General features: G+C 44.0%; 1 protein-coding gene, 1 long non-coding RNA gene and 1 pseudogene across 13 annotated transcripts; 1 reads left to right on the forward strand and 2 right to left on the reverse strand.

Moving 5' to 3' along the window:
• Positions 1-633: 633 nt before the first annotated feature.
• Positions 634-104,315, reverse strand: BMAL1 (basic helix-loop-helix ARNT like 1). 8 transcript variants are annotated; one of them, XM_082341535.1, is made up of 20 exons: positions 104,187-104,315; positions 73,451-73,523; positions 36,635-36,763; positions 33,503-33,626; positions 32,308-32,531; positions 30,013-30,051; positions 29,676-29,717; positions 28,167-28,324; positions 26,323-26,402; positions 21,388-21,480; positions 20,153-20,270; positions 17,499-17,648; positions 14,783-15,026; positions 13,355-13,461; positions 11,813-11,963; positions 10,915-11,003; positions 9,259-9,382; positions 6,234-6,327; positions 2,039-2,141; positions 634-1,278 (listed from the first exon to the last, which is right to left on the reverse strand). In XM_082341535.1, the coding sequence occupies exons 5-20, from the start codon at positions 32,445-32,447 to the stop codon at positions 1,118-1,120; spliced, it is 1,893 nt and encodes a 630-aa protein (XP_082197661.1). In that variant the 5' UTR covers positions 32,448-32,531; positions 33,503-33,626; positions 36,635-36,763; positions 73,451-73,523; positions 104,187-104,315; the 3' UTR covers positions 634-1,117. The 8 variants fall into 8 exon arrangements, with proteins under 8 accessions (XP_082197661.1, XP_082197659.1, XP_082197658.1 ...); XM_082341533.1 differs by having other exon boundaries at positions 635-1,278; positions 14,783-15,029; positions 32,308-32,453; positions 104,187-104,314; XM_082341532.1 differs by having other exon boundaries at positions 635-1,278; positions 14,783-15,029; positions 104,187-104,314.
• A 14,227-nt stretch (positions 104,316-118,542) lies between these two features.
• On the forward strand, positions 118,543-166,953 carry LOC309605607. 4 transcript variants are annotated; one of them, XR_014231434.1, is made up of 4 exons: positions 118,543-119,924; positions 120,202-120,240; positions 132,273-132,432; positions 154,362-166,953. It is a non-coding gene; the product is annotated as an uncharacterized lncRNA (long non-coding RNA). The 4 variants fall into 4 exon arrangements; XR_014231437.1 differs by lacking the exon at positions 154,362-166,953 and adding an exon at positions 133,532-137,611; XR_014231436.1 differs by lacking the exon at positions 154,362-166,953 and having other exon boundaries at positions 120,202-120,515; positions 132,273-137,611.
• Positions 166,954-207,318: 40,365 nt separating this feature from the next.
• On the reverse strand, positions 207,319-208,415 carry LOC309605609 (TP53-regulated inhibitor of apoptosis 1 pseudogene; annotated as a pseudogene). Its single transcript has one exon. The product of its transcript is annotated as a TP53-regulated inhibitor of apoptosis 1 pseudogene (transcript).
• Between the last annotated feature and the right edge of the window lie 38,982 nt (positions 208,416-247,397).

Raw genomic sequence — 247,397 nt, forward strand, 5'->3', positions numbered from 1 at the left:
CCAACCTGATATGAAGGATGAAATACTTTTACTAGGTCCTACAGTAACCTTAAGTTTCAGAGCCAAATTCTGACACCAGTTCAGTGTTTTCTCCATTATACTGTGATGTTCTGCCTAGCAAATTGTTCACGAAAATGTTTTTGGTTTATGTTTTGTTTTTTTAATATTCTGTGGCCCAATTCACGAAGACATCAGAAGTATTTAGGTGCTTTGGGTCCAGGGTCACTTACTTACTGTTTGAAGCCATACAGCTGTGAGTAGTAGAGGCGTTGTTGTAGAGAAGCCAGTCTCTTCTATCTAATCAATCATCGTGATTTTGTAATTCCAGAGGATTTGCAGTTTGTGTTTAAGCAGTAACATCTTTCTTTGTTTTCACAGAAACTAAAATTACAGTATAGCGAAAATACAGTACAGCTAAACTAGTAACACAGGGAAATTATGTATGCCCTAGAATTGTTATGAAGGCCAGAAGAGCACTATAAATGCTTTTGGTGTGGCTCGTCCTTAAACACCCACCATGGAAAATCGATGATCCAGCCCTGTGGCATTTTTTTCCCTGTAGGATTTTTCTTTCTAATTATTTGAAATGTGAACAATATTTATAGAACAAGGGAAACATTTATTAAAAATATTTAACTAATACATTATACTTTAACCCATATTTATAGTAAAGGATTCTTTCTTACAAGGAAGAATAAACGGTTTTATGATACAATTAGTATAAGAAATATCCACATGGGGAACTTCTTTGTAGTGTAAAAACACCATACATCTGAAATGACCATCTGCATATAAAAGCTACCAATGATGCTTCTGTGCACAATGATTAAAAAATTCAACACAAACAGAATCCAAAATATACAATTAATGCAAGCTATCCACAGCTAGCCCAATAATCAATGATGAGGAAACACTGGAGCAGGCTTAGTTCCACTTTGTCTGAAGTTACACATAGTAAGATTGACTTGTATCAATGGCTCTGAGATGGCTTTTATGAAGACAGTACATAAAAGCTGTTCTCTCCTCTCCTTATCCAGTAAGCTTCACAGACTGTATAACTCCATCAGTAATGCACTTTGATACTGTAGCTGTCGCCAAAGCAACATGTAGTGTTTGTTTACAGCGGCCATGGCAAGTCGCTAAAGTCAACAGGACCACCGAGCCCAGCATCTGCTTCCAAGAGGCTCATTATGACAGCCATTGCTGCTTCATCATTACTGGGACTGCTTGAGCCTTGATCGTTGTCTATCATATCTATGCCTATGTGAGGGTTCTCACCTGTGCAAAGAGATAAAGACTGGTCAGTGATAATACCAAAGCATGTTTAACTTTAGTAAGCGGTTCCTAAGCACACTTTTAATAAGAACGTTATACTTAACAGTAGGGTGAGAAGGATGAGAGAGGCTGCTTTTTGGGGGTGTGTTGCCATATATATTTTTTTTTTTTTAACATCATTGGTGTTTTTCAGAGGGAAGACCCAGCTTTTTAAGAAGTACTTAAAATTCAATGAAGAGTATCAAGTATGAGTTGACCTCATTTTAATATTCTGATATAACCAGTTATAAGGAGGGAATTACTACAGAAGGAAAAAAATAGGAAGATAGAGATTAGGGAAAAAAAGATCTAGAAAGCTAAGTAGAGAAAAAGATGGGTGGGGTGGGAGAAGCAAACTCTTCATTGGCGTAATGACTTTTAATACCCTCTGAAGTGCTTCCTGATGACCCTTTTAGGCTTTATCTGAACCTGCATCGGCTCTCCCTCCGAAGAGATTATGTTCCGCACATTGGGAGAAAGCCTGTGTCCAGGCCGCTGTAGCCTCCTCTTGAGTTCCAGGGACAAACCTGGACCCCAGCGAGAACCCAACCATTAAACTCAACTTTGAAGTAAAGATTTAAACAAATTTTAAACCTTTACTTTATTCTTATCAAGTTTACCTAGAACTGGTTTGTTTTTCCAGTTCAGTTCTTAAAACTGACTTTATGCCACATGTTTTTTTGCAAGCTCTTTGCATTGGAAATGAATAAATAATGCTACTTACCAAGAATAGAGGAGCTATCAGAATATGGATAACCTGGGTTCTCCTGAGCCTGCCCTGGTAGTAGGCCACTGGAAGGAATGTCTGGAGTCCCTCCATTTAAAATCTGCAAACAAAAGTGAAGTTTTCACATCATCAGCAGTTTCAATCAGTATTTTATGCAGTGTCACCAAGAAGATGAAGCATGTTGAAAAGAGGAAGGTGGGGAGAAAAAGCTTCAAATGGCTTCAGTTTCTTATCGGATGATTTCACATCAGAGACTCTTAGGAATGGTCACAGTAAGGAAAAATCCTCTCCCCCAAACTATTCTCTTTATTGGATTCAGCCCACACAGGCAATTTAAAGGCTGAATAAAATCCTTAGAGCGTTCACATGTTTCTTTAAGGCCAAGGACTAAACATCAGTGAGCCCAGCTGGGCAGGTCCCCTGTAAGGGAGGAAAACTTATAGCAACAGATGTTGCTGAAGAAATAAAGGGCTGTTACACTGTGAAGAGACTCAGCTCTGAGGAGTCGCAAATGAACAGCAAAACACTAGAATAAATCATCACTAGTTATACCACAGGTGCCATTAGTAACCACTGGTTTAAGTTCTTAAGAGAGGTTACTGAGAAGTATTATTACCACTCCTCAGTAGCAGAACTGTCTCCCCCAACTCCCCCCCCCCCGCCCCCCCCCCCATGACTGAGTCTCATAGAAAAGCACCTTTTGAGAAGTATTTGGATGTAGGTGAGGAAACAGTTTGGTAGCAGCTGGGATTTCAGGCCCTGCCAGTAGATGGCATTACAACCTTATCTCCGCAATTCAACTTTTTGAAGAGACTCTCAAAAAGACTTTACACTCTAAAAATTATTGAGGACTCCAAAGAACTTTTGTTTATACATTTATCAATATTTACTATATGTGAAGTTAAAGCTAATACATTAAAAAGTATAATAAAACTATTACACATTAACATGAATAGCATTTTAATGAAAAAACTATTTTCAAAAATAACGAAAAGTTAGAAGTGTCATTTTACATTTTTTGCAAATCGAATATCTGGCTTAAGAGAATTTAACTGGATTCTCATTTGCTTCTCCATTCAGTCTGTTTAGGTATGTTGTTTGAAATACATATCTGAAGGAAATCTGGCCTCATAGATAGGCAGTTGGAAAAGGGAGGTGTATTTTAATAGCCTTTTCAAATAATCGTGGTATTCTTTCTTTGATATTACATCAAAACTCAGCAAGTGGAAGTTTCTTAAAGATTAGTTGCAATGTGGAGTTTGAAACCATATCAATGAAATTTTGATACTCTGTTATGTTGAAATCCATTGGTATATCTTGGAAATTAGGATGGATCTTTTTTACCTTTGCATGATTTTGAAATATCTTACATCAGTCATTTGGAAAATACTGGTTCACTGAGTTACACAGATCTTCCAAATGTTGACACACTTCATTGTACAACATTAAAACATCACCATTGTTAATATTACCTATATCAGAAATATCTTTAAGTTTTGGGAAGCAGTCAAGCTCAAAGTAGCAGATACAAGTTTTCCCCAAAATTCTAATTTTTGCTTGAAAGCTAAAATTTTATCACTGTCAGTTGTTTTCTTTGAAGTCGCAGGTTCATTCATTTTCAAGAAAATGTACACTAAATACCCAAGTCTGAAAAATCATAGTTTGCGACAGTAAAAATGGTTTCCTATGAAAAAGGTGATTGGGTTCGGTTTATAACTTAAATAGTCGCACAAGTGCTTTTCCTTGAGACAACCATCATACTTTGTGTGCAGCACAAGTGCTTTATGCACACTTCCCATTTTGTAACAGTTTTAAAAGATTTACTCAAGGATTTTATAAAATTATTTTACTGCTTTATTAAGGACATTCTTAAATGAAGCTGGCTTTTAAATTTATTATTGTGAGTATACGGTAGTGACATACAGTGACTGTCAGTACAGTTTGGTGCCACAGGCTTGATTTTTGTAAAAGCACCAGCAGTCTTACCCAACATTGCTTTTTCACTATCAGTTCACATATCAACACAGTGAGAAAAAACTGTTTAGCATTATTATGAAAATACTTTTGACCATGCAGACCCCTGAAAAGATGCCCCCTCCCTAACCCCACCAAAAGACAACAGATGACGTTTAGGGAACTGCTGCTTTATGTCACCCTGCCTTGGAACCTCTGGATGTCCAGACTCTCCTGGAACCTATGAGGCTCACTAAGCCTCCTCTTTTTATTGTATTTAGCTTGACCCTAATTAAAACAACTGGCAGGCTAAATGGCTCATTTTCAGACCTGCCAATTTTGAAAGTGACTTGGGAAGGGTTGGAAGCCTGGGGCCACCTTTACTTTTGTGGCTTTGGTACACTATTTAATGCTGTCATTTTTAACTCCATCTTGTTTAGATGCCTTTCTTATAAGGTCCTGCTGCTGATGACTCAGGATACATTCAGAATTTCTTCTCAGACCCACTTTTATAAGCCCAAAGAAAAGGAAACATTTTCCAAAAATGCCTCAAAAATACTTGGGGCTTTGTGATGCAGAGTATACTTTTAGATCTCTGGCATTTGTTGGTGTGAAAAGAATCAGAAGTCAAGAGACCTGAATTTAGTTTGAGGCCATACTTATTAAATTCTGGGCTAGTCATGTAACATTTGGTAGCCTGGATTTTGTCACCTATGAGGTTGTGAGGATAAGATGAGAGATTGTATATGAAAGTTCCCTGAGTAATATTTAAGCACTGAACTGGAGTGATGACCTTCCAAAATAGAGTAGTGGGATTCTTGGTAATACCAGGAAATCAAATGCCTAAAAGTTGAATTGAGACACAAAGAAGAGGATACCATGCTAAGGAGACGGTGGCTCCAGTAGGAAGGAAGGACCTAGCGGTGTAACAGAACAGAGCTAAGAGCTCAGCCTGTGAGCAGGGGGGAGGGGTGTGCCCAGCCCAGACTTCATCTGTCAGTACTATCTTCTGAGTCATTACCAAAGGCCAGCCACTTTCACATATATACTTTCATAATAGGACTTCATGTGCAAAGATGCTGGCTGCCCTAACCTATATTAGCTGCATTATAGAGAAATCTAAGGCTTAAAAAATTGTATAGGGCCACATAGCCAGCACATGGCAAGGCTAGGCTTCAAACCCAGGTCTGTCTTCCAACTGTGCTCTTACCCGTTAATTTATTGGCTTTCAAACCTTTTTGGGGGAAGTAAAACCTTTTTTCAAATCAACACTTTTACAGAAGATTCATGTATCAGAAGTAAAGCTGCCCTGGAAGAAGCAGGAGTCTTCCTGCCTTGTCTTCCTCATCACCTGCCCCTCGCCCCAATCCTACCTGGCAGCACCACAGCTCCTGGTAACCTGAGTCTCTGAGGAGCCCAGTTTTGAAGACCCATGTCCTGCTTTTGATACAGTTTGTGCCCTATGTAAATTACTAATATTCTTTCTCTGTGTACATGTCTTGGGAGATAGGGGAAGGAAGACTTTATGTCTCAAGATGCTGGCCTTTGCAGCATCCTAACCTATGTTAACATCAGATACTATAAATAGATTTACGATTTACAGTTAACATTGGCCTAAGCTTGTAAATTCTCTCATCAGCACTAAAGATGAAAACAGGTTATTGGTTTCTAAGACTATTTATAATATAGTCTTCTGGCCAGTTCTTCATGAGGGCTGGCGACTGATAAACTACTTGTACTCAATGCTGTCCCATCATAGGAAACCCAAGCAGATCCCTAAGTATTCTGCAACTGCAAAGGCATGACTTGCCTTCCAAAGGACTGCTGGTGGTATCACTGTTTCCAGGACCTGCACTAGACACTAACGATATTTTCTCCCTTGAAAACTCCCGGCAGAGAACTAGATAGTTTTAGGTACTCACTAACCCTTCCCTCACGGGAGCTCTTGAATTCCTCCCTCTATACAATGGACTGATAGCTCCCCAATCCTTAGAAAGATCTCTCTCTGCCTTCCCCCACTCACATGGGATAAACCCTCCAACAATGTCAGCAAGGCTCCCTGGCTCCACTGGTACGCTCTGTGCCTCCCCTAACACAGACGCAGTTACTTCAAGGAGGAGAAAAGGGCCCTACTGCTTTCAGCAGCCACAATTATATACTCCCGCTTCCAGTATTTCAGAACTTGGGCAAGAGCTCTCTGGATGAAGAAGGGCCTTAGTCTAAAAGTCATCAGCCCTACCTTCTTGCCTCCTGGAGAAGAGGCATCAGGGGGAGGTGTACTTGTGATGTTCAATGGGCTGGAGCCACAGCTGGAAGGCGATGACCCTCTTATCCTGTCAGAGAAAAGAGGAGTTAGTTACATTGCCTTTCCTTTTTTCAGTGGAGTGTGTGTGTTTTGTTGAGGGATGGGGGTGAGAAGGAGGATGAAGATCTAGAATAGGGATTGGCAAACTTTCTGTAAAGGGCTAGAGAGTGATTATTTTAGGCTCTGTAGGCCATATGGTCTCTGTCACAACTACTGAACTCTGCCGCTGTAGCTTGAAAGCAGCCATAGATGATATGCAAGTGAATGGATATAGCTGTGTTCCAATAAAACTTTATTTATAGGTGATAAGCTGGATTTATCCCATAGGCACCTGATCTAGAACACAGATCCTGGAGGCAAGCTTCTCACTGACAAAGCCCTTGGATTAGGGTTTGGATTTCAGGTTTGTGAATTTCAAGTAGCTGGACAGCTTCATTTGCTCACAAAATCCAGATCTCAGAGTTGGTGGCATTCTATCTCTGATACAGTGAACTAGAATCCACCGCAAATGACTTATTCTCTACCCTACAAACACTGCTTAGCTAGCGACTACTCAGGAAATGGAGGGTGCTGGGGTGGTTTCAGCCCCACCTAGAAAGTGGCCTTGCAGTAGTCGTCATTGTCATCTTCTAAGGCAACAGGTGATGAAAAATGGGTCCAAGCCCTCCTCAGCTAGCTTCTCAGCATAGTAGGTTTACAGAGGAAAAGACTTAGAGCTGTAAATCCACATAAACTCTTGTCAAGCTGAAGGACCTCAGCAAAGGAAGCCATGACCTGGCACCACAGCTAGAGTTTAGGGAAACTTGAATGGCAGCTGTGTGACCACCAGGCTCTTAGCACCTACATGGATGATTGCAGCTTCTGGGTCTCCCAGGGACCCCTCCACTGCCCAGCAGTCTTGGCTCTTGGCCTGTACTGCCTAATTCTGTAATTTGTGAGTAAACAAGCTGTCTCTCTCTCTCTCTCTCCCCTGGATCATAATCTTCTGAAAGGCGGGATACAACTATATACCAGGTGTTCTTCACCCACACAGATGACTACTAATTGCTTACTGAACAATTGTTGAATGTCTCCCACTTTTCCCTACCTACATCAATGGAACCACTGTTTCCCCAGCTTCCCTATCTTAGAATTGCCTTTTCGTAGTTACTTATTTCATTTTCAATATCTAGTCCTTAAATTACTGATTTCTCTTTTGGACACTACTATCACTGTAAGGTGGGCCTCATTCCTGGGTTGTGAAGCATGCTTACCTTCATCTCTTCCTATTCCAATCCGACTTCCACAATGCTTATTTTTTGTTTTTGTTTTTTGGGGTTTTTTTTTTTTGGCTGTGCCCCGCGGCATGTGGCATCTTAGTTCCCCAACCAGCGATCGAACCCACACTCCCTGCACTGGAAGCGCAGAGTCGTCACCACTGGACCGCCAGGGAAGTTCCCAACCTCCACGATGCGCATTAACACACCACTTTGAACACCTGCTCAGCATCCTACAATGCACAGGGTCTTCCAATTTTCGTCCAGTCTCGACTGTTCAACATCATTTCTTAGAATTCTTAGCAATCTCCCATCACAGCTCTGTGGTTCCTTTCTACAAAGAGGCTGCGAGGTAGATGGCCTGCTTTTTGTGTCCTGAATACCCCATCTCACGCCCATTCCAGCGTGTGCCTGTCTTTTAGAACACCCACATTCATCACAAAACCCAGCTAAGGCCAAGTTCAAACCCGTCCTCCCTTGCTTGCTTCAGCCCATGCACTCCCCCTTTTTTCTTTTATCATAAAGAAAATAGGCTTCGCAAAGATCTTAAGACCTTTGCATTCAAGGACTGTTTTATACTGTCCTTGGATGGTCTCGAGCAAGGCACAGGGTACGCCGGGACTGATCAGCACCAGACTACCAGTGCACACTGCACCCACACCTCCTTCCTGAGGTAGGTTCAAACAGCCACATCCGTCATTCCTGAAGGGCTGGAACAGGGCTGTGCTCTTCTGGAATCCCACTGGGATAAGAGCCCCCCTGTGGCCAATTAGAAAACAAGGTCGGCCTCCAGTTCTCCTGAGAGAATCAAGCCAGTGGCAGCAGGGATCCTATGATTATGTTCCATTAAGTTTGTACGCCTAAGGACCTGGTTACCACCCTCTCTATCGCCCAAATTCAAATGGACTTAGAATTACTGCTTCCCTCTCAATGACTGTTCTTAAAGACTTAGATTTAATTAACAGTTTTTGAACACTCACTACATGTCAGTTCTTGGAACTTTCCTGAGTTCTCTCACAATCCTAGGGCAATTTCGGGGAGATAGATATTGCCTCCCTTTTACGGCTTAAGTCAACAGAGTGCAAGAAGTTACATGAATCTCCTAAGCAGAGGCCTAGGACTCAACCCAGATAAACTGCTTCAGAGCTTCTTCTCTTTCATATGGAAAAGAAGTTCCGCCCAAGGGAGCTTCTATTACTAGCTGATTTGTTTGGTCTCTATTGCTAATCCTAGGCAACTTTTTGACTGGAAGAAGCTAATGTTTCGTTAAGGCCCAGATCATGGCAGTTCTCGGCTCTGCTCCTGCAGTCCTGTAATGTTAGTGTTCATCTATCTACTGGGAAGCTCCTTGGGTCATATACAAAGTAATAAGAAAGTTGAGCCTCCCAGAGTTCCATTTAGCTCTGGCCTGTTTGGGTTTAGCTTCTTTATTTAAAGGCAGGATTTCTCAGTCTCGACACTACTGACATCTTGGACTGAAAAATTCTTCCTTAGGGGCCGGGGCTTGGGAGGGCTGTCCTGTGACTGTAGAATGTTTAGCAAGCAGCCTCCCTGGTCTCTATCCACTGGATGTTTAGCAACAACCTCCCACTCAGTTGTGACAACCAAAAATGTCTCCAGACATCAACAAAACATCCCTTGGGGGGCAAAGTGCCCTGGGGGTTGAGAACACTGGTTTAAGGGAACAACTAGGTGTTACTTGCCTGTGGATTTCCATGATTTCCTCAGCAATCATTCGACCTATTTTTCCTGCCCCAGCCCTGGTTCCCCCTGGAATCCCTGGAACAGTGGGGTGGGTCCTCTTTGGGCCACCTACAACAGAGGAATCTGAGAGTGGGAAAGGGGAAAGCCGAGGGAGAAATGCTATTATGTGTTAAATTAAACCCACTTCATCCCATGATCCACTTGAAGTTCAAGCTTAGGGTTGTGCCCTGAGGGACATGAGGGCCACAGCTTGTCAGGAAAAGGCATTCCTGCAGGGAAAAGCTCAAGTTTCCTTCCAGGATCAGAGATGTTGATATTAAAGCTTCTAATTCCTCATGCACTCAACATACGCTGGCCGAAAGCCACTGGGCTGCACACCAGAGTCACAGAGATAGGTCCGCATCCCTGCCCTCAAGGAGCTCACAGTCTAATGGGGAGACACACAAGATAAACAATGGCTGGAACAAACTGCGGTAAGTTTGACAGGTCAGCAAGAGGCACCCAACTCATGCAGGGCCAGGTGCAACCTCCTGGAAGAAATTAACTCTGAGCTGAGTCTTGAGAGAGGAGCATAAAGTAGGTTGGCAGAGAGGTAAGGAGGGGAAAGCATTCCAGGCACACCGACCAGTGTATGCAAGAGCACTGAGGCAGGACACAACTTGGGAGACTACACCAAGAAACTCATTACAAATGATGATGGAGGAGTGACAGATGAAACTGAGAGGCAGGTACCAGTCAGACCATGAAGGGCCTTGGATGCCACGCTAACAGATTTGAACAGTATCCACAGGGGACAAGGAGCACCAAAGTGCTTGACACAGAAAACACAAGTTCACCGTGTGGAGAAGGAACTGCAGTGGAGGACGCGGGCGCGGAGGAGGGCAGGGAGACTAGAGTTGGGAAGTTATCTGCAGTAAGCCAAGCAACAGATGGGGAGGGTGAGGTAGCAACAGTGGGGCTGGCGAGGTGTAAAGACAGAAGGGACAGGAGTGTGTGTTTTGATATAATGGGAGAGGTAGGAGTCACGGTTTCTGGCTTAACCGACCAGACTGGGGGTGAGGGTGTGTGCAGAGAACCGATCTGGATGTGCTGAGTTATAGGTGCCTGCGGGACTCCAGGTGGCTTCGCCCAGGAGGCCGCTGGAAAGGCGGATCTGGAGCTCAGGAGTGAAACCGGAGGTAGGATTCACCGATGCAGAGGCAGGGGCTGAAGCCATGCAAGCAGAGGCCTGAGGGAGGAGGAGTCAGGTGCGGAGAGCAGCGGCCAAGGCCGAGCCGGGGGACGGCCCCGCGGGAACAGCGCACCCCGGCGCTGACAGACACCCTCTCCCACCACGGGATCCCGGCGGCCGTCACCGAGAGCGCTTCGCATCGCAGCCAGCGGCAGCCCAGCGGGAGGAGAGCACAGGCAGCAGGAGCTGCCACGTCAAGGCTTCCAGGGCCCAGGCAGCCTCAGCAAAGGCACAGACAAGTTCCCGGCATTCCAGGCTCAACAGAGAAAGCGAGATGACAGCGTCCTTAGTGATCATCCCTGCGAGGCCTCCCTTGTTCCACAGAAGATGGTGGCCGGGGACCCCAAATACCGGGGGCTCGGGGATGGTGGCCACAAGCAGCTTCTCAGGGGCAAGCCCGGGCGCCCCGGCGGCACATAGTTACCTTCTCCAGAGGGCAGCGTGCCGTCCATGCTGCGGGGGGATGCTGTGGGCTGAGGGAAGCTCGGCTCCCCGCCTTCCAGGACGTTGGCTCTGTGAACATCCCAGCAACAAGGAAACGTGAGTCAGGCCTGCTCAGAACCATGCACCTTTCACCTTGGCCAGGTGTCCGGTGTCCACTCTGGACCTGGACAGGCCACAAAACGAAGCGTCTGAGCGGCTCATAGGTCTCCTCACTGTCTGAGGACACGATGGACGGCACCCCGGCCCCTGGCCTCCCTGCCTGCCTGGCCTTCCCAGTGCAGGTGGGGCGCGGTATAGCAGAGGCGGCGGCTGCAGCAGCCCACTGCCGGCCCCAGCCCCCCGATCGGCTCCACCTACAGGTGGGGGGTTTGGACCTCATGGGGAAGGAGATGTGGGGAGCAGGCCAAAGAGGAGGGCCTTCCCTTCCCTGCTCACCCAGCAGGTGGCAGCCTTTGAGGGGGCGTCCCAGCTGCCGGGGCTCAGGCCGCCAGCCCGGTGGGCGCAGATCCTCGGCCCTCCTCAGCCGAAGCCAGTATGGGCTGGGGAGCCTTTCAAAGATGACCAAGCCTTCCCTCCATAGTGATACCAGTGGATGCCAGGCCTGCGGAACTCAAAGGCTGACTGCTTTGCCGGGTAGGAAACGCTGCTGTCTCCTGCAGCAACTCCACCAGCCGGGGCCTCAGAGGTATGAGTGCTGAAGCTCATCCCTCGTTAACCCCCTTTTGGCTTCTGCCAGTCCCGAGGCTTCACAGGATATCAGCAAGACGGCAGTAAAGGATGCAATACTGGCTGTCACCTGTACCCCCTTTTCCCAGGCAAGGGGCCCAAGGCATTTCCCTGTGAAGCAAGGGAGCTTCTGACATACGAAAAACACTTACAAAACAACGGTGTTGGTGGAGACAATGTATTCTACTTCCTTGGTCCAAGGGTTCATGAAACTGAACCACCGACTCCGTAGTGTGATGAAAGAACCATCTTTGATTTTAAACTTATAGCAATTAGTTGTAATCTTTTCTCTTGTCTGTAAAACTGAAAATACAAAGAGACCATGAGCATTATTGTTTCCTCAGACAAATGCATTGAACTAACCAAATCCGAAGTGCACTCAGGCTCCAAGGCCATCCCTCTTTAATCAGCCACGGAGCTGGCACTTCAGAGAATAGGTTGTTTCTGAGGGTCTGACTCTGAGCCTTCCAATTCGGTTGTGAACCTGTCACTGTTCTTCAGAGTGTATGAAATGAAGGCTCTGGGAATAACTGACTGCATTCTAGACATCTAACTGGAATCAGCTATGAAGTAAACACCACACAACGAGAAGGCACTGTCCAAAGGGCCCATGTTATTTCCCCATCACAAAGCCTGAAGGCAGTACAGCATTTTTAGGACATCTGGATTCAGAGAGGTCACTCACCTATGGAAACCTCATTCTTTCATGTAACAAACACGTAATGAGCATCTTTCATGTGCCAGGCACTGGAGGTAAAAGAGGAGACAGGATGTGACTCCTGCCCTCAGGAGAGGCAGAGGAGGTCAGAGTCTTGAGGGATGAATACAAGTTTGCCAAGGGGAGGGAGGGAAGAACCCAGCACTGCCCGAGGAGTGGCAGGGTCTGGTAGGGCAGGGAATGGAGAGATGGTCAGTGTGGCTGGAGCACAAGGCCTCTGCAGGCAGAGATGGGGGCGGGGGTAAAGCTGGGGAGGTGGGTCAGGGCCAGAAGGCGGAGGGTCTTTTGAACGCCTGTCAAGGGTGATTGGGCTTGAGTCTAAAGGCAGGAGAGGTTTTAAGCACGGATGTGACATTATCAGGCTCAATCTATCACAGCATAAATGGGATAGTGATGGAAGACGGACTGGGGACAGAAGCGAGTGGGAGGCCTGTTAGGAGTCCATCACAACTATCAGGTGGGTACATGGGCTGAACCAGGGTCTTGGCAGTGGAGGTGGCAGAAAGGGGCCTCTTTGGAAATGCATGTCTGAGGTGAATGAACAGTTCTGATGGAGGAAAAAGTAAAGGAGGGAGTCGATGTTGGTTTCCATCTCAGGAGGCTACATATTTGGCCATGCCATTAATCAAGAGGGAAACGTAGGAGGCGATGCAGGGTTTTGCGGAAAAGAATTAGATCCGTTTGGGCCATACGAAATCTTTTATAGGGGCCAGATAAATCCTCTGAACAAGAGATGCCTTCCGGAAATTGCCCTGGCCCAAGTATAGGAATCTGCGAGGCAATGGGGTGGGGGTTATCTGTAAGGGGCTGGATGGGGCTGCAGTAGCCTCCCCTCCTCACAGATGTCTTGGCCTGAAGACTCCTGGGCTGGGTGACTCCCACGTCACAGAGGCAAACTTCTCTGCGAGGTCACGTGGACTAGTCTAGAAGCAGGGGGGCACTTTAAACTTAGGACCTGTCGTACAGCCCAGCTTACCTTGCCTATGACATTCTGCGAGATGTCCTATGTCATCTTGGTGAAAATATTCATAACATGAGGTGCCTAGAAGTTCTTGTGGTAAATATGCCAAAATAGCTGTTGCCCTAAAAGGGAATTTTTTAAAAAAAAAAAGAAAAAGCCATTCAGACAATTAACAGCATGTCTGCACCGGCTGAATCCTGCTACAGCCAGTGAAAACAAGGTCAAAGCTGGGTGGGTTCAGAGGGCTTATTACATGGGTTTTGCTTTTTGGTTTTTTTCTCATGAAACTGACTTTAATCAGGGCTATAAAAACAGAGGGAAAGAAAGCAAAGAATCCTTTCAAAGGGGCTGTTAGCACAAGATATCAAATTTTAGGAGGTTTAGAAGTAGTAACTGTATTAGATAAAAATGTGGTAGAACTCTAAACTCCAGGGCAAAGCTTCTCCAATTTACCGGCTGCTTTTTACCAGGATGACCAAACACCAGAAGCTCCAGCAGCAGGGCCCACAAGGACCTTGAGAGGTGGCTGCCTCCTTTTCCAGTATTTAGTGACTGTATCTAATAGCCAGAAAAATTACTACCCTGTGAATACTCTTGAGGAGGCAGCAGAGAACAGTGGAAATTTGGGGACATCTGGGTTCTTAGCCCTGGTCCACTGCCAATGAGTTGTGAATTCTGGAGAAGGCCAGGCTTCAGGCTGAGCCTCAGTTCAACCACCATAAAAAATGAGACTGGACTAGATCAGTGTTGTCCAGCAGAACTTTCTGCAAAGATAGAAATGTTCCTCTACCTATGTGAGAATAGAATCTAAAAAAGAGTGGATATATGTATATGTATAACTGATTCACTTTGCTGTACTGCAGAAACTAACACAACATTGTAAATCAACTATACTCCAATAAAAATTAATTTAAAAAAAAAAGAAATGTTCTGCACAGGTACCATTAGCCACATGCGGCTGCTCAGTACTTGAAATGTAGCTAGTGAGCCTGAGGAATTGAATTTTTAATTTAATTTAATTTAAATTAATTAAATTAAAATTAAATTGCCGTATGGGGTTACTATAGCAGATGACTGACTGTATTGACAGCTCAGGACTAGATAATCTTTTCCGAGTCCCACAAGCCAGAATTTCAATCACAGTAATTAATGGTCCTGGAACCTTCCATGGATTCAGATAGCATACTGTGCCTACTATTTCTCTTTCAGCCATGGACATCAAACCACCCCCACTTCACTGTCTCTACATGCCAACGAATGACATGGAGAAAAACCTCTGTATTTATGATGATAACCCACTGGGTCTCATTTTTCAGCAGATACGCCCATCACTTCCTTCTCTCTATCCCTGAGAAAGACAGCCGATGGCCCAGTCTTCTCTGCTTTACTCAGGGTTGAAAATCCTCTACCACCATTGTTCAAGGGTAATGTGCAGACTCTTACCTCTGGTCTACAAAAACAAACTTCCCATCTATTGCATGCCGAGAGACATATTCCATAGATTTCACCCTGATTTCCCCGTTCGCCGGTTGTGGAACCATGTGAGAGTGCAGTCGTCCGATGGCGACAAGGCAGCTGAGATTACACCCCTCGTTGTCTGGTTCGTTGTCTTCGTCCAGCCCCATTTTTGTGGGCGGCCAACTTTTCAAATAGCCTGTGCTGTGGATTGTGCAGAAGCTTTTTCGATCTGCTAGAAAGCAAAGTCCACGGTCAATGTCAGTGTGGCTTTGGGGCCTGGAGGCACAGGCAGCCTAGTCGGGGGATGTAGGTAGGGAGTCAAAATATAAAAACCAAAGCCTTACTGTCCAGAAGTTAGCATCTAGTGAGAGAGAAGACAGAAAAAAGAGGTATCATCCAGTGTCATATACGCCTTGTAGAGCTGGTTACAGCAAAAGGGCATCACATGCACCAAGGAAGCAGTAGCTAAATCTCCCTGGGGAGAAGAAGGCCGCCCCGAAGAACTATGAAGGAGGTGGATCAAGAAGGATGAACGCTGGGTAACGGACCAGAATCTGTAAAGGTTTGAGAACATACAAAGGCACAAAGAGGTATCCTGTACAGGAAACAGCAAAGAGCTCCGTGTGGTTGAAGGGAAAGGGAGGCGTTGGGGGTAGAGTTGGAAAGGCAGGTTGGGAGCGTATCGTCAGAGCCTTGGATTATTGGCTCACAAATGTGTTAACCTTTTTCAGATAGGAAATGGAGAGCTTCTGAAGGTATTTAAGTGGGGAAACAGCAAAATCACATCGTGATTTGGATGTTCTAGGAGCAGAGTGATGGGTGTGCTGGAAGACATGCAAGAGATGCTGAGGACTGTACCATGGCAGTGCCATGAAGATGAGGCAGGGGAGGACACAGGAGAAATTTCTGAGCCTGAACTGTTGGGATTTGGTATGAGTATCAAAAGATTTGGTATGAAAAAAGAAAATAAAGATGACTCCAACTTTTTCAGATTGAGTGGTTAGCTGGTATTACACAATTCATTGACTCAGGGCAGAGAATACAGAGCAAGTTTTAGAGGAGAGGGAGAAAAGATTTCAATTTGGGACACATTAAGTGTGGAGCACCTGTGGATTCCAACAGTAAACACTTCCTTATGGAATAGTTTACCAAGCATCGGGTCTGTGCTCGTTACTGGGAAACAGTGGAAAACAAATCAGACCTGCCTTTGTGGAATTCACAGGCTAATGGGGGAGAGATATTTTAAACAAATAATCACAAATAACTACATAACTGCAACTGTAAGCAAGTGTTACAAAGAAACGCTGCAGGGTGCTACAAGCAGACATAAGGCAGCCTGAGGGAGGGAGTGAGTGACAGACATTGAGGTCCACTCTAAAGGACGAGCTCGAGTGAGTCAGGGAGGGGAGCTGGTGGCGAGAGAGGGGCATTCCCGTCAGAGGTGACAGAGCGTACGGAGACTTTGCGTAGAAAGGGTGTGGAGGCATCGAAAGGAGGTCAGCAAGTCTCAAACGTATGGCGTAGTGTCGGGGGGTGGTCTGCAAAGTCACATGAAGGATTTTAAACTTTTCTTCAAGAGCAACGGGAACCACTGAAGGGTTTGAAACAGGGGACTGATACGAAGATTTGCTTTTTTTTTTTTTCTTCTATTTTTTGGCCACGCGGCATGCGGGATCTTAGTTCCCCAACCAGGGATCGAACCTGCACCCCCTGCAATGGAAGCGTGGCATCTTAACCACTGGACAGCCAGAGAAGCCCCAAGATTTGCTTTTAGAAAGGTCACTCTGGCCACGCGAGGGGCTGCAAAGCGTGAGGAGCCGACTTCAGCAGGCCTGTGCGATCCAGGGCAGCCTCAATCCAGGGACAGTAACAGTAAACACGGAGACGGAGCAACATACTTCAGGTAACTTCTGCAGGGGCAACTCGTGGCAGCAAGACCTTATAACTGACTAGATCAGGAGGGAGGGAAAGGGGGTGAGGGTGTCCCCCAGGCTTCTAGCGTGCACAACTTGATGGACAGTAGTGCCATTTACCTTCGAGGGGAAGCTCAGGTGGTTACTTCTACATATATCACGTTTGAGATGCCCTTGAGATGCCCAAGCAGGTAGATTAAATAAGCAGTTAATTTACAAATCTGGAGTTCAAAAGAGAAGTGCAGGCTAGACATATGAACTTGGAAGTCAGTGGCATACAAATGTCATTGAAAGCTAAGGGGGCGGATGACATTACCTATGGAGGAGTATACATCTACTCTTAAGAGAAGAAGGCCGGGGACAGAAGAGGAGGAAGCAACAAAAGGAGCCCGGAAGAAAGCCCGGACGGGGATAGGACAGGAAGAAGAAACACTTCACAATGGAAGAAAAATGAAAGGTGTCCACTGCACGTAGCCACCTGCAGGCACTGGTGAACTTAGAATAATTCTGGTGGGCTCGTGGGTGCTGGGGAAGCAGGGGGCTGTGACTTAGAGTATTCTTTCCCAGCCACAGGAAAACAAACAGGACTTAAGCAGAGGAAGCCTTCCCACAGATCTCTGTCATCGTGACACCATCAGGGCTTTCCAGCTCCCCCCTGCTCCCCAGACGCCCCCACTGAAGGGGGGCTAGTGAGGTCCTGGCTGCAATCCTGGGACCCGCTGCTCTGAGCCCACCCCCTGCTGAGCGCTCCACCTGTGATAGGATTTAAAGAACTGTTAAGTGGTTACCTTTTTTCTTTGAGCAGGTGGAGGGGAAATCCTTGTCTTCAACCTTTACGGAAGGCCTGTTACACTTCATCCTACAGAAGAAAGAACGCCGTGCTCCAGAACATAATCGAGATGGCCCAGGGGTTATATCTGTTTTAACTGGAAGTCCAGCTGCAAATCAATACACAAAATGTGATAAACTGAGGGTAGTGTTGTCTGTCAAGAGGGGGAGTGTGCCCTTGAAGAAAGTCTTTTCTTTCCTGCCTCCCTGTTCTGTAACAATGACGTGACAATAACCCTTCTCCTCAGTCTAGGCCTTAACAGATGCTATGTGGACAGGGGCGCTGTCAACCCGGAATGCTTACAGATCACGAAGAATGCAGCGACCGATGAATGGACTAGGTGCTCCAGGGAATAAAGAAATACACACAGGGCTCCCGTCCAGCAGGAGTGGACAGCTGAGAAGGGGAAATGGAAGTTCACCAGGAAAAGACTAATGATAACACAACGTGACGTATGAGTGATCAGTGCCAAGTAAATGGCAGAAAAAATCGGTGTTTCCCAGAGGCGGAAGCATGTGGGCTGGGACTTGGAGGATGGGCAAGACCTGGATACTGGAATGGAAAGGAGGCAGCAGGACTGCCTTAAGTTCTCAACCTTGGCTGGACGCCAGAACCCCCGGATGCTTCATCAACCTGCAGATTCTGGGACCCCATTCTAGATCTGTGCTTCCCAGTGCGGTAGCCACTAGCTACACACAGCTATTGAGAACTTGAAATTGGAGGTGTGCTGTATGTGTGAATAAAAATAGGATTTCAAAGACTTAGTACCAAAAAAAATGTAAAAGACTTCATTTTGGATTTAGTGTTAAATAAAATACAGTATTAAAGATAATTCTGCATTTATTATCAGTTTTTTAAACGTAGCTACCAGAAAATTTTAAATCATATAAATTTCACATATAAATTGGCTCCTATCTGTGGTCTGAATTATGGTTCTGGACCGACTGAATTAGAATCTCTGGAGAAAAAGCATGACTGTGATCCTGACAGAAACATGGGCTACTTGTCGGTGCAGAAGCCGAGGCTGCAGATCACGTCTGCGGGGAACAAGCGCCCACTGCCCGCCGCAGGAGCAGCCATCACAGGAATGGCTACTGCCGGGGGCTCCTCCTGGGTCTCCCTGCTCTCACCTACCTCCCGCACTGCTGCCTCAGTGATCCTCCCCGAATGCCAATCCGAGCCTGCCCTGCCTGGTTCACAGCCCTTCACTGTGTCCCCACAGATGGAAAGGTCTTCGTGGTCCAGCCCTCTCCCTCCCCCCATGTTCTGTTCCAGTGGCACCGGCAGCCCACAGCACCGCACGTCTGCAGCCATCCACAAATCATTTCCTCTGCTCCTTTCCTCCCTTCATCATTTGGCAAACATTAATTCATCTTTTCAAACCCACCTGGAGCTGTCACCTGCTCCGTGATGCCTGTACCCACGCCCACGTGAGAATTAATCATCGTTCTCTATGCCTGGTACTACATCTATGGCTGCACCTATTATGAATGGTGCCGTCTCCTTGTCTCCCTGACTACATGGTAAGAGCTTTAAAGGCAAGGACCAAACAGCATTCATCTTTCTCTTCTGAGGTCACTAAAAAAATTGCAGGACCAGACTATAAAGGGCAACAGGTACCAGGGACTGCATTGTACTTACAGGAAGAAGAGGAGTGCCTTAGTGAAAAGGATGATTTAAAGGAGATTCCTCTGGTGGTTATTTCCTTCCAGAGATTACAATGGAGAGCTTGGAAGCAAGAAACTAGTTAGGCTATGATGGCACTGGGCCAAGGTGAATACCACGTTGTGCTTACTCTGTGCTGGAAACTATGTACTCCGTTACTAGCATATTAAATCCTCACAACAACTCGATGAAATAGGTAACATTTTGCAGATAAGGAAGCTGAGGCACAGAGAGGTTAAGTAACTTGCTCAAGATCACACAGCTAGTAAAGGGTGGAGCCAAGATGCGAGCCCTGCGTTTGACTCCAGAGTCCGTGCTCTTAACTGCTGGAGTGCACAGCACCCCCATGGGGCTGAAGGAGAAGACAGCTTCTGTGGCCTCACACAGGAGGCAGGGAGCGGGTGCAGGAGCAGGAAGCTGGGGGAGAACGCGAGTGGTGGCTCCACTGCTGCAAGAAGGAAGCAGGGAGGCGGGCGGCGGCGCATCTAATGAGGAACCATTTTGGTCAAAGAAGCGTCATATTTACACTTGAAGTTTTCTTACTTTCATCTTATGAGGCTGCATGAGTGCAACTCAGATAAAGAGAGGTGATTTTTTCAGGGGGAACAAATCAAACTGATGTGAACCCTATTAACTCAGGAACATACAACTTGGAATTTCTAGATTCTGAAAAAAAAAATGACTAAAAATCAGAAAGAATCAAATGAAAGTAGCTGTTTTTCCTCTCACGAGTTTGGACATTGAATTTTTTTCTTCTTTATGTAAAACAAAAGAGAAACAAACACAAAGTAACATAAACAATCCCACTTAGCCAAAGCCAGCACCTGGGACCCAGATAAAGGGCAGAGAGGTAGGAACCCAGAGGCTGAGGTCCGCACACACTGTTCAGCCCGGCGCTCAGCCGTCTTGGCAGGCAGCTGAGGAAGCAGCGGCGGATCCCAAACTCACTTTTTGCATCTATGAGCCGCTCCCGGGGTGCAGTGTCAGAGGAGGAGAGCTGCTCCTTGACTTTGGCGATATCTTTAGGATGCAGGTAGTCAAATAAACTCTGACCAATCAGATCATTCTGTGGGAATGTATCATCAAAAAGGACAAGTCAACGGCATGTGGAACATAAATTAACCAACAAGGGCTTGGCCTTTACTCTGCATTTTTAAGCACGAGAATTTCAAATATTTCATGTGTTAACATGTACACAGGTCCAGTCACTTTGCCTAGATATAGACACAATGAATGAGGCACCGGGAGTGTGGTTTTGATAAGACACGGAGGAAAAAGGGCTCAACCACATACATAAATAGTTCATGCTCCTCTAAGGCAAAAGTCTTTCAGTATGTATTCCTTTTCATTTATTTCTGAGGCCCACAGATTCCCTTCTAAGACCTCAGAGGGAGGAATGTAGGGCGTGGGCTCTGGCTCTAGCTCCATTAAACCTCTGTTCTTAAACAAGTTGTGTCATACTATTCGCCTCACTAGCCTAATTGTTAGCAGAGATAAAAATAACTTCTTCCATAGCTTTGCTCTAAGACTAAAAAGAGCAAAACACCTTGGAAACATTAAATTTACATTCATTCTAATTTATATAAATGTTATTTTGATTCTGCTTTACTAAGTTTCCATGCAAATACCAGCATGTGAATGAGTGAATGAATGAAAAAAACGAGTAAAAACTCTAGGGACAAAATAGGTGAAAAGCTCTGTTCTACAAGCATTTATAAAAGGTTATCTTGTATGATCCTACAAACGGTCATAGATTGTATGGATTATTACAATCATTTTTTAGAGGACGCTGAGGTTCAATAGAGCTAATAAGTGACATATCCTTGTAAACACAGTATGGGTGGATTCCCATTTTTCTTATTCCCTGGTACTGTATTGTCTGCCTACCTGTCTTCCTTGTCAAACAGCCCCTTGCCCCCCCTACCCCTACACTGTGGGCTATTTATCTTGCAGCAGTGAGAAAGTTACAATGCTGATAAGGTCGAACTTCCCAGTGGGGGAAGCACATTAAAGGAAGTCTCCTAAGTTTATATTCATTTCTGTGTAAAGAATTTTCTGGACGAAGGATGGGGTGGGGGAATATATAAGCGTTTCACATGTCACTTGTCCACCATAATCATTCTGAGAAGTGGGGTGACCTTTCTGGCTGCTGTGAGGCTGCCCGCCGCCAGCAGGAGCAGTACCTGGCTGTAGTTGAGGATCTTGAAGACAGACTCTGACACAAAGAGGATCTTCCCTCGGTCACATCCTACGACAAACAAAAATCCATCTGCTGCCTAATCAGGAGAAATGGATAATCAATTTATCACACTTTAGGAAACATGATTTACAGTCACTCTGATAGCAAATAAGGATTGTTTTTCTAAGCATCCAAAGCACAGGACTGCAGTCATTGACAGTTTCACAGGTATCCTGAGAACAGGATGTTCAGAACAAATGCCTTCCGAGAATAGTACGATTCTCTCCAAGGCAGATATATACACATGTATTATCTAATGATTACAGGGGAAAGTCCCATTAGAGTAAGTTCTGTTTCAAAGCAGAACTCAGCTTAAGAATTTTCCTTTGACTGCATGAAGGTCCAGAGAAATGCATTTCATTGCTCTAAGTATAACGATGCTGTAATATCATAGAATCTGAGAGTGGAAGGAAACTTTAGGACCAGAAACCCCCTGGTCCAAGACCGCAGCCTCCATCTGTCCTCAACTCGAACACCTCCATTTCCAGGGGGCTCTTGGAAACAGTGGTTCTCAACATTTGAAGTGGGGTTTGCTTTTGGTTTTTTATGCTGATGGCCTGGAATGGGGCTAGATCACCAGTATGATTATTACCCCCTCCCCATCCCACCCTTACCCCCACCCCAAAGTGATTCTAACGTACACAGGCTCGAGAAATACTGCTCTCAAGTATTATCCCTTGACCCAGGGCTGGGCTGTTTGTATCCTAAACGATACAAGAAAAGAAAAGCAAAAATTTCCCCTGTCTTTTCACCTCTTCTTCACTTTAAATACAGGTAAAAATCCAAAGGGCCAGTAAAGATAGGTGTGGAGACAGGACAGTATTTGTTGGATACACTGAAGCAGGTAAATACCAAAGCTATGGTACCTGAGAGCTTAGCATGTTTTGTGCATGTGTGACTGAATCCTATCCACAACTTTCCAGGCGGGCAACCACCCAACTCCCGTTGGGGCCTTGCCGGTGCCGGGGAGGGCGCTCTGCTCTCTACCGTGCACTTGCTCTATATTCAGCTACCACGGTCTAAATCACAGTGCGTCATTATCTTGTTATTTGCTGGGCCGCAGTCTGTCCTTTGGAAGAATCTAGAGAACCTACTCCCTTTTCCACAAAAGGGCCTTCGGGATGCAGTTTAATTCAAAGAACTAGGAAATGAATTCATGTGCCAGAAGGTAATAGAATGGTACATGCACTTGTGCTGGGATAAAAGAAGTGCGTAAAAGGGGAACAGATTCACTACTGCTGTGAGAGGGCTTGGCAGGCTGTCCTGCCAGAAGGCAGCTGGGGATGATCCTTTCCTAAGTTAGGTCTCTGAGCTGGCCCAGGGGCAAGGGATGACAGTGAGGGGGAAGCGACTTCCCAAGCACCATCTGCGGGAGCCTCATTCTGTCAAAAAAAGAGGGTATTAATAACCTCCTCACTTGCCTCGCAGACAATCTTATATCTAACGAGAGAAGTGAGTATTTTGAGGCTTTTCATTAATGAAGTGATGTGGCACAAAAGGTGCCTGGGAAGAAGGTGCCCGTGACATCCTGGAAGAAATGCTGGGCAGAGTCAGGCCCAAACTGGTGACACGAGTGCACTGGATTTCAACACATGCAGGGGAGGGAGGGGAGGTTCCAGAGGCTGGTGAATACGGTCAGCGCAGGGGAGGCACAAAACATTCCGACACCGCTTTACTCGGGCAGATAAACACCAGCATGTGAAGGAGCCGGGGCTGAGGGGACAGCCAGAGAGCAGAGGGGTGAGAACACGAGCGCCACGGGGCCCAGGAAGACCAGGGCAGGCTCGCCCTCAGGGAGGACGGTGTTAAGTTAATGAATGACACGGAGCCCAAGCAGCCGCCCCGTTTTCAAAACTCGGGACATACAGGATTCAGACACTATAAAGTGATCAGGTTCACTGCTCCTTGACACGCCGGTTATTAAAGATATTTTGAAAGCACTTAGTAAAGAATGCTATTAGTCAGATTTGCACTGGTAAGGAAAAGTGGAAGTCCAGTTCCTGCTGCCAAACTGTTCAAACATCATCTGAGTGGACCCTGCCATCTGTTAAAGCAAATTCCCAAGAACTGGGCACCTGGAAGCAGCAAGGAATCAGACAGTACTTCACAGCCACTGAGATGAGCCAGAGATGTGAGAAAAGTTCCATCAGGGAAGACAAATCACCACTAACGTTGTCTGAGAGAGAAGAGCAGAAAAGGCAAGCCCAAGATAAAGTACTTAGCTTGGATAGCATTAAAACCCTTATTCCAGACCCTGATAAGTGTGGGCATCTAATAGGAAATCATTCAGAAAAGCACCAACAAGACAATTATTAAGCACTCGTCATCACAAAAAGAGTTGGTTTTATACATATACACACATATTTTTTTTTTCTTTAAAAACACCAAATTTGGACTTCCCTCATGGTGCAGTGGTCGAGAATCTGCCAATGCAGGGGACACGGGTTCGAGCCCTGGTCTGGGAAGATCCCACATGCCGCAGAGCAACTAGGTCCGTGCGCCACAACTACCGAGCCTGAGCTCTAGAGCTCGTGAGCCACAGCTGCTGAGCCCGTGTGCCACAACTGCTGAAGCCCCCGTGCCTAGAGCCCACGTTCCACAACAAGAGAAGCCACCATAATGAGAAGCCCGCGCACCGCAACGAAGAGTAGCCCCCACTCGCCGCAACTAGAGAAAGCCCACGTCCAACAACGAAGACCCAACACAGTCAAAAAAATAAGATAAAATAAAATAAAATAAAAATTTAAAAAGTACCAAATTATCAGTATGGCAATTAGGACCAGCTACATAATCTGTAGGGCCCAGTACAAAATGAAAATGCAGGGACCCTTGTTCTCAAATACAGTTTTCAAGATGGCAACAGCGGAGCATTACACCAAGTGCCAGGCCCTGTGTGACTGCGTAGGTTGCATGCCCGTGAAGCCGGCCCCCGTGGTCTCTCTGGAGATGCTGCAGATATAGTTTACACCTTAACTCCAGCAAGTCCTCCCTGAGAACAAGGACATCTTTATGAAAAGGATGGAGAGGTGAGGGCAGAGTTGGGTCTTCCGAGCGTGCCTTGAGAGGTAACCAAATGACCATCGCCAACTTCCTGAGAAGCCTTGGTCCCACCCTACAGTATTTATCAGTGATTGGATGTTTGTAGGACAGGGCCATGCATAACCAATAAGTACTAAAATGTTTGCTGAATTAGTTAATGAATGAAAATGGAAGACAGAAGACATACCTATCCAAGCTACAAGTCACATGAAGCTCTGAAGGATCGCTAATGATAAGCTGGAACATGGGACTATCCAATAAATAGATATTTATTGGATAGATGAAAGAGAAGTTCAAAAAAACTGCACCTACACACGATGGAAAAAACATGGCCTAACAATAATTCACGTACAAGAGAGCCGGGGAGGGCCACTATTACAGCTACCGCGGATGTGGCACTAATAAGATGGCTTCTACTGCAAGGGAGGCTACCAGGCGATCCAACCCCAGGCCAACCAGGCCACAGCTGGAGTTCCATACTGGGTTGTGGCAGCCACTCCTGGAGGGAAATCTAGCAGACGGATGCGGTTCCGGAAGGTATGTGTGGCAACTGCTGCTCCCGACCCCCTTCCCTCGTGCCTGCGTGTACGATACTTGTTCTGCAACATGCCTTGCAGCTATGGGGGACCAGGTGACATCTTCTGGATAAGCTGAAGTCCACTATTGTGCTTCCAGGAAGGTGCATCCTTTCTTGGTACAAAAGACAGCTGGCCTGGAGCCTCCCTTGCCCTTTTTCTGGCTGATCAGCTACTGAGAGCTGGCACAGGCCGTCTCACGCCAATAAGGCAACAAGCTGCATGCTAGCTCAGCAGGGTTGTGTGAGAGGACAGAAAGAGCCTGGCTCCTGCTGACCTCACTGAACCTCTATACGAGCCCCTCACAGCCTACCCCAGGACTGGCTATGCTGGAGAAACAAAGCCCTGTTTATTCATCACGTCTTCTGTTCCTTGCAGTTAATACAGCATGCCACGAGGGGATGGACAGAGTCTATGGGAATGAGCAGGCAGGCCAGGCTTACAGAGGGCCTGAAGCCAGCGTGAGCTGAAAATGGGTAGCGAAGATGCAAACATCCAGTTGGACTAGCCTCTGTGCCCGGCCTTTGCAAACTTCTGCTCAGAGAAGCGAGGTCAGCCCTGGCTGTGGCGAGATGGGGCAGGCATCTTTGCCTTAAGTTAGGCGTCTCTGTTTCTCTTTTCACAGTTTGCAAGAGGACATGTTTCTGAATTCGGTGTCTCTCCCTTCAATTTCCAAGTGAATCTCGCTCTACCCAGAGCAGAGCTGATTCCGCACAGAAGCCAGGTTCCCGCAGTGCCACCTCAGCTGCCTCTCTGCAGAGTCTGGCAGGAGAAAGTGAGCACTGCAGTCAAGCAGGGGAAAGCATCGCCTCCTCCACTTATTTTCCTCCTCGGGCCATGGTGTCTTCGGAAGCCGGTTGTTTTGATGGAATTTTGGTATAAAGATTTAGGTGGCTGTTTTTGTGCTAGTGGTTAAGTGATGAGAGAAATTCTCAGTTGCTCTCACTTTCAGTCCCTTTCTAAAACCTTCCTATTCAGGAAGGGGATTCTTCATTACCGCCTATTTTAACAAAATCCTGCTCTCCTGATGTAAAGTCCCAGTAGCGTAGACCTTCAATTTTTGCTTGAGCAAGGGTAGAAGAGGAGGGTCTCAGGGAAGAGATGTGAAGCCTGTTCAAACAGTGAGAACAAGGTGGAGACCCCAAAAGAGGAAGTGAGCCTAAGCAAGTTCAGTGCTGAGACATCAAATTCCCACACGCTGGTACTTAACCCTGAAATTTGTAAAAATAAATGTTGTGTAAAACAATCCCATAATTGCAACATACCCTGAGAATAAGGTGTTTCAATTCATCATCTGATAGAAAAGTCGGTTTGTAGTTTGCTTCTGTGTATGGATTGGTGGCACCTTACAGGGGAAAAAAGAGAAAGCGTTGGAACACTGTATTTTCAGATGTCTCATTCCATTCGACTGCCTCAAACCTTCCAGATGCGGCCTACTCCTTACCCACCTGGGATCTAAATTTTGTCTTCTTTTTCCTTAACGGAGACAGGGCTAGATCTGACTTTGGACAGGAGCCTCTAATGCCAAAGAGAATTCCACCGAAAAGCAAACACTGTTGCCCACAGGAGACTTAGCAAGCTTGCTTTTGTCACTATAGTGAAAATCAGGAGCTGACACAAGTTAAAAAACTGCTTCTAAGAGAGAAGGCAGCTCTAGAAGCAAACTGGTAGAGACTCCTGGGAGGTTCTCTCCTCCCAAGATCTATATTAAATGGGTTGTCTAGCAGTTGCTCAAATCTCCACTCTAAATGTTCTTGGGAAATCATCCAGACTGCCAGGCCCGGAGTAAACACCCTGTAGAAGGCATTTACTGAGAGCTCCTCTTCATCAGGGTTGAATTAAATGAGCTTGGCAACCTGGAGAAATGCATTTCTTCAGTAAGTGCAACTCGAGCTCCCAGGACTGAAAGGCACAAGACTTATGTTTAAAAGGCTGTCAATCTGGCATCTTTCAGGAGAATAACTTAGAGAAAAATGCCAGCAGGAAATGACTTGGAATCTGCAGAATGGTTAGCAAAAGAGTGAAGAAGTAAAATGAAACGGTCCATAACAATTCCAAGTACCACCGGGAAGGAGGGAAACAGAACGTGTCCTGACTTTCATATCAACCAACAAGGCACATATTACTGACCTGCGTCCCTGCTTTTTAGGGTAACTTGAGCTCTGCCACTCTTTTCCTTCCAACGTAACAGAAATTAGTTATAATGATTTAATCTCTATCTTCACTAATATGAATTTTAAAATGCCATTCTCCGGGCAAAGGATACAACATTTATATTTTTGAATAATGATTAAAAGTCAGACAAAACCAGCTACTCCTTCTTTCCGGTGGCTTTGTAGAAATATAAAAGACGTAATTCTTTTACCACACAGGTCAGAGATCTGAGTGAGCGCCCACTTGCCCACTTTCCAATTTCCTCAAATAGTCCAAGACTAGCTGTGGAAAATTCCAGGAACCGCAGTCACTAAAATGCCTGATACAGTTCAGATTTCTCCTGCGGTGTGGATAAGTCACTTCCACGTTTCTGCCTCTGTTTTCTCACCCTCCCCGCACTCAGAAAAGAAGGAAAACACTGCTTCCCTCAGAAAGAGTTGATCTGGTTTGGGAAAATTCCAGGAAGATGAAAATACCATCAGTGTTCATTCCTGACAATAAAACGCAGCAAGTCCCACCAACCAGTGACTCACTCTTCAAAAGGAACCATGATGAATTTTCCTCTTCAAAACTGAAACTGACTTTCCTGTGTCACTAAGGGCACCTACATTTCTGATGTATATCATGGTATGGGTGGGGTCCAGGCACCACGTATGCACAAGCTGGGACTTCAGCAGTGTCCTCTCGGATATGTATGTGCACATACACATGCACAGGACATAGCCTCCACCCTCTGGAGATGTAGGGCTGCAAAACTGCGTCTTGATACACACAGAAGCTCAATAATCGTTTCATTTGGCATCAGGTCTACCGCTGAAAATGACAGGCATATTACTCAAGGCTACACATTTGCAAGTGATAACCACCTGTCCCTAAGGGGACTCGGGAACATTCTAGGTAAGGGTGGTAACATTTGTGAGCAAGGGCATAAAGGACAATAAAGCCGGGATCTCACCTCGTAATGTTTTCATGTGCTGAACAGCCATCCTCAGCACAGTAAGTTTATCTAATTTCCTGGACATCGCGTTGCACGTTGGTACCAAAGAAGCCAGTTCATCAATAAAACTGTTCATTTTATCCCGACGCCTCTTTTCAATCTGGCTGTGAGCTTCCCTGAACAACAATATGAAAAATGATTTCTGTAAAATGTAACAGAGCATCAAGGAAACGAAGAAAATAAATTATAGCTGTTTTCAATATTCATCTGTCAAGGCAAATTTAGAATCTGCAGAATGTTTCAAACTAGGTTTTCCTACTAAGTCACCAAAAAAAGTGGGCTCACTGCCAGGTCAGTATTAGGTTTTTTTATGCTCACCTCATCCTTAGAATTGAGAAATATTACAAAAACTGTCTTTTCAGAGTAAACTGAGCTGTTAATTTCTCATTTCTCTTCCTCTCAGCCCCGATAAAGTTGGATTTTAAGACGGGGGTGAAGGAAAGAAGGGAGGTGGAGGATTCAAAGGGCAAAACATCCAGAACAGACATCTGTGGGGGCGCCGCGCTAAGCTGTCTCTGAGGTTTGTGGGGAGGCTGCTGTGTGGCCTGTCGGAGGCCGACTGATTGAGACACCAGGTAACTAACGCTGCCGTCCTTGGATCGGCCGTGACCCCACCTAGACGCAGCACTTGCTGCATCTGTCCCCAAGAGTTTCCACTGAGGAATGTCACATGCCTTCCTCCCTGGAGTTGCTGCCCGCTGAGTCAGTGTGACACTTCCATGGGCACACACTCCCTCCCTGACTGGTTTGCACCTGTCATTTGTGACTGTCCCCTTAAAGAGGTGTGTCAACAGTGGAAACGTAGTTTGCTGCCACTGCCATAGCAACAGAACCGTGGGATCTCTCGCCAAAGCTGGTCCATGAGGGAAAAGCCAGAAGTGTCGGGTCAAATTCTGCAGCCCCTGGTTCTGTGTCACAATACAGACTCAAATGGCCCTGGGGCTACTGGCAGGAGAGCTCAGGATCCGCATGGAAAGGAGTCGCAGGCATGGGTGGAAGCAGGAAGGACGGAGTTAGAGAATCTCCTTGAGGGAGCAGGGCATCCCCAGGTCTGGCCTTCAACTGCACTTTGCAGAGCAATAAGGGCGCTTTCAGAGGCTTGGGACAGCCCGGGGAACTGAGTCACTGAGCCAGGTCTCCCTGAAGGGCCCTAAGTCAGGAAGGAGTAACCTGCTGAAGACAGAGAAAACCTTTAGCCTTGATTTATCTTCTGCTCCCTCCGAAGTCCCCTTCAGGTTAATTGTGCTTAGACAGCAAAGAGTGAAGGCAGCTCAGCCTGGAGGGATGGAGGGAGGGGCAGAAGGCCACATCAAGCCCGGGCCCCCCATCCCCTTCCTCCTTCCCTAAGGATGTGACAGTGTCGAAGACCGTCTGACAGACAAGGACCAGATATGCAGAGCCTCCTTGGCTACACACCAAGCAACCAAACCAGGACAGTTTATAGACAGAATGAGGGTCCAAGCTCACCTTGCATTTTTGATCCTTCCTTGGTGCTCTGTGTATTCTAACCTGGAAAAAAAAAAAAAGAAGAAACACAATGCCCTGGAGATTGACAGCAGAGTTACACATCTGTTTTCTTCCCTGCCTTATCCCTGTCATCTCTACACGACACACAAGAGCTTTGGTTGTTGGCCACACCGTGGGTGGGGAGAGGGAGACAAGTTCAAGCCCATAGGCTCAAGGCCTCCTTGCTTATCCCTAATCAAGGACATGGATGGAACCTGCACCAAGTAACAGAATGTTTAATTATGCAAAGAAAATGGCTCTAAGGATGCTGAAGTCCAAATGACTAGATTCATGGTACCTTCCATGAGGGTCATCTTTGTCTGTGTCCATGCTTTCTCTGAGAAAACAAAAGAGAATGTGACCGTTAAGACCTACAAAATAGCTTCTTATCATAATACAGAAGGCCTCATTTATCCAGAAACCAAGCAATTAGAAAGTTCAAATAGTCATAGTATTGACTCTTGATGTATAAAAGTAAAACAAACAAAACCAACTTGAACCTACTATAAAACCCAGACCAAACAAAAGTTATATATACCATCTCAATAGAGTTTGCGTGTTAACATATTTTTACCATATTGATTGTTTGAGAAAATTGGGAAGACATATGGCATTTATGGAAACTCTTAGGTAACCAGAGTATCTGAGTAACTGTAACACCTCATTCCCCCCCATCATTCTGGATAAATGGGGTTCATTCATTTGCAAAACACATCAAGCATCAAATATACTATATATTTGGTAATGGTGGGTGAGGTGAGGAGAGGAAATCAAAGTACCCACGAAGAAGTACTGAGCAGAGCCCCAAGCCAGCTCTTCAAAGGCACTGCTACCCAATGCTCTGGTTCTCAGCTCAGTGGGAAACCCCGAGCCCTGAGGAACTGGGACAGAGGGAGGCATGGGGTTGGGGGCCATAGAGATTCCTGGGGCCACAGCAGGGATCTGCCTTCCTTGCATGGACTCCAGAATCCAGTTTTCACATCACCTTGTGGTTCAGTAGAAAACAGATTGAAATCCTCAGAGGAAGGAGTTCTAAATCCCCTGGGTCAGCTCACACCCTTCTCCAACCCCTAAATCACTCAGGAGGGCACTGACCACCATCTGGGCCTCCTCCTTTCTCCCGTAAGAAAGGATGGATTATGGCCCTCCAAACAATGTCATCTCAAGGGCAAAAACAACTTTCTCAGGAGCACTGAGGCACGTCACGGGCATTCTAGAACGGTGGTTCCCAACCAAGAGCCCTCGATTTCCTCACGGGCAGAGACTTTCTCTAGCTAGTCCTGAAGTTCAGAAGAAAACCTACAGGACACAGGGGAAAATGACAACTCTCTCTTCCCTTTTGTCTAGACTTGTATCTGCTCACTGAGGCAGATGATCATCTCAGGTGAAAAGAAGCTCTGCCCTTCAGGTATGAGTTTAGTACATTAAAATGATAAGAAAAGGATTATGGTTGCTTAATTAATAGGGTCTCCATGAATTACAGAAGACCTGCAAACTGGAGTCCATGCGGGAAACCTGAAAGTTCTGGATGGAGACAAGGTTGGAAACCACAGATCTAGATAGCAGAGGTCTTAGAACATGTCAAGGCCTCCATCGGCACTGGCCCAAGACAAAGGCTCCACAGAAAACATCTAGTTTCCCTGCTGGGGAGTTACTGCCATGGAAGAACACCCTCTCAGTCCTCACACCCACTCTCCATCCCCTGGGCGTCCACTCTCTTAATCATCTGGGATCACTTACATATTACTCATAGCATCTCCTAGTGGGCATCTGACCTCCAGCCACTGTGCTCCCCAAATTCGACCTGTGAACTTCAGCAGAAAGGACATCTGCTGTAGGGGGGATACCTCCTTGGAGATTTTCCCTCATTAAACAGAAGAAAACCTCTCAAATGGACATTTGGGCAAGACTCCACACAGTTGCCTCTACAAAACAAAACGTGCCTTTGGATGTTCTATGCTGACTTATTCCCTAGATGTTCGTACAGCTACAGAAGGGTTGACTATAAGTGTGAAAATTTACTTACTCAAAAGAAAAGCCATCAAGTCTAAAAAGAAAAGTACTATTTAATATAAGAGGAACACACTAATTTAAGTAACGTTTAAGGACGATATCACTGTTCCTATACTGTTTCCAGAGATGACCTCTACTTATTCACTCCACAAACATTAAGTAAGCCATTGATGTCCTCCTAGAGAGAGGCCTTCAGGCAAAGCTCTTTTTGAAACCACTGGGGTTACATCCAGGGACTGAGCCATCTTGCTCAAAAGAGCAAAGGAAAATGAAGAAAGGGGTAAAATGTGGAACCTGGCTTATAAGGCTATTCTTGTTCCCTCGATGTGGAACAATCTGGAGACAGGAGCAGGGAGTAAACACCTCAGCAGTACTGGAAGCTCCCTCCTGCTTGCAATCCAGGGGGAAGATAAAGGGCAAAATCAACTACTGTGTGGCCACCTGGAGTTGGATCTTTCATTCCCACCCCTTTTCACAGAGAGGATCCCTTCTTCCAGGAGGGACAGTAGAGGCCCTAGATGTTCATGCCTGTGAGCCGACACCAAGTTTAGCCAGAGGAAGACGAGCCCAAAGGCCTTACTGGTAGTCCGTGGAGCTGCCCTTGCGTTTCCGGTTGCAATCCATGCCACCGGTGCCCAGGGGGCTGGAGAGGAGGTCGGTGGCGCCTGGGGACATGAAGTCGCTGATAGTTGAAGAAATGTCCATTCTCTGTTCGGCCATTGGAGTCTGGAATAGGTACAAGGAGGCACAGAGGCACGTTTATTTCTATGTGCTCTTCTAAGGTGGAGGACGACCAGGGTAGCTCTGTGGAAGGAAAGGGACTTGATTACAGCACCAACATCTCTGTCACCCAGCCAACTGGAACAGGGACCAGGTAGAACCGGAAGGAGCATCGTATTTACTCTAGGCGTTACTATAGGTAATTTAGGCTCACCCACTCGTTCTTCTTGTAGACACAAAGCTCAGAGAAACCGGGTGGCTTCTCCTAGATCCCCGTGCCAGGGCATGGAAGAACTAAACCAGAACCCAAGGCTCTAGAAGTTACAGCCCTGTGCTCCTCCCACCAAGGGGACCAAGTGTCCCAGATGTTCTGACAGTCCTAAATTAATCTTCTTCTAATCAAATCTAATCAATGAAATAAATATGATCTACTTGTTATCTTTGTATTTTTAAAAATTTATTTATTATTTTATTTATTTTTGGCTGTGTTGGGTCTTCGTTGCTGTGCACAGGCTTTTTCTAGTTGCGGCGAGCGGGGGCTACTCTTCATTGTGGTGTGCAGGCTTCTGAACGCAGTGGCTTCTCTTGTTGCGGAGCACAGGCTCTAGGCGCGCGGGCTTCAGTAGTTGTGGCGCATGGGCTCAGTAATTGTGGTGCATGGGCTTAGTTGCTCCGCGGCATGTGGGATCTTCCCAGACCAGGGCTCGAACCCGTGTCTCCTGAATTGGCAGGCGGATTCTTAACCACTGCACCACCAGGGAAGCCCTATCTTTGTATTTTTATTACAAATTTTTATCAAAGTTGTAGGAAAGCAGAAAATATCCTTTCTCAGCCTATAAGTCCCACTTGGGAGTCAGGAAAAAATGGCCCCTCTCCATCACTGGCCCAGGCAGTCTGTCCTGTCCTCCCAAACTGTCCTTTTGTACTCAGGATTCCACTGGAAGGAAAACCTTGCATAATGAAGTGAAGACACTGCAAACACTTGCAAAACATTTTCAGAATTCGTATCTTAAAAGCGTAAAGTAAGTCAGCCCAAAGGAGAAACTGGCAAGTACCTTGCAAGGGACTCCAAGTGCAAACCCAGCTGAAGGTGGCCGTGCACTGCCCGCTGTCGGGGTCCAGCTCCAAGCGCCGTGACTGGGGCTGTCACTCCCGCTCTCTGGGCCCGAGTTTCCTCATCTGCAAAGTGAGAGGCAAGGGTGAGCCCTTGTTTTCACTGTCACTAGTGTGCCCCCAGATTAGAGACCTGAGCCCTCCTGGTTAGGCGTGTGCTGCGTTTTCACTCTCACGACCGTTGCTGGAGTGAACATCTTTGTGTGCGTAGCTCTGCACATTTGAGCTATTATCTCTAAGAGTCGGACTGACAGGTCTAAAGGGGACACACATTGTATGTTTTGTTAAATGCTGAAACACTGTGCTCCAGAAAAGCACCAATAATTTACATCCCCAATAAGAGATCTTGTCAATCTGAAGGAAAAAAACGAAACCTCACTGTTTTTACTTGTAATTTAAAATTATTATGGATGGTGTTCCTATGTTTATATGGGCATTTCTTGGTTTTCCTTTGTGCCCACTCATGTCCTGTTTTCCTACCATATTGCCTCTAGGATCGATGGGCCTCCTAACTCATGCTCACCTGGGCACCTGAACTGGTGGGAGAAAAGCAAGCAACGATCCTTGACTCTTCTGCTCCATCTATTCTCCAACTCTGCTACCATACTTGCTCTTTCCTCCTCAAACCTCCAACATCTCCCCAGTCCTCATGCTTAGCTGATAAGTCTGCTTCTACTTCACTGAGAAAAGAGGCCAGTGACCACTTCTACCAGCTACCTAGATGCTGCAGGCTAGGACCCCAGCCCCAAAGCATGCTGACCCCATCCTCTCTTACTAGTCCAGACCATCCGCCCCAATCCTGCATCATCCACTTCCCCCACTCTAAAGCATCACTCCCATTAGGATAAGAACACACTGCAACAACTCTCATCTTGGGGGCGAGAAAAACACAACTTTTTTGAACTCCATTCCCTTCCAGTTACTGCCCCAATTCTTTGTTTCCAATTGCTTTCCTCTTCCTCACTATAACTCAACTCAAATCAGGCTTTTGTCCCCATTATCCCACTACAACAGCCCCTGTTGGGTTCACTAGTGACCTCCTCATTGCTAAATCCAACAGCAAGTTCTCCATTCCCTCCCTACAATTCTTTGTTTCCAATTGCTTTCCTCTTCCTTGCTATAACTCAACTCAAATCAGGCTTTTGTCCCCATCATCCCACTACAACAGCCCCTGTTGGGTTCACTAGTGACCTCCTCATTGCTAAATCCAACAGCAAGTTCTCCATTCCCTCCCTACAATTCTTTGTTTCCAATTGCTTTCCTCTTCCTTGCTATAACTCAACTCAAATCAGGCTTTTGTCCCCATCATCCCACTACAACAGCCCCTGTTGGGTTCACTAGTGACCTCCTCATTGCTAAATCCAACAGCAAGTTCTCCATTCCCTCCCTACTCGGCCCATCAGCACATCTAATAGAGTTGATCTCTCCCTCCTCCTTGTCTCTCAGCTTCATGGTTCTCCTACTTCAGTGGCCACTCCTCTTTGGTCTCTTCATCTGGTTCCTCTCATCTCCTCACCTCTAGCTGTCCTCGGCCCTCCTCTCTGTCTATACTCACTCCCTAGGAGATCCGTCTAGTTTCACTGCTTCAAATACTATCTATGCTATGACAACTCCCATATTTACATCTCCAGCCCAGACCTCTCCCCAAATTCCAAACCTGTATAACCAACCATCACCCTGACATCTCCCTTTGAATATACAACAGAAACATGAAACATCCATAACCAATCCCTGGTTCTCCCCAAGCCAAGCCTCTTGGTCATGCCCAGGTCAGTAAGTAGTACTTCAATCCTGCTTGCTGCTCAGGCCCCAAACCTAGAAGTCACCCTTGACTCCTTTCTTTCCTTCACAACCTGCATCCAATCCATCAGCAAATCTTATCAGCTCAAGTTTAAAAAAACATCCAAAATTCAACCACTTCTCCCCTTTTTCTTTCATATTTCTGCTCAGATGAAGCTTCACTTAATCAGTGAAGCTTCCCTGAAGAGCCACATAATATGACCTCCCCACCAACTCTTCCTAACCACCCCAGGCTTGCTTAATTTTTTCCCATCGCCCTTATCAGCATTTGGCCTGCAATAATCTACTTAATTTACTGGCTGTCCTCTCCATTAGACTATAAGCATCAGAAGAGCAGGGACTTTGGTTTACTGCTTGCACCCTTAGTGCCTAGAACACTTTCTAGCACACAGTGAGCACTCAATAAATGCATGTTGAATGAATAAATTTGTATATTAGGAATATTAATCTTTGCTCGTCACAGATGTTGTAAATACTTTCCCCCCCTTTTGCCTTTTAACTTTGCTTATGGTATTTGTATGTGATACTAAAAGTGACATGTTTTAAAAACCTTGTCACCCCAAAATAAAACATTCTCTTCTTTGCTAATGTTTTTATATATTTTTAAAAAAAATTTAGTTCTTTAATCCACTTGGAAATTATTTTTGGTACACGACCTAAGGTTGGGAATTTCTTATTTCTCTCCAAATAGACAGTTGTCCCAGCACCACTTACTAGACCAGGTGTCCTGTTACCCATCACTTGAAATGCCATCTTTATTGATTCGTTTTCTATTTCTGGACTTTCTCTTCTGTTCCTTTGATCTGCTTACTTCCATTCTGGTACCACACTATTTATGATTGTGGCTTTATAATACATTTTAATATCTGGTAGAACAATTCCTTTCCTGCTTCTTACTCTTCATTTTTAGAAATTTCCTGGCTAGTCTGATGTATTCTTCGAGGAGTATTTTATAATCATTTAATCACATTAAAGGCCCTGCTGCAGCTGTAGCTTTTGTTGTCATTATTATCATTATTACTGACATTAAGAGAAGTGGGCCAGCAGTGAGCACAGACCTCAGGGTCTCGGTGACCCTTTGGGTCACATGTCAGACCTGTGGTGCCCCCTCTAGCCCCCGGCTCCTCTTTTTGAACAGCCATACATTTGCATGAGGTGGAAAATTTCAAGTTCTAGGGCTCCTGGAAGAAACCACACTTCCTGAGGGAAGGACTACCATCGGAGCTGCCAATGATAGTCACTCTAGGCAGGGGTGGGTAGGATAGGATTGTTACCTGAAGTTACGGTTCTTAAACCCCAGATCCACCTTGGGAGAAGCAAGGGGCCACTGGACTTGTTGGTCACCTCAAAGCAATTTTCATGTTTTGTCGCTTCCTTTCAGGCAGTCAACTTCTTCCAGAAACCTACAGTGGGGCCCACAGGAGAAGAAATCCCAGACAGGTCACTTTGGAGTAAATGAAAAGTCTCATAGCAGCTGAGGAAGATGGGGAACTCGCTCATGACTCCTGATTACAGGGAGCAATGCTGAGCTGACCGTCCCGTCCTTCAACTGCCTGTTAAACTCAACTGCAAACACATGAGGAAGTCTGCCAGGAGATAATTTCTGTGAAAAACAATGCCTTTTAAATTACTAAACGTAAATTCTTGGACACGGCCTTAAGAGGAAGAAGATAATTATATTTTTCATTTCTCCTACTGGGTCAAGCAATAATAACAGTGAACAGTGACTGAGCGTGTACTTGGCGTCAGGCGCTGTTCTTACTGCACCATGTAGATTAACTCACTCAGACCTGAAAATAACTCAGAGGTAAATACTGTTGTTTCCACATTTTACTGAGAAGAAGATCGAGGCAGAGAGAGGTGAAGAAACCAGCTGAGGTCACATAGCAGGAGAGCAGTGGGGCTCCGGGAGCTACACCTGCCAATAACGACACCACTCAACTCTCTCTCCAGCCAGGTGAGCTACCTAAATGCACACGACGAGGAACCACAGAAGACAAGTCTTCAGGAAACATTAAGCTAAGACAAAATGCCAGGAGGGCCAATACCTGAAACCGCTGGGAGTGAGCTAAGACACTGAAAGAAAATGTCCCTGAACTCAAGTACATGTGGTAGAGAAATCAGTTCTGAAAAGCTGCTCATGTTAAATTAAAACGGAGGGAGAGTTTGCTGCCCTGCCCACCTCCTGCTGGCAGGATATGGGGGTCTCCTCTCTGGCCCTGCGACCCCTGCGGATGGAACAGGCTCTGAAGGAAGAAATGGGCTGCACCTGCCCCACTACTCCCTACCTGCTCCATCTTGAGATGGAAAGACAGATTTTAAACGGGGCCTTCCTGACCTTCCTGAAGCACAAATTCTGGCGCTTCACATTCCGCTGGCTGATTCTTGTATCTTCAATGACCTGCTTTTGTCTTGATCATTATAAAGGTCTTCAGATGAATATCCAGGGATAGAACGGACTGTGTCCTCCCGATTTATTCTTCCTTGCAGTCTGGTTCAGAAGCCCTCACTGTCTGACACAGGTAACCCTGTCTGGGCAAGTGCAAACGATGTGACCAGGAATTCTGGACTCCCAGTCCCTAAGCCTCGAGGGATAAGCGGCAGGGATGCAAAGTCCCCAGGGCAGGGCTGCTTGGGGGAGGCTCACCACACACGACCCCATCTAAATCTGATTCCCCATCCAGGTCCCACACTATCCTGCCAGCCCCCAAATTCGCAACCCAGGATCCACCCCGGGCGACCTCCCTTCTCCTTCTAACACCCCAGAGCCCACACTTGGCCCTTGGATGGGTGGGTCCAGCCACTTCATCCAACCTCTATTCATCGCCTCCATCCAGGCTGCTCCCCTCTCCAGTCTCGCCCCCTCCTCACTGTGGTCAGAGGTAGGCCACCCCCTTGCTTAAAACACTTCAGGGGCTTCACTGCTCTCCCCAAGCTTTCCAGATAAAACTCCAAACCCCCCCAGCAGGATACACCAGGCCTCCGCAACAGACCTGCTCGCTCTCCAGCCCGACAGCTCATCTGCTACCCAAGGCGCCAGGCTGCTTAAATACTTAAGTTCCCAAGAGCACGCAGCCGAGAGCACGAGGCCTCAGCTGTGCCCACTTTGTTTTACAGGCGTGGCTCCCTTTACCCACTCGGTCACAGGGTGAACTCCTGCGTGCCTTTCAAGTGCCCTCAGGTGTAACCCTCAGAGAAGCTTCCAGCTCTCCCCTGCTGCTCCGCCCCTTCCCCTCGCCCGCTGCGGCCTCTCTGCCTAGACCCCGCCCGGCCCCGGCCCGCCCCACCAGCTGCGCCCGGATCTCAAGGCTCCGCATCTCCCAGCGCCATGCCTTGCATTTTCTTTCCCTCAGTTCCCTGAAATTTAGATAAAGGTTCTCAGCACCAAACTCCATACAAAATTTATTTTGATCATTTTTTCCAGCACTCATGTTTACTTTATAGAAATAATAAATGCTAACATAGATTTTTGGCACTGTAATTTGCAAAACAAAAACCATGTTTCTTATATGCTTGGACAAGGTAAGGAAGCTGAATCAGCTGTGACAATTATTTTTTGGAAAACTGTTTTCTCTCCAGGAAGGTGTTCTTAGATGTAAGACAATAAATGGAACAATGAAAGAAAAGGGACAAAAAACGTCTTCTGTGCTAACTACTTCCAGAAGAGATTTGAGCCAAGAGAGGGGGCTCCAAGAGGCCAAAGTTACCTGGGAGAGGGGCCCTTGCTGACTGGGGGCTCAGGGCTGGCCCTGGTGCTGCCAGCCAAGTGACACACAGCGAGGACGCTCTTGGGAGAGCCTGGCCACAGTCCTGGAGTCAGGGGTCACACGTGTGCTCACTTCTGACCTAGAGATTTCCGAAGGTGGGAGGGAGGCTCTCTGGGTGGCCAGAGAAAGCCAGGCATGAAGGGACCTGGGACGTGTACCTGGCAAGAGCTTGGGGGCACCCTCTGTCCCACCTCAGTGCCCTTGTGCTCCCCGGAGCATAGGGAGAAGATTCTCTGGGGCTCCACACAAAGGAGCAAGGGTGCTGGAAGAGGTGAGCGTGTCAGCCACTATTAGGTGCCACAAGGAGACAGCTGGTACTCGGAGCAGAGTGGGGCAAGGCTGAAGCGCCACTAAAGAAACCCACACACACCATCCACAGGAAGATGGCCACAGGGTGCCCTCCAGCTGTGGACCAGGCATCTCTGGGCTTTCCCTCCTCCCTGCCCCAGCACCCCAGAATGACAAGTAGAGAAAGGGGAGCGTGTGGATTGTACCAAGGTTCCCACCATTAGCTGCTCCTCTGTGTGGGAAGTCGACAGGCTGCCTCATGTCAGGCCTGGCCAAGTGACTCGCCCTGATGGATGAATGTGAGCGGAAGGGACAGTGGCAACCTTCAAACTGACCTTTACCGTGTGCCCCCTTGTTCGCGCTGAGACCAGCGATTCCTGGATAGAGGCTCCTCCTTTAGCCAAGACCCTGTATGGATGCAGCATGAACAAGAAGCAAACCTTGGCCACTGTAAGCCCCTGAGATGTTGAGGTTGTTTAATACCAGGGTGACTGGCTCTTCTGTTTGCCTCTGACCTTCCTGATTTAGCACTGGAAGTCCTGCATCCCCGGAAACCCCTTGGTCCCCTAGCTCTCCCCGCTGTATCACTCACCGTAAGCCGACTGACACAGGCAGGAAGAAGGAAATAGACTCTGATCCTGGAGCCACAGACCAAGCCTGGCCTGGGAGGAGGGAGCGGAAACAGTGGCGGTCACACTGGTGGAGTTTAATCTTCACAGTAACCTATCTGTTAATTATGGTCATTATCCCAAATTTCCAGGTAAGGAACTAAGCATTGAAGAGGCAAAGGCATCTTGCTTATTAGCAAGTGGGGACTGAAACCCCCCTGTGTCTGGCTCACTGGTGGTTCTTCTTTCTTCTGCCACACCACTGCCCATCCTGCCCCCAAAGCCACCCCTACAAAGGAAAATACAAATGCCCCCAAAACAAGCATCCTGGGGAAGGAATCAGGGAAATGTGAGGAGAAGCAATCCTGGTTCAGGAAAACTACAGAAACTGAAGTAAGAAGTTGTCTCTGGGCTTCCTGGAAGCCAGGGCAGAGAGGGAAATGCTCAGCCCTCTTACTTTATTAGGGTTAGCAGGGAGAGGTATCTGTCCAAGAGACTTGTTTTGTTTTTTTTTTTTTTTTTGGCCACTCCATGCAGCTCGTGGGATCTTAGTTCCCCGACCAGGGATTGAATCTGGGCCCCGGCAGTGAAAGCACCAAGTCCTAATCACTGGACCACCAGGGAAGTCCCCGGGAGACTCTTTCTATGTGACCTGAGCAACGCTGTGCCGAATGGCTCTGGCTCTGGGGAAACAAGCTTTGTGAAAGGACAGAGGGCTTCTCCCTTTATAAAATGGGACCCTGGTAAAAGCATGTTTCCCCTCCTGCCCCCGCCTGCAGGTGTAACAGCTGGATGGAGCTCTACTGAGACCACTTTGTGAAGCCCCAGGACGTCACTGGGGTAATGGCTTTTGATGATGTTTAATAAAAAGGCACAGCTTAGGAAAATATGGACGATAGTGAATCAACACCCTTGCTTACCCGTGTCTAGTAGCTACATGCTCACCGATCTACTTCACCACAAAACCCATAGCTGCCCGCAAGGACCCCTGTGTGGCCACCTCTGCATCCCCACCACCTTCAAGGCGCTGGCCCTGGACACAGCATCTGCTCCAAAGTACTGTCCTTCCCCCATGCAGAGGAGCAGGGCAGCTGGCCCCGGTTCCATTCCCCACATTCTCAACTCAAGGTTTAATGAGGGGATGAATGTGGAGTTGCTCTGGTCTGTTCAGATGGTGGTGGCCTTTGAGCAGAGGTGAGAGACTGAAGGGTCCCTGTCCCCTCTGCAAGTCCCCCTGATCCTCTGGTTACTCTGAAAGCTTGTGGGGAGTTTGGCTGCCTCGCTTTGCAACAGACGGATTTAGAGAACATTCACCCGTGAGACCAGGTGCCTCGACCCTAAGGTAACGGGTTTGCACCACGATCAATCAGCAAGCATTTCTTTAGGCCTAGTGGAAGCCAGGGCACTGGGGACACAGAGGGGTATGTTTAAGATCCCCTCAATCCTGATCACTGCAATAGGCAGGGCCGTGCCTGCAGTTGTGCAAGCAGTGCACTGCCCAATGCCAGCGTACCTGCGCCTCTGTTAAGTGGCAGAGATTTGTGGAGCCATTACTACAAATTCCCAGCAGGTGGCAGTCAAGTATCTTGAGGAAGAAATGCCTTTTTTCCCCCAGCTGTGGGGCATATGTGAGGTACAGGAGCAGAACAGAGGAGAAAATGATCAGCTTACTTGCCGGTGTGTGTGGGGTAATGGAAGGAGAAGGGACCAAGGAGGAGGGGAGACTTGAACCAGGTTTGCCTGGTGGACTGGATGGTTAGAATGATATTGTGAGCAGAGGAGAGCTCATGTGCAGCGGCTGTCAGGGGCCTGCGGAGAACCCCGTTTGTGGCACTTGTGTACCCAGTCCTGCTGGAAGCTCTAGATGCTTGGGAATCCTGATATCAAACAAAAATCAAGGAGCTTGCATTTGGAACAATGGGGCTTAGAGAGCCTATTGAGAGGGTCTCACAAGAGGCAGGGGTTGGGAACCCTGGAGTAGTTTGTGAATCAAAACAAGGCTGGTCGGACTTCCCTGGTAGCACAGCGGTTGGGAATCTGTCTGCCAATGCAGGGAACACGGGTTCAACTCCTGGTCCGGGAAGATCCCACATGCGGCAGAGCACTAAGCCCATGCGCCACAACTACTGAGCTTGCGCTCTAGAACCCATGCACTGCAACTACTGAAGCCCGCGCGCCTAGAGCCTGTGCTCCACAACAAGAGAGGCCACTGCAATGAGAAGCCCGCATACTGCAGCGAGGGGTAGCCCCCGTTCGCCGCAACTAGAGAAAGCCTGTGCACAACAATGAAGACCCAACACAGCCAAAGATAAATCAAATAAGTTTAAAAAAAAAAAAAAAACAAGGCTGGTCTATGTGGAAAAGGGCCCCAACACCACTGATGGAGGAGAGTCTACAGCATTCCAGTCTTAGAGGGCTACTGAGGGCTGTTAGGAAGATTCTGAGATCTACTTAAGAGGCACAATACAGAGTATGCACCTAGCCCAGCAAAGGAGCTCAGTAAATGTTTGTTGAATGAGTGATAAAAGGGACACCTTTGCCAAGTCTGTCACTGAAGTACAGGAAGGAGAACAGCCTGAGGAGCAAGCTACAGCCCCACTGTGCTTTCTGGGAGGACTCTTGGTCCTGGATGGGGATGCACGGACCATTGACGGCACCTGTGTGGGAAGTGGCCCAATTCCAGCCGACAGCTGAGCAGCTGCCCAAATTGAGGCGGATCATGATACGGAGGCAAAGCACAGAGGTCATAAAGCAGGGTCATAACTTTCTGGACACGGGCTGAAGGAGAATTTTTATTTTATGTGCAGAAAACAATGAGTGGACAAGCAGGTCCAGATTATTCCTTTAACAGGTTTGATAAAAAAGACAGCAGAATGACTTGGAGTCTCAGGAATGTCCGATCCCCCTTTAAATATCCATGAATCACCTGAAAAGGGAACTGATATTCCTTATTGCTTTTAATGCACCGGGCCCTTTAGGACACAGTGGTTAGGAGCACACTCTCTGCTGAGAAGTGATGGTCAGGTTTCAAATCCCGACTCTACCAGGCATTAGTGTCTGGGGTGCAAATCTCAGTTCCAACATATACACGACCCTTAACTTTGCGTGTCAGGGTCTCCTGACCTGGGAGATACAGATGATAACATTACCTACCTCAGAGCTGTGGTGGAGAAAGGAGACGCAGAAAGTGCTTAAAGTGGTATCTGGCACATAATAAACCCTCTATATGTGTTAACTATTATTATTTTGTCATTTAACCATCACAGAAGCTCTATTAGATGGCTGATGTCATCTCTCCCACTTTAAAAATGAGGAAACTAAGTTTCAGAGAGGTTAGGTAACTTGACCAAGGCCAGGGATTTTATAGGAATGCAGATTTAAACCCAGGTCGGTCCTATCTAAAGCCCATAGCCTTTCCACTATGTGGCATGGCCTCCATGCAAAATAAAAAATGGGCACATTCCAGAGTATGCTGGTATGAAATTCTTCACACCAGCACTTCCCAAAGATCTCTCACTGAATACCAACCCCATGAAACTTTAATGATGTTACATGGGGGGAAAAATCAATGGCCAAAGAAGCGTGGGGAATTCTGGGTTAAATGCTGGGTTTCTCCTCTGCAGGGCTTCTCGGAACCTTAAACAGAGCCCTGCAGAGGGCAAAGGTCCGGGAGCAGCGGGGTCTCCACCTCCCCACAGATGCCGGTCCACACGTTTTTCTTCACCTAACATCTAGTGGACAAAGGTTGGATGGGGCACATTAAGGGGAACCTTGCTCTGCAGAATCATGCAGGATGCAGTGATCCTGCTTTCCCTCCTTCCCTGCCTACTTCCTTGCCAGAAGGTGGTCGGCATGGCTTTCTCAGCCTCTTGGCTCCTCTGAGAAAAGCCGAGGGTCTGAGGACCCTGTCCCACTTTGCCTCGTGAGTGGTCCCTGGCCGCTTCCTCTGCTCCGTGCTGCCCTCTGCCCGCCTCTCAGCACCCACATGCATTCAGCCCACCCGCCAGCCTAGACCCAGGGTTTCTCTGCATTGCCTGGAGGACCACAGTGGAATCTGAAGCTGCCAGGGGGGTTCACATGTGCCGCCTCCCCGGAGGATGCAGGCCTTGTTCTCCTCGGCACCCCAGTGCCGGGGAGGCAGGGTGTGCTCTGTACCTGTCACATCCTGGCTGCTCTGGGAGGCCACCTCCCGAGGGCCAAGCTCTCCTCCTGACCCTCAGCCTTGACACACCCCTGCCTTTGATGAGGGTACAGGGATGATCATCAGGAGGGATCAATGAGTCACACTCATTAACCAGAGACACATCAGCCTGCCTCCAGGTTGTTGGGGTTTTTTTTTCTTTTTTCTCCCCTTCTTTTTTTAAAGCTACAGGATAAGAGAATAGAGCTTGGCCCTAAAGACTCAGGGGGAGAACGCTCTTTCCACCAAAACACCTGCTGCCTGAAGTTGAAGAAAGTCCTAGAAAACATCTGCATCTTGTTCTAAAGGAAACAGAAGGATGCACTGCTGTTACTGGCGGTAAAGAGAAGGATGCTGGTGTGAGGGGCAGCAGAGTCAAAGATGGGGCAGCCCGAAAGGTGCTATGAGTTTCGGGGTGGGGCTGTGGATGGAGGCCGGCTGGGACAGGCATCAGGGGGTGGACCCGAGCGGGGTTGAGACTCGGAGAGGAAAAGGGATGTGCCTCCTTTGAGAATGCGGGGAAGGGAGAGAGAAGGACAGAAAATGGGAAGAACATCGAGCAGTGGTGAAAAGAGATGGAACAGCCTTCGCCTTTCTGCCATGACAGGGAGCAAGGCTGACTGCAAAGTGGGGAGGGACCTGAGGACAGGCTGGGAAGCGGTGCAGAGCAAGGGTGGGCAAGGCCGTGCACCGGGGGCTTATCCAGGCCTGTGACCTGCCCGCACCTCCCCCGGCAGGAGCAGAGGAAGAGCCAGGGTTCTGCCCTGGCAGGCGGGGCATGGACGAAAGGGTGAGGGGATGATGTGGGTGTGAAGAGAGGCAGGACGGGGCGGTGGTCAGTCCTCTGGAGCCAGACAGCCTGGGTTCAGCTCTGCCACTTACTAGCTGTGTCCTGGGCCAGTTCCGTGACCCCTGGGAGCTGCAGTCTCCTCACCTGTAACAGGAGGAGGATTCCTCCTCAAGACTGAATGAGGTCAGTACATGAAAAGCACTTGGGATGCCCGTCGGGTTCACTGCGGTTACTGAAATGGATGAGCTGTGGGGTGAGACAGGGAGAAGAAGGCTGGGGGAGGTAAGCACGGAGGTCACAGGAAGCAAACTCAGACCACAAGTCTGGGGTGAAGGGGCTCAAAAACGGTGGGAGCCGGAGCACCTGGGGCGGCAGGGAGTGCCTGGCAAGTGGAGAGTGAGCTCTGCGAGCGGGAGGCAGCCAACGAGTGACGTGACGTGACGGGGGAAAGGCCCGGAGAGGGACCTGGGAGGGGCTAGAGAACATGCCAGGGGCCCGCGTCTCGCAGCTGGAAGCACTGAGGGCTCCTCAGATTTGAGAGGGAGGTGCTACTTCAAGAAGTCCAACCTCTTCGTTTGACAGTCAATGAAACTACAATTAGAGAAATAACCCCTACGGAAAGCTGGGAAGAGGATAATGAGAAAGTTAGATCAACAGGTGATAATAACAGAACGTTAGAGTGACCCAGGAAGACGAGATGGCGAAAGCAAAGGACGACGATTTCCCTACAGAGATGGAGACCGCAGGAGACGGGGAAGCCAGCGGCTGACAGCGTCAGCTGCACGGGGGACTGCACGGGGGACTCTGGGGGGAAACACCCGGCTAAGAAGGGTCAGGGGCACGCTCCCACCCACCACAGGATTTGGCTGACGGGTAAGGAGGCCTCAGAGGGCTACCACGGCCCCAAAGGCCAAAAGCAATGCATCCAACAGAACTTACTAAGCATCCATACATGCCACGTAATTTCTACAGTGAAAGAATTGGTAATTTGAGTAAACTTCCACCACAAGTTGCCTGTGGCAGTCAAATTTCAATTCGGGACGATTTTGTCATAATGAAGACACTAGGAGTGTGCTGTCCCACGATGATTCATTAATCTTTCAACAGACATTTACTGAGAGCCCCCAAGTGCCAGGCACTGTTCTCCGCGGCAGGGCTGGGGCAGGGGACAAGGAGACTTCTCCTCGTCTGGCATACATTCCGGTGACCAAGGCAAGCAAAGGGATAACGGTTGAATGATTCTGGGAGGTGGGAAGTGCCGGGGAGAAAGTCGGAGATGGGGCAGGAGGCACACTGGGGAGGAAGGTCGAACTGTGGGGAGATGGGGGTGGGGAAAGGAGTGCTGCAGGTGAGAAGAGCCAGGGCAAGGGGCTGTAGTGGAGGCCACGGGGTGCCGGGCAGACCTCTGTAAGGACCTTGGCTTTGACCCTGAGTGAAACGGCGATGACATGATCCCACGTGGGATTTAAGTCTGGCTGCAGTGTTGAGAAGAAACCGTGAGGAGGGTGGATCCTGTCGGGGGTCTGTGTATGTGTGTGCGGTGGGGCTCTGTGTGCATGTGCACGTGTGTGCGGTGGGGCTCTGTGTGCATGTGCGCGTGTGTGCGGTGGGGCTCTGTGTGCATGTGCGCGTGTGTGTGGTGGGGCTCTGTGTGCGCGTGTGCGGGGGGGCTCTGTGTGCATGTGCGCGTGTGTGCATGAGTGTATATTGGGGGTGGGGGGTAAAGAGAGCACCACCAGTGAAGGCCAGTAAGGAGACAACTACAGTAGTCTGGGGGAAAGATGATATGCTTCAGGCCTGGTCTGAGGAGTGGCTAAAAGAATTCTAGATATATTTGCAGGCAGGCTGTGCTGCTGGACGGACGTGAGGTGTAAGGGAAGCTGGGGCTGGGTGGCCATGGTGGGGTAATAAGAAGCTGTCGATTACTGATATATTGTGAGGGAACAGCCGGTGGGATTTCATGTCTTTCTGCTGTGAGGGGTGTAGCCAGTCTGTAAACTACACAAAGGCCCCCAGGCCAGGGGGCCAGTGGGGGTGAAGATCCCACCCGAGCTCCCCTTGCCAGGCAGCATGCCCCATGTGACAGCTGGAGGAAGAGGTGCCTCTTTTCATCCACCCAGCAGGGCAGGAGCCATTGGTCTGGATCGTGCTGAGTGGGGCGTCTGCATCACCGACTACACTGCAGCCCACATACCCACCTCCCGCCTTCCTGGAGCAGCCCCCACCTCCTGTTGGCTGAGTATCCCACGTGCTGAGGACAGTGCTAGCCCTTACCCAACTCATTTGGTCCTCAAAATGACCTTTTAGGGATGGTAAAAAATCACCATCGTGTAAAAGATGGCACTGAGGCTCAGAGAGGTGTAGCAACTTGTCCAAAATCACACAGCCAGAATGGAGGTATCAGGGACAGAACCCCAATGTGCCTAACTCCAGAGCCAGGACTCCGTACATACTTTGTTGCTTCAGAGACTCAGCAAAGAAAAGCAAAAGCTCCATCCCAAGTAGGAGGAAGAGGGTAGGGCCGGCTCTCGCCCATCCACCTCCCGCCTACAGTGCAAGGATGCCCAAACGGCATCCTTCACAAGGCCTTGAATCGACCAGAGTGCTGCGGGCACAGCAGGTGTGCTAAACTGGTTAAACAGTTAACTAGATGATCCTTCCTGTTTCAACTCGGAATGACTGGGAACCTTTCTGAAATGCACTTGTCCACTTGCCTGCCCTGGCAAGCACAGTTTGAGGGAGACGATTTAATTGTGTGATGAGTCTCAAGGCCTCCTGCCAGGGCCCTAGATCTAAGGTGTTCATCTGAGTGCTTCCTGACCCCAGGAATAACCCTGCAAGTTCCTCTTTTAACTAAAACGGAATCAGCTTGTTTTCTTTCATTGGTCTCCTTCCTACACAAGGAATAAACAAAATTTCAGTGATTTCAGTTTCATTTTTCTGAGCTTTGGTTACAGCAAGTGGGTGTTACATGTCTAAGAATCTGAAACAACATGAGTTGTAGAGCTCAAGATACTTTTTCTGAGAAAATATGCAGTGCAGGAATCACAACAAAAATAACACAAAAACTGTAGCGGCAGAAACCACACACTGGGCTTTTATTCTGTTCCACGCAGTGTTTTTTTCATTTAGTTCTCAATTAGAAGTAACTAAGTCTCAGAGAGGTCAAGTAAACTGCCTGTAAATCCTCAGTGCATGAGTGGGAAAGCCAGGATTCAAACTCAGGTCTGTCAGACTCCAAAGCTCTGTGACATGTGACAAGTAAAGGAGTTATTATCCTTTCTGAATTAAGTGGAACAAAACAAAAATAAAAACTGCTTTAAATCAATAAAAAGGCAATCACCCTAGTGGAAAAATAAAGATTATGAATAGGTAATTCACAAAATTCACACAATCCATTTGTGCAGGCAGAGGCCACAAAACAACAAAAACAAACTTGGTAAAAAGCAAGGAGCCTGACTGGTTTTCCTTTCGGTAAAGATCTACACATGGATGTTAAAATAAATAAATACATACATACATACATACAGATGGGAGGGATGAAAAAAACAGAGATGGCAAAGATGAAAAAAGATAATAAAAACTACGTTTTAGACTCTTTAAGATTATATATTTTCTAAAACGGCCAGGGGAAACATCCAAACATCTTATTTCTCTGACAATGGATGCAGTTAAATTCTGACTTCTATTATATATCCTTATGTAAAAGGACATTTCCAAGATAAGTGAAACCACTTCTTTTTATTTCAAGGCTATCCTAAGATTTCTCCAGCTGATTTATAGGCTAAAATACACACACACACATTCTCTCTCCCTCTCCCTCTCTCTCTCGTACTTTCAAAGACTCAATACAAATATTTTTAACATTCTTTTCATTCTCTTGAAATAAAATTTGTAAATAATATAACCTTACCAACACTTATAATTTCAAAAACAACGTGACTGTAACACAAAGAAGAAAAAAAATAAAGTTAGTTAAAATAAAATAATATGTCCATCAATACACAAAGATTGGGCACAGCTACTCTAGAGACATAGTGAAAGATATAATGAGATGCTTGTAGCTATTTATAACAAATAGGTAAACCTCATATACTTGGTGGTTGTGTTCCTGGAAAATTCAGTATATATTAAAAACATGCAAAAATTATTTACGTTTATATGTAAAATGGAGTCAGACTCTAGGCCCAGATCATTATAAACAGGGTCTCACTTACATGAATGCCCACTGAACTTTAGGAAGTTGGGTAGGACGTTGGACAATCCTTTATTCTCCACATGTTACATCCAGCATCCCTGCTGCCCCCCAGTGAAAGCCCTGTGCCCCATGTTGTGACAGCCCAACCACTCCACACATTCCTGAGATGTCCTATAGGGGGCGCTACGTACCCATTCAGAACCAGTAGTACGGTTCACCTGCATTTTCTACAAAGAGAAGGGTCAAGGAGGGCTTAAAATATTTACTCAAAGCCATATAGGAAATCAACAGCAGAGTATACAGTAGAGGAGGAAGGGAATTATTATAATATTTATGTTTATTAAGTGCTAGACATTGTGCCAGGTGCCTTTTGTTATGTCCATCCAGGATCTCATCTAAGTCTCCTACCAACCTTGGGGTTAGTTCTATTAGCGTCCCCAGTTTTCAGACAGAGACACTATGTTTCAGGGAAGCTAGGACACTGCTCAGGGCCCCGTTTTAGGTAACTACAGAACTAGATTTTATCCAGTCCTTTTTCTATTGCTTCAAGCTGCTCTCCCTCCAGGTTTTGGGCCCACACCTTGGAAACCAGGTCCCTCACTTTGCTGCTTATCTCTCAGAAATAGTAACCGGGATACACGCTATCTGAAAAGCAACCGACAAAGAGAAAGATTGTTCAGTCCGTTTCTCAGCCCTTCTGGCTCAGCCAGTGTGGCCAATGCCTGGACCAGGAAAGCCCAGGGGCACCTGAACACAGGAAGCAGACTCCTGATGAAGTCATGAATCACCTTTTCCTGCACTCTTGGGGGAACCTGGTCTGAGCTGCCAGGGTCAGCGCAGGATGACCAACGTGACTGCAGGCTGGGTCTTGGGGACTCTTCCTGCCCCAGAAGACCCCATGCCTCCATAGTCCCACTCCATGCCTCACAAGACGGCCGGCAGCTGAGGGGCTGGGGCCCATGCCACTGAAGCAGGAAGGGCCGGACAGTGAACGAGGGCTTGGTCACCAAACCTTGAGGTATCATCAGGTGTGGGGAATGGTTTGAAACAACAACTACAGCTTCATGGCACATCTGCCTCTGCTCATTTAACCCTCAAAACATCCTTAGGAAAAGGTACTGTTATTTCTATCTTACAGAAGAGCAAAGAGACTGCAAGTGACTTGCACTTAGTTACACAGCTGGTGAAGGGCAGGACCAACACTCAAGCCCAGGTTAGACGGGCCCTGACACGCCCCTTCCCACCTCCCTCTCCTGCCCTTCCAAAACCCTTCCTGATGCATGCATTCCAGGAAAATGTGTATTCGGCACCTGCCATCCCAGCTTTGGAGGGTAGGTGGGCATTGCATCCCTCTACTCCACAACCGCTGGGGCTGTTCTGGGAGACTGAACGTTGGATTAGGAACTTGAAGATATGGTTTAGTCTTAGAATTCTTAGGCACCTTTCTCCCTCTGCTTTCTGGCCACAAAATCATGACGAAGCATTTTGAACAAGAAACCTATTGCATCTGACTTCATGTGCAGGAAAAGAAAATACTAAGAGCCCACATTTGTCACCCTGATCTAAACCCACTGCATCATGAACACTGCAGGCCTAGCAGAGTTCAGATGAACCCATTTGTTGGTGACAAGGCAAAGGCCTCTGGCCTACAACAGTTCTGTCAAAACAAACTCTGGAGACTTCCCTGGCGGTCCAGTGGTCAAGACTCCGTGCTTCCAGTGCCGGGGGCGCGGGTTCGATCCCTGGTTGGGGAACTAAGATCCCACACGCCGCACGGCCAAAAAGTAAATAAATAAAAAAATCAAAAAAATTTTAAAAAAAGAAAACAAAACAACAACAAAAACAAATTCTGAGGAGGTTTCATAGGAAATGGTTCAACTCAGGCTCCCTTCCAATGATTTCTTGCAAAATAAATCAAAGTAGGACCAGCCCCAATCTAATGCCCCACGGGCTTACTTTTAGCGCTAAGATTATGAGATATTACAGCTCTGTGGCTCAGTCTTCACTCTGCCACTTCCTTGTGTGATTCTGGACAACATCTGACCTCTGCTCCTCAGGTTCCTCATTGGCAAAGTGCAGATATTGACAGTACCCACCTCATAGGTGACCGTGAGTAGTAAGATAAGTCATATAAGGAGCTTAGAACAGTGCCTGGCCCATGGTAAGCACTCAGTGAATGTTGCCAATCATTAATATTAATGTGGACTGCCATGTCGCACAAGGATGGCGGAAGGCACTGGAGACATTGGACCCTGGGGAGGGAGATAAGAAGGTGGGGAAGAGAAAGGCAGGGAGCCCATGAGCACAACTTCCAAACTCAGAAAGTGGAGTCACGCCACGCCTACGGACCTTTGTTCTGTGCTGCTACAAAGGGCAGAACTAGGTCAGTGAGGAAACAGTGCCAAGAGGCAGATTTGGATTAGAATAAAGAAGGGTATTCTAACAGGCAAACATATCCGTAGAGGGGGAGCAGGAGGCTTGGTGTGTGGGTGCCCCAGGGGGCCAGGGGCCTGACTGTCCTCATCAGTACAGATGGGATTTTCCTGCACAGGAGGGTGGCCAGAGGACGTGACCCCTGATGCCCTTCCCCTGGACCATTCTATCACTCTGATAAGGAGCAAATAAGTGCAGATAGCCAGGGTGTGGCTCATCAGCCTGAAGGAAGGAGGATGGACTTTGGACAGGTCTTAAAATACACAACCTTCAGGACTTTCACTTAATGCTCTGAGAACACCAGGTGATAGTGGCAGTGGGGCTCTGACCAGCAATGGCTCAATGAACCAACAGTGTTTCTGGAATGCCTGCTGGGTACCTGGCACAGTGATTCAGAGAAAGAGTGAAATGACAGGGCCATGAACATTTCCTTACTTTGGAGAACTTAAAGGCAGCATCAGTTACAAGTGCCACCGTTACTGGGGACACACAATATGAAGTGATCAGGCCTGCTAACTCCATGGGCCGGGACTGGGGCAGGAAGACTGGGGGCGTTCTAGTCCACAGGCAACTTCCCAACCTCTTCCCAGGTGGAGGTGTCAATGTTCTTTACCACTGAACCTTTTACTGACACGCCCCCCCGACCCGGGTTTACCGGGTCTCCCGGGCTGAGCTGCACACAGAGAAAGGTGCTGGGACACGGTGAAATGGCCAGGAGCAGGAAACAAGACAGAGGAAGGGGAGAATCTGCTCCTTGAAAACTGGTTCAGAGGTGGGACACCCAGGAGGTATCCTCCATCTTGAAACTGTGTTACCTTTGTAAACTATAAATATGAAATTTTTAATTTTATCAGCAAAAATATTACTGGGCTGTATTAAAACTACAATACAAATCTGAGAAAAAGTATGAAATTCCCAAACTAAAGCTCATCAGCTATTTTCCAGGTAGTGGAAACTGCTAATTTATACATTCTCAACTCTGAGAACTCAAAAGCAGGTGAGTGGCAGTAGGTATCAAAAGATTAAGGAAAAATAACAAATTGTGGAGGTGACACTGGGGATGTTCTAGGTACTGATTTCATTCTTTGCCACCTGGAAACGCCTGGCAACATGTTTGAGAACCACTGTCCAGGGTGGCTAGGAGCTCACTGGGCAGGAAGACGGACCCTCTCTGCTCAGAGAACAATGTGCTCAATAACCCAAAGGCCCAGCCTAAGTAACACAGGCCCCCAGCCGCTGGGTCTGCCGTGGCCCTGATTCCTCCCTCCCCACGCGGACCTCCTCCCCTGCGGTTGTAGGTTCAGTCCCAGCACATCACCGTCCTTCCCTCTCCATTTGTCTGTCTGTCTGTAAGTAACTCCCACTGCTTCTTCCGGCCTGTGATCCGTCCTCTCCTCTCCCACTCACTCCTCTCTCACTCACTCGTCTCTGTGCTGCCTGCTACAACCTCAATTTAAAACCACTGGCCTCCAGCACTGTAAGAGGAGTCTTCTCCAGAAGCTTCCACAGTCTTTCCTTCCTCGAAAAGGCTTCTTCAGCTCCCTCTGTCCCCTCCCAGCCTCAGAAAGAACTAACACCCAGATCCCACCCAGCCCAGGCATGTGCTGGGCATCAGCCCAGGGGAAGAAGGAGACACATGTTCCAGCTTCCGTGCCAGCGTCCATCGATACTGGCTGCCCAGAGGGCCGCGCAAAGAAGGATCCTGAGGGTCAGACAAAAAGACCACCACCATGCTCGGTTATTACCCTTCTACCTGGCGGTCAGAGGCCTGGGAACAACAGCACTCATGCCGCCCTCCCCCCCAACCCACACCGTCCCAGGACAGGGCAGAGCATCCCAGGAACTCAGATCACCTGCCCCTGGCCTGCACCCAGTCCTTCATTCCCTTTGGTGTTCCCTTGAAATCTCCCCAATGACCCATTCCCAGGCTCCCCCAAAACTTCAATATTTATATTTACCTTCACTGGCACCCGCTGCTGCACCGCACTTTCCCTCCCGCAATACGCAGCAAATGTGCTGCACCTTTCACAGCATCGGGACTTCCCTGGCGGTCCAGTGGTTAGGACTCCATGCTCTCAATGCAGGGGACATAGGTTCCATCCCTGGTTGGGGAACTAAGATCCCGCATGCTGCATGGCATGGCCAAAAAAAAAAGAAACTTCACAGCATCTGTAAAGCTTTTCCCAAGTAGGTCAGAGAGCAACTGATTTTACCTTAGCCTTGGTAACCAAACACAGAGATTCTAAAATTCCCCACTTTACCATCATCTCCTCCACTCACTAGCTGGTTTATTGCACATATATAACTTGGTTTACTCATGCATATGGTGATTATTGACCATCTTGATGTCTGTCTGTCTGTCTGAGACTGTGAACCCTGAAGGGCAGGAATCAGATCTGTTTAACTCACTGGCTCCGACCTTGGTAGAGCAGGGACCATCAGAGAAAAGCACAGAGACTGCGGCCCCAGCACAGCTCTGCTGTGACTCACCATGGGGCCCAAGTCACTCTGCTCTCTGGGCCTCAGTTTCCCCAACTACAATAAGATGTACTTGAACTAGAGGGTCTCTGAAGTCTCATCCAGCTCTAATGCACTATGAGAACAAAGGCCAAAAAGTGTTAGATCCACGTCTTTTCATGACATATGTGGGCAATATTTACTCAGGGTCTGGCTCAGCAAGATATCACAATACAGCTCCTTTGAGTGGCGTGGATCCGCCATTGCAATGAGTGAACAACTCTACAGTGGATATTTAGTGCGGTGGGATGTATGCTTGGATGGCTAAGTATGACGGACAACAAGGAATAATTTTATTTCCCTTTGAGAACATAAGTACACTATTCTATATTTATACCCTCCATCTCCTAATTTAGACAGTGTAGAACTTCTGAATAGCACTCACTTGCCAATAACTTCCTTCTACATCTAAAAGAAGAATAGGAGTCATATAAGTTCACAGATTGAATGGATGGTTGATTTACAAAGCCCTTAAAATGTGGCTGCAGGCTGACGCTGGCAACCCCATAATTAGATATGGCATATTCTGCAATGATGTATTTTTTTTTACTGTTTTTTTAATAACTCAGTTCTCCTTCTGGGATGAGGGGAAAAATGGAATTTGTTAAAAATAAATCGAGATTTAGTGGCTTTTCAGCCTTCTGCTGCTTGTTGCTCACAATATTCTATAAATAAATGAAGCCCTGCCCTATAGTGCACTGTAAACACCCACAGACACTCAGAGCCAAATTCTTCCAATTATGACCCTGTGCCAGTTGCCAAGCTACTGCAAGGACCCACTTGAAAGGCAGCCATCTAGGCCGTTTCCTGATTAAGCTGCCCAGTAGCAAGGAATCAAGGCCTGCTGCCTTGGCATCGTATCTAGTCTCAAAGAATTGCTCAGTGTCCTTGAAATTAAGCCTTTTCCTTGTGATCGAATTACAGTTCAGAGGTAAGTGAAAAACTAACTACCTATCCATCTATCCATCTGCCTGGGTCATGTGTGTGTTTAAGGTCCTGGGCTGTCACATATTAGACTTAAATCAGCAGCAGAAGTGCATTCACAGCAATGTCTTTAATTGCACCGAGCAAATCAAGGTCAAACGAAAGTAGGTCAGCAATGAATGTGACAGGTGAGTCAGAGGCAGCTTGCCCTCCTGCTCAGCAGCTTCACTCACCAGTCCGTCTGGGTCACTGCTGCCCAATGCAGAGGCTGAAATGGTCATTTAAAAATGCATACTATATCCCACAAGGACTCGGAGGCAAAGAACATACAAATCAATTTTCACTGCAAAGTAAAGGAGCTGTTACAGTGGAGGATTACTGGACTGAATGTCAATATTATGACATAGTATGAGTGTGTTTCGTGTTTGGTAATTGCAATCATTGTTGCTTTTGTTGTGGTCATCCATTTACAATGCTTGGTGTCAGTCTATTTATCTCTTGTAAAAATAAAATACAGTGTGTGTGTGTGTGAAAAAAAAAATTATGAGACAAACAAGAAGATAAAAAAAAAAAAAAGAATGCTAGATAACAACAAATGTTTGACTCGCATCATAAAGCTATGTTATGTAAATTCCAAAAAAAAAAAAAAAAAAAAAAGCATACTATACCCCGAGAGAGGCGATGCAGCTGGCGTGGAGTGTCGGGCTGACAGCTCTGTGGTTCAAATGCCAACATACAGGTTGGGATGGCCCCAGCTTTCACATGGTCTCCACAAGCCCTTTAAGAACTGCATGTGGAGAATCAGGAGATTGCAGCGTGCCAGGATCTCCTTGAGAGAGAAATGGCTCCAAGCAGCACTGGAGCAAAATGGGCTCTGGCTAGAAACTGATGACCCTCCCTCCTGACATGGAGGCTCTTCATTCAGTGTCAGCTCCAATGGTGAACGGGGAGCAGCACTTCTCAAGCTCGCCAGGAGGCCTTCAAAAGGCCCTGGACTTGGCTCCCAGCCCCGGAGCGCATACTCGGAATGGGGAGCCAGTTAGTGAACAAGCACCGCCTAATGGAGAAACGACATGTGCTCAGCGGTCAGATTATCCAAACTTAAAACTGGGACCTACCCTTAGAGGGCAGAATTGTTAACAGCGGGTGTCCTGGAAAACCTGGGGTCTAGGGGTCACATAGCACCAAGCCTCCCCCGCAACGTCCCCCCCTGGCATTGACCTAAAGTGGCCCTTCCTATGGCTTGCACCCCACCTGGGGGGTTCTAGCTTCTTAATTTCTGAAATTGTTTCTTTGTGTCTCCTCTGATTAGAATGTGAGCTTCACAAGAGCAGAGACCCCCTCTGTCTTGTTCTTGAGTGTTTCCAGAGCAACTAGAACGCTGACTGGCTCAGAGTGGGTGCTGAATAAACAGTCACTGAGTAAAAGAATCCATGCCAAACCTCTGCAAGCGCATCCCATGTACCAATCTCCCTGAATCCTCGCAGCAATGTTAGGAGGTGAAATTATTCTCTCTCCTGCACAAGGAGAAAATCAAGCCTTCAAGGAGGGTATGTGCTTTCCCAGGCCTGCACATCTAACGAGTTGATGGAGCTGGAATTCCGAGCCAGGCGTGAAGAGTTCTAATCCTGGCTTTAAAGTGAGCATCTGTTGCTTTTATAATTTAGAAAAAGCAAAGAAGAAAAACTTTAAAGAAAAAACTACGCATCAGAAAAAGCTTTACATTAAATGATCTAATATGTGATTAATTTAGTTCCTGAGCCCAAAATCCAAGTCCCTCTTCTAGCTGCAGAGGGCACTGGCACTGTAGCCCGAGCAGGAGGAAAAATTCTGGGGCCTCCTTTATGGAAGGTTTGTTCTTGTCTTTCTTTGAGGACCCAAAGGATGGACAGGGAGGGGAGCGGGCATCAGAAGCAACCCCCATGATTCCTGTTAGAAACAGCAGGCCCATTCCATGCTTTGCTGGAGAGGCCGACAAGCAAGTTAGAAGACTAAACAGTTAAGGTGCTTGGAATCTGCCTTCTCCCACACCCATACCTTGAAAACTGGAATGAGAAAAAAGAAAAGGGGGAAGCATACTTTTTAAGACTAAAATTTCCCAAAAAACCTTAAGTTAAAAAGTAGAGGGACTTCCCTGGTGCTGCAGTGGTTAAGAATCCGCCTGCCAATGCAGGGGACACACGTTTGAGCCCTGGTCCGGGAAGATGCCACATGCTGCGGAGCAACTAAGCCCGTGCGCCACAACTACTGAGCCTGCGCTCTAGAGCCTGCGAGCCACAGCTATGAGCCCGAGTGCCACAACTACTGAGCCTGCACGTCTAGAGATGGTGCTCCACAACAAGAGAAGCCACTGCAACGAGAAGCCCGTGCACCACAACGAAGAGTACCCACCTCTCGCCGCAACTAGAGAAAGCCGGCGCGCAGCAACGAAGACCCAATGCAACCAAAAATAAATAAATAAATAAATAAATAAATTTATATATTAAAAGAAAAAGTAGAGATTTACATTAACCTGAATTTAAACCACTAAACCCTACTGAAGCTAAGCTTATGCACCTTTATAACCTATATATCACAATAAAATTCTTATTAGTCTGATGTTTGGGGCCAAAAAACCCTCTCCAGTTGGTCTCCTAGATGCAGTTATGGCTTGAATTTATGTGCAAATCAGTAGGTCAGTCTCATCAAAAAGACTAGGCCAGTTCTAATGTGTGGATACATTTCTCAAATATGGGGAAGAAATGAAAATGGCAAATCGTATCAGTAAAACAGGTATTTCCAACTGCTACCAGGATGGCCCAATAGCCCTCGAATACAAACATCCTACAGAAACAGAACACCCTCCACGGTTGTGAGTGAGGAGCGGCAGGATGATAAAAGAGCACGTGAATTAACCTACTGGGTCTGAGTTTCTCAGCCAGGATCCCTGGGTGGGCTGTGGAGAAAATGCTGGGCTTATCATGGCATTTTTCTGGAGAGAGGCTCCATAAATTTCACCAGATTCACAAAGTGATCTGTGACCCCAAATGATAGGAACACTCACCAGCCCTATCTGCTGCTGTACCTGTTTTCTCTGGATAATCCTCCTGATATAAACAACAATACAGGAAGCTCCCCCCCGCCCCCACCATGCCTCTGGCTTTCACAGCAGACGAGATGACACTGACGATCAGGAAAATTATCCAAGCTGTTGCCTGAACAGCCCAGCCACTGAGGACTGCCCAGTCAATGACTGAAAAGAGGTCATGGGGCTGGAAGAGACTGAAGATCTTCTAAGCCTTAGCTTGAGCCCACTGCCCACACGGGGACAAACAGCACAACCAAGAAGACCGAGAGTAAACTTAGGGACCAGAAAGTCTTAGGCAGGATTAACTTGGGAGCAACAGTGTGGGACGGGGGAAGAACGTGGGCTTTGGAGCCCCGCAGGGTTAGGTTCAAATCCTGGCTCCATCTACGTACTAGTCATGTAGCCTTGGGATGGGGATGATGATGGTGCTGATGACGAAAGCAGTGTCTACGATGAGTTATTATTTACTGACAGCACAAAGTCTAGCATTTAGTAAGCAAGTACTTATGTACCTATGAAATAACGTATGTTATTTTATTTAATTTTTCACAGCAACCCTGTGAATACTCTCTATATTATCTCCATTTTCTACATCTGGAAAAAGAAGGTTAAAAAGGTTAAGTAGCATTCCCAAGGTCCACAGCTAGGGGGGATTCAAACCCAAGTCTGTTTGACTCTCAGCCCAGGCTCGTAACTACTAAGCTTCGCTGCACTGCCAAGTCTCAGCTTCCTCATCTGTGAAAAAGACAGTAATACTCACTCACCCCTGCAGGGTGGGAAGGATTAGACAGAATGCATGTGAAGGGCTTAACACAGTACCTGGCACACAGGAAGCTTTATAGTGTAGCTATTAGTGTCAGTCCTACGACATCTGGACCTTTGGAAGAGAGAGGGAGACGTGGGAGGCGTGCATCTGGCTACACAGATGGGCCAGCATCTCACACCGCAGGGCTCAGCAAACAGGATTAGGAACTTTGGACCAAGGCTTAGGAGCCTGCGATGACCTACTCCCCCTTAGGGACAGAGAGGGAACACCTCAGCAAGATGGGTAAGAACGTGTTTACTCAGAGATGAAAGGCTTCGCATCAAAATGTGGGGACGATTGGGGATTTGGGGAGGAAGGAATAATTCAAGCTCAAGAAGAAAGTTCTCAAGAGGCAGTGCCAGACAGCATGGCTATGCCTGGGCTAGGAATGTGGGCCCACTGTCCTTCTGACTCCCTGACACCCAAGAGAGGACAAGAGTTCCTATGCATGTTTGTGATAGCCCCCATGTTATCAGTAAACCCCACCTGGAACTTGAGCAGAGCCTAGTCATTCTTAAAGAAAAAGAGGATTTGTTAGAGCGAGTCTCCCTTGGAGTTAAATATGAAGAAATGTACTCATTGCAAGAAAGAACCAATGACTTAGTGTGGCTTGTAGTGTATAACACCAGGGACCCATCTGTAGGAAGAAGAATCAGACTCACTGATACCATCTTGACTACTTTCTTAGTGGAAGACTGAACGGGGAGTCTAGGAGCAGCAGAGTCACTCCTCAGAGAGATAACCGCACTGCAGGGGATGTGCACCTGGGGGCCAACATTTGCTTAGGGAGAAAAACATTACGCAGTGTCACCAGCCTCTCCCCAGACCAGATAGTCCCCTCCTGTTTTTCTTTTAAAAGAATTGCTACACCAAGTTATTCCAATAGGAACCAAAGATACTCAAAGGTCTTCACAACCTGTCCTCAGTCCCCTCTTTTCCTCTCCACAGCTCTACATCGGGCTCAGCATCAATTTCCTGGACCATTTTATCTGCCTCTAACTAGTCCTGGCCCGCCTCCTACAGTCCAGCCTCCACACTGCCACCAGCTGGCTTTCTAAAATAAAAGTGCTGACCACGCCACTCACCTCCTGAAAGGTGTCTACTAGATTCGCACTGCCCATGGAATAAACACCAAAGTCTTAAACTGCATTCATTCATTCACAGTTTTCATTACCAACCTAATGTGTGATGATCACCTACTGTGTACCAGGCTCTGTTTTGGGCCCTGGAGATAGAGTGGTTATTAATGAAACAGATTAAGACAAGGGCTCATCCTCATGGCTTTACATTCTAGGTAAGACAAACGATAAAGAATACAAATAAATATATAATATAAAGTCAGGTGTTAATGAAGAAAAATAAAGCAGAGTAAGAGAACAGAGTGATGGTGTAAGGGGTGGGGTAGGACAGTGCCTTTTAAATAGAGGAAAGACCACTTGAACACAGACCAGAACAGAGTGAAGGGAGGATTGCTGGGGAAGAGTAATCCAGGCAGAAAACAGCAAGTGGAAAGGCCCTGAGGCAAGAAAGAGGAACAGCAAGAAAGACACAGGGGCTGGAATGGAGTGAGCAAAGCAGAGAGTGCTAAGAGATGAGACCAGAGAAGTAGGAGGGGCAGGCAGGACAGGGCAGGGAGTTCAGATTCTACTCCAAGGATGCTAGGAAGCCACTGGAGTGTTTTGAGCAGGGGAGTGCTGTCATCTTATTTACTTTTTAGAAGGTCATTCTGGGGGACTTCCCTGGTGGTGCAGTGGTTGAGACCCGAAGCTCCCCATTCGGGGGCCCTGGGTTCTATCCCTGGGCGGGGAACTAGATCCCACATGAATGCGGCAACTAAGAGTTCGCATGCCACAACTAAGGAGGCCTCGAGCCACAACTAAGGAGGCCTCGAGCCACAACTAAGGAGCCTGCCTGCCACAACTAAGGAGCCCACCTGCTACAGCTAAGACCCAGTGCAACAAAATAAATAAATAAATACTTAAAAAAAAAAAAAAGGTCATTCTGTTTGTGTGGGAGGCTGCTAGCAGCAGGGCCAGAGTGGAAGCAGGGAGATCTGTTGAGAGATAGGGGACCTCTGGACAAGGGTAGGGAGGTGTGGCGGCTTTCAGGATATACTGTGGTAGAACAGCTGTCAACATTGTGAACACACAAGGTGAGGAGCAAGGGAAGGAGCAGGATCAAAGGTGACACCTACATTTTGGGCCTGGGTGACCAGGTAAATGGTGGGGCCACATAACACGGGGGACACTGGGGAGGGTCACGTTTCTGCCTAAGACTTCTATTTAGTTATGTTGGGCCTGGGATGCCCATACACACTGAAGGGTGGATGTTGGGTGGGCAGTGGGTATGTGAGTTGGGGGCCCAGGAGAAAGGTCCCAAAAGGTCGTCAGTGTGCAGATGACCACCAGGACGTGGCAAGTTGGGTCCTCCGCCCCTTGCCCCAGCTCCAGACAGACAGCCAGTGTTACCTCCCTCAGGGCTCTGGCCTCTGCCCTGTGGCTCCTCCTGCCTGGCACACTCTGCCTGGACTTCTGCAGCGTGGACTCCTCCTCACCTCTAAAGATTTGCTCAAAGTCATCTCTTGTGTGCTGGGTCCCCAGGAGAGGCCACTCGGTCCTCTTCTCCCATGGCACCCTATGACATGCCTGGGTGACAGCACAGCTCGTGTGTCATACTGTCTATTTGCACCTTTCCCCCTGTGAGCTCTTGCGGTCAGTGGCTGTGAGTCGACTCCTCTCCATATCCCACCTCCTCGCGTGAGGCCTGGGCACGGCGAACATTGGCTAAATGAATGGAGCTCTCCTCTCTGCAGAGAGATGCAGAAGAATTTATACACAAGCAACTGACTCACGCTGCAGCTGCTGTCTGCAGCCGAGACAGGGCAAGAAAGGAAGGCGCTGTCACGGAGGCACCAGCAAAGCTCAGTGGGCCGTACCCTTCCTTTGAGGAGTTTCTCAACCACATAAAGGAGCTTCAAGCAATCCGGGAGTCGAGAATCTCAGGGTGCTGGAGGTGTGATGAGCACTGCACCTAGGGAAGGTGTTTCCGCTGCAGAAACACTGGCGAATCCCCAACCAAAGCACTCAGGGTCGGAGACAGAGGGAAGGAAACTGACCTTGTTCCCATGGACTCCCGTCGTCCAGACAGTGAGCCTGGAAGCGGGTCCTACTTGCCTTGCTTTACAGATGCAGACAACAAGCATCAGAGAGGTTAGTGGATGTGCCCAAGGTCACAGACCTGGGAGGTACAGGAGCCAGCCACACTCAGGTCTTCCTGAGACCAAGGCCTGCATCCCTTCCAGTACACGCCACAGTCCTGCTCCATCACAGGAGCTCTTACAGCAGCGAGCAGGATGGTTAAGGAGCACCTGAGCCCCAGATCACACTGAGGAAACGCAGCTCTGGAGAAGGGATGAGGTTTACCCACTGTTACTGGGGAGTCACCAGCAGGATGAAGCTGGAATGTCAGTCTCTGACTCGAAGGCCAGGCCCTTGGAACTCTGCACCCACACCCTGTCATTTATTCCTTAAAGGCCTTGCCCTGATCCCAGGATCCCCAGCCAGCAGCTACCAGTTTGGAGCATCCCCAGAGGAGAACCTTCTTTCTATAGCAGGAAAATGAGAGAGGACTCACATTTATAAAGTGTCTATTCTGCACTGAACATCTGAGAGGCACCTTTCAAATCTTCATTCACGTATTGCTCAAAATGCCTGTATGAGAGAGTCATTATCACTATTTTGTAGAAAAGGATACTGAGGCTCAGAGACATAAGGTCAACAGTCAGAGGTTCACACTGCTAGTAGTAAAAGTGAGGGGGCCGGGATTTGGACCTGCTCTACCTGACTCCAGATCCCTGTTTTCACTAGACCAGATGACCCCTGCTTGGATCTAATGAAGCTGACGACATCCTGGAAGGATAAGTGGTCTGGGCATCAAATTTACCTGCAGGCTCACAAGTGAGGTTACTGCTAAGGAGCTTTGGCCAATACAGGGTAACCTGTTAGCAAGAGCCAGACACAAGGTCAGAGAGGCAGAAAAGAGGTCTCTGGAGAAGACGAAATTCAAAATTTTACACAGTTAGTAGGCAGTAAGCTGACCATCTCCTGAGACCTGTCCTTTTTAAGGAGGAGATATAGTCAGCAGTTCTCAACCACGTGTGATCAGTTAAGGCCCCTGCTCAAGAATTCACAGATCCCTCCCAAAGGCTAAGGAAATATTCGAGAACATGACTGTAAATGTTAGCACTACTAGGAGAAAGCTGTGGACAAAAATGAATGCAGGAAGTCTGGGAATGTCACTTCCCTTTCCTTTCTCCGCCCCCAGCTCACAAAAGGAAACGTCTACGGTGTCCTATAAGCAAAAAGCTATCACTCAGCCTCATAGGGCTCTGACTCCGCCATATTTGGAGTCAGAACACCTGGTCCAGTGCACTGACCCTGACCATCTGTGTGACACGAAGTCAGACCTTTGAGCCTAAGTGTTTCCAGATATAAATGAGGGGAGAGGGGAGTGCCTGCTTCACAGGGAGGTCATATGGATGCTATGAGAAAATACACGTGGGAAGAACCTGTCAATGTAAAACGGCTTCATATGTAAGGAGGGGATGCTGGGAATCCTCGGGTACCTCACCACATCACCTGCTGTCTCCCCCTCCCCAAGGCCTGGCACTCCCATTTAAACGCTGACCCGACCTCCGTCCTGAGGCCTCAGCCCTTGGAAGGAAAGACAAGGCAGCCCTGGCGGACCAGTGGAAAAAGAAGCCGTGATTTGGCTGTTATTCTTCCAAAGGCTCCCTGGCACAACTGAAATCCTCACGTAAGTATTTAATAATTAAATTGGTAACAACAGTTGGGGAACATTTTTGTCACCTTGCAGGATGATGGTTATCACCAAAATCAAGGTATGAAAATCATTTAATTGAATCTATAGCTATATATTTCGAATGCTTTTCTAAGACAAATGTGTCATTTTTTTTTTTAAGATTTATTTATTTGATTGATTGATTGCTATGTTGGGTCTTCATTTCTGTGCTAGGGCTTTCTCTAGTTGCGGCAAGCGGGGGCCACTCTTCATCGCGGTGCGCGGGCCTCTCACTGTTGTGGTCTCTCTTGTTGTGGAGCACAGGCTCCAGATGCGCAGGCTCAGTAGTTGTGGCTCATGGGCCTAGTTGCTCTGTGGCATGTGGGATCCTCCCAGACCAGCGCTCGAACCCGTGTCCCCTGCATTAGCAGGCAGATTCTCAACCACTGTGCCACCAGGGAAGCCCCAAATGTGTCATTTTGATGGCATATTTGTGAGTTTTTAAAGTTTACTTTTCTCATGCATGGTTAAGCAAAAACTAGATTATTGGAGCCATAATTGGATACTCTTAAAAGGAGCATGAACTGGTACAGCCTTTTTGGAGGGTGATTAGGCAATATTGATTCAAATTTTAAATGGCAAACTACTTAGGCCAAAAGTCCCACTTTCAGGTGTCTATGAGCAGAAAAATTTCATGCAAAAGTTCACAGGTCGGTGTAACAATTTCCAAAGCAGCAGTGGCTGCAATGGCAAAAATTAGCAACAACCTGGGTGTCTACCAATACACGGATGATTAAATAAGCTTAAAATGCACCCATACCATGGAGTACAACTGTTACACATAATAAGGTACATTTATCTGTACATATGGACTTGAAAAGAAAACCATAACAACTGATAGTTAGCTTAAAAAAAAAAGAAAAACTGCAGAACTATAGGCATAGAGAGAGTCCATTTCTACAAAAGTAAAAACGTGTATGTTGGGCATGAGGGCAAAGGAGGTAGGGGTTAAGGGGATACAAGCAAATGAAAAAGTCCAGGACTATACCCAACAAAAAGTGCCAATCTCAGGGGAAGGTTGGGAGTGGGGAGGCGGGTGTCACAGAAGACTTTCTTCCTTTATGTTAATGCACTTCTTCAGGGCTGTCTAAATTTGTTACAAGTGTATACTCTTTCATGATGGCAAAAAAATTTTTAAAGCTCATAGGATAATAGTAATTTAAAAAATTGCTTTCAAGGACTCCCTTAAAGTAAACCCTGTGGAGCTCAGCACCACCCCCCTCCTGCATATGGCCCCCAGTTCTGTGCGTGCTCACAGGCTGGAAGGGGGTATGGGCTTGCCTGAGAAAAGCCTACAAATGGGGATGGTCTCCAGTGTTAAGAATCCCAAACTCCTCTTTCACTAAGGATTCTGCCAATTACAACTATTTCAATGAGATGGCTAATAAAAATGACTAAGTATCTTCAATTGTTCAAATTTACATCATAAATTACTGAATTAAAGCAGGTGACTTGTGTTCAACCTCCCTTAAATAGAAGCAATCAAAATTTATATCCTGCCTTATCCAGCATTTTACATTGACTTATAAGTCTTGCTGAAGACTCCTTCAAAATTATTAATGAGGAAAATCCACAGGGAGGAGAGAAGGTGATTCTACTAAACCCAAAAGAGCCTAAATAAAACACTATAGCTACTTGGCTTATAAAAATGAAAACTTAGCAAGTGAAATAATCTTCTTCTCTATGGTCAAAGTTGCCAGTAAAAGTAATTCTAAACTGATGCACAGTGTCTAAGAAATGTTGGTCACATTTAGCACAGACTACAAACTCAGTTACCTACAGGCCATGTACAGGAGCAGGGTCTTGGGCAGGGCCGGGCAACTGGAGAAACAAGTCCCCATAAGAGGGACCGCCATGCTTCATCACCGCCACGAGGGTCCAGCGCTGCTAGACTTTCGGATTTTTGTAAAGATCTGGAAATCCAGATTTCTAGATAATATCTACCAACTTTTAAATGTTACCCACTAACTTAAAGGTTTTAAGACATTGTGAGCACTTAACAAAATACATCTGCAGGCCAGATGCAGCCAATAAGTAGAGAATTTTCAACCTCTGTCTAAAAGTATCTACATTTTAAATTTTTGTTCGATTTCATTTTTGGAAGGATGGGAGGAGACAATGAAATGGTATGGGATGGAGATAAACACAAGAGAGGCAAGCAGTTGATGTTAAGAAAATATTTCTAACATACTTGAGAAAACAGTGGTATTTGTCTACATCAAATGCTGAATAAATTGCTTACATTTCTTCAGCTATATTAGGTACAAAACTCTGAGAGTGAGAATTTCTGGAGCAAATTCTCAGGAATTTGTCCTAAGCAAATGCCCACAATTTACCGTCAATGGACTTACGAGAACTTACTATACCACTATGTATTAAACGTTTATCATAAAAAATTTAAAATAATATGAGCAGCCACAGAACTGATCCTCTGTGCCAGGGGCTCTTCAGACATTGGGCACCTGGGATCACCAATGTGGGTCACACAACCTCTGGGCAAGATTCCAATTAAGGCCTGCCTGACAAATCTCCCTCCAAAACAAAAACCAAAAACAGTAAAGAACTTAGACTCAACATCATAAAATTGTGCTCTGTCATTTTTTTCAAAGCCAAAACAATAAAAGAGTTATCTGTGCTAATAATAATGCCTGCACGCAATTTGCAATTCACAAAGTGCTTTTCCCACACACCCATCTCATTTACTGCTCACAGCCTTTAACTGTGCATTTTAGACTTTGTATGTTGTCCAAAGTCTTCTTACAATTATTGACAATGCTACTTTTCAAAAACAACAGTAAAATGATAACAAATATTTGGCATTTTCTACACAGCGTGTACAGTGCTAAGCATGTTTTCATTTCACCCTCACAAGAACCTCACAGAGGTGATTACTATGATCATCATCCTGTTACACAGGTGAGAAAACTGAGGCTGAGAGCGTGGGTGATCTGTCTTAAGCCCCACCACTAGTAGGCGCAGAGGTGACACTGTGAAGCAGGTCTGCTTCCAGGGCCCGAGACCAGTGTGCTGGGTGTCCCAGAGGCTGTAAGCTGATCTCAGTTTGTTTCCAGCAAATGTAAGGAAGCCGGAAACCGTGGCTAACATCCTCCTGCTCCCCACGCCCGCCCCTGCCCACTTTCCCCACGCCCGCCCCTGCCCACTTTCCCCACTTGGTCAGAAGCCACTTTTAATTTTTATTTTTCCCACTCAAAACCAGCGTGAGTCTCTCAGAGCTCAGCCAGCTGGGCCCTGGAAGCCTGGTGAGGTGCCCCTGGGGGACCGGGCTTCCCTGCTGCCAGCTTGGGCAGTGTAGCCTGGCGCCCTGCCAGCCTGCCAAGGTCTAGATGGGGCTTTCACATCACTGCTGTCTGAATGGGGTCTGGGAAGGGGGTCCTGATAGTCACAACAACCCTATGAAATGGTCGCAGAGGTACCAAAGTGGGGATGGGGAAAAGGGGAGGCGCCTTCAGCTAGAGAGAGGAGGAAAGATCTATTTAGCCAACAGCTCTGGAATATCTATTATTCAGAGCCCTACATTAGACCCCTGAGAGAAGGAGGCATGGTCTCTAATGTGCACGAGGATAAATTATGCAAGTAAAAACATCGAGCAAGAAACACACACACCCCCATACACACTCACCAGCACAGGTACACCCCACACACTCGGAATCATGGTGCAGCTGCTCTTAGGGTAGTAACTTCGGTCCTCTTACCCCTCTGTGGCCCCCTCAGCCCTGACTACACAAGACACTGCCCGGCCACAGAGGCCACACCAGGGATGGTCCCGAGCAGCTGCAGAAGGACAAGGAGGACAGGAACACGGGTCAGGATGGCCCACTGTGGTCAGAGCCATCCCGAGCGTGTGCAGGTCCAGAGGAGCAGAGGACGGGTGAGGGCTCTGTCCCGGGGGAAGAAAGGGGTCTACTTCCTTATACAAGGATGAGGATGGCTTCACAAGGTGGAGGAAAGACAAAGGGACAGACCCAGCTAGGGACAGGTGCTTCCTTCGCACCACTGGCTCTGACATGGAAACAGGAGGGGAGGGTGCAGGCTAAATTGTGGGGACCGCCCAGGGAGTTCATGTTCACAGCCCAGGCTCTTGTGATGCAAGGGGCAAGGAGATCCGGCGGGTGAGCGGCTGTCTAGGCAGGCAGGCTGTCGGTCACTCTGCCTTGAGTGCCTGCCTGGAGGTCAGGCTCCTGCGATCCTGGGGCTTACCAGGCTGCCCAGTGGGAGAATGAACATTCATTCATCTATAACCACACAAACAAATGTAAAATGGCCTCTGGGGTGAGTGCTGAAATGAGTGGGAGGATGGGCTGCTGAATGCCTGGCAGAGGGGCCTGCAGAGTAGAGAAGAATGGGTAGCAGCACAGACCCAGTCAGGCGCCTGGGGACAAACCCTGCTCGCACGCCCACAACTGATCTGGGCCTCAGTTTCCTTGAAAGGTATCTTTGGGGTAATAATGATAACCCTGACCTCAGCCAACACCTCCTGAGGCCCTAATACTAAGTGGTTACCCGCCAAGCACTTTGACAATGTCTGCCCCATTGTGAGCAATCAATAAGCAGTATAAAGTGATAACAGTAATGGTGATGATAAGACCTAGGTTTCTTATCAAGGAGGTCAGGGAAGGCTTCCCAAGAAGAAGCAAGTCAGCTGATATCTGAAGGCTGAATGGGCATGAACCAGGCAAACCAGAAGGAAAATGCATTCCCTGCTGAGGGAAGAGCTTCTGGAAAGTCCCTGAGAGGGAAAGCAGCATCATCATCAGTATTTCCAGGCAAGGAAAGCAGCCCCAAGTGCCCGCTGGAGCACCCTGGTCAGTAGGACACGTCTGTGTTGAAAATGGCTTCTTCTTCAAGGAAGCCTTCCCAGATTACTGTGAACCCACAAAGAAAACCTGCATTCTCCGCACAATTTCCCGGTCCTGTGGCAGAACCAGGAGGTGAAGGAGAGGCAACAGCATCAAGCTGAAAGCCCCACATGAAAACACGAGAAGGTACCGGCTAGCACCTAGGTGCATCACAGCAGCCCCCGTGGTGAATAGACACAGACCTGGCATCCCTGGGCTCAGAGCCTCTTCCTATTTGCTACTCCTCAGTATTCACTGAGGACTTTACAAGGTTCCAAATGAAGATAAAGATGCCGTTGGGCACCTCCACAAAGGACCACCAGCTATCCTCATCCCGCAGCCAGAAAAGCACTCTCAGCTGGACTGCGAAAGGGAAAAGCTGTCAGTGGTTAGCAAGAATCATTATTTTGGCTAATTTAGGAAATTTGGGATTCATCCAGGAAGCTGGGTGGACCTCACTCCTCAGCATTCCTTGATGGACTATTTTTCATTTTGCATTGCTTTACTCTCCCATCAACAACGGGAGTTAAAAATAAAAAAGTCAGGGGCAAAGAATATAGAGAAGTTATATTCCCGAGGCCTCAGTAGGCTGAGAGATGCAATAGGCAACCACAAACCCAGGCCCACGACAACCTATCCTGCCATCAAAACTGAGAAGCAAGGAGGCCCCACCCAACTCAATAGCCAATGAACCTCCAGTTTCAAATACATTTGATCACGTTAGAAAATCTGTTGTTTGGCTGCACAAACAGACTTTGCATCCTCACTCTTTCAACAAACACTTCCTGAACCAGGTACATAGTGCTGGCACCGAGAACCCAGAGATTGTGTGTGTGTGGGTGGGTGTGTATTCCCCACCCTTAAGGAGCTCAGTTTACTGAGCATAACGGATAGTAAATCAACAGTTACGCCAATAAATGTTTTGGGAGAGAGAGTAATGCAGGGTGTTCTGGAAGCCAGGAGGAAGGTCATCTCCAGGTCACAGAGAAGTGCAGGGTGGGGAAGGAAGGTGTCCAGAAAAGCAGAAACCTGACCTGAGTTAGCGAAATGGGGAGCAGGGGGTGGGTCATTCCCAGGAAAGGGCCCAGTTCTGGCAAAGGCACCAAGAGGTGATGGCTGTTGAGAGGCGGGGCTGAGTGAGGTGAGAATACGGGTTAGGGAAAAAGTGAAATAGGGAAGGTGGCCAAAGGCCAGTTATGAAAAGACTGCAGGCCCGCTGAGGGGGTTTAAGTTCTATTCTATAAGCAATGAGGAGCCCCTGGAGAAGTTAAGCAGGAGAAAGCCATGATAGATGTGTGAGTTAGAAACATCATGCTGCTAGGAAGTGGAGGTGGACTGAAGGAGGACAAAAGTGTGCCCAGGGAGACCAACGAAGAGGCCATTGAAACAATCCAAATGAGGAGTCCTAAACGAAGGGGTGGGCAGGGAGTGACAAATCGGAAGATGGGCTCTTCCAGAAAAGGTAACCAATGGAAGACGACAGTTGAGGGAAAGGACAAAGCCAAGGGTGACTCCTGCAGTCGACATGACTGAGGGGGTGTAGTCCCACCCCAGGCAGGCACCACAGGGAGACAGACACACTGGGTACAAGGCGAGGGCTGAGTTGGAGGTGCCCACAGGATAGGAGCTAGGAAGGAGGGCTGGGCAGAGGTTCTGGGCTGGATATGCAGATCTGGGTGACTTCAGGAGAGAGGTGAACAGTGGATGAGCTCACCGGGGAAGAATACTGGGACTGACCAGAAAGGGATCAAGCAAAACCTTATTAAGCTAAAGACAGAGAAAAGAGAACCGGCACAGCAGGCTGCGGAGTCGAGGTCTACGGAGTTGGAGGAGAACCAGGGGATGGCAGGCCAGACAGGAGGGTGAGCAGAGGAGAGGGGCCGGGAGGGGAGCGCTCAGCCCTGCCTGAGGCAGGAGGCTGCTCTGGCCCCAGGAGGGAGCTCTCGCTGCGGGGAGCAGTTAGCTGGGTGTTAGCCACTACAGCCAAGCGAAAGAATTAAAACAGAGCGGACAGCTTAGACGACATATCTGCAGTCACCCCAAAGTGCATTATTATGACTTTTTTCAGAGGATTATCCTGCCTGCCTGACCTCAGACTGCACATCTCACCTGTCTATTCTGTCTGTCTCCCCTGCTAGCTCGTCTGCCTCATGAGGACAGAACCTGTCCTGTGTCACCTCCAAAACTGCAGTGCCGACGGCAGTGCCTGGCACAGAGAGGTGAAGCTCCTTGTCCCAAGTTGCCTGGCTCACTAGAAACAACGAATATTCAATCAGCACATGCTACACGCCTGACACCAGGCTGGATGCTGGGGGTACGGTGGGAAACAAGTCAACGCAGGACCCTGCCCTCGGACCTTGAAGTTGGAGGTGAGCAGAGAGAGATGCAAGTATTTAAACAAAAAGTAGATTATAACTGCCTTAGAGCTAGGATTGGAATCTGCCTGTCATGCCTTCTAGTTAGATTTCCTTTCCAAGCCCAAGGCTGCCACCTTCTCCAGCTAAATGAAAATTTCAGCAGGGGAAACAGTGTTTGAAGTTTGGCCTTAGTCTCCCCCAGGGATCCCATACTTCTTCCACACTTTTAATAGACTCCTAAGAAGCAGAAATACCACCATAGGCTCTGAATATTTAACCTTAAGAACTCATTCTGTCTCTAGTCCTTCTATGTCAGTTAGAGGAGAAATTCCAGACTCAGGTGGGAGAAAACAGAAAGTGGCATAAACTAAGGGGTCAGATAGGTCTGGGTTCGAATCCCTTGTAACCTCAGGCAACCTCTTGTGATTTAATTTCCTTATTGCTGAAGTGGGAACACCAATTCCTCTTTCACAGGTTGTTGCAAAGATGAAATAAAATGATACCTACAGAGTACTCAGCACTATGCCTGGGACATAGTGAGACTTCACTAAACGGAGGCTCCAAACCAGTTCCACCTGTTGCTTTTATGACTCCATCTCTAACTGCTATATTTGCAAAAACCGAGCCAAAGACTACTCAGAATTCAAACCAAAGAACATACGCTTGAAATGCTCAGAACATAAATTGCTATCTAGTTGAGTGACTTGAGGAATTATCGCAAATTCCCATACTTGGGCAGACTCTGCAGTAAGGAGTTTCATTTCCGTTTCTTGCTCTACCCTATTTCCTCCTCCAATTCAGGCAAATGCAACTATTTCCCCAACAGATCACATCTTGTCTCATGGCAAGGGTCCAAACATGCGCTGGATTCCGTTGGTGCAAGTTATGACAGAGCTCAGAACACCACACCTCAAAGAAAGCATAAGAACACAATCACAAGCCCAAGGTACACACAAACTCCCAAACACACTTGGCTCCAGAGAAGGACAAGAGAACCGGTCATGGCATGCTTTGCTTGCCTCAAAGCTAAAGAAAAGGTTATTTTGGCATGCAGATGCTGAAATCTTTGTGTCTCCGTTCTTTTACCATCCAAACTCTCCATAAGTGGTCACTTTTACTAACGTATCTGATTCTTTATCCATCATTTATGATGGACCCTGTGCAACCTGGCTTCTGTTTTATGTTTTGGTTTTTTGGCCACAAGGCATGTGGGATCTTAGCTCCTCGAGCAGGGATCGAACCCGCACCCCCTGCATTGGAAGGTGAAGTCTTAACCACTGGACTGCCTGGGAAGTCCCCAGCCCTGCATTTCTAATTGCCTACTAGACATATCCTGTGGATGAATCAGTACCATCTCAAATTCACTGTATCAAAAACTGGACGCATCAACTACCCTTCTCCATCCCCAACAGCCACATTTCTGTCAATGTTACCATTGTGAACTATCAAGTTTAAACTTTCATCTTCTTTGGCTCCTGTCTTTAAAAAGTCTAAGAAGACCATAAATCCTACCATTCTTCCTTTGCAGTATCTCTCCTATTGGACCTTTTCTCCATTTTGAGCACAGTTAACCACATGACCTCACACCTGGATTGCTGCTGCTGCCTTGGAACAGGACCCATGCTTCCTGTCCAGCTGTCAGAGGAATGCTCCTAACATGTTACTTCGGCCATTTCACTTCTTTGCCCCAAATAACTTCAATGGCTTCCCACTGCCTTCAGGACAAAGTCCAAGTGCCTTAGCCCAGCATTCAGGGTCTAGAAAAGGAGTGGGCAAACTATAGCCCACAGGCCAAATCCGGCCCACGACCTGTTTCTGTAAATAAAGCTTTTTTGGAACACGGCCACACCGTCATATACATATTATCTATGGTTGCTTTCCCACTATAATGGCAGAGTTGAGTAGCTATGACAGAGACCATATGGCCTAGGAAGCCAAAAATATTTACCATCTGATCCTTTACAGAAAAAGTGTGCTGACCCTGGTCTAGAATAGAATAATCAACCACCAGCAGATCCTGCAGAAGTTCTTACTCACCACTCCTTTGGATGAAGTTTCTGTTCCTGTGGGTCTTCTGCTGAGCCCACTTTCTTTACATCTTACTCCCACCTTCTCAAGCCTGAAAGGCTTATTTCACTCCCCCCCGGACTTGTCCATCCTTCAAAACACAGCCAAAGCTGCACCTCTCTGTGAGGCCAGCTGCGTCCGTCCCCTGCACCCCTGGGTGTTTCTCCTCTGGCTTCTCTCTCTGCATCTACCGCAGAAACCTACCGTGGGATCCACTTCTCCTGTGGATCTTCTCCACCTATACTGGAGGCTTCTCTAGGGTCCAGGCTTGGTACCCTTCACAGAGCACTACCAATGATAACCACCTTGCCCTTCATTCCTAATACCAATCCTTGACAGCATAATTCGGTAAGAAGGCATCAAACAAACTTACCAATGAAGGCCTAGCATTCCACATTTGAAAAGTTAAGCTTGGGTCCAAAAGCATGCACTCTAGCCAGCACCACCTAAAAGCCAATGAAATAAGAGTTTAACTGTAAAAGAGAATATTTACATGTTTTCTTTAAATTTACAACCCCAATAAGTTTTGATTTACTGTCCTCCCAGGATGTCCATCTCTGTTTCTCTGCCTAGAAAATACTGCTCATCCTTCAAATCCACTGGACAGTCTTTCGCTGGAAGCCATCCCAGTGTCCCAGGCAGGCCAGGCACCCTCCTCTTGGCTCCCATGGAACCCTGGTGAGACATTTATGGTAACATGTGGTACAATGTAGCATAATTTCTTATTTGGGAATGAGGGTTCCTAGACTGTAGGCTTATCAAGAGAAGCGATCTGAGAAATTCACCCCTTCCCTTCCCTCCAGTGCCTAGAATACTACGGGCATTTAGACAATCCTCAATAAATTTTGTAAAATGGGTAGAAAAATAACCTACTCAATTCATGAACACATGCCCAGGCATCTAAAATTCTGCTAGGCCACAATTTTCATCAGAGAAATGCATGCTTCAATCCCACTGCTTTTAATAGGCAACGGGTTTAACAGGAAGGATTAATGAGATTAAGCTTCCAAATGCACATCTCTGGAATGACACTCCCCTGGGCAGAAACCTTTAGAGGCTCCCAGAACCTAAGAAGGCAAGCCCAACTCCACAGCCAGGCTGCCAGGCCTGCACCAACTGGCTCAGCCTGAGTCTGCAGCCTCAGCTCCTGTGATCTCCCCCAGTGGACGCTTCAATCTAGACAGATAGGACTGGTGGCCAGACCCTTCTCTCAGCATTCCTTCCAGCTGGATGTCTTCCTCCCCTTCTCTCCACATTATCTCCTTCTACTGAAATGACTTCCATTTCAACATCATATTCCAGACCAAGGTCATGGTGGGGCTCAATAAGATTTTCTTTCCTTTCTGACTTTGTGTGTGTGTGCGTATGTGGTGGTAAAACACACATAACAAAATTTACAAGCTTAGCCATTTTTAAGTGTGCAGTTCAGTGGTATTACATACATTCACATTGTTGTGCAACTACTACCATTCATCTCCAGAACTTTTTTTTCATCTGCAAAACTGAAACTTCATACCCCTTAAACAACAACTCTACCTTCTCCCTTCCTCTCAGTCCATGGCACTCAAAAAGTTTTTGTGGAATGAATGAATGAATCATTGAACGAACGAGGACATGAATTAATCCGACCTCAACCCTCTCCACAAAAGCCAGAAGTACTGTCTCTTTCTGCTGGGCTCCCACGATACTATCTTTACATCTTTCTCAGACTTGTTTCAATCAATCTTAAATGACCCTTTTTTGCACACTTGTATTCTCCTTCAAGGCGGGAACTATGACTTATTTGAAAGGCTAAGCTTGGGTCCAAAAGCATGCATTTAGCTTCTCCTCCATGTTGTTAGATCCAATGGGCAAGTCTGAGTCCTCCTCTTACAGCTTTTGCTACCAGTGAATCATGCCCTTGTTTGACTACTCTCTTCACTTGGCTTCCAGGCGAGCACTCTGGGTTTTCCATCTACCTCACTGGCTGTTCTTTCCCTTTGCTGGTTCTTCCTCATCTCCCCACCTCTTAATGCAAGAGTGCCCCAGGGCTCGGTCCTAGTTCTCCTCTCTTCTCTGTATTCCTTCAATCGCCTCCTGGGTGATCTCACCTAGTCTCATATCACCTACAGGCTGAGGATGCCCAGATTTCTCTCCAAGTGCGGACCTCACCTCTGGACTCCGGGCTAATATATCCTACTGCCTGCTTCAGGTAAGATGTCAAGTGGACAGGAGGTCTGTGTGAGATGTGTTCCATGTCTCAGACTTGACACATCTCACACAGACCCCTGATCTTCCCCCAGACCTGCTCCTCCCAGAATCTTACCCATCTCAGTTTAAGGCCATGGTCTTCCAGTTGCCCAGGCCAAAGATTTGCAGTCATTCTCGTCTTGTCTCGTCTCTTTCTCTCTTACTCTCTATCCAATCCTCTGGTTTTTACCTTCAAAATACATTCAGAATGTGACCATTTCTCACCTCCTCCACCATTACCATCCTAGATTATTGCAATAGCCTAATTGGTGTCCTTGCTTTCCCTGCTTCTATTTTTGGTGTCACTCCCACTTCCACCCATAGCCTATTCTCAATACAGGAGGGAATCTGTTACAGCATAAGTCAGATTATGTCATTTCTTTGCTTAAAATTCTTGCAAGCCTTCCCAGCAAGGACAAAGCCAAAGGGATAAATGTTTCCAGAGCAGACCTGCAGGCCCCGGGGCAGCGATGGGGGAGGCAGGGCCTTCAGGCCTGCGTCCTCCTTCCAACCATCTATTTCTTGACTGGCAGTCCTGACACACCTCCTATTATCTGATTCCTTAAAGAAAGGAAACTTTTTAAAGGGAGAAAAGTAGAATCAATCAGCTTCCTTTTCCAGTTAGGACACCACAAGAAGCCAGTAACACCCACATTTCTTAAGAAGCAATAAGAAAGATATGTCGAGTCTGCCACCACTTAATAACTAGTTTCCAAAGAGAAAGCTAGCCTCTCAGGGAACAGTTGGTGCGGGTGGTGAGTCCTCCTGAACCCCCCCCGGCACCCTCCAGCTGGTCACCACACCCTATTTGCCTAATTGTCTCCAGACTCTGTCCCCCTCCTCAACCCCCCTGATGCTGTGGCTGGAGGGTGAAGTCCAAATGAAATAAGAATCCAAGGACTTGAATTAGCTCAGGTCTCATCTGTTCTCCCCAGAACTACAGCAGCAGCCTCTCTACCAGTCTCCCCAGCTCTACTCATTTACTTATTTCCAACTACAACTTTACACAGTGATAATTTTAAGAAAACCTAAATTTGATCAAGTCCCCTGGTTTAAAACTCTCCAAAGAGTTCCTACATTGCCATACTATAAATTCTTCAAAAGATATTATACAGTGAACCATAGTAAATATTCTTTTCTATCTTCTGTAGATGCTTTTCTTCTGCCTTCTTCCTTAAAAGTCCTTGCTTGGGAGTCCCCTGGTGGCCTAGAGGTTAGGATTCTGAGCTTTCACTGCCATGGCCCGGGTTCAGTCCCTGGTCGGGGAACTGAGATCCTGCAAGCTGTGCAGTGTGGCCAAAAAAAAAAAAAAAAAAAAAAGGCCTGGCTTGATCTAATGGGGGTGGGTAAACCATCCAGCTCAGATTAGTCTACTGCCTGCAACAGTGATAGGTCAAAAAGGACAAGTACATCACCCAAGCTGGGCCAACTATAGCCTTTCTCTAGGATTAATATATGGATGCAGAGAAAGGGGTTCTCCCTTCACTGGAATTGCTAAGTGGGGGCTGTCAGCAGTGGTGCCCCCCAGGGACGGTGGCCTGTGTGCAGTAGGAAAGATTGATGTCAACACACAAAGAATGGAAGGCGCCAGATGGACCACCAGCAGCATCAACTCCCATTCCAGAACCCCTTGCTTCTGTGAACTCCTAAGCACCCTTCCCAGTTCTGGAACCAGTAACTACCCACTTATGCCTCAGCTAGCTGGAGTCCCAACAGGCCCACCATGACGTTTCCTGTATCTGTGCCTTTCCCCACAATGTTTTCTCTGCCCAGAACGTGTGCTCCTTGGGTTTTACACAGCAGCCAGGCTTATTCTGCGGAGCCGGCCCTGAAGGGAAGCACAGTTAGTCCAATCTTCCAGTCATGCTCTGAAAGGCCTAGAATATACCTACTCTGTTACACTTACACCACTCCCCTAGCTCCCCAATCTCCTAGCTAGTTGCCCAAGCTAGAAACCTCAGACTCACCTGGTCCTCGGACTTCCTTGTGGCCCGCATGGACTCTCCCTTCTTCCTTTCTGCCCCACGTCTGCTGTCGCAGTCCAGAAACGCATCCTCACCTCCCTGGGCCCAGGCACCAGCCTCCGGGTCTCTCTGCCACTCCCCGTCCCCATCCCTCCACACTGCTGCAGAGTTGAACCTCCAACATCCCTCCTGCCACCTACAGAGTCAAACCCCTGGTGTGAAGGCCCTTCACACACTGGCTTCAACCCAATCCTCTAATTTCTCACAACCACTTCCACTTCCAGGAGGAGGCAGTAGACACACCTTTCCCTCTTCCACCTGCTGTGCACAACAAAAACCCCTGCACGTGATATGTAAAACAAACAAGAGAGGACTCTGAAAGGCAGAGTGAAGAAGGCAGACCAGTGAGGGGCCTCAGGCCTGGAGGAAGGACACCATGGTGAGTGGCCTGCATTTTCTTTTTGCCTCACTTGGAACGGAAGAACCTGGAGATGCCAACAAGCACAGACAAAAAAGGCTCCAACAAAAGCTTGTTGCCTCGAGCAAGACAGACAACTTTTAGATAATAACTGCCCTATATCAGCCAAACACCACAGAAAACCCCATGGTCCCACCCACACCCATACAACGAAGTGCAAATGACATGTGCAAAAAAATATCTACAGCTAACCATACACTTAATGGTGAAAGACTGAATGCTGCCCCCCAAGATTAGGAACAGGTAATGCTGCCCACTCTTACCACTCTTACTCAGCAAAGAGCCAGCACAAAAGGCAACAAAAGGAAATAAAACAAGCAGACTGGAAAGGAAGAAATCATCTATATTTGTAGATTATGTGATTGTCTAGATAGAAAATCCTGTGGAATATACAAAAAAAAAAAAAAAGCCTACAACTAATTAGTGAGTTTATCTAGGATGTAGGATACAAAATAAAAATAAAAAATCAACTGTTTTTCTGTACACTAGCAATGAACATGTGGACACTGAAATTAAAAATACAGTACCATTCACAATCACTAAAAAAAAAAAAGAAAGAAAAAGAAAATGAAAGAAACACTCGGGCGTAAATATAGTTTCTTCCAGCAAATCACTGTACGATCTAGCCACATGGGTCTACTCTGCCAGGAGGGCAGGAACAGTGTATTTGTTTCCCTCTCCAATGAAACCAAAATACCCAGCCAGTGCCCAGCACCTAGCAGGCATGCAATATTTGTTGCCACAGCTCATACCCTGCTCTGTTTAAGATAGACTTTCTTCCCCTTATGCTCCTAATGGGACCACCATCTACTAAAAAAATTCCATCTCTCATTTCTGCCTTGGCGGGTCATGATTGCCAAGGAAGAACCAGGAAAACTGCTTCCGCTTCCACTCCCAAACACACTTATATTCTTACATTACACACAGCATGGATTGGAAGTGGCCTCTGCAGGTATCTCTTGGTTACCCAGGGGGACACTGGGCCCCCTCCACATCAGTCCAAGGGGCCCCAAGCCTCATTCCAAAGATCCCAGGCAATGATGTGAGACCACTGCCAAAGTTGTTCCATCCAGGCTCTGTGCTGGGAGGAGCTACAGATGTCCTCCCTCTGTCTGAAAGCTCAGTTGTGGAAAAGAACTGCCCATCTGTGCTAAAGAAAGTACTGTGGAGGAGAAGAGGCTATGCGAGATACATCAGGGCCCAGAAGGCATCCAGATATCTTTTTTCAAAAACTTACCCCCTCTTTTTACTTCTGCGGGTAGAAAGTGAGTCTAATAGTCATTAAGCAAAAGCCAAAAATCTCAGAACTATCCCGATTCCTTTCTTTCTGTCACACCCCACCACCAATCCCGCAGCAAAACCTGTTGTTCCACTTTCAGAATAGATCTCAAATCCAACCACTTCTCCGCACCTCCACCATCACCACCACTCGGGACCTGGCTGCTCTCACCACTCACTGGATAACGAACGGCAACAGACTCGACTTCTCTCCCTGAGTCCTCCCTCAACACAGTAGTCAGAGTGAGTCTTTCATGATGCAACTCAGATCGGTCACTCACAATGCAACGAAGTCCTGACAATGACCTCAATGGCCTGGCCCCCTTCACTTCCTGCCTCCACTTTCCACCAGGTCCTCATCTTCTCCTCACTCCACTGCAGCCACCTCAGCTACCTTTACTTGTTGTTCCCATGCCTAATGCTCTATCCCAGTTAAACCCACGACTCACTTCTTCACCTCATTCACCACTATACTGTGAGTTCACCAAAACCCTTTTTTTTTTTTACCTTGTGAGCACATGGCTGGACTACATTTCCCAGCCCTCCTTGCAGTTAAGAGTACACATGTGACTGAGTTCTGGGTGGGAGGGATGCATGCTTCTTCCAGACTGGCCCATAATAACCTCCCCACAAAGTCCTCTCTCTCTTTCCTCACCCTCCAGCTGAATGGAAAGGAATCTGAGGGCCTTGAAGAGGGCAGAGCCACAAGATAGACGAAGTGTGGGTCCCTCAAGAACCACCAGGAAGGATGCCTGCTTCACCAGGAGCAGCCACACTGGAACTTCTCTATATGAGAAATAAAAGTTTTCTTGGGTTGATAACACTGAGATTTGGGGAGCTGTTTGCTATTCAACCTAACAATTTGGTCTCCTTCTCAATGAGGCCTTCTTTGATTGCTCTATTTAAAATGCTCCCAATGCTTCTTAGCTGACTGCCTTGCTTTCTTTTTCTCCATAGTCCTTATTACCATACAGCGTACTGTATATTTTATTTATTATTTTTTTCTCTACCTCCCCAAATTTGAATGTAAGCTGAAGGCAGGAATTTTTGCTTTTTTTTGGTGTATCCCCTGGGTCTAGAACAGTGCTTAGAATGTTGTAGACAATCATGTGTTGTTGAATGAATGAATGAATAAATGAATGAATGAATGGACTACATGGGCTCCAAGGTCAGAAAGGCCTGGGTGGAGGCCCACTCTGCCATTTACTACCTGTGTGACCTGGGGCAAGTTACTCTCCCTCTGTAAGACTCATTTCCTTCAACTGTAAAATGGGGGGAACAGTACCTTCTTTATAGGGACTGGGAATAATTAAGATCATGAACATAAAACTTTTAGTATAGTGCCTGGAAACAGCTCAGGCTCCATACATGCTAATTACCAGCATTGTCAACTCAAGGCCAGGGGACAAGACTGGGTGTCAGGTGCTCACAAAGTCACTGGTAGGGCCACCTATCAGAGAGGAAGAAACTGAATGGGTTATTTACATGCGCAAACTCTTCTAGGAGAAATCGTGGCAAACACCTAGGTAGTGAAATTCAAGAGCTGCCTAAAAGTTCTCAGTAAATTGCAAACGATCAGAAAAACATGACAACTGGTGTCAGGGGTGATGAGAAGTCTGCAGAAAAGCACTGCTCTGGAGAGAGCGCCACCCCAATGGTGAGAGATAACTCTGTGCCTTTTAAGAAACAATTTTCACAGCAAAGCTCCAGAAAAGAGAGGCCTCTTGCATCATGAGGACAAGGTAATAAGGCTATAAAAATGGAACTCAAATAAACCACACACAGAGCCTACATGGGCCCAATTTTCCAGGAAAAACAGTGATCGCTACAGCATTCAGATGAGGCAGTCACACTTGTGCCTGAGCATAGCAAATAGCTTTCAGAAATCATTAGGCTGCAGAAAAGCCACTGAGTTTGCCAAATTAGCGGTGCCAGCTCTCACCTGCCCTTCTCTGTCATGCTCTCGTCTTTCTACTGACAAGAGGACACAGACAATCATACCCAATGTCTGCACCTGCTTTACCATCTTCAAAATACAGAGCATCCTGGAGTGAGCAGCACCGCACAGTCAGGAGAGCCCAGGCTGCAGCCCTTCGTGTCTGCAGCCTGACCACCCCCTCTCCCAGGCCCTCTCAGCTTTCGCTGGCTCAGACCTGCTCTCAGATCTCACCTCCTGGAACTCTCTGCAGTGCTGGGCCTTGTTGACAAACCCCCTTTTTGAAACTCCTTCTTCCTGTGGCCCCTCACAGCTCTCACCAAACTCCCCCATACCCACCACTGCGATCCCTCTCATCTCCGTCTCTGGCCCCTCTTCCACCTCTGCACCTCTAAACATTGGTACCCCAAGCCTCTACGATATGATGTCTACCCACCTTTCTGGTTCTAGTGCCTGTTCTTCCCCTATATTGGAGGCAGGACAGCTTGGTGGTTAGAAGCAGATATTCTGGAGCCAGACCAACTGGGTTTGCTCTTAACTGTACAGCACTATGGTCTTGGACAGATAATAAATTGTTTTATGTCTATTTCTTCAACTGTAAAATGGAGACAATTATAAAAGACCTCACTTGGGTCACTGCAGGGATAAAATGAGCTAATATAGATAAAGGTCTTAGAACCATGCCTCGCACCTGATACACTCCATAATGTGCTAGCTATGACCACTATTACATGAGCCCATTGTTTCAGCCAAACCCCAAACATACACCATGTCCTTGCACCTCCACTTCCTCTACTCAGGCCTTTCACTTTTGCTGGGAATGTCTATCTCAGCCAGTCCTTAAGGTGCTGACAAAAGCAACCACTCTTTAACACCCCAGTTGTCCGATGAGATGGAATACCTCCCTTCTCTAACAGGGTGGGGCTGACTTCTCCCAGGGCCCTCTTCTTAATCTCCCTTGAATAATCATTAATTTTAGACGTGTCTTACCTTCCCACTCCCAGTTCATGAACTCCTCAGAAACAGTAATGCATTGGGTTATTTCTTCCCAAATTTTTATCCCCTGTAACCTTATACACTGTAAAGACTCAGTCAACATTTGCTGGGTTAAGCTGAAATGCAAAGCCTAGAGCCTGGGTCTACATAACAATCTACAGAGACTAAAACAACAGATCAGCAGGACAGGGGAAGCCTTCCCAATCATCCCAAAGCCAACACAGATTTCAGGTTAAAAAGAATACAGGGGGGACTTCCCTGGTGGTGCACTGGTTAAGAATCCGCCTGCCAATGCAGGGGACACGGGTTCGAGCCCTGGTCCGGGAAGATCCCACATGCCGCGGAGCAACTAAGCCCATGCGCCACAACTACTGAGCCTGTGCTCTAGAGCCCACGAGCCACAACTACTGAAGCCCGCATGACTAGAGCCCGTGCTCCACAACAAGAGAAGCCACCACAATGAGAAGACTGCGCACTGCAACAAAGAGTAGCCCCAGCTCGCTGCAACTAGAGAAAGCCCGTGCGCAGCAACGAAGACCCAACGCAGCCAAAAACAAACAAACAAAAAGAACACAGGGGACCAAGTCAGTCATATCTGTTTCTCAGTTTCATTCTAGCCATTTCCTAATGGCCAACAAAAAGCCAACCTTTTGGCAATTTTGCAACCTGCTTCCACTTCTAAGAGTACTTCCCAACAGGCTCACTCTGTCTTAGGGAGTTGTGTTTTCTTCCCTCAAAAATCCTATTTACTTTTTCTTGTTTTAGGCTACTTCTTAAAAACATCCTTAAGAAGAGAACATTGTTTATTTTATTTTGTTATTGTTTTAAATAAAGTGCCAAAGATATAGGGACACGTAATTCCTCAATTTGAGCAGGTAGATTACTCCTTAAGAGAATGTACTGGGCTCACCTCCACACTTAAGAACAAACAAGCCATGTATTACTTGTAAATACACAGCCTTTCACTTACATCTAATTTCACATTACTGTTAGCCTGCTTCTTCATTCACGGAAAACATGACAAAGACCTTCCTAGCATTTAAAGTAAAATTTGAATATATACTCATTCTTCTTGGAAAAAAAAATTCTGATTCTCTATCTAATCTTGGGCCATTGCCATTAGCTAGATAAATGCCAAACTAATGAAATGATTCTGTAATACACAAAGATGGCTTAATGCAGCATTAGCTGAAAGAGCAAAAATTAGAAGTAATCTAAATGCCCCATAACAAGCTCACGTCTTATTGAGGGCATTCCCTTGATCGTTATGCAGCCATCTTAAAAAAGCATGCTGAAAACGAGGGAGCCAGGTGGAAAAAGGCTGAGGATATCATCTTAAGAAGAAAGGGGATGCAATGTGTAGGGATATGTGTTTGTGCCACTAAGGTTGCCCCAGCTGGGCAGATTAGGTCGCAGGTTTGAAGTAAGAAGCAAGGAAAATTAGGGGAAAGCTGAGAGAAAATCTCAGTAAACAGGGCCAGAGGGGCTGGTGGTAGGAAAATGAGAAGCCTGGGCATGGGGCAGGGACCCTGCTTAGGAGTACAGAACGGGAGATAGGAAAGGCGCCCCAAAGCCAAGGTCATTTCAAGAATTCCATCCCAAAGCAGGGAAGGGGAATGGAGAAGAGAATCCTTCCATTGCAGAATCAATCAATCCCTGGGTGAGAAAACAATTTTCAAACCCCTAAGATACTTAAAGTCAAGCCTTGGCCTTTCCACAGTGTTGCCACCAGGCTCCCACCGGAGGGCTCAGCCCTTCCTAAGCCTCTGAGGCTAATCCTGCCCCAAGGCAGGAGGGATTTAAGGGGCTCTAGCCTAGAACACAGGGATTTAGCTTGTTTGCTGATAGCCTGGCAGATAAGGAAAGTGAGCCCCCGTGAGAACAAGTATCTTAGCCAAGGCCACACAGAGAGTTAGGGGCTGAGCTGACACTTGAATCTGAGTCTGCCAGTCTCTGGGTTTAAAGCTCGTCCGTGGAGCAACCTGATACAAGACTGACAGACGAGTCAGACTGGCCCTGCACAAAGTGTCGGCACCCAGCTGCTGACAGAGATGCAGTGGCTTATGAACAGGTGAACCAACCAGAGCAGGGCAGGAAGATCCCAGGGACCCCAGGACACCAACAGTTGCCCCCAAAGAGAAAAAGCCCCCTCTTGCACCCCAGTCCATGCCAAACCCCTGCCTCTAACCCCTCAGCCTCATGTACTTTGTGGGTTCAGATGAAGCTCACCGCCCCTGTGGGCGTCAATGTTGGTCCCTAAAGGCATGACCTCCGGCACTGCTGTGCCACCTGTGGGTTCCACAAGACAACTCCATCTCTGGACAGGAGAAAAAGACTCCAGAGCTCCTCCCCACATCTCCCGTCCCCTTTGATTCCTACCCATACCCCTACCAGAATCCCCACTCTAGACACCTCCTGCCAATACAAGAGGCCAAACTTCCGGTCTGGCATGTAAGGTTCTCCCTCAAGGGGCCCACACCACCTACCTAATCAGGCCTCTTAAGGCACCCACCCCCCTCCCCAGGTTGGCCAGGGGTGGCCCTCTCGTCCCTTATGCCACCTCCAGAAGCCATGCTCTCCTCCCCTACCCCAAAGCCCCTAAGCGCCAGCTCAAGCTTTCTCTCATTTTCCCAGGCCTCCTCCAAACACACTGGCGTTGCTCACATTGTCTCCACTGAATGACCCCAACCCTTTGTGGCCTAAGTAGCCAAAGGGCCAGGCTCTCAAATATGGAACAAGCAGGTCACCCAGACACTGCCATCCAAAGGACTATGCACAGGAGGCCCTCTTTTCCCCCAAATCTGCTCTAAATACACCATTAGAGATTCCATCACTTAAGTGGTTGTCAAACTCTCCCTTGATCCCCCTTGGGATGGGGTGCAAACATTAGGCAGTGATGCTGGAGCCAGGACAGCTAGTAAGGGTCCAGATGGATTCGAGAGCATCCCACCTACCACAGCTGCCTGCAGTGAGCACTTCCTGGGCTCCTACTACATGCCAACCAGTGGGCACAGGGCACAAAGACACAAATCCAAATGCACCAGTCATTGCAGGAATTCAAACTCAAACAGAAAACAGTGAGATAAGCCTCTCTAATGCAGCGTGACAAATGTCACCCAGAGAGAGAAGGCACAGAGGGAAGAACAGCAAGGAAGAGAGGCAGCCAGGATTCAATTCAACAGAGAAGGGGCTGGGGAAGGGCTCAGAGAAAGCCGAACGTGAGCTGGTCCCTGAGGGGTCATCAACAACAACAAGAAGCAGAAGAGCCGCCAGCATGTACTGGGTGCTGACTGTCTGCTGAGCACTGCACCGAGCGCTTCGCTTGCTCTACTGCAAACTCATCCACTCATTCATTTCGGACCCCTACTACCTGTCAGGCACTGTTTTAGGCACTCCGGATAGAGCAGTGAACAAAATAAACACGAGTTTCTGCCCTCAGAACTATTGAAAGAAGATAAGACAATAAACCAGATAAATAAGTAAAATGTATTATATGTTAGATGGCAATAAGCGCTAAGAGGAAAAATAAAGCAAGAAAGGGAGACAGGGAACGTGGGGGTGGGGCAGTGGGCTGGGTGGTACAACTTTAAACCGGGTGACATTAGAGAAAAGACCTGGAGAAGCTGCATGAACAAGCCATCCGGATATCTGGGGGAAGAGCATTCGAGGCAGAGGGGCAGCCAGTGGAAAGAGCTTGGACAGGAAGCACGCCTGGCGTGTCTGAAGCACAGCAAGGATTCCAGGGTGGCTGGAGTGAAGCGAGAGAGGGGCAGGCAGGGTCGGTGCAGACAGCCGCACAAGTTGTGCACTGCACAGCTCAGGAGGGTGCCACTCACACGCACCACAGTGCGCTATGCAGAACCCAGTCTGCTCAAATCCTCACCAGGCCCTGGGGTGGGAGATGAGGTCAGAGAAGTACTGGGAAGCCCCGTGGGCCAGGAGAAGGCTTTTCCTCTGAGTGAGACAAGAAGCCACTGTCAAGAGGGTTCTGAACTGGAGGCATGACCTGAGCTGACCCCCTCTGCACAGGATCACTGGGCAGAGAGCACAGAGTAAGGAGGCAAGGCTGGAAGCAGAAGACTGCTTCGGAGGCTATTGCAATAATCACACTCAACTATGTATTATCCTCACAGTCCCATGAGGACGGTTCAATGATCACTCTTTCATAGATGAAGAGATTAGGCTCAAGAGAGATTTGGTAACTTGCCCAAGGTACTCAGCTAGGCAGTGGCAGATCGGCCAGGATTGGGAAGCAGGGGATGAGAACATTCCAGGTGGAATGAATAGCATCAGTCATGGAACAGGAGATTGGCAGGGCTTGCACACTTGGGGAAAAAGGCAAGCGCAGTCAGCAAAGGCCTGTCTGTGCCCTGGCCACTCTCACACAGAAGCCTACTAGCAGTGTCCAAGCCAGCATTGCTCCCTGGACCAGAACCACCGCCTCCTAACCCATCTCCCTCTCCACGCTTGTCATCCCCACCTCAGTCCACAGGCAGCCAGAAGAGTCCTTAAAAAACATAGATCAGATACTATTTTCTAGCTCTCAACACTCCAGTGGCTTCCCTTCACGCCAGGTGACCAGCAGACCCTCAACTGATGTTGAGCGAATGGATGACTCCCTCATCCCTGCAGCCTCATCCAGGCCATCCTGTCTCAAAACAGGGGGAAGGACCACCTCTTCCATCCCTCCTCAGCAGGTGTGACCAGTCAGACCAAGGCCAGGACACCATATTAACCAGTCAAAATACACGAGGAGAGAGGGCAGCATTCAGACAACCTTGGGGCAACTTTCGGATTAAACTTTTTAAAATAAAATTGCTTACTCCAGAGCAAACTGGACACACTTTACCACGTTGTGGCCAAGGAAAAGGAGGTCTGCAGATATGCTTGGGCTGGAAAGACTCTAACAGGTGCCTTGTCCCTCTGAGTCCCCAAAGCTCTGGACAGCACTCTCCGTGGGGACAATGTCTAAGAGCTGCATGAGCCGGACAGAGTCATAGGCACTAGGCAGCCAATGAAAGGCCTTCCTCACCGAGTCTGTGAATTTAAGGGGTGGAGCCAATGACTGTATTCTTTTCTGGAGGCTGAATAGAGTGGACCAAAGTTATCTCAGAAACTAGGGAAAACTATGAAATTAAGGCTGAAACAAAACTTTACCAAATGTGAGACGGCAACTATTTGGAACAAAAGGATTTATTTCCCAAGGATCACCACCACTCCCATGGTTTAAACCCAGGCCCTCTGAGAGTCAACTCCTTCCAAAGCCTTTGTTATAAGTAGAAGAAGATACACAAACATACACACATACACTTGCATGTATGTAGATATATTTTTACAGGAATGGTAACAACACCAAAAGAATGAAAATAGTAACAAGCTCTCCCCCACCCACCCACCCAAGAAAACCGAATTTAGTAACAGAGAGCCTCCCAAGCAGGCCCTGGTAGGAGTGTTAAATGATCACTGATAAATGACTTGTTCTCTGGTTAAACGGCACAGTTTGTGGGTGGGAGAGGGGTGGGGGGAGCTCTGGAAGCCAAGTGAGTCCCCAGACCCCTTCAGGAGGCAGATAACTTCAAGTTTTCCTGTACTGCATCAAACCGGTACGAGGCAAGCTTCAAAGGCTTTGCTCTTTGAGCAGAAAGATGGGAGGAGAAGGGTCAGAAAAGCAGTCATAATATCTGTAGAGGAAGGGGGCTGAGTCTCCATGGGGGTGAGGGGCCTCTTTGTCCTGGTTTTCAGAAAGAGGAGACACGGAGAGCAGGATGAATGGCTGAGTCCTAGTCTGACAGAGAAGTATAATATAAAAGAAGACTCAACAAGGAAGTTCAGGAAAATTACTTTTATTTGACCAACTCCAAGCTTTTCTGGGCAGTCAAAAGCCAAACAGATAGGTGAAAAGATCCTGTGAGAGCTGGTCATCAAGAGTTTCAGAAAGGGCAACAGCTCAGTGAATTCTTCCAAATACAAGCAAAGGTCAGACCCCGGCACAAGCGGAAGGACTGAGGGTGGTTGGGTGATGGGGAAGCAGGGTGAAGTTAATGAAAACGAGTTGCCTGAAGGAAACAGCCCAATGTCCCACTGGAGGGACAATGAGAAGCTGGTCCTCATTAAAAGCTGGAAATTAGGGAGAGAATATAAGCTCATCTTTAGACAGAGCTGTGGCATGCACAAATCTAGACCCCTATGTGCAAACTGGCTCACCACTGTTCAGAAAAGATAGACGTGCACCTTGGGCAGTCCAGAGATGGGCAGGTGGAGGGACCAAGAGAGCCGGCCCCTGGCTCATGCCTTCAGCTTTTGCTTTCTCCACTTGTAGATCCCGGCCTGGCCCAGGCTGACTGAATGGGAGACGCAGCTCCGAGGTCTCCTTGATCTCACCCCTCTGCTCCAGAAAGTACCGAGGACACAGAAGGAGCCAGGCCTTGGAAGCATTCCAACTCTGGTCCTCCTGCTCCGCTACAAACGGGCACGTGTAACCACCTCTGGGGCCATTCTTACAACCTGTAATTATCTTTATCATTTACTTCTCTGTGAACTGCTTCTCTCTCCCACCAGAATGAAAGCTCCATGGGAGCAGAGGCCAGGTCTGCCTTGCTCATCACTGTGCCCCCAGCCAGCATCGAGAACAGAGGCTGCCACATTGCAGGATCATAGCAGATGAATGCATGGCTCGGAGACTGCCTGGATTCAAACACCAAGCAGTCATCTCAAAGAGCTGTGCCTGAGCCTGCCTTGCCAGGAGTGGGCTAAGTGCTGGATGGATGGCCCAGTGCCTCCCCCAAAGCTCTTAGCCAGCTCAGGGCCCCCACCCCTTCCCTGCAGTCCCGACCCCTCCTCCTCACCGCACCCCAGAAGCACTGCTCAGGCCACTCCCCTGAACCATGACAAGGAGTAAGGGGAAGCTGCTACAGGGAAAAGGACAACAATGTGCCCTCTTCGTTCTATAAAAATGTTGGTGGGAAGAAGCCACAACCAAATCTACAAAGTCATGAACAGATGGAGGGGACACTAGAAGTGAAAGGGTCCTGAGAGAACAAAGGACAGGGTCACTCAGTCCCAGGGTAACAGAGCCAGAGGTACCTGAGGGACACAGGAGTATAGGATAAAGGAAAAAAAGTCACACAGCAAATGGGAAACCTGCAAAATTCATTTCCTTAAGTGACTGTAATAAAGGCTAGTCAAATTCCAGGAGGAGCATTACTCAGGACATCTTTCCTAACACATGATAAACATTTAGCTTTCTATGTTAATTTCCAGAAGGAAAACATCCTCTTTATAACAAGTTCCTAAATGCCTCAGTCAGAAAATAATTTGGATAGGTCTGAGTTAACATGATGGTTTAAAACCCAGGCCAGGTTGCCAAAAATAAAGATTCTTGATTTGGCTGGAGAGAATTAATTTGTGGCACTAATTTTTAACTGGCCTTTTATGATTATAAAAGTAATACATGCTCATTGTTGAAAAATAGGAAACCGCAGAGAAGAAGATGAGAATGAAAATCACCTCTAATTCCACAAGATGAGAACCACTGATAACACTGGCGCATTTCCCTCCTTCTATGAATGAAATTTTAACAGAGTTGAGTGCACACCGTGAATATAATTTCAGTTCCTGCCTTCTTCCAGTAAAGTTCACTTAAAAGCACTCCATTGGTTTCCAAGAAAGAAGTTCACCCTTAGTGAATAAACAAATTAAATAACAAAATGAATAAAAGAAACCCCTCATGAAGTTAAAAAAAAAAGCAAAACTGATTATTCCACTGAACCCCCATTTCCTTAGCAAAAGAAAAAAAAATCACTACAGCTGAGACAAAAATGGCCCATAAGATAGAAAGATTAAACTCATCTTTGTATCCTCTTACCTATATCATATTTTCAAGAAATATTTTTTGAACAAGCCACACATTTTTCAAATCAACAGAAGAATTTTATAACTGTATCTTATTATTTCAAAGCAAAAAATCAAGTCTTAATGGTCTTGGGAAAGTTTTATCTTCCAATCTGCAGGTGAACCAAACCATTTAAAGATGATCAGTTCACATTCATGGACCATGACATTCAAACAAAAGTCTTATCTCCAGTTTTGTTGTATTCTGTGACCTAAACTGTGGAGTAAGCAAATAGCCTTGCCAAGGACATATGTGTCATGTGCTACCCGGCTGGGAGCTGCCCTGACGTCTGCCTGCATCCTGGTGGGGTACGTGGTTTTACATGTAGGCCCAAGGCCTTGGCCAGTGGAGAGGAGAAGAACCTTTCCACCTAGCAGAGAAGACTATCCAGGATCAAGAGCTCCTTAGCACAAGGCATTTTTTTTCACCTCTCATAATAGTTCACACTTGATTCAACAAATGTGTCCATGTCAGGCATTGGGCTGGGTGCTCTGGACACAAAGGTGAACAACACTGAATAACACAGACGCTGTGCCCACTTCCACGGAGCTGCAGTTTGCAGAGCACTTCCCCATCCATTATCCTCACACTAAGCCTGGGAGACAGAAAGATCATCGCCATTGTTCCCATATTCTAAATGATAAGGCAAACATTCATTGGAGTATTTTACCCCAGGTTATGACACGGAAGAGCTAGACTCAAATCTAGGTTTTCTGACTCTTCATCCAGTGCCCAGTTTCTGAGCAATGAGTTGCCCTGACTTCTAGATGGCTGCACGTGTCCGGGTTTCTGGAAGCCTTCTTAGATTCTGACCCTGGACTCAGGCATCTTCCCAGCTTTCCTGGCAAGAGTTTCAGATCCTATTTACTCCCTTCTACAGCGTAGCACACTCCTAGCCTCCCCCAGTGTTCAGTCTCCTTTCCACCCTGAAAAACAGATTTTGCTGGACTCGTGGCCTCCCAACTGAAGATATTTCCCAGCTTCCTTTGCAGCTAAATGTAGCCATAGGACTAAGTTCTGGCCAATGGGATAAAAGAATGTGCTACTTCCAGGTCTTGCCCTTAAAATGACTGCATGTATTACTCCCTGATCCTTTCCCCTGGGAGACAGTAAAAACTGAAGCTTCCACCTTCAACCACCAAGTGGAAGCCACGTGTTGAAGACAGAAGGCCTGGACCCTTATCTACTCTAAACTGGTACATGAGAAAGAAATCAGCTACCACCCAATTTCAGCCAATGTGTCTGTGGAGCTCCCTAATACAGGAATTTGCTCTGTGTCCCATCTAATACAAGAAGCTTGAGTGAGACCAGTTCTACATTCTCTTAGCGAAGCCCCTTGTCGCCGATTAAATACCTTAAAGGGGATGTTCAAAACTATATAAGAAAGTATTCCATTCAGGTTTATTTCACGGAAAACTTTTCAAAAATGAAATTAACAGGATCTCCAAGATGATTTATGTTCAGGTCACAGGAAAATTGAGAGGGCCCAGAAAAGCAAACCAGCCTCCTATAGTAACAGGAGGGGAGAGAGCTCTAAGTGATAACACCACCAGTTCTCTCTCCTACAGCAGTTTACTCCATTCCTAGAAAAGGCACCAAGAGCTGAAATCATGTGAATCAAGGCTCATTTCTCCATGGAAACAATGTGATAATAAGAGCTTGTGTTCCCAACCAAGAACTCGATGGTCAACTTTTTAAAGAAATTACATAAACTCCATGTTTTATCATCTATTAAAGCCTTGGGACTTTTAAAGCTAGAAGGTCTGCTGGTCCAATAATATACCACAGAAGATCTTTGTGTGTTCTGTACCATCGAAAGTAGGTGCAAATCAATTAAACCTAACACAATAAACAATCACATGACCTTTCATTTATTCTGATTCAGTAACAGTGTGGTTTGTAGCACTTCACTTCAATAATTCCTGCTGACCTCTGAATATAGTAAATCAGAACACTTAAGAACATCTTCAACAGAGTAAGCAAAGAGGAACTTGGGAAGAAAGTAGAAGTCGTCAGAAAAGTGGTGTTTAAGCCTGACTCTGCCACTGACTAGCTTTGGGACCCTGGACAGTAGTTTAAATTCTCTAGGTATTTCTAGCCTGCAAAATGAGTCTTTATAACTCCTCTCTTCATAAGGCTGTGGTGAAGACGAGACAAGACAGTACATATAAAAACTACTTTGTAAATCACACATGAAAGGTGGATGGCATTGTTATCATGACCGTGACCTCGGGAAAGGCTTTTGTGAGATTTTGACGAGCATCAACATGAAAATGGAGCAGACTACCAACTACACAGCCACTTTTTGAAAAACTGACCCAGAGCAATTCTTTCATAGTCCTCTCTTTCCCCCTTTAAAATTCCCCCATAGGCACTAGCTGGCAAGAGTTAGTCAATCTGCTGCATTCATCCTTGGCATCCATTTGCTCACAAGCCACAGGGAAGCCGGCAAGAGCTGCTAGATGTCAGCCATGGCCGTGAAGGAGGGAGAGGCATGGCCACTATCAACCAAAAATGCCTTCCAAAGACCCACTGGGCTGTCAGAAACCTCAAAACCAGATTCAGAAAGCATCTTAGGGTCCCAGGAAAAGGGAGGAAGAAGAATGCATCAGGTAAGAGTGCAGGCTCTGGAGTGAGACTGTCCTGGGTTTGAATCATGGCTTTTCCACTCACTGTGTACCATCAAAGGCACTGGGTCTCAGTCTCCCTAACTAGAAAGTGGGACTGACAGTGCCCACCCCCCAACAGGGCTATTGTGAGTATTAAATGGGAAAAGTCGTGTGAGCACTTAGCATAGTTCTCGGCAGATGGTAAATACTCAAAGGTTAAGTACTGCTGTAATTATTATTATGAATAATAAGTACATCATGCAATACTAACAATAATTAAGATTTGGCAAATCTCTAGTCCTTCATGTCAAGACTTTGCTACAAGCTTTATAACCAAGTATTACCTGGACAGCATGCTGGCTCACCCACTAATTCCCCAAACTAATCAAGGTTCTTCTGGACTTCTTCCTATTGCCCCAGGATAGGTGAAACGTCTAAGAATGCCCAACTGGCCAGCTGGCTAGATCCTGCCACTTGTTTTTCTGGTTCATAGCTGCCCATCACTATCCTGAGAGGTGTGCACAGAGAGAAGAGATTAACTAGGGTGTCTGTGTCTAACTTTTCTATCTATGCCGAGGCTGGCCCCCCATCTCTCAGGGTGAAATATATCATCATCTTTAAAATACGGCCCTACACCAGCAAAGCGAGGCTAGTCAGCACCCATTTGGTGGACAGCGCCACATCCCTAAACACACCCTGGAGGCAGGGGAACTACTTCTGTGCCCTCCAGGCTCTCCCTGAAAGGCTAGTACACCTTCACTATTAACACCACAGCTGCTACTCCCTACAACCAGGGAGCAACTTTACCGCTTCCAAAACCCCTATTCTTTCCTTATCTCACTCCAGCATCAAAACCACACTGTAAGGGGCTGGACAAGAATTGTTATACCTGTTCCACAGATAAGGAATCAGCCACAGTTTGAGACATTAAGTTATTTGGCTTAAACTATCTGGTGCGTAAGTAGCAGAAACAGTCTAGAATGCAGGTTATCCGGTTCCCAATCAGGGAACCTTTCTGGAAAATGTGGGTATTTGTTTTTAAACATTTGACTTCCATAATGGTGCTTTGCTTCTCAAGAATTCATTAACCAAGGTGTCTCAGTCATAGTACAGTGCAGATTCAACATACTTAAAAGCCACTCACACAAGCAGATGTTCCCCACGCTCTATAATTCTAAAGGGCAACTGAAAACAGCCATGCCGATTAACATAATTGACAATTAATTCCCAGTTCTGGCTCCGCTCTGGTGAATCTCCGTCTGGATTCGGCTAGAAGCCTCCTATCAGGTCCCTGCTGCAGTTAGTCCCTCTGCTCCAATCCAGCTGGGACATTCACACTGGACTAATGCTTTAGGGAGAATCATTTCACATCACTAAAATCATCACCATCATAAAACAATTTCAGTCGTTCTTTACCACTCTCTACCTCACTAGGTAAACTTTGACTTGCCACTTAACCTTGCTGAGTTTCTTCTTCTACAAAATTAAGCAGTGGACTAAATAGAGTCTTGTCCACTTCCAGCTCATGACTCTAAAGCCCCCAGCCAAGCCCAAATCCTGCATCTGGAGGACAGTGGGAGACAGAGGATTCCACTGGTCAAGAGTCTCCATGGCTTGGTTTTTACACCTGGATCCACTGCTTCTTAGCTATGTGACCTTAGGCAGGTTACTGGATCACTCCGTGCTTCAATTTCCTCATTTCTAAAATGATGCTAATAATTGTACCTACTTCATGGGGTTTTGTAGGCATTAAATCAGATAATATATGTGAAGTGCTAATGACATCATAAGAACTCTCTATATATTAGCAATTATTATCATCTGAAATGAAGAACCCTCCATTCTAGGCAAGGCTGTGTCCCTGAATACAAGCTGGTCATTCCTACCTCTGTGCTTTTAATTATGATGTGTTCCCACCCACCTGCTCCCTGGAAATACCTGTGCTACCCTTTTCTGTGAATCAAAATTCTACACATCCTTAAAAGTCTGGATTAAATCTGATCACTTCCACGAAGCCTCTTCCCTCACATGGCAACTCACAAAGAACTCTCTAGTCTCTGAATTCCTGTAGCAATTATAGATAGTCTAGACCACTTTACTGGCATTATACGTGGCCTTGATTTATCTATCTGCAGATAAAACTGCAGGCTCCTTGGCCACAACAACCATTTCTGTTCTTCCTCTGGGTCTCCATGGTGCCTGGTATATTGCCCTTCAGATATCTGTTGACTGAATAAAGAAATGTATAGTACTACACCCAAAGAAATATGCAGTAGGTTTTCTTTTAGTTGATGTGGCTCAGCTATTGATTTGCTGTACTTTGGAGCCAATTAAAGATAACATAAAGATGAACATCAGCAGGGCAGGGACATCCATGGCCATCTAAGTCCTGATCATCAATAAAAGATACTGATATCTGGCCAACCTGAAGAATAAGAAAAACACAGATGGCAAAAGGAAACAGTATCCTAAAATCCAAAGTACATTGCAAGACCAAGCACATGAGCCTATATACTGTTAGACAGGGTGGGAAAGTTGAGGTTTTCCCAAGCTGAACTCACTCACTCAGCAACAATTTATTGAGTGACTACTCTGCGCAGACACTGTCTTAGTTGCTGGGGATACAGCAGAGAAAAAGACAGACAAAATTCCTGCCAGTATTCCAGGATCTAAGGAGGAACGCTGGGTATAATGCCACCCTCTAGCTCCCAAGTGAAATCCACAGAGCAACAACTTCTTGCACCAACTCCTCTTGTTATGCCTTCAAGTAAGGGAAAAAGAAAAAAATGAAACATACTATTCACAAGTAACCAAACAGAGGCAGGGCTCAAAGTGCACTGTCACTCCCAATGAGGCTTCCCTCATTCTAGAATCTACTGGGGAAGTTCTCCACATAGCACTCTGCACCCTAAGACAGCTGAACTCTAAGCCTCTAACACCCTAAGTCCCAGCTGAGCTCTGAGACTAGCATTGCTTATCAAACCTCTCAAATAGCAAATGTGGCTCTTGAGGCCAAAAACAACTCAGAGGTGGGAGAGGAGGAAGGGAGGGGTGGTAGGTAAAGAATCGGGTAGTTTTCACCACTGCAAAACCTGAAGCTCTTCTCCTTTGGAGCAGGAACCTCTTCTAATCTAAAGCCTCAAAAAAAAAAAAAAAAATTTCTTTTCCTCCAGCAGGATACTGAAAATAGCTTTGCATTTAACATTTAAAATTGTTTTTGATCCCACACTCCTTCAGCTCTGCTCTCTCCTGCAAACTCGTTCCATTCCCTAAGGGCACTTATAAGTATATTTCAAAAGCAACAAACCAGAGTCACCATTTTTATCCCTAAGAGTTAAAAAGAAAAAATGATTTACATAATTACATGGAAGATAAGTTGACGAAGAACACAGGAATCTTATCTGGACCAAAAGTTCTAGGACAAAATTTCTTTCAACTCGTCAAGAGAGATAGCAGATTAAAATCAAGGTTCATATTGAAGGCATAACGGTTGGGTACCATACATGGGAACTTCTTGAGTTCCTCATTGTTTGTGTGCCACCTACTTCTTCAAAAAGAAAGTGGAGGTAGCTACTGGAGGGCAGGTCTGAACAATGAAATACATGCATGTTTTCCTGTGACATTGAGAAAACAGGATTTTATAGCCAAGAAGGACCTGAGAAATCAAAGTTCAATGAGCGCAACTTACTCAAAGTTACTCAGCAAGTCAGTGGCTGGGCAAAGACTGGAGCCCGGGCCTCTCCCAGCTCCCAGCCCACAGTTTTCCCCAGTCTCCACACCACTGTCTCATTTATAACACATGAAATGAAATCTTAAAGGCACAAAGGCAAAAATCCCTTTTATAAACCTTTTTGTCAGACTAGAAAAATAGTAGGAGAAGTGATTTAGGTAAATGGGTCCCATTAACGCTAGTAGTAAATGACCTTTAATGCTATATAGATGGGGGTCTAGCTTCAGAAGGCTTAATTAATGCTGCTAACGCTTTAGTACTAAATAGTATGGTTTCAGCTAGAGTCAGCACTAAATGGCTTTTGTGGGCTTGCCTGGGAACCAAACCACCATTTAGTTCATTTTTTTCTATAGAAAAATGTATCCCAAGTTTCCATCAACTGCCTTACAAATGAACTTTTGAAACAAAATCTGTTTTTAAGATGGCTGTGCATATAAAACAGAATTCTGAAGTCTGAAGCTCTGCACTAGACATTAAAACAGTAATAGTGATACATGCTAAGAGTATATTTATGAGAAAACCCTTCAAACCCTTAATTTGTTTATGTGCAATATAATGTTTTATTAAAAGCCTTCTGAGCATGATACGGTGAACTGCTATTTATACAATGTATAACCAAGGGCAAATGCTCCAATTTTGAGTGCAAGGATTTACAGGGCTGTTAGCACTGGGCTAAGGGTTACAGGGAGGATAAAACATCTATACTCAAGGAACTAAAAATCCAGTTACACTGGCCTTTATTTTACTTCAAAAACAATCAAACTACTTCCAATCTCAGGACCTTTGCACTGGTTGTTCCCTCTTCCTAAGCTACTTTCCCCACATCTTCCTGCAGCTGAGCTCAAATGTCACCTCTTCACCCAAGGACCCAGCTAAAGCAACCTCCTTCATCATCACTACTGTTTTACTCTATGTGGTTGCTTACCTAGCATCTATCACTACCAGGAGTTAACATGCTTAACTGTTTACGGTCTGTCTCCTTCCCCTGGGACTCTGTTTTGTTCACTGCTATACCTTCAGTGCCTGGAACACTGCTATGCACACGGCAGGCATCCAACAAACTTCACTGAATGAGTAAACGAGTAGAATTGGAGGGTGGGAAGTGAGGACAAGATAATTATTCATGAGACAATTAAAAAATGAGAGAACTGGCCATCCTAGTTGGAATCGATATGATCAATATGCTAATTATGAAGTACCAATGCTTCTGAATGAATGGCTGGCAATCGAAAGTAAAAAAAAGCAAGAGAGAGAGAGCGCAAAGGGGACAAATGCCATCAGAGGAGGTTTCACAAAGCAGGGAGATTCAAGGCAGGCTGGGGCAAAGAAGAGAGGCCTCTCAGGTCAAGGGAGAGAGCTGAGGGAAGACAGACAGCAGGAGAGAGTCGGGCATGGGGTGGCCTGGGCAGGGACAAGCAGAACTGAACCCCAGGCACTGGGCTCGGTCTGCAAATGGAGGTAGAGGCAGGGAGCAGGGCTGGTGAGCAGGGGGAACAGGGTCAGACTCTGGAGAGCCTGGAAGACCGGACACAGGAGTGGCAACCACAGGCCACTGGCAGCAGGGCTGTTCTTGGAAGGCAAAGTTGGCCACATCATGTGGGAGGAACTGAAGGAAGTAGAAGGTAGAGCAGAAAACTGGTTAAAATATGACCTTGATGGTCTAAGCATAAGGCGGGCAAAAAGAGCCTCTTCCCTCTGCTTAGACATGAGAGAGATATAAGTGAGCAGGAGACATCCCCCCCTTCCCCCCCCCAAAAAAAAAGACAACTTCCAGAGTATTTCACAGTAGCATTCCATGGCAGATTCGGGTCAACTTCCCAAACATTCTATACTTGGAGCATTCAAGAAGGTGAACAGAGATTCAAAACAATAACTCTGAGGGCAGGGCATGTCTTTCCATGCCTTTCAAATCTGAGATCAATTACCTTCAGTATAGCCTGTGTTTATTATCTTTTTATTCTTTGAAAAAAAAAAGTAGTATCTAATTTCACCGTGCAGTATACATTTGAACATTATATAACACATTTTTATGTAACAGGTTCTTGACATAAAACAATGTTTCCCTTACTATCTAAGTGTATTTGGGGAACAACTGGCATTAAAAAATATATTTATATATACGTACACATTAAGGCTGTGGACATCTGTCTTTGGGGTAAGAAGCTGGAGAGAGGAGGAAGAAGGTGAGAGACTTTACAAAAGGTCTCCTCCCCGTGACGCTCTCCGCAGATGGCCCGGCGGGGGCAGTGGGTGAGGAGTTCTGTTAGGAGGTTCATCTCACACAAGCTGCCTGGGGAGGGGTTGGCTGAGCCACATGAGGCTTACGTCAGAGCAACGCCGCAGAAAGGCAGGAGGAAGCAAGAGATACAGAAATGTACAACAGGATGTGAGAAGCACGCTCACAAGCCCCTGGAACTCACACTTGGGTAATATCCAGACGTGCACCCCTTGTGTCCCACCGCAGAGGACTTCAGTCCTGCTTAAAAGGAGGTATACACCATGTCTGTCAGCAATAAGACTGGTCACCAATCACCTCGGGCCTGCCTGGCTCCTGGCCTGGTGCCGGGTGCTTCAGACACGGGATCAAATCCAGTGGTTCCTCCCAGCAGGCACCTACCGCAGTGGTTAGACAGCCGACTCTGGAAGTGTCCGTCCCTCCCCGCTCCCCCTGCACCAATCTGGCTCCACCCCATACCAGCTGGGCAGTTCACAAAACCACCTCACTTGTAAAATAAGGATAATCATGGTACCTACCTCATAGGGTTGTTATGAGGATTAAACAAGTTAATAAACATAAGGTGACTAACATATCTGCTGGCACTTAGAGAATGTTCAATAAATGTTAGTTGCTGTTACCATCATTATTATTATTTCTATTTTGCAAATGAGGTAAATCAGACTCAAAGAAGCTAACTAATTTGCCCAGGTCACACATTTCAAACAGTAGTTGAAGGCATAAGTACTTGTAAATGTTTTACTCAGCATATGTACGAAATCTAATGGGTAGAGTATTAACCAGAATATTAAATTAGACAAACCATCCATCCCCTTCTTTAACCAGGCTGGATAAACATGAGTTTATCCTATTTAAAAGGACAGCATGTACTAACGTAAAAATAATTTCCCATCATGTGCCAGCACTCAACGTTCTCCTGAAGCAAAGATGACTAAAGCTTACCCAATCTCATCTCCCCGACTTTAGGTCCCCAACTCAATCCCTCCTTCCATGTAGACCTAACTACTCATGGCCACGTCCACTCGTGCCCCTGTTGCATCCCTCATCTCATGCTCCCACCTCTCCACAGGTATATCCCCTTCCCTCCATGTGCTTAGTCCCTGAGTGCCTATCCCACCCCATCTCCTCCTCCTCAAGATCATTAATTGGGATTGGACAAGCATATCCTGAAGGCTCCCTATGCCTGTGATTTGGGGAAACCAAGATGAACTCCCCCCAAAGTGCTTGGCCTGGAACCAGCAGGTAAGATATTCCCAGAGACAGCCCAACACGATATGGGATGCAGCAGTACCTAAAATAATTAGAGCTAGATCAAGGGCTGGGGACACTGCTGCCCAGTGTGGGGAGGAAGAAAAACAAAATGAAGAAATAGCTCCAGGAGGACCAAGCATTTGAGCTGGGTCTTGAAGAAGAGTAGGATTTGGATGAGAGAAGGTTGAGGCATAGAACGGGCCAAGGGCTGGTCCAGGGAGCGGACAGCTCTTCAGCTTGACTGGACAGTCCTGTGCACACAGCCAGGCGGGCTGCGTATGGAGAGGCAAGAAGGAGCAGCAAGACTGATAGCTAACATCCATGAATGTTACTATGTTCCATGAAGAGCTTCATGTAGTTTTAATTCTTTAACTCATTGAATCCACACTGCAACACTCTGAGATAAGGACTAAAGTGATTCCAGTCTTACTGATGAGAGCACCAAGACAGAGAGAGCAAAGCAACTTGACCACAAGTCATAAACTTAGTAAGGAACAGTTAGGATATAAAATCTGGCTCCAAAGTCTGTGCTTTTAACCCCCCAACCAAAGTCCCTCTCAGGACAGCCTGATGGTGAAGGGGTACAGCTGTCATGAGGATGAAATGAGACCATGCTTGCAAGCAGTTTGCAACCTGTAACTCCAAGGCCACGGATGCTGGCAATAGGCTGCTGTGAATGTCTACAATGGACCTGCTAGCAGCTGAAGCAGGAGAGACACATCAGGACCGGAAAGGGGACCTGAGCCAACTGGGATAGTGTGAAGCGCAGAGGCCCAAAAAGACACCTACTTTTAGGGTGTGCAGGAAGAAAACCAAGAAAGCAATGTGACCTAAAGGCTGAGGGAGGAGGGGATTTCAAAAAGGAGGGAAAGACAGGTGGGTATAAGCTGCAAAAGGGCCAAGAACAACAATTTAGGACTAAGAATGAGGCCCTGGAATTCAAGACTTAAAGTTATTGGAGATATTTGAGATGAAGTATGAAGAAGGATAGTAGAGAGAGGGCAGGAGCTAAGAATGGAGCAGGTGAGAAAGTGGAGGGGGTGACCGTTCACAGCCCTGGGAGAGGCTGCCAGGCAGGGAGGGGAGAGAGAGACATGGGGACCCAGGGGCACCAAGTGCAGACACATGAAAGCTGCCCACTGCACAGTGGCCCAGAGCAGTCCTGTTTCCTCCCCTTCCATCTTTCCCTCCTCAATCAAGACAAGGGCTTTTCTAGGGTTGGTAAGGAGGCTGAGGGCAAACAGCACGAAGGATATTCCAGTGACAGGACCGACAGGACCCTGGCAGCACTGAGAGGGAGTGTCAGCAGACAGTGAGGGCGGGCTTCCTGTGTGCCAGGCATTTTACCCACATCACCTCCCCTGATCCTCACAGGGACTCTAGGAGGCAGGCTCCTTCATTACACCACAGAGGAGGAACATACAGTCAGAGGAGGCTAGCACTTGTCCAAGGACACGCCACCCAACCCAAGTCCCAGGTCCTGCTACCAGAGACCAGGCTCCTGCCCAAACTGAGGGTCTAAGAAGAGGGAACAGGGGAGAAATTCACTTGCTTTTTCCAAACTGGGAGGAAAAGAGGAGAGATGGGGGAAAGGGACAAGACATTCTGAGCCAGAAGGAAGAGATGCTGAGGGAGCTTAAGTCAGAGCAGGTCTTGTTTAGAGAGAGAGGGAGGAGAAAAGCCAGGGAGGGTGTCTGGGGTAAGTCTGGGTATTATGATGAAGTGGCAATGAGAGAAAAGACTGTGGAGAAGGGTGACATACCTGTATTTCCAGGCTCCTAACTAAACCTCAAGGGCTAAAAAGGAAGTAAAAAATTACTTCCCTGCAACTGCTACCACGATGTTAACGAAAATCACTACCTATGACTGTAACATCATATGGGGCAGAAACTGTTTCTTTAATATTTGACTTTCTCCAACCACCATGAGTTGATGGACTCATAAATAGAAGAAAGCCCATAGAAGGAAGGCAACCCTTATACCAAAGAGAGATATAGAATATTTCGTTTTTACATATGCTTATGCATTTTGTTAACAAGTCTTTCTACAGTGCCTGTCCATTGTTTAGTATATAAATTGCGTAGAGATTGTTAGTGTGGAGCGATAAATCTGAAAGTAGGGCCACTTCCTTTTCCTCTCTGTGGTAGGCAAACCTCTTCTGCAAATAGCAGACAAATTCCTGAGTACTCATCATTTTATAAATCATTTGAAATGGATTCTTTAAAACACCATCTGTTGATCTGTTTAAGTTTCCCAAGAAAATAGGACTTCAGCTCAGATATTCTGGAGGCTCCAGCAGGTAAATACCAACCTGAATTCAGCTGTATTAAATATTTAGAGATACACAGAACTTTAGAGCAGAAGGAACCTCTGAGATCACCTAGTTCAACTGCCTTACTTTCCATCTGAGGCAAGTAGAACTCAGAAAGGTTCAGGGACTTGCCCCAAGTAGCACAGCCATGAAAGCCCAAGTCTGGGCTAGAACCAGGAGATTCTCTCAGGCTAGTGCTCTTCTACCACACCTGCTCCTTTCTCTCTCCCTCTTTCTAAACTCTAGGGGTTGGAATAAGGTATAAATTTAACTATAGTTTTAACTTACTATTATTATTCACCGGCTACATCCACAATCAAAACGAAAAATGCCAGCTTTAGATGATACAGGCAATTTCAAATCCTGCCCAGGAAATTTTAAAGCCTTCTAAATATGTTCAACAAAGTGTTTTAAAGACTTATTAGTAAAGTGAACTCAGTAACAAAGCATGGAGTGAAAGATTCAATTTTGTGTTAAAAAAAACATTTTCTAGTTTCATTGATATGGAAATCAAATTTAACAGCAGTGATTTTTTTTTTCTTTCTTTTTTAAATCTTGCAAGCACGGAGAGCATGAGATTATTCAAAACTGCTCAGGAGCAGCAATGATTATTTTAAGCTCATGATTCAACCAGTACATTAATTAAAAACTCCACCAACCCAAATTGACAGATCCTGATATCAATGAGACAAGAAGAATTAAAATAATAGTTGTCATATAAAAATAGATTAAAGGAAGGAACAGCAGCAGATGTCAGAAGGACAAATGACAAGCAAGCATTGTGCGAAATTAGATGCAGCTAATGGGCAGCTTTTATGGATTTTTTAAAAAACGAAGATCCTGGAAATACACGTACAGTCAAGAAATGCTTCTTCAAATCTAATTTCTGGAAGCTGAGTAATAAAACTTGGCTAATAATTCCTTGCCGAGGACTAGGTATGTAAGCAGGGAGACGAGACAGCAAGCGCAAAAGTGCCAAAACAACACTAGGTGACTCGGAAGGGGCCGAGGCAGGGGAGGGAAAAGAGGATGGGAAAGGTGAGGTGAGGGGGGACAGCCTGGTATCCCACCGGCCCGCACAAACTTGACAACAGTCGCCCATGTCCAGTGCAGCCTTTCCTTCCCCCGCGCCTGCCCTCGGTTCCGCAGCCGATTCCCACGACCCCTCGGAGTGACTGACTCGAGCCCCACAAGGTCGGCATTAATTTCTATTCTTCCACTTATTCCTCTGAGCAAACAAGAGCTCTCTTGGCTGTCAACGTCCGGCAATCGTGAGCGGGAAGCTTTTTCTTTGACATCTGTCAAACACGGTGCTAAACCCAGACTCGCTGCGGTCTCCAGGACTCCAGGGCGGGCGGCGGGCCCGCACCTGGGCGCCGGGCGACATCCCCGTGCCGTGGAGCACCTGCTCGCAAACCCAAGGGGGATCCTCCCCGGGCTGCCCAGGACCCAGATGGCGCAGGCCGGACGAAAGTTCGCAGGCTGGGGTCGGCCGCATCTCCGGCGGGGAATACCCGGGTGCAGCGGCAGCACCCGCGACAGGGCCGAAGGGGCAAGGGGGGGCTCGGACTCCCCAAGCCCGGCGGAGACGCCCTCCCCGCCCCCACCCAGCCCCGCAGGCTCCCGAAAGGGAAGTGGAGGAGGCGGAGGAAGGGCAGAAGCAGCATCTCTCGCCCAACGCCCTTGGGGTGCAGCCGTCAAGGGTGGTCGCCTCGGGGGTCCCCGAACCTTCCGGGGATACATCCTAGGACTCGCCCTCAGCCGGGTCACTGCTCCCAAAGGGTGAAGCTGTCCCTTTAAGAGGCAGCTGGCTGCTCCTACCTCCTCTCCCCCCCACCCCCCGGGTCAGGTAGCGATGCCGGCTGAGGGGAGGTGGGTATTCCCGCGGACTCCTTCCCAGTCCCTTTAAGGGCGCCTGCGGCACCTCTGCCCGCTCTACCCCGCAGCGCCAACCCCCGCGAGTGAGGATGGGGGCGGACGGGCGCGGCGCCTTTAAGGAGCGCAGCCTCCCCGCGGCCCGGGTGGGGGCAGGGAGCAGGCACGGGCCCTTTAAGGCCGGCAGCGGGCACGTCGGTCAGGGCTCCCCGGCGGCCGGGCTGCGCCCCGGGCGGCGGCTGAGGCGCCGCGCCTGCCAGGGTGCTAACGGCCCCGACGGGGTGCCCGCGGCCGCGCCGCTGGCCGCGGCCAGCCCGACACTCACCGTGGCTCGCCGGGAGCGCCCGCGCCCGCGCCCCCACTCGGATCCCGCGGCGGCGGCGGCGGTGAGTCCGGCGCGGGTAAACAGGCACCTCCGTCCCTGACCTACTTTCTGCCTTCCCTAAATGTCGCACCACTAACCTACTTTCCGACCAATCCGCTCCCCGCCGGCCCAGGCCCGGCCCCCCGCCCACCAATCGCTGTGCCCAACCCCCCTTCCCCGCCCACCAATGGAGGAGTCGCGGAGCCCGGATACCTGCCTCTTCCCGCCAGCCAATCCTAGCGCCCGAAGGGAGCCGGTATAGGCGGCCGCCCCCGGCCAATCCGCGCGCGGCTCAGCGGCCTGCTGGCCAGTTGTGTGGCAGCTAGAGAGGCCGCTGACCAATGGCGAGGCGGCGGGGGCCGGTTTACCTGCTACTTTCCCGCCACCAATCGCTTGGCGCACAGAAGCGCACGCCCCAAGGAAAGGACCAATCCGCGCGCTTTCCCTGGATTTCCTCGCCCCTGTCTTCTCTTTCCCCTCAGGTCTCCCGCTAGCCTTGGCCACTGCAGTCGCCTGGCATGTCCCTCTTCTCTAGGTCCCTGACTTGCTTCTGGCTTAGGGCTCTCACTCCTCCTCGCCCTTTTTCACTCGGGACATCCTGACGAAAGCAACATTCCCTCACTCCCCTTCCTCCAACTCCATCTAGGAGACCAATTTTAGGAACACAGAGTGCCAGACCCTTCCCAAAACATCTTGGTTTGCCAAAGTCCAAACGAGAGAAAAAATACTTAGTATTTCCAGAAGGCTTTTCCATCCAAGTGTTCTTACGTTCTTTTCATTCGTCCTGACCTCCAAGCATCCCACTGGAGCTGTCATTCTTGTTCAAAAGCGGAAACTCAAGCCTGGAGCGATTCCATTCAGTGACCGCACCTACTGTGTGGCAGACAACTTCCCGGTGGCTCTAGTCTTTACTGTAGAAAAGCTGTCCAGGGAGTGAGACGGAAGGAAACAAATAGTTACAGAAAATAGACATTTCATAACAAGATACAACTTTAGTACTGGAAGACGGAGAATCTGTCTTATTTTTGCATCTCAAGCATTTAACAGAGGACCTTTAGCTCAAAGAACTCCCAACCCTTTTAGATGTTAAACTCCTTGAATACAGGGACCTTGTCCTTTTTGTTATACTCGCCCCTCCCCTTTAGGACCTAAGGAGGGGGGGAAGGAATGGAAGGGTGGGGAGGGTGCATGTTTGTTTGTTGACTGGATATGTGAACAAACAGATCTAAATCACTCAATCCTGTGACCCAGACTAGCCCCTATGACTCTAGAATTCCAGCCTTGTTCCTTGAACACAGATGCTGCATTTTAAACATTGTAAAATTGTAGCCCATCCCCAGCTCACTGCCAGGCACAGTGAGTTGCCCAGTATGTGCTTGGGGCCTGAATGTTGACCGTTTTCAAGGTTAACCAACTTCATTGGTAGCTTACTACTTTTCCTAAGTTTACATGCAGGTAGAATCTGACTGCTGTTTCCTCTTTCTCTGCCCTGATTTCATGAGGAGACCACGCTATGTAAGTGGGATTTTAACAATGTACTTGACAAGATGTTGTGGACAAGATGAAGAAATATAAGCCTGGATTCTAATATAACTAATTGGACGAATAACTTGTTAAGTAACCATTACCTAAAGATGCTGATTAATGAATCCTTGCTGACCTGAAGGAAGGGTGGAAGTAATAGATATTTGTGCAGCATCTACCGCATGCTATGTGCTTTCCCTGCATCTTCCCCCTTAATCCACACAATCCCATTTTACAGATGAGGAAACTGAAATTCAAAGTTTAACCAGCTGACTCAAAGCCACAAGTCAAACCAGATTCCTTCGACTTCAAAACCTTCAGACCACACCAGTTACCATCAGGATGGCAGAAGGCTCTCTCCATGGCCCAGACTTCGGGACTTTTATTACAGTGCTCTGAATGAAAACCCAGAGGATCTGCACCGAATTTCCAGATAACACAAGGCCAGGAGGGAAAGAGATACCATTATGTAACATAAGCCAAATGCAATGTTGGAGCAATGGGCTGACTCTAACAGGGATAAATGTGGGGAGTCCCGCCCTGGACAATCAACTGCTGAAAGGCAGCTGGGGGCAGAGGTATCTTAGCAGATGCATGTAAGAGTAAGACTAAAGGGTCCTAGATGACTCACTCTGAGTCCTCAGTGAAGTGTGGCTGCCAAAATAATGCTGATTTAGGCTGCATCGATAGAAGTCTAACATGTAAAGCATGGTGGGGTTACAATGCTGCCCAGTGTTTGTCATTATGCACGTGGAGTACTGTCTCCAATCAAGGCTTGGCAAAGAAAAACTATGCACAGAAAAGGGAGCAGGATGTAACAAGGCTGGGAACTATGTCTTACTAGGAAATATTAAAGGAAGCAGAGGGTTTCGCCCCAGGGGTACAAGGTAACTGTCTTCATAAATTTGAAGAGCTGTCAAATGGAAGAGAAATTAGACTATTTTTCAGGGCCCCACAGGGTGGAAGGGGGACCTGTGGGTAGAAATTCTAGAATGACTCAATATGAAGAATTTTCTAAAAACTAGAGCTTCTTCTGCCTTGATAAGTTGAGTTTCTTGTCACACAAATTGTCCAAATAAGAACTGGATGACCACATGGTGGGAATGGGGTTGGAATAGTTATCTTTCAGGACTCTTCCCCCCTGAGATGATGTGGTTCTACTTTCATACCTTGGTTTTCCTCTTTTAAAGTTTATCACTCTGCCGTTTCCTACCCTCAGTGGCCAAGCTACTGTTTGTCCTCACGTGCACCTGCTCTTCCATATGTAATTATGTTTTCCCTTGTGTTTCTCTTTGTTGATCCCAAACACCTCCATCTTTCTCAGGTACCTGCTTCCCTTTTATTTGTACCTTCTAGAATACCAAATTTCCAATTCTCTGGCCACCAATAAGGTTGAAGTATTGTCTTCTGTCTAAAATTCACCGGGCATGAATAGAATCCCTTGGATAAAAGGAAGGGAAAAGAGAACCTTTTTTTTTTTTTAATTTTATTTATCCTTGGCTGCGTTGGGTCTTCGTTGCTGCGCACGGGCTTTCTCTAGTTGCGGCCAGCAGGGGCTACTCTTCATTACGGTGCGCGGGCTTCTCATTGCAATGGCTTCTCTTTTTGTGGAGTACGGGCTCTAGACGCGCGGGCTTCAGTAGTTGTGGCACACGGGCTCAGTAGCTGTGTCCTGCGGGCTCTAAAGCGCAGGCTCAGTAGTGGTGCGCGGGCTTAGTTGCTCCGCGGCATGTGGGATCTTCCTGGACCAGGGATCGAACCCGTGTCCCCTTCATTGGCAGGTGGATTCTTAACCACTGTGCCACCAGGGAAGTCCCGAAAAGAGAACCTTTATTGAGTACCTACTGTGTGCCAGGTGATTTAAATGCATTATTTAATGTAATCCTCACATCACATTAACCCCAGCAATTGATACGCTAGCTCTCTACACTTGCTAAGTGGACGACTTTTATCAAGTAACTTAACCTCTTTTGTATCACAGTTTCCTCATCTGTAATATAGGGACAATCTAGTATCTACCTCACAGGATTGTTGTGAGAGTTAAGTGAGATAATAGAGAGCCCTTAGCACAATGCCTGGCACACAGTAAAGATTCAATATATATTAGGTTAACAGTTCAATGAAATAGATATATTACTGCACCCATTTTACAGATAAAGTTAGTGAAGATAAAGTAGTATAATCCAGAGTAATTCCCCAGACTCTGATTCAATGATTAGATCCACTAGAATTAACTGAAGAGTTTTAAAAAATACAGACTCTCAAGCCCCAATCTGGAAGATTCTGATTCACTATCTTTGGGATCTGAGATGCAGTCAAATTTGGGAATGGCTGGTCTAATGGAATAAGCACAGGCTCTGAAGTCAAACAGACCCGAGGTCAAATTCCAGGACTGTTGGATTGAATGGAGAAGCCAGTGACAGGACCAGGAAGTTATGTAGTCATGCTCTCTTTGGAAGGAGGTTGAGAAGTCCTGAGGTGGACATGTTAAAGTTCTTGTGGAAAGCCAAGTAGGAATGTGTTGCTATTAATAGTAGTAATAATAACAACAATATTTACTGCAGGTTGACAGTGAGTCAAGCACTGTTCTAAGAGCTTTATATGCATTACCTCGTTCAATTTTCACAAATTCCTCTAAGGCAGGTACTTCTATTATTCCCATTTTACAGATTGGGAGACTGAAGATCTCAAGCTATTTAGACAGTCTGACCTCAGAGCTCACACTCTTAACTACTTCAGTAATTTGCCTCTTCCTTCGGACAGTTCCTTTGGAAAACAAATAAGCCTCATATTTTAGAGACATGGGTTCAGGAGTCATCAATTCAAAGATGGTGAGCATTATTATTTTTTAAAATTTTCCAATTGATTAGGGTTTCATGTAGAGAAAAGGAGAATATCCAGGACTATGCCTTAGAGCTAGGGATATCATCTCAAACTTAGGGAATGCAAGAAACAGAAGCCTCCTCAACTAACTTAAGCCCAAAGGGGGAGATTTCTTGGGAGGAGACAATGGTGACACAGAACCTTAGAGTAGGAAGCACAGCAAATCCTCACAGAGGACTAGAACTGGGGCTCCATTAGGCATTAAACAGTTCTCATCTCCTCCTCTCTCTGGGGTTGTGTGGCCTCTGGACTGGTCTTTTCTCTATCTGCCTGATGAGTCTCTTTTTTCTGTAGCTCTTTACCCTCCACCCCATTTGTACATGGTCCTTCGTGGATGCTTTCAACCCCTGAGAGAAAGAGAAAGAAACAGGAGAAGCTGTCAAAGTGGGAGGTGTGGACTGAGCAAGAGTCCTCAGATGTGTGCCTACTGAGGTGAAAGAGAATCAGAACAGGAGAAAATACAAGAGAAATAAGAACAAAGGAAGGAGGAGTGAAAAAGTGAAAAGCTCGGTTTGAAAAACTTTGGAAGAAAGTCTCAACAGACAGGTGTGGAAGCAAGATGAGGGAAGCTTACACTTGAGCAAAAGGTTTTGGTTAGAGCAACAAAGGCATCTGAGTGTAAGAAAGCTGTTTCACTAAAACTGCTCCTAGGGCCAGAAGCTCGACGTAGGATATTAGGAAAATCAGGGATAGAAACCAGTGAAGATGTGACACCAGGGAGTAACAGATCACTTTTTGAAGACGTTGGTTATTTAAGGGGAAATTAGAAAAAGAATCATAGCTACCTCTTAGCAGCCAACCCAACTGAAAGTGGTTTATGTTGATATGTGTATGTGTGCTTTGATTTTTTTTAACCAAGGTGGACATATCTGGGTGTACAAAAATGGGAACTTTAAAAGATCAGGCGTTGATGGGTTAACCAGTGTTTCTTTCAGCTACTTTTGAAAAAATGAACTCCCTTGGTTCTTTCTGAATGGGACGGGTCCTAGCAGCTCAGAATGAGAGAGCAGTAATACCTTATTTGGAATGTGTCCTAGACCATGTAATTGGGCTTTAGATTAGATCTTGTTTGCCGACATGGCCAAGATTTCAGAGATCTTGGTGTTCAGATGTCAAAGGGGCTTTTCCATTTGTCTGAGGGGTGTTTGCTAGAGGGAGCCAAAGCGCCAGTGACCACACTGCTTCTCGACAGAAGCCCTGAAGAACAAATAGACACTGTCTTCAGAAAACTGGCATAGGTTTTGCCCTGCTTTGCTAGAATGAGCAGCACTAAAATTCATGCTCCAAATTAAAAAAAGAAAAAAGAAACTTTCTAGTTAGTAAAGCAAAGTGAAGTGTTAAGTCAAGCCATTTAAGAAGTACATTAACTTAAAAAAAATTACAATATGCTTTTTAAAAAGAAAAGAGGGCATGGATTGGGGGTAATTTGACCTAACACATTATCAAAGCACACTACAGAAGTGTGGCAATTAAAGTAATCTGGTATTGGTTTAGAAACAAACCAATAGGTGAATGAAAAGGCAGAGCATCCAGAAACAGACCCAAAGGACATGAAAATTGAGTATAATATAAAGGTGAATTTTAAATTATTGGGAAAAAATATGGGTTTTTCAATAAATGCTGTTAAAACAACTAGCTAGCCATATGGAAACACATAAAGCTTGCTCTCTACCCTAATCTTTACATTAAAATATAACCAACCATTATTTAGGATTTACATGTAAAGAGTACAATCTATAAAAACATTAGAAGAAAATGTGAGTAAAATTTTTATAAACTTGAAAGGCCTTTCTGAGCCTGACACAAAATCCAGAGACCATAAAAATAAAGGTGGATTACACAAATGCATGCACACACCTACACACACACCCACACATCATGAACAAAAGAAAGGGCCAACCAGCAAACAGGCCCAGAACACACTATTAAGAATGCACCATATATATTCCAGTTAAAAGGTCAAAAGTTGGGGTAGTGAGATGTAAGTGGTACTACTGGGGGCATTATTTAAACCTGTCACTTGTAATAGAAAAACTACTCTTTTTAAAGCATTATTCCTTGTAAAGCTGTCTTATTTTACTGGGCTTCCCTCTCTTTGTTTCTTGAAAATAAAAGTCAGTAATCTCTTAGAATGTCTATATGTGTATAAATGAGTCACTTTGATGTATGGCAGAGATGGGCACAGCACTGTAAATCAACTAGACTTCAATTTAAAAACGTGGCAGTAATAATAATAATAGTAATAATCTCCAAGCACTGTCCCAAGCAACAAATCCTGTTTGGGTTCTCTGCAGTAACTCTGGGTCCTTTACTTCTCTCACATAAAAGCTACTGATTCAAAATCCACCTAAGGAAAATTTTCATTTTGCACACAGATGTCTGTGCATTAAAAGAATGATTGCTACTCAAATCTCTCCTTTCTCTTTGCAATTAAAAACAAAAACAAAGAAAGAAACAAGAACAAAGAAAAAAGAACATCTGTTGCTTTTCTCCCCCAGATTATAAAACCAACGAAAAATTGACAAAAAATTTACAAACATGAAGAAGAAAATAAAAATAATCTATAATCTCACTAAACATATATAACCCCTGTTAAAATACTGATGTATTTTCTTTGTCGAATTTCCTTAATAACTATATTATATTGTGACCTAATTTTTATCACACCGAAATTTCCTTTTGTATCCTACTTTTTTTAAAATAAATTTATTTATTTATTTATTTTTGGCTGCGTTGGGTCTTCGTTGCTGCGCATGGGCTTTCCCTAGTTGTGGCGAGCGGGGGCTACTCTTCGTTGCGTTGCACAGGTTTCTCATTGCAGTGGCTTCTCTTGTTGCGGAGCACGGGTGCTAGGCGCGAGGGCTTCAGTAGTTGTGGCGTGTGGGCTCAGTAGTTGTGGCTCACGGGCTCTAGAGCACAGGCTCAGTAGTTGTGGCGCACGGGCTTAGTTTCTCCGCGGCATGTGGGATCTTCCCAGACCAGGGCTCGAACCCGTGTCCCCTGCATTGGCAGGCGGATTCTGAACCACTGCGCCACCAGGGAAGCCCGAGAAGTAAGAAGTTTGATTCACCTTTGAGAAAATAAGTTGTTTTATCAACTGGATATGGTATTATGCTGTCCTTTAACATGTTAAATATAATGTTAGACCAGAACTAGACAGAAAAAGTCAAAGAAAATAATACAAGTAATGCCACATGAAAAGTAAGACCCCCATCATATGCAGAGTGGATAAAATTTAGTAAATAATATGTGTACATATGGACAAAGTTGTAAATGTTCATAGAGATATGTCAGTAATTTTATTGAGAAGGTTATGGGATAAACTTTCTGCAAAGTTGTTTATAATAATAAGAATAATTTTAAAAGGAAACTAGGAGAGCCAAGTGTCCCAGAACACTTTATGTGTTCTCTGGCACCACTTCATGTTATTCTGGTTTTCTCTCCTTAGTTAAAGTCACCAGTTATCCACCTTCAAATTGCATAGCCCTTGAGATGACTTGCTGTGGCTGGGCTGGAATCCCTGGAAAATCCCAAGGTGATCTGCTCTTTGGCCTTGGAGCCCCTTTTTGTCTCGATAAACTGAGAAATACCAAGAGTGGCATTGTGAACTTCCGATTCCAAGATGAATTCAAAATAACTTAAACAGTGTACTAGTAGTCCTTAGTGTTATTTTTACTTTCAAGTATTCTCCAGCTTAAAGCCCTGCTTCTGGGGAAGACACTTTGCTGCCCAGGAACATTCAGAGCTAAGGGACCACCACAGTGTAACACCACAACCCCATACACCACACCACGTCACCACCTTAACCAAGGATCCCAGTCTGGACCCAGATGAGCAAAGTATATATTTTTTCTCAGTGACTTCCTGCTTCCTGGGGACAGCAGGTTTTAGAAAATGAAGGTGACTAGGTTACTAGGTGTTCTCATGTAATCCCTACCTCTTCTACTCCTCCATGCTCTCCTCCTATCACCGGGTGCCATATTGGCATCTTGGATGGCTGGCCCTGACTCCTGCTTCAGTACAGTGTTTCCAAGTAGGTGAAGCTAAAATCGTTGGCAACCTCCCTTTTAAAATCACATTTCCTCCCCCACCCCTGCGTAATCCTAGGAGTTAAGGATATATCTGACAAAAAACAATTTCACTGTACCAGGAAAAAGGAATACATTAAGACTTTCAGTCTATTTAATACTTCAGACCAAGTTTTAAGCATCCAGCTGTCTTCATTTGCAAGGCATCACATATTTTCATATTCTGCAAATGGGGCTATTGAGCAATGATGAATGAATGAAGTACAATGCAACTATTTTTAGTATGGTAATTGTAATTAAAAGGCAGTGGAATGATAATCCTGCCCAAGCACGTCTGAGATCTTTCCATTTTCTCAAAACAATAATTTCTATGTCTGGCTGCAGAGACTTGTTGCTTGTTTCCCTTCTGGTGAAGAATAGGTAACACTTGACATTCTTTCTAAACCAAGTGAAATTGTGGTTTTGGCTAGACACAAGCCTCCTTTCTCCATTTCTCCATTTGCACATCCTGGAGGATGAAATTTCTAGTGATAAATTACCATGAACCAAATTAGTTTCTTAGGAAAGTAACTCTATTATCTATCTATAGTTTTTTGTTTTTTTGTTTTTTTAGCTTATGATGGTTTGTTATTATTGTTTAAGAAGAGACAGGGGGCTTCCCTGGTGGCGCAGTGGTTGAGAATCTGCCTGCCAATGCAGGGGACACAGGTTCCAGCCCTGGTCTGGGAAGATCCCACATTCCGCCGAGCGGCTGGGCCCGTGAGCCACAACTACTGAGCCTGCGCGTCTGGAGCCTGTGCTCCGCAACAAGAGAGGCCGCGATAGTGAGAGGCCCGCGCGTCGCGGTGAAGAGTGACCCCCGCTCGCCGCAACTAGAGAAAGCCCTCGCACAGAAACGAAGACCCAACACAGCCAAAAATAAATAATAAATAAATTTTTAAAAAATTTAAAAAAAAAGTCTTCATTAAAAATAATCTTTAAAAAGAAGAGACAGGAAGCACACCTAATAATAACTAACACTTCTATAGTGGATTATCATATGCCAAGTGTTATTCCAAACACTTTCTATATATTGACTCAACCCAACACAATCCACACAACACCTCGAGAGGTGTTTCTATCTTATTCTCATTTTGTAAAATGAGGAAATTGATGCACGGAGGAGTTAAGTCCAAGGTTCCCAGCAAGTAAATGGCAGAGCCAGAATTCAAAACTTGCATCTGGCTCCAGAGTCTCTGCTCTCAATCCATGTGCTGTCCTCACAGCAGCAACCCTGGAATCTGAGCATTATCCCCATTATATGGGTGAGCCCACTGAGGCTTGGAGAGGTGAAGTTACTTGCCCAACATTTCGAAACTGGTGAGCAGCTGACCTAAGATTCAACCCAGGCTCAAATCTCTTTGGCTCCAATGTCTGTGTTCTTTCCATCCCTTAAATAGCACTACCTCAGTACTTTTTATTCCTACTGTCCTTTTAAGTATGTCATGGCTTAACTAGACTTGTGGGCTAGTGTGAAAATCCAGTCATTGCAAAGAAATTTTTCCCCCATTAGAAAGTGCTTTCAGACTTCCAAAGGCTCACCTTATAATTGACTATTTACAATTCATTACATCTGAAAGCTATGGATTAATCGAGTTTAGAAAATAGGATCAGATTCTAAAATGTTAGGTACTTTAGTCTTTTGAAAAGGTAGACGAACATTCCATTTTGTTTCTTATTCTGCAAAGGGTCTGTCAATTTGGTTGCACTAGAAAAATACATTTTCTCTAAAACAAAACAATGAATAGAAAAACAAAAAATATATAAGTAATGCTTTTTTTTTCTTGATTAGTTACTATCATGCTTCTGAACTGTGCTTATTCTCCACAAACAAGCAATAAGAGGCCATTAACTATAATGCAAAAAGGTTTTGTTTTGTTTTGTTTTTTTTAATTTTTTTAAAGCTTCCCTCTCCAGGTTTCTGTTTGCAGGAAAGTCCTTGGTGCGCACTTGAACACACCAGGGGGAGTGCACTAGATGAGCTTGCCTGGAGAATGAATCTAAAGATAAAAGCTTCTTGGAAAACAAGCAGTCAAACCTATCATAGAACACCACAGAATAACACATCACTCATATTTTCTTGTACACATGAAGACCCAAAGGGCCTCGTGTATGTTTTTATTTCTGTTTCAGCAAATTTTAAGCTGAAGTGTGACTTCAATGTTCAGCATTAATGAGGCTTTTGCTGTGCTTTGAAACTTGCTGTCATCCGTTTCCTGTGCATTACTGTTTTTGAGACCAACTCAGCCAGCGACAGAGTCCTGCTTGCTCTCTCCTGCCTGGGTCATTAGAACCTGATTTATTGGACAGTGTTCTTCTTCTCACAAGGTGCTGCCCGTTTTAAAATATTTATCCTTTAAAACAGCGACAACCTATAAAACAGAAATATTTTAAGTGCTGCTTAAAGGAATAGGCTTGGGAATCCATTAGTAAAGGAAACACCCATGGAAGGAAACATTAAAATGAGCTATATGTGTATTTGAACATTTACTTCACAGAATGTAGAGAAAAAAAAATTGCAGGACTTCAGATTTAAGAATTCCTGGTACTTTGTGTTAAAACTATTTTGAATCTGGTATATATATACACACATATATATATAACTAATGTATAATATACATTACATATATATATTTCTTATACATTTCTAACATCAATGGAAATATTTATTTTCTACAGATACATCGTTCAAAAAAATTTGCCATTATCTTTCTCTGCCTCAGATTATTTGTTGACACACTCTCAGAAAACGTTGTCTATGTTTGTGGCCTCCTGTTATTCACTTCAAAATCCTTCCTTATCCTCCCATACACCCATTTTTCTGAATCAGGTTCTTAAAAGTCATCAATGACATCCTAAAGTCAAATGGCTTTTCCTTAGTCTTCAGTCTCCTTGACTTGAGAGTAACACAAATGAACAGAGTCTAACGTTGGAAAAATAATTATCACAGTTAATTTGACATATATTAAGTGATAGGCAAAATAGTATTTTGCCACTTAGTAACTGGGCATAACTATTAAGCAAGTATTGTAAATTGCTTTAATTGATTTAATGTTACTTTTACCCAGCCCAATGGTTCCATTTTTCAACTGTTCTTTTTGCTTTATTTTATCATATTTTTCAAAATTTATTTATTTATTTATTTTTGGCTGCATTGGGTCTTCGTTGCTGTGCGCTGTCTTTCTCTAATTGTGGCGAGCGGGGGCTACTTTTTGTTGTGGTGCGCGGGCTTCTCATTGCGGTGGCTTCTCTTGTTGCAGAGCACGGGCTCTAGGCACATAGGCTTCAGTAGTTGTGGCTCGTGGGCTCTAGAGCACAGGCTCAGTAGTTGCGGCGTACAGGCTTAGTTGCTCCGCAGCACGTGGGATCTTCCCGGACCAGGGCTTGAACCCATGTCCCCTGCATTAGCAGGCTGATTCTTAACCACTGCGCCGCCAGGCAAGCCCCTATTTTATCAAATATTGAATTTTATTTTATTTTATATTTTCTATGTGCCAAGCACCATGCTAAACATTTTAGGCATACTATCTCATTTAATCCCCACATGCTAAGTTTATTGCCCTTATTTTACCAATGATAAAACAGAGGCTCAGAATGATTAATTTATCCAAGATTACATGGCCAATGATGGAGCAAAGATCTGAACCCATCTTTGTCAGACAAGAAAGTACTTGCACCCAGTTCTCAATATCTACACACAATATCAATTGTGATAGGTTTTTCCTGGCACCACATACATTTTAATACTCTTTAAACATCCATTTATCCAGTTGGTCTGGCAGTCAATAAACATTTAAGGGTTAAGTGAGATACCAAAATAAATAAGACACAGTCCCACCTATCAAGCAATTCATGGTCTAGTGGGGAATATGGGTCAATAAAAAAAATACGTAGTCCAATAAGACAGTTATCATAATAGAGAGATGCATTAAGTTCTATGAGAGTGGGGAATGGCCAAAATCTGCCTGGGAAAATGAGGAAAGTTGTCAGAAAATGGCTTTGACTTGAATAGAGACTTGAAGGACACGGAGAAGTTTGTGGGCAGAGAAGAGATGGACTGGGGTCCAAGGCAGCTAGGCTCCAGCATCTGGGAGCTGTGGTTACCAAGCCTTCAGATACCTCTGTCCCTCCAAACATCTCTGGAGTTTGTGCACTTAACTGGAATACTTCCCAGCTTGTTCGTCAAGGAGAACAACGTATCTTCGAGATAAGAGGTATCTGATTCTTCTGGCTTAATACTCTCTTAATGCTCTGTTTCCCTTCCTCCCTAATACTTTATTCCAGTGGTTCTCAAAGTGGGGTTCTCGGACCAGCAGCAGTAGGAGCAGCTCCTGGGAGCTTGATTGAAATGCAAATTTCTAGACTCCCCTCCAGATTTATGGAATCAGAAACTCTGTGAGTGGGCCCAACAACGTTTTAATGAGCCCTCCAGGTGACTCTCATACATGCTGCGGTTTGAGAACTACTGCTCTGCGTGTCTTTTCCTCTATGTGTGTACTTTAGAACAGTAAAGCTAATTTCCCTAACAAGCTTTGAAGTATAGTGCATCTGTTTTGTTCACCCTTGTACAACCAGCACCTAGGCCAACACTGGACACATATGGTAGGTGTTCAATACATGTTTGTGGAAAGAACAGGTGAATAATTTAAAAATGAATTCCACAAGCGCCAATATCCCTTGAAGAACTAACCTAATTGCACCTCAATCTCAATGTCTGATAAGAATGGGAGGGGGCAGAACCTGAGAGGCCTTGGGAGGGAAAGAGGATTAACATCTGTGGAGTGAGAGGCTTTTCAGAGGCTCTCTGATATCTTCACGACAACCCTGAGAGGCAGGGGTCACCATCCTCACTTGAAAGATGAAAAAGCTAAGGCTCAGAGAGGAACTGTTCCCAGAGTCTCACAGCTGGTGGTGGTGATACGAACCCAGGGGCCTCTGGCTCCAGAGCCCTTACTCTTTTGTCTTCTCCGTGGCACTACCACTAGCAGCCAGGGAGGGGACAATTGGAAGCAGAAAACCCTGAAGGGAAAGACAAACCTCATTCACCACAACTTTGCTCATCATCACCATCACCTGCACACCTGTCTGTTTAGGACACGAGGCTAAGCAGAGTCTTAACCTATTAGCAGTGAGTTCTAGGGCATGTTATACTGTTGTCGGTCTCTTCTTCAGAACCCTCCTCCTCGCCCTTGGCCCTGACGGCACACCCTGACATCACACCATCTCCTTCTCAGGCACCTTCACTGACCCTGAATGGAGGCATCGATTTGCTGATCTGTCCACATCTAGGCTGTGTGAGGTTTTCCATGCTGGGTCAAGCTAAGCTTCCGGCTCCACTCCTCATGCTGCCCTTCATGAATTCCTTTACGTTTCAGTTTTGTGAACACGTTCCCCCTGGAACCCAAAGATTTGTGTTTCCAGAAGCGGCTTCTCTTTTTTCTTCCTTCCCTACCCTTTAAAGATTTCTTCCGTTCTGAGAGCTTTGCTGACATTTTCATGACTCTACAACTGGCAGCTCCAGCCCTGGCCTGGCCCTGAGTTTCACTACAGCACCCATCTACCTGTTGGATGTTTCACTTGGGTGTCCTGCCTTCACTTTAAGTGCAACATGTTAGAACTGAACTCATCAATTTATTCTCCAACCTTAATCTCCCTCCTAAAACTATTACTGTCTTTGTCATTGGCATCACTTTCTCCCAGTCATCATGTTTTTAAACCTACCCATTTGAGTACTTAGCCTTTACCTTCCATTGTGGTTTCTCTCTCCCTCCCTCTTCCTTCTTTCCTTCCTCCCTCCCTCCCCCTCCTTCCCTCCCTCCCTCCCTTCCTTCCTGCCTTCTTTTCTCCCCCCACCTCTTCCCTCTTCCCTTTCTCACCTACTCCTCTTTCCACAAATATTTATTGAGTACTTACTATGTGTCAGCCCAGGCATTGTCTTTGCCTTCCTGGAGCTTACATTACAGAAAAGAGAGAAAACCAACAAGCAAGCATATAAACTAATTGTAGCTTGTGATAAGTACAGTGAAATAAATACACGGTGGGGGGCTATGTAGAGAATACTGAAAAGGGTGTCCAGGAAGGGCCTCTTTCATTTAAGCTGAGACCTGTGAGGAACAGTGAACATGGAAGGATGGCGTGAGGCCGCTGCTCACGTGAGGCCCCACTGGGGACCAGAGCTTTATGAACTGGTGGGAGAGTGGAAGAATCAGGACAGACATGGGCAGGGGCAGATCATGGGGGAACAAGGGGACAAGTAAGGAGGCTGACTTCATTCAGAGTGCTGTGGAAGCCTTCAGAGAGATTCACACGAGGAGTGGCCTAATCTAACTTACACGTGGAGGAAACATGGAGTGGGCCATAGTCTTTCCAGCTCTTTGGAGGGAAGGATTGGAGACATGAGGAAACCTGGGAATTTACTTTTATCTTTCAGCGTCTTCCCGATAGAATGACCTTCTAATTAGGATTGATACTCTCCCTTCCACCAAAAGGATGAGAGTTACATTCTGCACCACTCAATAGCTATGTTTCAGAGAGAGAGGGTCTTGGGCATTGGTAATGAACCACATCGGCAGCAACAATAGAAAATCTTATTGAATGTTACCATGTGCATGTAATATGAATACTTATACATATGTTTTAATGCTCAACAATGCTCTAAGTAGTATATGATGATCATCATTTCACAGGTAAGGACAGAGAGGTTAATTAACTTGCCCAAAGTCACACAGCTGCTAAGACAAAAAAGAATAAAGAGACCATTTCCAAATAAACATGGTCAGGCTTTGTTTGTTTGTTTTGTTCCTTACTGTTTTCCATACTCATTGTGGAAAATTCAAATTGTACAAAACTATACAAATTAGAAAGCTAGGCTTCTCTATAATCCTGCCCCTAAGGTATGAAGTTGGTCTTTCACCACGGTCTTGCCCCCAGCAATGCTAATACTTCACATTGGCAATGCTGAAAAGCTCTTCAGTACCCAGGTCCTCTGAAGGGGCTACTTCTCTCTGAAGCTGGTTTAGAAACAGAGGGATACGGAGCCACTTTCTTACCATCTCTGCTACAGGCAGTGGACGCCAAACTGTTCTGGCTCCAAAAGAAGCCACACCCATTTGGGGTGAAAGAACTTTAGGGAGTTTACATCACTGCTTGGAAGGACAGGCCAAAAACAGCAGAGAGGACAATGCGCAATTCCCTACACCAACAACCCAACAAGAAGAGTTCAGAGGTGAAGTATTGTTGTTTATTCCCCCTAATTTTCACATCTCATTAAGAGAGATCATTTGGGTTTCCTCTGTAACAAAAACTGCAACTTCAGCCAGAATATTAATCACAGCAAAATGATATTCTGGTGTCATTTTATAATTCTTAATAAAAGCTTGGAGGTGTTCAAATTTCTAAACCCTATGGTACAAAAGGCAGTTTTCCAAGCAGGGGTAGGCCACACTAACTGTTGAAGATGAAAACTAATTAGCATCCTGTGTGAACTATCTTGTCTTTTTTAGGACCGGAAATCAAATGGGAAGGGTTCCCTCCTGTTCCAAGTGAGTTCCAGAAGAATTACTCATGCTCCTTAACCTATGAGTCAGACAGGAGTCTAGGAGAGTGTTTCCAAAACAGGCCAACAATAAGATAAACAGAGCGATAGATATGTGACAGTCTGGAGAGGCAGGACTGCAGCTGGCCAAAGCAAGTGATGGAGTGTAGAGCAACAGGACAGTAAACCTGGGATGGCTGAGCTTCCCTAGAGAATCCATGGATAACTGGAGCTCAGCAAACCAACACAGAGCGTTTCCTGAAAATGAACGTCCACGAGGAGGTTTGTTTTCAGATCCTTTTTTCAGTTTCATTGACCTAGTATCTTGGAATTATAGCATCTTCCCCCCCACCCCCCGCCCGATGACTCAAGGGGCTGACTGCCATCACACTGAACTGCCTGGCTCTCTAAAAGCTTTGGCTATCATTGCGTTTTGACATCTCACAGCACAGGATATTAATCATTTTGGGACTCTGGGCCTGTTCCCGGTGTCCATATTTGCCATGGTTGATCTGCAGCCAGAAAAATAACTCCTAAATGACAAAGGCTTATCCCAAATTGAAATATAAAGTCATCGAAAAAGCTCAGCTTAGGAAATAACCCAGCATCAAGCTGGACTGTCTCCTGGGCACATAAAGGATAAGCTTCCTCTTTGCTCCCTCTAGGAAGGAGTCTGAAGCCAGGTTTTAGCTCTGTCTGAGCCTGTGAAGGGACTACGGGCATCTCTTGAGGGGGGGGTGGGGGTAGGAGAGCAGTGGTGTGCACGGGGCTTCATGAGGACACTGCCCCGCCCCCCTGGTTCCCGTCATCCCTAGAGAAAATGGCTGGTGGGTGTGCAGAGTCCACCCTACTGGAGGAAGAGCTAGAACCGGCTGATATTTTCCTCCATCCCCCATTAAGACCGCTGGGGTACAGAGGCCAGGCTGGGGTGAGGGGGGGGTGTCTCCTCCACACAGCCGTTAGAGTGATTCCTAAACACTGCTCTGATCACCTCCCTCCTCCTAAAGACCTTTGAGGGGACCCCCCCTCCCAGGAGAAATTCTAAAGTTTTTCATAGGCCATTCAAGGCCTTTCATTCCTTGACTCTCTGCCTAACTTTCAGCTTCATCACCAGCCACTCCCTGACCTTCTCACCACAAATGCCTGCTAGTTATTTCCTGAAAACACTGTGTACTCTCAGCTCTGCTTTCTTTATTCACGCTGCTGCTTCTACGTGGAAGGCCACCCCTCTACTGACTCTCTCCTACCCAGCCCCCCCAACATCACCTCTTGTTGCAGGAGGGCTCCTATTCCCACCCCTCGCTGAGTGCATTGCTCCTGGATGTGTGTTTCTGTTGTATTATAGGTAGGCTCTCTTCTAACAGTTACTACCTGCGTGGGGTTGTCCCATGTGTCAGCCTTCCCCACTTGTCTGTGAGCTCCCTGAGGGCAGGCACTGTTTGCTGCATCTTTGGCTCTTGAAAAAATCAACAATGTTTCATTGGATGAAGGAGAGTTTTGCATATCAGTTATTATACTCTTTGCTATTCAGATAATGGCCAGGAGTTTTAAAATGCTGTACCCCAGCTCCATGATCTCCTTCCTTGTCACTTTTTGCAATTTCAATCTGACTTTCAGTAACAATCAGCTTGTACCATGAAACTTATGGTATTCGGTTTCAAAGGGTAATGGTTTCAGGGTGCACTGATTTCTGTGTTTAATTGTTTAAGATAGAGACAGATAGCACACCTATATTATACTCCAAACCTCTCTCTCCCTCTCTCTCCCACACACACAAACGCACCACAAAGATAGAAATTCCTAATGATACATGAATAAAGCTTACAGTACAAAATTCAGCATATAATAAAAATTTTAAAAAGCTGATAAGTTCACAGGTGTTTCCAGGTGTTCAGCGGAGCTAGGTGCATGGTGTTATTTTGGAAATTAACTTGTCTTCCATTCTTAAACAAGCCTTTTCTCTGCTCAGTGTTGTACATGCTGTTCTCTCTGCCTAAAAAGCCTCGGCCCCTCCCCCAACCCCTTTATTAATCGAGTGCCCTCATCCTCCAGGATTCAGCTTAAACATAACTGCCTTGGAAGGGTCTGCCTAGACCCAGCCTCCTCATAGTCTCCATTTTAGCACGGTCGGTATTTTCTTTGAAGCCCTTGCCAACTATTTTATTTTATTATTTTAGTTAAATGTATTTGATGTCTTCCTCTCCCATTAGACTGAAAGCAACTAGAAAGAAAGAGGATTCCTGTGGGTTTTCTTTATTATTGTGTCCAAAACACATAGCATGTGCTCAATAAATACTTTTGGGTGAATGAAGCCGCAGTTGACCCTTGGTATCCTCAGGGAATTGGTTTCAGGACCCGCTATGTATACCAAAATCCTCTGGATGCTCACGTCCTATAATTGCTTTCCGTATCCCCAGTTCCGCATCCGGGAATTCAACCAACCCGGGATAGTACACGATCCGCGGTTGGTTGAATCCAGGGAAGCGGAACCTGTGGATACAGAGGGCCAACTGCAGTCTTTTAAGCCAACATTCTGCTTGTAATTTGGGGGAGTTGATTTCATCAATTCAGTGACTTGTCTTGCCTGGTCAGTTCCCTGGCCTCACTCCCCCTTGTCTCCCAGGCGCCCACTCCCTCATCCTGGGGGTGTCTTTCATCACCTTCTCCTCTTAACACATTCCTGTTCACGTCGAAGCACCTTGTCATACCTCACCTCCATTGTGACACTTTCCCCAGGCTGTTAGTTACTCCTGTTTCTGGGATCCTAAAACACTTTGACTTCTTCCACGTTTTCACATGTTTGTTTCTTTTACTACAAAATTAGAAAATGCTCCTAGAAAACTCAAGCAAGCATCAGAGAGGTGCATAAAGTCAAAAGCAAAATCCTCCCTTCCCATTCCCAGGTGGCCATTGGTATCACTGAGTTCTTTTCTCTGCATTTACAAACATACATTAACTCTTTTTTTAAAAAATAAAGAAAGGAAAGTAAAAAAACCGGATCATACAATAATAGTATGGAGTGACATTTTTCAATTACTATCTCTCATTTTTCTTTTCACATTAGAAGATAACAACCTTGATCTTTCAGTGGATATTTTATTGGTCCATTGTGTGATTGTACCATCATATAAAAAATCAGTTTCTTGATAGCTATTTAGGTAGCGCCTATTCTTCTAAATTACAAGCAATACTGAGATAAATCCCTTTATACATTCGAGTGGCTATTTCTCTGTTATTGCACCAAATGGCATCCCATTTTGTATTTTGACAGCTACAGCCTGACTGTCTTCTAAAAAGGCAGTGCCCAGATACACTCCCATCCACGGCTGGTAAGAATGTCTGAATCTTCACAGCCATGACTGGATATTATCACTGTGTTTCTTCTTTGCTATCTCATTGGTCAAAAACTTCCCTGTCTTCAATTGTTGTTGAAGTTGAATAGTTTTTCATATTTAATCATCACCTGTGTCCTTTGTCTGAAAATGATTATTCACATCCATCGCTCATTTTCCTATATAAGTGTTCAATTTCATTTTTTACTCATTTGTAATGGCTTTTTAAAAAATTGCGGTAAAATACACATAACATAAAATTTGCCATCTTAACCATTTTTTAAGTGTGCAGTTCAGTGGCATTAAGTACATTCACATTGTTGTGCACCATCACCACCATCCATCTTCAAAACCCTTTTCATCTTGCAAAACTGAAACTCTGTACCCATTAAACAATAACTCTCCATCCCCCCTCTCACCAGTCCCTGGCAACCACCATTATCTTTTCTTTCTATGAATTTGACTACTGACATGGTTTTTAAAAGAGTATGCATGTTAACTTTTGTTTGTTAAAGAGGTTAAACATTTTTTCAAATTTTTAGTTTTAACTTTATAAAGTCTTGTCATTTAGAAGGTGCACTTTTTTTTAAGCTTCACATTTTTATGTCAGTAAATATGAACATCATCTGCTTTATGGCTTTTGAGTTTTATGTTTTGCTTTGAAGAACTTCCTCACCCCGAAATAATCAAGTATTTTCCTGATTTCTTCTGGTAATAAAAGTACTCTGGTCATACCTATATCTCAGCAGTTCTCCTTTTTATTCTAATTAATATAAATGACTAGCATTGATGAGAACTGTTAAGTTCATTTCATGTTATTATCTTGTTTAGTCTTCATACCAAGGCAATGAGGTGGGTCCTATTGTTATCTCCATTTAATGATGAGAAAATTGAGGTTTAGAGAGTTCGAATAACTTGTCTACTTCAAGTGGCAAATGGCAAAGCTGTGATCTGAACCTGAGCTATCTGACTGCATCCTAACCATGAAACTATGAATCTGTTTTCTCTGTTAAATGGTGCTCCTCTAGGGTGAGAACTGCGTCTTATCTGTATTCTGACTCGAGCACATAGGTCCTCAACAATTGTTTTTAGAGTGAATTAATCCCTGTTACTTAAATTCAGCATCCAGAGCACAACCTCAGATACTGTTATTCCTATCGCTTCCTTCGCTATCTCACTCCTTAACGAATTCAGTCTTGACCTTCCTTCTAAGCCCAAAGAGATTCTGCTTTTGCCTGGGAATGAGCTTCCCTGGGTGGTCAGTGATCTCCTCAAGCATTACTACCACTGTCTCAAGGGAACTGGACTGCCTTGTCAAGACCCTGCTCCCTTCACAGAGTTCTCCCCTGGGGCCACTCATGCTCCACCTCTCTGTGCTCTTTCTTCTTGGGGAAGCGATAAGCATATGACTTCCTCGCCAGCTCATAGGCCAGAGTCCTATCATTGTCCTTCAATGGACTTCCCTCTTCTGGAGTCCACTCCATCCATTTAGCATTCCCTCGTGCCAAGACTTACTGACTTCTGGGCAGGTCCCACTCCTTCTTCAAGAATTTCCCCACCAGGCTCATGGTCTTCCCCTCTCCAGCTCCCATTGCCTCCCTTAAAGATTCCCACCCTCATATTGATGATCTTTCCACTGTGCTGGCTTCAAACCCTCCATTTTCACAATCAAAAATCCTTCCTCTCCTAATGTCTGTAACATCAGCCCAGTCCTGACCCCAGATTCAGTCATTGCAAAGATGCTGCTCTTTGTCTGGCTCTCTTGTCTTTCTGCTGCAGCCTCCCCGTTCACCCTCCTTGCCAACTTCTGGGCCTGACCAAACCCCTTCTATTGTCTCCACTCCTCCATGTTGCTGGGGAAGTTCAGAGAAGCAAGTTGTTTGGATCCATTCCAAATTCCTCTGGTGCAGCTTCAGAAGGATCCTCTCTGCTGCTTGGTCAGCCTCCCATCACCTGCACCTCGCTTCCTCTTCCACTTGCTAGCATGTCTTCTAAACCTTCCCATCTCCTAGAGCTGAGCTCCACTTCCCAAAGATGTCTGTGTCTCCTCCTTGACTGTGGAGGCCATCTCACTGGAGCTCTCACCACCTCCCTGCACTCCTCCACGTTCCCTTCTTTCCCATCTCAGAGGGAAAAATCTTTCTCTTCCCCTTCATCTTTTAGGATGCTTATGAAGAATAATGGGAAAATATGAGCTTTGAAAACTGACAACCTTGGGCTTGAATTCCAGCTCAGTTATCAAGTAGTTTTGTGTCCTGGAATAATCTATTTAATGTTTCAGGTCTTACTTTCCTTGCACCTTGGTGGGTGTGAACATAGTATCTGCCTCAAAGGGATTTGTAGAGAGGCTGGCATGGCCTGATGCACATGAAGCATGTGGCATCTGCCCAGACTTTCTGAGTCTTCTCCCCCCACTCCCACATCCAGCTTCTCCACCTGAGTCCCCAGTCCCATTCCCTTTCTCTTCAGGTACTTTGCCCCATCAATTATCTCCTACTTGTTTTTAAATATTTTGTCTTTCCCTTTGACTAAATATTTTCTGTTGACATAAAAATGTGAAGTTCTCCTTTACCCCCAAATTCCTTTCTGTGATTCTGCTAACAATTCCAGCCTCCGTTCTCCCTCCCTTCTTAATTTTATCTCTTGAGAGAGTAGTCTACACTAGCCGATTCTGTTTCTCTCCCACCCACACTCTCCTTCATCCTTTGCTGTCAGGCCTCAACACCTCGCCTCCCTCCCTCATCACTGTACTTAAATAGGGTTCCTAAAGCCATGATAATCTAGGCCCTTGGATTCTTGGTTTTCCTTGATCTTCAGCCTGCCATACTCATCTGCAGCACTGGACCGTGCCAACGCCCTGCTTCTGCTTGAGAAATCTGCCTTGACTATAAGTCATTGTACGAGTTTGGTTCTCCTCCTACCTCTCTTTCTACTCTTTCAGTTCATTCATTCAGCATTTTTTAAATTGTGCATCTATTATGAACCACAACTGTGCTAGGTGCTGGGGACACAGTGGTGAATTATACAGGCATCGTCACTGGTCCACTGGCCCCTGAAGTGTATGGTCTAAGAGGGCAGACATCAGACAAACAGTCATCTGTTTTCTCTGTCTCAGTTACCTGTTGCATCCCTGTGTGTGTGTGTGTGTGTGTGTGTGTGTGTGTGTGTGTGGGTGTGGGTGTTCACCTATTTGCAAGAATGTTACAAAAGCATATAACAGGGAGGAAGACTGACAGAGGGGAAGCCAAGGAAGGACAATTTGAGGAAGTGATATTTAAGCTGAGATCTGCAGGATGAATAAGTGTTAGCTGGGTGAGGAGTGGAGAGTTTGGAGGGGTGGCTTCCAGGAAAAAGAAGGAAAGCTGTGAAGGCTCTGAGGCGAGAAGGTGCTTGGCAAATTCAAGAAACTGAAAGCAGGCCAGTATAGCTGAAGGTGGTGGGGAGATGAGGTAGGAGCCCTGAACAAAGATCATGCAGGGTCTTGTGAGGCATGGAGAAGGTTTGGGATTTACTCCCAAGAACAATGGGCAGCTACTGAAAACCTCTCTTCCCCTGCCTGTTTCCTGATTTTGGGTGTGCCTCACAGATGGGTTTGGTGCTCTGCTCTGCTCTTGGCCCATTCAATCTTATGGCTGAGTAATCACTTCTCTGCGGTTGATTCCTAAATCCTAATACCCTCCTGAATTCCAGTCCTTTTCCCAGCTACCATCTAAGATTATATACTGGGGTCTCTTTCTGATACTGCAGATTAAATGTTAGAAATTAACCTCATTTTTCTTTTCAAAATCCTTCCTTCTCCTGTATTTCCCATCTTGGTCAATTGCTCCACTGGCCTCCCATTAACCCAGGTTGGAAATGCTGGTGTCTTCTTGACTTCCCCCTTTTTTTCACTCATTCATTTATGTTGAGGATACAGCAGGGACCCAAACTGATGGAACTTGCATTCTGTGGAGACACCCAACAATAAACACATTGGGACTTTCCTGGTGGTAAAGTAGTTAAGGCTCTGCGCTCCCAATGCAGGGGGCCCGGCTTCGATCCCTGGTCAGGGAACTAGATCCCGCATGCCACAACTAGGAGCCCGCATGCCACAACTAAAGATCCCACATGTTGCAACTAAAGATCCTGCGTGCCACAACTAAGACCCAGCGCAGACAAATAAATACAAAAATATTTTTTAAAAAACAATATACACATCAACATGTATTATAATGTCAGTTAGTAAATGCTATCAATAAAAATAAAGCAGATAGAAAGTGAGGGGTGGAGATGCTGCTTATTTTCATCAGAGGAGGTCTCTTTGAGGAAGTAGATTTGAGCAGAGGCCAGAATGAGATGAAGGAACAAGCCATGTACCAGGCAGAGGGAATAGCAAATGCAAGGTCCAGGGGTGGGAGCATGCTTGAGGAGTAACAAAAAGATCAGTGGCTGGAACGCATCAAGTGACAGGTTGAAAGTAAAGAGATGAAGCCAGAGAAGCGGCACATACAGACTGTGCTGTAAAGAATGGAAAGGGGTTTGGAATTTAGTACTAAGTGTGATGAGAAGCCTTTGGAAGGTTTTGATCAGAAAAGTGACATGATCTGATATACAAAGACCAAAGGGTCCCTCTGGCTGCTGTGAGAAGAATAGACTTTAGGGGGCAAAGTGAAGACCACATAGTAATCCACAGCCTCTCCATATCACAGGGTCTTGCCCACATCCATCCCTCTCTCCCACCTTTATAACCACTGCCCTAAGCTAACCCCCTCCATCTCATACCGGGATTGTTGTTGGGATCTCATAAATGATCTTCCTGCCTCCTTCCAGAGCAAGGCTTTCCCTTGGTCAAGCCTTCAGTGGCTCCCCACCCCATAGAAATGAAGTACAACTACTTCAGTCTTTTTATTTATTTATTTACTTTTGGCTGCGTTGGGTCTTCGTTGCTGCTCACAGGCTTTCTCTAGTTGCAGTGAGCGGGGGCTACTCTTCGTTGCAGTGCGCGGGCTTCTCATTGCAGTGGCTTCTCTTGTTGTGGAGCACGGGCTCTAGGCACCGGACTTCAGTAGTTGTGGCACGCGGGCTCAGTAGTTGTAGCTCGTGGGCTCTAGAGCGCAGGCTCAGTAGTTGTGGCACACAGGTTTCATTGCTCCACGGCGTGTGGGATCTTCCTGGAACAGGGCTCGAACCCGTGTCCCCTGCATTGGCAGGTGGATTCTTAACCACTGCGGTACTAGGGATGCCCAACTTCTTCAGTCTTATATTCAAGGCCCCTCTTGTCTCCCAGCCTTATCTCTCACTGCTGCCTTTCACATACCCCATGCTAAAGTCACAGAGAACTACTCAGTTTCCCATGTAAGCTTCTTGCCTTCCCATCTCCAAGTTTTTGCCTAACTTGTTCCATCTTCTCATGAAGGATTCTCTCACCATCATCCATGTCTGTATATTCCAGATTTCCTGACTCTTTCCTGATCATCCCAGGCATCAGGGATTCTTCTTGTATTTGGACTCTTACACCTTTCCAATGACACTAGTTATTCTCTACGTGGTTATAACTCTTTATTGTACACATCTTATCTTCCTCACTAAATCATAAATTCCTAGAGGTCAGGGTCCAACTCGGATATATATCTGTGTGCTTTCCATCCACAGGGCCTAGCCCAATGCTCACAGTGAGTACACCACAGATATTTGTCCAATGAGTGAGTTGCTAACATCAGAGTATTTAAACAGTCTATTTGGAGAGACACAACCAAGTCTTAAACCCATGCAAGTGAATAATATGACAGTATATAATGGAGGGATAAATCAGGTGGCACATAGTCTATGGACCAGAGGAATCTAGAAGGGAGGTCAGTAGGCAGTGGACTGGTCAGGGAAGACCTGATAACAGCTGATGCTTCTGGAGTGTTTATCACGTGCTGGGGTCTGGGCTGAATGCTTTACATGCATTATCTCACTCTTCTCATCTACCTTGTGCTACAGGCACTTACATGTAAGTAAATGCCTCATCTACAGGTGGGGAAACTGAGGTAGGAAGGTGAAGTAATTTCCCTGAAGTCACAGTGTTATAAAATCTGCAGACTTGTGATTTGAACCCATGCCTGTCTCATTGGTTAACCTATAGCAATCCTAACCTATAGAAAACCCCAGTACTCACACAAAGGAAAGGCTCAGCTGTGAAAACAGGGTTTGCATTTTATTTCCTGTCTCATTCCAAAATGGGTCTAAAGCAGCTAAATATGAGATGAGCTATGCCTGAGAAGATGACTAGGAGTTAAGACTGAGGTAGGTGTTTCAGGTTAGGAAAGCAGCTATTTGTGGACTCTAAGGCAGACTTGTTCCCGGGTAGCAGCAGTGAGCTGACTAAATTGGTGGATATATCTGGAGGCTGGTTGGGTGGGTAAGTGGATACAGTGTGTGGAGGGCATTCAATGCCAGGGAGCATTGTTGAGTGTTGATGTGTTAGAACACAAGGAGAGGTTGAAGGGTGTATGAGCTGGTCAGGACATAACTCCATTCAAAGAACATTCACTGGGACAGATTTTGCACTAAGCAGATGAATGGAACTGTAGGATTTCCCTGAGTAAGCCCTTGCTCTCAAACAGCTAACAGTCTTCTGGGAGAAACAGCCCATAGGATGCAAACAAAGCACAGTGGAGACCGAGCTGGGAAAGAAGAGTTTTAATGAAGGATCTGGGGTACTTTCTAGGGCTGTGGCATTTGGAACAGGCCTTGCAGATGAGTGGGGTTGGAAGAATAGAAGAGGGTGGCCACTTCTGGGACTGGGGGAAGGTGGTTTTTAGAGAGCATTACCCTGATAATCATATACAGGCTGGACCAATGAGCAGTCTCTAACACATTTCTGAGGAAGAGATGCACTTTGGGCCAAAAATCCATCTGCACAGGGAGCAGTACCGTGAAAAAGACTTAGGGGTCTTAGCAGTCAGCAAGTTCACTGACAGAACAGAGCTGCTTAACAGTCAAAGGAGCTAAAGTAATCTGCAGCTGCCTTAAAAGATGGTCAGTGTTGCATACCCAGCTCCAGATTATATCCTGAGAATTTTGTCAATTTGGGGGCCAAGCTCTACACCAGCAGTTCACAACTGGGGGTGATTTTGACCTTCAGGGGACATCTGGCCAAGTCTGGAGACATTTTTGGTTGTCACACTGGGAGGGAATTCTACTGACATCTAGTGGGTAGAATCCAGGGATTCTGCTAAACATCCTACACTGCACAGGACGGCTCCTTCCCCTGCCCCCTCACAACAAAGAATTATCCAAACCAGGTATCAGTCCTCTAATTGACAGAGGACTGCTACCTGGTCTGGAGGATGCTCTAGAGGATGAAGCAACCAGAGCGTGGTTAGTGGTAGGGACAGTTTTTACAACAGTGTCACTAGGAGCAGCTGAAGAACCTGGGAATATTTACCCTAGAGGAGATTTAAGGGCCTGAGAAATATCTTAGAGCAGCAAAAAGAACTGAACTGTCCAGAGCAACTGCCCAAATTTCCACCATCGCTCCCCCTAACTATTGCAATGGGAGTCCAACCGGACCCAATGTTGGAAATTTAAGAAAGTCATTGTAATAGCAAACACTTACAGCATTTACTGTATTTCAGGCACTCTCCTAAGAGCTGTACATATACCAACATATTTAATTGTCACAACAAACCCATCACACTTATTTTACAAACAGAGAGACTGAGTCACAGAGAAAAGGGTAAGTGATTTGCTTAAGATCACAAAGCTTAGCAAGCAGCAGAGCCAGAATTTGAACCCAGGCAGCTGTACTCTTAACCACTGTGCAGTGTTGCTATGCTGCATTGGAAAGAATCAGATCTGGGCTCAAATCCCAGCCTTACCACTTAATAGCTGTGTAACAACTGGCATGCTACTTAACCTCTCTGCGCCACAGTTTCTTCATCCTGCATAATAGGGGCAGTAGAGATGATAAATAGTTACCAGTTCTTCCAAACAGTGATGAATGTAGTTCTCACAGCAACGCAAGGACAGGCATATTTATTACTCTTATTTTATACACATGAGGATTTTATGGCTTAGAGAGGTTGAATGACTTGCTCAGGGTCACACAGAGAGGAAGAGGAGAGTTAGGATTTAAATCCACATTTGTCTGACTCCAGAACCTGTTTTTAACTACAAAGCCATTACATTTGCAAGTGTGCGCTGAAGGGAGCATGACAAAGCATATAAAATTTCCTGGAACATAGTAAGCAATCAATGATAGCTATTTATTATTGTATTAGTAATCATAGTTGTTATCTTCATGACCAGAATGCACAATCAGGTGCACAGATGGCAATGTACTATTCTAGCCAAAAGAACAAGATCAGCAGAAAATGAATGATGCAGCGGCTTATGTGCAGATCACAACCCCTCAGCCAGCTATTCCATAATCTTGAGCTTTAGCCTCTCCAGTAAAGTGGTGTCACGTTTGATTCATTTGTCCTGCTCTCAGCACAGTCTACTATTCATAGAACAGGAGTGGGAAGAGAAGGGACAGTGTGAGGCTAATTTAATGTCAAGGTTTCATAGCCCATATATTTCATAGTCATAATAAAAAAAGAGGAACGTAATGCCTTGTGCAAAATGGGAAAAGGCACCACATACTCACATACTGCACTGTGAATAAAACCACAGCTCACGGGATGGTTAATTCTACCCGGGAAGGATTTTGTTTTTGAACAACTGCCTGATTTCACTGTAGGGAATGCTGTGCGAGTGCTTTCTACAGAGAGAGGGTGGCATCTGCCTGGCTGGAGGGCTGGCAGCACACAGAATCTGCCTGCAATGGATTCTTAAACATGGAGTCGTGGCTAATGGGATGTCAGACAGGAAGAGACTGAGAGCTGCTTGCAGTGATGGAGGTAGGTACCGAGGGCAATGGGAGCTCTGGGCAGGGGGCCACCAACTGCCTAGGTGGGGGAGAATGATCAGAGAAAGTTTCATAGGGAGGGGATATTTGAGCTGGATCTTGAAGGATGAATAGGAGTTTGTCTGGTGGAGAAAGGGGGAAGGTATACAGACCAGAGGACAACAGCACTGCAAAAGGTCTGTGACCTGGGAGCACGTGACCACTCCTGAAATACCTCATGGATGATTGTGGCAGGAGCTCAGGGAGAGAGGGCATGGAGTGAGGGAGATAAGGCTGGAAATGTGGGATGGAGTCAGCTCATAAAGAGCCTACAGCCCTACAAAGGCTTCTGGACAGCGTGGTATAATGGAAAGGATTTCTGGCAGTGCAGTATGAGGAGAAATGTCCTGGGGTTTGGAGTGAATTGACTCTGAGTTCCATTACTTGTTGGCTATATGACTGAGGACAAATTACTTTACCTCTCTGAGTCTCAGCATCCATGTTTATAAGATGGGGACATAACGCCTGCCCCAGAGGGCTGTTGATAGGATGAAACAAGGTGAAGTATAAATTCCTAGCACACTCACAGCATACTGTAGGCTCTCGTGAACGTTAATCCCCCTTTATTGGATAGGTGAGGGGGAGTTGTTTCCCACAGGGCAGAGTTTCCATCTGATTTCTGTTTTAGAACAGCAACTCCAACAGATTGTACTAGGGATAGACTGGAGGCAGAAAGAAGACTCCACTCGGGAGGCTGCTTTGCTGGTCTTGATCTATAAATGTTGAATCTTAATAGCTTCAGTTTCAGGGGGTTACATTCTCATTACCAGGTTCCAGATTCTGGGCTATAGCCTGTGGTTCCAATACCTGGACCTCTCTGAGAAGACTGGATGATGAACTGTCTTAGCTCCCTCAGTTTCTATAAGGTTGAAGGTACACAATTCAAGCAAGTTCAAGTTTATTTGACCACATACAATCTGTCTCACTCCTGTTCTCCATTTCATTCATTCATTCATTCATCAGGCAAGCATTTATTGAGGGTCAACCAATACCTGGGTTGCAAGGGATTGGCAGACACAATTGCCTACTCTCCCATCTGTGTGCTTTTATAGATCAGAACTTGAAAAAACAGTGATGCCAACCCTTCCCAGGGCCCACACATCACTGAGGCTTCCCATGGGTCAGTTCAACTCATTCCTGGCTTTTGTGGAAGGTAATTAGCTGGACAGAGAACATGGACCAATGAAGACAGTCCTGCTGGAAAATTACTTCCCTGTGCCACACTTTTTCAAGCTCCCAATTTTCTAAAATCTCAGCAAGAAATTGTGAATCTGAGATCAGAGATCCTGAACTCTGTCTTTCTGAGAATGAGATCAGAAAAAGATAGATGAAAAGAAATAGCTGATGGGCAATGGTGGCTTCTTACCCTGATTGGACTTTAGGAAATATATCCAGAGAATAAAGTGGATTCCTCACTTTGATAAATCAAGGAATCTTACCTCAAGTCATGAGAATTTAGAGAATTAACCAAGAAAAACTCTATCGATGTGGTTAAACAACAGTGCTATCACCAAAACTAAAAGAGTGGAATCTATGATGTCAAAACTTCCACATCTCATTAAGAAACCCTCAAACACTTGCTTTTCCTCCCAAATCCAGACCATTGTCTCTTCCTCTTGTGGACCATTCCACGAGCCTTCTCACGGGTCTGTGGGCTATGGTGCAGACACTTTCCCGCCCATTCTCCATGGTGTCCTCAGCGTGCTCGGCCCAGGCAGAGAGGAGGACCCCAGCCCCCCTCTGCCCAGGTGCCTCTCTGACTCCCGGTCTCCCTCAGGGGGTGTGTCAGGCTGTTAGCTGGGTATCAAGGCTGCTCCAAGCCAGCCTCTCCTGAGCTCCACCTCTGACAGCTCTCCTTCTTCCACTCAATCTTTATTACACAGCGGGATGGAGCTGGGACACAATGCTGTGACTTTGTAGCTGAGAGTTATTTTCTCTTCCATCCCCATTTGCTTAACATCCAGCCCAGTTACCATTTCTTCCAGGCACCATTCCCTGCCTCTCCTTCCAGAGGGAATGCCCTCACCTGCAGGGTCACCTCTGTATTCTAATGTCTCCCATGTGGCATTTTCAATGTTGTGATATACGTTATTGGATACTGTGTCTTTCTTACCTGTAGCAACATTGACACAAAAGGACATGGACTCTGCCTTATATTTCCTTGTTTCTTCACCGCCAGGCACAGTGCCCAGCACATGATACACAGCTCCATATGTGATTTTTTTTTTTTTTTTGAGTTGAATTGAATGATGAAATGGAAGGGAGGGGAACAGGTGTTCCAAAATAGAAGACAGGAAATAAGACCGACCAAATCTGGTTCCTCAGCAAATAGTCGACACCCCTCTATTGTGGGGGGCTTCTTTGTGCAAAGGGCTGGGAACTGGGCCCTGAGAACCACCCAGTCTTTGCCCTTGTGGCCTATTGCTTCAGACTGTGGGCTTTGGAGACAACTGTGTTGGAATGCCAGGCATGCCACTTTCTGTGCGATCGCAAGCAAGCTACTTAACTTTCCATACCTTGGGTTTTCATCTGTAAAACCAGGGCAATGATGATCCTTAATCATAAAGTTTTGTCACGAGAATGAATGAAAAAGTCCTTGTGGAGCACTTAGACTAGTGCCTGGCAGAGTGAGCACGGGATAAATGTCAGCTATTATTACAGAGCTCATAGTCAGGCAAACTTAAAGTCACCTGAGGATCAAGAGAGTCATTACTGAGATGATACTATTTTCTTGGTGGAATCTGCACACACACCTGCAGAAGGGCTCTAGATTTGTTGGGTAAAATTTTTGATGAGATGCTCAAGGATGGGGCTTTGATGCCAGAGGCATTATTGGCGGGAGAATAGATGTGGTGGTTGAAATGCTTTTTTAGGGGTGTTGGGACCAGCTAGCTCTCAAGTTTTTGTGGGATAGTCAAGGCAGTGGCTAGAGCCAAACTGCTGACAACACCACAAGGAATGGGTCTGTGGGAGAGAAAGAGAGGAGATCAGACTGTCAATACCTGGGCAGAGGGCTTTGGCAAGGAAAGTGAGTTTTCAAAGCTGAACTTTTGATCTACTTTTCTTTATGGTGTGTGATACAGCGCTCTCCTGACCTTCCTAAGAGGTCCCCAGTGGAGTCCTCTGCACTCTCTTTGCTGCTTGGAGTCGGCTTTTTTAGCGAGGCAGTGTGAAGTCTGGGCTCTAGGTGGTTGGTGAGAGTAGTGGTGTCCCCAGGAGGCCAGCCACATCTGGCCCAATGTGAGAGGTTCAATGAGAAAGGCACTTTGGGTACACAGAAGCCAGAGAGGCAAAAGCAGCCCTGGGAGCAGCTAGAGAGAATCAGAATATTTCCATTGCAATATTGCTAAATGTAGAGTTAAACAGTACAATACAGTTAAGTTCTAGTGTCTTGTGTCTGCCCCTCAGGAGTGCCAGCAGTAGATAAACTAACACTAATCACTGCACATCTCTGGGAAGTTACCATCATCTCTCATGTTGTACCCAATTATGCTGTTTCCAGCTGGGACAGGTAAGGAACATGGCACCTGCCCAAAGAGTTGACATGGATGGCTCTGTATGCCTGAAATGCCAAATAGGACCAAAAGACGCAGCACTGGAAAACCTCCAAAAGCCTCCATGATAGTATGCATTAGTTAATGGATCAACCACTTGGATGCCCTAACTCAAATTTGAGTTCAGACCTCTAAACCCAACTATTCCTAGACAGTTTAGTTTTTTTCATTTTCAGCTAACTAGCTTTGAGCACTTACTACCGGCCAGGTGCTGTGCTAAGTGCTTTACTTGCATCATTTCTTTTCGTCTTCCCTGAAACCTGATAAGTTTGGTAAAATTATTAGCTCCACACTGTAGATGAGAAAATTGAGGTTGAGAGAGGCTAATTGACCAGTACAAGGTCACACAGCTTGAAAGTAGTGGAGTTGGAGTTTGCACCCCGCCAGGTCTCTTGGAATCCAGAGCCAGAGAACTTAATAACTATGTTAACTGGTTTGGAAGGGATCAGAGGTTATCCAGTTCAATCAGTTGTACACCTAGAGGGAGCAACTTGCAGTTGGAAAGTACATGGGACTAGGAGACTGTTTTTGTTTTGTTGGAGGCACTTCTGTATGACACTGGGCAAGTCACTGAACCTTCCTGGGCCCCAGTTTTCTCTTCCAAGAGAAGAGAGGAGTTAATGCTCTGTTTACCTCATAGGTTTGTTTTAAGGCCTAATATAAGGAGTGGAACAGGACGAAAGCTACTGTTTTGCCTTGAACAGACAGCAGGCATATTCTAGGCATCTTTCGTGGGGTAGCTAATTTCTGGTACATCCAGCCAAATGTGATTAACAAGGAAAAATTTAATATAGAACCACTCCCTTTTCTGACTCACTAAGAAAATGAGATAATCTTGAATATTGCATTAAAATAAAGAATTTAAAGGTTGACTTTGATTTTTGGCGGCTCTGTGCTAGGCATTTTCATATGCATTTAATCTCCAGTAAAACAAAATGAGGCTCCCAGGTGGTTAAGTGCTTTCCTCCAACCACACAGCTAGTAAGTAGTGAGGATTTGAACCCAGCACTGCTTGGTTTTACCTGTAGGCACTTTTGCATGCAGCAAGGACTTAGACCAGATCCATTCGGTTTGCTTACAGTAGAAGTGAACAATTCTGTTTTCATAGAGCCCCACTGTTTCAAATGAAGTCACTGTAACATCCCCGGGAAGGCATCTAATGTCTGCAGGCACCCAAATGGAAGAGTTTCTGTTTCATCCTCTGCATGTCAAAGTCTAAAACTTTAGCAACATCCAACCTCTGCTAAACAAATTAACCAGCTGCAAATTATAGAAGAGCCAACAGAAACAGAAGACATAGGTATCACTCGCTGAGGGATAACTTTCATAGCTTTGAAGTAAAGGAAGAATTACGTTAAAAAAAAATGATGAACTATTTGAGTGCAGAACATTTAAAATGTAAAACAATGACATAAAATTAAAAGGTAGACAACAAACTGAGAAAATAATTGTTTAAAGGTGATTAAGTATTCAACTACATGATATATGTATATGAAGAAATAATTCAAATTTTAAAAGAAAAATAAAACCCAAAATCTCAATAGATCAGTGACCTAAGGACATGAAGAGAAAACTTATTAAACACTTAGCCTGAGAAACATTTTTCCTGAGTAATAATCAAAGAATTATAGATTAAAATAATATTTATCATCATAATAACATTTAATATTTTATAATTCTTCACATTTACTAAGTGCTTAATATATATAAATTCATTTAATCCCAAAAACCTCCTTAGGAGATGGTGCTATTTTCATTTCATAGATTAGGAAACTGAGGCCAAGTGAGGTTCAGTAACTTGCTCCAATCAGACAACTAGTTAGGGTATAGCTGAGATTTAAATCCAGACAGTTTGGTTCTTACATCCATGTTACGCTTAGGAAATTAACAAAAATAAAAATACTTAAAAGTATTTTTACTTTTTTGAATATTCCGTGCCAGTAAAGTTCTTGAGAGACCCAGTGCTGGTTTCTTTATAAACTGGTACAACTCTTTTGAAAAGCAATATAGTGATAGGTAGCAAGAGCCATAAAAATGCATGTTTTGATATGGAAACAACCTAAATGTCCATTGACAGATGAATGGATATAGAAGATATGGTACATATATACAGTGCAATAATAGCCATAAAAAAGAATGAAATAATGCCATTTGCAGCAGCATGGATGCAACTAGAGATTATCATACTAAGGGTGGAAAGAAAAAGACAAATACCATATGATATCACTTATATGTGGAATCTAAAATATGACACAAATGAACCTATCCACAAAACAGAAACAGACTCATAGACATAGTGAACAGACTCGTGGTTGCCAAGGGGTGGGGGTGGGGGGGGTGGGAAGGGAGAGGGCTGCACTGGGAGTTTGGGGTTGACAAATGTTAGCTGTTATATATAGAATGGATAAACAACAAGGTCCTACTCTATAGCACAGGGAACTATATTCAATAAACTATGATAAACCATAATGGAAAAGCATATATATATAAAAAGAATGTATATATATATATATATATATATATATATATATATATATATATATATATATGTATAACTGAATCACTTTGCTGCACAGCAGTAATTAACACAACATTGTAAATCAACTATACTTCAATAAAAAAAAAAATACGTGTTTTGTTCTAGTAAGCTCCCTCACTGGCATGTAGATTGGGGAAATAATTCAACAGAAGCAGAAATCTATATGTAGGCAGTTGTTCACTGAATTGTTATCTAGACCAGCCCTGTCCAGTATAAATATAATATAAACCACATATGTAATTAAACATTTTCTGGGAACCATATTAAAAGAAGTAAAAAGAAATGGGAAGCTAATTTAAATAATTTATTTTATTTAACCAATATATTCAAATATAATTTCAGCATCAATAATCAATATAAACACTTGCATTTATTTTTTTTTGAATTTTTGAATTTTATTTAATTTATTTTTTATTCAGCAGGTTCTTATTAATTATCTATTTAAACACTTGCATTTATTATTTCTTATGCTAAGTCTTGGAAAGCTGGTGAGTATTTTATACTTAAATTACATCTCAATCCAGACTAGACACATTTTAAGTGCTCAATAGCCACATGTGGCTAGTGGATACCATACTGAATAGCACAGACAGATCTAGAATAGCAGAAAGTGGGAAATAGACAATGATATCAAATGGTGAGAATGATTTAGAAAATTATGGTATATCAGCCTCTGGAATTGTATAAAGTCATTACCAATAGTAATACTAAAATCCATAAAAATATATTAAATGTTTATGCTTTGTTAAATCAAAAATTTAAAAATATAAACTATTAGTTTAGTAGATATTTAAAATGTGTCTATACGCAGACACATGGATGAAAGAGGATGTGCAAACATTAAAATAGTTGTGTTAGCAAACTGGGATTTAAAGTTGATTTCTTCGTCAAAAAATTTTTTTCATTTAAATAGGCATTCAACATCTATTTCTATTAAGAGAGTTTTCTCAACAGAAAAAGGACAAAGAAGGACTATTCCATACAATACACAAATATTTGGAGATTCAATTTTCTATGTTTTAAAAACTATATACCCTAAAAAATTTCCCATACTACTTACTTATCATATGGGTTTACCCACACTTTGGTATTCTCCTGATAGAGAATTTGGTATTTGAGATTGCTGGTCTTTTTTGTTTGCTTATGTTAATGTTCTTAAAGAGTAGATTTATTAAAAAAACAAATCATTCACAAACCTTTGAATAATATATTTTCTGGACAATGTGATGTTAGGACCATCATTCATACTTTGTAATATATTTAATATACATTTTTATATATTATATTTCTTTTCTTTGACCTATGAGCTATACTGAAAGCTGACCCAAAGATGCCCAATTTTCCTGTAGATTTCTAGAGACAGAAACTAATGAATAAAAGTCTAGCTATTTCAGAAAAATATAGAAAATTTGATTTTAGTTTTCATTAATATGTCTAGCTCAGAAGTAAAATGAGAAATCGATGAGTTTGAAAAAGAAGAATGGCTGAAATCACAAAAGTGATTCTAGAATGGAACCCAGATTCCATCCATAATCCAAACTGATTCCAGAAATGGATGGGTTAGATAAAGATTGATGACTGGATCCTGAACCTGGAGAGGCAGCCTCTTCAGAGGGAAGGGCTTGAGTGTAGGGTCAGAGAAAATAGTTCTTTACCTTCTACTACCTTGGGGAACTGCATCTTTGTTTCCATAGCTGTAGAATCAGAAGGCATAATCTCAACCTCATAGGTAGAGAGGATTAGGTAAGAGCATCCCCTTCATTATTCATTGCACCCTATTATTTTACAGTGGAGGAAGGTAAGTCCAGAGTGGTGCAAACAGTCTTGGAACCCAGATGTCTTGCTTGAGTCAGGGTTCTTCAAGCACAAAGGCCAGGATCCCAGGCTCTGGAGTCAAAGTGCTGTTACAGCATTGGCTCTGCCAGCCTCTGACACCGTGACCTTGAGCAAATTGCATATACTCTCTGTCTCAGTTTCCACGCATGTAGAGTGAGGACAATAAGTGTGTCTAATTCAAGATCAAGTGTGGTAATTAAAAAGTAAGGCTAAGTGTGGTATCTGGCACATTGCAAGCTTTCAGTAATTGTCCCCTATTATTAGTGGTGGTCCCCAAACCAATTCTTATGATGGTCTTTATTTTACATTCAGCATGTATAGTTTACTCACTAATTGGTTGCATCTTTCCTCTAGACCTTAATGCTAAGGAATTAAATTTCGGTATTTCATAGAAAAATAAAATGGAGTTGGGGAAGGGGGCCATTGGACCACCACAAGAGGGAGTGTTGGCGAATTTTATCTCAGACATTTTGGGGCAGGCAAGTTGTGCAGGGAAGAGGGACTTACAGAAAAGGAAGGGAAGGAGGAGATGGCGGTTCAGAAAAAGCAGGGTATGGAGGTATGGTTCTGATGGAGGAGAGCTTGCAAAATGTGAGCAAGAAGGCAGTGCAGCACCCTGGTAATAGTTGTCATTTATTGAGCACTTACTGTATGCTAGGCTCTGTGCCTCATCATCATTAGATTCTGTCTCTGGAAAATGGGAGTAATAATAGTACTTCCTTTATAAGAGTTGTTGTGGGTACTTTATGAGACACTATGTGTCAAATATTTGAACAGCGAGTGCTTGACACATAATATAAAGTTAGTAGTTACTATTATTATTATTAAATCCCTCCTGTTTCAGATGAGGAAGGCTAAGTAACACAAACCATGGAGCTACTAAGTGGCAGAAATCACTTGCTGTCTGTGAGGCTCTAAAATCCATAGAGCACCCAAGCTAAGCAAAGTCCTCCATCCTCCTCCTCCCACTCCAGCCCTACCTCTCAACCTTCCAGTGATGTCAAGGTGGGCTCTGTCATCACAGCGACCTGGAATGGAGCCCTGGCTGTGTGACCTGGGCAAGTCACTTCCCCTACAACCCAGTTTGCTCATTTTTGAAGCGGAGGATGGTATATCTCACAGGGATTTTGTGGGAATTCAGTAATATTTTCCAGGTAGAGTTGTTTAGCCTAATTGGCACATGAAAAGTACTCAATGGGTATTAAGCTATTATTGTAATGTGGGCTCTTGGGTTCTTCTCAACTAAAGTTCCCAGCCACTGACATTTCCATACTTAATCTTTATTCTGGAACAGTCTGTGACAAAAGAAAACTCTCAGAAACCTAGGCTTTGACAGCTCCCTTGCTGTCTTTGTAATATGCCATTTTCTTAATTCAACACCATGTGAAGCAACATGGCTATCTCTTCTGGCTTCTAAATTCATTGATGGTGTCAGTTGGTGATGAAATGTCAGAGCACTTGGATCCAACTGTCCCACTGCCATTTCCTGGCTTTCCCTGGGTGAATGGTAACATTTTCAAATGGATAAAAATCTCCAGGCAACGTCGCTCTCCTCCTCCAGAGCAGATTTATTACAGAGTGGTTGGCATTTCCACATGCTCCGAATTTGTCAGTGTCAGATTCGTATGCGTTCTTAGGTCTCTATACATATACAGGCATAATTTAAATCCCCAGCGAACAAAGGCTATTTTTCTAACTTGGAGATATTCCAAAAGATCTTTGCATTTCATCTATTTTTAAATGTTTGTGCAATTTAGAAGTATGGTAATATCAAATGGTACAGGGGAGGACTGAATATTCAGCTTCCAGCAACTGATCATGTGCCATGCGTCAGGCACTTTATATGCAATAGTCTACTTAACTGTGGGATGGGTATGCATTATTTTCGCTCTACAGAAGGGGAAACTGAGGCTCAGCGAGATGAGCTACTTGCTCACAGTCACATACACACACACACACACACAAAAGTCATCCCAGCTGAGAGTGGCTGAGGTGGGACACAAATCGCTTTGATTTCATATTCTCCGTTCCTGCCTCTGCAGCATAAACTGTTTACAGAGCACTTACCATGTAGCAGGCACTGTGCAAGGCTCTGGTGATATAGCAGTGGAAAAAATAAGCAACAATTCCTGGCTTCAAGGAGCTTACATTCTGGTGGACAAATAACACAGATCAATTCTGTGACTTGGTGAAAAGTTCACCTTCGCTGGATGGGCTGGAGGTGGAGGAACAGGCAGAATGCAAGGATGGCTGAGAGCACGGTTTCTATTCCGTCTCAGATCACACCAGCATGAGACACGTTCAGGGTAGGCCTTTGGCAAGGGTTTGAGAAGCCTGTCGGTGCATTAAGCTGTGACAGTTCCAAGCAGGCCTCTATTCTCTCCCCTGAAATATTTAGGTTACGTCAGGGTTTTTTTTTGGTTTTTTTTTTTTTTAAAAATATACATACTTTGTGTTTTTTTTGTTTTTTTTTTAAAGGTGTAGGCTTATTTATTTATTTATTTTTGGTTGTGTTGAGTCTTCCTTTCTGTGCGAGGGCTTTCTCTAGTTGCGGCAAGTGGGGGCCACTCTTCATCGCGGTGCGCAGGCCTCTCACTATCGCCGCCTCTATTGTTGCGGAGCACAGTCTGCAGACGCGCAGGCTCAGTAATTGTGGCTCATGGGCCTAGTGGCTCCGTGGCATGTGGGATCTTCCCAGACCAGGGCTCGAACCCGTGTCTCCTGCATTGGCAGGCAGATTCTCAACCACTGCGCCACCAGGGAAGTCCCCTATGTCAGGGTTTTGATGGCACACATTGCTCCTCTAGAGCAAGTAGAGATAACGTGGGCTATGGAGCAGCAAGCCATGGGGCAAGGTGTTGTCAGGGCAGTGAGGATGGAGGAGTTGGAGTTCCAGGATGCCTCGAACAGGTACTCAATAAGTAATAGCGGGCACACTGTGACCACAAGTACTCCTTTCCTCAAAATTCTACAGTGGAGTAAATGGAAAAAGAACAACTTACCTTCCTGTTGTTGTTATTTTCAAAAGTAGAATTGCTAGCTACCACTGATGTACCAATGTCTCCGTGTCAGGCACTGTGCTACATTTTTTGTGTGTATTGTCTAATTTAATTCCAAAAAAATGAAATTTAGACTCAGAGAAGCTAGCGAGTGGAGAAACTGAGATTCAAGCCTGAATCTCTCCAACTTCACACCAAGCTGCCTCTGTGGCTCCCCAGCAGGCTTTAAGGAGAATTAGAGTTAATTCGTGGTTTGCTCTGTGTCCTCTATATCCTTGCAACTCAGAGTGTGGTCTGTGCACCAGCAGCATCGGGAGCCTGTTAGAAATGCAGAGTCTCAGGCCCCAACCCAGACCTACTGAATTACAATTTGCTTTCTTTTTTACTTTTTTACAATTTGCTTTTTAATGAGACTCCTGGGTAGGCTGCAGTTTAAGAAGCCTCTTAAAGTGCTCAAGTTTAAGCACTCCTCTGTATAACTTGCCAAAAGATATGACATACACATTCTGGAAGGTGGGGGGGAGATACTTCTCTCTGACTCCAAAAATTATCATTTCTAGAATTGAATTGATGGCTATTGTTAAATTTAATCAAGAAGTGAAAGTTTTAAAAACTTGTCTGGGTGCCTGTTAAATAAAATTGAAATGGAAGAACCACTGAGTGATCTACAAAGTTAGCTAAAATATAGAAAGAATATTTCTGTTTCAAGGATGTTTTTCTAGGCTTTCTAGGAAAAAGGTGCTCATTGTTAATGACTTTTCTTTTTCCCAGTGGAAATTTCAGATCATATAGACAGCAGTTTGGAGGATGAATAGGGTATGGGTGGCAGCCCATTAACCTGGATATAGGATAAGGTGTGGTGGATTTGAGTATTTATCCCAAATTTGTCCATCGATTCACTTTACAGTCTTGGGCAAATCATCAAAACCTGTCTATTTATCTGGTGATCTTGGCCTGGGAACTTCAGCATAATGCGTGAGTGTTCTCATGCCATTATAAGGATAATAAGGGAAACCTGTTTTAATGGCAGGACTATTAAGTGGGTTAGTATTCCAGAACCTCAAAAATTCATAGGAGTTGACTAAATTGTTTGTTAGTCCCTTCCATCAACCAACAACCCAATCAATCAAACCATTAACAAGTATTTATTGGAAAGTTGCCATGTGTCTTGGAGTACAAAGGAAGTAATGCTCCTGGGGCAAAAAACAGTAATTATGAATCACTTTTCACCTGCTCTCTGTTCTGCAAAAACTAAGCACAGTGATGAGTGTAAAGATGCCGAGATGACAGGACCTGAGCACCGGGAACTAGGTGGGTGACAGGAGAGGACTGTGGTTCTTTTCCTGTTCGCTCCTGGCCTGACCTTTCTTGCCTGGAGCAGAGTTTCCAAAGGCCTGTTGAGCATCTACACTGGAACACGAACGGAGGTCAGGTGCCGCGGTATGAGGGCAGAGAAAGTAGGGGCTTGGAGTCCCCTTAGCCCTTCTCTCACTTCTCCATTCAGTCCCAGGGTCCTAACCATTGTACCTCAGTGATTTCTCATCTCCCTGCCCTCCACATTCTACTCATTAGCTCGAGCCCTCTGGCCTCCCTAACATCCAGGACAGATCAGATCTTTTGCTTCCTCAATCTTTAATGGCCCCGCATTGGCTTCGGAAGTCCCACTGCCTTAGCCTGGCATTCGGGACCCTTCATGACTTGGCACCACAGTCTTTCTAGCCTCTTGTTTCACTCTGTTCATCTCTTCCCAATCTCTGGCCATGAAGATGCGGTCATCATGTCCATACCACACCATGTATGTACCCAACACCACGCCTTTGTCCTGACTGTTCATTCTACCTAGACTGCATCTTCTGACATACTCCCCAACTTTCAGAATCATCCTTCTCCCTCAAGTAGGTTTACACTTGAAGTCATGGAAACTTGAAGTCTGTGAAGACCTTCCTAATTTCTACTTACAACTTTTCAGAGTCTGTCTGGCATTATGACAAATCAAAATTTTTTCTCCTTTGTCAGGCTGTGGGCTCCCAGAGCACAGTAGACATATCTTAAGCATCTTTGTGTCCTCAGAGGCTACCCAGTCCATGCATCTTAATTGAAGAAGATTCCTGAGCGAGGGCCACCACCCATGGGATGCTACAGGAATCTACATACTTAGTATAAAGATGCGCTGGAGGGTATCTTCATACAAAGGCAGAATGCAGCCATCACTTACTAGCTGTGTGATAAAGGAAAAATGAATTAACCTCTCTTAGCCTGTGTTCTCCTTGGTAAAATGGAGGTAGTGTTGTTGCAAAGATGTAAATGACTGTAAGTTCAGGATCATGAAGTTCCTGTTGTCTGAATATTTACACTTCTGTGACCTTTACCCTTTCTCCTCCTCCGGCCCCTTCCCTTTCACCAGACTTCTCCTACCAATTCTTCAGATCCCAACTTTGATGTCACTCTTTCCTGCAAGTGCTCCCTGACTCCCCCACATCTGTGGAAAGTGCCCCTGGTATGTCTTTCCACAAGACCATGGCTTTCCTCTGTCACTCACTCATCTCTCTGTGATGTAATTCCTTGCAGACACATCAATAACTAGAGCAAGAACAGTAATATTTATTGAGCTCTTACTATGTGCCAGGGTCCATACTAGGTGGTTTTCACACTATCTTATTTGATCTCCACAATGACCCTATGAGGTAAGGTTTTATTATTCCCATTTTACAGGTGAGGAAACAGAATAGAATAGATTTAATAAATTGTCCAAGATCACCCAGATAGTGAGTTTCAGGACTGGGATTCAAACCCAGCTCTGTCTAACTTGGGGCCCACGTTCTTAAGACCATGCTAAGTGCCCCCTGCACCAATGCCTGTCATGCTCCAGAATATGCTAAAACAAACAAACCCCAAAAAGCAAAAACAAAACAAAACCATGTTTAAAACCAGTGCTGGGGCTTCCCTGATGGTGCAGTGGTTAAGAATCCGCCTGCCACTGAGGGGACACAGGTTCGAGCCCTGGTCCAGGAAGATCCCACATGCCGCAGAGCAACTAAGCCTGTGCGCCACAACTACTGAGCCTGCGCTCTAGAGCCCGAGAGCCACAACTACTGAACCCACATGCCACAACTACTGAAGTCCATGCACCTAGAGCCTGTGCTCTGCAACAAGAGAAGCCACCGCAATGAGAAGCCCATGCACCGCAACCAAGAGTAGCCCCCTCTCGCCGCAACTAGAGAAAACCCGCGCACAGCAACAAAGACCCAATGCAACCAAAAATAAATAATAAATAAAAAACAAACAAAAAAACCCAGTGCTTAGTAAATGGAAAATTGCTGTAAGACATCTCCACCTTTCCTCCTTTTTTCCCCAGGAGGGTTTAGGGGAAGTAAGGGAAGATCATCATTCTCCGGTTTGCAGCATGTTTGGGATTGAGCTCATTAGAAACCCATGGAAGTGAATTAAAGAAACATGACTTGTGCCAGCCTACCTAGCCACATTTTAGGTTCCTGGTGCATATGGGCACCAGCTCACTTAAAAAGCTTTTTAAACAAAAGCACACAACAGAAATGTTCAACATATGCTGGAGTAGGTAGGGATTCATGGAATCCTAAATCAACTTGTTTTGATTTTTTTTAATAAAGTTATTTATTTATTTATTTATTTATATTTTTGGCTGCGTTGGGTCTTCATTGCTGCGCACGGGCTTTCTCTAGTTGAGGCAAGCGGGGGCTACTCTTCGCTGTGGTGCGTGGGCTTCTTGCGGTGGCTTCTCTTGTTGCAGAACACAGGCTCTAGGTGCGAAGGCTTCAGTAGTTGTGGCATGCAGGTGTCAGTAGTTGTGGCTCATGGGCTCTAGAGCACAGGCTCAGTAGTTGTGGCGCACGGGCTTAGTTGCTCCATGGCATGTGGGATCTTCCCGGACTAGGGATCGAACCCGTGTCCCCTGTATTGGCAGGTGGATTCTTAACCACTGTGCCACCAGGGAAGCCCTCAACTTCCTTTTTTTTTTTTTTTTTTTTTTTAAATTGACTATTCTTTTTTTTTTTTTTTTTTAAGTGTGGGTTGGGAATCTATTTATTTATTTATTTATTTTTATTTTTGGCTGCGTTGGGTCTTCGTTGCTGCACACGGGCTTTCTGTAGTTGCGGCGAGCAGGCGCTACTCTTCGTTGCGGTGCGCGGGCTTCTCATTGCGGTGGCTTCTCTTGTTGTGGAGCACGGGCTCTAGGTGCACGGGCTTCAGTAGTTGTGGCACATGTGCTCAGTAGTTGTGGCTTACGGGCTCTAGAGCACAGGCTCAGTAGTTGCGGCGCACAGGCTTATTTGCTCTGCGGCATGTGAGATCTTCCCAGACCAGGGCTCGAACCCGTGTTCCCTGCATTGGCAGGCGGATTCTTAACCACTGCGCCACCAGGGAAGTCCCTCAACTTCCTTTTTATAGCCATTCAGAGAGGGGCAAATTAGTGCGAGCCCTTTTCTCCTTTGGGTGGGGCACAGTGAGGAGAGGCCAGGCTGAGGAGCAGGTGGAGTAGCCAGTATCAGTGCTGTGGATTGGAGGGTCCCAAGCTCCCAGCCCCCAACCTCTGACAAACTCCCAGCCCTCACGTCTCTCCCACCCACCTGCCACATCGTTTGAAATATGCCCTTACATGCTCATTCTCTCCAAGGCAGTGCCAGCTCTAAGCAACTATCCCGAAAAAGATTTTTTGGAAAGATAACATAAGTAATACATGTTAATTAGAAAATAGGTTTTAGAGGGAGAAAAAAAATCATCCTTACTCCCACTTTCCTAAGGAAAACATTTTGGTGTCTAGCCTTCCAGTTTTTTTTTTTTTTGGTTGTGGATTATATATGTATTGATATTATACATATACAATGTTACACATATGATGTAATATATACACACAGATATATATGTGTATATATACACGTATAGATATATGCATGTATGTTTGTATTTATTTCCTTTACCAAACTGTGAGTATATTAAATGTTTTATAATTTGTCCCCCTTCCTTTAATACTACCATTTCAAGTCAGTAGTACACATTTATGTCATCATTTTAAATACCTCTGTGGTCTTTGGATGAATGGCTTATCATAATTTATTTAACAATCCAGCGTTGTTAGACATTTAGGTTGCCTAACCAGCTGCTGTTGTCATCAACACCTCCAGGACATTCCTCATATACACCACTCTGAGCACCTGTCCCATTATTCCTTAAAACAAATTCCCCAGGCACCCTATCTTAAAAACAAATTACAAATTACCACCAGGTGTTGTAATCACTCTTTTGTAGCTCGGTGTGAATTTGTTCAGAGGCTCCTTTTTTTAAAAAACAGTTATGAGTCCTGAAAGGAGGTTTGTTGCAGGTGAGGGTGGGCGGGTGTTTGGGAGAAGAAGGGAACAGAAGGAAGAACGTCTTGGGGGCACAAAACAAAACATCAATAGAGGAAGGTAAGACTTGGTGCCATGGGATTAATTGGGAATTCTAGGATCAGACTAAGGATGTTGGATCAAATACAAGAAAAACAACACCCCAGCCCCCCAAACAAACAAACAAAAACCCAGACAGCAGAGGTGGGAAGGCTTCAACATTTGCCTTCCTGGTCTGCAATTTTACCAATTCTGGACCCTTGGCATAAAATCTTAGAGCAGCCATCTTTGTCAGCATTTTGGAAAATAACTTAGCAATTCAAGAGCCAGAAAAATATTCATACTACTTGATTCAGTAACAGTACTTCTGGAAATACATCCTAAGGAACTAACATCAAGGAAAGATAAAGCTATGTGCATAAAGATGTTCCTTACAGAATTACTTAAAGTAACAGAAACTTTTACTCAGTGAAAATAGTCAACAGTTAAGTAAATTATGGTATAGCTACCTGCTAGAGTAACATGTAGCCATCTGATATTTACTAGCTGTGTGATCTTGGGCAAATTATTTAACCTTTCTTATCTATTACATGGGGGTAATAATATTTGTTATTGCAGGCTTATTGTCAGGATTAAGTGAGATAATATTTGAAAAGTACCTAACATGGTGCCTGACACGTGATCAGGTTTGAATAAACAGCAGCTAAGTATACAAAGTATATGTTGCACTTATGGAAATTAGTGTGATATAAACAAAAGTTGCCTCCAGAAACATAACCTGCCTGTCAGTCATAGAGAATGCTTGTGTCTGGAACTGTGTATCTTTTTTGTCTCAGGATAGACTTTGTGACTTCCCAGTTTCAAGACAAGGAGACTCAGTCATGTCGATCCCCAGAGGTGTCAAGACTTAGAGTCTCTCTTTACTTTAAATGAAATTAATGAATGCCTGGGATAGACAGTAGAATGACAATGTATTTACTTACTGAGAGAAATATAAATATCATGTGGTACAGAGACACCTGACCAAACACTATGATGCTTTCTCTCCCAGAGGCAAGGAACAGAGGAAGCCAAAGCAGAAGGAGAAGCCACAATGTGGGATGAAATTATAGGGAGCATCGGAACTTCCCTCATGGTCCAGTGGTTAAGACTTCACCTTCCAATGCAGGGGGTGCGGGTTCAATCCCTGGTCGGGGAGCTAAGATCCCACATGCCTCGTGGCCAAAAAATCAAAAAACATAAAACAGAAGCAATACTGTAACAAATTCAATAAAGACTTTAAAAATGGTCCACATCAAAAAAAAAAATCTTAAAAAAAAAATTATAGGGAGCATCAAACCCTAATGAGAGAAGCAACTCAAGTGTCCATCGATGGAAGAATAGATTAAAAAAATGTGGTATATACATGCAATGGAATACTACTCAGCATACACGGGGTGGGAGGCGGAAGCTGGGGCGAAGTGAGATTAGCATCGACATATATACACTACTGAATGTAAAATAGTTAGCTAGTGGGAAGCAGCAGCATAGCACAGGGAGATCAGCTCAGTGCTTTGCGATGACCTAGAGGGGTGGGATAGGGAGGATGGGAGGGAGGCTCAAGAGGGAGGGGATATGGGGACATGTGTATGCATATGGCTGATTCACTTTTTTGTACAAGAGAAACTAACGGTACTGTGAAGCAATTATACTCCAATAAAGATCTATTTTAAAAAAAAGGAATGGAATTCTGAGGCATGCTACAACACGGATGAACCTTGGAAAATTTTATGCAAAGTTAAATAAAACAGACACAAAAGGACAAATACTGTAGTTTTCCAATTACATGATGTACCTAGAATAGGCAAATTCTTAGAGGTAGAAAGTAGAATAGAGGTTACCAGGGGCCGGGGTGGGTCGGGGGGTGAAGGGGAAGGGAATGAAACTTATTGTTTTACAGGTATGGACTTTCCATTCGGGATGATGGTAAACTCCTGGAAATAGATGGTAGAAATGGCTGCACAACATTGTGAATGTATTTAATGCCACTGAATTGTACACTTAAAAAGGGTTAAAATTAAAATTTTTATGTTATGTATATTTTATCATGAAAAAAATCTCCAAAATTTAATGAGAGGCAATGTAGCACGGTGTTAAGAGCACAGGCTCTGATGCCAGGCTGTCTGGGTTCATGTTCTGGCTCCACCTCTTTACTAGTTATGTATTGTTGGGCAAATTACTTACACTCTTCATTACTCATCTGCAAAATGGGGGCCATAATAATGTCCACCTCCTAGAGTCGTCATGAGGATTAAAATGAGTAGGTCTATGTAAAGTTCAGAGTGCTAGAACAACGCTGGGCACATAGTCCTATATAATTGCTAGCCAAAAAAAGAAAAAAAGTAACTTTCTTGGTTTTTCATGAGAAATCAATATGATGGGGATCAGAAATACTCAAAGTCAGCGGGACTGGAGCATTATCTTTGTGCGGCAGATCTACAGGGAGTCATAAGGTTGCTTGACAAACATGGAACCAGAAAAAAGGAGTTAAGAGAAATTGTGTATCTAGTGGTTTCCAGCTAAGACAGCCTGATTCTATCATAGGGATTGTCCTGCCAGCAGAACTGGAAACACTCAAAACCCATTGACTAAAGCTCTGTACCTCCCAAGAGGGTGCTGGGCAGAGTGTCTGGGGCTTGCTTTTGTTACTGCCCTTTGTCAGCACTTCCAAGATTGACTGGTTCCTTTCCAAACGTGTGAACATCCCAGCTCCTTTGCGTGACCTGCCCCATTCTAACATGTATTGTCTCTACAGTTTAGTTCCTTGAGAGACTTCTATTTCTCTGGAAGGATACATGGAAAAAACCCAGCAGACTGATTTATTGGTAGTTGCAGAATTGTGAGTGAAATATTTTGAGTTCTGTTGCTGGAGCTATAGTGGCTGTAAAATTAAAAAAAAAAAAAAAAGATTTTAAATAAATTATTGTTGTCCAGTATTTTCCCATTTGTAAGCGATTTTCAGCTGGATGTGTCTGACTGTTCAGAGCACTGCATGCAGCACGAATAATGAGATGTGAAAGGGATGCTGGATCATGCCACTGGGTCCCATATTCATTCCAGGCTGTAACCCATCTCTGGGTTGTAATAAGGAGCTTGATGTAGTGTCTGAATGTATGAGGAGCCCAATTCATTTGCTTTTACACTCTGGTAAGCAGCTGTTGAACTTCTCCCTCTGAGTGGTTCATTCTTCTTAGCCTTATATGGCTTGGAGTATCTTCAAAACCAGCAACGCTGTGTACACATGTATGTCTTCTGCTGCTCGTCTTAGGTTGTAATTCCCAGATGTGGCTCCATCTGAATGAATGGGTGGCTTTAAATCTTACCTCACCCTAAGCAGGGGCTGGACTTCCTTGGCTGGTGTTAGAGTCTGAGATGATCTCTACTTCTTGTGCTTGGCTGGTAAAGAGAGGAAGGCAGCAGCCAAGGCTGGGCTTCCCTAAAGTCAGACTGTCAGTATGCTATTTACATCCCTTGAATCTAACTGAGCTGGGGTGCACAGGCCAACCTTCTATCTGTGTTTCTGTGTCTGAGGACTTTTTTTTTTCAGAACTTCAGTAGGCTGGAAGTGCTGGGGAATTAACACTCCGAGGAGCAGCCCTCAAGCAAGGGCTCTTGGTAACAGGGGAATAAGTATCCCAGCTTCCTCACCCCTGGTGGGATCATTATGAGGCATGTGTTTTATATTGCATCTCCCAGTTTTTGCCATGGGCTTAAGCCTCAGTTGGCCGCTGTGGTCGCTGGCTCATACGCACTCCCATCTTTCCCACTCTCCCACTGCTGGTCCCTGAACCTCCCAAATACGCTCACTGAACCTGAATTCCTGTTTCAAGGTCTGCTTCTGGGAGTACCCACAGTAAGAGACACGATGTCGAGAAAAGAGCACAAGATTTAAAGCAGAAGACCTGGGTTTGGTCCTGGCTCTGTCACATGTTATATGACTTTAGGTAACTGACTCCAATCTCCCTGAGTTACAGTTCCCGTAACTTTTATAAAAACCAGAGCGTAACACTTACTTCATTCATTGGGTCGTTTGTAAAGCCTGAGTGAGAATACGTAAGAGGAGGAGTTGAATAGGATAAAAAGGTCTTTAAAGATGGCCATCGTGTTGTTCTGTGTGGCTCTGCCCCTTCCCCTGTTGTCTGCAGCCCCCCTAAGTATCCTCTACACTCTTCTCATCCTTATTCACACTAATACCCTGTGTACAACTCAGGTGAATCAGGATGGTCGTGAAAAACTTCAGCTTTTTAGTATTTTTGTGGCTAATTCTTACTTTATAATTCTTTCCATCCCTATTTTTATTATGAAAATTTTCAAACATAAAGAAAAGTTGGGACTTCCATGGTGGTGTAGTGGTTGAGGGTCCGCCTGCCGGTGCTGGGGACGCGGGTTCGATCCCTGGTCTGGGAGGATCCCGCGTGCCGCGGAGCGGCTAGGCCCATGCTCCACGGTTGCTGAGCCTGCGCTCTGGAGCCCGTGAGCCACAACTACTGAGCCCACGTGCTGCAACTGCTGAGGCCTGCGCGCTGGAGCCCGTGCTCCGAGGCGGGAGAGGCCACGGCGATGAGACCCAGGCACCACGGCAAGGGGTGGCCCCCGCTCGCCGCAACTAGAAAAAAAGCCCGAACATTGGTGAGGACCCAACGCAGCTCCCACTGACAAAAAGAGAAAAAAAAAACAAGAGAAGAAAAGTTGAAAGAATAATCCAATAAACCCTTGACTTGATTTCAACAACTGTAAATGTTTTGCCAGATTTGCATTATCTCTTTGTTTATCTATCCGTTTATCTCTCTATTTTGCTATACTATTTAAAATTATTTTCTAGACGGCATGACACTTTGCCCCTTAGTTCTTCAATATACATATCCCAACGAGGCCAGTCTCCCACATGCACAATACCCTTCTCACACCTAAGAAAACTGACCCTAGTTGCACAATATCATCTAACATTCTACCTATACTCAAATATCCAATAGTGCCTGGAATGTCTTTTATAGCTTATTTATTTTTTTTAGCCAGGATCCACTGTAGGTTCACTGCAGAATGAATTTGCTTAGAAACACCAGCCTGGCTCTGATTCTGTGCGTGTGTGTATGTTTGTGTGTGAGCCTGTGCAAACCTGCAGAGTGCGTTACGGTTGCCCTGAGCATTCTTTCTCACTGGAGTCAGACTTCCTGGGCCTTGGGTGACAGTGGGACAAACCTGAACCTTGTCTGGATGCGTGGTCTTGCCTGGTCGCCTCCGCCAGCAGCAGAGGGCTCCAAGCAGCTGGTGTCTGCCGCGGCTGCCAGGCCGCTCATGTCAGGGCGCACTAACCACCTCTGTGGCTGCCTTCAGTGGTCACCTGCCAGACCCTCATACAGAAGTGCTGCTAGCAATGTCAGCCGTCACCTGACGAGGAAGGCATTCTGCCCGCTGGTTTAATTAGAGAGAGGTTTTTATCCTTTTGGGGTGTCAAATGCAAATTATTTGGCAGGTAAAATGCCTATTTAGACAAGTCAGTATAAGCTGTTATTCTACATTGGCTAATGTTCTTCTGTCTCTGCTTGTCTTCACAGAGATGTTGAAATAATGGAGACAAAAGGTGATGGAGTTCAGAGAGCAAGAATGTGGACCAGAATAATAGCAATAAATATTTACTGAATGAAAAAATCAAAGCACGCGTTTGCGGGAGGCCTCCTATGTGCCATCACCTTGCTTATTCTCCACGGCAACATTTTGAGATAAGTACTATTATTTCTATTTTATAAATTAGAAACCTGGGATTGCTAATTTGCTGGCTCAAAATCACGTAGCCAGTAAGGGGCAGAGCTGTGATTTGAACTGTTATCTGTCACACTGCAGCACGCATGTTCTTGAACGAGAGCCCTGAGCAGGAAGCACCATGCTCAGCCTGTACTGAGGCATCTCCAGCCACACACGTGGCTGCTGCTCCTTGTTAACACCTGGCACCGTGCGCAGCACACTGTCGGTGTTCAGGCAATGTTTGTTGAATCAATGTCTCACCCAAGATAGGCATACAAAAGGTGAATACCAGCTAGATTCTCAGGACCCCCTTTAATTACAGTGACTCATAAACTCCCAGCCAGTTCCTTTTTGTTTGTTTTCTGTGTCATTGTCTCTGTGTACCCTCCTACTCTCCCCAGATATTCTCCCCAGCCCAAAGTAGCATCCTCTTATTTTGCTATTTTCTACAAAAACGAGTGCCCGATGCACTAGGTGCTGGTGTCCCCAGGCCCCAGTGCCTTTTTTTTCCCAACAAGCCTTTCTTAGAGAAATGCCTCCTTACAGGAATTAGAGAAGGATATTCTTTGCAGTTTCTAGAAACTGTGTTCTTGGTTGTCTACTCTCCCAATAGGCACCCTTAGGCATTTACCTGGGAAGAATAAAATGGAAGGTGTTGTCACCAGATCTGGAAAGGCCAGCTTAGGAAACAAATGTCTCCCAAGGAACCAACCAGAATCTAAATTCTGCTTCATACTTTATTTTATTTATTGATTTATTTTTATTTTTTGGCCACGCAGCTTGTGGGCTCTTAGTTCCCTGACCAGGGATCAAACCCGTGTCCCCTGCAGTGGAAGGGTGGAGTCCTAACCATTGGACTGCGAGGGAAGTCCCTGCTTCATACTTTAGACCATATGAATTCTGCTCTACCAATGAGTGAAGGATCAACCCATTTATGGAAATAGTATCTGAGAGACCTAACAGCTTCCAACAAGCTCTCATTCCCCCTGGGACATGGAGAGGTAGCCATGAGTGTCAGCTCCCTTAAGTCTGGAGACTCAGAAGCTGTTTGAGACCCTCCCCCAAAACCCACTCCCCATCCTCATCTCCTTCCATCTCAATTCAGGCTGGGACAGTAGGGACCCCAGGGTGCCAGGTGGGGAGGCAGGCTGATGGGAACACACCTACTGTTGTGTGTGGAGAGGTGACACTAGGCTTCAAGGGTGGGCTTAGAACTCATCTGGGAACGTGGAGGAGGAAACCACAGTATGGAGAGACTCCGACTCTATAACTAGAAACACGAGATGCATGGCCCCTGCCTTCATGGGGCTTATAGGCTACTGGGGGCTATTGGAGGAGACAGACAAATCACGAGGCAATTGCAACACCGTGGGATGGAGTGGTGCTAAGATGGGGAAGTCAAGAGTGCTAAGAGAGGGCATCGGGGAAGGCTTCCTGGAGGAAGCAACATCTAAACTGGCAGGGGAAGGATAAGCAGGCATTAACTGGACCAAGCTAGAGGAGTGGAGGAGAGGGGAAGAATGTTCCAGGGGAAAGGAATAAGATGATGGAGAGAGAGCGGGGCTGGAACATAAACTGTGTGGTAAGAAGCACATGATGAAGCTAGAGAGGAGGGAAGGATCCCAAACAGGACAGGCCTCAGGGCCTGAGGCTGGAGGTTCAGACGACTGTTGGAGGCTGACAGGTCTGTGCTCTCAGTCCTCAATAGGAGGATGACAGAGATAAGGAAGGAGATGTGGGGAAGCTGAGTTAGGACGCGTGTGGGAGCTGTTTAGCTATCCTCTCCGCTGTCCTCCATCTGAACAATTCCTGCATGCATTGGACCCCGTGGGCAAATTTAACTTAAATCTTCCTGCCAGAGCCTTCTTCTTTTTCTATACTATTTCTTTTATTCACGATAGCACCAGAGTCACTCAAACTAGAACCTTACATCAGGATTGACAAACAGATTAACACTTGACATCGACTCCAATCAGTTGGTGATGTCTGCCTGGTACACTGTGTTGAGGAGGATTCTGAGGCCAAGTCATGTCTCAGGGGGAAGGAGTCCCATGGTTAGTGATCCTTGCGATGAGCAAGGGACGGGCCTGGGGACACCAGGGCCTTGTGTCAGTAGACCCTGATGTAGAGTCACCTGGACTCTTTCTTTTCTCTCACCTTTCCAATGCAGTGGGTTACAAAGTCTTGCTTCCCTAGTTCCAATTCCTTTCTCTCCATCTCTACTGTCCCTTCTTAGTTCTGGCCTCCTTGATTCTCACCTACCTGTATCATCTGTATCACATGTATCACCAGGCTCCCTATCTTCTCGGATCTAAGCCATCTTGCCCACTGCCACAGAGCAATTTTTCTAGGCATACTCCCACACTGTTGAAAATCTTCAACTGGCTCCCCGTCACTTACAGGATAAAATCTAGAGTCTTCAGCTAAGACATATTAGACTCTTGATGATCTGGTCCCTGTCCATTGTTCCATCTCACTTCCTGTCACTCCCTGACTTCTTCCTTAGGTAAATATTCCAGGCACACGAGCTGCTTATAGCTCCCAGTAGGCTATGCCTCCCCAGGTTTTAGCCCATGCTATTTCCTCTCCCTGATAGACCCTTCTCCACAGCCCTGGCTCTAGGCCCCTGCCTTTAACATGCTAAAATTGTGTATCACCTCCTCCAGAAGCTTTCTTTAAGCTGGCAGGTTTCTCCCCCTCACCTTCCCAAAACAGAGTTAGTGGTTTCTTCTTCCATAGTGTTTTATAGACAAAGCTATTATTACTCACCTCACTGCCTTTAACCCTATGTGCAGTTTGTTCATTCATTCATTCAGCAAATGTTTATTTAGAAGCTTCTATAAACCAGGCACTGTTCTAGGGGGCTGGAGATAGAGTGATGAACCTAACAGCCGAAGTCCCTGCTTTCAAGGGATTTACATGCATGTGCGTGTGTGGAGTGGGGTGGGTGTACAATATGCAAATGAACAAATATATCATTTAATGTCAGATGAAAGAGAAAACCAAGGCTGAGAGGAAGTGGGGTGCTGCTCTGGCTAGGTTGGTCATAAGAGACGTTTTTAATCAAGTGACCTCTGAGCAGAGATTTGAATAAAGCAGAGGAGGAAGCCAAGCTGACATCTGGGGGAGGAGTGTTGCAGGCAGAGGAAAGGGCGTGCAAATGCCCTGCTGCCTTTACCAGAGATGTATGAGGACCAGCAGGAACTAAATGAGGCTGGAGAGGAGTGAGTGAGAGAAAACATGTTAGTGTCAAGGTCAGAGAAGGAACAGAGGTGAAGGATTAGCATATTGGTCCTTCCAGAACAGCATGAGGCCTTTGGGGTTATTCTGTATGAACAGGGAAGCGTCTGATGCATTTTAATCAGAGGAGTGATATAACCTGCTTTGTTCTTTAAAAGCATCAGGCTGGCTTCGGTGGTAAAAATATACTGTAGGGATGAAGGTAGAAGCAATTCTCCAGGCAGTAAGGATGGCATGGACCAGGATGGTAGCAGTGGCAGGGATGAGGAGAGGAAAAATTTGTGATATATTTTCAAGGTGGAGCCAGCAGGATTTCCTGACAGATTGGATACAGGAGAGAGAGAAGCAATCCGTCAAAGGTGACTGCAAGATACAGCAGCTTAACAACTTGTTTGCATGGCAGTATCTCCATCTGGATCAGTGGCTCTTAACCACCCCTCCCCAACCCCACTTTTCTTAAATTCTGGATGCCTTTGAGAATCTGATAAGAGTTATATTTTCTCCCTGAAAAATTCACCAGGCACGTATACATAAACTATGTCTATCATTTCAGAGGGTTGTAGGTCCTCCGAATCATACCCATGAAGCCTGGGGTCAGAGTCCCTGCTCTAACCTCTGAGCTCTTTGAAGCCAGACATGCCGTATTATTCATCTTCATTTCCTGAGCAAAGTAACCTGAAGACAGTCACTGCTCAGGAAATGTGCTGGAATGAATGAGTGAAAAACACCTGCTTCTTTATTTTAACTCTTTAGGTTAAGGAAGCATGTCCCATTTACACCTCTACTGGTAACTGGGGCTATTATTCCAATACATTAATAACTGAACCAGCAAACAACAAAGCTGGGGAGAGGGGAGAAGGTAAAATGAAGCAAGGGAATTGCAGCAGAAAGACATTTTTAAAAAAACGTTCCTTTCAAAAAGCGTTGGAGATACCCAAGGGAGGAAGCCGTGTAAGTAAAAGGGTAATCATTGTACCAGTAACATTGGGACATTTTCCACCTGAGCTGCAGGCAGAGGGAGCGGCTTGCTTCAGAATTTCTGTAAAAGAAGGGGGAGATTCTGGGGTCCTGGTTGCAGCCAAGCCCCAGGCTGGACATTCAGAGGGAGGGAGGAAGGAAGCACTTGTCCTGAGCATCCTAAGCTCAGAGGCCACCTGCAATGGGGGTAGGGGCTGATGGAGAAAAGCCTGATGGGATCAGGGGCCAAGACACCAAGATGTCACCTAAACTCCTCAGAAGCATGGTGATTTGAAGTGATCACCCTGGCTCTCAGGAGCCTGAAAATTAGTTGTGAGGAAAAATTTATCATACGAACCCAGTGGTCTTCTAGGGGTTGCTAAGAGGATACTGTCTAGACAATGGCCTTTCTCGTTACGAATTTAATAGGAGCCTTATTTAGAAGTTGAAGAAATCCAGGAGGAAGTTTCCATCTCCTTCTAACAAAGGAGTTAGAAACCATAAAAATAAATAAAAGCAGTTCTGAATTGTGCAGATTAGGTTTGTTATTCCTGAATATGTCCATTGACCATACTGATGATTCCAATTTAGCAGACATTTATGGAGTCTGGCCCTATCCTGTACCATATGGCCTTTAATCCTGATAATGCCCCATTAAATTGGTATTATTCCTTTTCCCTTTTACAAGTGAAGGATGAAGGGTGTGAGGCTTGGAGACGTATGCATGGCTAGAAAGTGGCAGAGCAAGAACTGGGACCCAGATATGGCTGACTCCAAGTTCAAGGTCTCCCATTCACAAGGCAGCCTTTTTTTTTAATGCCTACATGCTCATTCAAGAGAAAAACAATTAGCCCTCTTTTGTCCTGTGAGTCAGAGGGAGGTTGGAAAGAGCTGTCCGCTCATCCTTCCTCCCAGCTTACACATCTTGCAGAAGAATGCCACGGGAGCCCCTGCCCTGGTGCAGAGCCAGGCCTGGCAGGCAGCTGCCAGGGAACTGGGTTCCAGCTGCCTGAGTCCTGCTGGTGGTGTCTCTTCAGACCTTGTCTGATAGCTCCTGCTTAAGAAGCCAGCCTGGAACACTGCTCCTGTTTGGAGAGAAAGAATGTTCTCGTCTTGCCCTTTTCTGGGATGAGGTGACTGGCCCAGTGGAGACATAGCAATCAGAAGGATTAAATTCAGCTCTTGTTCATTTTACTACCTGTGCCCAGGGGCCCGAGGATTGGTTACAATTTTGGTTTTCATTTTCCAGACATTTTTGTTTTGCCTCAAAGTTTAAAAAGGCAACATGGACTTTTTAAATGATGTACAGCAAAGAGCAAGAGAAGGAGGTGGGGGCACCTCAGGAGAGAAAACTACCACCTGAGTGTCTAATGTGTGTCTTCTGAGCTTCTTATGGTAAAGAGAGCAGAGCTCCCAGACAGGGAAAAGAACCTTAAGAGGCTCTTGATAGGAAATACGTTGGAACTTGTCACCCAACCAATGGCTCCTAATCCTCTTTCATGAGCTGAAATCCCCTTGAATCGGATTATAAAATTCCTCTTGGTAGAAGGCACTTCATTGGAAATGCAAAGCCCTTGACTTGTGAAAGAAAACAAACACTAATTTGGAACTTTTTTTGCCTTAGGAAAGAAGTTGAGGGTAGACACCTTGAAGGAACCCTGCTCCTGCCTTCTGACCCCTCAGTTCCGGGATGTGTGATGAGCACCGAGGTCTCAGGACACAGGGCAACCCCCCTGCACCCACTTCAAGTCAGTCAGCATCTCCAAGGAGCTGCTACCTTGATTTGTTTAAAAAATTTATTTGAAGCATTTAGCAATGGGCAAAGAAAACTCTGTTTAGAAGCCAAAGAGCCCTTTCAAATGACCTGTTAATTGGCTCAAAGCTTCCCTCCATGCAGGGATGATTGCTTGTAACTGGCTAAAGTCTGTGACCTGGAATTGGATTGACCAATGTCAGTTGGCAACTCAGGGAGAAGATTGGAGATAAACTGGCAACTGCAAAAGATTGGGGGCCAGCGGGGAGGGCGGTTGGTAGCATGTTTTCCCGCTGATTGCAGCTCAGATAACTCTCTTTGTGGACTTTATGATCTTTTCCTAGACCTGCACTCCACCTCTGTCCTGTTTCTGTGGTCTCCGATGACTCGACACTGTGCCTTCTTTCACCTCTTGGCTGTTCGTTTGGCAGGAGCGTACCTGGGGTCTGCTTGGCTGGAGGTGGGAAAGTGGGGTCTGGGAAGAGCTGGGCCTCGCTTAGGAGCAGCAAGGGGTCTCTTACCCCCCCGTGCCAGCCCCAGGGCACTGCCCGTGGGATGTCATTGACCATCTCAGTACTCAGTGGTGGTAACCCAGATGCACTGCTGTTTAGTCACTTTGCGCTAATATTGTGCAGGTTTTGTAAAAGTCTGGCAGTTACGCTATTTCTTTAATCAGCTGTGTTAGGATCTGCGAAATCTGCGCTGCCTGTGTACTCTTAGGAGCCTTTTGATCATAAAGAAACAGGAACTGTGAACATCAAGGAGGACATGGGTCAAAGGGTCTCGCTCTCCCTTTATTTCCCATCAAAATCAATGCCCACTACTGCCCAGCCTTCCCTACACTGCTTCCTGCCCCTAACTTGTACCCCAGACCTGGCAGGGCTTCCTTGGCAAAGAGAGGCTCTCACAAGCTCACAGGGACACAACTTTCTCTTGCCTTATCTGGATAGGGATGAAAAAGTTTTTTCCAATTTCTCAAACACTTAAAAGTTAAGCAAATAAAGTGTCTAAACAAAGCTGGACTTCAGACAGAGGATTTGCTGTCATTACCGGTTCTCTTCTCTCAAAGCACGTCTGAAGCCTTTCTCTGTGGCCAAGGAGCCAGCCCGTCTGCGCCCGATGAGAAGGAAAACATTGCATGGCAGAGCCAGGAGGTTCTGTACCCCTAGGCTGGGGAGATTCCTGAGAGTTGCCAACTCAGGTGGGACAATGTGGACAAAGCATAGAGGCTTTATTTCAATATACTCATTTATTTAAACATTTCTTTCTTTTTTTTATGAGCAGACAAATCCATGCACATGATGCAAAACTGGAAAGATTCCCAAGAGCAGACAATGAAAAGGCTTTTTTTTTTTTTTTTTTTTTTTGCCTCTTCTTGGCCCAGCTAATCTCTGTGGAGGCAATGGTGCACGGGAGAGATTGGGAATAGGAGACAGGAGTCAGATGCTCAGCTCAAAGGCCAATGTCAGAGCCTGGGAGGGTGTGAGGAGGCAGGAACCGAGGGAGCTGATGGGACCACCACTACAGACGAGGTTGATTGGAAGTGAGGAGCGGGGATGGGGGAGCAGAGCAAGTAAAATGTAAAATGTCAGGAATGGAGACCCCAAGAATAGGGAATCGGTTACGGAAGGCAAAGGAGGAGCCTTGCTGAAAAAGGCAAATCCCAGTGGACGATGGGACAATGCCAATTGCAGGGTTCTGAAAAGTGCAAAAGAGGCAGAAGAGGGCACAGCAATGTGGAATTTGGTTTTCACAGAGCAGGTGGAGTTCTGCTGGGTTTTGAAGACCACATACGATTTGTACACAGGGGGTCATGAGAGGGAGGGCGTTCTAGAACATGGGACCAGCGGGCCCAAAGGTCAGAAGGTCAGGCTGAGGGACAGTAAGGGAGACGTTTAGCTGTAAGGCAGGCTGACGTATCTGAGTGTGCAAGAAAATAGAGCTGGGCCAGATTACAGAGAACTTTGAGAACTGGCCAGAGATATTCGTACTTGAGACTCAAGAATAAATTTGGGAAGACGAAGAAAATAAAGTGTTTCCTAATGAGGTTTTACACGTGTCCTAATAATGTCCTATTTGAACACCTCCTTGGTGAAGCTTTCTTTGACCTTCTCTCCGAAAGCTAAACCTTCCTCCTGTGCTCTGTATCTACTTCTGCTTTTCTACTCATTCACCGTTGTCATTACTCATTTACATGCCTGCCTTCTCTACTAGAGTGAGTGTCTTTCTTATTTCCCATTTTCATATTTCTGGAACCACCAATAATAAGAGCAGCAAACATAATAGCTATGATTTATTGAGTGCTTACTATATGTCAGGCACTGTTTTATGTACTTTACAAATATTATCTTAATAAATCCTTTCAACAACCCTATGAAACAAATACCTATTATTAGCCCCATTTTACAGATGAGGAGACTGAGGCACAGAGAACTTACTTGCCGAGGGTCACATTGCTGGTAGGTAGGAGCCAGGATTTTAACCTGAGCTGTTTAACTACAGAGTCTACATTCTTTATTATTTTGATAACAATGATAACATTTGTGGGACATTTGGGAAGGATCAGGGATGGAGAAAAGTGTTTTATGTGTAATAGGTCATACGATCCCTCAACAGTCTTAGGAGGGAGGTCTCATTATTGTTCCCTTTTGGCTGATAGGAAAACTGAATCTTAAGTCACGTGTAAGTCATGGAAGAAGAAAGCAAAAGGCCTGGATCCACGGCCCCAGACTCTTAGACATTGTTCTATACTCCCTTCCAGCACACAGTATGTGCTCAGTAGATATTTACAGTATAAATAAATGAATGAAATAGAGGGAGGAGGGAAGGACTGAAGGAAGGAGGGAGGGACAGAGGGAAGAAAAAAGGAAAGAAAGGAGAGAAAGAAACAGAGGAAAAGAAATCCAACAGGCCATAATGCTCAGCTATCTCTCAAACGCAATCAGTGCTGGTAATGTAAATATTCCATTATGTAAATATTGTGAAAGAGGACTCTGAAAGTAAAACCTTTGAATCAAAGGAAACTCCAGATCATCACAAGTGGGTGGAGAAATTCTTGGGAGTAGAAAGAGCTTCCTAGAGCCCAGGTACATAAGCCAGCAATGGATTTATTCACCAGTCTTGACACACTTCCTTTGAATAGCAAATTATAATGAGTATTGGTTACTTAAAAGTCACCCACACTCAAGAGGTACCTCTTTTGAAACATTTCTCCGGGTTTGGTTGTTCTTAAGAGATACCATTAATCTCTATTATTCTGTGACCCAATTTGACCATTAAGATGAATGAAGATTGAAATGGTTTCCTTTCTTCAGGAGGATGCTTTTTTGGTTTTATAGATAGCATGTGAGCGTGTGTGTTCTGTTTCTCTCTTGCTGTCGGCCTCAGGAAGGGACGCAATTTCTGCAGCCTAGGCAGGCCTGCTGGAGATAATTTTCTTAGGTTAATTAAGCCATGCCTGGTGGATTTTTCTACCACAGACAGGAAGGCCCCAGTTTAGCACATTAACAGTAACCATATTTTCCAAACCTCAAATAGGGGCACACTGTCTGGCTGAGCACTGAGTTCTGCTTTATGAATGTAGTCATGTGACCTTCTCACCAAGGCACACAAATGACATCATCTGTCACTAGCCACGTAATGAATTGCCTTTATGGAAGGTAAAATGGCAGGATGTCGGGGACACCCAGGAGTACAGGGACAAGTGGTCCTTGGACCTCCCAGAGCCAGTGGTCTTTAAGAAGAGCAGGGATGGGGCCTCTCTGCCCCGCAGATGGAGTGGGCCTTGGTGACATGGCATTGCTCATGGTCCCTGTGGTTAATGAGCTCACTCTTGGGCCGCCGGCCGGTCTGCTGCTAGCTAGCTGCCAGCCTCTCGGGCTGTGAGTCAGCCGTGGGCTGTCACTCGATCCAGCCTCCCCAACCCCAGCAGGGCAGCCTGCAGCTGGAGTTTGGGGAAGCCTGCCCTGCCCAGGTCGCCGCCCACTTCCCTTCCCTAGGTGCCTCGTGGGGAAGCAGCTCGCGCTGATTTGAATTCAGGGCATTGTTAAGAAGCCCCTTGTCACACTTGTCACACCCACAGCTGTCCCACCCCTGCCAGCGTAGGCGAGCCAGCCCTGGAAGGGGACTCACTGCACACACACAGAGTTCTTTGAAGCACTCCAGAGATTTCACTGAATTAACATCCTTTGTCCTGCACATAATTCCAGTGGAATTAGTCAGCTTTAATGGGTAGCATCTCATCCTACTTCCCTTTCTGCCTGGAAGTACACCCACTAGCCTCTCCCTCCAAACCCTTTGTTTTTCAGCTCCAGGTTGGTAGCTATTCAGTCCATTAACCCTTGCACAGCCATGTCGGATGAGGAGGGGGGTGGGAAAGGATATGCATTGAGGTTTACTAGGGCAGGAGCCTTTGCGTGTATTATCCTGTTGAATCTTCACCATAGTCCTTCAAGGTAGGAATTATTGTCCATTTTCTAGATGAAGAAACTGAGGGTCAAGCAAGTTATATGTAATTTGCTCAAAGTCACAAAGCTGGTGAGGGGCAGAGCAGGGATTTAAATTGGAGTCCATCTGATTCCTTGACCCCTGCTAATTCTACTAACCAGCAGAATTCTATTAACCAGCAAAGCAGGAGAGTTATTTGGGGGAATCTCTAGTCCTCACATTGTTTTTGTTTATTTTTCAGCAAAAGAAAATAAATTCCTCCCACAGCCCCTCACTATAGGAAACCTTCTCGCTGACTGCATGACCCTGTCCTCAGTCACGGAGTGATTTTTGACAGTGTGATGACGCAGTGTTGCAAATTGCAGACAGCGCAGTCACCAGACTACGTACTGCCCTGGATAACACAGAGATCAGGCACCTGTCTTTCAATTCTTCGAGTTCAGAGGATCGTCACTTGCCAAGTCTGTCCGCCCACCTGCTCCTCCACACTCCACTGCCCCACCTTGCTCTCCTACCCTGGCCTCCAGCTTCTCTGCTCTTTCCTCTATACTTTTCCTACTGGAACTTTCTAAACCAAGGTGTATTCAGAGAACATCATCTTCTGTTTAAAAACTACCAGCAATCTCACGCTGGGTATATGTCCAAAGGCAATGAAATCAGGATCTTGGAAAGGTATCTGTTCTCCCATTCACTGCAGCATTATTCACAATAGCCAAGACATGGAAACAACCTAACTGTCCACTGATGGACGAATGGACAAAAAAATGGAGTGTATCTTTATATAAAGGAATATTATTCAGCCTTAAGAGAGAAGGAAATCCTGCCATTTGCAACAACATGGATGAACCTGGAGGATGTTAGGCCAAGTGAAATAATCCAGACACAGAAAGACAAAAAATGTATGATCTCACTTACATGTGGAACCTAAACTAGTTGAACTCACAGGGTAGAACGGGGTTGTCAGAGGTTTGGTGGGGGTGGAGGGGTGCAGGTGAAAATATGGGGAGATATTGGTCAAAGCGTACAAAGCTTAGCTATACGGGATGAATGAGTTCTGGGGATCTAATGTACAGCGTGGTGACTGTAGTTAACATAGTGTATTGTATACTTGACATTTGCTAAGAGCGTAGATCTTAAGTGTTAAAAAGGTAACTCTGTGAGGAGATGGCTCTGTTATTTAGCTTGACTGTGGTGATCATTTCACAAGGTATGTGTATATCCAAACACTGTACTGTGTGCCTTAAATATACACAATTTTTATTTGTCAACTATACCTCAATAAAGCTGAAGCAAACAAAAAACCTTCCAGGGCCCCCATACCTATGGGAAAAAGTTGAAATCCCTCAGTGAGTCATATGGGCCCTTCCCATCTCAACGGTTCCCTCTGTGCAGCAGGTTAAAGCAACTGCAGAATGTGCACCGGTCCTTAACTGGGCAGCATGTACTCGGGCCTCTAAGCCTTTATAGGAGTTCTTCCTTCTACTTGGAACGGGCTTCCCTCCTGCTCTGATTGGCAACCTCCTTCGAGAGCCAACTCAGATGTCACTTCCTCTGAGAAGACTGCACTCTCTGTGACCCGCTGTGGGCTGCTGACCTCGCTCCTGTCTCCTGAGTTAGCGTCTGCCTTCCCCAGTAGACCGGCAACCCTCAGCAACAGTGGCAGGATTCGCTGGCGTGTTACACTTGGGTCTGAACGGAGTAGCACGTAATTTGCACTATTAATAGTAAAAGCATCAAAGTTTTCGAATGAGCTGCTTTTGTTATAAACTGGAGTGGATTCAAAGTTATTCTTACAATAATGTCATTTTCACTCACTCGCATGTTTTTCTGAGTAGGCAAGAAAGGGGTGGGGTTGCAGCTAGCTTGCTGATAATTGTTCCAAGTGTTAAAGAAAAAAAAGATTAAAAAGGGATCAATGGATCTTGAGATACATTAGTGGGCCATGGATAATCCAGGATGCAGGCAGCGGTGCATGTCTGCATGGAGAATTTATTATTTATGTGTGTGTGTGTGTGGTGGTGCGCTTTATATATTCATGCTCAAAAAAATACTCCTGGATTAGAGCAACAATTATTTTTGCCATATTGAAGGTTAACTGTGATAAAGATGGAACAATGTGGAGAATTCTTGATGTAATGTTAAGAGGAGAAAAAGGCAAAGCCTCAGACTACATGTATGTCGTAAGTCCATAAAAAGTCAGTGCAAATCTGGGAGGAAGGCAAGCTAAGAAACAAAAAAAGCTCTGATTTGTGAGATAGTGAGGTTTTAGGGTGAGTTTTTTCTCTAACGGGTTGAGCAGTGCCTCTATCTTGTACACCCTTCTCCTGGGTCTACCATCACCCAAGCTGGACAGTGTGTGGTCACCACACCTGTAGCTGTTACCAGCCCATCTGTCTAGAGCTTCAGGGAATAACAGTCCACCGCATCTGCAGCCAGTACCTGGTGCCCATGCTCCTCAAAGGGAGAGTTGATACAAAATCCTCCCTATTGGTGATCCCTGTTTTAATTAGTCATCAACCCAAGTATAAGTTATCTAGCCATCACTTTGCTAATGTTCCATGCTTTCCATCATGCCCCGGACTTTCTTGCCTTTGACCCAGCCCCTGACCTCCCAAACTCCTATGACTGAGCCCTCAGGAATTGCTTGTTCCACAACCACCAAGCCACCCAAGCTCTTCAACTTTTCCTCTGTGTGTTCCTTCCCTCTCCTTCTGAGTAATGAAGGCTGGCTGGCCCTGGGGACACCACACACCCTGCACCCCTCTCCAGTCGTGGCTGTTCGCCCTCCACACCCGCAGTCTTAGGGTTGGAAGGTTTGTCGTTGTCCTTGTTCCCAAATGCTGCTTCCACAATGTTATTTCTCTACCCTTTGAGCTTCATGCTGTTCAGCCAGACTGCTCTCTTCCCTCCCTGTTGCCATCGTCATCCAGCCCACAGTCATGAGCTCTCATCCACTGAAGACTTGAGTACCTGGCTTATCGTCTTCCTTTACATCCCCATCTCTGCTTTCTACCTGGTTGACTTCAGTATCTGCGTGGATGGCTCCTCCAACTCCACGGCCCCATCCATTTCTTTCTTTTCCTTCGCAGTTAAGCTCCTCCAAAGTGTTGTCTCTACTTAATGTCTCCATTTTCCTTACTCCCCTACTCCCCCTTCAGTCACTCAAGGTAGGATGCTGGCGCTGCCCACCACCAGAATAGCTCCCATTTAGGTCTCGATTACCTCCTTGTGATCATGTCCAAGGGACGTTTTCCCAGCCTCATCTTACTTGCCCTCTCAGCAGGGGCTCCCACTGGACCATTCACTCCTTCTGAAAACACTCCTCCCTTGGCTTTAAAGACAAAATATTCTCCTGGTTTCTTCTCTGGTTTCCCTGTACCCTTTGCAGGTCTATCCTTCTCATTTTCACGATCAAATGTTAATGTTCCTCTTCCTAGGTGAGCACATCCTTACCCACAACTTCAGTTCTCTGTAAAGAACATGGAAACTTAGACCTTCAGACTTGGCCTCTTCTTCTAAGTTCCAGGCCCATAACTCCAACTTTGACTTGATATTTCCATGCAGATGTCTCAAAGGCACCTCAGAATCAACAGGCCCCAAATCTTACCCCCTACATGTGGTCCTCTTTCAGTGCTCTTTGTCTTAGAGGACAGCACCACTGTTCATCTCATCACACAAGCCAGAAATCTCAGAGTTATTTTTGGTATCTCTTTATCTTGTACATCTTATCTCCAATTTTTCGCCAAAGGCTATTTCTTTTCCCTCCTAAAAGTTTCTCAAATCCACCCACTGCTCTTGAATTCCAACTTACTGCCCTAGTCCAAGTCAACATTATCATTTGCAGGGACTATTGCTATGGTGTGGGCTATCCCACATGTAATCGGAGTCTCTCGAGTCCAGGCCCTACAGAGCACCTGTAGGCATCTTTTTGAATTAGTCACTAATTATGCTGCCATATGCTTAAAACTCAGATAACTTTTCATCTTTTTAGAACAGTGACAAAACCCTTAACATGGCCTACAGTTTTCCTTTTATCTATCCCCTCATCCTATTCTCCCCTCTCTAGCTTTCTTTCCCTTCCCTATTCCCCCTTGTTCCCTCTTGCCCCAGGGCCTTTGAATGGCTATTCCCGCCGCCTGGAATATTCTCTATACTCCTGGCTTAGTTAACTTCTACTTATGCTTTACATCAAGCAGTGCAAGCATCTTCTTACTTCAGTGTAAGCATCACTTTCTCAGAGAAATCCGTCCTGACCTCCCCAAAGAGGTCAAATTTCCCTTTAACAAGGTTTCATAACACCATGCATGTATTTCTTCATGACACTAATAGCAGTAGACAATTGTATGTGTCATTATTTGCGTAGTGGCTTTCCCTCCCCCTGACATTAGAGTTCCATGGGGGGCAGAAATCATGTCTGATTTTGATCAACATTGAATCTCCAGCACAAAAGACAGAACTTGAGCACCCAACTTAAAATAACAGCTTCCATCACTCTTATTTTTTGGTAGCTTTATCCTTTTTCATAGCAGTTATAATCACTTGCCATATATGTACATGTTTATTTGTTTATCTCCCTCACTAGATCGAAAGTTCCACGAGGACAGAGAATTTGTTTGCCACTGATGCATTTTATTTCTAGCACCTGAAACAGTGCCTAGCATGTGGTAGTCACTCCGTAAGTAGTTTTTGCATAAATAGTATGTGCTTACTAAATATTTGTTGAAATAATAAATGTATTTTGCACAAAACAAAAATAACAACCCTCCCCAGCAACAGTATGGTATTTATTTAGCCTGTCTAGCTATTATGCACTTGCATGCCTGCGTTTGCCATAAATAAATTCATTACATAAAGTTATAACAATAACTACCAAATTTACCAAAATAACTACCTACCCTAATTAATATATAAAGTTGAACATTAATTACAGTCAGCAGAGACTTGTTTGCTTATCTACCATTTAAAGAATTGACTAATCAATTGCCTCCAGAAAAAATTCAAATACTGACAAACATCCCATCCATAAATGCAGTGCAGTATTTAAGTAAATCTTGAGTGCTTGCTTGTCTTCTCTAAGCTAAGTGTTCTCCTTTTCACAGGCATTGTCGAATTGCCCTTCAAATGGGTTTTACTAATATTCACAGCCGCTGGTGAAAATGGAAATGCTCATTTCCCCAACAGGGTCCGTGCATTTTCAAAGAACAAAACTGAGTGAGGATGGATTGAAGACGGTGGAGAACAGAGGCGGGAAAGCCAGATATCTAGGAACTGAAATCCTAGGGGAGAACACTGAATCTGCTTTCATGTCTTGTGCCACAACAAGGCAGGGAAAACAGAGGCTCATGTTCATGCTTCCATCTTCCCAATTTTTCCAAAACCTTACCTTGTGGGTTCCTTTGGTGTCGGTCGGAGAACTCTAGGTCACTTGCGCCACCTGCTGTTCAGATTGCAGAATGGCTTGCGAACACCAATGCCTCTGAATTTTTATTTCAAGCAATTTCTACCTAGCTCGCTCCCTATCTGTGACTTTTTTCTCCTTTTCTCCTACAGCACACCTCCTGAGCTATGAATGGACACAAAGGCATGGCTTGGGATGGTGTCTTTGAGAAAACTGGGGCTCAAAGCCTTCACCCGCTGTTCTTATTTCTGTTAATGTTTAGCCACTTGTTTCAATTCGGTGAGCTACCAAACACCTGAGTAGGCCCTGGAGTAACCAAGACGATGAGATGTGATTCTGCTCCCCAAGGATCTCACAGTCTAGTCGGGGAGTCAGACGCACAAGCAAATAATTACAGTGCCAGTGTCATGATATAAGCAATATAGCCCTGGAGGGACATGTGAAGTCCACCAGTGGAACCCGGAGGGCTTCAGAGAGGAGATGATATTTACCTACACTCTGGGGACCAGCGGGGGCTCACAGGTGGAAAGGAGGCCTACCGTTTTAGGCAGACAGAACGGCATATGCAAAAGCAGGGAGGCTGGGACTTCCTTGGCGGTCCAGTGGTTAGGACTCCGAGCTTCCACTGCAGGAAGCAAGGTTTCTATCCCTAGTCAGGGAACTAAGATCCCTCCATGCCCCAAGGCATGGCAAAAAAAAAAAAGTAGAGAGGCCAAAACATCTACAGCCTACTCTGGAAACGGCAAGAAGTTGGTAACTACTGTTAACAATTTATTATAGATCCTTTCAGGTTTTTCAAGATGCATTTTTATGAGTATATTTGTGGATGGATGTGCATCTATGACTTACTTTCATTTCACTAAACTTTATATTTTAAAAATCTCTCCATGGTGGGGAAGCAGGACCTGCCTTGTTCTTTTAACTTCTGCACAATGTTCCATCGTGTTGATCTATGGTAGTCCTTCTTTAGTGCACATTTTATGTGGTTTCCAGTTTTTCACCTTGTATGTCTCTTTATGAACATGTGCAGGTATTTCCTAGGAGGGAAGTCGCCAAGTCAAAGGGTACCCATATTTAAATTTTGACTGATGGTTCTTAAAGACCTTCCAGAAATTTTCTATCAATTTACATTCCTTATAACAAAGTAGCTAAAATAAGTCAGATAAGCTAGTAAGTCCTTCAAAAATTTCCCTTTCTGATTTAATCCATGCACGTAATATTTTTCTCCCTAAAATAATGATCCTGACAGTAATCCTACATGCATGGAATGATTTGCTTTTTATGCAGTCATGGCAACACCCTCCAAGATTGTTGCTATTATGCCCATTTTACAGATGACAAGACACTGAGGCTCAGAGGAGCTGGGTTTATCCACAGTGCCCCAGGTAGTCAGAATCAGAACTGGAACTCAGCATCCAGAATCCTAAAGCTCTTTCTACTACTCTGTTACTAGGCAACGCTTCTCCCTTTTGATTCCTGTGCCAATGCTACTTGTTGCCATGGTATTGCTGGAACAAGGAGCAGTAAGTTGTAATTAAGCAGTGAGCAAGAATCTTTGCTCCTATCAGAAAAGGGTCTTTATGCCCTTACGTGTGGGTGGACAGAGAAGGACAGCTGGATGGAGGTGGCTGGGTATCATGTGAGTGTCATGGGGGACAGATGTTTGTCTTCACCTCTGTCCACTTAAAACAATTGCCCAGGAATGCCTTACCTTCACGCTGTCTTGTCAAAAATCAGCATCCATCTTCAGTGTATGGCTTCTTTACTCAGTCTAGAAGAAACAGGGCATTGTTGTAAATGGCACCATTCTGGAATCAGATAGACCTGAGTTCAAATCCTATGTCTGCCACTTTCCTGAAAGTTACCTACATTTTCTGATTCTCAGTTTTCTCATCTGAATGCAGACAATCATGCTCATGTTGTAAGGTTCTGTACGTGGACTTAATGAGATAAGGGACACCACACATATCCAAATGCCCAACATTCACTACCATTTATTAAGTGATCAGTACATGGAGCCAATGTTCGCATTGTTATTTTCATTATCCACCCACCCAATTGTCTTTGGATGCTTTGCAGTAATCAAAGGGGTTCCAAAACCTCTCTAGTATTCCATCACTCAAAACCCAGTTGAGGGATTACGAAAGCTCGTCGTGTTTTTGTCTTTAGGCAAGAGCACTCACAAAAGATTTTCAAAAGATTGGCTGTAGTGAAGTTCTGAAATGCATTATTTGCCCGAGGAATGAGTCATCTGTAGTAGGAGGAAAAGTAAAACTGTTTTTCAAAGACGACACAGTAGAAATTGCACAATTCAAATTACTGCAATTGCCTTTTCAGCTGAATCCAAGGAAATTTTTTAAAAATTCATTCACTTGACTTTTTGAAAGCCTATGATATGTCAGGCCCCATGCAAGGGGTGGAATGTGACCCTTGCCCCAGGGAGCTCATGGATTAGCAGGGGAGACAGGCATTTATAATAATTACAGCAATGTGATAGCTGCTATAATGAGGTCTGTGGATGGTACTGTGGGTACACAGGGCAGAAAGTCCCCTTAACTGTGCTGGGGTGATGGGGAGGGGAGGATCAGGAAATACTTCACAGAGCTGGGACCAGCTGAGCAGACAGACAAGAGGCCAAGGCACTTATAGAGAAAGACGGGGAAGCAGGAGAGAGCACGGTGTGCTCAGACCAGGTGTAGGCTGCACACAGAGAGGGGCGGGGAATGCGACCAAAGAGGCAGGAATCTGCACTGGATGCGTCTCCAGCGGCCTGGCCCTACACTGTGGGACGCACACCCTGCAGAAGCATTCCTGCCTGCCCCCCTTCTTGCAGCGCTCACAGCTTCAGGCCTGAGCCTCCTGTTCGCCCTGTCTCTGCTCCCCACCTGGCTCCCAATCCCCTGCCTTCTCACATCATGATTTATCTTCCTCCTTCCTCTGTACAGCCTCATCTTTTGCTTTCCTTGCAGAGCTGTTCTACCACCTCTGGATAAATAACTCTACTTGGTCTGGTCTTTGTTGCAACCCTCAGTAGGCCCAGAGCCCAATTCTGGTTTTGCCCCAATCAGAATATGAATCTCACCCCAGGGCAGCCAGGTGGAGCTGTTGCCACTGTGAACAGCACTGATGACCTTTCCAAGGCTGTGTCCTGGGTACATGGCTCAGCTCCTAGACCTGTGGTGTAGGAAACATCTCACAGTCTCAGCTGAGGCAGAGCAAATGCTGTTCCTGACCTATCACTGACCTGGGAAGGAAAGATGCAGGCCATCCCACACATGTGGTCTCTGTGGGGTCCCAGCTGTGCCTGAGGGTGAGGATGTGAACTTTTGGTTCTTCCCCTCTGATTACTGGGAGAATACCAAGTTGCCTTTCAGCATTCCTCCTGGGACATGAATCAGCCAGCTACTCCTCCACAGAGCTCTCCTGCTGACCCAGGGCTCCTCCTTAGAATGGCACTGTCTGCTCTGTTCCAGGAAGGCTTATTATGGGCACATTCACAAGGAACTGTCTCAGACAGCTGAGAGGACAGATGTCTGTGTGCGGCTGCCCGTCTAGCTGGCCGTCCGAACGCCTGGCTGAATGACTTCACCCCAGCAGCTGTGGACCGCACGACTTGTGGGGGTGCCACGCACACGGACTAGAATATGCATGCCACCTCCTGGAGTTACGCAGTGCAGGGCCCTCCACCCCAAGCTCTGGGGCGGGCCCCCTTCAAGACTGGGAGGTACAAACCTGTGTACACGTGGGTGAAGTGGAAGGAGGAGCATAGGAACACAGCGGTATCACACACGCCCTCCCTACGGTGCCTGATAGGGCAATGGAAGGCTTTGGGACATCAAGGACTGTGTCCATCAGACTCCAAGATCCAATACCTCCATTTACAGCCCATTAGGTATCCCTCTCAAATTCTGTTGAGGCTGGACGGACTCAAGGGCATGAAGCTCAAAACACTCATTCTTGAACTTAACCTTGGCTGGAATGGAGGCTAGGTTCTTGTCTACTTCCTGGAACTCCTAGTCTAGAGTAAAACACAATGAACTTAGGGACCACCTCTTCCTCACAACACACAAAAATGCATCTCACTGCTAGTAACCTATTATTAACTTTGTCCTGAGTGTATTACTGATAAGCTTAGCTCCCACTGCATTGTATTATGCTTTGAAACATGCCCCTGTCAGGTAAATATGTATGGGGAAGTGAAAAGAGGACCAGAAGTCCTATTGCACAAACCAAAAAAATATCAGTCAAATTCCAAAGTGGCTCTTCCACTACTTTCTGCAGAATCTTGGGCAAATTACTAAAATCTCCATTTTCTCAAACAGGTGTAACAATATGTCTATCTTAAGGTTGTTTCCAAAATTAATGTGATACAACACATGTAAAATGCTTAGCACTGCACCTGGTACAGGTAAGCTCTCAGGAATATGAGCTATAATGGTATTGTTTTATTTTATTTATTTACTTACTTTTAATTAATTATTTATTTATTTTTGGCTGTGTTGGTTCTTCGTTGCTGCATGCGGGCTTTCTCTAGTTGCTTCGAGTAGGGACTACTCTTCTTGCAGTGTGCGGGCTTCTCATTGCGGTGGCTTCTCTTGTTGGGAAGCATGGGCTCTAGGTGTGCGGGCTTCAGTAGTTGTGGCATGTGGGCTCAGCAGTTGTGGCTCACGGGCTCTAGAGCGCAGGTTTAGTAGTTGTGGCACACGGGCTTAGCTGCTCCAAGGCATGTGGGATCTTCCCGGACCAGGGATCAAACCCATGTCCTCTGCATTGGCAGGCAGATTCTTAACCACTGTGCCACCAGGGAAGTCCTGGTATTGTTTTATTTTTATTGATAAAGCATCTGAGTGCTTCTAAGAAAGGATCAAAGATAAGCTGACAATTTGGGGCAGTGACCCTTATCACTGAGCACAACCTAGACTATACTAACCTGACACACACCCCCAGTCCCATCTCTGATTTTAAAAGTGCAGGTTCAAAGGAAGGGCCAATTGGTCTAATTAAGCCAGGAGTGGGGTCATTGTGGTTGGCATCTTCCAACTGCCTGAGAGACAATGGTTCAGACGGAACCCTGCTTTTCCATTCAAGTCCCGAGTCACTTATGTAAGTGACCCCCATTGTGACCAGCCAGCCAGGATGGATCCAGAGAAGAACATCTGCCTTTGAATTTACTCTTTTCTGCATGAGAAGATCCAACAGCCATGGGAGTCCTAACTATAAGTTTGCCCTTGCACTACTAGGAAAGGAAGAGAATGGGAGGGTATGCTATATTTCCCGTCCTAGAGCTGGATCTAAGCAAAGGGCTTTTATTTTAAGGTCCTGAATGTCAATCAAGGTTTCTTTGAACTACTCTTGGGTTGGAGAGGTTGGTGAAGTTGGAAGTAAGTTCTACTGTCAGGGCGGTTGTGCTAGATTGTTTATTGGCAGTTCAACACCATTCCCCATCTTATCTACTCTCCCCTGTACTGTGATGGATGGAAGCCTGAGTACTAAAATATTCCAGAATCCCTTGCCAGGTTTCTGTGCTAGATTGCACTACTCAGAGGTGCTTGAACAAGATTTGGAATGCGGAAAATAGGTGGAGGCTATGGTATTGCTCCTCTGGCACTGATGAACAGACATGTGGCTTTAGCAGATGGGAGGTGCTTCAAAGGTCCAGACTTTCCCCTGGGAATCACCAGTGCTGGGGCTGCAGCCAGCTGTGATCATCACTAGTTTTCCTCCGGCTTCTGTGATTTCCTGCTTCTGAGTCCTAGAAGTAAGTCTCAGAGCCAGTCATGGCTTTCCCTCACTTTTGCTCCTCAGCCCCTTTCAACTGTACAGCAAACATCGAATTCCCTGGACTAAATCCCCTTCTGCTTAAAATATCTAAAAAGTTATTTCTGTTTTCCTGACCATTAGAAAGTGCCTGGCTTGGAAAGTCTTACTGGGTGCACTGAGAACTTAAAACTTTTGTTTTTTTCCTGCATTATTGAATCTTCACTGAAGTAGTACAGGCAAATTAATTATCTTTGAGTCTTGTTTCTGCCCCAATGACCCAAAACTCTTCTTTTTTTTTTCCAGGAAGTAAAAACAGAAAGGAAAGGTCTCCCTGAACAAATATAAAGCCCCATGCTTTCTATCAATTTGAAACTCCTTTTAAAAACATAAATACCTACTGGGAAAGTAATGCCCCATAAATTACTTTGATTTGATAATCACCTCATCTAACTCATAACTAATACAATTTCAGGAAAAAGTTTAATTTAATTTTATGCATAAAGAACATTATAAATGCATTACCAGTTATCAGAATAAAAGAAAAAACACACCCATATTTTAAGCATCTTGACAAATCAAGTTGTTTTGATTTTTTCATTGCCTGCTTGTCTTACCCACATGCATATGTAATTTTACATAGTGCTAACTATTGTGAAAACACAATTTTATAATTTGCTTTTTTGTACTTAACAGTACATTAATAAAATTTCTATCTTGTTATGTAGACTTCCTAATTATCATGCTTAATTACTTCATAATATTTAGTTGAGTGAACTGAACATAATTTAACATTTTCCCCCATGGCTGCGTATTTAGGCAGGTTCTAATTATTTTGTTAGTATGCTTAATGCTTCAATGCACATCTTTTTCTTCTATTGATTAACCTCCTTGGGATAAATTCCCACAAGTGGAATTTCTAGGGCAGGAAGTTTAATTGACACCTTTGGAATGATTTCCACTCTCCTCTCACCTAACCCCATGGTTTTATGCCTGATTAGTTACTTGAATAGGATAGAAGGAAAAAGGGAGAAATAATCGGAGATCCTGGAGTTCTTCTAAAGTCAAGCTGGCTTAGCTGTGGGAGACTCTGGGCCACCAGGTAGCTGTCCGAGGAGAAATGAGCCTGAGAGATTGGGCAGAGAGACTCCTGGATCAGGAAAGACACAGAGATAACCCTAGCCTCTGAGTTACTTGCAAGAACAAACAGCCTCAAACTTTTAACATAATGAATAAGTTTACTTCTCATTTGGTGATAGATAGGGTGAGGGACCTCCAGAGTTATTCAGGCTGTTTCATCCTGAGGCTTCACCCTGGTAGGGTCCCTGGTATCCTCTCCATGCAGCCAGCAGGTGGGAAAGAGACTGAGTATCACGTAGGGGGGTTTATGGGTCGGGTCTGTAAGTGGTCCCCATCACTTCTGCTCATGTTCCACTGTGCAGAGTCCAATCACAAGCCCTCACTTAACTGTAAGGGAGGCTGGCAAGTGAGGTTTAGGTGTGTGCCCAGGAGGAAGAGGCGAGTGTAGATGCCGGTGTGCACCAGCAGTCCCTGCCAGAGTCCTTCTCACAATTTAAACCTGAGAACAGGAAGGGCCGAGCATCGGGGAGAAATGGAGCTCCCCTGCTTGCACACTTTTTGCATGCAAAGTAATGCAAATAGAATGTGCCTTTCCAGATGCTGGCAGTTTTATGCAATGGCTGCAGTATCACACAATTCCTGGGATTCCCCCCCCCCCCCCACACACACACAAATCAACACAGGAAGAGGTTCTAAAAGAGTCACTTTTCACTTTTTCTTGGATTTCAGGGGAAGCAGACACTAGAAATATTACTTGCTGACCCCTACTCTTTTTCTCTCCCTCTCTACCACTTGGTTCCTTCCATTCTGAAGCTTCATCAGCTGATTCTGGCTCCAGGTCTTTTTATCCCATTTTTCCAGTTTCCTGATCTCAATCTTCCTCCCCTACTTATTGGATGCTTATTATATGCTAGTGATTGTGTTAAGAACTTTATATATGTAATGGAAAGAAAAAATATATTGCTACTTAGAAAGGTAGCAAAAATCCATTAAGGGGAAAAAACTGTCTTTTTGTTAGGGACACACCTCAATGGACTTGTTTGGCTATAAAAGTGGAAGCTTCTCTGAGCAGAATCATACAGGAATAAGTTTAGCAACAAACAAACAAAAACAGTGAGGGGCAGGGGGAGAGGGGGTATTGCTCAGTATGACAGAATGAAAAGAAAAGTTTTGGAGAATTTTAGAGCTGTCTTCTGCTGGGTCCTTAAGAAGGTACTGGTGACTTGGAAAAGAAGAAAAATAATTTAACCCTGGCTGTGCATTACAATTACATGGGTGACTTTTACGATTTTTTTAAAAATTGAAAAAAAAAAAGAAATCTAGCATACTTACAGAAAATTATACAAATCATATCTGTATAGCCTGATGGGTTTTCACAAAGTAAGCATACCTGTGTCATCATCACTCAGATGAAGTAAATATTATCAGTATCCAGAAGTCCCCTTCATGCCCCTTGCCAGCTACTACTCTGCTCCACCAAGGTAGCCACTATCCTGATTTCTTATGCCATGGATTCGTTTTGCCTGTTATTGAATTTTATAAAAATGAAGTAATAAAGTATGTACACTTTTTTGTTGGACTTCTCTTTTTTAACATTATTTTTGTGGGATTCAGCTATGTTGATACAAGTAGCAGGAATTTGGTCATTTTCATTCATGTATATAGCATGAATATAGCAAAAATGTATCAATATGGATATTCCTCAATATTTTTGTTCATCATTGATGGACATTTGTCTTGTTTCCAGTGTCTGGCTGTTTTTAATATTGTTATTTTGAACATTCTTTTAAAAATTTTATAATTATGGTAAAATATATGTAACATAAAATTTTAGCCATTTTTAAGTGGCATTAATTCAGTGGCATTAATTCACTATCTACCATCTACTTCCAGGACATTTTTAAAATAACAACTTTACTGAGATTTGATTCACCTACCATACAATTCCTCTATTTAAAGTATAAAATTCAATGGTTTTTAGTATATTGACAGAATTGTGCAACCTTTGCCACAATCAATTTTAGAATTTTTATCACCCCAGTAAGAAATGCCGTACCCATAAGCAGTCACTCTATTTCTGCCTATCATTCCCCTCTATCCTCCGCCCCCCCCACCAGCCTTAGGCAACCACTAATCTACTTTCTTTCTCTATAGATATATAAATGTCCCTATTCTGGACATTTCACATAAATAAAATCATACATTATAAGATCTTTTGTGACTGGCTTCTTTCACTTGGCATAACATTTTTAAACATGTTGTATCATGCATCAGTATTTCATTCCTTTTTATCACTGAATCACATTCCATTGTACAAATATAAACATTTTATTTCTCCATTCATCAGTTGATGGACATTTGAGTTGTTTCCAGTTTTTGGCTGTTATGCATAATGCTGCTATAGATATTTGTGTACAGCTGTTTCTCTGAACATATGTTTTCATTTCTCTTGGGTATATATACCAAGGAGTGGAATTACTGGATCATATGGTAACTCTACATTTAACAGTTTCAGAAAATGCCAGACTGTTTTCCAAAGTGGGCTCAACTCTTTTGTGAAAGTACCACCAGTAGTGTACGAAGGTTCCAATTTCTTCACATCCTCACTAATGCTTGTCATTATCACCTTTTTGATTATTGCCATTACAGTAGGTGTGAAGTGGTATCTCATCGTGTTTTTATTTGCTTTTCCCTGATGTCAATGATACCGAGCATTTTTTCATGTGGTTATTGGCCATTTACATATCTTCTTTGGAGAAATGTCTATTCAGATTCTTTGGGTTATTCGTTTTTATTACTGAGTTGTGAGAGTTCTTTCTACATTCTAGATATAAATCCCTTACCAGATATATGATTCGCAAATAGTTTCTCCCATCTTTCGGATTGTTTTCACTTTCTTGATGTTATCATTTGAAGCACTAAAGTTTTAAATGTTGATGAAGTACAACTTATCTTTTTTTCTTTGGCTTTGCTTTAGGTATCATATCTAAAAATCTATTGTTTAATCCCCAAATCCATTGTTTACAAAGATTTATGCCAAGGTTTTCTTCTCAAAGTTTATAGTTTTAGTTCTTACATTTTGATCTTTGATCCATTTTTTTCCTGAATATTCTTGTACATGACTTTTGCTGAATATAGGTACACATTTCTTTGGGTATATACGTAAGAATGGAATCACTGGGACACAGGGGTTTTGTATGTTCAGCTATAATTCTGCAAAATAGTTTTTCAAAGTGGTTGTACCAATTTATCATCTGACTCCCAGTGTATGAGTTTAAGTTGCTCTATACCTCTGTCAACACTTGGTATCTTTTTCATTTTAACCTTTCTAGGAATGTTTACTACTATTATGTCGTGGTTTTTTTATGCATTCCTTTGAGGACTAATGAAATTAAAAATATTTTCACATGTTTATTTGCCTTTGGGACACTTCTTTTGTGAAGTGCCTTTTCAAGTATTTTGCCTAATTTTTTCTTATTGTAGGAGTTCTGTTTTAGTTATATATTGCCACGTAACAGAACACCTCAAAATCTTTGGTGGCAATGATTTATCATTGATTTCTAATAGTGACAAAACATTGATAAAACAATAATTTATCACTTTTTTGTGTTGGCTGGTGTTTCCTTTGCTAGTTTTGCCTGAGCTTACTCATGTAACTATATTCAGCTAGAAAGTTGGCTGATTGTAGAGAAATAGACTCTGTCTCCGTATAAGACAAATGGCAAAGTCACATTATAAAAGGGTGTGCATACTGGGAAAGAGAGAGTTTGTGACCATTTAACAATTTGCCACAGAAGGAAATCTAAAAAAGAGTGGATGTATGTATACATATGACTGATTCACTTTGCTGTACACCAAGAAGCTAACACAACATTGTAAAGCAACTATACTTCAACAAAAATTAATAAAAAAAACAAACAATTTGCCAGCTTTTTTACATGTTCCAGATAGGTACTCTTCATATATATATATATACACACACACACACATATATATCAATATATACATATATAAATACATATATAAGTATATATTTTTTCTCCAACTCTGGCTTGCCTATTCTCTCACCTATTAGGGTCTTTTGATAAACAAAATTCTTAATTTTAAACTGGTCTAATTTATCAATCTCTTCCTTTACGATTAGTGCTTTTTGTGTCCTAAGAACACAAAATAATTAAATATTTAAAAGTATTTGTCTATTCCAAGGTCATAAAGATATTCTCCTATGTTATCTTCTTAAAGCTTTACTGTTTACATTAATTGCATTTAGATTTAAAATCCACTTTGTTTTGATTTTTTGTATATGGCACATGGTAGGGATCAATTTTCATGCTTTTCTATATTATAATACAAATAATAACACAGTTCATCAAAAAGGCCACCCTTTCTCCACTATGTGTTGTCGTAATTCAACTGTCCATGTATGTCTGAGTCTGTTTCTGTGATCTCTATTCTGCTCCACTGGTCTATTTGCATATTCTTGCCCCAATTCTTGCACCAATACCACATTAAATGCTGTAGCTTTATAAAAAATATTGAAATTGGAGAGTGTAGGTCATCAAATTTTGTTTTTCTTAAGGTACACTGACTCATCTTGGTCCTTTGCATTTCCAGATGAATTTTAGATTTGTGAATTAGAGAGAAGGAAAGGCCATGCACAGCCCAGAAAGTTTCTATACCTCCCTTCTCTTTCATTTTGGAATATGAAAAAGACACTCATCCTGAAAAAAACACTCATTCTATTTGCTTCTCTGTGTCCCAGTTTCATAGGACTCCCCCACCTCCCCCTGCAAGGGAGGCCTGTGGGTTTCCAGCATCGTCTGGGTGGGTAAGTCCAATTCAAGGATGAAATGTTAGGAAGCCTTCTTAGCTAATATAACAAAGGTTTGCCCACCTACCTTTATTAATGAAACAAAACAAAGCAAAAAACCAAACAAACAAAAGGATGTATTTTGGTCTTCTTCAGTCTGACTACTGCATCTAGTTCTCAGTGGGTTTTGAACTCAGACAAGGAGAAGTGCTATTTTGGGATTTCCCCCAAACCTGTGAGGAATTGTGAGGAATAATGACTCTTGACATTCGGTTTTCTGCCTGGGCTGCAATTACTCTTTGTTATTTCCACCTGTTTAGTAAAAGACTCTCATATACACATAAGCCTTCAGTTAGTGGCTCTCTGGGGAATGAAGGAATAAAAGTGGCTGGCTCGGGGCTTCCCTGGTGGTGCAGTGGTTGAGAGTCTGCCTGCCAATGCAGGGGACACGGGTTCGAGCCCTAGTCTGGGAAGATCCCACATGCCGCGGAGCAACTGGGCCCGTGAGCCGCAACTACTGAGCCTGCGCGTCTGGAGCCTGTGCTCCGCAACAAGAGAGGCCGCAATAGTGAGAGGCCCATGCACTGCGATGAAGAGTGGCCCCCGCTTGCCACAACTGGAGAGAGCCCTCGCACAGAAATGAAGACCCAACACAGCCATAAATAAAAATAAATAAAAATTTTTAAAAAGTGGCTGGCTCAGGGTTCCAGCCTCAAAGTGAGGAGGATGAGCTGGGGGAGGAGCCCTCAGGAGCCCTGGAGGTGTCAGGGGAGGCTGTGGCCTCCTGTACGGTAGGCATACAGTTCATTCCTCTGCATGTTAATGAAAAGCCATTCCCGGAAGAGTGCTAGTGATCCACATGTATCAACAAGTAAACACGGCATAACAAATTAGATTATTCCTCACAACAACCATTTGCTCCTATTTACAGATGTAGATGAGAAGACCTTGAAAGGCCATTTGTTCTAGAACAATAAACTCGAAAAAGAACTGGGGAGAGAAAAATTCCCCCTCCCCCGACACATTCACACCTGTGTGCAGAGACCTGCAGAGAGGTGCCCTTGGAAATGGCGGAGCGGCGTTACTGCGAGGATTAGACTCGGAACCACGCAGGGAGCTATGGCTTCTTCTGTGAAAAATGGCCACGTCTGGGTCTGCGGCCAGCGTCAGGGAGTTGGTGGAAGCCAAGCCAATGCCTCCAGAGATCCCCTTGTCTCTCATCATTGACATGAGCTTGTACCATCACCTGTGCAGTGAAGCCGTGGCAGATGCTCTCCATGCAACCAAGCAAGGACCTTCTTGAATGTCATATTTAGAATGACCAAAAGAAGGATGTCTGCCTATGCCATGTGACCTTGCTGACCTGCATCTGAATGGTCCCATGTGGACACCCCCAGGATACTGGCGGGCCCTTTAAAACAGGATGTGTTTCTTAACAGGCTGAAGGGTGGTTGTAGCTTAAAAAAGAAAACCCAGCACACATACTTGGCGGGGACTGGACAGTAGGGAATCACATTCTCATTGGGGAAACTGAGGCTTAGAGGGGGTTAAGTGATTTGTTCAAAACCACAAATGTAGATAGTGATGGAGCCAGTATTTGCGCCGGTCACTTTAAGTACAAACCTTTTATCTTTAGCCAATCTACCACACCACCTCACAAGCTATTGCTGCAGGTGGAGAAAGGCCCCTATACTCTAAATTTTTCATGTGCCCCAGTGCAGATCTACTTTAAACTCATGTCCACCCCTCTCTGTGCTCTTTGAGATTGACCTTTGTGGACTGCATCCAGGGGTTCTTTTGCCTTCTGGCTTCCAGTTGGATTTGGCCAATGGGAAGCACAGGCAAGAGGTCGGAGGGCAGGACGAGAGTGAGGGTGGGCTATTTATTTTCCTGAGCCAAGGACTGGCTGTGTCCCTTGGCTGACAGCCACAGTTTGTTCCAATGTCCCTTTCCTGCAGCTATTCCCTCTGGGTTCTGGTATCTTCTCCCTTCCCCTGTCCCTTCAGCCTTCTCTTCTCACCCCAGGGTACTTCACCATGCTTGTGGTTTCCCTTAACCCTTCTAAATAATCCCTTCCCTAAAATTCTCTTTACTTACCTGTCTGATGGAGGGTAGCATCTGCTCTCTGCTGGGACCCCGAATGATCCAACTCACGGCCCCCTTGCTCACTAGATTTGGTTGGACCCTGGAACTGGGCCAGATTGAAAACTGGAGGAAGAAAATAAAGGGAGGATCAGATACTGGCCCAGGACACAGAATCTGCCCTAGTGGGGACAGCACTGCCCCAAGCGCCAGCCCACAGCAGCTCAGTGGGTCCCCAGCCCCACCCACCAGGTCCCCCCCTGCTGCTCCTGCTCCCACGGCAGCCCCTGCCCCACACTAGCAGTGGCTTGGAGCTGGGAGAAACCCTGGTGTCCCAGCCTGGCAGACGTGGGAGGGGGACAAATAACACAAGAAAACCTCCTGGTGCTACCACACAAAGGACTGTGCGGATTAGAATCCTAAGGTCAGAGGTTGGAATCCTGAGTGGGTTTTCTCCAGAAACTTTTTGCATATACTTCTGTCACAACAGTGTGATATTTTAGATACATTAAGTGATCAATAACATTCAATGACAAATGAATTTTGTGGATGGCTAGGGCCTGACGTTTCTATGGTGACGTGTCTCAAATATTTGCCAACCAAGTACCCAAGACAATAAAACGACCTCATTTACTAAGTGAAGACAGAACATGTATAACCTACACTCCTATCATTTACACCGATGCAAAGCAGGATCCTCATGATTCCTAAATCAAATAAAAGCTGCTCCTGCCCTTCTCCCTCTCACTGCCTTCCCAGGAGACCTCTCAGCTGCTCTCTTTGGCAGCCCAGTATGGCTAGAAGTGAAACCTTTAGGGCTCCCAGGGGCATGGGCACATCAGTCAAATGACTAAGCCCCTTTGCAGACTGTTGGCCTGGAAGTCATTCTGTCAGACTTCCCTGTTTCTCCTCTGATGATCTAGCAGGGGCTGGAAACACATTGTCTGGAGGTGAGATTGCTTGGTTTCAAGTCTTCTGCGGCTCTGCTAACTTCCTCCAGCAATACCAGTCCCCAGTAAGTTGGCCCTCTGTATCTGCAAGTTCCACATCCACAGATTCAACCAAACTTGAATAGAAAATATTTGGAAAAAAATTCCAGAAAGTTCCAAAAAGCAAAATTTGAGTTTGCTGCACACTGGTCACTATTTACATAGCATTTACATTGTATTAGGTATTATAAATAAGTAATCCAGGGATGACTTAAAGTATACAGGAGGATATGCAAGGTATATGCAAATACTATACCACTTTATATAAGGGACTTTAGCAACTACAGATTTAGGTATCCACAGGTGGTCCTGAAACCAATCCCCCAAGGATACTGAGAGGCAACTGTAATTAAACTTTCATGCCCTGTGGAACCAGATAATCTTCATAAATGGCACCAGCCCTGTGATGAATCTTATTGGGAGCACTCAGATGCTGTGGCTGATTGCCCACTTACCAGGGAGAATTATTCGTGACTAGGAAGCATGATTAAAGTCTAAATGCTTCCTTGAGTTTGCATTTGAATGGTTGTCTTTAGTATGTGTTGTGATCAATTTTGTGTTTAATTGTGCATCTGAAATGGCTCTCTGAAATGATAATGAATATCAAAAAATACATGGATGTATTTTACGTAATAAATTGCATAACAAGCAAGTTGGAGGCAATGTGACATAGAAGAAAAACTTTGAGCTTTAACATTAGACAGACCAGGGTTACAATCTAGGCACTTTGACTTATCAGCTGTGTGTTCTTGGCAAGGTTACTTAACCTCTCTGAGCATGTTTCCTATTATTCCAATAGGAATAATATTATTCCTATTATTAAGAATAATAGCCTCACGGGTCTATAGTAAGTATTAAATGCGCCAAGCATGTAAAGCATCTATTCACTGCCTGGCACATTTGAAGGTGCTCTTAAACAGAAGATTAAATATTCAGGATCTCATTTCAATCATAAAATAAATCTACGGATATTGGCTGCATTTACTACAAAGAACAGTAGAGGGCAGGCTTTACAAAGTTATTTATGAAATACTGTCTTTCAAGTCATCTTCCAAGCCGACAGCCAGAATTCCAGAAATGACTTTCTTAAATCCTTTTGGCTGAAAGATGCTTCTATTGCTACTTTTAATTTCTTCACAGAAACTGGGGCTTTCCTGTTTTGCAAGAATTCCAAAGGAGGATGTTGGGCAATATTTACCCCACAACTTTCATCACCATGACGTGTGTGTCTGGTCCCCAGATTACAGTGGAGGGGTTTTGACAGATTTCTCTGACCACATTTATGCCTGTCATAGATTTAACGATAAATAGAGGAAATAGAAGATGCCAAACTCTCTTGACATCATTTCAAATTGCATCATGTAAGAATGGCATGAAGTTTGTGACTAGAAGCATTATAGAATACAAAGAATCAACCTGCAGCTGACTGGAGATCAGATTACATTTAGTTAATGATTGGGATTACAGGGGGTGTGAATTCCATTCCATGACAAAAGAACAAATGGGCATTTAATAAATGTTTGTGGAAATCTGAAGAGGTTCTGAAGAGTAAACATTTGTTCCAGTTTTCACTGCCACCCTCAGTCTCTGGGGAAACCAGCCTCACCCAGTCTCCACAGCAATAAGTGATACCACTGCTTGGCATCTTCAGTAATTTAGAGATTAAAAAATGGCACCTCAAATTACTTAAAACTCATATTTCTTTGGTCACCAGCGATGAACATCTTTCCCCCCTGTGGATTTGAACATTTTTATTTCTTCTTTTATGGATGGCCTGATCATATCTTTGGCTCATTCTTCTATTTGAGTCCTGAACATTTTTTTCTTAACTTCTGCAAAGGATTCATTGTAAATCATTGATATCATCCTTGGAAAACATAAGTGACCCAGTTCTATCAGTCTGTGATTTTCCTAGCATATCACATAGCACACGACTGGCACTCAAAAATGTTTATTGAATTGTACTCTTTTAAATTATTTTATATTTTAAAATACAGTTTTGAAATATAAAGTAAATATATACTCATTATTTTTAAAAATATTGAATAGGTAGGCAAAGTAGAAAGATCACCCACAGAGGCAAAGACTGTAGTTTTACTAGGCACTTTTTAATGGCTAAATACTGTTCAATCAAGTTATAGTCTCACTTAGCTATGTTCTAACTCTGTTTTCACTTTTGTTCTATGATAATGCTGTTAAAGGGACAGAAACACCAAATTGTTAAGTATTTATATTTATAGTTCTACTCCCCACAAGCCGTGTAATCCACCCCCTCTATACACACATACACCAACGCTCTCTCCAGCCCTCCTCCATTTCTCTATCTCTCTCCTTCCCACCACCAGAACAGCAGGTACAGAGGAAGGCATTTTTGCTTTGCTGAGCTGCAGGGAAGTAGAAGGAATGAATGGCTGAAGGTTTGAGGAGTAGTTTACTAAGAAGGTAGTTGAAGTTGCTCAGGGGGAAAAAATATCAGTGAGGTAGGTTGTGAGATAGAGAAGATGAGGGAGTTGAGCTTTGGGAAGACAGACAGAGATGATTAAAGAGGATTTTAAGAAAAGTTTTGATGTCTAAACCAGCGGTCTCCATGCTGGGTTGTGAACTGTTTATCTCTCTGTGCTAAGCTAATTGCAAAAATCAAGAGCAAGCATTTAGAAACCTTTACAGAAATCTGTCATGGCTGCAACACCCAAGTGAACTTGTCTTGTTGAACAGAACGTGGGCAAGCTGCACAGTAGTCTTGTGTGAAAGGCTCACGTCACAGCATGCAGTGTTTGAAGTTATTTTATCAACTGTAACTCAAAAGTTTATAAAAAGCTGAGAAAATGTAAGATTATAGAGATGAATTATTGGTGTTTCTACAAGATGAGAAGCCATTTTGATCAACTTTTAGAAGATGTGAATTGGATAACCAGACTTGCTTATTCGTCTGATGTTTTGATAGTTTTAATCATCATAATGCTTCCACGCAAGGAGGTTAACACAGCATATTTCTTTCAATGGCAGATAAGATCTAAGGGCATTAAAAAAAAATAGAAGCTTCGAAGAACTGAGTTTCTACAGATTGTTAGGCATGTTCCATAGTATAACAACAATTTTCTGTGAAGTGCGTCCGTGATTCTGTTCTTCTTCCACTTCTGACCCTTCATCTTTATTCTCCTTTACTCTCTGCCTTTTTTCTCTCCACCCTCTGGGAAGGTGTTTCTCATCCTCTTCTTTTCTATTCCCTTGGAGGAATCTCATCAAACTCACAGGTCCCAATGTTCACTCTCACATTTATATAAGTCGCATAGCTGCAGATACTAGTTTTCCAAAATTCTAATTTTAATTTGTTGGCTCAAATTTTGATAATGATTTTTTAAAAGTCCATTGTTTTCCTTGAACTGATAGGCTTACTTCATTCATCTTCAAGAAAATACCTGCCAAATACCCAACTCTGAATGTCCATAGTTGATCAGTTCTGCAAGTAAAAGTGGCTCTCCATGAAACAAGCAGCTAGTTTAGCTCTTATGTGAAGCCATTGTATATGTGATTTTCCTCAGCAGGAAGCATCCTACGAGCCTTTTTGGCAGTGTCATGGCTGAGAAATAATGTGCTTTCTCTTTAACATTTAGCCTCGACTATTCCTAGTCTTTAAGCCTTAAACTAGGGTGACTTTATTTTCTGAATCTCAGATCAGAACATATGGTTTGCAAAATGACTTTTATACTAATTTGAGGTATAAGAGGCAGGCTGAAAAGTAGACATTTCAATGGCTTTGATATTTTGTACGACTGACCAAGAGAATTCTTGAAAATGGAACTATCTTAAAAATCCCTGACATAAGCCACTGATAAAACTGGTGAGTGCAAAGCTCCTCCAGGAAGGTAATGGGGAGCAATGGAACCATGCCAGTGTCCCACTTGGAGATGTTTAGGCAAATCCTTGAATGTCAGGCTTAGCATGGTCTAATTTAAGTTGACATTCCATAATGGGGTTACTTAGAACTGCCTCATCAACTCTGTCAACAGACACCAGACACTGAAATACCAAGTCAAAGAGCATCTGATAAAGACCACACCTGTCCTACCTCCTTGCACACACAGGTGATGGACATTTATACTAGAAATGCTGGATAGACTGTTTATCTGTCTGATTTTGGAGGTGGATCTGATATGGTCATATGATCACAGGTACCATCTGTTGGGGAGACAAGACTCATAATTAATCCATGATTGTTGGAGAGGTGAAAAAATGGGGCATTGTTGAGGGAGGGAACTGATGATGGTCTTGATGTCCATCTGGCTGCATTAAAACACATGCACACTCTGACATATGGTCACTAGCTGGAGAGAAGTGAGAGGATTACAATATACAAATGATAAATGGACGCCACAGCTTCCCTTTGTGGCCAATACAAGAGGGGTCTTATTTTTAAATTGTTTTAAAAATATTCATGAAGAAAAGGGTCTTTTACTTTTTTAGTCCCCATTCTGTCATTGGAACATTTTGAGGCTCTAGCCAAGCATGCCACTTCTCCATTCTCTTAAACAGAAACCTTAAATGTTTCTACCCACTTGCCTTTTGCAATGTGGGTATATTAATTGATGTTTGATGGTGGTTGGAAGATTTGTGGAAGAAATTTCATATATTTGTATGAGCAATTATTACTGTATTATTATAATTTCTATCATGTATAAGGGCAATATCTAATGTCAACTCACATGTAGTGGGATATTATTATGTGTTAGGCATTTTGAGTGTACTGCATGTGTTAACTAATTGAAATCTTACAAAATCCTCCAAGATAGAAACTACCATCCCTATTTTACAGAGGAAGAAACTGAGGCATAGAATGATTAAGGGACTCATCAAGGGCACAGCTAATAAATGGCGGAGCTGAGCCTATCTGACTGATTCTAAAGCCTATTCTTCACCATTTGCTTTACTGTAGGTAAAATGGAAAGAACACAAGACAAGAAGAAGACCCCATGTCTACTGCCAGCCACATGGTGAACTAACTGTATGACTTTGGATAATACAACTCTTTGCTGATTCACTTTTTTAAAAAATTAAAGTATAGTGGATTTAATTATCAGTTATAGTTAATATTGTATTAGTTTCAGGTGTACAGCAAGGTGATTTGGTTATATATATATAACTATATATATATATATAGTTATATATATATATATATATATATAGTTATATATATATATATATATATATATATGTAAATTCAGATTATGTTCCATTCTAGATTATTAAAAGGTATTGGATATATTTCCCTGTATTATACAGTAAATCCTTATTGCTTACCTATATTTTATGTGTAGTACTTTGTATCTGTTAATCCCATACTCCTAATTTATCCCTCCCCTTACTCCCTTTCCCCTTTGGTAACCATACATTTGTTTTCTGTCTGTGAGTCTGTTTTGTATATAGATTCATCTGTATTATTTTTCAGATTCCACGTGTAAGTGATATCATATAATATTTGTCTTTACTGTCTGATTTACTTCACTTAGTATGATATTCTCTTGGTCTATCCATGTTGTTGTAAATGGCAATATTTTATTCTTTTTAATGGCTGAGTAATATTCCATTGTGTATATATACCACATCTTTTTAAACCAATTGTCTGTTGATGGGCACTTGAGTTGTTTCCATGTCTTGGTTATTGTAAATAGTGCTGCTATGAACACTGTGGTGCATGTATCTTTTCAAATTAGAGTTTTTGTCTTTTCTGGATATATACCCAGGAGTGGGATTGCTGGATCATATGGTTGTCCTATTTTTAGTTTTTTAAGGAACCTCCATACTGTTCTCCATAGTGGCTGCACCAATTTATATTCCCACCAACAGTGTAGGAGGGTTCCCTTTTCTCCACACCCTCTCCAGCATTTATTATTTGTAGATTTTTGATGATGGTCATTCTGATCAGTGTGAGGTGATGTCTCATTGTGGTTTTGATTTGCATTTCTCTAATAATTAGTGATGTTGAGCATCATTTCATGTGCCTGTTGGCCATCTGTATGTCTTCTTTGGAGAAATGTCTATTTAGGTCTTCTGCCCATTTTTTTGATTGGATTTTTATTTTTTTGATATTAAGTTGTATGAGCTGTTTGTATATTTTGTATATTAACCCCATGTTGGTTGTATCATTTGCAAATATTTTCTCCCAGTCCGTAGGTAAGACACACAACCCTTTGGTTCTCAGTTTTCTCATTTCTAAAACAGGGGTGATAATACCTGCCCTGTTTAACTCATGTGGTTGGTGAGGATAAAAAGACTGTTAAAAAAAAAAAAAAAAAGACTGTTAGTTCCTTGAGAAAGGAATTGCAGGACTTGTAACTGTAATCTACACCGCAAGCACAATGCTTGATAGAGAATTTTTTAATGATTACATGTATGCATGAATGAATGAGTCAGTGATTCTATGAGATGATGTACGTGAAAGCATCTTTAAAAACTGTAGACCATACAATTATAAAGGCTTATTCTTAACTTGCCTATGACATCTTAAATGAAAAATTTCATCAAAATTTTAAATTTAGCTTTTTACTTTGAGATAATTGTAGATTCACATGCAAATGCAAGAAGTAATACAGAAAGATCCCATGTACCCTTTACTTGGTTTTCCTCAGTGGTAACATCTTGAAAAACGATACTACTATACCACAATCTGGCTATTATACAGTCAAGATACAGAACATTTCCATCACCAAAAAGATCCCTCATTTTACCCTTTTACAACCACACTCACTTCTCTTCTGCCCCCATACCCTCCCTGAAAAACTCTAATTTACTCTCTATTTCAATAATTCTGTCATTTTTATTTGTCCAATTTAATATAAATGGAATAATACAATAGTAGCCTTTTCAGATTGCCTTTTTTTCACTCAGCGTAATTCTCTAGAAATTCATCCAGGTTGTGTTTGTTCCTGGATGAATCAATGGTTTGTTCCTTTTTATTGCTGAGTGATATTCTTCGGTATGGATGTACCACACTTGGTTTAACCCTTCACTCATTGCAGGACATCTGGTCATCTAGTTTTTGGTAATTACAAATAAAGCTGCAATAAACATTTGTGGGTAGATTTTTGTGTGAACTTAAGCTTTCTTTCTCTGGGATCAATGCCCAGGAGTGCAATTACTGTGTCATATGGTAGTTGGGTGTTTAGTTGTTTTGTTTTTTTTTTAAAGAAACTGCCTGTGTTTCTAAGGGGGCTGTACCGTATTATATTCCCAGCAGCCATGTGTAAGTGATAGTTTCACTGCATCCCTGCCAGCATTTGGTACTCTACTTTTAATTTTAGCCATTCTGATAGGCGAATAGTTATTATAGAATGAATTGCGTCTCCCTTTGAATTCATCTGTTGAAGACCTGACCCCCAGTATGACTATATTTGTATACGGGGCCTTTAGGGAGGTAATTAAGGTTAAATGAGGACATAAGAGTGGGACCATAATCATATAGGACTGGGGTCCTTATAAAAAGACGAAGAGCCACCAGAGAGCTCATTCTTTTTTTCCTTTTTTTTCGACCAGGGATTGAGCCCATGCCCCCTGCATCGGAAGCACGGAGTCTTAATCACCGGACCACCAGGGAAGTCCTCCAGAGAGCTCATTCTATGAGTAAAGAGAAGAGCACAGAGGTCATGTGAGGACACAGCAAGAAGGCAGCTGTCTACAAGTTGGGAAGAGAGGTATCACCAGAAACCAACCCTGATGGCACCTTAATCTTGAACTTGTAACCTCCAGAACTGTTAGAAAATAAATTTCTGTTGTTTAAGTCATCAAGTCTGGGATATTTTTTTATGTCAGCCCTAGCAGACTAATACAGTAATGATAGCTCTTGTGGTTTTCATCTGAATTTCCTAATAGCTAATGATGTTGAATATCTTTTCATGTGCTTATTTTCCATCTGTATATCCTCTTCAGTGAAATTTCTGTTTATGCCTTTTGCTCATTTTCTAATTGGATTTTTTTTAACTGTTGAGTTTGAAAGTTCTACATCTTCTAGATACTAGCCCTTTGTCAGATAAGAGGTTTGCAAATAATTTCTCTCAACCTGTAACTTGTCTTTCATCCTCTTCATAGGGTCTTTCATAGAATGAAGGTTTGTTATTTAAATGAAGTTGAATGTATTAATTATTGCTTTTTAGATCATGCTTTTGGTGTCAAATATAAGAACTCTTTGCTTAACCTTGAAGATGTTCTCTGATGCTTTTTCTAAAAGTGTTACAGTTTTACATTTAAGTCTATGATCATTTTTAGTTAATTTTTGTATAATATTGAGACTTAAGTCAAGGTTAATTTTGCTGTTGTTTTTGTTGCCCATGCTGTCCCATTTCTCCAGCATCATTTGTTGAAAAATCTCTTTCCTCCATTGAATTGCTTTTGCATCTCTGTCAAAAATCATTTGGGCATATTCGTGTGATTCTATTTCTAGATTCACTATTCTGTTCCATTGATGTATGTGTCTATCCCTCTGTTAATAAATACCACATGGTCTTAATTACTGTAGCTATAAAATGTCTTCAGATTAGGTAGACTGATTCCTCCCAAGTTATTCTTCTTTTTCAAAATTGTTTTAGCTATTGTAGTTCCTTTACCCTTCCACATGTATTTTAGATTAATCTTGTCTACAAAACATCTTTCTGAGATTTTGACAGGAATTGCATTAAACCTGTATATCAATCTGGGGAGAACTGAAATCTTTCCTATGTTGAGTTTTCTAGCTATGAACAGAGTATGTCTCTCTATTTAATTAGACTTTTAAAAATTTCTTTCATCAGTGTTGTGTAGTTTTCAGCATAGAAGTTCTGTACATGTTTTGTTAGATTTACACCTATGCATTTCTTTGAGCAATTGTAAATGATATTGTATTTTCTTATTCCACTGTCTATGTGTTTATTGCTAGTATATAGAAACACAATTGATTTGTATATGTTTATCTTCTGCATCCTTGCTGAACTCGCTTATTAGATCTAGAACTTAAAAAAATATATTCCCTGTGATTTTCTACGTAGACAACCAAATAGGGACCATTTTACTACTTCCTTTCCAATCTCTATACGTTTTCTTTTCTTTTCTTGCCTTATTGCATTGGCTAGAATTTCCCGTCCTATCTTGAATACAGGCAGTGACAGTGGACAACTTGCTGTGTTCCCAAACTCAAAGGGAAAACATTTAGTCTTTCATCTTTAAGTATATTGTTAGCTTCAGAGTTTTTGTAAATGTTCGCTATCAAGTTGGGGAAGTTCCCTTCTATTTTTGAGTGTTTTTATCATAAATAGGTGCTGAATTTTGTCAATTTTTTTTTTCTGTATCAATTCATGTGATCATGCTTTTTTTCTTTTTTAGCTTGTTAATATGGTGTTGGTTGATTTTTCACTGATTGGTTTTCAAATATTACACCAGCATTGTATCCTTGGAATAAACCCTTTACACTCATGGTGTAAAAGTCTTTTTATATATTGTTGAATTCTCTTTGCCAATTTTTTGTTAAGGGTTTTTGTGTCTTTATTTATGAAAGATATTGGTCTATAGTTTTCTTTTTTTATACTGTCTTTGTCTGGTTTTGTTATTAGGGTAATTCTAGCTTCATAAAAATATATTGAAAGTACTCTATTTTCTGGAATAAATTGTGTAGAATGGTTTTTCTTGTGTTTGGTAGACTTCTCCAATGAAGTCATCTGGGCCTGAAGATTTCTCTTTTGTGGAGATTTTTTAAATTACAAATTCAATATCCTTGATAGTTACAGAGTTATTCAAATTATCAATATAATATTGCTGGCTTGTGTTTTTCAAGGAATTGGTTTATTTCATCTAAGTTGTCAAACTTGTTTGTGTAGAGTTGTTCATAGTATTCCCTTGTCTTTTTGATGTCTGCCTGTTCTGTAGTGATATCCTCCATTTCATCCATGATATGGATAATTTGTGTCTTCAGTTTTTCTTTGTCAGTCTTGTTAGAGGTTTATCAATTTTATTAATCTTTTCAAAGAAATAGCTATTTGTTTTATTGTTTTTCGGTATTATTTTTCTATTTTCAATTTCATTGATTTTCACTTTTATCTTATTATTATGTCCTTCCTTTTAAATACTTGCTTAAGGTTTAATTTGCTCTTCTTTTTCTATGTTCTTGAGGTGGGAATTTAAATTATTGATTTGAGACTTTTTCTCTTTTGAATGTAAAGTATTCATTTACTGCTATAAACTTCCCTCTCAGTACTACAGTCCCACAAGTTTTGTGTCCCACACATTTTTTAAAAAAAAATATTTATTTATTTATTTTTGGCTGTGTTGGGTCTTCGTTTCTGTGCGAGGGCTTTCTCCAGTTGCGGCTAGTGGGAGCCACTCCTCATCGCGGTGCACGGGCCTCTCACTATCGCGGCCTCTCTTGTTGTGGAGCACAGGCTCCAGATGCGCAGGCTCAGTAGTTGTGGCTCACAGGCCTAGTTGCTCCACAGCATGTGGGATCTTCCCAGACCAGGGCTCGAACCTGTGTCCCCTGCATTGGCAGGCAGATTCTCAACCACTGTGCCACCAAGGAAGCCCCCACACATTTTAATATATATTTTCATTTGTATTTATTTCAAAGTATTTTTTACATCCTTTGAAACTTCTAGATTTATGAATATTTTTATATATTATGAATATTTATATTCATATATATGAATACTTATATATATATTCATATTTTATATAAATATTAAAATATTTATATATTTTTTTAGTTTCCAAGTGTTGGGATATTTCATTGTTATTTTTCTGTTACTGATTTCAAGTTTAACTCCTTTGTGGTCAGAGAATATAGTCTGTATGATTTCAATTTTAAAAATTTGTTGAAGTTTGTTTTATGATCCAGAATATGGTCTATATTGGTATATGTTTCATGAGCTTATACTCATTAAAATATACAGAATGTTTCTTCTGATATTGTTGGGTGGAATGCTGTATAAATATCAACTAGATCCTACTGATTGATGATGATGTTGAATTCTTTCATATTCTTGCTGAATTTCTGTCTAGTTATTCTATAGACTGTTGAGAGAGGGATGTTAAAAGCTCCAGCTATAATTATGGGTTTCTCTCTTTCTTCTTTCAGTGCTATTGGTTTTTGCTTATATATTTTGTAGTTCTGTGATTTGGTGCATACACATTTAGTGTTGCTATCTTTTTGGTGTATTGACCCTTTTATCACTATGTAATATCCTTCTCTGGTAGTAATCATTGCTCTGAAGTTTACTGTATCTGATATTAGTTTAGCCACACTTGCTTTATTTTAATGAATGTTTGCATGATTTATTTTTATTGTAGGTAGAATAATGTATCCCCTCAAGATATCTGTGCTTAATCCCCAGAACCTATGAATATGTGACTTTACATGGCAAAAAGGACTTTACAGTTGTGATTACATTAAGAATTTCTAAGTGGAGGGATTATCCTGGATTATCCAGATGGACTCTATGTAATCACCAGTGGAAAAGGGAGGCAAAAGAGGAGGTCAGGCTTTGAAGATAGAGGAAGGGAGCCTCAAGCCAAAGACTTTGAAGACCTCTAGAAGCTGGAAAAACAGGAAACAAATTCTCTCCAGAGTTTCCAGAAATGACCACAGCTCTATCAACACCTTGATTTTAGCCTAGTGAGACCTGTGTCAAATTTCTGACGTACAGAACTGTAAGATAATAAATTTGTGCAGTTTTAAGCTACTCAGTTTGTAGTAATTTGTTACGGCAGCAATAGAAAACAAATACAACCTTTTCCCATCATTTACTTTCTACCTACCTATATCATTGTCTTTGAAGTGAGTTTCTTTTAGTCAGCATATAGTTGATTCATGATTTTTAATTCACTCTGAAAATCTCTTTTAATTGTTGTACTTAGATTATTTGTATTTAATGTCATAAGTTAGGGCTTAAGTCTGCCTTTTTATTTTTTGTTTTCTGCTTTTTCTCTCTGTTTTTCTATTTTCTCTTTTCTTTTCCTTGCCTTCCTGTGGGTTCTTAAACATTTCTTAGAATTCCATTTTGATTGATCTATACTGTCTTTAAGTGTGCCTCTTTGATAGCTTTTTTAGTGGTTACTTAGGTATTACATAATATTTACATAACTTATAACAGTCTATGTCATTATTTTACCAGTTTGAGTGAAATGTATAAAACTTACTTCTTTTTTATATCCCTTTACCCTCCCCAGTTTATAATATAATTGCTTTAAATATTTCCTCTAATACATTTAGGATTATATCAGACAGTGTCATAATTTTGCTTCAGCCATCAAATGTAATTTAGAAAACTAAAGAGGTGATGGAAAGTCTATTGTATTTACCCATATTTTGCTTACATATTTACCCCAAATACAGAGAATTTTTTATTCTTTCTTCCTTCCTGATGTTCTAAGATTCCTTCTATTATTGTTTCCTTTATGTTTAGAGGATATCCTTTAGCCATTGTTTTGGGTAAGTGTGCTGGCAGCAAATTTGCTAATTTTCCTTAAACCAAGACTGTTTTGATTTCCCCTTTATGTCTGAAGGATACTTTTGCTGAGTATAGGATTCTTGAGTTGACAGTTCTTTTCTTTCAGCAATTGAAAAATGTTGTGCTACTTTATTTTAGCCTTTATAGTTTCTGATGAGAAGGTCACTGTTATTTGAATTGTTTCTCTTTTGTAGATAAGATGTTGTTTCTTTGTTTTTAGCTTTCAGAAGTTTCACTGTTATGTATCTTGGTGTGGGATTTTTTTGCTGGGAGTTTATCCTGATGGGTTCACTAAGCTTCTTGAATCTGTGGGTTTATGTCTTTTGCCAAATTTGAGAAGTTTTCAGCCATTAATTCTTTGAGTACTTTTTCATTCCTATCCTCTTTCATCTCTCCTTCTAGGACTCCAATGATATAAACATTAGATTTTCTTTTTATAGTGCCACAGAGCCCTAAGGGTGTGCATACGCAGTAATCAGTTTTGTCATTTCAAAGCCTGACAGTTTAGTTTAACAAACATTTTTTCTAGGCCCACTCTATGGAGCCCCTGTGCTAGGTGCTGAGTTGCAAAGATGGGTAGGGTGCATTCTTTGCATGTAAAGAGTCTCATGGGAGGGTCAGACACATAAGCAAAATGTCTTTATTATGTATATGCTAAATAGAGGCATCCCTCTAAACCAGGGGTTGGCAAACTTTCTAAAGGGCCAGATAGTAAATATTTTAGGCTTTGTGGGTCAAATGGTCTCTATTACAACTATTCAACTCTGCCATTCTAGCATGAAAGCAACCATAGACATATGTAAATGAATGAGTGTGGCCATATTCCAATAAAACTTTATTCTCAAAAACAGGCAGTGAAGAGGTACAAACTATTAGGTATAAAATAAGCTACAAGGACATATTATACAACATGGGGAATATAGCCAATATTTTATAATAACTATAAATGGAGTATTACCTTTAAAAATTGTGAATCACTATATTGTACAACTGTAACATATAATATTGTACACCTGTAACTTATATAATATTGTACAGCAGCTATACTTCAATTTAAAAAGTAAAAAAAAAAAATTAGGCCGTGAGCCAATTTATAGTCCACTGATCATAGCTTGCTGACCCCTGATCTAGTCTTTATTTTCTTCCTTCTCTGTCTTTCTATGTAAAAGAGGGTTGTTATAAGAATTAAATTAGTTAATGTTTGTAAAGTGTTCAGAATAAGGCTTGGCAAATATTAAGCTTTATAGGAGGTTAGTCTTTAGCTCTTGTTTCCTGTCCAGCCCTCTATACCATTCACATGAGACACCTGAGGGTTAGGTGTAGGTGATGTGGAGTATATTCTCTAAGGCTGAAAGGGGACCTATGATCATTTGCTCATTACTTAGCTAGGTCACTTCAACAGTAAACTAAATAAAGAGCTAACCAGGTTCATTTCTATCTTGAGTGTCCATGATTCTGTGAGCATGTCCCTGGTCTCATTCTCCCCAGAGAGAAATGAGGTAGGAGAGAGAATTTGTTCTGGAGTTCAACGATCTCAGTCTAAGCCCTGCCTCTACCCATTTAGCTTCCCCTCATTGACGTGCAGTATCCTCATGTCTAAAATGGGAATGATGACCCACTTCACAGGATGACTGCAGAAATTATACAAGATGATGTGTACTAATAGTACTTTGCAAATCATAAAGTACTTTGCAACTGCTGGTAATTATTAACATTATTAGGCTGTAAGGACTCTAACTCATCCACTCGTGGGCTCCTTTCCCACAAAGTTTTCACCCTCTGCGGTGGGAAAGGTGGCACTTATAGAAGCAGTAAAGACCCAGTATCCAGTTCTACCCAAGGAGAAAGGGGGAGGTGTGGGATAGGGAGGATGGGAGGGAGACGCAAGAGGGAGGGGATATGGGGATATATGTACACATATAGCTGATTCACTTTGTTATACAGCAGAAACTAACACAACATTGTAAAGCAATTATACTCCAATAAAGATGTTAAAAAATATGTAATTAGTCATTGGAAATAAGATTAACCGTGCAAGTTTTTGTTCCACTAAATGGTACTTCTGGGCTTTCCAAACTTTAAATGCTTCAGTGTAGTCAAAGGGGAAACAATTGACCTTTCTCTTACTGAGGTGTGTTATACAATTGCCCGTTAAGTGGTAGTTAGCAATTAAAAGAAGGCTGAGTTTCCGATGAGGTTAAAAGGCTGTTCCACTTTAGCAGTGTTGCTAGTTCTTATAGGCTGGGACCTAAACGAGGAATTCAATTCAACTCAATTTAATTCAGCTCAACCCAACTTGATTCAATAAACCGAGCTTTGCTATTTGCTGGGTATTGTGCCAGGTATGAGGGATACAAAAATGAGTATAACAGCCTCTGTCCTCCTGGAACTCATAGCTGCAGGAGGGAAACAGACACAAACTGCAATTACAGTGTGGGAGGAGCTAGGCTAGCAGAAATCCTGGAAGGGAAAAATACAAGGGCTCTTCTTCATGCAGCTTGTTCTCACCTCAGGAGCAAGGGAGCAGGAGGGATTTATGAGGACTGATTTCAGATGCACGGAGCAGTAAGCGGCAGCTTGCAGCAAGCAGCAGTGAGCAGTAGCTGGAAGCAAGACCTTAGCTCCCGGACTGGGAGTCCTAACTGCTAGACCACAGAGGCCAGCGGCTAGGGCCTAAACCCTCAGTTCTTGCCTGCCTTGTCGGGAAAGAATTCAGGCAAGGAGGCAGAAGGTAAAGAGAAAAGTAAAAAGTTTATTGGAAAAACAAAGTAAATGCGGAAAGGTGCAAGGGGGAACTCAGAGAGAGAGTCGCGCCTTTGGGAAGTTTAAATCCTTTATAAGGGGGCAGTTTTCTGGGTCTTTATCTTCCTTCTGGCCAATCATCTTGCTTTGTTCCCCCTGACTAATTTGTCTTAAGACCCTCCCCTTAGGTGCACCAAGGGGAGGGGATCTCAGCCAAGTTGGATCTCAACGCAAAGGAGTCTGGGGGGAAGCAAGACTTGTTATGGCCTGGCATTGTCCCCTGAATGTTGACCCCCAAGGAGCCTTTCTGGGCATGTGTAGTGCCTCCCTTGCCCCAAGGAGTGGGGAAGTGGAGATCCCTTGATTCTTTACTCAAACAAGGCTTTGCCCCTCTTTGTTTTTGCCATGACTGTTATCTTAAGGCATCCATAAGAGACAAGTCTTGGCTATTACCCTGTCCCTGTCATAGCTTCCATTTCGGAGAGTAAACAGGAGGCTGATTTTAAATGTCTTAACCTGGAGCCCCTCTAACTCGTGTCTCAGGAAATGCAAACAGGAGACTAGATGTAAGTGTCCGGCCTGAAGCCCACTTCTTCCTGCCCCATGAAATGTAAACAGGAGGCCAGTTGTAAATGCCTAACCTGGAGCCCATCTATCTCCTTCCTCAAGACAATGAGAAATAGGCTGTCTTTTTGCTCTTTTGGGGAGAGTGATTACCAGCAGGGTTGCCGACATTAGCAGGTGTCTATTGGAGTTTTTTCGCAATATGTTGCTAACTTTTTTTAAAATTATTTATTTATTTATTTATTTATAGCTGTGTTGGGTCTTCGTTTCTGTGCGAGGGCTTTCTCTAGTTGCGGCTAGTGGGGGCCACTCTTCATCGCCGTGCGCGGGCCTCTCACTATCGCGGCCTCTCGTTGCGGAGCACAGGCTCCAGATGCGCAGGCTCAGTAATTGTGGCTCACGGGCCTCGTTGTTCCGCGGCATTTGGGATCTTCCCAGACTAGGGCTCGAACCCGTGTGCCCTGCATTGGCAGGCAGATTCTCAACCACTGCGCCACCAGGGAAGCCCGTTGCTACCTTTTTAATGACTCTTTTTGTTCCTTCAAATTGAGATGCTGGCCCAATTTTAAAACATTTATTTTTAACAGCTTCATAAATGGGAACTTTATGGGTTTAGTTCTGTTGGCAATTTCTTTGTTTGAAAAGTAGAAGCAAGAAGATTTACTTTTTTAAGATTTACTTCTCTCAAGAAAAATTGTTTATATGCTTTGAAATGAAAAAAAAAAATAGATTACTGGGTGTCCTGCTTAGTGCATCCGCACTTCCTTTCATTGTATTTGAACCGATTTACAAATCTCTAAGTTGTAGAAGAGTTAATGTAAATGGTTCTTACGTCTAAAATGCAAATGAATTGTCTAGATAGAGTAGTTTTGCACCTCTTTTAAAATTTATTTCAATAATATTCCTTATTGCCTATATACATGTGATTCTTTGAATTCTCCTTTGAGTCAATTGTAACATCTTACTGGTTCCCTCATTAATTAATAAGTTAAATAAAACTTTTAATATGTGTTCATTTTTATTTGTATGAGAGTCATTATTTTATGTTTTTTTAAATAAGAAAATTATCCTTTAACACGTCTCATCTGAGAAAGAATTGGCTGATGATGTGGAAGGATAGGAAGGGAAGGAAACTAAGATGTGTTAAGCACCTATTAAATATCAAACCTTAATGTGCATTATTTTGTTTAATCCACACAACAGTCTTGTACCTTTGTGGGTGCTTTTGTTTTTAAACCAAGGGCTCATATTGTTTTTTATGTTAGCAAGGATTATATTGGGGTAGTGATAAACCAAGCTATGGAGTGAATTGTGTCCCCCAAAATCATATGTTAAAGTTCTAACCCCCGGAATCTCAGAATGTGACCTTATTTGGAGACAGAGTCTTTACAGAGGTAATCCAGTTAAAATGAGGTCATTAAGGTAGGCCTTAATCCAAGATGACTGGTGTCCTCATGAGAAGGGGAAATTTGGAAGCAGGCATGCACACAGAATACCATGTGAACATGAAAGCAGAGGCCTGGGTGATGCATCTACAAGCCAAGGAAAGCAAAAAATTGCTAGCAAACACCAGACACTAGGACAGAAGCATGGAATACATTCTTCTTCACAGTCCTCAGAAGGAACCAACCCTGCTGACACCTTGATCTCACACTTTTAGACTCTGGAACTGTGAGACAATCACATTCTGTTGTTTTAAGCCACCCAGTTTGTGGCACTTTGTTACTACAGCCCTGGCAAACCAATATAGGCCATTTAAAACATTCTTTTTTTCTTTTTTCACTTTAAAGAATCATTTATATTTAATTATATATGCAAGGGACCATCCAGCGCAGTGAGGTCCATTTCTTAGCCAAACCCCATTGTCAGCTCATAAGAGATCTTGGTCAAGTCAGCATCCTGAGCAACTGACAGACATCTGGACCTCAGACAAGGAGATCTGCAGGCAGGGGACTGCTGCATGTGCCACCTAGATGAAGGACCAAACAGCAGGAATGGAGCATCTGCCTCTCATTAGATTCAGGTGACAAGAAAATGAGCCCCATCTCCTGGTTATCACTAGCCCTAATGAAATACATTATTCTCTGCTGTTCTTAAGTTCAGTGGCATTTGTTTAATCAGAATGAAATAGTGTAAGTTTTTTCCTCCTGGAATGACTGGAAAGAAATGATACTATGAAAAGGAGTTGGGATTTTCTTTTCTAAGTGTTATAGAGAAGCAATAGAGGGTTTGAGTGTCAGAGTGCCCTGAGCTAGTTGATGTTTCTAAAGGGCCACTCTGGCTACTGTGCAGAGACTGAAGTGTGGGGCAGATAGGAGGAAAGGATGAAGTCAGGAGACCAAGTGGGAGGCTGTTACAGTAGACTAAGACAGAGAGGATGCTGGCCTGGATCTGGAGACAGCAGTAGAGATGGAAAGAATAAATAGGCTCAGGATATTTGGAGGGAGAAATGGTAGGGCTTGCTGGAGAATTGACTGTGGCAGGTAAGGAAAGAGAAAAATCAAGAATGGCGCTACTGTAGTTTTTCTTTCCCTGATAAACTGGATGGATAGCCAATTAACCAGCAAGGGGGAGGCTTGGGGGAAGGCTTAATTTTTATGCCTATCGTGGAGGTAATAATGCTGGAAAGGAAAAGATCTGTCCATGCCCTGGTCTTTTGGAAAGCAGATACCAAGCCGTTCACAGAACACTAAGTGCTTTTTCTTCTTTCAGAAATACAATGTTAATTATATGCTTATTGTGACAAGGCGCTGTACAGGCTGCCAAGGGAGCTGCCAGTCTCCTGCACACAAACAGTGGGATGGGGGCCTAGAGAGAAGGGTTATGTGGATTCTGAGTAAAAAGGACAACTTGTGCAGGGGAGCGCTGCAACACGCCCGCCTGGAGGAAGTGTTATGGATCCAGAAGGAGGGGAGGTTTGTAGGAAGCATTTCAGACAGTGGGAATGACTGGGACAGAGAGCTGTCTTTGGTCAGGAAGCTCCAGACTAGAAATCCCAAGGTCTGGGGTCTCTTCCTCAGTCCCCTTGCTGTGGGGAGTTCAGTTCCCAACTGGATTTCTAGCTGCCACGCTACTCCACTCTGCATTTGGGATGGCAAGCTTCATCCTTCTATCCCCAGGGTGTACACAATGCTTCACATAAGGAGGCATGCAATACAATTTATTGAATAAATGAAGAATATGTGTGATGGATGTAATTATACAAATGTAAAAAATATGTGCTATGCAGCAAAGGAAACCTTAAACAAAACGAAAAGACAACCTACAAACTGGGAGAAAATATTTGCAAATGATGCAACCGACAAGGGCTTAATTTCCAAAACATACAAACAGCTCATACAACTCAATTACAAAACACAACCGAATCAAAAAATGGACAGAAGACCTAAATAGACTTTTCTCCAAAGAAGACATACAAATGGCCAATAGGCACATGAAAAGATGCTCAACATCGCTAATTATTAGAGAAACGCAAATCAAAACTACAATGAGGTATCACCTCACACTGGTCAGTAGGGACATCATTAAAAAGCCTACAAATAACAAATGCTGGAGAGGGTGTGGACAAAAGGGAAACCTCCTACACTGTTGGTGGGAATGTAAGTTAGTGCAGCCACTATGGAAAACAGTATAGAGGTTCCTCAAAAAACTAGAAATAGAGTTGCCATATGATCCAGCAACCCCACTCCTGGGCATATATTCAGACAAAAGTATAATTCGAAAAGATACATGTACCCCAATGTTCACTGCAGCACTATTTACAATAGCCAAGACATGGAAGCAACCTAAATGTCCAACAACAGATGAATGGATAAAGAAGATGTGATATATATATCCAATGGAATACTACTCAGCCATAAAAAAGAATGAAATAATGCCATTTGCGGCAACATGGATGGACCTAGAGATTACCATACTAAGTGAAGTAAGTCAGAAAGAGAAAGACAAACATTATAAGATATCACTCATATGTGGAATCTAAAATATGACACAAATGAACTTATCTATGAAACAGAAGCAGAATTGTGGACATGGAGAACAGACTTGTGGTTGCCAAGGGGGAGGGGGTGCAGGGAAGGGATGGACTGGGAGTTTGAGATTAGCAGACACAAACTATTATACATAGAATGGATAAACAACAAGGTCCTATTGTATAGCACAGGGAGCTATATTCAACATCCTGTAATAAACCATAATGGAAAAGAATATGAAAAAGAAAAAAAAGGAATATGTGCTATGCATATAAATATATATTACGAATGTAATTTCTTTTTCTAAGCAGGCTAAGAGGTTGGCAAGTAAGTGGATACTGTAGAAATGATGTACCCTGATTTCAGCAACTCAGTTGAGAGAACTCTCCTAATATTTTGAGATTATTATGGAAATATCTGGAAATAAATATGGGTTGGATGATAATACACTTAGAAGAGTTGGTTACTATTGATTTATTGTACAAAAATAAAGCTGATATTTGAATTACTATCCTATATGGAGGTATCAAGTGACCTCCATATGGCTCTATGTTAACCCCTGTCCTGAACAACATTTTTATCAGTGACTTGGATGAATATGTAGACAGTTAAAAAAAAATCACTAAGTTTGCAGCTATTTTAAAATTGAGAAGGCTACTAAATGCCAAAAAGATAAGAATCAAGATTCAAAAACCATCTAAATGAATTTAGATCCTGTACCACAACTAATAAAATTGTATATAACAAAATGAAACTTTAAAAAATATAATAAATAAATGAATTGAACAAGAAAGGAATGGGGAATTCTTGGTTTTTCAGCAGTTCATGTGGAAAAGGCCTAGGCCTTTACCAAACATAAATTCAATATGAACTCACATATTAGCCAGGGTATTAAAAAATATCAAATGCGGTATTAGGATACATTATTAGAAGTAAAATACCTAGAATATAGGAGGTGAAATCCATAGCACTCTGCTTTGTTTGGAGTACTTCTAAAGTACTATCCTCAGTCTTGGGGGATATATTGATAAACCAGGGTTTGTTATCCTATTTTTATCCTTTTCTGACTATTAAAGGAATACAAGCTCACTAAAAATTTCAAAAATATGAAAAATACAAAAATCATCTGGAATCCTAAGATCCAGAGACAATATTTCTTTCTAGTTTTTTCCCTATGTATAATGTTTTTGCTATTGAAATTGTACCATATATGTAATTTTGTATCCTGCCATCTATTTCTTTATATAACGCTATATCAGTTTATCACAAATGAGCAAGCATTTTGGCTCTGGAATCAGATAAGTTGAAATTAGAATCTTGGTTCCACCACTTAACTAGCCAGTTTGACCTAAGATAAGTCACTTAACCTTAGTTTCTACATCTGTAAATTGGGAATATTAATGGCACTGTATCAAAGAGTTTGCTATTCAGCTTTGCTATCATCATCATCATCACTATCATTATAAACTACTTTTTGCATTCCTATTTGAAGTCAGAGATTTCTCCTTTTTCCAAAACTGATTTCTAGTTTAATGTAAAGACAAATTTAATTTAAAATGAAAAATTCTTTTTTTTTTACAATAAATCTTCTTGAAAATACATAAAAAAAGAAAAAATAGTTGTTTAGTATTTTTTTTTTTTTTTTTTTGCATATAGAACTGGCTTTATTTGTTTCTGGAATTAAAACCTTCCTGTAGCCATAGGAATTAGGAGAGACCACCATTAAAGAGCAATTAAGATTTCCTCTTCAAAATTTAAAACCTTTTAAGTAGTTGAGATAGTGGGAGCCATTTTATAAGGGCAGGATAAAGTCAAAATAGCATGAGGAACAATCAGAAAAAAATTATTCCCTTAGTAGCAATTATAATAACATTTGTTTTATTCTCAAGGCTCAACCAGACAGTTTCATGGTGAGATTCAAGAGCCTATACGGTTTTGACTGGCTTGTGGCCAGGCTTACTTCAGGACAGTTATACTTAACTCCAGCTTGCTGCCTGGACTCCCTCAACTGGGTTCCAAATATCTTTTGTATAATGGACCTTAACTTGTCAAAATATAAATGCAGAATGTATTGCAATGACATTAAGGACTGGTCACATTAAATATGAAGTTATTTATAAAATAACTGGTAAAGTGGAGAAGAGATAATAGGATCTAGGACTTCTGTAAATCAAGTTTCATACTATATAGGCACAAAAAAAATTGAACCACATTACTCAAGATACGCAACTGTGGAGACTACATGACATTCTAAAGTGTGTAAGTGCTCACCTGATCCTGACATTTTTTTGGGTGCCATTATATAAACATTTTAAGATATTTGTGTAGCTTACTGTGGAAATTTTAGAAACCAGTGGTTTCCATTTGCTATACGATACTACCTAGCTTAGATAAATCTTCATTTTTAAATTATAAAACTCCCCCCAGTGTATATATGGGATGTGTGGGGTTACAGGGTGGTAGTTCCATAAAGTGCACTGAGTTTCAGGGGCAAATAATGATAGAAACTAAATGTAATACAATTTGTTCCATCTTCATGATTACAGGCATTACAGGGCAGGGTGGGTAAAAGAGGCAAAGTGAACTCTTTTCTCCCCCCATTTAACCAGATGCAGCATTTTGGCACTTTTATGATACACAGGTTGACTTAATTCATTTACTTAAGTTGAAAGCTGGCAACAGCAAATCTTTGCAATTTAGGATCGTGCATAGCCACTCCAAGGATCTTAATTGCTGAACTACACCATGAGCTCTGAGACGGTGTTCACAGTGTTCTTGAAGCTTTCACATCTTAATATGAGATCTGACACCTCTTCTTAAGGTAGGGAACTGTTAAAAGCTGTCTTCCTCTTGGCTAACCCAGTCCACCAGCAATCTTAACAGTTAAGTTACTATATAAAAATAAAACTGTGCTCCCAAGCATTGATCCAAACTGTTGTGCTGGGAACCCTTTCCAAAGCATTGTCTCCCTGAGAGAAAAGAGAGATCCTAACCAGTTGCTTCCATGAACAATAACCCCAGTACAGTGTACAAGTAATGTCCTTCGAAGCATAACTCTGGCAGCCTTGGTCATCCTGACAAGCTTATCAGCATTTACATACAAGGTATATTTAAAACCGATCCCAGACCAAGTATTGCAACCATAATCCCATTATTTAGCACATTGAGTTCCTGCTGATGCCAAAGCCAGAAATTTCAAAGCAAAGAGTGATTTTTTTCATCATTTACAAATGAGAGAAAAATATCAAGAAGGAGGACAGGAAACTCCTCTCTCCTAAATTCATCAAATCGATGCTATCTTCACAGCTTTAACTGACATGATCCAGAGTCCTCAATTTCCTGATTTGAGGAGTCCATTTTCAAGGTGAGTGTCAAGGTCAAGAAGAGCTTTCAGGCTTTTCTTTGCCATGGCCCATGAACTCCAGTCCTTCAATAGGAATCTCCTTCTCCTTTATTGCTTTCTGAACACACTGCTGGTAGCGCTTGAAGAGGTCCGTGCACGGGTCCCCGGAGCAGTCCCCCTTGAGGAATTTCTCAGCAAACCAGCGATTGAAGCACTGGTCGTACTCACGCTTCAGGTCGGTGCAAGCCTCCCCTACGCTGTTCATGGCGTCGGCGGTCTTTAGTATTTTATATAACAGAATCTTACCAGTTTCTTGTGTATCAATTTGGATTTGATCTCTATCATTCTTTAGAAGCAATGCATTCAAAAGACCTTAAATTCTGAAATCCTAAGAGAAGAGGAACTGCAACCAGATGATGATCTTTTTCTTAAGAACAAGCAGAACGTCTCTGATCTCCCCACCAGAACCTGGCAAGGAGCGAAGTCAGTTCTTGCTGACAGCCTGAAGTGTTAGCCCCTCAGGATAAGATACCACAGGATGGTGTCCCTGGAGCTAAAAGAAGTGGAAACACTTCTCCATCTGCTTCTCCCTTGATTTAACATTGCCAACAAAGTAGGTATATAGGAAGGAATGAGGACGTTTCTGGCCCTGCAGGAATGCCTGATCATCCTTTTGTTTCTCCCCAAAGACCACCCCTCTCCCATGTCCTGAGGCCTGTGGACCTCCCAGCAAAGAATGCCTCCAGCCCAGTAAAGGGGGGGGGGGGCGGGTGGTTCCAGAATGAGTTTACCCACATATTCCTTTTTATCTGGGAACCTCATTGTCCTCTACCCCAGACATCTTGCCCTTCCCTCCATCTTTAGAAAACACATTTTCTCAACCCCTCTGTAAAGGTTAAAGACTTCTTAGGAGCCCAACACTCTTCAAGTCTTCTCCAGAACAAAACTCCACAATTATTACCTACCTTTTTAGTCATCTCAATCCTTCCCTTTGACCATCATGCAAGACTTAATGACAATTCGAATAAGTAATTGCTGATATTTGCTAACGATTGCAGCAGCCTGTTGTAACAGATCAATGGGCAACATACAGGTAAAAGATTGCATTGTGTCAACTTCCTTTGGTGCCAACTTCCACATGTCCCATGTCTACTTCTAGCCCACTCATCAAATGCAAAACCTTACACTGTAGATTGGAAGTTGTCTATAGTCAGTCCTCCTCCCATATATCCAACTCTATTGAATTCTACTGATTGTCTCATACTCTAAACTCTGGGCTTGGCAAGGCTTAAAATTTCTCAAAAGATGCCATTGCACTGCTAATATTGGGTTGGACAAAAAGTTCGTTTGGGTTTTTCTGTAAGATCTTAAAAAGAACGAACGAACTTTTGGGCCAACCCAATAGAATACCAACTCTTTAATGTGGCCTGCAAGGCCCTCCATGATCTGGCTCCTGCCCACCTCAACAACCTCATGTGGTTCTGCTCTTCCCAATACAGTTTGGCCATGTTGGCCCCCTTTCAGTCTTCTTAAATACACAGACCTTCCTTTGCCTCTCCCCCTTTATCTTTTGGGAGACTGACCCAGGCGGAGCCACATATATTTAGGCATGCACAGCCCAGTCCTAGCACATAAGAGGCACACAACAAAAATCTGTAACATTAAAAATAAAATCAATTTTCTTAAGGTGACCGCAGGAATTCCAGCCACAAATTCCAGATTGAGAAAAGAGGCAGAGATCTAGGAGATTTTGGCTTTTAAGAACTAACCAAAGAAAGCCAAAGTTTCTCCTACACTTCTCTGCAAGAACTGAATGTTTTGGTGAAGTTTGTAGGTGATTCTGAAGGAAGAGGAGCCAGCAAAAGAGTTTTAAAAATGGCACAATGCACTGTCAATGGGAGAAGACACTTGGTGAGGTGTTTTCTTTTCTTTTTTACTTGATTCCCTTGTCTCTTTCTTCTTCATCTTCTATCCACATCACCTTATGACTATTATGTCCCCATAAGCCATGTCAATTTGGTATCTATTCTTTTATATTCTTATCCACATTTATATCATCATATTTAGATAGACATAACATATATACAAGGCCATACATGTTTGGTCATTCATTCTTTGGTATAAGAAGAATTAAATCCGTGTTATATATGTGTTTGATTTTCTTGCTTAAAAACACTGTGGAAATTCCTCTAAGTCAAGCTGTATAGCTTGGTATAGCTTCAGTTAATTCTTTTGCATAGCGGCATGATATTCTATGGAGAGGACATACCATTACCCATTCAACAATTCTCCTAATTGATAGGCACTCATTTCAGGTTTTTTTATTGTGGAAAAATTTAAGCATATACAAATATAGAGAGACTAGAATAATAGATCCCATTAACTAGTTTTCATAATTATCAATTCAGGGCCAACCTTGTTTCATTTTTATACCCATTTACTTCATTGTCTCTACCCCCTTGGAATATTTTGAAACAAATTCCAGACATCATGTCATCTCATTATGGGCATTCATCTTACTATGAACATTTGCCACTAGAAGTGATGTTGCAATAAAGATCTTTATGGATCTACTCTAAGATCCTGGCCATTTTATTTCTACAGGATACATTTTTAGGAGTGAGCTTGCCAGGTTGAATACCATAGATATATTTAATTTTATGGACATGACAGATTCATTTCCCAAAATTCTAGAATTTATGTGTTAAGGCATGAATCCAACTTTACCAATTCTACTGCAACCACCTAGGACAGGACTGTAGTTTATGCCTCTTGGTGTCCCTAATTCATGGCATAGAGTTTGGCAAACCAAGGCAAACGACATTAATTTTCTGTTTTTTCTTTTTTTCTCTCTCTCTTATTTTAAGCACATCACAAAAACCTTTCAATGAAAATGCAATAATCAGTTATGTGACATGCGCAATGTCACTTAATGCTTTTGAGGACATTTCTTTCCCCATGGAGATATGAAGATAAAGTGGAATAATTTATGTAAGAGAACCACGAAAGCCAAAAATTGCTGTGGGAGTACCAAGGCTTTTCTGTTGTTGTTGTTATTGCTATTATTACTGTAAGTTTTTTAGAATTGTTTTTAGGGGCATTTGTTTGGCATGAGTGTCTTCACAAATAACTTTTCCACACAGTTGAGTTTCTTCTGCCCAGACCCCTAGGAGGGTGCTCTCCGGCCAGCTCCTTGGCACTGTGTGCTCAGCTCAGGCAGTGGGCAGCACAGAGTCAGGCTGCACTGCTAGCTGGGGTAAGAGATGCCAGGCAACTCGGGCAGCTTGGAACCTCTCACCTGCTGGTGTGGGCTTTGTTACAAAGCTCTCAATTCTGAAAATCTATAGGCACTGTCTTAGTCCCAGTGGCTGGGTCACAGCTTTCAGAAAGCCTTGGATATTTGGAAAACCTACAGAGCCGAGAGAAGCCCTCAGTTCCATTTGACTATTTATGGAGTGCTTCCTGCATGTAAAGCCTTACATCAGGTCTCAAGGGGAAGATGAGGTCAGGTAGAAAGAAAGGGGGCAAGGAGTCAGACTGAGGAGGGTTCTAGACCTGACTTTACCCATGTGCCCATGTTCAAATCATTCTCTGAGCCTTGGTTTCTACTTTGTAAATCAAGAATATTTTTCCTGCCTGCACAGCAATGGAATGCCAGTCACACTGTGTTCTACATGGATGGTGCCTTCTAAAATATATATGACTTGAATGGTGCTCTTAAATTTGTGCAAGGCCGGCTTCATAGGTTTTTTTCCCCTGAGAATTGAAACTTAATATATACATAGGTTTGTATAAATTGTAATCCCTATGTGTTTTTAAAAAAATTATTTTAAAATTAAAGTATAGTTGATGTATAATTTTATATAAATTACAGGTATACAATATAGTGATTCATAATTTTTAAAGGTTATACTCCATATATAGTCATTATAAAATATTTGCTATGTTCCCCGTGTTGTACAATATATCCTTGTAGCTTATTTTATACCTAATATTTGTACCTCCTAATCTCCTACCTCTATATTGTCCCTCCCCCCTTCCCTCTCCCCACTGGTAACCACTAGTTTGTTCTCTATATCTGTGAGTCTGCTTTTTTTGTTACAGTCACTAGTTTGTTGTATTTTTTTAGCTTCTGCATATAAGTGATATCATACAGTATTCGTCTTTCTTTGTCTGGCTTATTTTACTTAGCATAATGCCCTCCAAGTCCATACTGCAAACGTTGAAATTCATTCTTTTTTTATGGCTGAGTAGTATTCCATTGTATATATGTACCACATCTTCTTTATCCATTCATCTGTTGATGGACATTTAGTTTGCTTCCTTGTCTTGGCTATTGTAAATAATGCTGCTATGAATATTGGGTGCATGTATCTTTTCAAATTAGAGGGAAGCTTATAGCAATACAAGCTTACCTCAGGAAACAAGAAAAATCTCTTGTTAAATAAACAACCTAACCTTACACCTAAAGAAACTAGAGAAAGAACAACAAACAAAACCAAAGTTAGTAGAAGGATAGAAATCATAAAGATCAGAGCAGAAATAAATGAAATAGAGACTTAAAAAAAATAGGAAAAATCCATGAAACTAAAAGCTGGTTCTTTGAAAAGATAAATAAAATTGATATACCTTTAGTCAAACTCATCAAGAAAAGAAAGGGAGAGGGGCCAAATCAATAAACTTAGAAATAAAAAAGAAGTTCCAACCCACACCACAGAAATACAAAGGATCATAAGAGACTACTACAAAACAACTATATGCCAATAAAATGGACAACCTAGAAGAAATGGACAAATTCTTAGAAAGGTACAATCTCCCAAGACTGCACCAGGAAGAAATAGAAAATTTGAACAGACCAATTACCAGTAATAAAATTGAATCAGTAATTTAAAAACTCCCAACAAACAGAAGTTCAGGACCAGATGGCTTCACAGGTGAATTCTACCAAACAGTTAGAGAAGAGTTAACACCTATCCTTCTGAAACTATTCCAAAAAATTGTAGAGGGGGGAACACTTCTGAATTCATTCTATGAGACCACCATTACCTGATACCAAAACCAGATAAAAAAAAAAAAAAAGAAAATTACAGGCCAATATCACTGATGAACATAGATGCAAAAATCCTCAACGAAATATTAGCACAACGGATCCAACAATAAATTAAAAGGATCATACACCATGATCAAATGGGATTTATCCCAGGGATGCAAGGATTTTTCAATATTTGCAAATCAATCAGTGTGATACACCAGATTAACAAACTGAAGAATAAAAACCATATGATCATCTCAATAGATGCAGAAAAAGCTTTTGACAAAATTTAATATCCATGTATAATAAAAACTCTCAACAAAGTGGGCATAGAGGGAACATACCTTAACATAATAAAGGCCATATATGACCAACCCACAGCTAACATCATACTCAACAGTGAAAAGCTGAATGCATTTCTTCTAATATCAGGAATAAGACAAGGATGCCCACTCTCGCCACTTTTATTCAACATAGTTTTCGAAGTCCTAGCCACAGCAATTAGAGAAGAAAAAGAAATAAAAGGAATCCAAATTGGAAAGGAAGAAGAAAAACGTCACTCTTTACAGATGACATGATACTATGCATAGAAAATCCTAAAGACACCACCAGAAAACTACTAGAGCTCATCTATGAATTTGGTAAAGTTGCAGGATACAAAATTAATATACAGAAATCTCTTGCATTTCTATATACAAACAACGAACTATCAGAAAGATAAATTAAGGAAACAATCCCATTTACTATCTCATTAAAAAGACTAAAATACCTAGGAATAAACCTACCTAAGGAGACAAAAGACCTGTACTCCAAAAACTATAAGACACTGATGAAAGAAATTGAAGATGACACAAATAGATGGAAAGATATACTGTGCTCATGGATTGGAAGAATTAATATTGTTAAAATGACTATACTACCCAAGGCAATCTATAGAGTTAATGCAATCCCTATCAAATTACCAATGCCATTTTTCACAGAACTAAAACAAAAAAATTTAAAATTTATGTGGAAACACAAAAGACCCCAAATAGCCAAAAGAATCTGAGAAAGAAGAACAGAGCTGGAGAAATCATGCTTCCTGACTTCAGACTATACTACAAAGCTATAGCCATCAAAACATTACGATACTGGCACAAAAACAGACACATAGGTCAATGAAACAGAATAGAGAGCCCAGAAGTAAACCCATACAGTTATGGTCAATTAATCTATGATAAAAGAGGCAAGAATACACAGTGGAGAAAAGACAATGTCTTCAATAAGTGGTACTGGGAAAACTGGACAGCTACATGTAAAAGAGTGAAATTAGAACATTCCCTAACACCATATATAAAAATAAACTCAAAATGAATTAAAGACCTAAATGTAAGACCAGATACCTTAAAACTCCTAGAGGAAAACACAGGCAGAACATTCTTTGACATAAATTGTAGCAGTATTTTTTTTTTTTTTTTGCTCCATCTCCTAAAACAAAGGAAATAAAAGCAAAAACAAACAAATGGGACCTAATTGAACTTAAAAGCTTTTGCACAGCAAAGGAATCCATTGACAAAAAGAAAAGACAACTTACTGAATGGGAGAAAATATTTGCAAATGATATGACCAATAAAGGTTAATATCCAACATATATAAACAGCTCATACAGCTCAACATCAAAAAAACAAACAACCTGATTAAAAAATGGGCAGAAGAACTGAATAGACATTTTTCCAAAGAGGAAATGCAGATGATCAACAAGCACATGAAAAGACACTCAACATCACTGATCATTAAGGAAATGCAAGTCAAAACCACAATGAGATGTCACCTCACACCCGTCAGAATGGCTATCATCAGAAAGAACAGAGATAACACATATTGGCGAAGATGTGGAGAAAAGGGAACACTTGTACACTGTTGGTGGGAATGTAAATTGGTGCAGCCACTGTGGAAAACAGTATGGAAGACAGTAAAAAAACTAAAAATAGAACTATCATGTGATCCAACAATTCCACTCCTGGGTATATATGTGAAGAAAAAAACCCCATTAATTTGAAAAGATATATGCACCCAATCAATGTTCCTATGTCCTTTTTTAGTTAAGTGGGTTTTCTCTTGTTAACTACTCCTTTCTCTAGCCCTTTTAAAGTTAGAGTATCATTGTAGGCAGACCCAGGAGACACTCAGATGGAATTCGAATTCCTCGTGCTCATAATCAGAATTGGAAGTCCATGCCCCTGCTTCAGAGAGCAACAGAGTGAATGCTTAGGTCATCCATTTCTTGCAGAAGTTTCTCAAGACTCAACTCCATGACTGGGACTGGCCTCCTTTGTCGCTCTCTTGCTCTGGCAAGACTCAAGATGCCCACAGCTAGCGTTTGTCAACCACAGGGCATGGTGAGCCATGGTTGACCCCCAAACCTTGTGTAATTCCTTGACCCTGAGGTCCAGAGCCCTGATGTCTGGGTGTGCCTTCTCTGCCCTGCTCATTCCCCACTTTAACCGACCTTTAAGAAAGACTCTCAGAGGCAGACTGCCTTCTGCAGTGGTAGCTGAAGCTTTTCCCTTTCAGTCAGACTCTTCCTAGCACAGATGAAGACTCAGCTCCCTCAAGGAGCACAGGAAAAGTCACCTAAAATACAGCCCCGTGCAGATGTGTAGAGTTTACGTGCTAGTCCCTTCAAGTTTATAGAAACAAGCGTGCCTACTCTGGGAGAAGGAAACAGAAAGACCTGCTGCACCTTTTCCTTGAGATTAATGGCTGGGAGATGCTGCAACAGACCTGAACCCCTTCTGGGAAAGGGTGTACTGTTTACCTTTGGAGCCATCAGCATGGTGGTGAGTTAGGCTAAGGGAGGATCCACACCCTTTTTGCATCGCTCTCCAACATGCAGCCTTGTCCAACATGCAGCCTTGTCCAACATGCAGCCTTGCTGGAGCATCAGGTTTCAGCCTGCAGAGCCAGAGTGGGCTGCCGGACAGAAAGAGCTGTTATTTTTCATGTGGTCAGTGTGGAATTCTGTCCAGCAGGGGAACACTGTACGTCCTTTGAGGCTTGGTTCTTTAGTCTTTGCAGCTGAGCCAAATGGCAGTGCCAGGGAGAAGGCGCTGCCCTCTGGTGTATGGATGCTCTTGTCTGTCAAGGCCAAAGAGACTCCAGCTCTGGAGTTTCTGGTGAAAGGCTCTTTTCAGCCCTGGGACATTTGCATTCTGAGCGAGGCTCCAGTCTGACAGGAGACAGCCTCCCTCTGCAGCTGGAGCAAAACTCACTCTGAACCAAACCTTTGGGAGGCTGGGGGTGGAGATGAGGGGAGAGAAGAAAATAGCAGTTGTGTGTATTCTGTCCCCACTCAAAAATGGCTGGCTCATCAATAGGACAGTTTCCTGGAATTCTCTTTTTTCACTCACAAAGACAAGAATAACTATGAATAAAAAAGAAAAAAGTAAGGAAGAAAGGGGGAAAAAAGAAAAACAAAAAAAAGCAGTACTTTCGTCAATTCTCCTCTTTGGGAAGTTAGCCCTAGTTATGCACACTAGAAAGCTCTGTCTACATTGTACAAACACACGGGCTGAAAGTAAATCAAACAGCTAGATGTGTGTGTGTGTGTGTGTGTGTGTGTGTGTGTGTGTGTGAATGCATTTCAATGGGCCAATAGCCAGTTTCTTTTGTTGTTTTGATAAAAACAAAGTGCTTAATACACAAAGCTGAATTAATGATAAATGTCTTATCTATTCCTGAATGCAAATTTTAGAACCAGGCAGGAATGGATTCATATTCCACTTGAGAAATTTGGCAGCTTCATGACTTTGGCTAATTCATGAAATCTCCTTGAGGATCAGGGGAGAACTCCTCACCTATAAAACTGGATTAACAAACCTGTCTAAGATGAGAGAAGACTAGATGGGAGAGCAAATATAAAATGATGGACATGTGGAAGTGGGTCTGGAGAGAGGCAGGGACTGAGTCTGGCAGCCTTGGAAGCTGTAGGAAGTATCTTGTCTTTATCCTAAAAGCAATAGGTGTAGTGAGGTGGATGGACATAGAGTATGTCATACAGAGTGAAGTAAGTCAGAAAGAGAAAAACAAATACCGTATGCTAACACATATGTATGGAATCTAAAAAAAAAAATGGTTTTGATGAACCTAGGGGCAGGACAGGAATAAAGACGCAGATGTAGAGAATGGACTTGAGGACACGGGGAGGGGGAAGGGTAAGCTGGGACGAAGTGAGAGAGTAGCACTGACATATATACACTACCAAATGTAAAATAGATGGCTAGTGGGAAGCAGCTGCACAGCACAGGGAGATCAGCTCCGTGCTTTGTGACCACCTAGAGGGGTGGGATAGGGAGGGTGGGAGGGAGATGCAAGAGGGAGGGGATATGGGGATATATGTATACATATAGCTGATTCACTTTGTTATACAGTAGAAACTAACACAACATTGTAAAGCAATTATACTCCAATAAAGATGTTTAAAAAAATAAATAAAAGCAATAGGAAACTAAAGAAGGCTTTAAGCAAGGTAGTGACTAGTGGCTGTGACATGGAGAAGGCATTGTCAGGGGTGAGAAGGGTCAGGATCCGAGGCAGGAAGACCAGCTGACCATTGCATTATTCCAGCCCAAGTGACTTCAGATATTTTCTGGGCTTTGACCCTCTGTGATTTCCTGGCTTTTGGCACTGCACCTGACTCAAATTCCATGAAACTTCTTTGGTCTTCATGTTCCTAATGTTTGACCCACCACTGTTACTAAATTCACTCCTTGGGTCAAAGGTAGCTTTGGTTTGTTTTTTGTTAAATCAATATTTATTAAGTGCCCATCATATCCTAAGAACCGTACTGGCTGAATATAGAGTTCAATGCAGAGATGGCAAGTAGATTTCAACTGCTCACACTAGTAGAGCCTTCATTGAAAGGGTTCTAGGGCCCCACAGTTAAGAGGGCCAGGACTGAGGAGCGTGTCTGCTCTGGGTGAGGGGAGTATTGCCAGCACCTTTGTCCCATATTTGCCATCTCTGGCCCAGGGGTTCCCAGCTCCGATATTCCACCCTAGCTTGATCCTGGCTCTGCTTGCAACATATTATCCTCAGACAGCTCCCACGAGTCTGGACACAGTAGTTGACACCTCTAGCTGTTTCCTGCCCAGCAACTATTGGAAAAAGAAGCACCCTTTTACCATTGGGACTGCTATGCTAGCAGTACGTTAGCTGACAGGGACCCACATGTGGAGAGAGCATCCCTGATAGTGAACACAGAGGAAAGCAAGGTTGAGAGATAAAGAGGCTGAACAGGAGTTATAGTTTGAAGCCCTGGGTCTAGCAATGTTGGAAGCTCTCATCCAGGGGAGAGACATGCATGTGTGTCCACAAGTGCAGCAAATTAGTACAACCTGGAGAGGCCTCAAACTCAACACAAGGGTAACCACATACAGAGAGTGTGGCAATGGTTGGAGCAAAGTGGCTGAGCTTTAACAACCAACAATCAAAATGGGCTTATGGACACGTGAATGTTTCCTGGCAGATTTTCAGAAACAGTTGGGAAAGGGAACCCCGAAGGACTTAACTTTCTATCATACCAGATGGGTGCTTGAATGGTTGCTTTTGGGGATATCAAAGAGAAGCGTGATGCATAATTCTGATCTGGGACAGCTAAAAGTGGGTGTGCTTTCCCCTGCTCTTTCTTTCCCATCCATAGGGCTGGAAGTAAAGACCTTTGGGAAGGCAAAGCTACAGGACAGAAACCTCTGGGTTCCTGAGTCATCCTTTGGAGAAAAGCTGCTCAGAAGAGCCACACAATCTATATTCAACTGTTATGAGATATAAACTTTGAATGCTAGGCCACTGAGGATTTGAGGTTTATTTGTTACTTTAGCTTATAGTATATTGATTAATACATTGACAATAGATTAATGTACAATAAGTTATACATTAATTAATTATAAATTGATACATTGACAATAAACTAATACATTAATATACAGAAAGAGCTAAAAATTCCATTACTTCAGTGTTTAGAAAGGGTTACCTATATACCGCCCCCCACCAAAAAATCTCTACTACTTATTCATACAATGTTCATTTTGTTGATGATAATGCAAAGTTAAGCAGGCTGAGAGTTTGGTGAGATGAACACTTTCATACATGGCTTACATTGTAAACTGCTGGAAGGTTTTGGAAGGCAATTTGGCAAAATTTATCAATTATCTTAAAAATATTCATACCCTTTGAACAAATGGTTCTACTTCTAGGAATCTAGCCTAAAGAAACTATGAGACATATGTGTAAAGAATAATGTACATATAGATGGTCAACTGACATATGAAAAGATGCTCAAAATCACTAATTATTAGAGAAATGCAAATCAAAACTATAATGAGGTATAACCTCACACTGGTCAGAATGGCCATCATTAAAAAGTCTACAAATAACAAATGCTGGAGAGGGTGTGGAGAGAAGGGAAACCTCCTACACTGTTAGTGGGAATGTAAATTGGTGCAGCCACTATGGAAAATAGTATGGAGGTACCTCAAAACACTAAAAATAGAGTTGTCATATGATCCAGCAATCACACTCCTGGGCATATATTCAGACAAAACTATAATTCGAAAAGATACATGCACCCTAATGTTCATAGCAGTGCTATTTACAATAGCCAAGACATAAAAGCAACCTAAATGTCCATGGACAGATGAACGGATAAAGAAGATGTGGTGTGTATATATATATATATATATATATATATATATATATATATAGGAATACTACTCAGCCATAAAAAAGAATGAAATAATGTCATTTGCAGCAACATGGATGAACCTAGAGATTATCACACTAAGTGAAGTAAGTCAGAAAGAGAAAGACAAATACTGTATATCACTCATATGTGGAATCTAAAATATGACACATATGAACTTATTTATGAAACAGAAACAGACTCACAGACATAGAGAACAGACTTGTGGTTGCCAAGGGGGTGAGGGGTGGGGGAGGGATGGAGTGGGAGGTTGGGGTTAGTAGATGCAAATTACTATATATAGGACGGATAAACAACAAGGTCCTACTGTACAGCATAGGGAACTATATTCAATATCCTGTAATAAACCATAATGGAAAAGAAAAAAAGAATAATGTACAAAGTCATTTATGATCATCATGGAAACAACATAAATTTTAAAAGTGTCAGAATGGTGGGAAATTATGGCACCTGCATAAAATGGAATATTATGTGTCAATTATATCTGTGTTATGAAGACATCTTAATGGCATGGGGAAATGCTTATATTATACTGTCAGTAAATATCAGGAAGTGAAACTATATAAAATCCTACTTATTCTGTGTATATGTATTTAAGGAAAAAACAGAAGAAAATGCACCAAATTTAACAGTTAATAGTGGTTTTTGACAAGCCTCTTAGATAGCCTCATCCACCAGAGGGCAGACAGCAGAAGCAAGAACTACAATCCTGCAGCCTGTGGAACAAAAACCACATTCACAGAAAGATAGACAAGATGAAAAGGCAGAGGGCTATGTACCAGATGAAGGAACAAGATAAAACCCCAGAAAAACAACTAAATGAAGTGGAGATAGGCAACCTTCCAGAAAAAGAATTCAGAATAATGATAGTAAAGATGATCCAGGACCTCGGAAAAAGAATGGAGGCAAAGATCAAGAAGATGCAAGAAATGTTTAACAAAGACCTAGAAGAATTAAAGAACAAACAAACAGAGATGAACAATGCAATACTGAAATGAAAACTACACTAGAAGGAATCAATAGCAGAATAACTGAGGCAGAAGAACGGATAAGTGACCTGGAAGACAGAATGGTGAAATTCACTGCCACAGAACAGAATAAAGATAAAAGAATGAAAAGAAATGAAGACAGCCTAAGAGACCTCTGGGACAACATTAAACACAACAACATTTGCATTATAGGGGTTCCAGAAGGAGAAGAGAGAGAGAAAGGACCCGAGAAACTATTTGAAGAGATTATAGTCGAAAACTTCCCTAACATGGGAAAGGAAATAGCCACCCAAGTCCAGAAAGCGCAGAGTCCCATACAGGATAAACCCAAGGAGAAACACGTTGAGACACATAGTAATCAAACTGGCAAAAATTAAAGACAAAGAAAATTTATTGAAAGCAGCAAGGGAAAAACAACAAATAATATACAAGGGAACTCCCATAAGGTTAACAGCTGATTTCTCAGCAGAAACTCTACAAGCCAGAAGGGAGTGGCATAATACTTAAAGTGATGAAAGGGAAGAACCTACAACCAAGATTACTCTACCCAGCAAGGATCTCATTCAGATGCGATGGAGAAATCAAAAGCTTTACAGACAAGCAAAAGCTAAGAGAATTCAGCACTACCAAACCAGCTCTACAACAAATGCTAAAGGAACTTCTCTAAGTGGGAAACACAAGAGAAGAAAATGACCTACAAAAACAAACCCAAAACAATTAAGAAAATGGTCACAGGAACATACATATCGATAAATACCTTAAATGCGAATGGAGTAAATGCTCCAATCAAAAGGCACAGGCTTGCTGAATGGACACAAAAACAAGACCCATATACATGCTGTCTACAAGAGACCCACTTCAGACCTAGGGACACATACAGACCGAAAGTGAGGGGATGGAAAAAGATATTCCATGCCAATGGAAATCAAAAGAAAGCTGGAGTAGCAATACTCATATCAGATAAAATAGACTTTAAAATAAAGAATGTTACAAGAGACAAGGAAGGACACTACATAATGATCAAGGTATCAATCCAAGAAGAAGATATAACAATTATAAATATATATGCACCCAACTTAGGAGCACCTCAATACATAAGGCAACTGCTAACAGCTATAAAAGAGGAAATCGACAGTAACACAATAATAGTGGGGGACTTTAACACCTCACTTACACCAATGGACAGATCATCCAAAATGAAAATTAATAAGGAAACACAAGCTTTAAATGACACAATAGGGCTTCCCTGGTGGCGCAGTGGTTGAGAATCTGCCTGCTAATGCAGGGGACACGGGTTCGAGCCCTGGTCTGGGAAGATTCCACATGCCACGGAGTGGCTGGGCCCGTGAGCCACAGCTGCTGAGCCTGCGCGTCTGGAGCCTGTGCCCCGCAATGGGAGGGGCCGCGATAGTGAAAGGCCCGCGCACCGTGATGAAGAGCGGTCCCCGCACCGCGATGAAGAGTGGCCCCCGCTTGCCGCAACTGGAGAAAGCCCTCGCACGAACAGAAGACCCAACACAGCCAAAAAATAAATAAATAAATAAATAAAGTAGTTATAAAATTAAAAAAAAAAAAAATGACACAATAGACCAGATAGATTTAACTGATATTTATAGGACATTCCATCCAAAAACAGCAGACTACACTTTCTTCTCAAGTGCGCACAGAACATTCTTCAGTATAGATCACATCTTGGGTCACAAATCAAGCCTCAGTAAATTTAAGAAAATTGAAATCATATCAAGCATCTTTTCTGACCACAACGCTATGAGATTAGAAATCAATTACAGGGGAAAAAAAAACGTAAAAAACACAAACACATGGAGGCTAAACAATACGTTACTAAATAACCAATAGATCACTGAAGAAATCAAAGAGGAAATCAAAAAATACCCAGACACAAATGACAATGAAAACATTGATGATCCAAAACCTATGGGATGCAGCAAAAGCAGTTCTAAGAGGGAAGTTTATAGCTATACAAGCCTACCTCAAGAAACAAGAAAAATCTCAAATATACAATTTAACCTTACACCTAAAGGAACTAGAGAAAGAAGAACAAACAAAACCCAAAGTTAGCAGAAGGAAAGAAATCATAAAGATCAGAGCAGAAATAAATTAAATAGAAACAAAGAAAACAATAGCAAAGATCAATAAAACTAAAAGCTGGTTCTTTGAGAAGATAAACAAAATTGATAAACCATTAGCCAGACTCATCAGGAAAAAGAGGGAGAGGACTCAGATTGATAAAATTAGAAATAAAAAGGAAGTTACAACAGACACCACAGAAATACACAGCATCCTAAGAGACTACTACAAGCAACTCTATGACAATAAAATAGACAACCTGGAAGAAATGGACAAATTCTTGGAAAGGTATAACCTTCCAAGACTGAACCAAGAAGAAACAGAAAATATGAACAGACCAATCACAAGTAATGAAATTGAAACTGTGATTAAAAATCTTCCAACAAACAAAAGTCCAGGACCAGATGGCTTCACAGGTGAATTCTATCAAACATTTAGAGAAGAGCTAACACCCATCCTTCTCAAACTCTTCCAAAAAATTGCAGAGGAAGGAACACTCCCAAACTCATTCTATGAGGCCACCATCACCCTGATACCAAAATCAGACAAAGATACTACAAAAAAAGAAAATTACAGACCAATATCACTGATGAATATAGATGCAAAAATCCTCAACAAAATACTAGCAAACAGAATCCAACAACACATTAAAAGGATCATACACCATGATCAAGTGGGATTTATCCCAGGGATGCAAGGATTCTTCAATATACACAAATCAATCAATGTGGTACCCCATATTAACAAATTGAAGAAGAAAAACCATATTATCATCTCAATAGATGCAGAAAAAGTTTTTGACAAAATTCAACACCCATTTATGATAAAAACTCTCCAGAAAGTGGGTAAAGTGGCCTATCTCAACATAATAAAGGCCATATATGACAAACCCACAGCAAACATCATTCTCAATGGTGAAAAACTGAAAGCATTTCCTCTAAGATCAGGAACAAGACAAGGATGTCGACTCTCACCACTATTATTCAACATAGTTTTGGAAGTCCTAGCCATGGCAATCAGAGAAGAAAAAGAAATAAAAGGAATACAAGTTGGAAAAGAAGAAGTAAAACTGTCACTGTTTGCAGATGACATGATATTATACATAGAGTATCCTAAAGATGCCACCAGAAAACTACTAGAGCTAATCAATGAATTTGGTAAAGTTGCAGGATACAAAATTAATGCATAGAAATCTCTTGCATTCCTATACACTAATGATGAAAAATCTAAAAGAGAAATTAAGGAAACACTCCCATTTACCATTGCAACAAAAAGAATAAAAGACCTAGGAAAAAACCTACCTAGGGAGACAAAAGACCTGTATGCAGAAAACTATAAGACACTGTTGAAAGAAATGAAAGATGATACCAAAAGACGGAGAGATATACCATGTTCTTGGATTGGAAGAATCAATACTGTGAAAATGACTATACTAGCCAAAGCAATCTACAGACTCAATGCAATCCCTATCAAATTACCAATGGCATTTCTTACAGAACTAGAACAAAAAATCTTAAAATTTGTATGGAGACACAAAAGACCCCAAATAGCCAAAGCAGTCTTGAGGGAAAAAAACGGAGCTGGAGGAATCAGACTCCCTGACTTCAGACTATACTGCAAAGCTACAGTAATCAAGACAATATGGTACTGGCACAAAAACAGAAATATAGGTCAATGGAACAGGATAGAAAGCCCAGAGATAAACCCACGCACCTATGGTCAGCTAATCTATGACAAAGGAGGCAAGGATATACAATGGAGAAAAGACAGTCTCTTCAATAAGTGGTGCTGGGAAAACTGGACAGCTACATGTAAAAGAATGAAATTAGAACACTCCCTAACACCATACACAAAAATAAACTCAAAATGGATTCGAGACCTAAATGTAAGACCAGACACTATAAAACTCTTAGAGGAAAACATAGGAAGAACACTCTTTGACATAAATCACAGCAAGATCTTTTTTGATCCACCTCCTAGAGTAATGGAAATAAAAACAAAAATAAACAAATAGGACCTAATGAAACTTAAAAGCTTTTGCAAAGCAAAGGAAACTACAAACAAGACGAAAAGACAATCCTCAGAATGGGAGAAAATATTTGCAAATGAATCAATGGACAAAGGATTAATCTCCAAAATATATAAACAGCTCATGCAGCTCAATATTAAAAAAAGAACAATCCAATCCAAAAATGGGCAGAAGACCTAAACAGGCATTTCTCCAAAGAAGACATACAGATGGCCAAGAAGCACATGAAAAGATGCTCAACATCACTAATTATTAGAGAAATGCAAATCAAAACTACAATGAAGTATCACCTCACACCAGTTAGAATGGGCATCATCAGAAAATCTACAAACAAATGCTGGAGAGAGTGTGGAGAAAAGGGGACCCTCTTGCACTGTTGGTGGGAATGTAAATTGATAGAGCCACTATGGACAACAGTATGGCGGTTCCTTAAAAAACTAAAAATAGAATTACCATATGACCCAGCAATCCCACTACTGGGCATATACCCAGAGAAAACCATAATTCAAAAAGACACATGCACCCCAATGTTCACTGCAGCACTATTTACAATAGTCAGGTCATGGAAGCAACCTAAATGCCCATTAACAGACGAATGGATAAAGAAGATGTGGTACATATATACAATGGAATATTACTCAGCCATAAAAAGGAACGAAATTGGGTCCTTTGTAGAGATGTGGATGGATCTAGAGACTGTCATACAGAGTGAAGTAAGTCAGAAAGACAAAAAAACAAATATCGTATATTAACGTGTATATGTGGAACCTAGAAAAATGGTACAGATAAACCAGTTTGCAGGGCAGAAATTGAGACACAGATGTAGAGAAGAAACGTATGGACACCAAGGGGGGAAAGCGGCCACGGGTGGGGGTCGTGGTGGGATGAATTGGGAGATTGGGATTGACATGTATACACTGATGTGTATAAAATGGATGACTATTAAGAACCTGCTGTATAAAAAATAAATAAAATAAAATTCAAAAACTTTTTAAAAAATAAATAAAAAAATAAAATAAGCTCCCACAAGGACTCAGAGGCAAAGAATATACAAATCAATTTTCACTGCAAAGTAAAGGAGCTGTTACAGTGGAGGATTACTGGACTGAATGTCAATATTATGACATAGTATGAGTATGTTTCATGTTTGGTAATTGCAATCATTGTTGCTTTTGTTGTGGTCATCCATGTACAATGCTTGGTGTCAGTCTATTTATCCCTTGTAAAAATAAAATACAGTGTGTGTGTGTGTGTGTGTGTGTGTGTGTGTATATGTGAAAAATAAATAAATAAATAAAATAAGCTACAAGGATATATTGTACAACACAGGGAATATAGCCAATATTTTATAATAACTATAAATGGAGTTTAATCCAAAAATTGTGAATTACTATATTGTATACCTGTAACTTACATCATACTGTACATCAATAAAAAATCAATAAAAATAAAAGTTTAAAAGAAATAGTGGTTTTTGTCTTATTGATGGGATTATATGGAATTTCTATTTTTTTCTGTATACTTTCCTATATTTTCCAGTTTTAAGGAATGCTGATATATATTTTTTTTATAATCAAGAAAAAAAATTGCAAAAAGCTTTATTTTAGAATGTTTGCCAGAGTGTTTCCCAACAGGTTGAGGTTGTCATTGGGCTTCTCAAAGGTGAGGTTGCACTTCCTGAGATATGTTCAGGAGATGGTCTTTACCCAGGCCTCTAAGTGTAGCCCTTACCTGATGGCCACTCAATGGTTCATCAGAAAAGCCTCAGGGCTTGTAGTGAATGTCTGAGCATGTAATAAAGGCAGTAATCAGGGTAAATGATTTCTGCAAGTTGGGGAGAATTTTGCAAGTGATGCTCACCCCCATCTAACCTCTGCCCTCTTTCTGCTGCAGAAAGATAGAGGGCAAGGAAGGAGTGCTCAGGGAAAAGTTGGGGTGGGGGGGATGGGGTGAAGAACAAGAGTAAGAGGGAGAATGTGCAAGAACAAGAGAAAGAGCATGAAGGCAACAGATTTTGGAGGGGAAAAGTATACTTAACTTCTGGCATTGCAGAGAGATGTCAATAGGGATTTGCAACAGAATAATCAGAGTTACCGCATTACAGGTAGAAGATGCTTGAATAATTTCAAATGAAGAGATGGAGACTTTTCTGTAATTATTACAAAAGCCCTGATATCTAGAGGTATGCATTCTGATGTAATGAACCCAGATTAGAATTACCAAATAATAATCATTTTAAAAAGAGATGAGCATTTGAGCAATTGAGTACAACCAAAATGAAGATATTTCCCTCTCTCTAAAAAGGAAGAATTGAATATTAATATCACATCAGTGTTGTATGGTTTTCATTACTTGTTTTAGTGTTTCCCTTTGGCTCCAGAGATGCAAATGGGAATATCTGATAGAGAAAAAATTAACATACTTAGTACAGCAATGTGAATTGGAGGAGTGGGTGAAACACACCAAGTCAACTGCTTCATCGATGCTTCATTCATTCATTTACTCACTCATTTAGCCCTTGTGTGCCAAGAATCAACCAAAATGTGCCTGCACTGGAGACACAGAGATGAATCAGTTCTCTGTTTTCAATGAGCACAGAATCTAATGAGGAAGACAACCATGTAAATAAACCAATTATTACACAGTGTGAGAAGTGCTGTAATGATGGAAATATACAAAGTGTACAGCACACACCCTTGATGGGATAGTATATTCATGAACCTGTAGGAGGGTCCAGGTCAAGGGAGTAGGAAGGGAATTTGAAGTGGTGACAGGAGCATGCCATGCAAAGTCAGAGAGGTGAAAGGCAGGGCATGTTTGGGGGACCAAGAGATATTTGGTGTGGCTAAAACTTGGATGTGGGGAGTAACAGCCTATGAATCTGGTGCTACATTGAGAATGACCTCCTGCAATGCAATAGCATCTCTCAATCTTGGCTGAGGATTGGTTGGGGAGTTTTAAAAATACTGATGTCGGGGTCCCACCCAGGGATTCTTATTTAATTGACCTGTCAAGTGGTTTGGCCAGTGGGACCACAAAAGCTCCCCAGGTGACGTTAATATGCAGCCATGGTTGAGAACCATTGCTCAAGGGGATAGAAAGTCTTTGAATAATCTAATCGAATCAATTAATTGTTTTATAATATTAATTTGGCATCATTTTGGAGGCCAGAGACTGGTGGCAGAGAGGCACATTAGAGACCAAGTACAAATGTCCAGGTAAGAGAGGGTAAAGGTCTTAAACAACACATTGACCATAAGGAAGGAGGGGAGGGAACAGGTCTGAAATATACCAGGGAGGGAGAATTGGTGGGCTGGGGTGGGAGGAGCGAAAAGAACAAAAACAGTCCACTTTCCTGGTGAATGTCGGTGCCTCCACTGACGTATGAAACCCAGGAGAGGAAACAGGGTTGGTGCATGCTTAAGGTGTTTGGAAAGCAGGAGTGGAGATGATAAGTTCAATTTGTCTCTTGTTGCATTTGAGGCGTTTGTCTAAGTTTTCCATCTTTCAAGGCCCAGCCATCACTTTACAAGCTTTTCCAGTTGCTTGGATACCACAGATCAGATTGTTCAATATCCATTCCAATTTTCTTCTAGATGCTTTCTGATGATGCAGAGGTTGCACAGAAAAAGAAGCCTATATTTTTTCAGACCCCAATACAGCTAGGGTTCTGCATGAGGTTTAGGCTCTGCCAGTCAGAAGTATCCACACAAGATTCAACAGATAAAAGGGAAACACGATGAGATGGAAGCCACTCTTCTGAGTTGAAGCAGCTTGTGCTGCCGGTAGCTCTGTCTGCAAACACTCCCATGCAGGCATGTGGGTTTGGGGGTTTTCTTTGGCATTTGAACAGAGATCACAACTCCCCTCCTCTTATTTTACAAAAGAAAGGGGCACCTGTCACCCCTTCTCCTCGTAAATCTTACTATAGGGCTTTGCCCTGGAGTGAAAAATCCTCTGGATTCCAAATAACAGGACAATTTGTAATATTTATTTCTAATTGTATTTATGAAGCCTCCTTTAATCAAGGCACCATTGATGTGTTATTGGGCTCTTCCCTTGCTTAATACATATTTCCATTAAGAAAAAAGTGTGCCTGTAAAAAAGCAGATTTTGATGCACACTGGGATGATATAAAATTTAGACATATTACAGAGTGTGGTATGGGGTGATAATTTTTATCTAATCACCTCTCTCTATCATCCCCAAATATTGTCAAGGAATACCTTACTTCTGACAGTACAGCCTCTTAAAGTACAGCAGAGTACAGGTGAAAAGTAATGAGAGCAGCTATGTCTCATTTCCTCTCTTACCAATCCACTCAGGGCAAAGCTCTGTTATCTGTCTGTCTCGCCTTCAGAATTAGGATACTCAACATTCATGAAAAGCATACTGGGAAATACTAACCTCCTAGGAGGTGTGTCCTCTCTGCATTTTCTCCATTTTCATTAAGGGAAAAGACCTTGGTGAGAACTCTCATTCATTTGGTCTTGATCTGTGTCTCATTTGCATCTTTTGTATTTCAAGGAAAAGAAGGTGATAAGCTTCATGTTTATCTCCTAAAAACCCAACATTACTTTTTTTTAAACTAAAAATATTCTGTGAGAGGCAAGAAGTGTTTTAAATTTTTCTGCACACTTATTTAACCTCCTTTTTTATTTTGCTTTTACAAAAGGATTATTGGATAACACATTTAACACTTACAGACTTATGGTCACAGGAAATAAAAATAAATAAAATCTTCAATTTGTATACTTAGTTTTGTTGAAGAAAAAGTATTGAGTAATAAGCAAAAAAAATTAGACTAAAACGATATAGAAGGCTAAAATACAGTATGGGAAATGGAATGGAAAGCAAAATTCAAGAAGAGAAAACCACAATGTTAGATATTAGACAACCAAAGAAGATTTGCATATGTATTTCTTTAAATGGATTATGATGGGAACTAAGATTTATGATACTACTGGATACATTTAAAATAATTATATGTCAGCTTAATTTTTAAAATTAATATTTACAGTGTATCATAAATTACATCATTTACAGCTATTTAATGATGAAATATTTTAGCTGTCAACTTAAAAATGTGCAAATAGGTACACAGTTTTTCAAAATTCTTTTAGATGGAATGCCAATAAAAGTAGTAAAGTAAATCAGACAAAGACAAATATCATACGATATCACTCATATGTGGAATCTAATTTTAAAATATGATACAAATGAACTTATTTACAAAACAGAAACAGACTTACAGATATCAAAAACGAATTTATGGTTACCAAAGGGGAAATGTGAAGGGGGAGGGATAAATCAGGAGCTTGGGATTAACACACACACACTACTATATATAAGACAGATAACCAACAAGAACCTACTGTAGAGTGTAGGGAACTCTACTCAGTATTCTGTGATAACCTATATGAGAAAAGAATCTGAAAAAGAATGAATACATGTATATGTATAACTGAATCACTTCGCTGTACACCTGAAACTAACACACATTGTAAATCAGCTATACTCCAATAAAATTTAAAAAAAAGAAAAAAGAAAAGTGTGAAGGCCATTTATCCAGAGACAAGCCTGGGGAGCTTCTGGATAAGGTCAACTCTCCCCTCCTTCCTCCCCAGCTACTCCACCACCACCACCTGCATGGCTGAGCCTGGGTGGGATCAGAGAACGCAAACTAACTTAGCAGTAGCTAAAGAGAAATACCACTGGAAGCATCAGCCTGCTGCTGAGGGCCCGTGTTCAGATAACTTCCCAAACTTAAGCAGGAGAGACTTCAGGTCCTTGACTGGTTGCATTATTTATGCCTATGATCCCCTCTGTCAGGCTAATCCAGACTTGACAAAAATTAAAAGTGTGGGCATGTCTTGCTGAGCTGTGTCACACATGTGTCATCCACCATTTACACATGGCTGACTTTACAACCATTTACAACTTATAGTTACAAGCAGGAACATGCTAGTTTGGGTAGTAATAGCTATTTGGATAAGTGTTCAGGGTTTATGAACAGTTGCACATAATGGACAAAGTGAAACGTGGGTCATTGACATGCTTTTCTTCACCTTCCTTCTCATCTTGGTCCCCTCTTGAAGGTTCCTTACTTTACCTGCACACATCTGGCTCTTGGGAATGAAAAGATTTTTAAAACTCAAAAGGTTTTACTCAGTACAGGGGTTGGAGTGGTCTCCAGGCGACTTCTCGCCTCAAATTGTCTGTTTGTCCGTGATTTAGAAACCCCTCTGAGATCCTGCCATCTCGAAGTCTTTGTTAGGGAGCCAAAGCCCTGCAGGCAGCTTCCCCAGATGTCAGTGCCTTGGCAATGTTCTGGTCTGAACACGATTTTAATAGCAACTAATTCCCTTGGCTGTGGCACTGCTGCAAATGGCTCATTGCTTTACAGGCAAGTTTCAACAGTCATGTAACCAGATAAGAATATTTGCCAGAACAATAGCATGTGGTAGAAAAGAGCTAAGGCATGTCAGGGGACCGCTGTGAGGCAGGTAGCACAATGGAAGGTGGGATGAATTATCTATGTTTTGGAGTGATTACTTATTTAAATCTTTAATAGTTCCTGACATTAACAGGGGGTTGTTTTTTATTTTTAGTACATTTGTACTAATTATTTTTTAGTACATTTGTAATGTCCAAGAGGGAGTTTGTACTCAGGGACAACGGCTGCCAGTAAAGTGGGTGTAGGCTGTCAGAGGAGTTATTCTTAAATTCCAACCCACGCTTGGAGGGAGGGGAAAGCCACCGTCCAGAAATGCTGCTGGACCCATGCCAGCCTGAAGCAGCAAATTCATCCCTGTTTTTGAGGTGCCATGACCCCATCCCCTACCACTCACCCAATAGGTCATCAGAAATCCTGTTGTTTCATCCCTCTAGTGGTCCATTCATTCAGGATTCTGCCCCAGGACAGGGGTGGGGTGGGGGTGGGGGTGGGGGGTGGTAGGAGGGTACCAGTGGATGGTGTACGCGAGGCTGGGATGTTCAGTCTCGGAGATGTCAACCTCTAAAGCATATGGCATTATTCAAACATCTGTCATTTGCCTTATAGCCAATGATAAACTAACTCACAATGCATTTAAACCCACAGTGCCTCTAGTTGGAGGTTCAGCTTAGGCTACCTCTGATAATATGAAGGATCAGATGACTTGAATGAATTGGTACTCGCAAAAAGGCCATCTTTTCTTGCATTCATTTTTAGTGATAGCTATCGTTCTTTGTTATCTGCTTTGCAGCAGGTTCTTTAAGCAGATCAATGTAAATTCTCATCTTTGAGTTACCAAACAAATAGTCTTATTCCTTTTTCTCCAGATAAAGAAGCTGAGACTCAAAGAGATGACTGAATTTTCTCCAAGTGAGTGACTTCTATGGAGTAGAACCCAGTCTATCTGACTCTGGAGTCTAGGTCCTTTCCACTACATTTGCTGTCGCTAACTTTGCTTTCCCTGAACTTGGGTGATAAGTCCACAGTTCTGACCATGTGCCTTGTGATTTTGTAGACTTTGGCATCTCTGAGTTTTTCCAACAATAGAGTCCTCTTTGCCTTAGAATCCATGGGAAGGCAGTGGCTCTAGGCTACAACTTCTCTCATTTGCCCTTCTCTGGAATTTTCCAGCTTTGCCAAGTTTTCCTTGAATTTCAATGGTCAGTCCCAAAACCAGCGCTCCAGAGGCCAATGTCCTTTTGTTTGGTACAAGGATAGGGAGCCATTTCTTGCTTGGTTTTTAATACCCAATATTGACCACAAAACTCCAAAATTTTTGAGTTGGAAAGAAGCTTAGGAATCCCAGTGGTACTCAAATGTAAGTGTGCAACAGAATCATTAGCAGGGCTTGTGTATCTATTGCTGCATAACAAATTACCCCAAACTTAGCAGCTTGAAATAACAAAAATTTATTATCTCATGCAGTTTCTGAGGGTCAGAAATCCAGGATTAGCTTAGCAGAGTGGTTCTGGCTCAAGGTCTCTGATGAGACTGCAGTCAAGGTGCTTGTTGGGACTGCAGTCATCTGAAGGCTTGATTGGGGCTGGATGATCTGCTTCTAAAAGGACTTACATGTCTGGAGGTGAGGTCTCTTCTTCACCAGGGGGCCTATCTATAAAGCTGCCTGAATGTCCTAAAAACCTGGCATCTGGCTTTCCTACAGCCAGTGATCCAAGAAAGATCAGGAGAATAACCAAGATGGAAGCCACAGTGTATTTTGAAATATAATCTTGGAGGAGACATATCATCCCTTCTGAAGTATTTTAGTCATCAGACAGACCAATTCTGGTGCAAGGTGGGACAGGGCTACACAAAGTTGTGAATTCCAGGAAGTGAGGATCACTGGGGACCATCTTGGAGTTTGGATATCACAGCTTGTTGAAACACAGATTTCTGGGCCCCATCCCTAGAGTTCTGATTCAGTAGGTTTGGAGAGGGACCCAAGAATTTTCTAATAAGTTCCCAGGAGATGCTGATGCTACTCCTCTAGGACACATACTTTGAGAACCACTAATCTATTCTGATTTCGTAGGTGATGAAATTGAGTCTCACAAAGATAGAGAAAAATGAGGAAAAGAGAAATATACCAACGATGAATTATTGAATACCTACTATGTGTCAGGCGCTCAGTAGATGCCTTTATATACATCTTGTTTAATACAACCATTCCTGTGCATTAGTCACCATCTCATGAATGTGGAAACCAAAACTAAGGTTATGTAACTTACCCAAATTCACATATACAGTTACTGACAGGGACAGGTCTTGAACTCAAATGTCCTGATTCTCAAGTCAAAGTCAAAGTGTTTTGCACAAACAAATAGCCCCCAATCTACTATTCTATTATAAGTGGAATTGGTTTCCCTGAAAATGTGTTAGCTGCATTATTATAGCCCCGTCACACAGGACTAGGAAATCACCCTGTAAATTGTACCCATTGAATTTGCAGCTCATAGGCTAAAAATCAACCTTAGTTTCTTTTGAAGACACAGAGATTCAACATTCATGGTGCTAGGTCTTGTAGGACATGTCTAAGAAGCACTGGTTCCAGCAGGGATCCCCAGGGAATGCTGACAATTATATCAATTACCCACAGGATGTAACCTCAGTCTATTCAAGTGCTAAACGTGCTTGCTGTTCACGGGTTCCACCATAACCTTGGGCAAGTCTCTTAAAAGTCCTGTGCCTTTAGTTCACCGTTTGTAAAATGGAAATAATAATAATTGCTTTTTTGCCGACCTCACACAGTTAGCGTGAGGTTCAAATGAAATGATATACACAAAGTCCTTTGTAAACTGCTAAGTGCCTTGCACACAGAAGATCCTGTTGCTTTACTGCATTTGTCATCCAGTATCTGCTTATTTCTGCTCTTTGGTTTTTATCTCTTATTCTTAAGAACAGGATGCTGGACTTTATTGAAAGCCTTTAGGCATAATTTGAAATGATTATTTGATTTTTCTTATGAAACAGGTATTTCTCTAGGAAGAATCAGCTGTAACGTAATAATTTTTAAAAATAAAAGAAGGGAAAAAACAAACTCTTACTATTTGGAGAGTCCTGTGCTGGGTGCTTAACTTATTTACGCCTCATAACAAGTCTATAAGGGTGATATCAATATCTCTGTTTTAGGAACTTCCCTGGTGGCGCAGTGGTTGGGAATCCGCCTGCCAGTGCGGGGAACGTGGGTTCGAGCCCTGGTCCGGGAAGATCCCACATGCCACGGAGCAACTAGGTCCGTGCGCCACAACTACTGAGCCTGTGCTCTAGAGCCCGCGAGCCACAATTACTGAGCCCTCGTGCCACAACTACTGAAGCCTGCGCGCCTGGCGCCTGTGCTCCGCAACAAGAGAAGCCACCGCAATGAGAAGACCGTGCACCGCAACAAAGAGTAGCCCCCGCTTGCCACAACTAGAGAAAGCCTGCACGCAGCAACGAAGACCCAACGCAGCCAATCAATCAATCAATCAATAAATTTATAAAAAAAAAAAAATCTCTGTTTTAGATGTAGACATTGAGGAAAAGAGACATAAGGGCATTGCTGTAAGTAGGAGAGCCAGGATTTGACTCCATTAAATTACTCAGCAGAGGGCCTGCTTCATAGAAAACGTTCAAAGAATGGAAGCATCTCAGTATCACACTGATGCATCTATTGGTAATGATCAGGACCACCCTCTCACCATACTGGATGGCCTTGCTGGAATTAGAGACAATATTTGGAAAGCAGCCATACGAGGAGGACTTACAAATCCGTTCTTCCCAGCATGGAGCATGGTAGAAAGACTTTTTCTGGTAGAGGGTCAGATTTCGATTAAGTCTGTCATTACTGACTTTTTCCATCATTATGGATGATATTGGGAGCAGAGTTTCACAATGCTGACTACTTGGGAACATTTTAGAACATCCAACAAGTACAGTGGTCACTAGGAGGCAGCATGGGTTAACTAAGAACCAAGGTGCTGTTGGGGCAGGATTATGGGATGATAAGAAAAATGAGAAAAATGCTGTAAATGTAGTACATCTTGATTTCCACAAAAATATTTGAGCCAGATGGAGGAAAGGGAGTTGGACACAGGGAACTCCAAACAGCTGGTTGAAAATTATACCCAAGAAAATACTGATCCAGTAACATGTTACAAGGTTCCATCCTTGATCCTGTTCTATGCAACAGTTTTATTAGTGCCTCTGTCAAAAGCTGATGACCTGCATATCTAATTTAGAGACGATGTACATCTGGGAGGGATAGAGTGTATGTTGTATGACAGAATAAAGGTTTAAAATGAACATTAGGCAAACTAAGTTAAAACTTAACTACTATTAACATAAGTCCTCCACATGGATTCAATAAAAGCAATATCATAAAGAACAAAGTGGTTTGTCTATAGCTCTTATAATAATGATACAGGTGTTTAAGTTAATCATAACTATAGCCAAAGTTCATTTTAGTTAGTTAAGACGGTAGGTAGTTAAAGGGTTCCAGCCAATACACTTTATCATATGGCTCCCATAAATAACCTTGGGCTATACCGATGGATGAGCAGAAGAAATGTAGTCACAAATTTTTAACACAGCTTTACGATATCTGGAGGTCTTGGCTGCTACATTTCCAAAGGGATATTGACACATATCATAATATGCAGAAGACAGAAGTTAAAAGTATCAGAGACATGGACACTGAAAACTTCCAAAGGACCTGGGACTATTCAGTCTGGAGAAGAAAAGAGTTGGAGGGAGGACATGGCAGTTATGTTCAAATGGCTTCCAGAAGGGTTAGAGCCAGTTATGAGCCAAGTGTGTAGGTCATTATAGCCTGCATTATCACCTCATCCCTGGATCTCCTTTATTGTCTCAACCTTGTCTATTTTTTGGTATCCTTTTTAATTAAAAGCTTTTATTGAGATATGACATACCTGCAGTGAAGTACACACCTGTTATGTGTACAACTTGATGGATTTTTATATATGTATGTACCTCTGTAACCCCCACCCAGATCAAGGGTCAGAACAGGTTCCCTTGTGCCCCAGAAGTAACCTCTATCTTGACCTCTGTGACTAAAGATCAGTCTTACCTGTAACAGAATCACATAGGATGTACTTCTTCTGTCTAGGCTTTTGTGATCCACATTATTGTGAGAACTTCATTCATGTTGTTGGGGGAAGTGGTAGTTCATGATTTTTCATTGCTGTATAGTATTCTGTTGTATAAATACACTAAAATTTATTTATTCAGTCCACTGCTGTTTACAATTTGGGGCTATTTTGATGAGCTCTCTTTTAAGCTATACTAACTTGTCATCTTATAAATATTTATAACTTACTTTAAGTAATTTTTAATACAAATACCTAATGTGCTGAAGAATTAGATCTATTCCATGTTGCTCCACAGGCTGAAACCAGCACTTAGTGTATTTCCTGACGCATAGTAGGTGTTCAACAAACATATGATGAGTCTGATGAATTATCTGTTAAATTGCTTAGAATCAATGAGTAGAAGTTACAGAGGTGCACATTTTAGCCCTATAAGGAGGAATATTCTCAATATCAGCCCTGAACACCAGAAAGCGACACCAGGTATTGAACACCAGAAAGTGACAAGTTGTAAAACGGCAAGTTCCCCTTTTCCTGAAGGTGTGAAAGCAGAAAATATGATCCTTCAACAGGGAACTTGGAGGCGTGGACACAGGGGACTCTGCCCAAGTCTCCCTGGACCCCCTTTGTCATTTCTTGTACCGCACTCCAAGTTTCTGTGTTCTTTTGATTCTAAGGGTCAGCAATGCAGTCATTGGGAGCCCAGCTCCCTTGCCTTGCATTCCGAGAAACTCTGAGGTGTAATTTATCTTCCAGGGCTCCTCTGTGGCGTCAGGCTGAGGCTGTGATTTGGCCCAAGTCTCGCCTTGGGTTGGCCTCTTTTCCTTCACTTTCCTGCTTCTCCTGTTCTCTTGTTGTGTTGTTGTTGTTGTTTTTTTTTTTTGGAGGGGGGGTTCAGGAGTGTTTTCTAAATATATCAGTTGGACATGCATCCTCTCAGGGTCTGTTTCTAAAGAAACTGACCTAAGACATTGGTAAGGAACGAATTGATCTGAACAATTCTGACAGATGATAATTCAGGCCAAATAGTGTGGAAAGAGATCGATTTAGCAAACCTACCATAGCTGTCTTTTGACACCTAAATGATGCACAGTTCTGACTGTCTGAAGTCAGGGTGCACTGTTAAAACCTGGAGGAGCTGAGTCACTAGGCAAGGCTGGGACCTCTGAGGTGGATCAACCTGCGGAGAAGGATAAGCTGGAGGAAGATGGACTAAGAAAATAGCAATGCAGAGACTGATCTGGAAGAGGAGATAATCAACAGTCTAAATCACAGGTGAGAGACATAGTCTCCACCATTTACCTCCCAGGGAAACACTCAGAGTCCACTGCAGATAGCATCAGGATTCATTGAGTTTAGGTCAGGATCTTGACTAGGGGCTGGTTGCCATTATCCAAGGCAATGACCTAAGCATGACCTAAGCATGCTGGCTAGACATAAAAGCGGGGACGAGAGGAATCTTGTGACTTCAGGGACAGAGACATGCCTGTTCTCAACAGAGATACTCATGCTGAACTTGTCAGCAAAACAAATTTCAAATTTCTCCCATAAGTGGACAGAATTTCTAATAAACTATGCTCTGGTTAGAGTAGGATACAGGGAGAAGTATACAGGCTGAGAAATATTTGTTAGGACTAATATGTGCCAGGCCCACTACTAGGTGCTTTTTATACATTATCTTTAACCTGCACAGCCACTCTATGAAGAAAGTATTATTAACCTCATTTTTCAAATTTTGAGAATGAGGCTCAGTGAGGTTAAATTAAGTGCCCTAGGTCACTGGTTTGGGCGGAATACACGCATCAAACATTAGCTAATTGAACAATGCCCTCTGTGGTCTGTGCCAGGGGAGTGGTGCAAATGATAATTGCCACAGGGGTGTAAACAGAAAAGGCCGAGATGCCAAACCAGCTTTGTAATAAATGAAAATATATCAGTCATCCTCATGAGTTGCCCCTTAATGCCAGCTTATTGGGAAATAAAGCATTACTTCTCTCAAAGCACTTTTCTAGACCTATGTATTCCAGAAACTTTTCTTGATTATTCATACAAATGCCTCAACTGGCTTGGGGCAAGGGATGAGGAAGCAAATTGTTTTAGTCCTTTTATCTGGGTTACCTTGTTTAATTTTCTCAATACCAGTGAGGAAGGTATTAATCATTTTATATGTAAGAGATGGGACTGTTGAAGGTCAGAGAACCTGAACTTCCCCCAAATCTCACAACCTATAAATAATCCTGTTTCCTGTGATCCTGAGTCTATGTGGGTTATTCTTTACCTGTGCCTCCTTCTCTGTGAAATTCTTGAAATTATCATGGAATTTATCTATATGTTGGTTGTTTGGCCTCTACAACTGCCTTTCTGATAATTGAGGGATTTATTCCTTGTTCTGGATTTGTGAATGACTGATCCTCACTATTAGTTTCCTACCTAGGCCATAGCATCGTGGCTCCTTGGCAAGAATCTGGGTTCTTGGTTCCAACCAAACATGAAAACTTTGACTGCAGAGTCTGAATTGAGGATATCCAGATAGATGGTTTACACTTGTGAAATACAGATCTTTTCAAAGCCCCATCTTGTGAATCTGTATTACTCTGTTCACCCAGCACCCCTTCCTTCTTCTAGGAATAACCCTCGTTCGTTTGGAGAACTTCGACCCCCTCACTCCAGCATGATTTTAGGGGAGATGAACATCCTCCCCTTTGGCCATAGAAGTTGGTCCAGGGAGCTGGCACATGAGCCAAACCAGACCAATCAGAATAGTTCCCTGGGGTTTTTTTGAACTGGAACTCAGTAGGGATTTTCTCAGATGATGATGCAGGGAAGATATGAGCCTGCAACTTTGGGGAGAATTGGTCCATCTTTGGAGAGAGTCAGTTTGAAAAGATGAGGTTGCCATGGAGAGAGAAGCAGAGATCAGAAAAACAGAGAGAGAGAGAGAGAGAGAGAGCACATGACTGATGGAGTGCTGATGAAGTCCCTGTCCTGGTCCTCTAATTCCAGAGCCCAGCTCACCCCAGGGTTAGGTGACCCCCAAAATGTCCCCTTGTTGCCCAAGCTAGTCTCAGTTTGTTTCTGCCACTTGTAACCAAGTCTGGCATAATACGGTCTATCTCTTTTTTTCTATTGCTTATTCTCAGCCTAAGGCCAAGACAGTACATGACTCTGAAATAAGTAGTTTTGATTTCAGTGAGGCCTGTGGAATTGCTGCAAAACTGATAGACCTGATGGCTTCATCTTTTAAGGCTAGAATGTATCCCGGTCTGCTCAGGACAGCTGTGGTTGATGCCTGTTGCCCTAGAAACTATTGCAAGTGCCCCCTTCCAGTATTATAAGGGCCTGACACGGCTGATAAACCATATATTTACCTTATTGAAAGTTCATCTCAGTCATCCCCTTTTTGAAGCCTTTTCTGACCCCCCAACCTTGAGCCATCCTCCCATAAGTGGGAGCCCCTGGGAGACATAGACAGAGCATGCCTCACCCATCCTTGTAGCCCAGTGGAGTTTTCTACAACACCCTGCACACTGTCTGAACTCACGCAGTTGTGGCTGCTTTGAACAGGTATGCCTTAAAATAACTATTAAACAGGCTTACCTAAAAGAAATCAATTTGATTGATGTGCATTAGTCATGACCTAGATTTCTAGTCCTTCAAGTTTAAAGGGAACCTAGTCTCATTTATGAGACATTATTATTAGGGAAACTTTGAATATGTGCTTTTATTTAATTCTCTAAGGTAAATCTTATCTCCATTTTTACAGAGTAGGGAATTGACAAAGAGGTGAAGTATGTGCCCCCAAACCTGATCTCTCCCTACAATATGGGAGCCTTCACTGCGTCATGGATTCACCCCTTGGAGTGCCATTCTGCCCTGAAGAGGCTGAGAGCTAACCACAACATCTCCCACACTTCTTTTTTTTTTTTTTTTTAATTAATTAATTTATTTATTTATTTATTTTTGGCTGTGTTGGATCTTCGTTTCTGTGCGAGGGCCTTCTCCAGCCGCGGCGAGCGGGGGCCACCCTTCATCGCAGTGCGTGGGCCTCTCACCGTCACGGCCTCTCCCGTTGCGGAGCACAGGCTCCAGGCGCGCAGGCTCAGCAGCTGTGGCTCACGGGCCCAGTTGCTCCGCGGCATGTGGGATCTTCCCAGACCAGGGCTCGAACCCGTGTCCCCTGCATTGGCAGGCGGACCCCCAACCACTGCGCCACCAGGGAAGCCCGCACACTTCTTTATAGAGAGGGTTCTGGGTGTGATTCAGGCCCTCCTATCTGATGCTGTTACACTGGTTGGAGAATGGAATTAATTCCATAGGATGAGAGGTGGACATTCATTTTGCTGGTGCAGGTCATGGCAGAAGCATGATAGTTCTGGAGCCAGCAGATGCAGGTCCCCACTTTAGAAGAAATGACTTCCTGATCGTGGCGAGAGCAACAGGCCCCTTGAGGCCTCCATCTACAGTGTGGCTTTTGGGTGTCACTCCTGGAAGCTCTACCTGGAGTCTGTTTCTTCAGCTCTGCTATTGATTCTGTGGATTTAATACCCTTACAGCCAGGTATAAGGGGAGTTCCTCTTTGTGCAAGTGAGCACTGACCATTAGATGATGTCTGCACATACCTGGGAGGCATCACAGATCATGGTTAAGATTCAGGGGAGGGGCTTCCCTGGTGGCGCAGTGGTTGAGAATCTGCCTGCCAATGCAGGAGACACGGGTTCGAGCCCTGGTCCGGGAAGATCCCACATGCCGTGGAGCAATTAAGCCCGTGTGCCACAACTACTGAGCCTGCACTCTAGAGCCTTTGAGCCACAACTACTGAAGCCCGCATGCCACAACTACTGAAGCCCATGAGCCTAGAGCCCATGCTCTGCAACAAGAGAAGCCACCGCAATGAGAAGCCCATGCACCGCAACAAAGAGTAGCCCCTGCTCGCCGGAACTAGAGAAAGCCCGCACGCAGCAACGAAGACCCAATGCAGCCAAAAATAAATAAATAAATAAATTTAAAAAAAAAAGATTCAAGGGAGCCAGATGGGCTGAGTTCACTTCTCTTTATATATGCTTTGATTCTCTTCTTCGTGATGACAGTGGAGACGGAGTCTGAGGACCCCCCTCTAGGTTTCTGGCCCCTCATTTAATAATATCGAGTTCAATCCATACCTGCTTACTTCCTACTGCTCTTTGCCAGAAGATTATGATCACTACCCAGTCTCATACAGACAGAGCTATATGGAGGAAGAACCAGCTTAATCATGACCCCACTGCTGAATTAAAATCATCTGGAGCTTTCCTTACACCGATATATATGTTAGAAATTTTTTCCCCTCATTTATATAGGGGCCAAACGAAGGAATACGTCTTTTATTTATTTCCTTGAAATGATTCTTACATGATAATTGTCCTTAGCATATCACAGCTTGGTTCCATATTCTCACAACTGAACATTTTTCTTTTCATTTTGGGGTGAGGTGACAGAATCATAGAGAAATACTAATCATTTGGTGTGGTTTTCTTGATTAAAGGAATTGTAAATGACTATTTGAAAAATTCAAAGAAGGCTTATTCTTGGATTAATATCGGGTAAAATTTGTGTCTATAATTCATCTTACAGAGCAATTGGCTTCTCTTTAAAAGTTCAAACACAGTAAAATAAGGAAAATGAGAATAATCATGCCATAAGCCTCAATTAGTAAAAATATCTCAGGGAATGGGCTGTCCAACCATTAGGGTAAGAAGAAAGACTTTTCTTACTAATTTCTTTGTAGCATAATTTTGGCAGCCTCAAGAAAGACCCACATATCCAAAGAAATTCCACTCCCTTGGCTAACAGATTGCTTTGAATTTCTTTATGAAGTTATAATGGTTAATTTTATGTGCCTTGACGGAGCCATGGGGTGACCAGACGTTTGGTTAAACGTTATTCAGGGTGTTTCCTGAGGGTGTTTTGTATGAGAGTAACATCTGAATTGGTAGACTGAGTAAAGCTGATTGCCCTCCCTAATGTGGGTGGGCCTCATCCAATCAGTTAAAGGCTTAAATAGAACAAAAATTCTGACCCTCCTCCAAGTAAGAGGGAATTCTTCCTTCCTGACTGCCTTCAAGATGTAACATTGTTTTTTTTCCCTCTGCCTTCAAACTGAAACATCGGCTCTTCCTGGGTCTTAAGCCTGCCAGCCTTTGGACTGGAACTACACCATTGGCTCACCTGGGTCTCCAGCTTCACAACTCAACCTACAGATCTTGGGGCTTCTCAGCTGCTATAATCACATGAGCCAATTCCTTATGATGTATGTACAGAAGACATATATATTCATCCTATTGGTTCTGTTTCTCTAGAGAACACTAACACAGTAACAGAGAAGGGACAAGAAAGTACCCATATATCCCAGAGGGGAAGCAGGACTCTCATATACACCCACATACTCAGGAGTGAGTGACTGATCTCCCTGCCTCTCGAGCACACATTTGTAAGGAGAGGATGAAGGAAGAGCCAAACACTTGACCCAAAAGAGCACAGAAAACACCTGGGAAGGAGATACTTGCCACAGAAACTAGAAGCTTCATTTGGTCATAACACGTACCTAAGATTTTTCAGCAGAAACTTAGCGACTGGTAGAGGGGTAAAGAGAACATTTCCATTTAGGAGACATGGACTAGACAGACTGCTTAAGAGATGGCCACAGCTTCCCAGCGACAGCTCAGCTGGAAGGGTCTCACCCCATTACTAATCAAGCAGTATTTTAAACAGTGTCCATCACTTCCCGGGCAAAAATAAGTATGGGTTTTGCAAGTCAGAAGTCCAAATATGCAGGCTTGGACGCAAGGTAGCTTTCCCTGGCCTGCTGGTCCCTGCCTCTTTGGCAGGATGGCGGCTCACTCTGAGCTGGTGAAAATGTGACTACCCACATAGACCTCTGTTCAAATGTCTGAATCTTGATTCCAGATTTCAGTTGTCAGCCTCGAGACCACAAGGGTCAGGAGGGATGGAGACTGGGAACCTGGCATCGCAAGAAGGACAAACAAATAGTGAAACAAGGGGAAAGTCCAGATTGTCTGAGGCAAAGAGAAGCAAGGAGGGACATGGTCGAGGTGAGCTTTGGGGATCAGGCTAGACAGTTCCTCAGGCGTCTTCTGGTCTAACACTTCCATTTTTCAGGTGGTGACACGAAGGTCCAGAGAAGGGAAGAGGCTTGCCCACGTCATACAAGACATTCTAGGGATAGAACTCTGGACTCTGCCTCCAAGACCCAATAACTTTTCTGCTTTATAACGATACTTCTTGGGCTTCCCTGGTGGCGCAGTGGTTGGGAGTCCACCTGCCAATGCAGGGGATGCGGGTTCGAGCCCTGGTCTGGGAGGATCCCACATGCTGTGGAGCAGCTGAGCGCGTGCGCCACAACTGCTGAGCCTGCGCTCTGGAGCCTGCGAGCCGCAGCTGCTGGGCCCGTGCACCTAGAGTCCGTGCTCCGCAGCAGGAGGGGCCACTGCAGTGAGAGGCCCACGCGCTGCAACGGGGAGTGGCCCGCGCTCACCGCGACTGGGGAAAGCCCGTGCACAGCAACAAAGACCCAATGCAGCCAAAAATTTAAAAAAAAAAAAAAAAAAATTAAATAACAATACTTCTTAAAAGAAACCCAAACCCTATCCTTCCACCAATAGGACAGGAGACCTTAGGGTCAGGATCCAGGCCAGAGCAGCTCTAGAAAGCAGGATTGCGTACTCCGGGCCTAGAATAGAAGCCATGTGGACACTGCCCATCCCTATACCTCTCACTCCCATCCACACATTGGAGCAGGAAGGGGGCCTGCAGGTGACCTGCGCAGAAGAGTGGAGAGGAAGGGCCCAGGTGACCAAACACCCAGGTTCCATATCTGTCCCTGTCAATCCCCACAGATCACTTTCCCTCTTTGTGCTTCAGTTTCCCCATCTGTAGAATACATTGGTCTAACTTCACACTCTTTAGTTTTATTGATATTTGGACATCCTACACGTTAAATGATTAAGTATACCTGTTTGAGGCAGAGACAGAAATACTATATTTATGTCCAGAGGCAGAACCATTCTGTGCTGCAGTCACCAAGGTGTAGATGTTCTGGAATCAAAGGCCACACAAAGGGCAGATCTCTATTAAAATTAAAAGAGGAGTCGGAGGACGCAAGAGAAAAAGCTAATTTGTCTTCACTTGAAAATATTTCCAACAGAAATTTTGAGGAGGTTCATCTCCTCTTCCAGCCGTGCACCTCTCCCATCTTTCCCGAACAGAATTCAGTTTGAGAGACAAACAGAGGATGACATTTTCCTTTAAAAGGTAGCCTGTCTTGGGTCCCAGGGCAGCTGGCTTTGGCAGAGGTGACAGGTGAGAGCAGGTGCTCTTGAGTGAGGACTCAGAAGCGGACATCCTGCGTGGCTTTAGGTACAGGTTATAAAGGTGTTGCTGACAGCTTCCCACTGAGGTCTGGAGCAGAAAGGACACTAGGTAGGAGTATGTGGGGATTTTTTTGTTTGTTTGTCTGAAAAGATATTGGGTATCCTGATGCTGTTATCTTGGTCATTACAAATTGCTTATACCTGTGAAAAGCAGCCACCTAAGGGAGGGGAGGGGTCCCCTTGACTGTGGTTATCACAGGGCATTTGCCCCCTGCCCTGCCCATCCTCCTCTGCCATCTCCCCACCGCAGGTCTCCCACATATCTTTGGCTGGTGATGCCCATGCACCTGCCAGGGTGCGGCGTATCCTGCTCAGGAAGTCTATCTTGACCCATAACGTTGGGCTGGGTGCCTGTATCACACGTTGATGCTCCAGCCAGAGCTCCTCTGATCCCTTTACTATTTCTCTGTACTCCTCCCTGGCTTCCTTCTGTGTTCCCCTTTGGAATGTTTTTGCTTCCTGAAGCTTCTCCAGGACAACTGCCCTGGGCCCACTGGCGCTGGCAGGTGTAGAGTGTTGGAGAACGTGCCCGCCCCTGCAGAAGTGCCTAGCCAATGACTGGCAGGGTGGGAGTCTGAAAGCTCATCCTCTCTCGTTGGGACAAACTCTGAGACCTGGCTTATACTTCAGAGTTTCCCTATGGGGTCAGGTGGAAGCCACTTGCAGTGGGACTTATGCCTCTCACCCTTGCTGGGTCTCTTCCCCTGTCCTGCTTCCCCCGCTCTCTTACCGGTTTCTCCCGAGAGCACTGCTTGAAAAATCAGGAATATATCAGATGTACCAATCTCTAGGGAACCCAACCTAGGATGGCACTCCCATGTACTGCCACAGCTCTATGGACCTGCCCCATTTATAATACTGGCCACAGTGACCCATAACCCTCTACCCACTAGCCGGCCCTGCCACTGGACTGAGAGCTTTCCGAAGGCAGGGACTGTGTTCTGTCCAGGGCTGTATCTCAGGACAAACTGAGGACCTGCCAACAGACTCAATGACAGCTTGTAAATGAACGAATGAACCATGAACTCCAGCTATCAGAATCAATCCCAACAGAAGGCTGAACCCAGAAAGAGATCTGAACAGTATGCTTCCTTGAAAATGGAGTAAGAGTGTTATGGGACCCTACCCTCTCGGGCTAGGACCAAAATAATCTCTTCTTCCTCGTGCCCTTTTTGTGTGTCTTCACCAGCACACTTCATCAGGCCTTTGCCTGTTGATCCCATTTTCCAACAGGCCTTACTCTTAAAAATGGACCTATGCATTTACATCTGTCGTCTTAGTTTTTAATTCCTCTGCAGCTTCTGCATCCAGGCTCTCAGAGTCCACCACAGGGTCCACATTCATCTCTTAGCTGCTCGCTTACTGCTGGATACTGACCTGCCTCAGAATTCCACCCTGAGTCCTGCATCTGCCACATCAGATCTGCTAACTGCTGTCCCCAGGTGCTCCCAGTCTCCAACTGGTCCCCATCAGGTGCCCTTTCCAGATGGCAGGACCTAGAGCATTGGACTCTCATCACAACACCCCTGGCCCCTCCTCTGCTCTCAGCCGGTGCCAGCACAGTGTGGAATGTGGCCGTGACAGAGAAGCCCATTCTGTCACCACCACACAATCTCTGGCACGCTCAGGCAGGCCTGGGCAGGTCACCCCGGGTTTTGTTGCCAGGAAGGAAGGCCCACAGCTTTCCCAGAAAAAACCGTGATGAAGGCTTGGAAATGTCACTTGGCCTAAATGGAGACAAGCAGATTGGAGGGCTCTTACACTGTAAATCATCTGGGGTTCTGGTGGATGGTTGGCCATGGGCTGAATTTATCCTCAGGGAGGATACCAAGGCCTGCTTGTCCAATTTATTTGAGGGCAGGGGTGAGGCACAGAAAAAATAAGTCATATAAAAGAAACGAAAGAGCCTGAGAGAAAGAGGCCCCTGCTGGAAAAGGAGGCCCACCGGCTCAGGAGAGGGCCCTGGAAGCAGGCGTAGAGGAGAGAGAGCCATTGGAAAGGGCTCTTTAGTTGCAGAGAAAAGGCTCCTAAATCTCACACACACAAAAAAGTGCTTGGAAAAAAAAAAAAAGTGCTTGAAAATGAACTTTGTGAACTTATGCTCCTTTGCCTTTGCTAATGTGGCAAATGCCATCCTTTCATCAAATATTCACAGGCAAGCTATGAATACTTGGGAGTCAGTCTGTGCAGGAAATGATGGTGACCTTGGCTGGGCAGTCAAAGAGAGGGCAAAGGATATGTTAATGATTTACAGCCAGGAGGCCTGGGGATTCCTTCGACACAGACTCACGGCACAAAGAGCCACAGGAGGGACGGCAAAGATGAAAAGGCTCCGTGCAAGGTGATCCCGGGGAAGAGCATCTGGGCAAA

The sequence above is a fragment of the Balaenoptera borealis genome (genome assembly GCF_965194805.1).
Source record: "Balaenoptera borealis genome assembly, chromosome: 11".
Classification (NCBI taxonomy): domain Eukaryota; kingdom Metazoa; phylum Chordata; class Mammalia; order Artiodactyla; family Balaenopteridae; genus Balaenoptera; species Balaenoptera borealis.

What these genes read in the sequence shown, in the direction of transcription:
- BMAL1 (XM_082341533.1), bottom strand. Translation starts at nt 32,447, where the DNA reads ATGGCCGAACAGAGAATGGACATTTCTTCAACTATCAGCGACTTCATG. An exon ending in TCCACCAACACCGTTGTTTT is followed by an intron (nt 11,004 to 11,812) that starts GTAAGTGTTTTT and finishes GGATGTTCACAG; the next exon opens with AGCCAACGTCCTGGAAGGCG. An exon ending in CTTCTCCAGGAGGCAAGAAG is followed by an intron (nt 2,142 to 6,233) that starts GTAGGGCTGATG and finishes TTTTGTTTGCAG; the next exon opens with ATTTTAAATGGAGGGACTCC.